The following is a 238,156-nucleotide window of genomic DNA, read 5'->3' as shown; positions in this document are numbered from 1 at the left end:
AAAACTCTAATTGAGGTGCATTTACGACACAATTCAAATCATTTATAGGCCCTATTTTATAACAGTCATCAAAAAGCGACAAATTATTACTGCATTTAAACCTATTTTTGAAACTAACGACCAATTTCAATTTTGATCCTTATTGCTCATAGCGAACGAAAAGTGAAAAATCGTTCATTCTATTCAATAAACCTAGTCTAAATATCAGAGCCTAGATTGTTTTAGCGTTTCTTAAGGGATAACATTACCTGTGTTAAGAAACCTTTTGGAGATGAAGTTGAGTAGCAATATTTTACATGAAGATACTGCCTATCGGACCTCCGCACTGTCTATCGACCTGCGGGTCATTGATTTTCTAAATCGTTAAATGTTTGTTTACTTCTGATAGCCCCGAACGTTGTATCTATACATGCTGTCTACTAAGTTGTTGGGCTATGCTAATCTATACTAATCTATACTAATATTATAAAGCTGAAGAGTTTGTTTGTTTGAACGCGCTAATATCAAGAATCATAATATTCTACATAATATATTTTACTGTTGGATAGCCCATTTATTGAGGAAGTTTATATAACATCACGCTAAGGCCAATAGGAGCAGAGTACCAGTCAAAAATGTTACAAAAACGGGGAAAATCATGACCCATTCTCTCTTACGTGACGCAAGCGAAGTTGCGCGGGTCAGCTAGTTAATTTATAAAATTGCAAATACATTTGCATACGATACAGTGATCGTACATGTTTCTGTGTAAATTGCACACGCAACGTTTGAAAAACAACACCTCAGTTATTTCTGTGTGATTGAGTGTGCTTGCAATTTTAAATAAATATACTTGTACGTGAAAATAAAGATCTGTATTCAAACAGCTTCTAGTGAGGATAGATACGAAGATTTTTGTATACTATATTAGGGAACTGTTTTGAAGTACATCGACAGTTTTAACCACTGAGTGTTGTAAATTTTATTTTTGAACCAGCCATAGTTAGAGGCGCTTATAGCTAGTTGCGCTTGTCGGTCAGTTAACGATGGGTTAAGCAACCTAAGTCCTAATACCTTAGTACGATGTTCTATAGATGGGTGGTCACGTACTGGTATTTTTTATTGGTGCTTTGGAGGTCATGTCAAAAGTTGGTCCCGGTTGTTTAAATAACTGGCATTTAACCATATTAAAGGTCTTCGGGTGGCTTAAACAGCTTTGACCACTAACCGTTAGATGAATAAGCCATAGAAATTAGTGCTTTCTTAGTCTAGTTACGGATAAGTTAATTTGATTTGAAACAGATAACTAGTTCAAATAAAAATTTATTTTTTCGGAAGAATTCCTATAAATGACTAGAAAGTAGAAACATAATTTATATGTGTAGTTAACAAAAGGGTCTATAACTCTAGAGGTGATGACGAACATGCAGTGAGGTGTGAATGACGATGATGAGTGAGTTTCAAATCGATAAAAAAATTGGTGAAAATTAAGAATGTAGTGTTTTTATTCCATTACCCTATTATTACGCAGTCATCTTTGTTACGGGTATCTACCTAATTAAAAGCTTCTTAATTGTATGATCTTTTACCGACCATTATAAACCTTTATTACTATAAGCTCTCGCTACTCGCAACTCATAAATGCAATAGGTGTAAAGCATGATTGATAAATAAAAGGTCACCAAGATCAATGTAAGTCAGTCGAAACGTCAAGTAAAAAGAAAACCGTTAACCTTTAAGTTTCAATAGTGCCTAAGACCCGTTGCGTTATAATATTATTTCACCGACCAATTGCAAGAAATATAAATAAAACAACATTAATTGCCCTTTGAAAGATAGATGAAGGATATAACACAGTGAAAGAGTTGCTATAATGATAATTTTAAACCAGTAACTAGTCTTATAATGAAAATGAATTTGTTGTAATCCAAACTATCTAGAGTATATTCGCGAAGCGTGTCATTTTAATTAGTACCTATTAATTAATTTCAACATCTTGTTTAAGCCTGGTTATAACTTAATTAACACTTACTAATTATTATTTTAAACATTACTTATTCCAAGTTGCTTAAAATATTCTTATATCTACTTAAAAAGCATTTTTTCGTGTCTCAATTACAAAATTCTTGCGTTACTTTTTATTCTTCTACTAATTCTGTTTCGGTTGGACTATTTTATTTATGTATATTTGTCCAAAAATGGTTTTGGATTTTTTAAGGCCTTGAAAAGTGCCTTATTGATTAACTGGTTTACCAGGTTTTAAATCCCAGTCAAAACAAACCTTATATTTCTATTAATTTGGATTTTGTGAAGAGAACAAAAGGTAACATTGATATTTCGATACGAAAAAATGCTTTTTACTTCCATTTTATATTTCTACATGAATATACTTACATGAGTTATTATAGTTCACAGTATTCTCTACTTGTATGCCCATGGTGTATCCTCACACCATTCTTCAAGCTTATCACTGCCACTTATCACATATCACTTCATCACTACACTAACATCATCACTGCACTTTCAACATCATCATATTTGCATCCACATCGATTTTTAAACTGTAGAAAAAAAGGTAAATTAAAATTTGAATTTATTTGGAATAAAAATCAATGTGATTGCGTTCGCACTTGTGTGTGTGGAATGTTGTTTCCCGCGCGCGGTCTGACTGCGCGCGCGCACCTCGGCGTCTCTCGCATATCACTGACCCATCTGAAACCAACAAAATACTCTTTATTTTCGAACGCGGAAAAAGGTTTGCGTGTTTTTTCGTTTGTTTGTCCTATTAATATAGATGAATGAGTAAGATATTCATGTCAATCTTCGATGTTTAATTTGTTCTGTAAACAATATATTTGTGTGACAGAACTTTTTAATGTTTGGACGCGAGTGTTGAAATATGTGTCGAGCCGTGCATCTTATTAGAAGGCCGCTAACGATACAAGGAATTTTGTTTTGATTGCCTGTCGGAAAAGTAATTTGACTTTCTTTTCGGTGGTTTAGAGAGAATTTGTAATTTTTTTTTCGTGAACAGTTTTAAAAGATGTTGAATTTTTCTAACTCAAAAGATTTTTACTCTGTTACGAAACAGTCTCTACGATATTTATCTGCAATTTAAATTGATTATATTCTATCGAAATGTTGACTCAGTATCATTGATATCAAAGCTTATTCTCTCTCATCTTTTTATATATAAGAATACCAATATTCAAAAGAAGTAGCGTAATAAGATAACAATTTAATTCTTAATTATATGTGCTCCATAACACCGTGAATATTATTGCTGAAATATTTCGCAAATAATACAATAGTTAGTGTAGAATTTAATTGGTTGGCAGTAGTATAAATAGAGCGTCGATCAGCGGCTCTATATCTCTACAGTTTTAGGAATTATGGTGATGTAGACACGCGCTATCAATCTCGTTCCCCGCCGTGTTTAAGTTCCCGTCTTAGTTCGTTCACACTTTATTTGTTAAGTGTCTGGTATTCAAGTTTTTGAATAAATCAAAAGATTTTACTTTCGCTAGAATTTTTTTATGTTTATTTCTGCTTTTTAGTGATAAATTCCACTGTTATAAATGACAAAGAGGAATAGTTCAGAAGGTAATGCCATTTAGAGGAATTTCCATCATTTTAACTAAATACAAGTATTTTTGGAAATACTTGTCTAAGCCAGACTAACCTTAAAATTATACCAAAGAAGATGTCTTGAACAGAAATGAAGCCAATTTTGTACTTTGCTTGCGACCAGCACTTAAATAAATATAAGCCAGAATATAAAAAAAAAATAAGACGTGCTCTTTTTAAAATAATCTTTAAAAAAGTAAGAAGTAAGTCTAGAAAAAAGTACCATTTAACAAAAAATCTTCACTGCAATTTCAAAGAGCAGCGACAAAATATAAAATCTCAGAGTAAAATATAGAAAATGTTTAAAAGATCGTAATATTGTAAGGCGATCTTCAAAGTAGTCGGTTCAATAAACGATGGTGACGCACATTATATTTATATAAACGGCTGTATTACTCGCATTTGTATATCTACGTATCTTGTTGTAGTAGGTACGTTATATAAACTTTCAGTAGCATCGCAGAATATAAAAAATATTATATTTCTGTATGCACAAAGTTTTATTGCACCCTGGGGTTGATTTGGAAAAAGACTAAGATTCTTCATTTTCACGTTCCCGCTAGTTTGCATCAATATTAGGAGTTTAAAAGTTTCCTAATTGCATCGTAATTCGAACACAATTCAGCGGTCGTGTGAGTGCTAGAGATGCAAAAGTTCGTATTAACAAAATGATTATAAAAGTATTAATTTGATCCACTTTATCAAATCGACATGTAAGACTTTTACGTATTAAATTAAAATCTTTATCAAAGTTCTTAATCTATACTAATATTATAAAGCTGAAGAATTTGTTTGTTTGATTGTTTGTTTGTTTGAACGCGCTAATCTCAGGAACTACAGGTCCGATTTGAAAAATTCTTTCAGTGTTAGATAGTCCATTTATCGAGGAAGGTATATATCATTACGCTACGACCAATAGGAGCAGAGAAGCAATAAAAAATGTTACGAAAACGGGGAAAATTATGACCCATTCTCTCTTATATGACGCAAGCGAAGTTCCGCGGGTCAGCTAGTTAAATTACATTTATAAAAGCTCATAATCATCCTATATACATTGTTAAGTGTGTTCCAAGCCGCTTTTCCATTCCCTGTTATTCAATAGCACGAAAATTGATAATTTGTTTTGTGTCCTGCAGTGTATAATTTGATTTATATCACACACTTTTTAGAACCATTAGGCATTGTACCTTTTGATACTACATAAACTGTTATGTATTTAAGTACATGTGTACGTATAATGCAGTCTGGTGTCGGCGACACAGAGGCGACACGACGACTCATTCTAAACGACGATACACTGACTCACTCTGACGTCTGCGCTACAGTATTGTTTATACAATACACATAACAGTAATAGTCTATTATTAATTAAATAATCAAATCCGGACCTTACTACTGATATTACTGACTAATAGTAATAATTAATTAATATGTACTTGGATAATAATATGGTTATTTGATACCATATTGTCGTCAGTAAACTATGCTCGTAGCATTGCGTAGACACGAACTTGCGTAGCACTTTTTGCTACGAAACTTAGTACCTTATATGGTTAATGTTAGTCGTATATATAAATACCAGATACGTCATATTCAGATCTCTGTCGTAATATTGTTGCGTTCTTATTTTAGCTTGTACCATTTTTTTATGGTATAGAATTTTAGCTTCAATTCGTTCATATGTACATATGTTATTTTACAGTTGATAAGTGACCGTACATCAATATTATCATTACTTTTTGATAGGCCATCAAATTAAGGAATCATTCTACACTTAAAGATCATAAAAATATATCTTTAAAACACGGCGAAATTGTTACTCAACATGTTACCTTGAATGCTAAAACAATTAGAACACGAAAATAACCTCAATTTCCTACAATCAATACAAATGAGTCATTATTATCAGCGTCTGTTGATGTAGTCATCAAGTGTCTACTGAGCACTGAAGCGAGAAAGAGACGGAGATATATCACTGACTAATACTACGGCGCGATGTTAGAGAGAGATGGAGATATACTACTGACTAATAGTTATAACGTGATTAAGATATTTATGCTCTGATGTCACAGGTCGCACTGAGAGCGGGTGACCGAGCGATTTAATTAAAAATGTGCCGACGAGATGGTTAGTTTAAGTAACTGTTTCTTAATATAAATGTATTAAAGTGATAAGAATGAGGCGCTAGTTAAGTCATAACTTTTTTTGACAAAGTTTTGCGTTTTGTTTTGCGGTACTGCCGATAAACAATCGATAATTTCGTTACTTATCAATTACCAAATATAATGTATTTATCTTTTCTTTCAAAGAACATAATTATCAAAGAAACAATTGTAAAAATAGCTTATTTAACGTTTTTCCTTTATTTCTACTACTTCTTCTTCAAAATTCAATAACAGAGTTATAAAAACACTACCATTAACTTTAATAACATAATAAAATAAAACTAAATTACCTCACAATGACTTTACTTTCCGCTTCTCGCTAACACTCACGTCTCGCTTTACGATGCGCCTGATTTGAATTAGAAGTATGACGTAAAAATAACTAAATGTATCTAATGGAGAAAGATTTCGTATTTTCAGAAAACTAGAACTAAAACCCGGATCCGCATGTTTAGTTTTCAGCCCTATTTCAGCTGCTTATCGGTAATTTTATCAGTTTTTAATCTAAACAAGGGGTTTCTTTCGACAACCCTTGCATGAAATCAAAATTAATCTTAGGATCCTTATTAAATATAACATAAGTGTCTTTGTTTTTTCTAAGGATATAGTCTACTACAATGCCAAAGTTCGGCTGAATTGGTTTGGCGGATTAGCCGTGAGAGCGTAATTAATTCAGACAAATAGAGACACTTCTGCATAGTATAGTGCAGATAGTTTTAAAATTTCTTTTGACAAATATCTTCTTTTTCATTTGAGAGTGAATAATTACGTGTCTTATGTTGTCACTTTGTTTTACTTTATTAATATTATCTCAGAGAATAATTGGCAATCTTGTAACTCGGTCGGAAATAGTGGTCTAGATATTTTTTTGTTTCGTATTACGCATTTGTATTAACTGTTTAGTTTTGGGTTTTCCTTAATACATAATAATGTGTGTGTGTTAGTGTTGATGTTTACAGTCAGTGTTTAATTTTCCTGTTTGATTCTTGATCTTGTGCCCGCAATTTGAATGTTTCTGAAGATTTTCGCATTAAATAATAACGAAAAATGTTGCTTGATGTGATTTACCTTTTCATTAACCTTATTAACGCAGGTAGCCATTTACTAGCTAAGAGGTAAATTACTAAAATCCAGACAGTTTTACACACTACCTAAAGCACAGGACCATTCTATAAAATTTACCTAAGCATCAAAATTTGCGAAAAACCTTCAAATTAAAGATTTGAAGCATTTTTCAAGCCTTTTCGTTTTTTAATCTAGCATCAGAACCTTCAATTGAAAATCAGATAGGCACTAAACTGCCCTTATAAATATGACAACATTATGCATGACGCTGACTCGCGTCATACTCGTATATCCAACCACGCGTCATCACCAGTTCAATCAATCGTAGTCATTCGTACACCTGACTGTCTGACCGGTGTAGTGTGTGGAGCCAAACAATCACTTTGTATTACAATAGCCATCTTTACACACACACTCTATCGCACGATCTTAGGAGCGTACAGGATTACGCGTGGGAAAGCAGCGCGGTCTTCGCTTGCGATTTTCTTCACCTGACAGATGAGCGCGGCGCGTGGTCTTTCCTTTCGCCTTACACGCGCGCTCTTTCACGCGCGACTGTTGTTTCATCTATACTAATATTATAAAGCTGAAGAATTTGTTTGTTTGAACGCACTAATCTCAGGAACTACTGGTCCGATTTGAAAAAATATTTCAGTGTTAGATAGTCCATTTATCGAGAAAGGCTACAGGTTATATATTATAACGCTACGACCAATAGGAGCAGAGTAACAGTAAAAAATGTTACAAAAACGGGGAAAATTATGACCCATTCTCTCTTCTGTGGCGCAAGCGAAGTTGTACGGGTCAGATATGCGCGTAAGAGTGTGTGTGTAAAGAGGGCTAATGATTACAACTTTAGCATGACGCTACACAACGTCATACTCGTATATGCTACCACGCGTCATCACCAGTTCAATCAATCGCAGTCATTCGTACACCTGACTGTCTGACCGGTGTAGTGTGTGGAGCCAATAAACACTTTGTATTACATTGTGTCTGTTCGAGCTACTTATTGTCGTATATTAATAGATACTAATCGAGTGGATGTGATTTTTATAAGGGCATATCGCATGTAACCTAGATTTATACTTTACTCTGTTGTTTTTACGATATGCGTGAAAGTGATTTTTTTGTTAGCCTGTATTGTCCCACTGCTGGATAAAGGCTTCTCCCATTTTCTTCTAGTCCTTCCTATCTCCTGCTATGTGTGTCCAATTAATATTAAAGGATCGCCACGCCAGCGCTTCTTGGGTCTGCCCGTGATAGTGATATGACATTTATATGAAGAAGAAGAGTAAAGTAGAGAAAGAAACGTGCCGCTTTTTATATTGCTTTCGTCTAAGTCAATTTCTTTCTGTGTTATCGAATTAAAGTGGATAATGGATGGTAAGTGATAAAGATGGTTATAACCTGGTTGACTTTTAAAGCTTCTAACGGCTGTCAAGGACTGTCGAAGATCTTTGAAAATTGCAGGTGAGGACCACAATTAAACCTGCCTTCCAAACTCGATATGTATAAGATAGTCATCCATTTACAGAACCACCTCGGCAAGCGTGGCTTAACCTCAAAAATTAATCCGCGCGGCTGTTGTTAACCAAGCTATAATTTCGTCAATGATGTATATTCTTTTCTTTTAATAAACACGTAAAAGTGACCAAAATCTTCCGAAATGTGTTCTAGATATTTATCATAATAAAAAATCCTACGTTCGTCATAAAAATCATCACACTGACCACTTTAACTATTATAATGACAATAACGTGATCTTCTCTATCACCTCCATAACTTTTATAGTCTGATGATGCGCGTGACGTCAGAGGCGTATAATATAAATATAGTTATGACACGTAGTTCGAATGCTACTGATGACATTTATATAGAGGCGTGATTTTATGATGTTGCACAATGATTTAAAAATGACCATCTAGTCGAAAAAGCTGTAGCAAGATTTTTACTACTATCGACTACCGGCTAGCAAATTTTTTTGTATTGCCAGATCAACGCCCCTATCGGCTGCTAAAGGAACTAATTTTCAAGCACTTTTTAAATGTCGAACTCTCTGTCATCTTGAAAAGTGGCCTAAGTATTGTAAGCAGTAAGTAGGTGGTGTGACTGTGACTGTTCACACCCAAAATTCAAATTCAATTTATTCAAAATTAACATGAGTACCTACAATACTTAACTTAAACGACATAGTCAGAACTTTCTGAAGTTATGTAACTTTTCTGTGTATAAGAAATAATTCTATTATCATTGTTCTAATGGTAAAGGAAACAACGTGATAAACCCTTGTACACCTGAGAGTTCTTTGTAGGAAGTTCTTGGTAGACTCAAGGCTGAACCGTCACTCATTCCCAGAAGACACCCTGTCCCATAGCTCATGTATTTTTTCATTCTATTCGATAGAATAATAGTCCTACAATGGTTTGCTATAATATTCTAAGAATCATAATAAAATCTAAACGCCTGAAAAACAAACAGCTCTGGAACAGATTATGAGACTATAAAACATAAACTGCATACAATTTAGAACGATGTTATCTAAGTGGGTATCGTTTTTATATTAATATAACGGCTGCATCGCCCGCGCATTCTGGCGGTCGTTTTTTAAAGATTATATTTTATTTATGCAACCTGTTCTTCACAAATTATAATAGTTATTGAATGTATGAAAATAAAAGTTAAGTCTAGACGTTTTTGAATTGACTGTTCTTATTATTATAATATTAGGTACGGAATATTTTTCGCTTTATTCAAAATAAAAATATTTGAAGGTATAAAACTTTAATTAGGCAATTGGAAAACTTCACAAATTTTCACGAGAAAGCGAAAAAAGTGTATTTTTTGCATTTAAATACAAATAATATAGCTCTTTATAACGTATTAAAGAGTAAGAAAAGTAAATAGTAGATTTTAAATATACTACGTTATTGGCATAGAAAATAATGCAAAAAAAAGGTTGTAAACAAAGTCACTGGCCGGTATATTTCTAGCGAAGATGACATTAAGTATTTTTCTTAATTTTTATCTCCTCTCATATTTAATGTCATCCGTATCATTTTTTTTTCAAGCATAACGGCCAGTCCTGTTTTACTAGATATCAAGACAAAAAAATAAACCTATTTTAGTACACAATAAAGTTGCACTGTACCTTCACAAAACGTAGAAACTTTTTGTTGTTGTCTTAAAATTAATCTATTTTTTTTGTTAGGACGAGCTCTGTTTGTACAATAAACATTAATATAAGTATTATAACCTAAGTAGTTATTACATTTGACTTCAGCATTTAATAATTGAGCAAAAGAAAACGAATAAGACAATGTAACATCTGAACAGCGAAAAATTCTCACACAGATCCACAAATCATTTTTGTAATCTTCCTAACCGGGTGACCAAAAATTGCACAGTTCCTGAAACTAACCAAATCTCTAGAGTAATTCCCGCCTAGTATTAGTTGGCATCTGCCAGAGAATTTTGGCACGGAAAGGTATGGCGACGAAAATATTTTTTTCACACACGTTTGAAAAACTGTAGTAAGTTATTAAAATGCGAATTCTCGTATATGTGTCAACTGTTATCGTATTTGTTTAAAATTCGTTTTTTATTTCCTAATTAGTGGAGAAAAAGTTGTGGATTAAAAGTTAATGTTCAATGCTCAGAAAGCTGCGAAACTTTAGAAGTACATAGGAAATTTATAAAACATTCTTAATGGATAAAGTCGGATGACACTTGACGATTTTTTTTCTTCAAAACTATTCTTTGAATAAAGCTATTTGACGATTTAAAAATTGGTTCCTTCTTGAATTTGCAACTAGAGTTCATGAAACGTTTGTATGGTCACTGACACGATGTACTATATTTTATCCAAGTACCTTTTTAGAGTCATTTGATCGCTGAAACAGTCTACTAGCAACCATGGCCAGAGTAACATGCGCCGAAACCTCAAACATACATGCGCTCTCTTATTTCTAATCATATTCGATCATCGAAAGCTACAAACACCCAAAAATACAATTATTACATAATAATATCACCCATTTTCCTCATCTCTCAATAATGGCGCCTAATGTTCTTAATAAACATACTAGTTACAGTTTGTTGGTTTACATGAGGCCTGTTTCCTTCACTTTTATCTACGCTTTGAACTCGCCGCCGTACATCTTCGCAGGATTTAATTAGTGTTATCATTTAGTGGAAAAGATGATTTTTCTAAAATTTATTTTTATGACTTATGTTATAGGTTTGGTAGTGGTTTTTGTCGTTAGGGATAAGTGGTTGTAATTATGGGGTACTTAATAATATGGGTTACTAGTAGTGGGTCACATAAATTATAAAAGAACTGTAATGAAATTAGACAGCTTGTGACTTTGTTTTACAGCAGTTGGATTTCAATTTTGTCGCCTTTCTATTTCAAAAGGCTGCATTTATATGCTTAAAATGACTGATACAGTCAACGCAATTTTAGATCATTCATGTGCTAACTATTATTGATAAAATATCACTCAAAATGTTTTGAATACTGGAACAAATGTGTCTTTTACACTTTTTAAATTTCTATTAAGATTTTACTATCACTAAACCTAAATAATTTACATTGATTTCGGCACTTTTATCAAAACAAAAAACGCACCTTTTATAAGTAAAATGAACAGAAAGTATATTTCCACTAGTTTCACGCGAACGAAACGTGAACACGCTTCCAGAAAGCCCTCGTACATCAAATATCGTATTTCTATAAAAACATTCCTTAGTTTCAACACGAGAATCATTTGCCAACCTATCATCAGCCACTCACTTACATCTCCTATTACATAAATACACCTATGACGTCACTCGTCACTGACAGCTGTCACTTTGACAGTTACCTGTCAGTTGTCAGTATTCATTATGAAGATATAAGCTAATATTTCCACGGTATAAATGATTTCTTGGCATGTTTGGTTATTTGATTTGATTTGAAAGCTTGATTCCGGTGGGTTTATGTAGTTTTTTTGGTTTTGTAAACGCTTTTTTGTAAGGAAACGTTTATATTTGCATTAGATAACTAGAATTTTTCTCGTAGCTAACATACCTACTGTGACGATTCTGGTAGAATTTGGTGCTGTAAAATTCTCACAAGAAAATTCTTATTATACCACCTAAGTGTTTAAAACTCCTTTAATGTTAGCGTTTTGTTCTACACACATATTCGATTAAGCACGTTCGATTTAGCAATATTTACTGAACAACAAAACCGACTCGCCTCACTTATGCGGGTTGCGAATACACATTAGGTTTTGCCCCTCGGCTAGGCCAATAAATGTCGAACCGAATATGTGTGTAGTCTCACATTTAAGTGTTTTAAACCACAATGTAAACCGTACGTTTTATAAAATATTCCTCAAACACTTTAATCTTATAAAGATGAAAGATTACCTCTAATATATAATAAAAGGTGTGCCAAAATAAATAAAATAGGTAAAATAAATATGTTTTCCGTGGAGCGTGTGACGCAAATTATATGAAATTATTAATGTGAAGAGCGCGGGCGATACTCGTCTTATTATTCGAGATGATTCACATCGGTTCATTGCGTCCATGTCCTTCTACGAGGGATTATAACTAATATTAATAATGTTGTAGTGTTTGTCTGTCTGGAACGGTCGGAGATTTAAGATATTATTAGTTTAATATTGGTCTATCGAAATTTTGGCTTTAAACACAGTTTTCTGAAATCATTTTGTAATTATGAAGATTAAATAAATTCAAGGGATTCATTTTCTCTCAGCGATTATATACAGCTTTAACTTAACGTTTGTTTTTCACTAAAAGCCTTTATTATTATTAACTTGTTAAATAAATGTTGGTCAAGCCATTCGCATGCATGAAAGAAATACAACTTTTCAAATTACAGTGTCCTTACTTTAAACTTTTTGGATTTTTTATGATATAAAAATAAAGATTTAAATTGTAGGTATATAACATCAGCCATTAAATTAACCTTCAGATAATCTCTCAGTAGGTACGTACTTACGTGAGTACGTAAAGCGCCACACTCATATATCACAGAGCTAGTAAATAATTTTAATGAGGTGTTCCCGCCGAGTTTTGGCGATGGTTGATTCCACCGAGACCTAATCTAAAGGCAATGAGAGATTTAAGAGTCTACGTCTGGTTTTATTTATATAGTTATAGTACGTATATATTTAGATTTTTTTAATGTGATAGTTGGTATCGATACGAAAAGTGCGAGTGCGTTTCTATAAAGAACAATTCCACGTGGTGGGACACAGCTCACAGTCACTGATTAAATAAACAATACCTATTTGGCAAAAGTAGCAGAGAAGTCGAGGGTACAGACTCAGGAATTGCAAATTTCAACACATTTAAATGTATACCAATAAATTGGGTTATTACGTTTCAATGATGGCAACGCCCGTCAGTCTAATGAAAATAAAAAATGCAACAATAAAGAACACGTTTACTTTTAAAAGGAGGGAGTAAAATCCTTACTTCTAGAATATTTCAAAGATAATATTCCTAAAAATACAAATTGCTGGTAAATCAAAAAAAAAAAATTCAAATTTTGCCACAAACCGGATGAAATATCAGACGCGACCTAAATTTTACACATTCCTTTTGTCAAACTCCCTCTATAAGGAAGCATACTGACCTCTTTTGAAACAAAAGCTAAGTTCTTGGGAACAAAGTACAAACGTTTGTAAAATGAATCATTAGTTTATTTAAACGCTTTAATTAAACCCTTTAGCGTCGCAATTTCGAAAAATGGAGCAAAATGCAACAGGAAACGTTTTAAACAAAGATATTTTACTTTACAAAGAGCGATCGATCAAATGAGATTAAATATAATGAGTCATTTGTTTGTAACCTGATATGCGCTATTGTTGAAAATGCATGGGCTGTCGGAATATCCGGAGTGAAATAAATATTAAATTCAGTATGGCTTACAAGAGTCCATAATGTATAGAATAGTCATGAGACGCGAATTATGTATTTTATGTACATATGAAGAAGGTAATTTACATCATAATCATTTACTGTACAATTATTTACAGCTAGAATGTGCCCTGCGGTAAATTTACAAAAGGTCCTGATAAATGGTTATAAAACCTGTTACTTTTTAGTTGCGTAATATGTCACCCTCTACAACCTGTCGTAGACTGCGTAGCACCTTCGTAGCAAAGCCGCTACGAAATGAAGAATGCCTTATCTAGTCTAAGCCTTTTAAAAACACAGCCACGGCACTAAAACCAGCTTCTGCGTCGCGGGGACTTACAAAATATATAAACAAAGGCTCAAAGATCCGAAACAATAATTGTAGATCGCAATCCGCCACAGAGGCCGTAAAAAAAACATTTTAACTTTACTTAGGCCGTTAAAAACTCAGGCCGTTGCGAACTACGTCATAATCAAAAGAATCGTAGGAATGTGAAAATATGTAAGTGCGAGCGAGAGACTCCGATAAAATGACATGACTTAGTTGGCACGTTTCATATGGCCCGAGTATTGGTAACCGTACATTTCTAAGTAAGCAGCAGTTTCCACATTTTTTAAATATAATATTTACATAGAATATATTAATTCCGGAACACAGAACCGGACATGATCATCTAATTTTACCATCACCTTGTAAAGGCCCCTACAGATAGTAACTGAACATTGAACTGTCACAACAATATGATTGAAGCTTGTCGTTTATTTGACCCATGTCCCACTGCGAGCGTGTTTACGTGTTTATGTGTACAAGGTTATGTAGCGATTGTGTGTGGCGTGAGTGTAAGCGGAAGCGGATATTGGAGTTTTAATGAAGTGTAGTTTAGCGTTAGATGTAGTTGTTGCTTGTAACACGTGTTGCTAAGGATGATTTTTTAAGAGATAATTTCATTAGTCAGAAGTAATTTATGATTCGTTTCCAGCTACAATAGTTACGCAAGTGCTTTGTCTTGTTAAAATTGGACTCAAAAAAACTTGCAAAACGAAGACGTTTAAGCATGTATAATGTATTTTGAACCAACCTATTCATAATATGATCTACTTAGTACTAAGTTTCTTTTTTGTATAATTGTGAACATATGACGTATAAATATAATTATTGATTCAGTATTGTTCATTCAATAGTTGTTCTAAAAATAAATAAATGCTTCGTAATCTTGTAAACATAGATTAAACAATTTGCTGCGAATGAAATAAAGACATGTCGAAAAATATTATGAAGTCCGCTACAACTGGAGCCCTACAACGAAAAGGGCAGTGATACATCATTGACTTTAACGACACACAAACAATTTAATTACGTTTCTAGTGTATAACACACCTTATTTCAGTTTCTCTATATCCATCATATTTCATTTGATTCAAGGTTCATATATTTAAATATGTGTTATGATATATTATGAGATATGAGTAAACAAATGTACCGCGTCTGTCTGTTTGTCAATGTTATATCCTTCAGTACCTACGGTTCTTCAAAGCTTGTTTTTGTTTGTTTATATTATGTTTTGGTAGACGTTTTTTTATGAATAATACTGAGAAATATAACAATTTTACTGCGTAAAGCGTTTTGTTTAAAAGGTAAGGTTGTTAATCCATAAATTTGCATTTTACTAGATAGGCATTTTTCTACTTCTATCTATACCTATTTTGATACTATCTACAACCAAGTAGCTTCGTCGAAACGGGTCGAAACGTATTTTGCAAGAACATTTTTCTGAGGTCATTTTAAATGTCAAACTCTCGCTTGTCGATAGTACAAAAAATACAATATGATCCTATTTTGTAAAAAAATCCAGAAAAGATTTAAAATTATTAATTATATATATATTAGAATTTACTTTAAACAAAATAAGGCGAACTTTATAACCTTCAAATTCGTTTTACCATACGATCCTTTACACATTTTCATTAAAACACGTTATATCTCACGGGTACGGGTCTTTACTAGGATTAACAATGTTTAAACCTTGGGTTCAAAGAACTGTTCAAGGGCATTGACCTCAAACCTTCATTAGTTATTTTATTATCAATTTTTCATTCGAAATTCCACTAACTACTAAAGCTATCTACAAAATCTTTTATTGCTATGTGAAAGAGCCAAACGTTTTAATATGGGTGTTATAATTTATTGAGATATAAAGTGCCCTAAATACCGGTAGTCATTTAACATAATTACTGAAGGAATTTACTACATATATTTCTGTATTTATGTTGAGACCTACTTCCGTTGCGAATTTAAAACTTTTCTTTTAATCTAGCTTGTTTATTCGTAGGGAATAGGGAGAGTTGTATTAACATTGTACTACTACTAATATTATAAATGCTAAAGTTTATGAGGATGGATGTACGTATGATTGTTACTCTTTCATCAAAAATTACTGGACGGATTTGAGACGGAACAAGCAGTTTAAAATAAAATCCACTTTGAACAGCTTTGAAGTCAAGTAAAAAATCAGTTATTGCATATTTTTACCAGCCTTATGGCATTGTTTTTTCGTGATAGGATACTAGAAGTTAAACGGTTTGTTGATTATTAACAACTACGGAATCGAGACTACTATACTTAGTAGCACGACATTCTAGAGTAAAAGAGATAATGGTTAAAAACTTTCGCCACGATGTTTTTCATAACCATTTTACTTTAGATCACTATATTATGTAATGTAAATGTATGTTTTATTAACCGCGTGGGCAACGCGATAGAAATTGACATCTCTTATTCATCTGGAATTAGCCCTGTACTGAAGAGAAGTAATTACATTAAAGGATATTGAAGGGAATACCAAACTTTCAAGTACGGCGCCTACATGCGCGTTATCACGTAGGCATATGACTCACGGTTCAAATACCATACCATCGATAAGTTTATTGAAACGATGTCAGTTCGATTGCCGATTGTGTAAATATGTCTTGTATTTGTAGTGGAAATATGTATGGTGATCTCAGATCGTGTTTGTGTTGTAAAATACCGGTTTTACTGATGGTTTAGATGAGTTTTCATTTTGTAAGCTCAAACCTACAGATATTGTGCATGAAATAGTACAGACCAAAGCTGGGATAGTGTTTGTGTGGACATGTTTTCTTCGCGTGATAATTTATGTCTAATCTCTGTGTCTGTAGATATGAATAGATGTGTGTTTTGTAAATTTTTACTAATTATGTTTTCAGCCTTATGCATTATCAAGAAATCATTTGTATTTGTATCCTGCCTGCCTTGTGGCAGAAGCAACTGGCTGGTTAGGGACCCCAGATGAACAAATTCGATGCATACGGGAGTAGCAAAATACGTAATAATGATGAAATTTTTTAATAAGATAACCACAAAAAGTCCCCAACCCGCACTTGGCCAGCGTGGTGGACTCAAGGCCTAACCCCTCCATCTCGTTTGGGAGGAGACCCTTGCCCTGCAGTGGGACAATAATAGGATAAAAAAAAGCCTCAAAACCATAGGTGGATTGCTATGGCATAGGTTGATGATATATCTAAGCAAATTCCTTCGACTGAAATTGATTTCAAACCAGTGCTCTTCAGTTACACAACCCACAGGTTCCTGAATAATGAAAATCTAGCATTCTACCACGCAATACTAACACAGAACGCGAACAAACCCGCGGGTAGCTAGCTGCTATAAATAACACGCAATTATGTGGCGATGATTACAAACCGCAGCGTCAAGCCGTCTGCGTAACACTGGGACAACGAAACAATTAAATATCTATATCTGTCACTGAATAACATACACGCAGCATCAGAGACAAGAATACAATTTCATCAAATTAACAATATACTTATTTAGTAAGAACGGAGTGGTTTTATCCCACATAAGTGGTCCACAACTCGAACCCGAGGTCAAACACCCATGACTTTTCTGAGTTATGTGTTTTAGAAATTATTATCAGTTTGCTCTTGCATGCCTAAGATCAAGGTAGACTCTAGCCAATCTTTCGATTTGGGAGGAGACCCTTACCCAGCATTTGGACAGTAACATTTGTTTTCCTTATAATTTTGGTATGAGAGAGGAGTTAATTCTTGATTCTCTTAGACTTCACGCAGGTTGGAGACTTTGGAGACAATTCTTGCTAAATCTGTTTAAAAACTCTGGTTTGCAAGATATTTCCAATGTTTCTTCTTCAATACTAACTTTTCGAACTTTTTAGAACACTTTTAGTATGCGATTCACTTCCCATATGAGATCGAACGTAGGCAATGTGAGGAGATAACGACAACCTTTAGTTTACAGGAAATATCTAAACAATAAAATGAAGAACACGTTTCTCTTATTATATAGTAACAAAAAATATTTTCAGCTACCTTTGTTATTCGCATTTCAAAACCTATTGTCATAACACTGTTAATCAATCTATCACACAAAATATTTAATTAAACTCCACATAATTTATGTTCAAAAACCGTAAACTCCGGACACCGGGTGCGGACTTCACTATAATAAAAAAAAATACTATTTATACCGCCCATAAAACGACACGTTCCAAATTCAAACTCGCGCGCATAAAATGGCGGAAGTAACGCAATCGGTGACGTCATCAGTGACGTAGACAACCGCAGTTTACGGTTTACGATCTGCTTGTACCGGTTTTTATTGTAGTCGTGAATATACAGAGAGGAGAAAGAATTATTACAGTGTTTGAAAATTAATGATCGTTTTTGTTGATCTCTTTGTTAAAAGGTTTTAGATTTTTTGCATCTGTGCCTCAAAGATGTGCTTTTTATGTGCAACAATATTTGGCAAATTTTAAAGTATATTTGCTTAACTGAAAGCAGCGGTAATAATCTACCGTATTTAAAAGTGTGTTTTTAAACACTTTATCTGAAACTAAAACACTAATTGATACACTATCATTAATGACTATGAACAGAACTGAAATTTCAGGTGTCTTCTGAAGCAAAATAGCGCCTAAAACAGTCATTAAGAAGTGCCAATTATTTTCTTTTATAAACATTATTCAAATTCAACGAACATACTCTTTAACGTAAACCTTCACTACATACTTAGATGGAACTTTAAAGTTTAATATTAACACTTAGAACAAAAATAATTATAATAAATTGACCACATTTTACAAAAACCAACCCCTTTTTACCCGAATTTCACGGGTCACTTGTCTTCAACATAGAAAAATCTAGTTGAGAGCAATTGTTATAATGAAATGTAGGTGTAAAAATCTACTAGCACACATCACCTTTATTACAATTACACATGTATGTGTATACAGATCAGACAGGTGGCTAGACCCGCCATTAGTGGAGGTTTGTTTGTAGTCTACGTTCAGTTCGATGACTTGTGTCAATAAGCGCATGTCGGCTGCTAATGTGGATCAGTTTGAGTAATGTAGATATGGATTTATAGGAATTAACACGTATGAAACCCAAGAATTATATCACTTTCGGCTGCATGTTTGGCGCAGTGGTAAACGTGGTCACGTTAAATTTTGTACTATGAAATCCATCCAGACCGAACGTTTGCTGTGAAGAATAGTTGAGAATCACATCCAAGGAATTCAAATTTAAAACACAACAAGAAAAAAACGATTTTGCTATTGTTGTCGTGTACAATTTAAGGGATAATTTTGATGTTCTATCAGGTTCTCCATACAAACTGTGAATAAATCGGTCCCTAGCTGATAAGGGAGTAGTAGTAGTAGCTGATAAGTGTGTAAGTAAAAACTTCAAAGAGTAAAGTAATGTGTTTCGTAATTTACTTCCTGCTTACTCTTTTAAAAAATACAGGTGTGATGTTATTATAAACTGTTGTGAAATAGATGCGGAAATCTCATAATGGTTATAAAACGGCAGTTTCATCAAGGCTGGCTCGTTTTCATCTAACTACTGAGAGATGGAAACGAGAAAACTAACACTCCTCTTTTACGATTTTTACGGAATATTTACGTTTTTATAACTATTCCGGAGGAAAAACTAAGAACTTACTTGAGAAGAAGGAACTATAATGGTCACTTAATTTAGCAGAGTTAATACGTGGTCCCCATATGCACTGTAATTCATTTTTAGAGTAGGTTTGTCTTTTACAGAGAACTAATATTTTTGCAATAAATTGTCGTTGTTTTTATTCCTCTTCTTTCTTTTTTCTGTTTGATCTTTTGCTTCTGTGTTCATTAAATGCACGATTAGACTAAGAAACTGGCAATTTTTTATTTATTTTTCTACTTGCTTCCAGATGCTTCCTATCATCCAGCTCATTTCATTGTCGCGTGATGTATGTCAATGTAGGGTTATTATTACTGACGTTACACAGATTTCATCACCAATTTAAGCCGGTAAGAGGGTGATTTTTTACCATGCCAGTAGCACAAAAATCAATTCACTCTGAGAGCTGGCCGGACTGATAGATATGCTTTGTCATTTACAATATTAGTAGTTAAGCCGAGCTTCTGACATGCTTCCCACTTGATCATGAGCTAGTTCCCAATAGCGTGATGATGAAACAGCACGTATGTGTGTAAGAGCGAGTGGGTTACAACTTCCTCGTGTCAGTTCAGCACCGACCTCTCAGTAGACTCGACACAAATAAACAAATCCGCACTGAATTAATTCTGCCAGTCGATATCATAGGGCTGGCGATAATAGCTTGTATTTTCGAGAGTAAGTAGGAAAAACGCGCTGAAAATAATTCATTTATTGCATTCAATGGCAGGCCTAAGGCGTCGGACTGAGGAGTGTCATTACTTCGTGAATTCAAATCCATCAAATTGCACGATAGATGACTTTCATATTTTGTCTTTCAAAATTTGATAAAATTATTAATAATATTTTTAACCAGTTATAGTAAGTATGTAAAACTCGTTGTTCTCAGTGCTTTTGCAATAAAAACAAACTCTAATAGAATTTATAATCTTGCTGACACTTTCTATATTAGTGCATCAGACATGTATCCAATCTCAGTCAAAAACTCATTTTAAATAATCGTCAAAATTATTTTGTGAGACTGTTTCCAAGTTATATACATTCATTATGTACCCATAACACATGTTACTCAGTAAAAAATGGTGTTACTTTTTGAAAATTGCTTTGATATAAAATTATTTCTTAGAAATCATCTGTCTTCTCAAAGATCTTAGACAGCCGTTACCAGTGGTCAGTTTGAAAGTTTGACAACCAGTCTTTTTGAAAATGTCTTTGATATAAAATTACTTGTTAGTAATCATCTCTTTTTCAAAGATTTTAGACAGTCGTTATCAGCGGCCGCAAGATTGAAAGTTTGACAGTCTTTTTCGAAATTACTTTGATATAACATTTCTCACCAGTGCATCGATATTGATTGTATTTCGCACCTATTACTCTCTAGTAATCGTCGTCGTAATGTATTCAGTAGAAACCCTAATGTTAGTTCACATTTAGCGATGCGTGTATCTTGCCATTGATCAACTGAATAGTAGGATTTGTTTTATTTTTAGCCATTATACGGCGTCCGCGCTCCAAGGTGACGCCCGACGGATTATACCACGAATATCAACTAATATTCTCTACTTCACACTCATATTATATACCTGGTACTTCTCATACTTTTATACTAAAAGTTGGAGGCAGAGTTTTGTGGAATACACACATGCTATATAGTAGTTCTTTTGTAGGTAATAAGGGGGCTCAGCTATTGCTGTAATGCACTGCAATGCGTCACTATACTTCGGGCTTCTATTGAAAATATTCCTAAAGAAATAGGAAAAACTGTAATCATACTTTGCTCAACCGGGAATGGAACCTGAAACCACGTGTTTAGTAGTTGAACTGATTTAAAGTTTAGTCCACAAAAAGGGCATTCGAGTACTATGATTATATGAGTAAATAATATATGTACATGTATCTACAACAGTAGATTATCCTGATATAATCATAAATACGATAAACGTAATATCTTGTAAAACTCAGACTAGCTATGAACAGAACATATGTAACAGTTTGGAAAACGTTTCAATGTTTTGTTCAATATTGTTTATTAGTGTGTTGAAATTAACATGACTTGATGATAGAGAAATATTTTTATAATAATTTATTGGTTGAGTTCTTTATAGATTTCATAGTGAAGTCAGAGACCAAGGTATATTTTGCGTTTGTCAGTATTCCAGACTAGATTTAGAAATTGTAATAATGAAAATAGATTATTTTGAACTATATCTCCAAGAAAGAAGCTTTTGTTAATTCCATATGTGTGGCTTAACCATTAGTAAAGTTTAATGACTTTATATTTCTGCTATCTTGTCAGCTTTCTAATTATTTTAAAATTATTATTGAAGCATTTCATTTGCTCGATATCTATTGTCAGATCCAGCATTAAAGAAACCTTTCCTATCTATTGTTACAGATAACGCCCAACTGCAGACAACTGCAGACTGCAACGACTGCCAACTGCAGACTGTAAAGGACAGCATCATAAGTGACGGTGCACGGATAGCATGTGTCGCTATGGCAGGTAACATTACAATACTTTTAGTTTCAATTTGTTTGCGGCAGATTTCAACGACAACTGTAATGCGTGTTAGGTCATTCTTTGAGTTATTTTGTCATTAGGTAGTTGACTAGAGATCATCTATAATGCTCAGGCTATGTAATTTATTTCGTAAATATTGTTGAAACTGTAATTATTACGGACTGAAACATTTTATCAGTCACTCATTTGATACCAACGAAAATACGAAACTGTGACGTCACTTTACCGTATTTCCATCCTAAATTGTATTTTTAACATTTCACAAAGAGTACCTACCTAGCTGATTTAACTGGTAGTCAAGTACCGAATTGTGTGCTGCACAGGCAATTGCAGTCAACCATCTTTTGTCTGCACTGTAGACAATGACAGACGAATTCTTTTAGGATTGAGATACTGTAGAATCTACAGTATTGTCTAGAAAGTAGTAATTCATTTGCGCAAGGCTAAACAGTCGACCTTATAACAATCAATGTCGCACTTGCAATGAGATGTTGACGCGCGACTTTTACAACTCTCACGATAATTGCCAGCCGGTACCGGCTTTACTGATTTTATTTACACCTTCCGGTCATTTAGGGACGCTTGTTATTCGAAATTACTTGTATTTTGTTAGAGACTTCTTTTGTACGCAATTTACTGTATTCTTAACAAAAACATTTTCATTTACAGTAGGATTTATCTTGAAATTACTGCACTTAAGTCTTCACAAACACCAGTGGACAAGCGTCAATACTGTATGGAAATGTCAGTTTTTGTTTTTGGTGCAATCCAAAGCTGATGGACAGGCGATACGGAGTAATTAGTTTTAAATTTTAACAACTAGTCAACAAGTAACGATTGGTCAACCTAGAATCAAAGTTGTTTAGGCTGCCTGAAAGATCTTTGACTTGCCTTATGTGCTGTAATAATATAATAATAAAATAATATCGCACCCCCGGTGCAATAATGTCACTTTTGTAAAAAAATGCAAAAATGAGTTACTTATGTAGTAATTGATTTAAAGCACTACTACTGTCTGTCTATTATCATTATTTATGCAAAAGTAAAGTATAAAGTATTCGCTGATGTATTCATCTTATCAATATCATATAAAGTGATTGTTGTGGGAGGTGTCAAAGTTTTAAATGCTTCTCCTGAAAAAAGACATTTTTGCATAAGTGACAGTGTTGCACCAAGGGTGCGATATGTATATGTATAATTAATATTACCCTACACCATACCTTCCGTTACTTATAGCATCGTTTCCAAAGCGCGGTAGTACTCAGCGCAGATTACGAAGCGGCCACCCATCTGTCTAATATACGCGCCATAGGTTGCTTAGCCCAGAAATCGTTTCCCAGCCTGTGGACTCGCTAAGAACTCCTCAATAATGAAATCAGTTTTCTTTCCTCATAGTAAGCGTTTTGTAACAAAAATACTCGTCAGCCTGTTAATTTTGGCACCAAACAGAAATAGAGCCGACATTAAACTGTTTGTACTGTTTATTTTGAAATACAAGTGCTTCCATCCGTTGTGTTATGTGATTCTTATTATGAAAACTTGCGCTATTGTCTATTGTATTAGAGTAGTCATAGACAAGCCATCGTGAGGTAAAACACTTTTTAATTTTCTTTTAGGTTATTGCTTCCTTTTATGAACATTCTGAAGTTTTTTAATTGGTTTTATACTTTTAATTCGTTTTTCTTTGGGGGTTAACCTGCTCCGTATAAGTAATAAATTATTATAATAGTAGGTATATTGTAAAATAATTGTTTTGCTTGAATTTCTAAGCCTAAAACGACTCGAATTTGTTATGGTATGTTTATTAAAAAAAAAACATTTTATTTAAATATCGTTTTTCAACTTATTTGGGGTATAATGTTGATGCTTTGATAGATAATATTATTATCATTTGTCATAAAAATTAAATCACTGACTTAACACGTTCGCTGCCCCTGACGCGTATGTGCGTTTTGAAGAACGCACATACGCGTCGCGGGCAGGGAACGTGTTAAATAAAAATCATTATCGCTACTAACAAAAGTCTGAAGACACTATTAGTAGGCTTTAAAATCAAATTAAAAGTATTTATTTGCTGAAAATATGTATGAAGCTCCTTAAAATGCGACTATGCCTTTGCGCAGTATGGCGATGAAAACATAATGTATTCGAATGCATTAGTAGTTATAGTAAACTGCAATATTCGCGGAATGGGTTTACGATCGCCAATAAAATATGTTCAAACTCAACAAATAGCAGTTGAAATGTACACTGATCTTAAAGTACGACAGATGTACGACAGAATTGTGATTTCCTTTAGAAACAGTTTTCATTGCATTAAGCTATCGAAACTCCATTGAGAAACAGGGACAGCACTACAAAGTTTGTAAAACTCACTCTCTCTATCTATCTCTTACTGACTGTGGGACCTATCTGGATGGTTGACAAGAAATGGTCAAGGCTCGTGACCTATCGAGAAATACGGAGCGAGACTCGTGACCAACAATTGGATAGCATAGGATAGAAAAAAACTGTGGCGATTGAATCCTTGGCATGTTATAATATAGACAATGTTTTCCCAATTAAAGGGAAACCACGTGAGCATTGCTTCCAGATGGACACACTTTATTCCAAAAAATCATGCTAGGAACTTGCAGACTGCTTAAATAAAGCTTCTAATCCGTCTTCGGGCCAGCTACTTTGGCCCTTCCCGGGACTCCGGTCTCCAGAGACATCAGACAAGGCAGTATCCTGATATCAATAGTAGAGTCCACTACCTATAAAATAGTTAATCAATCAGTGAATACCTGCTTGTATGACTAGTTTATTGCATTCTAGTATTGTTTCACGTTAGTTATTATTGATTTAGAATACAACATTAAAGTTTATGTACAACGATAAAGGATTAATGCACAAACCTCACTGCTTTCTGGTGCAGTATTGTGAAATTGTATTGCATACCACATGAGTGAATACCACATATTATTATTATGATTCTAGAGGAACACTACCTCAGAAATCATAATAACTAAATGATATTTTTGCATCCTAGGGCAGAAAGAAAGCATAATATATCAGAAGAAAGTAGGTATATTGTATAATAAGAGTCTTAGACTTAAGACATAAGCCCTGAAATGTATACCTTGTAGACGGCAAACACCTCATTATAGGGGATATAGTTTTGTTTTAAAACATGTACAAAAGAGTATCATTACTTTAGTAATATCCTCGTCGTTTTTGATAAAATACATATTGAGCTTAGTTATTATGTTATGATCGCTGCAAAAACGATTGCAGAGTAAAACCACTGGCCAGCAATAAGAACGAAAGAAAACTTTGACTAAAAAAGAAAAACAACAGTCTCTAACGCAGTAATCTAACTCATTTTAGTCTTATCACAAAGATATATAACAGAAGCACGTACCAAATTCCGCGTACTATGTACGAAGTGACCTGGCAGCTCCGTGGCGAAGGTCGAGCGCCCTAAATGATAATAACTCAGCTATATTTGTATCGTACAAGCGACACACTATAAAAAGCTCAAGAGCTATTCTTGTTTGACGAAATCCAAACACGGACGCTGCGCCTGCGCCGGTTGCCGTGTAAAGGTGAGTGTAGACTGTAGGTAGAGAATGTACTACCACGTCCACCACCATCAACTTGGTATGATATTTAATGCAATATTAGCCTTGCACTGGCAAAGGAACAGATTATTGTAGTAATAAAAAAATATGACTCTGTCTGATCTATCATCGGGCTGTCTCATTTTGCAACTTGCACTGAAGATTACAAATGTTCCAAAAAATTATAGTGAAAATTTTCTCTTTCTTTTTAATAGAGATTTGGGATAATAATAGAAACGGTGAATTTATTCCATACTGTTGTAATTTCAGTTGAATATCGAGTTTGGTTTGACATTAATTTATAGAGTCAACAAACAAACAATGATAATTATTAATTAGTTGTTAGCACATAGACGATAGAAAGTAGTATTATATGGCCTGTCTATCCATCGCATGGTTAGTGATCAACCTAGTGTAAAATCTGTTCAAGCCGCCCAAAAGGTCTTTGACATGGCTAAACGACGGCTATCTTAATTGACAACAACTGGGACCGACTTATTACGTGCCGTTCCTTTCAAATACCACTACACGGTCACCCATCTATAGAATGACCGCGGTTGCTTAACCAACAGATCGTTCACCGATCGGTGAGCACTATTAGCTATGAGCACCTCTGGCAAATTATATAGCCAATCTAAATTATGCAGATTTAGAGCTAAACCTAGCACATAAATTATTACGAATAAATCACGGAAAGACTAACACGTATTGCTAAAAGCTATTCTCCGGTGTCAGTGACTAAGTGAGAACATCAGTCCCTCCTGTCTAACTTGAAACCCTTTGATCAGCTTGAACAAGTTTGACATTACAACTATCTATAACACGAAGATCAAACAAACGATAATTTATTACTTGTTTCATATTATTTTAATGACTGTTTTGTGGTTTTCCCTTTGTATACGCTGATATAAGGTCTCGGGTTCAAAACCCGGTTTTGTATTAGTTCTTTTCAAATCAGAAAAAGAAAAAAAAAAGGAATAATCTTTCAAATGTATTTATTTTAAAAGAACATGTCAAATACTTTTGGGATTCTAGAATATTCTTAAAAATTTATTGTCTGGTTATCATAGTACGAGCTCTGCTAATTTTGGAATCAGATGACCGTGTGTGAGTTGCCCAATGATTTTTATTTATTTTATTAATAAATAATATTAAAGTATTAGTATTCGGTTTGTAAAATAAAAAAATATAGCCAAGTATTTTCTAGCTTTTTTCCATGGCTCTATCTTTTGAACTGGCGGTTAATTCACTAACTACAATTTTGACAAACATATGTAAACGATTTTGACATATCGTCGCTTAAGTTCTATAAAAGGTAAGTCATTTTTGACATTGACATTTTGATGTCATTGACTAGAATCGAAAGACGAAATTGAAATTTTGTCTCTCCTGAAAAGATGCAAAAATTACTTACGTGTTGATAGAACTTAAACGACGATATGAATAAATGATTTCAATGTGTGCAAATAACAGATCCAGTGTGCACTAGACATAAAGTATCACGGCAGGCGATGTGCCAATACCGAACTGTACTAATTGAACACGCTGTATTAGATGCAATGCGCTATTTATACACACCCTATATATTATGCATTACAATATTATACCATTGTTTAGCTTTGAAAATGATTTATTATCGACCGCTGTTTCAAATTAAATAATAATAGATTTGAAGTTCTGTTGATATTGATTTATGGTCTGTATTCCTTTGGCTTTAGAAGATAGGTATGGAAGTGAGACATCAAAGAACTAATTTTAAAGTACCCTTGGAGGGTTAAAAGGTTTCGTAAATGCTGCAATTAAAAATAGAATATCTAACATCTCTGGTCTCTACCCTTATGGGAAGAAAGCGTGATTTTATACATACACTAGCTGACCCGGCAAAAATCGGTCAAGCCGTTTCGGAGGAGTACGGTAACGAAAACTGTGACGTGAGAATTTTATATATTAGATATATTATGTAGCAATGTGTAATAAAATTATAATGAATAGTTATATTATACCTCTTCAGCTATTACTAATTTCTACTTTCATTCTTATTTGTAGATTCTGTATGCGTATGCATATTCGTAAGTCGATGGTAATAATATCATTGCTTCTTTGACATAACGTATTAATCACTATAATCTATGAAAGAAAACGATGTACAGCATAGTGCCCTCCAAAATACTTATCAACAGAGGAACATGATATTCCCCCAGCATTAACCAATACAGCTTAGCAATATTAGTTAAAAAAATGCGATATTACGTTTTACCTTTGAATGCTTGACGCAAGTCTGTACTTATTAAGACGTTACTTTCCAAAAACAGCATAAATACTTTAAGAGCACATAAAATGTATATACTAAAACTGTGCACATCATTCAATATTCACAGTAAACAAGACTTGCACATAAATTGTTATTTACTTTTGGAGCCCTGCTGGCTAACTCCAAACGACTGAATTCAAATTCGCTCGCGTCTGATTCGAGTTACTGTCAAATCGTAGTTTAAAAATTCCAAAGTAGCTAATGGTCAAATATTGATTTGAAATGATAATATTCTTAACGAAACAATATTTTCAATTTTGACTCTTTTCTGGGCGGTAGTGTATGCATGTGGAATATAAATGAGCTTTTCTAATTTATTTGATTATATTCTCAATAGTAGCTAGAACTTTAATTAAGGCCTGTACATGGCAATATGTTCGCCCCTATTATATGGAACTAAATTGATTATAAATGACGAAACGTAGACGCATTTCATACACACCTAAAGAGTCGGGTAAAACACGCGTGGTGTTTTGTATGTTTGCTTTAACCAGTGTTTTTCGATTTATGAGTAGGTACAATTAAATTAAATTAGTTCGAATCCAACTCGATCGAGTTCGTCGATTGTAGGGAGTAAGCCAGCTGGTATAAATACTAGTACGAGTGTACGACAGACTAGCGCGAATCGTCAAGTGTAGTTTAAAATAGATGTGCATCATCTGATGCGTTTGTCAGTTATATTCATAATGTATAGATTTAGCTTTACCGATTCACAGAAAAAGGAAACAATTGGTGATTTTGAATGTTGAGTAAGCATGAAACAATCGTAATCTGTCACTAACTGGAGGACATTAAGTAGTTGGTAGGTCGGGACTTATCATGACATGCTCGGAATGCGACTTGGGTCACATCCTACTTTACTTTATTGTTTAAGTATGTCTTGGGGCATTTTCCGTTTAAGTCGACGAGTTGCGCGAGTTTCCTCCATCAAGACTTTCGCTAAGCGATTTGGGTGGTTTATGATCGCGACTTCTAAGATAGATATTGAAAAACCCCAACCGCGCCTTGGTCAGCGTAATCGACCCAGGTCCTAAACTGTCTCTCGCTCAGGAGGAGATACTTGCCCATCAGTTGAATAGTCGTAGGTGAAAGAAAAGTAACGATTTTACAGTAATTGTGTAAGTTTCTATTTGCATGCAGATAAAATAAAAAGTCTGTAATTTTATTCTTCTACGATCACAACTTATTACTATTTTTAAATGAACTTAAATCACTGTCTACCCGCTAGGTATCTGAAATAAACCAATTTGTTACATTTACCGCCAAAGGTTGGCAAGACTTCCCTTTTATCGATAAACAATTTCAAGGACGATTCCACTATTTAATATATTTCCTTCAAAATAATACTTCAGTATAAAATGTGTCGCAAATAACATGTTCTCATTTTACTTTATATTATAAAGTTATAGTGCCACTTTACTTTACAGTGAGTCTATTTACATTGTTATACCCAAAGGTGTAGACTGTAGGCAGAGATATATAAAATACGCCCACATTTCGCCATTAAAAAGGTTAATCTCGTACAATAGGGGGCGAATCTATTGCCATAAAGCGGACACGCTACTAAACTCTGGACCATACTGAGAATATCTTATATAACCTGGGAATCGAATCCGGGACCTCGTGGTAAGCAGTCGGGTACAGAAAATCCACCTAACGTTTTTATTAATCCATTTCCAAAATAGTATGGAAAACCCTGTAACGGTAAATTTTCCTCTAAAAACATAGAATATGTTTCATAAATAGTACATTTTAGCTACAAGTTTGTGTGCAGGTGCATCTATTAAACTGTGATATCCATGAACTTGATGTATCTGCACTTTACATAAATCGCTCGTGCATATCTCTGGGACGATAAAATGTAAATAATTTGATATGCTAGCTTTATAGGATGAGCTATGATCGCTGCGGCGTTTACGTGAAATATTTAAATGCGTATTTATATGAATACGATATATACGCACAGTATCTATATACAAAACCAGAGTTAAAGGCCGGAAACTTGAATACTGCATTTGGTCAGGTAGATCTAAGATTACTGAGAGAAACTACGCTACAAAAGACGTTTGTCTCCCTGGTTGGTGTGTACCAGTAATAATGGTTTCGTCACTATGAATTGTTTTATTCAAAAAGTAGATAGCTTGCTCCCTACTTCAGGTTAATTATTTCCCTTCAGCCGTTTAGGAAATCTAAGTTTGGAAACTGGTTTCCTAAAAGTATTTTTTTATACTTATACGTAACTGGTTTCTTAAAAGGATTTTTTAATACTTATAGGTAACTGGTTTCCTAGAAGTACAATGCTTATGTTAATAGCCACCTATACGAAACTACTAACCACATTTCAGTAGAAATGTTTACTGGCATTGATTATTTTGGCTTTTGTTGTAATTAATTTAAACCGTAATTGTACCATTTATGTGGTTATTTAATCAAATAAATAAACTCCTAAAACATAAATACAACCCTTCTTAAGATTAAATAAAAACAATTTCCTTAGTTAAATTAAAACAAAAATGCGTAAGGTGAAATAATTTCAATACAGTGCCCCGCAGTTATAACTCCATTGTTCAGGTCATTTATTGCGTTATCAATTTCATTATCTATTTCTAGGTAACCTTTCATTTTTTTGCAATTATTTTAAAAAATATTAGTAACTTTAGTTTCCTTAATCAAAATTTCTAGTAAATTGGCAACTGTAACATTTTTCTTGCCAATGTATCTGTTAATCCGGCTATGCCAGCCTTCCAAATTGTTTGTTGTCCTGACCTGTTCCTTACTACAGCAACAAGTTTTCTTAATGACACTATTGTTTAACCATTCTTTTTTAAAATATGTATTGAATTTCTTTATATCCTCACCAGAAGGGGACTTTTTCATCACGTACTGAATACCACTTTCTATGAAATTTCGTGGCAATCGTGCAATGGCGTTTCTTGGCAGGGGTTGATATTTTCAGGATTTTACTCTTTCAGATTAAGCATCTATTATAATGGAAAGATAGGTTAAAGAGGTTAGTTATACAGTTACCTATAAGTATTAAAAAATCCTTCTAGGAAACCAGTTACCTATAAGTATTAAAAAATCCTTTTAAGAAACCAGTTACGTATAAGTATAAAAAAATACTTTTAGGAAACCAGTTTCCAAACTTAGGTTTCCTAAACGGCTGAAGGGAATTATTTACAGTATTTGTGAAAGCATTAAAACTAGCTACCAAAGTTATAATAAAATTAAGTACGTATGGATGCGTTAAAACTCCAAAAACCGGCGTAATGCGGTAAGAGCTTACTGCATTACTCTGTATAACCCACAAAAGTCAAAAAATAGTTCCTTGCACTTGAAAATCAACAAACCGGCCAACCTTCCGTAACAAACCTAACCTTCCAGGCAATGAATCACCGCATGAGTGTATCATTACGTGCAGGTCGGTCATGCCAAGTTGCATGACGTGCATGACGCCGTGTGTCACGGTGTCACTTGAACGTGTTGACGGACGTGACAGCTGGAGTGTTTGTTACATCATGTGTGAGATGAGTGTGTACGGAAGTATAGGCAACGGTTTAGGACTTTAGGTCGACTCTCATCCCCAAGTCTCTATCATAGTAGTGAGTTACAAACGTTTGTTCGTTACTTGGAAATAGAAAAATAGCTGCGAATTATTCGACACATAAATCGCTTCACATTAAAAATTGGTATTTAAAAAATATTAATAGTAAATTAGCAAGAAATGCTTTAAGCATATTTCACTTTGTATAAGGTAAATACTAACTTTCGTGCAGCAAGTAAAATAGTATATTTTCCTTTTGCACAATTATTACCATTGTCAAACTTTAGATTGTTTTCTAATACTTTGTTTATTAAACTTTCATCGTTATATGTGACATACTATATGCTCAACAGAAGCCAATGAAAGCTTAATTTTTCCTACAGAATATATGCTTAACTCCTTTGCTCCCGTTACGCTTCATCTAAACCTGTAAATTCTGATAAACCTTTCTTATCACAAAGACGTACAATTTCACTCTCTACACATAATAGCAGTTCAATTAGTCACAGGGCTCAGCTCCCACGCGCAGTTAATTGTTCTGTTGATAGACAAACTTATAAACTGACTCATCGTACCGCGAGTGACGCATTAATGTATTAATTTAATTATTTGTATCAAGAGATTGTTGTCTCACTGAGATTTATTGTTTAATTAGTACATAGACAAAGACACAATGTTTAAGTGAAATAGCCAAGAACTAAGAAGGTAGGAAGACTACAAGCCCTTTACAGTTCTTGATGGAATGCAAGGTTTCCAAGACGCATTTTGGTAAGCGTTGTGGTCTCGAGACTTTACCCCATCTCATTCCGGGGCAGGTCTAAGACCAGATGTGGTACGTCAGGTTACATTTACACCTCTTCTACACGTATAATCTTATACTGGGTTAAGCAGCTGAACGTTAAAGCCATGACCACCGTTTATTCACTGCGTGGTAGGGTTTGTACGAAATACGTTTTCGCCATTTGCACTCATGATGTTCTGAGCTTGTGCGAACGACTTGTTGCGGCCTGTGCCGTCACATGTTATATGCCTAAAGTCTAGTTCGCTATATCGACCGATAAGAATATAATACTCAAAATTATTTAATTTAATTTAAGTCGATTACGCCAAACACTCACCTATACAAAACTACGGAAACACGCAAAATACGTACACTACTCCTTTATATAATTTTATTTAAATAACTCCACCGAAAGCAATTCAAGTTTATTACACCAATAAATTTATTTCCTTGAAGCTGAAAAAAATCTGTGTATTTGACTATTTCATAACATTTACTATTATATTGTGCAGATGAGCTCATTGCCGTTTTGAAAACAGGGAGGAGTGAGGTTTGATCCAATTTTTTACATAAGTACTTGTGTCAAATGTTGCTGTGATATAGTAGTTTGAAAGATGGAAATTAATAAGAAAACAATATCTACGATATATCTGTTTTAATTGTAATGATAATCGTGAACTTAAGAAGATACATTGCGAAAAATGACAGCATTATCGTGCAATTAATTATTGGTGCAAATAATTTATTAGGTTTTCAAAATCTTTCACTCGCATCTGACCTAAGACATATATCTTACATTTCTATTTAAAAGAAAATATGCCCAGTATTCTACACATATGTAAAGTACTTAAATTATGTACACGAAACGAAACCTTCTTATATTTTCATCCGTCTATCCGCAAATGATCATCATATTTACAACAACACGGCCTCAAACCTCACTTTTGGTAAGAGTTTTGGCAGCGCATTCAGTAGTAAAACATTTACTGAAATTAAATATTAAGCGTATACTGCGTTATACAAACATCGGTTTAGTAAAACAACCGCACCGCTCTTACGATAACATTTGGTCATTTGGTTTTGTAAATAAAATAAAACGGTCTAGGTAACTTTCTATCACCTGGAGCAAAATCATTCTTGGTGCACCCATAAGATATACCATGATAATATTCTCACTATACATCAATAAGTAGGTACCATAAGTGAGATTTATAATTCAATAAATTATTAATTTCCTTTTTTTATGCATCGATCTTAGAAATTACTGGTCCAGTCAGATTCGGGGTAATGTAAAATCGAACTCTTGGACTCCAAAATAACTAGCACATGAGTGAACGGTTGTTTGAATTGAAACGAAAGTTCGAACTCGCGCTAGTTTGTAATTTAATATTTCAGTACCGGAAAATTACATTATAAATTTAATAATATCCTGCTAGCTAACTTTGGGGCGGACCAAAAACGTCACTCGTTACAATCTTGTCAACCACATTCATACATCTTGTCATACAAGCTAGTCGGTTACGAGTACTACGCACCTGACCCATTTGAAGATCACCGATACGATCTGTGTATATCTTTCTAGGGCGTCCTCTCTCGGCATTTCCGTTAGTAAAATTCTTTCACTATCGAGTTACAAATATTTCTGAGTGGTTTATACAAGTATTTATTTTGAATATCTTTACGAACGAAGCATTAATTTAACGTATTTTTTTCATGGCTAAACAGTAGAATATCATAAATTTGATAAGGGAGACCATCCCCATAGCAAGCCGTGAGTTTCTTGCCGTTTCTTCTCACGAGCAACAGCTATTCCGAAACGGTGGTCGATGAAAAATTACGACTTCACTTGGACTTTGACATCAGGCAAATGATACACTTCACTCAAATTTGTTTCAAAACTGAAATAGAGTATTTTGTGTCCAACTTGAAAGAGACTAACTGATCAACGCGAGAAACAATGTAAATATATTATTTTTTGCGTCTGCCATGAAACGGATTATGCCTTTTTTTTTATTAAAGTCAAATAACACGCAAATTATAAGGGTTAGCTTATGTATAATATTAGTTCTAATATAAACTGTAGCAGCAAGCATCGTGTAACACAAGGTGCAGACAGATGTTTATTAAACATGGCTACTGTTACGAACACGAAGGTGTAATGACACCGCTGTCATGGCGTCCAGTTACTTGTCAACTGCGTGTCTTCGAGTAAAGTAGAGGATATGTGGGTTATGGGTGATTTTGTAGAGGATTTCTTTTTGACTTTTTAAGAGATATTTTTTTAATGATATCTTAAGAAAGAAACTAATATTAAGTTATGAAATGCTAAAAACTACAATTAGTAGGCGAAAATTAAGCATGTTTAAAAAAGTTAAGTATTGATTTTGTTGCCGTTAATAAGTAAGGATAAGGGTTAGGATTAGATATGGATGAAAGGTTCAGATGAATGCATGTTCCATATATAAATATTAAGCTTCTCGAATTTAAGCGCAACGTGTTTGGTAAAATTCGAAGGCAAGTGGTGCTTTTATGGTATTGTATGGTCACAATGGACTCATAGTTTTGTGCATGTATTTTGCCCGAAACAGGAAAAGTTAATTTAGAAAATCCTTTGCCTCTCTAAAACGTGTGTACACTGAGAAAAGTCTTTATAGACTGACAAATTGCAGAATACAGAACAGTTTAATGAGGAAGCAGTTAAAAAATTCACGAATCACGGTATGATTTCGCTGAATGTCTACCAGTTAAATGAAAACTGCTATACTTTACGCAACGTGCAGTGGCACAGTGTCCATTAGTACCGTCATGTTTATAGCAAGCCGGTGGCGAGTATAAACGAACATAATACTGACTCGTTTGTGAGCTGTGACGCGAAAGGTTGTGAACTGATTCTGTTACTAGGTGAGAATAGGTGGAGTTTGTTGACCCATAGGGATTACTACGTCTTACCCCTAGATATGGACTAAAATTTCTGAGTTCTTTGACTCTTGAAAAGGCTTGATCTATAGATAGCTTGCATGGCAACTTTTGTGTAACAAAAATAAATAGTCAGAAATATAAGTAACTGTTACTTCTAAATGGAACTCCCGCGTTGGGTAATTAATGTTCAAATGTAATAATGACCAAAGCCCTGTTATAAGAATAGTAAGGCCATTTGATGCTGATCAGGACTATTCAAGACAGATCTTTAACTTTGGTCTTTGTTTTCAATCAATTCTCGAATGACACTTAACTATAATTTTGATACACTGCTCTATACAAAGCGAATACCGAATAAAATCAACTATAAACCGACTTAATAAATCCGGAGCTAAATAAATTGACTATCTTCATATCTGGCAAGTCTTTGATCACATTATTTTTCATATCAATAATTGATTAAGATCATTATTCCTAATTTTCTTTCAATAACAATTATGATTTACTTCTTAGCCTGTTACTTTTCCTTCCCCTTTACTACAAAACGTTATTTTCCCCAATCTCCCGGATAGTCTCGCTAGTTACTAGGTCAGTACACTTGACGCACAAAAGTGTGGGTAGATCTAATACTATACAACAGTTTTAAACAACTCTCTTGATCTGTCAACAAGTGATTCCAGTCTTACGTGTTAGTTTGCAAAATCAACTGAGAATCAGGTGATAATTTCAACATGAACTTTCATATTTTAGTGGGCTTTTTTCTTTGATTTTGTTCAGGTATTTTTGTGTAGTTATAAATTGTTGAAGTGGTTATATATTTTTTGTATACTTCTATGTTTGATAGTGTTGCGTCTTTTTGTGTTTAAAGGTGTTGGGTTAGTTAACGTTTTTTTTGGAATATTGAGAATTTTGTCCGTAAGCGCAGCCGGTAGCTTTTTGTTGCCGTATGTGCGAAATAATGATTATTATTTGAGGTATTCCATGTTTCGGAAGGATCGTCAAATTCTGGGTACAGACTGCTATTTGAAGAGATCTTTGACAGTAGTTACCAGTAGTCAGAAGCTTGAAAGTCTGACAACCAGTCTTATTCTCGGTGTCGTATTAACCCAAGTAACTTTGCTGTAGAGGTCCCATAGGCAGTCGCTCCGTGTAAAATACTGGTAATATTAAGTTGCATCCGGTGAGACTTGAAGACTCCAACATAGTTCGATTATAATATATTATTCTAGTAACAGACCACGACATCTGCCATTTACTAAAACAAAACCACATAACAGAATTTAAACACAACACAAAGCAGTGTTGTACTTATCAAGAGATATCGATAAAAGCGTTGCATCGATACTATCCGATCGTAAATCGACTCGATTGCGTGCAGATCAAAGCGTTCGCGACGCGCCGCCAGATGGCAGGCTGATCGGTACGTTTATGTAACCTACATGCGATGCAATGTCTATGAAAATTTTGCGATAGTTATGCAATGTTGCAGTTGCAGAATGAGGATTGTGATCTCGATTAAAGCTATTAAGATTTAATCAAAAAGCTGAATGGTTTCCATTCTATATCGGCAAAGAACCACACCTGAATCGAGTAAAATTAGGTGTAGTAATAAATTAACGTTTCACTGAAATCTTTATACGGTACTGGTTTTTCAAAATAACGCTGGTATTATAGTCAGTGGAGATAATCATTTGATTGCTTTTTGATAAATATCTTAGTAATACTGAGTTGTTAGACGGAATTTAAAGGCGAGGAAAATTTTAATGGTTGCATTTTATATTCAAATTCAATATTTGTTACTCGACGTTTGGACCGAGTTACATCGGTCTTGGTCACGGTCCACTTATTATTATGTCTAGGTACAAACTGCGATAGTTTAATATAATACCTGCGGGGGCATTTTCAAGTAAATTCCAGTCGCTATCCGTTAAAAGTTAACGTCAGTTCAACACTGTTGTCTTGATCAAAATATGAGGATCATAAGTTTGACGACAGCATTCCAGTGGCTTAGTTACTGTGTAGGGGTAAGCAAAGTCCAGGAGAAGTATAATGGAGTGATGAGACATTTATTTTTATATGTATGGCGTGTCACTTGACTGCGTCTGTAGCGCATAACTCATGAATGCAGCTGATTCAGAAGCAAAGAAATTGGGTAAAAACTTCCTTCTGTATTTGCCGGTGAAGAAAGTTTCTGTAATTAACTAGAGTTTCATAGGTTCCTTTAAAACTCGGTTTTACATATTTTACTACAGAAACTCCATTGTTAACGATCTTAAACTCTCGCGACCTGTACACAACACTCCATGGTTAATTCAATGGTTAACTATGGGCACGATGGTTGCAGCCACTTGGGCCCGTGAACGTTACGATCATACAGCAAAGATAAATGTTTAGTATAATTTTTATAACTTTAAACATTACCGATAGCACTACAGCAGTCGCTTTATTATGATTAGCATTAAAGTAAGTATCGTTACTAAATATTCTTTTACCAACTGTTTCACTACATTTTCTGCCTTTGAAGATTGATCCAAAAAGTGTGTAAGATTTTATTTTAATACTCGTATCATCTTGATACATGACTCATCTCCTGAATAATAAGATGCTGATAGTTAAAATAAATACATATGAGAGTCGACAGATTCAGTCAATCACTGAAATTTCAATATTTAATGTAAATTCGAAGCTATCAATGTTTGTATCAAAAAATTCTAGAATCCCCACACTCCAGCGCATTTTATTTTTAGATAATCAATGACAGATGACGAAGGTGCAAGCGAGAGGGCGATATATGTCGGTCCTGCTTCATAATGGACGTAATTTATAATAAGTTCATTCGCTATTTTGTGTATTGGCATGATTTTTGCAAAAATTTCAATAAATAATTTTCAAATTAAATAGAGGAGTAACAAATTGCATCATGCAATATATCTACGATTTGCTTGTTGCATTTTTAAACGGTTTTTATATAGGAAACATGTATTGAGGGTAGATTATTTTGCTGACAATAAACAGACATTGACATTACAGCTATAACAGTAATTTGCAGAGTAATACAGAGATAATCAGTTAGCAATAATCAGTTAATGCAGGTCGTTGCTTGCAGTAGCTTGCAATCAGCTACAGGTCTACGAGTTCCAATTAACCTCTACAATTGGTTATAGTTTTATATTCTTTTCTACGCATGTGGTATTCAATTAGTTCTACAATTATTCTATATGTTTACTAAGCATGTTTTTTCTTTTTTCGTGTATGTACTATTTTAATAACTGTTGGTGAATTTATATAAATAAATAAATAGCGGAAAATAATTTCACGGTTTCAAGAACTGTTTTAATTTTTCCACAACACTATATAATCGTCAATTACCAGTTAGTATCAGAGGATAATAAAAGTAAAGAATTGTTTCCTTATTATTGAATTCTAAGCATGATCAAGACCTAACAATCTAACACCGTCTCATTACGCTCTTAGACATGCACAAATGTCTTTTTAACTCTCAGCTAAATTATTCACAGAAATTAATCAAGACTACCAATGATCCCGATGAAAACATTGCAAAAAGTATGATTTATATCGATCTGTTTTAATACACTAGTTTGTTTCTAGACGTAGAGCTGTATTCGCAATACTAACATGCCTCAAAGATCATTTATAATCTAAATTTCGGGTATTAGCATCAATAAAACATTTGGCTTATCAAAATAACGTTTCATCAATGAAAACCGAATAAATACGTTCTCTACTGCTCGTAATCGACTCAAAAATCAACACCACAGATTCAAAAAGTAATAAACGTTGCATTAAAAACAAATATCAATTCTTAATACCTCATATTTTTGTCTGTGGCATTGGAGCGAACAGATTTGAATAAAGAATCTCTTGATATTATTGTTGTCGAAATAGTGATGTACATCGATTTATAGATCGATTCGAAGTTTGAAGGGATTAAGGCGGCAATAAAAGACGTGCTCACGGGCACTCGTAGTGTAAATCACTCACTATCACTTTAAATACGGAGTCGTAAATTTAAAAGTGAATTTTACAATCTTCAATCGTTTGATCCGAGCTATGTTTAGTTGTTAATTCTGAACAAAAACCTTCAAAGGCGGTTTTGTTCACACCTTGTTTTAAAGGTGTTTCTTTAAGAGTATATTTGTTATCTTTCAACCTGTGTAATTAAAATGCAGTAACGTCCGCTCTGTGTATTCGTTTGTAATAGATGAAGTCTTTATATAAACTGCTTTACATATTATTTTTTTGGTTTTATTTATTAACTCTTATTTACGTGAGTAAGATTTCAGTACATAATAAATTACCTTGTTCATTATTTTACTGTTTTTATTCACCGTTACATTCTTTGATACTTCGCAGTGCATCTATTAATTGCTCGTGATCAATATAATGAAAAATCTTGAAATGGCAATGAAATAGGATTACTTATAAGTATAATAAACATGTCACTGTAATCCCTGTGATCTACATTAAAATAACACGTTGCACTGACTCGGTGCGACGCAAAACTAATACAATTCAAAATAATATTTTCTATCAAGAGTTAAGGTCTCTACAACCTCTCTAGTTCTTAGACACTAAACTTATATCTAATTCACATACACATAAGGACATTACCATCGCGTCCGCAAAATCTTCCGCGGATGTGGAAACCGGACACTCGAGAACAAATCGATCGTATCCAAGTCACACGATTATCGATTAATCGATTTCGCTTTTATTATCACCACAACACTGGCTATAAACCACTCGGTAACAAAAGACGCGACAAGAAATTCGAAATTAAAAAAATCAAATGTCACTCGCGGTCGCTTAGGCGGGAAAACTGGAAGGCGGTCGACGCACGCGCGCTTGCCACTGAAACTGGCGATTACGTGCCAAGTGGTGGCAATGCTACGTCACGGCCAACATTTGGCAAACACGCCAACACATCTATCTACCAATTTCGATACGTTCATATTGTTTACATAGCGGGAAAGACAGGGTTGAGTTTGTATTTAGTCGTATTGGTGTCACGTCGCTCGGCCAACGTTGTTTTGGCGTGAATTAATGACACATAAAATGGTGTTATTTTGATGTTAGTCTTATAATACGGTTGATATCAAAGCTAAACAAAGCTTATGAAGGTTTGTACGGAATGGGAGTGAGGACAGTGCGCCGACGCCGCTCTCCGCTCGCCGGTCGCAGCTAGACTCGGTGACGAGGGTATTTCTGATCCGGCTGCTCCACTAGACAATTGTTCCGAATTTGTACGAACTCGTTTCAATATCACTTCCTCAAAACAACTGCAAAGAAGAATTTATGAAATCTGTAGATGACAGATTCAGAATTGAAGACAGTATCTATAAGGAATTGTTGTTACGTTGTGTTTTATAACGCGGATTTAATAGTATCTCACGAGAGCATCAAATCATTGTAATATGACAAGTTTGTTTTTATCTACAGATCAAATTAAAAGATACCCATAAAAAGTTGCTTGCAGGATATTATTGCTTAACCTAACTACCTTACAAATCAGTTCTGCTGTTTTACTACAAGCATATATTATACACTTTTACAATTATGATATAAGTATATATTATTATATGTATAGCGGAAGGAACCAAAGAGTTTAAAATAGTCGCAATTACACGCCTGAGAGCTTACAGAATGGGGAATGATGTCGGAAAAGTAGCTCAACTGTAGACCTATTTACGTGAAGTTTAATCTTCTAATTGTGGGAGTTGGCTGGTGGAATTCTAACTCATTCATGAAAATTGTTTCTAAATAACTCTCTGGTCTGGGTGTGGTTGAGCTTTGTGTCCGTTGTTGTATGTTTGTAAAACCGCAACGCAAGAGCAACATAGTGCGGAATAGTTTAAAAATAATGATTGTGTATACTAGCTGCTATGCTTATTTCAGTGCTGTAGACTAGGCAAATAGTGACTGTCACTAAAGGTGACCACAAGTAATAATCAATAGTTGATGCTTCTTTGTAATATCGAAGTAGCATGTAGCGTTGTAGGCGTAGTTAAGGCAAATTGCGATAGAGAGCTTTAGAGTTCGAATCCCAAACATCACTACCAACTTGAAACATCGTTAGGATTTCAGAAAAAGGTATTATTTTATGACTTTCTTAATCCTTTGTAAGATTCCTTACAAGTTATCTTAATAAAAAATCAACTTTACCCAACTCCAAACCTGCATATCCAAATCCCGGCTATAAGTCCCAAAAAGACCCACAATCAAATAATTACTTTCTCACTTTTCTGAAACAATCAAACTTCAAAGAGTTCAATATTGCTAAACAAAACACGATAACATCAGCTCTTCACATTGAACCTCGAGATTGAACCGAAACATTTGGACAATAAATAATAAGAGCGACCTCTCGCAAGGTAAAAGTATACGTCTGTGTTCAATGGCAATGGGTAGATGTTTTTATTTACAAATTGTTGTATAGTTCAACTCATTCTCGATTTTTATATTGTAATGTACTGACCGAACTTCGAAACGCCAACCAGTTTAAATATAGTCATCTTAATTTCTGTATTATCATCTGTTTATATATGTGTTTTTTTAATGAAAAATATATTATGGCACATAGGGAGTGGCGAGAAGAGTATAAAATACACAGGTACAATCTTTATTCCATTACTTACTTTCAAAAGCATAACTGGCTAAAAATGTTTTGTAGTGTGCAGAGATTTCTATTCGAAAGAAAAACTCAGTTACAACTATTTGACCCTTTGGTCTCTCTGGCTGTTATTGATTTTTAATCAATCAATATCTCTCGATTAGAGAAATCGAATCTCTGATTTCAATCTAAGAAGAAACGCATAGAAAACATCTGTTTTCTATGGTAGCACGAATCCTATGAGGTAATGAAAAGCCATGAAAACTGTATGACATAAACTCGTAAATGTGGGATTAATATATTAAAGTGCATTGCTAAACGTTTAACCTTCTAGATTAGTGTACTAAGACAGTCCCTACAAAAATTGTATGTGTCACCCGTTTTATGTGCATGAGTCAACTGAAAAGTATTGTGAAAGTGGGCGGCAACGATTAAACTAATACGCTAATAATCGACTGTGAATAACTCTATACTGATGATAATATCAATGATGCAGAGGTTAATTTACCTTAAACTATTAACAATTTTATACTCGCCAAACTTACTAGTTTAACGGCGAGAATGCGCTCTTACTGACTAACATGACATACTTAAATAACTAAACAAACAATAATTTGTGAAATAAAAAAAATTACAAATATCAACAACAAAACTTAAAATTAAACTAACATTTAAACTAACAGAATTATGTAGATGCGTCAATAGCATTGAAAATATTGAGCAGGTGTATTAAGTAATTTATCGAATAAAATCTCTGTAAAAAAGTTAAGAAAGGCGATCGTAAATAGTAAAAGAAATATTTTATAAGACATAAAAGGGAAACGTTAAGGATATCACCTGTTGCCGGCTATAGTCAAATAATATGTCATTGCTTTCCCTACCAACAGGACAATGCACCTTACATAAGAACACATTAAAACAAATTCAATTCTATCTCATTTCCTTAAAGTGCAAAATCACATTCTATATATACATTTCTTTACCTCATCCACAATTTTCCTGGCCATTAAACCTGACCGACGTTGACCCAACTTCAAGAGAAACAATCTAAATAAAATTTCTCTAAAACATGACACAGAAAGCAGCAGATACACCTTTGTAACATTACGATCCGTTTTCATTTCAGCACAAGCTGATCCACGCGGCTCTGGTTGCAACTTTAAGACCTACTTCTACCCTTTGAAAATAATTTTTTGAAGATTTTTTTAGTCTATATTAGACTCCAGGTTTTCTACTATCTTCATGCAAATTTTCATCAAAATCGGTCCATGAGTTTAGCCGTAAAAGTGTCACAAACAGACATACTCTCACCTTTACAATAGTATGTATATTTTTACCGCTTATTTCCCCGAAGGGGTGTTACGTAATCATGTTCCTGAAACCGCAACACTTCAATGTCTTTGTCCGAAATGCCAAGAACGAGCTATTTATCACCTCAACAATCTTATTTGGGATGATTTAGGGCTGTCACGGCACAATTCACACAAACATAGTCACTACTGAATATATTTGATTTTTTTCTGATCTTTTCGAAGAATAATGATGTGAAACAGATCACGTTCGTGGAAGTATTAAGCTTTATTTTCTTCTGTAAGTTGCTAATGTTTCTAATGAAATGCTTGAGATGGATCAGGGTACAGATGTTGCGTCATGTGAAACGTTAGTAATCGTTACAGATTGAGGTTTAATCTTCAGGCAATCTTGCAGATGTATCTATATCTGTTATGACCTGTATCTGAAAGCTAAATAGGATTGGATTGGTGAATAACACTAGTAGTATTATGATCTGGGTTGGGTTTTTACTGTAGTCGTCTTTGGAAGTCATTGGGATACGAGCACAAGAGATGATTATTATGATCGAGTTGAAACTTAGAATTATGGAATTAATCGAAATCTTCAACACATCCACGTTCCAATCATGATAGAGGAAGTACTTTTGTACAAAATAGACAACAAAGAAAGTCCGGAAAAATATTCAAAACACAAGAAATTGAAAATTGACATACTCCATAATTTTATTCAGCTCCCAAAAATGTATAGTTTGTACTTCTTAGGTAAATGTTGGCAGAAAATTCCCCCAAGCAATATTCCTAGTAATAAAATCTACCTGCTACAAAGTGGTTCGCCAAACAATTCAAATAAATCAGTATGATTGTCACCACTCGGCGTGCTACTAATTGTCTCGCGTTTTCCTCTCCAACTTTAACTATTCACTCACCAATTTTCCGAATAAAACGATCGAAAAAGAAAATCTGGGTATTTTGTTCTTCAAAAATGATAATAATAGTCGACGATTCACGCGGCGTCATTTGAAAACGGTAAAGCTGTTAAATTCTATGCGGTAATCGAGGGTTATTCCCTTTCAAAGAAAATTGTTCAGCTTTTATACGAATCTATACTATAATACTATAATATTATAAAGCTGAAGAGTTTGTTTGTTTGTTTGAACGCGCTAATCTCAGGAACTACTGGTCCGATTTGAAAAAATCTTTCAGTGTTAGATAGTCCATTTATCGAGGAAGGTTATAGGCTATATAACATCACGCTACAAACAATAGGAGCAGAGTAGCAATAAAAAATGTTACAAAAACGGGGGGAAATTTTACCCATTCTCTCTTATATGACGCAAGCGAAGTTGCACGGGTCAGCTAGTATTGTATAAAACTGCAGTAAATGTTGTAAACTTTTGTTGTCAAGCTCAGAGCATAATCAAGACAAACATTTTCGAAAAAAGAATAAATTGGGCCCGTCACTTAGACTATTTTCTGCTTTAGTGTAAAATACCCTCTGTTGCTAACACCATGTCAGAGGTAAGTTTGATAAACTATGGTTTCATCTGCTCCTACTGCTGTTGCATATTATGTATTTAAAACATACCTAAACACTTTTCCTCCCCAATAAATGAATGCCATGATCAATCACATAAAAACCTCAGACTAAGGATTTCCTTTTGAAGAATATATTACCAAAAAACTCATTTACTTGACTTTTTTATCTTTTGTATATCATAATTCCCATTTCAATACATATTTATATTAACGTTTTAACTTATTTAGATAATAAACCACATTCAAACAGACTTAATGGGCCATTATCTTTGATTTTTTTATTTACACGAAAGTGATGACTAAAGTATTGAATGATCAATTTTGGTAACATTAATGTGCATTATAAATCGAAAGCTTTTGAAGGTTCTTTATAAACAAATTGATGAAAATATCACATGTTTTATTAGCACTGAGTGTTTTTTAAATACAAATCTTTATTATAAATTTCCAATTTTGTAAACAATACATTTATTATATTTTTGCACTTCAGATTTGTTTGATCAAAAATATTAAAAGGGAAATTGATTTTTCTCTTTTTTTGCCTTTACCCCCGGCTGCTACTATTTTAACCTTTAAACTTTCGCATTGCATATTAATTGTATATTATATAAACAACTATAATAGCGAACACGCATTTTACCTTAGTTTCGGCTCAAGTTACACTGGCTATAGTCGCAGGCTGACCGTAACTACATATTTTTATAAAATTCATTAAAATCGGTTTAGTCGTTTAACAGAGAATAAGTCGTGTAACTACAGACTTTATAGTAACAATTTATAACCAACCCCTTTTCAGAACAAACATTATTATATCGTACCACGAATCAAATTCAACGCAAACAGTTTGCACAGATCAGTAGCTCTAACATACGGGTATAAATAGATGGTAAAGCAACAGACAAACTTGACTCAAGTTCTAAATTAGACCCTATACAAAATGACCAAAAAGTGCCACACGTAGGCCAATGACAGATAACAAAATGAAAACAAGTGGAGCAAGTGAAACAGTCGGGCCACATTTCGTGGCAGACACTTTTCTCTGTTCTTTTGCTCTGTATTTTAGCGATCAAGTAATTTGCTTCAAACAGCTATTGAGACGACATTCGTAGCGAAAAATTTACAGTAAGGGCGCGTTTCCACTTTGTCGTGACGACAGATAATCGTGTAGTTTTAAGTGTCGTGGTTTATATGTTTAAATGGAGGTGTTCACATACAGAACAACACGATTTCGATCGTTACGACAGTAAGTAGTTAAGTGGGAACGCGCCCTTACTACTACTACGAAAGTGGTACCTGTCGTTGCCTTGTTCAGCGAAAGGTAAAGCTACACACATATTCGGGCTGGCACGTTCGCTTCGGCAGTATTTATCGGACAACAAAACCGACTTGAAGCAATTACTGCATTTGTTTAACTTGTTTTCCTGAACATTCATCTAAACACCTTCGGTTTTGCCGCTTGGCTAGGCTGATTAATGTCAAACAGAATATGTGCCTTATAGTGGCGGTTATTCGATTCGATTCCCAAACGGTATTAATGGTATGATTCACAAATGCATTGCTGTTTTTTAAAGTTCATTATCTAGGCGATTTTATCCTCCTGCTATAATAAAGCACAATATAGGTAGTTTGGACGGCAGCTGCATAAATAAAAACATGCACAACCGAATTTGCTTAAGTGCAGTTTGCCCAATGCAACTCTTTTTAAGACTCAAAATGATTTAAAAACTTCCGGACACTATTGAGCCACAAAGTCGCTCCACAAAAAGTTGCCGGTCTGTACACAGTCCAGTATTAAATGAGTCTCCGTTGTTAGACGAGGGTCGACAATGGAAATGCATTTGGCACAGCTCCAGAAAAATTAACTCAGCGTAGAGTAAGATGTTGGAAGGATGATCAAAGGTAGCGAACACCAACTTGTTAGAGAATTTACATAGTATCTGTAATAATATTACACGTTTGAATATTGTTCTATCCGTTTGTTCGTCATCTTTTCACCGGGAAGATAACTTCGATGAAGCTTATAATAAATTAAAATGCCGCAACCACTATTTCAGGAGAAAAAATATAAATATGGACAAAAGTTAGAAATTATCCTGTAGCAAGGGTTTTTACGTAATTTAAATTATTGTCATTCTCTAATTAGGAATGCATAATAATATGAAGTTGGATTTTAGGTTTTTCACAAAAAACTTGAGGCGTATTGCTAAGTTCATTTCTTGCTGATTCTTCTTGTGTAGTAGTCTTTCAGTTTCAAACCACAGGTGCAGCTATGGTAGACTCAGTATTTACGTTAATACTTTTTAGAAAAGCTATATCAATTTGTTGTTTTTCGCTTGTGCTGTACTGAGGGTGATAAATAAGTTTATGTTCACTCCTGAAGACTCCTGTCTTACCTTGAAACCAGTACAATAACGTCACATCGTACAAACCCAAAAAACCTTTGTTCTTCATTATGATCTCACACAATATGTGTCTTTTCCAAACCTCGTAACTTTTAGTTTATCGTCAAAACTCGTTGATTGAAGTCTCTTGTAAACAGTATATTATTTTGTATAAAAACCTTGTTTTACATACTTAAGTGTACGCTTCATGCACTCGTAAACGCTTTGTGATATACCGAGTAGTCATGAAAACGTTTTTTGCAATTACATAGTAAAATGTGTGAATGAGATTTGCCAGAAACCCTTTTATTCATAAAAATATATGAAGTTATGAAAGGCTTATAAAGAGTTTTTTTTCTTTCACTCCTTAGCGAAATGAAAAAGAGAAAACATATTACAGTAGTTGTTCAACTAAAATAGGTTTATAGTGTGTTTATGAATAAGAGGGTCAATGTATAAACTGTTAGTTGCATCATTGCATTTTCAAAACTGCTTTTAATGTTTTTATATTTGCATTTGTTAGCGGGACTGCAGTACAAAAGACGCAACTTTTTATATCGCTGGGAACAAAGTATAATCCATTATCTGACCAAGATTCACAAAATAATTGGTATGAAGATCTAAGACCGACAAAGATTTCTTTTCACACCTTATTTACGTAGCCTCATAGCACCTTACATTACTGTTTTACCAAGAACACCAACTTGAAACTTTCCTTCCTCCTTGGAAATTATAACATAATAAAAAAAAAACATTTCAAATTTCCTACAAAAATCAAAAGCCCTAAAAAATTATCAAAGCAAAGTGTTGACAAGTAACAATAAGAAGAGCAACAAAGAGCGCGAATGATGTCTGTCTTGTGCTCATCGTACGTTATATTAATGTATGTACACGCGTCGTATCTTATATACAGTGTATAAATACGAACATACAAGTTAATTATGGCAGAACAGTACAAATCTCCTTTAAGCCCAACATCCGTTTGCGTAGTCTGTTGTATATCTGTGATTGTATGGGATAATGCGTAGTTAACTTTTATGTCTTATTTTTAAGGACCACTTTTCTTTTTAAAGACAACTCACACACTAAGAATCGCTCTTGTGTCGCGGGGACTTTTACAAATATACAAACATCGGACACAAACCACAACCAGACCCGACCAATTTCCGTGTGGGAATCGAACCCACAACCACCCGACACAAAAGTAGTAGCATAGTGACCTAAACCACTGCGCCACGGAAGCAGTCGGTGTCAATATTGTTTTATTGTTTGGAGGACATAAAAAGTCCCGAACTCGCACATGGTCAGCGTGGTAGACTCAAGGCTTAACCGCTTCCTCAATTTGGGAGGAGACCCTTGCCCAGCAACTATTAACGGTATAAAAAAATTGACCCCCTTTTTTCCTTCCAAATCTCTGTTTCCACTACCATATCCCGTCACTAAATATAATATTAATTTGGCAATTGAATTACTCGTATCAAAAACATAAGTAAATCTATATTCGTATACAAATCTAAATATAATCGTAGTGGGATCGGAACAGAATGCGTGTTTCGCGTGCGTTTGCAAAAACCACTGTATATACGTAGTGTAGCGCGAGGATTAATTTGAAAGCGATTTGTAAACAGTTAGCAGTTTCAATCATCACACGCATTTGGCGTAGGCTCCTTGATCTCTTTACAATATACGATATGATTACACAAAATGAACTGGACAGAATCTCGCTAAAGCCTACGGTAAATCTCAATTCAATATTGTGAAAACTTTTCATCAACAGTAGCAGATTCTTTTCTTGCTTAATCATCTTTTTATGCGTTTTCATTACGGTGATCATTTTATTGTACTGTGATGTTTGCTGCAACCATGAAGCAACGTTATACACACTGACCATGTCTATAATCTCTAACTTCTATTTGTCGTACATATTCGTAACCAAAATTTTCAAGTTTATCATTGGCCGCAGAAGTAAAAATTAAAAGGCAAACTTAATGATCAAAAACCACAGCGCGCGGCGTGTCACAACATTACAGTCTCAACATTTTTTAAGATAATCCCCAAAACTACAAAAAATCGTGTCGTACTCGTGTCGTGACGTGTAAATAGCGATTCCCCAGTAGCGTATATCTCTCAGCGCCGACTGCTCCACTAGCACATACAATCCGCTTACAATTTATAGTGTCCGTGATTCCAACGTGTTTCATAAACTTTATTATACAATCATCAGATGATTATCTTCATTCTACGCGAACCAGCTAGTTTACTCTTTACTAAGAAGAGATATTACTAGGAAATATATTTTATTAATTTATAACACGATAAAGTCGCTATTATAGGAATGGATTTGTTATACCTAGCAGTTTTTTTGCCTATTTTTAAAGGACTGTGTTCACATGTTAGTAATTTAACATAGATGTATTACTTTTTAAATGGCACTTCTTTAAATGTAGCTCTTCTATTGAATTTAGCTGATAATATAATCGCTATTCGAGTAGATCTTTTATAACAAAACTTTAAATCATGATATCACGGATACTCTGAAACATTTTCTTTTACCTGTTGGTAGTTTAAGCATTAATCACTGAATCAATTAGTCCTACTACTACAATTTGTCTTGTATTGAATCTTGTATATCATCACTCAAAGGTACTGAACACAATAAGTAACGAACGTTCAAAAACAACTAAAACTATACACCATTTCGAGAACAACACACAATTTTTTATTACAACACACACATTACACTTACAACCAAAAAAAATATACCTTGTCTAATACAGTCTTTCCCCATCAAACGGCGCTCCATCGATCTCCGGCTGCCTCTCTCCTTCAGGTGGCAGTCCCCACACAGGTCTGCAGCCGTTATGTGCATGGTATCGGGGCAGGCGGTTGTCGCGGATCATTTCATACGCCAGTCGAGCTATGCCGCCCTGGTAGTCCGAAAGACCGGTGTGGTAGTAGTGGTTACGTACGTAGCCAAGGACTGTGGAGGGGGAAGGGTTAAGAGTGAAGGAATGGATAGGAAAGTGGTGGAAAAGGGGTGACTTGTATTAAGGTAGGGGAAGGTACGGGCTGGGTTATGGTGTTGTACAGACACATTATTGTTGCAATGTTGCCTCAAAGTTCCTGTCAATGGTTTTGACGTTTCGAGGAAAAATCAGCCGCTCGAAATACTTAAGTAATTAATTTTACGTGATGTAACATTTAACCGACTGTCAGGAAACTAATTTTAACTTATTCTTCATCATCAAATCTCGTAATAGGTACTGGTAAGAATAAGCTGAGGTTAAGTTACGCATTAAATTTTTTTTTATAACAAAACTTCTGCACTAAGAGTTTAGTATTTTTCGCAGTAACTCTGTCTTTACAGCATGATCTCTTATCTTATTAAAGTCTCCCAGACTTTATATTTGAAAAAAGTCTATGTACAAAACGTTTTATTTGTGTAAAAGCTTGTAAAAACCAGGTGTGTGTACAAAGTATTCATCTCCCATACATATACCTAACCACTCTCATCTAAATGATCAGTCAAGACAATCGCAACAATGTGTAACGGCAAGTTATGTTTCATGTCCTATGACGTCAAACAATGTTATTATAACAAACAAACATTGGATATTTTCGTTAAGAACCGACACGCGGGGCTAATTCCGATGCACTTCCTTCATTTGTTTTGTTATATCGTGTTTTCATTTGTAATTACTTTGAAAGCTTGTAGAAAGTTTATGTAGTTGATGATTTTGACTCGTGCAGTTATTTGATATGGTTTTCTAGTAAATGTTATACGAATTGTTTATTATTTTCTTCAATTGCTCATCGAAATTCATGGTAAAGTCTTTAGTTTCCTCCTAAATATATTCGGAAAGTGTTTAGAGAACAAAAGACTGAAAGTAATTTGAAAAATAAGATAACAGTAACCTAAGTTTTCTAACAAATTAAATCTAATAAACTTAACAGCATAAATACATAAATTACACTATTGTCACTGTAGATATTAATACAAGTAAAAAGAACATTTATACTACCAGTCAAGAAACCAATCTAATACAAAAATACTAAAGACTAACATAATATAGCTACTTCTCGAATTGCTAGCTAGCTAGTATATAACTGAATTAGATTTCTTTGTACAATTACGATTAACAAATAAATAATTAAATATCATTAGACAACTTACAGATTCCAAACTAAACAGAACTTGTACTATGGTAATCGGTAACTGATGAACATACTTACTTCCTAATACTTACATATTAAATGACATAAATGGACTTAGTAAATAGATAAATGGTCAACCAGGCTCAGAACAAATATTCGTGCTCATTACCTAAATATTTGTCTCGGGTAGGATACGAACCAACCAACCGCGGCGCTATTTATTACGTCGAGGACCACGTTCACCAATGCACCAAGAACAATTCTATAGCACTAACCCCTAAAGTGTGTCTTGAGCGGCTTCAAGGTCGGTTTGTCGAGGTCTCGTTCGTACAGTTCCTCAGCCACCTTCATCAGCTCCGTGTCTTTGATGTTCAGCTTCGGCATGTCAGCGAGAGGCACCACCTCCTCTTCCACCTTCTTCTCGAACAGTTCCGCGCAAGGACGGAGCTTCTTCTCTCGAGGTTTGAATTCACGGTATTTGAACGCTGGAAAATTATTGGCAGTTGATTGTTAACGCATAGGAGTATAGGCTTATAGTTCAATGATGCTGTTTTAAAGCTTTAAACGATTTTATTTTATCATAATTCAAATTGGATGTTAACAACATTTTCTAGGACAGTGTAAAATAAAACAAAACGTAGTCAAATTATTCAGAATTTTGTCTAGAAACTTCTGGTCAGGAAAAATCTAACATCAATAGTAGATAATATGGCCATACTTTGATCCAAATGTGAGCAGTAATCATTGAAGTACGTGGACTGTCCGCGAAGACTCTTCATCGTCGCTTTGATGAACTTCTCCACCGCCTCGTCTGTCCATTCTTGCTATCATATGAGATATAATAATAATAAATCTAGAGCTAATTAAAGAAACAATATTATTTTCGTTCTTCATCATTTTAGACCTACTTACGTCTTGGCTTCCAACTTTTGGATCTAACCATTCTCCTTCCAATGCTGCCCATCTGTTTTCTGGATGACACCTATAAGAGAGTATCTTAGATTACATATAAAATACGTCTTTGTTATATGCAGTGCCATAGTTTTTAGGGCTTCGTACCCAAAGAGTAAAAAAGGGAAGGTGGGGCTCCAATACAAAAAAAGTAATTAATTGTTTTCCCGTTTTTTAATGCTGATAAAGATACGAAATCCTTCGTGTGCGACAAGCGCTCGGCCGGTTTTTCAATAAAAAATTTCTCAATCGAATTAAAATAAAATGTTCTATCTCTACATGTAGATTCGGCTAATACAATCATGATGAGTTTGTTGTTATATTTCATGAATGAGATGCCTTCAACATCAAATCCTCTCTACAAAATTGAATCACAGGAAATGTTAATTAAATAAATAATAATCTTCCTTTAGATATGCAGTCATGAATGAATGTTTTCATAATGCCTTCGCAGAGCAATGTGTGTAGGTAGCACTTTCTAAAACACGCTGAAACTATGTTGTAAACTTACTTTTTAAAGGTTTTTTAACTAACGCGGCTTGTACACATAATATTAAGATGCGCTACGGGGTTTATACTCGCTGAAAATGTATTAAATGTCCAAAACCCTCGAGTTACTTACATTTTGGTTTTCCTGATGGGATGCTGACGATACTCGTCGAAATATTCCGTTAAGAACGACATGGCTCACGTTTTTGAATTTAAATTTGCTGTTACAATAATTTCACATAAAAATAGGCATATAAAAATGTCAACCGAGTGCCAAAAGGCAAAACCAATCAGCTGGAACGAAAAAAAGTTAATGAGAAAAAGGTTGGACTAAAATGATACGATTTTTTGAGCAAAGCTTAAAAGTGTCCAGTCTAGTCCAGTCTACATCCACACATGTACCACAAAGTATTCCTAATCATGATTAAAAAGGGGTAACTTAGCCTTCTTGTGAAAAAACGACTGAATAGGATGATATTGTCTCGAGGAAAGTCTGAAAACTTAACAGCGCCTTTTATTACATTACTACGTTAATACCCTATATCACATTCGTACTTTATTTACACTGAATACTTAACAATTTATAATTAAACCAAGCTCTCCCATTACCCAACAAAAACAATCTCTCACAACTCAAAACTTGATTAAACGTATACTGAAAAACGGTTATTTCAAAACTGTTATTCGTTATTTAACAACGTTATATCAGTAGGTTAGCTAATCAACTGATGCGGCGTATGGTTTGTAATTTTTCTTTCCAACTTCTTTCATAATAAGGTTAGAGTTATTGCGGTTTTGCATGTTTGCTGCGAGTTTTTCAAGGGAACGTCAACAGTTTAGCTAAATAATATTAATACGAAGTTTTCTATGCTGTGGCTTTGTTATAAACCTTTGTGAACACGCGATTAATAACAATGATTATAAGAATCCCTAGGCAAATCCCGGACCAATTTATCGAAAACTCATTACTCATTTTCTCGAACTATTAATATGAGAACGACAATAGTAGACTAGTCTTTCATTAATTTAAAGATAGAAATTAAGACGAATAAAGTAATATTAAGCTCAGAATGATTATGTACTGGTTTATAGAAAGGAGCTGCCCTAAAACGAAGCGCCCTGCACAGTTTTATGGAAATCAAACCTGCGGTGCAATGATCATTGCGTGATAACTCAATAGTTGAGCTGTCAATAGTAGTACATTCTTTTGTACAGGTATGGAGTGTGTTTCTAAGTGAAACTGTTATCAACCCCTGAGTACCCGCGACCTTTCATCGGCTCACGATTTTTATGCTCGCGACCTGATGGCGTGACCGCGGCGGCTAAATCATGAGATCGCGATATTTTTAGTACGACATGCCGTAAAATCGTATCTGCATCCCGAAGGTCATCATCGATCAAAATAATGTGTGTTCGGTTTCAAAGAAATTGGTGTTGCTGGTAATTTTGGTTTAAGAGGTAATAAAGGCAGGGATGGATAGCTATAGTATAAAGTATGTGTTAATACTTTAGATTCATGTGTAAAAACTTCCCAGCCAGCAACAGACGTCATTTTAGCATTTACTAAGTTGTAGTGTAAGTTACTAAGTGTAATTTGGAGCGTCTCTCCTGGTTTTACAAAAAACTTAGCCGCTCATTTCAAAAGTGACAAAGTTAGGAGGCCATTTTTTAAATTATTGTGCTGAATAGTTTCAGGGAATGTGAGAATGTGATAATCATCTACCCATAGTACAGAACTACAAAATGATCCCAAATACAAAAATATTCTATTAAGAATAGAAAAAAAAATCTTGCTGTTACAATTTATCCTACTCGCAGACAAAATAAAAGTCATGTCTATTACCAAATATTTTATTATCCATGATTGTATAGTTTGTAAAATTACTTCCGATGTAGTTTGTCTCGCATGATGATGGCTCCCAGCTTGGAGACGCCGTCCTGGTACTCTGTCTTGCCGAGAGGCGGCACCGCTGATGTGGTTTCTGTAAGAAAAAGATAGTTCAAATATTGGTTTAACAATCTCAGTCTCATTTGCTAGAGTCTATTAATTAGCGTAGGCATTTCATGTACGTAGAGCAGACTCTTAAATGCAATAAGTTTTTTCTTTTATGTTATTCTAAAGTGGCTCAGTTTAACCTAGCATTTGACAAAAAAAGCAACGCTTGTTGTTCCTACATATATGATATCTGTTCCAGCGTCTTAGGGTGAAAAAACCATGATCATTTTCAAAGTCATCACTATCTTTTGGTGAAAAGGTTTTCAAGAATAATAATTTCCAGCTTACCGCATTTGGCCCTGGCCTCGCCACCGCCAGCGCCTCCTTGCTTGGAGATGGTCTTGGGAGCTGACTTTCCTGGCTTGGGTCCCACTCTGCAAGGATCTCCAGGTAGACGCATTGGTTGAGCACATGGACCTGAGCCACTCTCGTCTGCTGCTCGTTGTAGACCCTCGAATTGGGCACCAGGACCTGAAGAAAATAGAAATCGTAATTTTAAATGCTTTCTTTGGAACAAGAGTAGTTGACACACATAATAACACTATTGGTGCAGTCCAGTAGTATCGTGTCATTGATTAGGTTAACGGCTCGTTATTCATTGATTGCTTGATTTCAATATTCGGTCTGGCACCGTAGATTATTTTCTGCGCTAAGAGGTGAATTACCACGATTTCTGGGCAAAATCGAAGACAATTCACAGCTCACATCTAAGAGCAATTCAAAAAACGTCAATCTTTCGAAGGTTCTATAATATCAAAGTACAACTACTAACCTCTCTCGCAATAATCAACTTGGTACGTGGTCTTATTTCGATCTCTGTCAATGCGCTGTTTAAGTTCTGGTGACGCCTCGTTCTGCAATATGCTGTACAGCATCGGGTATTTCGATTGCAACTGCAAATAAATAAATTGGTATAAGGTATATTATCATAGCAAAATTGTGTCTTCAAACTGCAAACCAATCTATAAAATAAACACCATTAAAATAAGTTGCCTGTCTATTTGCTTTTATTTCAATAAAACTTTGGGCAACATTTGGTGGGTACATCTTTACCTTATCCAGGAACGCGTTTGGTTGGTCATATCGTGATGTCGGAGTTTCAGGAGCTGCTCCCACCCTTACTGGATACAGTTTAGGGTCTAGCATTGGTCCCATGATCTGAAATTTGGAAATTTTCAGTTGTTTTCTCCACACGAAACTTACTCTACTCTCTGCCTAAAGCAGTAGTTCCTATTTTGAGCTGTATTATCGATAAAACTGCAATTTTTTGAACCATCATGGGATAATCAAGTTTTTTTTGTTTAAAATAATTATTATTTCGTTTATAAAAGAAACGATTTTCTAAATATTGATACCTCATTCCGGCTCCATCCGCCCTCCTTCCCCGGAGGGAGTTGCGGCATCTCCCCTCCGGAGTACTGAGGACATCGGCAGTCCGGTGGCCGCGAGTGTTGCATACATGCTTGGTAGAATGCTAACTCCTCCCCTGTTAGTTTAGGGACTCTGAAATGTAAAAAAGAAGTAAGGGCATGATGTTAACGGTTCCCATTGAACATGACTGTTATGTATTTTTTGGTAAGTTTTCTCCAGTTGACTCCAATGCAATGGGAATGTTGCCAGGAACGGAAAGTTTTGTACTATATCAAGGATTTAGCAGGCAGTGAGAACATGAACCACAACGGTAAACGGCATTACTCCATAGTTTTGATTTGTAAAAGACTCATCACCACATGTCAACGAGAATGCAGGGTATTGGTAGGGCATTAATCGGCTCGCAGATTTGCAGCGTTGGCTATATTTGAAGTTTAAACTCACTCAGCCAAGCCACCACCGCCGACGCCACCGGCCGAGGCACCACCAGCTCCTGGCAAATTGGGCCATAGGTAGTCTTTCCTATAAGTAGTCAAGTAGTGATCCATGAGATTTCTTCCTCACTCTCATTTCTTCAAAAACAATTTTGTGATTTAATCTGAACGTGCATTGTAGCCGACAATTTTTTTGGTAATTATTGTGACATTTTATTGACATATCGTTGTGGACTTGATTTGTTGAGTTTTTTGGGAATATGGTGTTTGAGAATGAGGTTCGTTATTTGTCGTTGGAAATTAAACCGATAGGTGTTTCGTTGGATTCCCTGGTCGGACTCAATTTTATGGACGCGGACGTCGCTTCGCCTCAAAACAAGGTTATGTTTATTATTTGGTCTTTCTTATTATATATCTATATGTTGACCAAGCTTGAGAATCCAGTTGTGTCTTAAAAGTGTTGTTCAGCAGGCAGGTAGGAGACAAGTATCTAGACTGACGATGAACGTGGCTATGTTGATAGATTCTACAACTTACAATTTGTAGAATCTATCATTTGTAGAATCTATTAATACTATAATTAAATATTTAAAAATAGCCCTACAATGGTGCTTTGCCATAACCATATTATATACCGAAAAGAGGTATACATCGACGACAAAAATAAAACAAGCACTAACATTAGAACAAAAATTTATTAGTCCACTAATTAATCCGATAGGTGAAATAATAGGGGTTCTTCCAGCGTCCATAGCGGGGCTCCTTGCGCGGTTTGCCGAAGGGATTCTCTTCCAACACGACCTTCGCCAGAAGACCGTGACACGTGTTGTATGTCGTGTCACCCGTACTTACGCGCAGGATGCGACGGAGCTCGGCTGAAAGGAGAAGAATGATTTAAATATTATTTCGTTAGGGAGGCATTGTCAAGATAACGCATTCTTGGTCATTTTTACTAACTGACCCATTTTCGTTTCAGCCGTTTAGTTATTCATTTTATAATAATAAAGAGCAAAGTTTGATGTCATCAACAATTTTTCTGCAACAACAACAATCAACAAACTTTCGTTTAAAGTGGTTTAGCGGTTTAGCAATGACACGTGGCATATAACATTCAGGCCATAAATAGGGAAACCCGTGTGTCCAGGAATAAGACAGAAATGCTGATCTAAGTCAAGATTGACTTATCTCACAGGTGTGCGGGTCTTCATATGACAGGCCCTTATTCATCGTGTCCGTATTTTTTATCATTGAGACAACAAAGTTACTTACTTCCCAGTGCATTATCAAACTTAGGTCTCATAGACATGGCGGAGGGTGGTTCGGCGTATTTCTCAGGCTTAGGCGCTCGGTACGAGCCGCGCTGGCTCGTGTCCGGAATGTAGACGTCGTCTGGTAGACGTAGTGTTTGTAGAGCGCGGGCCCGACGAGCCAGGTTCACGGACATGAAGGGGAGCTCTGAGGAATGGGTAAAATAGTGAAAACTTCAAAAGGCAGTAGTTGTTTTTATTGGCTGTCTAATTTAGAAGACAATTCAACTACTCACACAGTTTATAAAGATTGCTACATCGGGCAAAGAATACAAACGGCTATTACAGTTAAAGCTGTTATAGCAAGCTAAAAAATACTTGCTATAACAGTATCGATGACCACTTTTGTCTAATAGGTAGGTAACTAGTGCCATAAATTCTGGACTCGAACTCGGACTCGAACATAGGACTCGGGAATGTAACCTGACGTACTACAGATAGGAACACAGTAGCAAGTCGTAGATAAGTAAGAAAATATACTTTGCTATTAATATCTAAGTTTCATACAAAATCGGGTACTTATTTCATATTTTCTAGTCTGTGTTCTTACCTCTAGAGCAGTATTTAGTCAAATACTCAGTCCTCTTCAGGTCTTGTATCTCATGTTCTATCGGTGTGGGGTCAATGTCCCCCGACATGTACTTCTTTGTCAGTTTAGGATAGTCATTTGCAAACTAAATGAACAGAACACCGTTATGAAGGAACAAGAAAGTTCAAAAGTAGGCGAAGTGGACACTTAATCACTGGTTAGCAAATGAGCAACGTCTGGAACTTACTCAAGGAACAGGAATCAAATTAAAAAAAATACTTATAATATTAAGGTAGAACAAACAATTTAAGTTCAGATTTAAATTAACTTATTATTAAAAAGGATAAGTTATTAAAATATATTCAAAGGATCTTTAAAATTAAAAGCCTTATGTATTTGTTTAATAACGTACCCTCTTCACGGCCTCCTTATAATACTCGTGTGAGAGCGGGCACAGTCTGTCGGGGAATCTGCGCGGCTGCTCCCTCGGACGAAGAGCGTCGCGGCTTAGTCCCACGATCAGACAGTCATCGTCTACTGCTTTGCGTCGGGGACTTTTGCTGTACAGAGTAAAATTGATTACTTTAACTATTTCCACTTCTTCATAATAGTACTTTATTCATTCTCTTTTTGATCTTTGGCCAGTGTGTTAATTTAAATGAATGTAGCAATTTATGCTGGGGCTGTTTTTGCTCGCTGGGAACTAGGTTTCAACACAATTCACTGGTATGCCCTCAATTCTATGAATCTTATAACTAGTGCGTTTGCAGGCACGACAAGCGAGGATTCAGTTGCAGTCCCTAGTGCCTTCAGATATGCATGCTTATGACCTCAGTTTCTATACCTTGATGAATCACTGAGCTATCTGTTTATAGATTTTAGATACCATTGCGTCAGGAGGTCGTTAGCTCGATTCCCTCATGGAGCAATAATTATTTGTGCAATTCACAAATAATTGTTCCGGGCTTGGCTTGCTTAGCGTCCCTAAAAAAAGAAGCAAACATTTTTGCCCGTTCCAGGGTTCAAACCCGAGACCTTTGCACAGTAGCAGTAACCACCGGTGGCCCCCCGGTACCATGTAGCACAGCGTGAGACCCAAGGCCAGACCATCACCAATCATCAAACAAGTTTGTGAGACCATCATTACTTACGGCTTAACCTTCTTACAAAAGTCCACCATAGTGACTGATTGGAAATCAATCTCTCCATCGAAGACCGACATTGTAGAGCTCTTACAAAATATAACAACTTGATAATAATATTTCTTTCACACAAAATTCACATAAAAATTATACTTTTTAACTTTGACTTTTTCATTGACACTTATATTTTTATTTTTCTTTAAGATTTTAAGACTAATGTGGCCGATATAGACTTTAGAATAGGTAGGACTTCATAAAAATATAGTGCGTGCATTTAATACACATTTGATATAAGTATAAAAACACTGATAGTTACATTTTACTTGGCCTACATGATTTTGGAACACTTTTCTATGTAGGTAGGTACCATACAATTCTGATAACGCAGAGAAAAAAAACTGTCGTTAATTATTTTTTTATTGAGCTTTTTGAAGATTCCTGTTTAATGCCGAATCACGCTAAAAACGCAGTATAAATAAAATAAATAAATAAAAAAATTAGATTCGCATTGACTACTAAGCAACCATGTTGAATGAAACTAAATATCGTTCTTTGGAAAATGTCATCTATAGACATCGGTTCAGTAGTTTCGTCATGAAAGTGTAACACATAGACAAACTCATTCTGCCTTTCTTTATTCTGTAACTCTATAGTCTATTCTGGCCCACTGCAGTAAAAAAAATATATATAAAAACTAACTGACCCGCGCGGCTCCATTCCTGTGTAAATTAATATTTCGCAATTAATATTGTTTATCGCGTATCCGTCGAGCCTCTTTCATTATTTTTATTTAGGTACACTGTTTTTTTTACCGGCAAATAAAAACAATCATATAATATATATATTCGCTTAGCCTTTGTTCCAAACTATGTTGGAGTCGGCTTCCAGTCTCACCGGATGCAGCTGGATACCAGTGTTTTACATGGAGCGACTGCCTATCTGACCTCCACAACCCAGTTACTTGGGTATTAACACGATACCCTTCGGTAAGACTGGTTGTCAGACTTTCAAGCTTCTGACTACTGTTAACGACTGTCAAAGATCTTCGAAAATGACAGCCGGGACCCACAATTTAACGTGCCTTCCGAAACACGGAGGAACTCGATATGTATAAGATGGTCACCCATCCACGGAACAACCTCGGCAAGCGTAGCTTAACCTCAGAGATCGATCCGTGCGGCTGTTGTAAACTAAGCCACGAGCTCCTCAATTAAAAAAAACAATTATATAATATAAATTTATAATCACTTTATTACTATACATTTATGGTGTGCATAACAAAATAACTGGTATTCTATAATCAATAATAATGTTATAAACTAATTACATACATGCTTCATACTAACACCTTCACATGAAGGCAGAACTTTACAGACCGTGCGAAGTTTTGTCGATTGAGAGTTGCGTAATGTTACAATCTAATATTTTAACAGGAAATAGGTTGAAAGTAAACACACGTCATAATTATAAACAGTATTTGAACTCTCTAAAGTCGGTACTATTATCGGTTTATCATAGTTTGACATTTAAAAATGTGTCCTGCAAAATAGTTCCTATCAAATTTTATTTTTTTCTACATCACCCTTTAATCACGTCTAGTCATCAATAGCTGTCAACTGACAAAAAATCGCTCTGCCTGCAAAATAGAAGTTCCAAACACAGACGAAATTAACTGACTTTTCCTTTATATGAGCCTTAGGGTATATTCCCAGTTGTCTCCTCTAACACACTATTCCCCGGGGTGACATCTGGGAATAAAAGTAGGAAGAAAGAAAGAAAATTCCCAGTTGTCACCCCGGGGCGACAGTATTAGAGGGGACAATTTGGAATATACCAGCCTGAGGCTTATGTAAAGAACTCCTATACCAATAAAATACAAATGATAATTTACTTAGTTAAGAGAACGCAGGTGTCGCGTCTATATACAAAACGAGTTGATGGCATCGTTGTAACGAACGAAGTAAGCTCTTTAGCGAAGTTCTATACACATAATAATTCATTGGTGCTTGCAGACCTACGCAATATAAACCGCAATGCAAGGATTTTCCCTCTAAAACCCTATAGACCATCATGTGATAACATTCCTATAGTTTAGACGCTTGACACGTCCAAGCCGTAAAGTCATGAACGACGAGATTGTCCAGTAATGACGTGAGACTTGACAGTGGTTCATGGTTCGAGAAAAATAACCAAATAATATATCATGATTAACACAGCCCCTAATTCATTTGACAGCTTGGTCTTTTAGTAAATGTGCAATTTTCGAACACAATCTCAGGTCGTGCTGCTCGCAATCGGTTACATTGCAAGTTAAATTGCGTGGGTCTGCACGCACCATTACATACAAATAAGTTGAATATGAAATAATATCAAACAGGTTATACGGAACAATAATAGAGTAAAGTTGTAGTTTTAACGTCATAGATGGCAGCACTATCGTTCCAAACTTCTAAAATTCTATATATATTTATATTTAATGCAACGTAGAAAATGGAAACGACTGTCAGACAAAAAATATTTGGTTACTACAAAGATGGAGTTAATTGTCTAACTTACTGGATGTGTTTCGTATGTCCTATTAGATATTGTTCCATATTGTAATAATATTTTTCTATAATATAATAAAAAACTAACTACATTCAGTCAGTAATTGCAATAATTTTTATATTTTCAAATGATCATATTTATCTACAAGTTTCTTGTTTATTTTACTGCAAGCTTTATACCTCTGCTGTCTACCAATCAAGAGAAATAAGTAATGTTTGATAAAACTTCCTTTTATAGATAGTCAAAATTTTTATTCACTCATTTTACTTGACGGGTATATTTCTACGTGCACGAGCGTATACGTAGAAAAGTGTACAGTAACATACTTTTGGCGTTCCAGAAATTTTATCATCTGTTGGGTTGGTGTGTCAGTATTTAACAAAGTAAGGTTTTAAATAACTTGCAGTAAAATAAAAACTTTCTATACAATAATGAGAGACGAAAAGCCAACATAACAAGGAAATCTGATCACAGATTTACTTTAGGCTGAATTTATTTACAATCGCCGACAATAGCGCGACTAATCGAAATAAGAATAATCGCTGCGTTTTGTCGTTCATCGAGAAGTCATATTTGGTACTTAGTAGAAATGGTAATAGTCAATATTTTTAGTTTATATTTGTTGATAAACTGAAAAATGACAAATAATATCGAGAAGGCAAATTAATAAGTAGTCCTAAATATTACTCGCCAGTTTAACCACTTACAGTTATAGTATCGGTAGTAGTGTATATTTTAGATATTAAGTTGACAAATACTTTATGTTATAGTTCTTTTAAAAGACAAGTTCCGCACTAAGAATTACTCTTGTGCTGCGGGGGCTTTTACAAACATACAAACAACGGACGCAAAGCACAACCAGACGCGAAACAATTGAACGTTGGGGTATCGAACCCACGATCTCCCGACGCATTGGTAGCGGCGTAGTGACTTTAACCACTGCGCCTCGGAGGCAGTCAAACCTCTTGATAGATTAACCGAATCTTTACCTAAGTGGTAAAACTGGCTATTAATATTCATTTTATGAAATACATTTTACCTTAAAAGCAAACCCCTTGCACATGACTTTATATGTTATATTAGAAAAATAACCTCGAGAAGCCCTATTTCATTGTAATGAAGAAGTATTTGTAATAAAACATTGTGCCATAGACTGAACAAATATTATCAACGATTTTGGAAATCTTAGACATAGACAAATTTAGTTTAAACAATAGAATCTGATTGAAAAAAAATATAGAATCAAAGTTACATTTTCATTAAAAAGTATGTAGTTTTTTGAAAGTTAGGTAGTAGTGTTAGTACCTGTTTAAAATTTCCGAAAATCGTTGAAATATAGTTTGTGTATTTTACAAGCTTATATAAAAGAAATACTGGTATACAACTTAAAATCTATTGAATATCCCTTTATAAATTAAGTAAATGAAAATGGTCCAATGCAAAGTGTTCCGTTGTTTTAAACACTGTTTTAGAAAGAGTGTTAATTGTGTGGTTATTGCAAACTACATAAATTAAAATAAGTGGTTATATTTATAAATAATTATTAAATTGTAAAGCCTCTCAAACATTTTAAACTATATTCACTGGTTTTAATTGAGTAATACACCAAAATACACATATAAATAATGTATTTATTCGCTGCGCATGCAAAATTTCCTAGTTTTTTTCAACATTTATGCAGTTTAAATTTCGACACTCTCAATACTGAGAAACGGTTGTGATTTATTGATTACTCAAAGAGTACTAACTCAATTTCGTAAAAAAAATTTGTTCAGTATGTAATTTTCTGAGATATAATTACGACCCATGTGTGTGACATAAAGTGTGTAAAAAATGCACAGTGACTTTTGCAAGTGCATGATTTTATACATATACGAGACCACAGAATTTTATAATAAACCACTATATAAAACTATCAAGTAACAAAGTTGTACAAAATAAGAATATTATTACCACACATATTTAAACCACAGCATGTTGTCAACGCCATGGATGGCACATTACCCTTTAGCAATTAAATAATTGTTTTCTAACTATTCTATAAAATGTGTAGTCTAAGACCCCTTGCGCACTAGCGATTCCCCGCAAGAGAGCCTAGCCGCGCGGTTACAGTTTAGTATGCAACCGGCATTCAATGGCCGCCTTTACACACACGCTCTATCGCGCGTTCTTAGGAGCGTACAGGATTACGTACGGGAAAGACGGCGTACTCTTCGCTTGCAAATTTCGTCGCGCTCTTTCCTTTCCCCTTGCACACCATTTACACGCACGCTTTTTCACGTTCGATTGTTGTTTTGTGAGAGTGTGTAAAGGCGGTTAATATCAGGCGGCTGCAAACTTCGACCGCGCGGTTAATCCCTAGTGAGTAAAGGGCTTAATATCGAGTCCAAAAGATCACAATATTACAAAACATACTTTTTAACTATAAAATCGAGTCTTATTTCAAAATAGTGTTGATATTATATGATTTGCGTAGAATTCGCGTAAACTGAATTTATTATAGCAAAAAAAAATTTTAATAAGACTCTGTACATGTGACGTTCTTCGACACGAAATTTCGCAAACAATATGGTATTTTTTTATACACAATCGAGGCAGGCAATTTACATTCTTGAGCCATTAGTTTTATCGAAATTACGTTAGGAATGTGAATTTTATAAAATGTTAGTTTTTTTAATAGACTAGACTAGAAATATAGGTATTAAATATGATTTGTAATCAGAGTGTCCTTGTCTAATGCCTATAAGACTATTATGAGCGTATGAGAAATGAACCTAAGTCAGTAAGAAAACCTTTATTATATTAACGTTTATAGAAAAACAGACATTAAATAACGATATTATTTAATTCTATATTAGCAGTTCTATTTGCTGTGCTGTTAAAGTACCATTTAGTAGGATTAATATGGTTGATATCTTATGAGTCATTTAGATGTACAGATGTAAGCAAAAACAGAAACAATGTCAGGTCTTTTTGAATTAGAAACATCATAATAAAGTTTTATTTCTGGTGTACCGTAGATAATAATACATTTTTTTGCTTACGACTGTACATTTATATATTATAGAGTCTCACTTTCTACTACGCTGATATCGGTCGCATAATAATATGTCAGTCGCTTATTGCAAAAAAACATCTGCCGCGCACAACAGTGTCGCTATGCAGTGTCCTATAGATGATGTATCCTATAGATGATACGTTTCTTCTTACGCGCGACCGACGTCAGCGTAAGAGGAAAGCAAGCCTTAGTTCTGCACTTTAACAGAAACACAGCCGAATGTATTATAAATCTTATAATATCGAGCAGTTACACTGCGAATGCGATATAGCGGAACAAACAAACAATATCACTTTCATATAAATACTAGACAAATATTTATTTTAGGATTTTTTTATTGAACACCCAAAGTTAAAAGCTTGTAAAGTGCAACACACAGCGCGGTTGCGTGACGGCTGCGGTTTGTGTACGTGTATTATTAACGCCTCGACACCCTACCGGTCTGTCTGTTACCCTTATACAGGTGCAATAAAGAATGATTTGCTAGTTTTTTCGTTCCGTATATAGTTTAATTATGTATATGACTAGTTGTTATATAAAAGTGATACATACCAATATTCTTATCATACACCAGTCTTCACTGAAACTTCAGCACTTCCGAGTCGACAGAGTATTTTACAAAATCAAAGACCTTTTATAAGCACTGAAAAAGACAGGCTTATTCAAATAATATTTTCATCTTGTTTCAAAATTGTATAACAATATTTATTACCAATGACTTCGTCGGTCTATATTTATATTTCCTATCACCATTCAACCAATCACGTTTGATTATTTATCAAACATTTCACCAATTTTAAAACATCAATATTAATAACACAATTAGACCGTATTACATCACACATTTAGGCTTGAATTCCTCCTACGCTGAATCGGTCACGTAACTGCGACCGTTACTTGACTTTAAGTAATGCATATGAAACAGTATCACGATTCTCTACAATTCAAACCATCGAGTATTGAAAGTTTGACATTTAAAATGCACTGCCAAAATAGTTTCTACGACGCCCGCTAGAGGCGCTGATTGTCATACAAAATTTGTCGATAGCTAGCCGGTTGTCGGTAGTCGATATGGTAGAGAATCGAGGTACAGTTTGAAAGTGAGACGAAGACAGGATATAGATCGTAAGGAGCTCGCAGTCTCAAGACTCGGTCTTTTGTCTCTTTCTCGCTTACGAACTGCCACCTTTATACGGAACAATCTGTCGCGCGTGCAGTGGAACATACAACATCGCGTATATATATACGTTTTTAAGACCTACGGTCAGTATAGGAGGAGAGCCTTAGTAGAAAAAGGTCGTAAAGTTACACAATATAAAGTCGCTTACGACCTTCTACTACAGTGCGATGTTGGGCAAATAATAGTCAATATGAAAAGCTATTTATATAAGCGTTAGTTTATACCTGCGACCGGCACAGTCTTACATATCCTTTGGCTAGCCTACCTAACATATACACACAGTCATTCCGCCATTCGCCTAACTAGTCATACAATGGCGCGTAGGAGTCGATTTTAGTATAAAATATCGATGGTTTAGCAAGTCTTTCACAGTTAGTCATAATTTTGTTATTTTACTTGATGTTAAGGTACATAAGAGTTAGGTATCCAAGTCATTCGCACACGACACTATTTAATTTCGCAATAAGAATTTGACATCACTTGAATGCGAAATTATTTTGTCATAAGAATGCGACTGATAAGAACTAACACGGTAATTAAATAACTGAATGCGAAAATTCGCAATACATTGAACAAAGAACGCGAAAAATCGCAAACCTCACCACGCATGTAAATTTTCGCAAACCAAATTCACCTTAATTCTGTATCAGTTTTCGCATTGCGAATACCCAATGCGAACACATTCTTTACCAAGTATGAGAATTTTCGCAAACCACATTTATCCTAATTCTGTTTCTATTTACTATCAGTTTAGTAATAGTAATAATAGTAATGGTCGTTTGTTTGCTCGTTTATTTAGTCGTTTCTTTTGCTTAGTTTTCATAGCGAATATAAAAAGCGACTCCTAGCGTCATTACTTAACTAGCATCACACTTAATTTAGCGGTGGTCAGTAGAGCGGCCGGTCGTCGCAGTACGAGCTGGTCCGCTGCTATGGCACCCTGAACGGCACCACCAGGTCCTCGTGGTGTTCCACTCGCAGCTCAGAGATGGCCGCCGCTGCTTTCTTTACTGCGTTTGTTATCTGCAATTAAAATGTATTTCTGTTAGTTAGTCCCACAAAAATATTGGTGGACATTGCGGGGGACTAAAACTGCCTCTATACAGTCAATAATTTAATACAATTTGGCGTATCGCACAATAGTATTAACAAAGTTACTTTCTAGTTTACTGAGCAATTTTATTGCGCAATATTATAAAACGTCAAGGGGCGGCCTAACGCCAGAGTTAAGGAACAATTTAATTTAGTACCGAAAAGAAAAACACCTGTAGCTCTGTACTCATCTTAATATAATTGACAACTATGGTTAGTAAAAGATCGCAAGGATTGGCGAAACAGTAACATTCTAGGTCTACCACGTCTACAACCCCAACATTCTTTAAACCAACTGAAAGAAATATCTGTGCCCAAAAGGGTAATTTGATTCTTACTTAATTACTACTTCGCGAATATGTAAAACTAATTGGATTTCGTATTTTTTATAATATGGCTTCTGTTATTCAATGAGTATGGCTTCTTATAACAGTTAGTACTTTAGCCGGGATTATATGATTACAGTTAATTAATTTGCAATTATTGTGAAGCGGTGGATATACAGTGGATGACGATTACATAGCGCAAAGATGCGTTGCAGTGCGGTGCTGTACCGCAATATACTGATTGTGATTCGAGGGCGCTACACGGGCTACGCAACACTGGAGTACAAATTCATTAATTTCACTCTCTCGTGGTCACAAGTTCAGCCCCGGGTGGCCCACCACGTTATGTGGCATAGTACAGTGGTTCGTATTTACGATAAGGATAATTTTTCGGTACCGCTTCCGTCGCCACGCATCGTCAGGTCAATTGTATGGTGACACGTTTGTCGCTCTTGCGCTAGCGTTAGAGGATCGATAATGGAGTGATCTTCTTCTTGTTAACGTATGGTTAGTGGTCAACCTAGTGTCAAAGTTGTTCAAGCCGTCCGAAGGCCTTTGACGTGGCTTAACGACTGTTATCTTAATTGACAACAACCGGGATTGACTTTTTACGTGCCGCCCTGTTCAAATACCACTATGCGGTCACCCATCTATGGAATGACCGCGCCAAGGTTTGCTTAACCCACAGATCGTTTACCGACCGGCGGGCGGGGGTGATGACGGAGCAGTGTAGGTATCAGTATCATGTACTCACGGCGTCCTTGTCGGCGGGCGCGAGGGGCGGGTGCGCGAGCAGCGCGGCGCGCTCGGCGGGCGGGGGTGATGACGGAGCAGTGTAGGTATCAGTATCATGTACTCACGGCGTCCTTGTCGGCGGGCGCGAGGGGCGGGTGCGCGAGCAGCGCGGCGCGCTCGGCGGGCGGGGGTGATGACGGAGCAGTGTAGGTATCAGTATCATGTACTCACGGCGTCCTTGTCGGCGGGCGCGAGGGGCGGGTGCGCGAGCAGCGCGGCGCGCTCGGCGGGCGGGGGTGATGACGGAGCAGTGTAGGTATCAGTATCATGTACTCACGGCGTCCTTGTCGGCGGGCGCGAGGGGCGGGTGCGCGAGCAGCGCGGCGCGCTCGGCGGGCGGGGGTGATGACGGAGCAGTGTAGGTATCAGTATCATGTACTCACGGCGTCCTTGTCGGCGGGCGCGAGGGGCGGGTGCGCGAGCAGCGCGGCGCGCTCGGCGGGCGGGGGTGATGACGGAGCAGTGTAGGTATCAGTATCATGTACTCACGGCGTCCTTGTCGGCGGGCGCGAGGGGCGGGTGCGCGAGCAGCGCGGCGCGCTCGGCGGGCGGGGGTGATGACGGAGCAGTGTAGGTATCAGTATCATGTACTCACGGCGTCCTTGTCGGCGGGCGCGAGGGGCGGGTGCGCGAGCAGCGCGGCGCGCTCGGCGGGCGGGGGTGATGACGGAGCAGTGTAGGTATCAGTATCATGTACTCACGGCGTCCTTGTCGGCGGGCGCGAGGGGCGGGTGCGCGAGCAGCGCGGCGCGCTCGGCGGGCGGGGGTGATGACGGAGCAGTGTAGGTATCAGTATCATGTACTCACGGCGTCCTTGTCGGCGGGCGCGAGGGGCGGGTGCGCGAGCAGCGCGGCGCGCTCGGCGGGCGGGGGTGATGACGGAGCAGTGTAGGTATCAGTATCATGTACTCACGGCGTCCTTGTCGGCGGGCGCGAGGGGCGGGTGCGCGAGCAGCGCGGCGCGCTCGGCGGGCGGGGGTGATGACGGAGCAGTGTAGGTATCAGTATCATGTACTCACGGCGTCCTTGTCGGCGGGCGCGAGGGGCGGGTGCGCGAGCAGCGCGGCGCGCTCGGCGGGCGGGGGTGATGACGGAGCAGTGTAGGTATCAGTATCATGTACTCACGGCGTCCTTGTCGGCGGGCGCGAGGGGCGGGTGCGCGAGCAGCGCGGCGCGCTCGGCGGGCGGGGGTGATGACGGAGCAGTGTAGGTATCAGTATCATGTACTCACGGCGTCCTTGTCGGCGGGCGCGAGGGGCGGGTGCGCGAGCAGCGCGGCGCGCTCGGCGGGCGGGGGTGATGACGGAGCAGTGTAGGTATCAGTATCATGTACTCACGGCGTCCTTGTCGGCGGGCGCGAGGGGCGGGTGCGCGAGCAGCGCGGCGCGCTCGGCGGGCGGGGGTGATGACGGAGCAGTGTAGGTATCAGTATCATGTACTCACGGCGTCCTTGTCGGCGGGCGCGAGGGGCGGGTGCGCGAGCAGCGCGGCGCGCTCGGCGGGCGGGGGTGATGACGGAGCAGTGTAGGTATCAGTATCATGTACTCACGGCGTCCTTGTCGGCGGGCGCGAGGGGCGGGTGCGCGAGCAGCGCGGCGCGCTCGGCGGGCGGGGGTGATGACGGAGCAGTGTAGGTATCAGTATCATGTACTCACGGCGTCCTTGTCGGCGGGCGCGAGGGGCGGGTGCGCGAGCAGCGCGGCGCGCTCGGCGGGCGGCAGGTCGCGCAGCAGGCGCGGCGCGGGCGCGGCGGCGGGGCCCAGTGCCGCCACACGCGCGCTGTACACGCGCACGCGCTCGCTGTACGCGCCCGCCTCCAGCGCGTACGGGCCCAGCGCGCCCACGTCGATCACGTTACTGCACACACACACCGACATAATTTACTTATTCAATTTATTGTACACTAACTGACCCGTGCAACTTCGCTTGCAAATATGAGAGAATAGGTCATAATTTACCCCGTTTTGATAACATTTTTTACTGGTACTGTCCTGCTATTGGTCGTAGCGTGATGATATACAGCATATAGCCTTCCTCAATAAAATAATTATTCAATTCGCACCAGTAGTTCCTGAGATTAGCGCGTTCAAACAAACAAATAAACAAACTCTTCAGCTTTATAATATTACTAATATTATAAAGCTGAAGAGTTTGTTATAATATTACTAATATTATAAAGCTGAAGAGTTTGTTTATTTTTTATTAAATCTCATAACTGTAAGTTTCATACCAGAAGAGAACTCTGATGTAAATCGACCGAATACAAATCTATGCACTCCTAAACTGCAAGACATTACTAAAAAAGTCAGAGACAGAGGATCACATCGTATCGTCAGCGGCGTCGGAAAAAGTGGTGCGACATTGCCAGACTTCAATAGACACTTTATGCTTCTCTTATCGCCAGATACACAAGTCGTAAGACGTCGCGTTATTTTTCAAGCAAAATTGCCCGACTAATGACATGTCAGCGACATTGTTATGGGAAATTTATCCCATGTCTAGCATATCTTGACTTAAATCTACATTATTCAAATCTTGAAACAAAAAACAAGTTCCTCATTCATAAAGCACATACCATACAGCTGATTATCAAACATTTCTATAATGAGTATATTCCTTACGTGGCGGTTTCATGTAATATCCTATTGAGCGCGCTCTGTTCGTCCGGTTTCCGCGGCGGCGTAGACGCGGACGCGGCCGGCACCGGCGTCTCTTGCTGTTGCTCCGTCACTTCCAACAGGTGCGTCCTTTCGTTCACTACGTTCTCCTGGAAATATAAGGAAAACTATTGAGAATGGAGTTTTAAGTTAAAGTTTGGCTGGTCATTGAAGATACCATCAAACTTCATTCGGCTGTAATCAAAATTCGTAGCGATAAGATTTGATTTATCGATATATTTATTCAATTTAGATTCGATTTTGAACTATAAATCCAGATTCAACTTCATGACAACATTTCATCCCATTATAATACTTGTTACAATAATTACTCACTGAATGATTTACGTCTGTCTTTTGTAAATTTTACAGAATAAAATGAATTTGCTACTTTATTATTTTTACTTATTATTTGGAACGATCAATAGTCTTCCTTAGTATAAGCAATAATTGTATTGATTCTACAAATTGATAATCTTACATATTGTATTCATATTGATTGATCTGAAAAAGTGTTCAACTTTAATTTCAAAGGTCGCCAGGTTAACACTTCAATCAATTATTCACTTAACACCCTATAAATATTCATTTGTATTATTTATTGTTCAACATTAAGTACATATATTACATAGATACACAGTAAAATTACTAAACAATATTTCTTATTAGACGGAGACTTTTCCGTCGACAGATTACTACGAACTCAGATAAAAAGCAGACATCAGACCTATTAACCTTTTCACCGCCACGGACGTTAAGAGACGTAAAATTGAAAATCGCTCACGACGCCATCGACGTGATAGCACGTCAAAAATATCACTTTTTTATAGTTCAAAATAAACATACAACAATACGTTTCAAGTGTTTTCTTTCTCCTGTTATTATTACCTAAACATATTTATTACATTATTACACAAAGACATATAATAATTAGACAGTTGTACCTGAAAAAAAAACAAAGTAAATCATCATGCAAAATGTATAAATTTAGCCCGCAAATCCACGCCACAGACGTGAAGACGCGTCAACTAGTGATGTGCAAGGAAAAGGACTACAATCTAAACACTTTATGCAATATTTCGAAAACAAATTGAAATACTTCACTCCTTTCTGAAAAAAAAATTTTTTGTCTGATATGTTTTAAATTAGATTCAATACAAACCTAAATATGTAATAAAACTACCATATCTAGTGATAAACTCATGACTAAATAAGTGCAAATCGATCATTTTGTGGCAACTCTCGCGCATCTCTATTAGCGGAATCCCTTACAGTGCTTCGTACGCCACTGACGGAATCAGACGGCGCGCTCTGACGTCACCCGCGCTGCTGGACACTCGTAGTGTTGTTGCAATACGTTATTAATAATAGGTACATAAATTCTTGTGTATAATAAATTTTTCGTACACCATCTGCGCCACAAAAATGTCTTCAAGTCAAATGACGACAGAAGAGCTGTTGAGAGTGTTAGAAGGTGTAGAAGATGATGTTACATATTCTGAAGCAGAATCTTTAAGGAGTGACGATTTAGAGGTAAGTTATTGTTTGAATACATTAAACAAACAATAAAGGTATTATTAATGTTGTAGGACTAACAAAAAAACACAGTTATCATGCCAATACGTACTATCTATGTTTATTGTACCTTTTAGGTATAGTTACTACTTTTGTCGTTATTCAATATTAGAAATATGTTATCACTACATAGTATATTTGTATGCTTAAATCTTTAAAACTACGCAACAGATATTGATGCGTTTTTTTAATAGATAGAATGATTAAAAAGGAATGTTTTATGTATAATATTACATTCAAGAAATAGTGGAGAAATATTGTTATTAAATACCCGTGCTAAGCAGGAGCGGGTCACACTGGTACATCTCTAATATAAGGCGGCAAAATTTGAAATCGCAGCGCTGACCACGCCAGTGGCGTTTCTTAACGTCAAAAGGTGTCGTCACAACTGGGATTAGTGCTGTGACTTTTTGAATAAAATATTTGAATTAAGTACTTTTTTTATGCAAATTGTTCGTGTATATCATTGTTATTTTTGGGTAATGAGTACTGAGTAGTGTAAAGTTGACACATGGGAGAAATTCAATAAAATTTTGTGGTACTTTTATGCAATTTTTACTCATAATATAAGAACACGTAAAATTAATCGAAGTTTTATCGATATACACTTTTCCCGTGACTATTATTTTGTAGGTATAAACGAAGGAATTTATTGCTTGGCGTGGGGAACACCGATTTTCAATATTACTCTGGCGGTGAAAAGGTTAACATTTCACAGAAATTATTTTACAATTCAAGACTTTTAGTGACTTATTTCACGTATTCTACCTTTGATATGTTAACTATAACAACTGCAATCAAACTTTAGCCAAACATGTACAGTAAATAGATTAGCGATATTGTAACATGTGTGTTTTGTTTTTTTCTTTACGCGAGTAAAACCATAGGATCAAGCTAGTTATGAATAGAAAGTATAGTTACAAATGTGTATGATATGGTTTCTTAATAGTGTTCTTAGTGTTCTTAATAGTTTCTTGCCAGCTCTTCTCATTGGCCCTACCTTTCGAACTGGCGATAAATTCACTCTCTGTATCATTGACTATCATAACTTATCATAGGTAAGTGTTAGGTCGACGTTTTATGGTATTATTTTTCTAATTCGGTCAGTAGATGCAGAGATAGGTGCGCTCATACAAGAAAAAACTTCCGCTTTACAACGAGACATCTTATACATAATACACATAATATATTCATATGTAAAATCATTATATGAATAATAGTTTACCATACCTTTTCTTCACAATTTAAACACAAACTCAACTTCACAGAACACATAAGTATATAAAATAAATAATCCTGTTTACAACATGCACATTGCACTCACAATAAAACTATGTAGACGCGTGCATTCTTTGTTATCTAAACAGTAACTAAATAAATAGTACAATTATTTCAATGTCATGCGCAAACAGGACGACATTATGGAAAATAAAAACGTACATATTATTGTGTTATGTAACTCAGTCATTATGCCTGCAATATCGCTCAGTATAGGTCATAGAGATGACTGTGCATTTGGAAGGTAGAATTATGTTTTTAAGGTTTTATCTTAGATGGGTGACCGTTGAATAGGGTAACATAATCCTAGTTTTTAAAATAATTTTCTCGATTATTTGCATAATACGTAATACGAACTAACATCAGTTGTGGCATAAATTGAGATTCAAACTCACTACCTCCTCTCCCTTACTGCTATCAATCTATCTCTGTCATTAGCCTACTACGCCCGTAGCCAATTACGCTCACCGGTCGGTAAACGATCTGTGGGTTAATCAAACCTTGGCGCGGTCATTCTATAGATGGGTGGCCGCATAGTGGCATTTGAACTCGGCGTCTCCGTGCTTCGGAGGGCACGTTAAAAGTCGGTCCGGTTGTTGTAAATTATGTTATCAGTCGTTAAGCCATGTCAAATGGCCTTTCAGATGGCGTGAACAACTTTGATACTAGGTTGACCACTAATACAATAGAATAGAATAGAATCATCAAACTATAATAAAAATCCCACCTGCATTCTATCCAAAACATTGAATCATCACATCACATGTATATTAGTATAATACCACATATTGGTATAAAATTAGCCACATTACTACTGCTATGTAATTGTACACTTATGACGAAACATACGCGTCTGCAATACGATGGACTTTAAACGCAAACTGGTTATTGATTAATGTTTGTTCCATTTTTACTTGTTTATAATTTATATAACTGATGATTTGTTAAGTAAAAGGAAAACTGCATGTTTTATGCAGTAATAGTAGTTATTATCACTTCATATTGTAAAATAGCCCTTGCTGTGTCTGTCAGACCTGTTTGTTTTGTTTTTAATAATTTAAAGAAAACACATTTTATTAATTTAAAGGAAAACTTTTGGAAATTGTGATGCAATCTTGCATGCCTAAGAGTTTTCAACACGGTTCTTGAAGGTACACAAACTCCTCAATCTGTCCTTGACCAATCAGAACGACTCTGGATCTAAACTCTCCTTAATTTTGATAAAAGATCCCTTGCATAGCAGTGGTACAAGTTAAGAATATTTCATTCTCCGTACAATGTAAATCTTACTTTTGGTAACCGCTAAATGAATGAATAATGATTGATAACATTCAAAACAAAACACAGTGGGTGGATACACAGAGATTATGATAATTGTTAAATGGTTTAGTTAGGAACATACACACACAGTATTATCACATTGTTCGTACACAGGGAAACTTATTATTTACTCAATTATATTATTATTTACAACATGTCTTGTAAAGGGAAGTTATTAATAAAATTTAAATCTCAGTACTTGTTTAAGTTTTTTTGTTCAGTACACTAATATAATACAGGTGCTTGCTGCAACTCATCGTTAGAATATGCTTATCTTTGGAAATACCAGAGCAAGTTTCAGGACTTACTGATAAATGTATGATAGGATATCCAACATACAGTGACGGTAAATGACAAATGTCTGTCTAAACTTTAATTATTATGGTAACCAATTTGCATAAAGAATTATCGACTACTAGTTTATGTCTGCAACTACATTTAGAACATCTCAGGTTAAAAATCAAAATGTTAAACAGGTTATAAACCACCTGCATCTAGTTTTATTAAAATTTATTTTGAACTATTTGTGCAAAAGAGAAAAACAAGCATGCAGAAAATTCCACTTAAATATTAAAGGTAATTCTAAATATGAACTTTTAAAAGGATGTATAAACAGGTATCATCTTACATCCATAGATGGTAAGATAGGAAATACATTTAAATAAGGAATGCAGACCAACAACAAAAAACTGGTTGCATACACAGCTTATTATTCTATAAATACCATTATGAACAAAGAAAAAAGTTAGTGATTAGTTTATGATAACATATTTACCTAGTAACCATACTAATTAGATTTTAACATAGCAACAGGATAATGTTTTGATGACACAGAATAATTTAATGTACAAAGTTTGAACTTTACACTGATAATAGCACTTCCCAAAACATTGACACACATATTAAACTTTATCAGTAATTTAATGAACCGTATTTGTAACAAACCTACATTGTTTATAAAACCAACTAGATATAATGTCAATCAACTAGGAACTAGCTCACAATGATAACCAACAAGTACACTATGTCAGTGTCAAATTTAACACTCGGGAACTATACCAAAAACTTTAAAAATCATCCATATTTCACGCCGTACATTAACTACACGAGTTTATTAACGTTTATGTGAGACACACACGCGATTTTAACTTATTCACATACAAAATTAGCGTAAAATTTACCTGCGGATCACTGTCTTTGTGGCAAATGCTATAGCAACACCCCATGACGGCGCTTTTTAGCGAATCGAAGCATGAATGCAACGTAGTGTCTTCGTCGTCGGACTGCATAAATGTTTGTATTGTCTCCCGATGCGGATAAAAATAGAAAATTCCGTATTTCGCAGCGGGCGAAACTCAGCAAGCAAAAATGACAGATAAGATGACACAAAATGTGAAATGTCATATGGTAGTTGTTCTGAAATTTAAAAAACATTGTGAGTTTAAATGGATGCTTATTATTAAAGCTTACATTTTATTCCCTATTATTGATTTAGATCAAAACAAATATGAAGCACTTTTATCACATTTATTTTATTAATGGAGTACCGAAATGATAATTACCAAACGGAATCTTTCCAATGTTATTTGCGAAACGTGCTTCGTAAACACACATTGTCTGAATCTGTGACTCACACAGATTCTTTCAAACGTCAAATGTTGTCAACAACTTGTCAAGTGCTCTAGAAACTGATAAAAAAAGTCAAAAACACGTCAACTGTTAAGTTTATCGAGGACTGAAACCAATTACTTTTTTTAATTAAAATGCTAAGATATAGAGGTAAAAAGAAGGTCATCGATAGAGTGAAAGAACTCGATGCCTTCTCAAAAGTGCCGGAAGAATACGTGGACAGTACACCGGTAGGCGGGACATTTTCAGTTATAACGTTTTTTATTATTATGTGGCTGGTATACAGCGAGTTTTCCTATTACTTAGATAGTAATTTAGTCTTCAAATTCATGCCAGATATAGACATGGACGAAAAACTTCGTATTAACATAGATATGACCGTGGCAATGCCTTGCTCGAACATTGGTGCTGATATACTTGACTCTACATCACAAAGTGTGTTCGGTTTTGGAGAGTTACAAGAAGAGGACACTTGGTTCGAGCTCACGCAGGAACAACAGGACGCTTTTGACGCTGTTAAATACATAAATTCATATCTAAGAGAAGAGTATCATTCTATAAAAGACTTGTTATGGAAAAAGGGTCATGGTTCTGTTCGTGGCACCATACCGGCAAGAAAAACTAAGCCGAATCGTCGGCCAGACGCATGTCGACTTCATGGAGTCCTTACCCTAAACAAAGTTGCTGGAAACTTCCATGTAACAGCAGGAAAGAGTTTGCATCTACCAAGAGGCCATATACATTTGAATATGCTGTTTGATGACACGCCGCAGAACTTTAGTCACAGAATTCACCGACTCAGCTTTGGCAGTCCAGCTAATGGGATAATATACCCATTGGAAGGTGACGAGAAGATCACTACTGATGAAAACATGCTCTATCAGTACTTCATAGAAGTGGTACCAACTGACGTAGACACTACATTTGAGTCAATCAAAACTTTCCAGTACTCAGTCAAAGAACTAGAAAGGCCTATCAGTCACTCTAAAGGCTCACATGGAGTTCCGGGTGTATTCTTCAAATACGACATGGCCGCATTGAAAATTAAAGTCTTAGATGAAAAGGAAAACATAGCACAGTTCACTCTAAGACTGTTTTCAATTATTGGTGGAATATATGTTATAGTCAGTTTTATTAATACCTTAGTCTTAGCTTTTAGAACTGCTTTTTTGAAGAAAGCAGCACCACAAGTTATTTTACAACATGAAGCTTTTGAAGCCAAAAGGCATCCGACAAACCCATTACTTGTAACTCCCGATCTAAGTGTTCCCGTAGAATTTAAACTAAAAGAATGATAGCAAATGTTCTTAGTTTTAAGTAATATTATCTAAATTTTGTATTGTATATAGAAGAATTATGCACATTTTTTTCGAATATTACTCTTAATTTTTACAAGTTCCATTATTTAAATTTAAGTATATTCATAAGTAATTTTTTGATCGGTCCATTATTTGAGATATTTTTACACGCTAGTATTTATTGAGATTAAGTTTATAAAATGTATTTAAGTATGTCTGTGTCCTGTGTTATTATTATTTTTTATTAATTTTTTTGGTTTATCTTGATATTCTATTTTTTTACAATTTCTTATGACTGTATTTTATGACTCCTAGTAATTACTTCTACACACTATTACAATATTATTGTTTGTAATCTTTTTTATCTTGCATTACAAATTAAAGACTGAAATCCTCCACAAACAATAACTTTGTAAAAGTGGTCCATGACGTCATTAAGACGACAATTATGTCAATAATATTATTTGTATCAAACAAAAATATGCAAAAACAACTGGGTCGATATTGTTCAATAAAATATGTTTTACATGCAGGTGTTTTTACTTCCCCTTAAATTTGGCACGCGGGGCTAGGGGGGTTGGTAAACGGTTCTGTCTTCTGTCCCTGTCGGCCGCAGCGGGGCGCGGTATGCTCTGTCGCGGCGCACGCTCCGCTCCGCTTCTCTCGACTCGTTTTGTTCTCATCGCTCGGAGCCGGGCCGGCCGCCATTCGCGCGGCGGCATCGCCTCACGACGAACGTGCTGCTACGTTCGATCAACGAAAACAGTCGAAAAGTTTCCCAACTTTTTAAACGGGCCCATGATACAAGACTTTTTTCCTCCAGAATCAGCAGTGCGGTGAAATAAAAGTGGTCAATCTTGACGAGTGTTTGTGAAGTGCTTCTACGGTTTTTTGAATGCGATCGCAATTTACCGTTTCAATTGTACTTTACTGTTTTGTTCGATAAAAAGCGCGTAAGCAAAGTTGCAATATTCGCCAAGAGGGCCGTATATGGTATAGTTGAATCTTGGGGGCTGGCGTCGTCGGTGAAAGTAGACCTTTGTTAAGTTCAAAAGGACACGGGCGCGTGCAACTGGCTCGAAACGACACGTTTCGCCTGCAGTTTGCGAGAAGGTGAGCGGCATGAATTACCTACTTAGTAACTCTTCAAACTACAGTTATCTCTTCAACGAGAGTTTTTTTTATCGTTGCATTCAAAATAGTATTTCTTTCACTTTAGAATTAGTTAGATAAGTGCCGTTATTTGAGTTGCTATCAGTCGGTTTGCTTAACCGAGGTGTTACTAATTAACGCAGCTATAATTTCGTTACACGATGTGTTAATTTCTTCGAACCTCTGTTATCGCAACGCAACTGACTTTGTAAACATTCAACTGGAGTAACTCAACTTTAACCTTTTATCGAGAGGCAAAGGCTATTATTCCTGACCTTTTGATGCGTACATTTACACATTTCTCTTTACTAGTTTTGAAAAATCGATAGTCCATTAAGAGTGGCAGCCAGCTGAACGGCATCGATGCCATTCATGCTATGCACCGCCAACTGTAGGTCAGTGCCCTATACCCTACCTGTTGACTCGCGGGCCCGTCGAGCCGGTTCTCCTACACCGACAACGGCTCACTGAAAAAAACGTCAGGTTCCAACTGACATTGAATTAATAAATTAATGGTTTTAACTGGTTTCCGTACTATCCTAGGTGCTAAGGAACAGATGATTTGAAAAACATAGCTATTAAAACCAACATTTCGGGCTATTTCTTCTGAATAGAGATCTAATTAATTAGAGATATTTAAGTAGGCCTAATCTGCTCTTAAGTAGTTCAAATAAAAGGTAATGTACCTTAAAAAAGAAAAGATGGCAAGTAACAGTGATCTAAATCGGTCCAACGATTTCGTAGATTATTATCAAGCGAACAAGGTTACAAACTTTCTCTCGGCGATAGATAAGCAAACGAAATTGGCACCCTTTATTATTGAACTCAATTACTGGCACAAATAACACTCGATAAATATCGAGATCTTGTATGGTGTTTAATTTTATGGCTGTTATGAGGCTGTAGTGCAAGTTTAAAATGTTAAACCTAGATTTAAACTAAGAACATCGTTCTTATTCGTTCTGAAACTTATAGTTTATTATCTGGCAGAAAAGTAATTAGACCATGATAAAAATCAACTTTTTTTAAGTACGACTTTACTTAGTCTTTCAAAATACTCAATTCGTTTTAAGTTCTTTCACGGTCATTCACAACACCAACCCAACATAAACAAAAGGATGAACCGCTGAATACATAACATTATGGAGGAAATAATATACGTTTATTTCAAAGATAAATATATCTCTCACCTTCAATTTAATCGCAGGAACCTCTGATAAGTTTATTAAGTTAATTCTTTCACATTTAGCAACGGCACAGTTATTTTCACACTTGCATGATCCGTGCATTTTTTTATTTTTGTTTTTTAATTAGTTTCGGCCCCGTTACCACCAACCGAGTTTAATAATGCCAGATGTTATTGTGATATACAGTGATGGGTAATTGCTTTTTAATCGCAGTTTCTATTAGATTATTATTGACAATTATTATTTTGAATTATTCAATAGCATAATAAAAGAAATCAAACATACCTACATATTATAATGATTTATGAAAGCTTCGAAGCCGTATTAACAGGGAACGTTTTAATATTTCGATTAGCATTATTTATTATCATTTAAAATCACGCCAGTTTTTGAGGAACTAGACAGACATAAGAGCATCTATACTACTACTAATATTATAAAGCTAAAGAGTTTGTTTGTTTGTTTGTTTGTTTGTTTGAACGCGCTAATCTCAAGAACTACTGGTCCGATTTGAAAAATTCTTTCAGTGTTAGATAGTCCATTTATCGAGGAAGGTTATAGGCTATATATCATCACGCTACTACCAATAGGAGCAGAGTACCAGTGAAAAATGTTACAAAAACGGGGAAAAATTTGACCCATTTTCTCTTATGTGACGCAAGCGAAGTTGCGCGGGTCAGCTAGTCTGCAAATAAAGCTACATGTTTTCAAAACTTTTCAGTGAAATTTCGTTTTCAAGAAGAATAAGCAAGTGCTAACATTTTTAATAGGTTCATAGCCGTAACATCTGTAAGAGTTGGTATATTTAATGAGGTAAGTGTAGGTCGATATTCTTCCCCTAAACGTAGAGTTTACTTAGTATATTTGTACTTCAAAAACTCCCCAAAAAACTTGGACAAATAGTTTTTGTTGATCCAAGCCACCTGCGGGACTTTAGCTTATTTTTTATTCAAACACATGTAGTGGTAGAATTTACTAGGCGTTTCTGAACTTTGTTGTTATGGTATCTGTGCTATTGAAACATGAAACAGCCAGGCATTGAATAAAAATCTTGAGTTTAGTTGAAGTTGTTCTCATGGGAGTAGAAGTAACATTAAAATTGATATTCAAATGGCTCTTTCATGGCTGTTTCTGTGTGTCTTATCATATTGTAGGTATATTTTCTGGGTACTCCTATTTATTAGTCCATTTTCCCCTTTAGAAACAAACATAGAGCACAGTGAGATTATACCTACTTCTTAAAAAATAAATGTTTCTCTACTCCATTACTCTAGCTCTAGTATAACAAGCTTTAGTTTCATTCATCATTTTGCAGTTGAAAGAGTAAACAGGTATTTTAAATGGAGTTGGTTACGCAGAATATTCACATTATTCACAATTGTAAACTTCTAGGTATTCCAAATGCTACTTCTAGGTATTATTCGTAAAATTGCGGTTTAACACACACCGGCATGAGCGAAATTGAATTAAAAACTTTCTATTAAATATTTAGGAACTCGCGTTTCAGAACGTGTATGAATACGGCTGAATTTGAACGTGGCATGTTATTAACTGTCACAAACTTGTAATGAACCTGAGGCATACAAATAGAGTTACAAGCTCGATTTCGTACACGTGGAAAGATTTTCTGAGACAAAATGTGTCTTTTACACAATGCAGGTTGTAAACTACGTAGGTAGGTACCTACCTACATACCTTATCATTTTTGTCAATACGATCAATAGTTTTTGTGAAAGAGTAAAACATGTCCACAAGCTCTAAGTTCTAACTTTTATGTTTGTCTCTCTAGTCTTTAAATCATTATTAATCATTAATGTACCTACCGATATTCTGAAGGATGTTCATTTTTTGTAGGTAATATTGTTAGTTTTTATCTAAGTTAGCTTCTAACATTTGCTAGCACTATATTCACAAATACGTTTTTCATGATAACGTTAAGTCTGTCATAAGTTTAACTTGTGTTTAACTAAGAATTATTTATCAGAATAGTATCAAAAATATATTTTCTCATTCTATATTTATTTACCAAATTACTTCTACCTCCTGAATAAATATTAACGGTCCATTTGCTTCGTAATCGATTAAAGAAAAGAGATATCGTTCGTTCCCTAAATACCGGCATTCTTCGATTCCTTTCAGTACTTAGTGAATATTGCTCACAAATATTTATCTGTACCGACCTTGGCCCATTCTATACCTTTTCTGTTTAGTTTATAACTCAATGTTGACTGACAGAAGCATGTGTATTAGAAAAAGGGTGGTAATGTTTAAATATTTACGTAATACTTGTAATACGAGCTTCTCCTTCCACGGAAGCCAAAAAACTTTACAAGTTTTTATACTCACCAAGTACCAGATTTCTTTCTGTTAACGAATTTCGAGTAAATAAGATAACATTATCGAATGTTTTAAAGGTAAATAATTGATTGCTATATTGGTCAGGATCGCCAATCTGTAGTATATGGTATGAAACTCTATGCCGCAATTTAAAACGACAAGAAATTAAATTGTTTACATACACAATAATTGATGGTGATAAATCCTAGATTACCGCAACCACTAATGACGATAAGCAAACCCATAGAAAACCCAAGAGAGTATTTAAAATATCGGCCAAGTCACGTACGTCAATACTTAATTTACATACTTAAGAGACAGCAACAATGCCCAAGTTTTAATTTCACATAAGAAATCCCCAACACTCAAACAGGATGCGGGCGTATTTTTTACCAAGTAACCTAATACGTGAATACGTATCAGGTACAAAATACTTGTTATCTAGTACAGAGAAAGTATCAATAACATTTCCTTTTAAAGTATCGGCGTGTATGTAATTTTAATCTGATCGTCACGTATTGGGTACATGTTATTCTCTATACTTACTAGAAGGATTTATGAGTCGAGTGTTTTATGTGTGAAATCACGTTCGGAGTTAGATTTGAATTATTGCTTCGTGGATTTCAAACAGTGTAATAGATCATCACGGTATCCGGAGTTGGTAAAAGTATCATCTGTTATGATTTTCTAAAATTATTAGGTTGCTTACTGCAGATCTTTTATTATATCGTGATTAGTCCGTAGCAGGAGCTTTGCTCAGTCAAATAATAATATCTATCTGTATAAAGTAGGTACCTGAATCGTATTTTGTTTTTGTTTTAACAAATTGATACTTCGAATAAATCACAGTCATGTCTTTTGTGCGAAAAGGTCAAAAGATTGCCAAAAAAAAATACAAATAAACTTGTGATGCGTTTCAACTTTTTCTAAGTAGGTTTTTGTAGATAGTTAAGTAGGTAAGTTCGTACGTACCTTATATAGTAGGTATGTTAAGCAAACCAATTTTAAATTATAACTTGTGTTTAAAATGTTTAGCTCAGAAATTACTACTTGTAATGAAATATCGATTAGCTTTTTCCGTGGAATTTTTACAGTGTCTTTCATACATTTGCTGTAATTTTTCTAGCAGATACATTATCTCACATTTATCCATAAGCTGTAAAAATTACCCAGCATTTTATATTTATCCTTTTAGTAAACAGATACTTGGTAATGTAACATTTCTAGTATATTCTAATGTAAGCTTATTCTGACATTGAGTAATTAGGGTTGTGGAGCGCTGATGGCAGTCGTTCTGCGAAAAAACTGATATTCAGCCTAATCCAGTTAGACGAGACATCTACCCCAATATCATTTGAAATAAGGTTAAGGAATAAATATAATTTATTTATACTCGAGAATGAAATCTGTATGTAATTTTATTACGTAGCAGTGTCGTGGATTAAATAAAGTTCGTCAGTATTTTTCTTTCACGAAAGTCGTCGAAGGGCATCCCGAGATATGTTCATTGTTCAGTATACCTGTATATTAGCAATAAGAATAATCATTTGGTTTCTATATACAGACATCGAGACTCGTCCAAGAGGAAACATTTTTACATTACTTAAACTTGTCTAACAGCGTCCCTAAGCACTTGCGTGATGGACTATAAAGGCCTTGATCTCTCTCTCAATCTTGGAAGATACCCTGTAATACCTTACTGTCTAAATCCTGTTGCCTGACTAAACGCCGAAATCTATTTAAACTATATCTATTTAAAATATCATAATAAAAATAGAAACTGAAAAAGATTCTCTTAGCTTACTTACTTACTTGCAAAGTTAAGCAATCATTTTTATGACTTTTTATACGATATTTTACCTCAGATTTATGTTGTTTCAATCCATTGTTGCATCAATCTTAAATGACCGTGCATTTGTTGTTCCAATGGACCGTAAAATATTACTGTTATTGTGTTTTATACCAGTTTTTATCGTTACAGAACAAAGTTATTTTATTGAGCAAATAATGTTCGCTTTTTCAATGTATTTCTGAGAATCTTGAAGCATTGTTTTGAAAAGTAGGTATCATAAATTCACGATTCTTTATAAAAAAACAGTCTTCCTGTCTGGCAGTAGCCAGTGGTTAATGCAACGGACTTGCGTCCAAGAAGTCGTGAGTTCGAATTCCACCTGTTGCATCTCCAAAACTCCTTAGAGCTTAGCCATTCAGGATTATTAACATCGTGTAAACCATAATATCTTTAAAAAATTACAAATTTAGTTACGATTTGAATCATTTGTTTGCTCAAAATATAGATAATATAGATACGTAATATATGTGTATATGGGTATATTTTTTATTTATAATAAGGTCAATTTGGATTACTTTGACTCATTTGGATAACATCGAACGGGGGAATTTGAACTAGTTTCGATATTTTTTTCATATGAAACTAACACAATTGATAAAAGTTTGCAAAACTAAAATAAATCTTTATCAATTGTATTAGTACCACTGCTGTACCATTGCTGGCATTTTAGGCAGAATACATTACCTAACATTAGGTAATTTTGAAATTGTAATAGCGACAAACTGCTGCGAAGACGGCAAAACGTAAATTAAAGAGAGATAGACAAGGACTGCGGGTGAGGAAGACGTTAGCAATGACCAAAGTATACCTAAAGCCTAATGCAATACATTTTTCTTCAGTCTCTTCAAATAAACGTAGTGTAACACGTAATACTGTGTACAGTTATTTCTCAACAGCTGCGTGGAACAATGGCGCCGTTTAGAAACACTGCCACGCACATACCATAGTGTTTAATCAAATAAACCTTCGTAATATTACATTTACTTTATAACTGGCCTTTGTTTTAATATAATTAATTATTGTAAGAGAATATTAACGTGGCCATCAACCGTTTCAGTGTTATGTTACAATGACAGTTTTTACCCGCGACTGTGTTTGTGTGGAAAGATTACCTGGGATAAAAAGTTTTCTGCCCGTTGATCCAGGTTGTATACTTTCCGAACGAAAACTGATTTCACAGTGTTTATAACAAGAAAGAGTATGTTAAAACCATTTATTTAATCGTACTGTGCTTATAATGGTACTTAGGTGTCTCAAATTTATAATTATTTAAAAGCCTAAATAAAAATCGTCTTATACTACTTACAGGATATAGTAGGTACTACTTATACATATAGGAAGCTGTACAGTGCAGTTTCCTATATGATATTCCCTATGTCTATCTATTAAAAACATCAGTAATTTCGGTGATTATTATCCCTATTAATAATGTGGCTTTATGTATTTCTATGATATTCGCAACGAATACAATCCGATGTCAGACTTTAGACCCTAGTCTACACAAGCTGTTAGATCAATAGAAATAAACACTATAGATGCAAGTCAAATACCAGTTTTCCTCAACAAATAAGTAGACGTGCAATATCATAAATGGTTATGGAAAACGCCACATCTTTTTTTTCTACAGAACATATTTTAATTGTATATTTTGTTTGTTTCGATATGAAGAGGCGTTCGACGATCAAACGTCATTCCATGCATGGGTGACCGCTTGGTGGAGTTTGAGGTAATCATTTCCATGCTTCAGGCTTATAAATAAGATGGTCCCGTTTGTTGTCTACTAAGATAACAGTCGTTAGGCCATGTCAAAGGCCTTGAAGAGCTTGAGAAATTTTGACACTAGGTTGAATACTAACCATACGATAAAATAAAATAAAAACACTGTTGTGTCTATATCTAGTAATATGATACGAGATGAATACGGAACGCAAATCAGAGAGTAATTGAAGCTGCTTCCTAGTGGGGTGATTCATAATAGTTTATTAGTGGGTATTGCCAGACGAAAATATTTGTGTTTTCCATTTTGCATATGCATTCCATTTTGCATTTTGCAGATTGCTTTGGGCGGCTTGAACAACTTTGACACTAGGTTGACCACTAACCATACGACAAGAAGAAGAAGATTTTGCATAAGGTACAATAATTATTTTGTTTCTTTGAAGCTTTGCTTTGTTTCAGTGTCGATTAGACCAAAGACTTATCAACGTCTACCTATTGAAGAAAGTAATTCTGAATCTGAAAACAAAATCAAGCAGATGTATTAAATCGTAATAAGTAGCGTAGTTCCATTAAAACTTATTTATATCTACTACTAGCTGACCCGCGCAACTTTGCTTGCGTCCAATAAGAGAGAATGGGTGAATTTTTTCCCCATTTTTGTAACATTAAATACTGATACTCTGCTCCTTTTGTTCGTAGGGTGATGATATATGGCCTATGTCCTTTCCCGGGTATCAAAATATCTCCATACCAAATTTCATGCAAATTGGTTCAGTAGTTTAGGCGTGATTGAGTAGCAGACAGACAGAGAGATAGAGTTATTTTCGCATTTATAGTATTAGTATGGATATCTCACAATTCGTTAATAATTACCTCTTTTAAGAATCCTCAAGTGTTAGAAAGTGTATGAATTAAGTCACGAATGTTTACTGGACGTTCGTGTACACGTGTGGTTATTTGCCAAGACACTTATTAATTTGCATGTACATTCGGATCACGCATTACTGGCCACTGGACAGCTACAAATTGCATTGAATGCTGCACGAAATTTGTGAATAAGTATGTATAATGATGTGTTAAGATCTTGAAGAAACGGTGTAATTTTATTTGTATTTTTTTTAAAGATTAATATTTTGTTTTTGGGAAAGCAAAGAACGCAATTAGCTTTAGAACTATCAACATTTTAATACTTATATTAAGTTTTGTTCCGTACTAGTCTCTCAACTATGACTTTGAACGAGTAAAAAGATTTTTTAACCCGTTACTGTCCCACTGCTGTTCAAAAGTCGCTTCCCGAACGAGAAAGGGGTTAGGCATTGAGTCCACTACCCTGCCCAGGCACGGGATGGGAAATTTGCACGTTCTCAAGAAATTTTACATAAGCTAGGTTTCATCATGATGTTTTCTTTCACCGTTAGAGCAAGGAATAACTATTTCTAATACACAATTAACTTCGAAAAGTCATTGGTGTGTTGCCACGGGGTCGAACCTGCGACCACTTGCTTGGGAGGTGTCAATTTATACAACTCGGCTATCACTGTTAATATATTGTATAGTTAGGTGCGACAAAATATTTAAAAAAAACTGCTACGAGTCATATAAAGTCAAGATTCGAGTTACAAAACTCCCTGCAGACGTGATGTCATGTCATCAATTATCGTCCTGTTAGCTACGTCAATTAGATCGTTTGGCTGCTCCGAATCGAATGTATTGTTCGACAATCATTTCGACACTAGACCGAGCATCAGTGGGTTATAAGTAGGTTATATTATGAAGATGATTAGAATGAATAACGATTTTAGAAAATGTAATGTGCCCACTGCCCAATTATTTGTCGACTAGGTTACGTCTAATTTTTAAACAAAAATGTACACAGTAATTAATTGCCAACAAGTTACTTTGAATTTGATTCAATGTTGTCAATATGACAATATCTGTATTACCAAGTGGTCTTCGAAAGGAATTGCCTAAAGTGATCTACTTAATAAACCTTTTCCCACAGAGGAAATCACTGATTTAAAAGTGTGAAAAAAAATTATCCAAAATGTTATCTTTCAACTGGCTGCATACTAACTATTAATCATATTAACACCCATCACACACTCAGATAAAAAAATCCAGACTAATATAGAATACTTAAAACAATTAACTTGCCTCATTTGCATTCCGCACAATATCACCGTCATATTTCTACCACAAGATCACGAACTACAAATATACTGCAGCTGTATTCACTACACATATAATACATATCTTTACTACATAATTACAGTGAACGATAACAGAATGTCCTTACTTGATGAGTCTGTATGCATCATACTTTATCTTTGTTAGAATAAAGGCTTAAGCGACGGTACGTTGGTACAATTTTATGACATTCTTTTTCTGGTGTGTTTTATGTTGTGAATATTCTAGGTGGTCGTTCTGCAATTATTTGTGTAGATTGCGATGTGTTAAGATATGCTTTGTTAATATGAACAGTTGAAAATTAATATACGGCATTTCATCATTTCGGCTTAGTAGACTTTGGCAGAAATCAAGTTCGTATTTGACTAGACTAGATGTCGAGTCGCCAACTTTATGAATCGTCAGAAAACGCTCTTTTTATCCTGACAATTTTTATAAGGAACTACCATATTTGTTTGTTATCCAGGAAGAGTTGTTTTTAACCTAATAGCTTAAAATGTTAAAAAAATGCGGGAGATTCATACATACGTAAAATTACGCCTTGTTCCCATTTGGGTACTGGGTAGGCAGAGGCAAAAAAATGAGAAATATGATGTGATATGAATAAATATAGATATACAATCAAAAAAATTACTAGATACCTATTTATTATCTGCTTGTTAATTGCTTATACAGGTGCCAGTAAACTATAAAGAACTATGACTGTTATAAAGTCAGTGAGAACGATATATCTACTCAGTCTACATAGTGGACAATCAGAGGAAGTTTTAACTCTCATCAACAACATTTCTGCTTATTTTACATCTTGTGTCTGATAATGAAAGATATTGTGTGTGACACAGTCTTATAAACAGTTACATAGTAGTGTGAATACTATAGTCTAACAACTTAGTAGAGATTGACTGCCTCCGTGGCGCAGTGGTTTAGGTCGCCACGCCGATACCACTGCAACGGGAGGTCGTGGGTTCGATTCCCACACGGAGCAATTATTTGTGCGATCCACAAATAATTGTTACGGGTCTGGTTGTGCTTTGTGTCCGTTGTTTGTATGTTTGTAAAAGTCCCCGCGACACAAGAGTAATTCTTAGTGCGGGAGTTGTCTTAAAAAAAAGAAAAAAAAAAAGAAAGATCCTTGTATACAACAAGGGTCTAGGTTGGCGGAGAAATACAACATTCAGAATTAAGAACATCAGCTGTTGCTGTCACTGTTGTCTGTTAGACACAGTTACTTTTTGGAAGTACGCAAAATTAATGATCATTGTAGTCAAGTAGACTACTTAGTATCTACTACCTACAGTACTAAGTAGTCGGACTTTAAGCTAAAATGATCTCCAAAATACTCCAATAATATAATTCCATAAAAAATATTATTTATTCCGCAATAACGCCGTTAGAAATGTTTAGTGAAATATACCTCTATTGCTTTTTGTAAAAATACTCAAAACCTATATACTCTTGTTATTCAATCAATCAATATAATACCAGTATACGAATACAATTAATTCATTTCGAAGTATCTCATAAAATAAAATAAGCCATTCGGCATTAAACTTATCTTGAAAATACATCATTGATGTACTTTATTATATTAAGGGTTATTAACCCCTACGATACCTAGACAGACATAAATCTGAGGCCTAACCCCAAAATTAACATATAAATGCGTACAAACCCTTACTTTTACACAATTTATTCGCCCAATTGTTATTTACAGATGTCATAAACAAGTTTAGATATACAGCTCTCTGGTGAAACGAAAAGGTTCTTGGAATTTTATATACTTTTGAAAAAGTATCGAAGTTGACTACCCCTGGGAGTTTTGAACATTCTAGACGGTTTACTAAGATGTTTTAGGTTACATTTTATAAAAAATATTAATTACTGCATTGGTTCGATATCAATTTTACTCAATTTCTAGTCTTTTATATCACCTTAAAACAAACTAGAATAAGTGCAAGTTTAACAAGTTATCGATAAGTACCGTATAACTTATTCGACAGATAAAGTGCCACGCAATTATTGAAAGAAAGAACTGTCAAGATTTCATTTGATACGCTAACCATTACTTATCCAGGAGTAGTAAAACTAGCCATAAATTATTATCAAACATTATAAAGTAATTGCAGTGGCATTAAGAAAGACTATGCAGCAAATTAGATTCAAGAAGATTTTTACTCGAGTGATAAAAAGCTGTTCTCTTCATTTCCTTTCGTAAATGATCCGAAAATCTCCGCTACGACAAACCTTTGGAATAACAATCGTTTCATTTAAGAACACTGAATAAGTAACACAGTTTTTTAATTAGAACAATTTACCATGTTTTCTTAGCAAAACAGTTAGTTTTTCTGCACATTCATGAATTATTTATACACTTAAGCAAAGCAGGGTAAGAAATTAATTAACTGACACTATAAAATGGACTAGATTATGCGGCGAGTGCTTATTGAAGAGATTTTTTGCTAGTTTCTCCATTTATAATATCATGTGTTTAATAAAACGAAACAATTATGCAGACTAGCTTTTTTCCGAAGTGGTCGTCGGCAATCAGGTCTATACTGAGATTCTCGGGTCAGACAAAGAGCTGTTTCGTTGTTTCATTGTCATCGGTTATAGTTTAAAACACAGCCCAGAGTAGGGTAGCAGAGTAGTCCAAGAAGGTGAAACGTATCTATCTGAATTCTGAGCTCAGACGCACTCAATGCGTTTATGTAAAATTATATGTAAAAAAGTTAAATTTTAGAAGTGCTAATAAAATTATCACAGCGAGCTTCTGCTATATTTACAAGACATTATTAAGGAAAAAACAGTTATTTAACTGGAAGATAATATATGATAGAAGAGGAATAGTTATTCAAAAAAGAGGTTCCTGCGATGAACACATCAAAATCACGTTAAAAAGGCCAGTATATTATACTCGCATTATGTTCAAAATGATAATAGTGCTTTAAACATTACTCAAGAAGTGTCTCATTGTGTTCGTGTGATTAGCACTGAATGTTGAATGTTTTTGACCGAACACTGGTTTGTACAATTAGTTATGAAATGACCCACTTTACATGTTTTAATTAGTGCTAATTACGCTTTTAACTGAAGGTCGAGCGTCTGACTTTTTAAGTTTGAAATGTTTTTAACGTTAAGTTTGTGAGGTAATTTTTTTGTGGTAGTTTTAATGGTTTTCATAGAAGTATAGTGTACCTGTTCACTCGTCGAGGACAGAAAAGGGATTAAAAATATTTTAGATAAATAGGATCATAACATGAATCATCACTTTTCGAGAGTAATTAATTTTTAAAATAAGTATTTTGTTGGTTGACCAAATTCATGTCATTCCCTAACGATGTTCTTCTGGTTGTGGGTTCTGAAAGTGTTTTATTTGCTGTCTTTAAAATATTGATTAGACATAATTTGAATAGCAACTTATTTATTGTTAACCAGAATATTTTATATTCTTTCACAGGCATGATTAACTATTTTTTTTACTTTTATAAACACATTTTAGTTTCTAACACTTCTTCTAACTCGAGTTTTTTCGTTTCTACAGTTTAAAGATTTAAGTTTCTTACCTGACTAATTCAAAGAGCGTCTTTTTCCAAACCGAACATTTCTTTCAGCACACGTTCAATAGAACCTTAATTACAGGCCGCAATACATCTAAAAGCCTTATTTAGTGTTGGTAAACAAACTTTATTACAAAGACCAAGGTTTTTGTTACGGACCTTTCTCCACTGTTTAAGATTAGCGGAAAATACGAGAAAAAATATACTGTTTGAATTCTAAAATGGTTGTTTTTCTTTTCTTTTGTGGAGAGCTTTGTTTGTGTCTTTGGAAATACGGTGTTGGAAAGGTTTTTGGATCGAATATCTATTTGTAGGAGACTAGGTACTCGATAATGGGATAGTAAAAGGGAAGTTTTCTTTTGCTAAAAATACGTTTGATTGTTTTGTGATGACATGAAGATAGGCTAGTGCTGATTCGGTTTCCTCCCCCTAAAATACATTTGTTTTATTTTCAGCTTATTCGAATAGCGTCGTTTATATGACTCATTTATCTCACTTTAGGCTAGTTTAACGTTTAATAGATAAGTATCAGATAACCTATCCTCCTGATAAAATTACAGCAAATATTTGAGAAAAAACTGACAAATTCTTATCTATAATCTATCTAATAGTTATTCGGAAGTGGTGACTGCTCGGCTTAATCTTGTGACACTTGGTTGTGCATGTATAATTCAAACCTTCAGCTAGTTTAATTAGTTACCTTCCTTCCAGGCTATAGTTAATTCTATATCATATCAATAAAAAAAACTATTCACCCAAAAAAAGAAATCTCCTTTTGTAGTTACAACTATCTAAATACAAATAAACTAGCTAAACCGAGCTATTGCTAGGAGTTGTCAAGCAAAACGACACTAAAGTTGTCCTAATAGTGCTATAACTCTTGAGGAACATAAAGCGAGTAGTGTGGGTAGTACCATTGTTTGGTGTTACAAAAACTTAAGTCTATACAATGCACGAAATAATGTAGGTGGTAATTACAAAACTACCTACGATTATTATCAAGAAATATCTACTTAAGTATCTGAGAGATTTTTAAAACTAAATAGGTTTTACACTTTCCTGATAAGTGTCTGTTAACTTAAAATTTTTACATTCTTACAGGAGTGACTGAAACAGAACCTTTTCATTTTGTGACACGTCGACTTTAAATTGAATATTGTATACGTATGGAATAGGCCTTTTGATTAGCGCCTATAGAGTCTACTAAGCCGATTTTGACCAACGTTATAAAAATAGACTATGGCATACTATAAATTAAACATATCACTAACTATATATATATTTATTTCATAACCTAGCAGTGCGGCAGCGATGAGCAAGAAACTATAAAACACTTCAAAAACTTTGTCATTTGGTCATAAACAACGTAGGTCATCTAAAATAGTGTGTCCTCCCAAAAACAACATAATTGTCAATTCGTCTCCGGTCTGTATTGTGATCAAAGACGATTAACTACAATGTGTCACTATTGCAACGTTTATTTTAACTAGCTACCATTTACGGAGACACATCTTGGTTTATTGTACTGGCTGGTAATCGTTTTACTAAACATCTAGTACTATTGTAGTTTTTTTTTTATGATCGCTGACTCGAAAATGCCTGGTCTCAAGTATTAACTTAGCAAATACATTATCGTTATCGTACACAAATTATCCCTAGCCATGGCAAAGCATAAGTCATCAAATTTTTACGCATATCATCATTGTTCCCTGACTGTCGTTTTCTATAATTTTCCTAGATTATATTATTGAACTGTTATTAAAATTATTGCTATTAGCAAAGCATTTACGACTGTCGAAACTGTGGCATCTTGGTTTTACGAATCCATTGCTTTTTTAGCTTGCAGAAATGTGGGTATATTTTATTTAACCTCTGAATATATCTTCGAGAGACATGATATTATGTATGTTATAATTTCGACAGCTCTACATTAATACCTATTTCAAGGTACACATGTGTGCGTCATATAATTGTGTACATACCAGCAATGTGTTTGTCTCGTATTAACGTTTTTACGACGCGAACATTACTGGACGCTAGCGGACCGTTTACTTACGGTCCACTATTTTATTGTTTCTTCTGTAATAATGTCATTGGCTGTTAGTTTTATGAGGGTAGTTTAAGGAACAGATTTGGATTTGGTTACGTAAAACTGCGAAAACAAACAAACGAACGATATGTGAAAACCCGTTTCGGTAAAAAAAAATCAAAGAATCTAAATTAAAGAAATGTTACATATATTAAGTTTAATATAGTAGTCCTTGGAACTAAATCTAAAAGTTTGATCCTGAAAAATTCTGTTGTAGTTTGAGAGCCTACAAATTATGGGGACTCTATATTTTTATGGTCCATAGTTTGTTAAATCACGCCACATCTTAAAAGTGGAAGAAGTCAAACAATACTTACTTCTTGTAAGTATTGTTTTGTAGTATGACGCGTGTATGTATAATCTAACTTCTATTCTATACATACAATTTGAATACCAAATACCAATTTCAGACAAATTTAATTTAAATCAGTTTTCCATTTGTCAGTAACGCCCAGACAGAATTCGTATAATGAAGTATTCACGCAATTTCTAAGTATCGTATAAAGCTTAAATATTCAATATGTGAGTCACAATTTATCCCAAATATACCTAGTTCTCTATTCGTTGTATTCATGTCTGAATGATGGGTGTCGAAAAACAAAATATGTAAGGGAAATATGCTATACTAGTTAACCACGCAACTTTGTTTGCGTCACATAAGAGAGAATGGCTCATAATTTTCCCCGTTTTTGTAACATTTTTCGTTGCTACTCCGGTCTTGATGGCTGTAGCGTAATGTTAAATAGCCTATAGCCTTCCTCGATAAATGGTCTATTGAGCACAAAAATATTTTTTCAGTTCGAACCAGTAGTTCCTGAGATTAGCTTCAAACAAACAAACTCTTCAGCTTTATAATATTAGTACAGATTTAGAACTACAAAGTTATTTGGCTCTATTCTTGTTATAAATAACTTATTATACAGTATTACAACACTGATTCAAGTCTAGACCGTGTGACTATTATGTAGGTTAACGGTTATATAAACTAGAATGATTATATTTTATGTGAAACACAAAGACGAATTCAAGATGAAGAAAGAAATTTCTATCGTGACTACGGTTTAATTGTGTAAAATAGATATAATAATATAAAAAAATACATCGCGGAAATAAATTTAATTTTATACCTTTTGTAAAAGATGCTCAACTGGTGAAAAACAGTGAGGTATTAAAATGAATAAACGGTGTAAATAAATATGTTAAGCTTAGTATAGAAACAATATCCAATATAAGTGAATTGAACTTCAGATGTCTTTAAAGTCTTTAGTCATAATTGTGTTACTTCGATTTCAATAGCTTTTTTAGGTGTGAATAAAAATGATTTATTGGTAGATACTTGTCCTTTACCAGAAATTAATTATCTCAAGACATGATTCATAAAGTCATTTATTAATCTTGTTTAAAGTTAAGTGTTGTTTATAATAACAATAAGTGTTAACGGTTGACAGTTCTCGGATATAATTAATTAACATTCTGTTTTAACTTTGTTAACGAGTGTTACTTCCGCAATCGTTACTAGGAGACGGGTTTTCTATGAGTCTTTACGAGACCCATTTTAAATGGACCCGCGAAATTTGTTTACCTTTAAAATAGGCCCACTGGACTATTTGGCCCATTTAGGTTAATTTCTAATATGTCTCTGTGTATAGACTGTTGTTCGATTTGAATACACTAAACAGTTTACGAAAATAACAAAAAAGTACTACTAGTTCACCCCTTCCTGTCTTTCTGTTTTTCAGAAATTACCAAAAAAATGATGTTCTTTACACAACCTTAAGAGAATGTGTAAATATCGCAATCTTACAAACATACAAGTATTATCTCATTGAGTCCAAAACTAAATTGATCGTTGTGAAAGTGTCGACAGTCGGGTGTGTGCTTCGTTTGGAACGGAACTATTGTGTCTTTAAGTATGGATCAACTGTTATTAATCCCTCAAAAGAACATCAAATTCCTCAGAAGCAAAGGCCACCAATCCACTAATCTATTTACACAGCCCAAGGCCAAACAGATAAAGCGAGAGCCTACAATAGGTACCACAAATCCTTTCAGAAACCGCTGAATCTTCACAATACCTTTCTGGATATCCCTTTGATTCGACATGTTGGGTGGATCCTATTTGATAATCAGATACATGAAATGGAAGATGAAATTGTATAGAATGACTTTTGTGAGTAACTATAAAAATATGGATTATGTAAGTAAAGTTAGGTAGGTTTAAAGAAAACTGATGATAATAATTTTTATAATGTTGCTTGTAACTCCAATAAACAGTGGACTTAAAGTTCAACGATATTTGAAAAAAATATTTGTGAATGACATAAATCGAACTTTTGACTCGTTCTTGCGACGCAGCAGTGTGGTGGTCTCCTTAACTTTTGCACCTAACTAAAAGCTCCAAATAAATGGAGAGCTTTCTGTTAAAAAAACAATGCGTATTGCAATTAAACTACAAATCATTCAAAACAATGACGTACACTATTGGCGCCGGACCTTATACGAGTAGTAAGTAGTTAGTACAACTCCATGACGTCACTTCCTTAGTGATGACGTATGTGAGATTCCTTATGAGTGCTGAACAAAATTAGAATGTATTAACGCACTTATCGGAGTGCATGGTAGCTTCAAACGCTGGGTTATTCTTGCAAATATTTGGGTTTATATCGATTAGTAGAAATTGTTTCTTGCGTTGACTGTTTAAAAAAAAAGTATATACATACATAGGTAAATGCGTGCATAAAACCACGCTTGTTATACTCGAAGGTGTTGGCAGAGATGTATGTAATACACCCACGTTTCGCTACTGACAATGTTAACCCCAAGTAATAGGGGACGAGTCTACTGCCATTACCAAGCACCTTAATGTATAATAGAATACGGGAATTAACGCGAACACGCATTTTACCTTAAAATGCCTAACGTTTCGGCGCAGGTTGCACTCGCCGTGGTCCCAGGCAGACTGACAGTCTCGTTAGGCATTTTAAGGTAAAATGCGTGTTCGCGTTAATTCCCGTATTCTATTATACATTAAACATGCAACGCGAGAGTTTAAAAGTTATGACCAAGCACCTTGCCAAATTCCGAGCTACTATTGAGATTTATATACTAAAACATTAATTAAAAAATACCTATAGAACTTTTTCCGATCCAGTATTCAAACAATAAGGTTTCGTCATGATCAGCAGTCAAATATACTCTATCAAGTACGCCACAAAGACAGTCAAATAAACAAGACTCTTCGCGTGAAAAATCATCTTCTATAACCCATTAACAGGATCATAAACAACACACGCGCATCTCATAAGCACTTAAACACTGAATAATTTTCACTGCTGTAATGAAACTCGATAAATGCGAGTAAATGAAGTAAACCATCTCTTGGCAGACAGACATACCAACACGATATTGTAGCTACTACTACGTGACGAAATCTCGAACCGTTATCGCTTTAAACGTGAGTAAATAGATCACGATCTCTCATTAGTGCTTTGTTCGTCTTGAGATTTTTCAGATTGTGTGCAATAAGAATATAAGATTTCTTGACAGTTGTTAATTTTTGGTACAATTAGTAAAATTAAATCATATGTTTTGTCAGAGATAAAATGTCATCTTTAGAGCGCCTTTAGAGCGCGGTTCTTTGCTCATAGTTCCATAACATTACTTAAAACATTTCTGGTCTTAACGGAACCTATTGTTAAATAACTCTTAGTCCGATAAGTATTCATTATGAATGACAAAGATATCTCTAACACCGGTGTTTGAGGTACATTTAGCGGTAGTTTATCTATTCAATAGCGTTTAAACTCATATAAAAAACGCTATTGAATAGATAAACTACGGTTAAATGTACTCACAAACCGGGGGTAAAACAGCTTAGTCACTTCATTTGGCGAAGTACAATTTTATCTCAGAAAATGTTACGAAATATCTTCGAGTACTCATAGTAGTTCCCTGGTCATTGGTTCGTCCACGGTCGACTAGCTCCAAGTCTCATCATTGCCGGTGATAGCTGCCTCAGATTAATTGTCCGCGATGCAATCTGTTCGAGTTGACGTCAAGGAATTTGTCTCATTTTCTACTTACTAACATACTACGTGATTTATAGTTCTGTTACTATTTATAATAGCTCTTATTTGAGTTTGTAATAGGTGTGATTGTTTTATTAAAAGATTAACTTTATAAGAGCGATAATTAATGATGATTTAGTAGAAAAATGATTTGACAAGTTTTTTATTTCATGTAGTTATTTGTTGTAGTCAGGCCTTGTTTAACACTTGAAGCTGCTAAAAGGTCGAGCATTAGCGTTCTGAACTAACTTATAAAATATCCAATTATAACAAGCTCTTCAAGATTTTATGTTTAGGTCCAGCAGCGACAATAGCAGTCATCCATCAGTCGTCTCAAGATCAGTAGCGAGATTTCTTGAACGATGTTACTAAGAAGCGATCAATTGTACAGTTCATGCAGAAAACGTTGGGGCACTGATCAGTTTTTAACACAACATTTCTTGAAAACTATTCGGTTGTCGGTAGTCGATAGTACCAAATCGCCCCTCAATTTTATCCAACGATGCTTACGTCACTAGCCTGCAACAGGCTATGACTCACTAAAACTTATCCCTGTTCCTATTCCCCATCTTTCCCTCTTCTAATCTATATCTACTTCTCAATATATCGTATTACCCAGGATTGTTCTTAGAACATGCGTCACTGTGTTCTACTGGGAATTGATCCAGGCTGAGTCATACGTTTATGGGACGCCATAGCTAGCAGTTCAAGGGTATACTTGTTGCTAGATGTATTTTTGTTTTGAACGACAGATGATTTATTAGTTTTCGAGTTTATTGCTAGTTGCAGTGGGTGGGTAAGTGATCAATAGAAAAAGACTTAAGTTGAGATGTTTAAAGAATCTAGAAGGATTCTTGAATAAATAAATTTCCTTGCATAAATTGGAAACCTTGAAGAGACGCTTGTTTCTAGTAATGAAAAAAAAAATACACACAATTTTGAATAATAGTTCTGTTGGGTAGTTATAATCTTTATCCTTTTTTCATATAGAAACTCCAAATTATGAATGATAAAAATCAAAATATAAAACAAAAATCTTTTGGAAAATGCTCCTCATAATACTACTAATACGAAATAATATATTGTTCGTTTACCATAACGAGAGAATGCTGTTATGAGCAGTTACAAGTTCACTCTAAGTATCCTAAAACTAAACCTAGTAAAATTAATATACGAAACTCAGCTTATATAAAAACCAGTGATCTATAAAAAGCACGTAAACATTATATATTTGTCCCACAAGATCGCCCGTCACTGTGATGAATGTGTGTGCCTAAGATAAGAAGATCATTAATACTTAGCTCTTATCACTACGGCCTTGACTCCCTCGCGCTAAATTACTAAGTGTCACGTCTTAATATAGATTACATCTTTGGTATTTTTATAATATAATAACAGTTTTGTTCATGTGCCTACTTGTGTGATTTTTTTTTTAGATATATTGTATTTTTTTATAGATAAACTAATTTTTACTAAAGGCATAAGCAGTGTAGCTTGTACCTCTACGCCAATTTGAGCTTAAACGTGTTGAGCTGTGATACGCAGAAATAGTATCGCAATTATTTATTATGAATCAACTATCTTTCGACCAAAGCTTCGACCAACGAAATATTTTCTTTAGCTTCACGGCTATTTTCCTTATCTTTATGTATATCAGGACCAATACATTCCTATTAAATTTAACTTAAGAACAACCTTTTAATACACACTTATCAAGGATTTCTCTTACACCACAACTGCAAAATGCATCTTCTAATTACATTTTACCATATCAACACAAATAACCACCACTTTTAACACCAAACACTCCTTAAACCAGTACAAAACATCCTCGTACTAATCAGTAATGCTCCTCATCTCCCGAGACGAGAGACCTTGACCTCTCTGAAGGACGTCGTTAGCGAGCCGTCCTAAGGGAGGGCGCAACGTACAGCCTGTCACATACACTCGTCGTTCGAACAATCCTCTCTGACTTTGAAATTGTGTTATTAGCATTATGGGGATGAAAGCAGTATTAAGTTTTTAACTTTCGCTGAATATGATTGAAATGAAAACGTTTGAGCATTATTTACTTTTGATTGATTGACGTTTACGCCTTTTTACGCCGGTTTTGATCTGTTCAATTGTTCGTCCTGGTCTTTATGCCTGTATGAAATCGTGTGTTATTATCACTCTGTGTCAAATGATAAATGTGTATGTAAATTATATGCTAGCCTATTTCTAACAGTTAGTTAACCAATTTATTAATGAATGATTGGGTTAATATATTTTGTAATGACATAGGGCAATAAAGGCTCTTTTTTATATAATTAAAAAGTATACGGTTTTATAAATGCAGCTAATAAATAAGCAACCTAAATTAGTACATACATAAAATTACGCCTAGGCAGAGACTAGAGAACGCCACTTGAAAACTTAATATAAAAAAAATTCTAAACGTATTAAAATATACCTACCCATTACGAAATCTGTTTTTCCACGCAGACATCTCATTTCACTAATAAGTCAGGTCCTGTGGTCAGAAAAGGTCACATTAAGTGAAAATTAATGTATTTGCGGCCAGTACCCATTACATTATGTGGGTTATGTCAAAAACATTTTATTCGTCGGCTACCCGCATATTAAGCTTAACATATTTTTAGTCTTTTACTGTTAGGTACTGTAGCTGTACTTTTAAGGTCATTGAACTCCAACACTTTATTGAAAACCCCACGAAATACCTTTAGTAGAATAACAAGAATATAATATTTTTTCTTAACAGAACCCAGAGTATTGAAACATGCCCGGTATATGGCAAGAGACTTCCTATGACATGGGACTGATATTGTCAATGGCGAAATGTGGGTGTATTTCATACACCTCTGCCTACATCTTCGGTTATAACAGGCGTGATAATATGTATGTAAATACATAAGCCTTTGAGGTTTCAAAATCTCTATATGTTTAGGTATTTCAGACAGCGACTGTACCTACCTAAAGTACTAGATTTTTCAATCACTTTTGTCTTTGTCTGCCGCACAACGTTCGGTATTTTCAATTTCGGAGAATTCTGAGCTATGGCCGATGATTGGAATTTTTACCTTTCAGAAACATGTACGGGAGAGCTCCTATTGTCATATTTCAGGAGCATATGACTAATACTTCAAATACAGACGTCTGGGCGTCTATCAGTTGCCTATGTCTTTACACCTGAGTATTAGGGAAATGAAAAAATACGAGACCTTTTTTTTATGTACGCAGGATGGTAAAATAACGCATACAATAACGATGCAATAACGGACACACTACTAGCTAAGTTAGCAGCAAGTTACCAAAGGCAACCCAGTGAACTCAGGTCTAGAATTGTATCCATACATTCAATGGAACTGAAGAAGAGTACAGTTAAACAAAAACATATTTTGTCTTCTTTATCAGACTATATTAACCACATTACTATCAAAGCGTTTCTTTGTTTTTTAACCCATTGCTGTCTCACTTCAGGACAAGGGTCTCCTCCCAAGCGAAGGGGAAGGGTTAGGCCTTGAGTTCACCACGCTGGCCAAGTGCGGGTTGGTGACTTTGCAGGCCCTCAATAAATGAATTAAACAATTTTTGGGCATGCAAGGTTTCCTCACGATGTATTCCTTCACCGTTAGAGCAAGTGATAATTATTAGAGTCAAGTCTTCATCAGATTTTTATCTCCATATTATTATCAAAGCGTATTAAATTAAAATAAACCAAGGGTGGCTCGACAGCCTTTAACATTTCACCGTCCTATGTCGATATAAATAACGGTGGGTAAAGTTAAATTTTTCAAGGACTGTAGAGCACACATTATTCATGGAGCCCTATTATCAGGCTCTGAAGGACCAGACTGTGAACTTTGAACTTTGGGAGCTTTTTTGAATAAATTGTGATCTGAACGCTTCATGTGGTAGATTTTATAAAAAACGTGGACTCTTGTTTACTTTGTTGGAAATAATTTATTAGATCAATCCAATAAATTGAGTTCATACCAAATAATAACTAGCAGTGCATAATAGCGTATCTATTCTGATTTTATGTGAAAAAGTTTGAACCGTTTAAATACATTTTTCGCTGACTGATAGGGAATATACTAGGGAAAAAATACAGTAAATCAGTGTAATACACTTAACCGCTGAAAGCTTTAGATGACATTTAGCAGTTTACATTCCGTGAGTTGTTGAGTTAAGCTATGGTAAACCATTATTACCTACTAGCATAATTTCTAGTACTACTATTATAAATGCGAAAGTTTGTCAGGATGTGTTTGGTATGATGTGATATTTACCTATGTTTGTTCCTCTTTCAACTAAAAACACAAACATAAAAATTAACTGAACGATTTTGAAGATATTTGGTTTATCGATAGTCAGTTACCTGGATTACTGTAGGATACTATTTACCCTGGGAAATCTTTTTACGTAATTGCGGGTAGAAGCTGGAAGAACATAAAGAAAATATGTAATATGTCATATCAATTAACTAACGATGACTTAAGGTATGTTACAGCACATCTTACATCATTAACATTATATAATTATAACGAACTGTGTTAGTTCACAAATTAATTAGTAATTAGTTTCATTATGAATATTTATAGTAATATGATATATGTTCTAATTAAGTGGTTTATGGTCCGTGGTTCCAGTGCTCGTTAGCATTCTTGAAATAGTGTTATGCTATTAACCTTTGAAAAATTAGGAGGGAGAGGTATTAACCCTTCCTCTGCCAATACCTGATTGAGGAGACGATTAAGTTTAATTTAATCGTATATTTAAAAATGAATCCCTATTACCCTTGGTCACGCCGACACGCGTAAGCGGCTGGACCGATTTCGCTAATTATTTTTTTATAATTTCTTGAAGTACGGGGATGATTCTTCTAGAAAAAAATGAAAATAAAAAAGATTATTTATTAAAAATGGGCTGTTAAGCAATACAAAGTTTGCGGGATCAGCTAGTTCAAAATATATATGTACTTTTTCCTTATTTCACAAACTTAGTTATAAGAATTAAAAATCGTCGTGACATTGTGAATCAACCACCGTTTCGGAAATGCAAAATGTCGGGATTAAATCTCAAGTTAATGTTCATTTGATTAATACAAAGGTTTGATACCAAATAAGTGATACGTAAGCTTTTGGTTTGGGAAAGAGAATCGTACCTAAGGGTTTCTGTATTCTAGAAAAAAAGAACAACAAATTGCAAAAATCTGTCGAAACTCTATTTGTTAAACTAAACAACACTTGATTACAGTTATTGAACATCTATCAAAGTTATAACCTCAAGTCGTAAACCAATACTGTTCACGAACCAATAAAAATATGGCCATATATCCACAGTTTCACACCAGTAAAATTAATCATATAAATTAGGCAGAAAGTGGACCAATATACAAAATATATTATTATGTATTAAGATATGTATAACGGTTAATACTGATTCGAAAACTGGTTATCAATGCACAAGCGTTTAAGCTGGTGCAAATATTGGCACAAACGTTGGCTCAAACATTTGTATACAACACTTTCACTGATGGCAAATTTATTTTTGGCAAGCGAAAGTAGGTGGCTTTAATTTGTTTAAGGTCTTGTTTAATATGGAGTGAATCGGGTTTGAATCCCGTGCATATTTAAGAATATGTTAAGCCATTCTTTTTATCATTTACCTATTTGTTCCGTATATCTAGATGTACCCCGCAGTTCTATTCGCTTCAATTATGGCCACCTCGCTCTCTTATAGGTATAGTAGTATAAAAAAGAAAATGCGTATGCCCTCGGGCGGCTTGAAAAGTTTTGACACTAGGTTGAACACCATTCGATAACCTCTCAAGCGCCCGGCCACCGTGTCACGGTTGAATGTGCTACCCCCGTCAAGCGCCCCGCCACCGTGGTACGGCAAAACGATCTTACATTAAAAAAACGTAGAAATTAAATGCTAAAACTATGTTTATCCCTTTCAAACATATTTGACATTGAAGCTGATGAAACGAGACGACGATCTAATGCACACACTTGAATAAGTGGTTGATATAGGCCAGAGAGCACCTTAAACAACATCTGACCCAACGACATGTTCCTTTATGACCAATATTGTAAATACTTTTTTTAACTAATTTTAAAGATTTGAGTATATTTTACAGTTGGATTTTAATGTCATTATTCATTAACTACACGATAAGACCTTCCGTCATATTATTTTTTATGCCTAAAAATATTTTTTAGACTTTCTTCAAACACATGCCTAAAGCACACAATATTCAGATTAAACCGACTATTGTACCACCACTATCAAATATTATTTGTGGTTTATTTTTTTAATATATAGCAAATTTTATGTAGATTTCAAATATATAAGGTATGACTAGGGTGTTAGTATCAAAATATGACGGAATCGGCGCTTAAACGCCAACCGCCAATTCAATTTCGCGCGCCATTTTAGGCCTGGACGCTTAACGGTATATTTGAATTTTGACGTTGGGCGCTCGAGAGGATAAGAAGAAGTTATATACATTTCAATAAAGTGTAATAAAATAAAGAATATTGTTTTTTACCATTAATTTGACCAATACGATTACCTTGTTTGACGTGATTTTGGCCTCAAATACATTATGTCTCTCTTTGCCTAATTGCGTGTAAAAGACCGCTATATAATATATATATATATATTATATATATATATTATATTATATTACTAGTTATTATTTGGTTTACTCATTCCAATAAATAATTTCGAACAAAATAGAAATATAAATATCAACCTTGAGAGTTTAGATAGCTCGTGGAGTAACCACCAGATAACCTTAGGGTTAATTTAATTACCCGTTTGAACTGTCCGGTACTGGGCCATATAATATGGCGTCTTTGAACACAAAGATACTCTCGTATCGCATTTGTATCCAATAATTGTATATTGTATTTGTGGGGACATTTTCAAATATACAAAACATGGACAACTATTTCTGGATCGGACAAACATTTCTTCCACGTGAGAATAGAACTCGCGATCTCCCGGTCATCGACTATCTTAACCACTGCTACATAGAGGCTGGTGATATTTCTGAAGTCAGATCTCCCCTGAACATTTCAGTCCCCCGCATCATGGAATCAAAGCCCTAGATCTGATCTTTGGGAACAATACTAGTAACGATCTATTCGGTCTGATTCATCGGAAAATTCGAAACAATTTCGCAATCATTGCATGTAGTACAAATGAAATGTTATTTGTAAATAATCAGAGCGAGAAACAAGTTTAACTGTGTGTGCTTTATGAATATTATGCCCTGAAATGAGACTGTAACTAGCCTTTGATGATCAGCGATATTCAAAATTCTACTTCGATGCTAATTTAGAGTTAATTTCTAACATTTTTTGTATATAAATGTCCAGGAGAAGAAACTTCTATTTAATTTTGAATTTATTGAAATGATGTTAAATTACCTGTAGGAGTAGTAAAGTTATCGTAAGGTACTCGAGATTTCTTATAAGTAACATATAGCTAATAAACGTATATATCTTATCAATTAATAAAATATAACTAGGCAAAAAGTCTAACTATCTCTTCTCGACAGTAGATTATTAAAACGCTCACGGTGTCAATACAAGACATTTGTGTAAGGACTAGTTCACCCTCCATTTCTACCTCTGGGAAAATAAAATCGTAATGTTATTAATATCAAAACCAAGCAAACCATTTATTTCATAAGTCGTTCGTGTTAGACCGTGATTTGTACAATTTAAACTCCCCTCCGTCGGGGTGGAATAAATCTTTATTGTCGCAATTATGACAACAATACTTAACACTTACAACCCCAAGCCGAGCTATTGGGGTTGCAAACATACATACAAACAAATAAAAGTAAATATCTGTAGACCACTTGAATGGTTTTATTTTTGTACAGACCCTCGGTTATTCACCAATCAAAATGTGTTTGGTCAAGTTGCAATTTGTTGCAGCAGAATTAAATTTTGCGAGTTATTGACATTACTCTGTCAATATTTTTTTAGTTTAAGCTATGGTGTTGTTTCGATGATGTTGAACGATGCTTCTTAATGTTTTTTTTTTATTTGACTAAGTATAGAAGACAATATTTTTGTATTATTTAATTATTTGTACACATAAACTAATAATATGATTTTTTATCTTTTCAGGTAATAAAGAGTTACTGCAGAATATCCGGCAACGTTAATAGGGTAACGATTATACATAAGTAAATTATAAAGGTGCAGACAATTTTATTTGCCTGAAACTATTCCCTAAAAACTAGTTCTTACGTTGCTTCTAATTAATACATACTTATCAACAATTAACCCTTTATCTTTAAGAAATATAGACCGCTTATTCAGTTAAATTATTTGAAAGGTAAATGTTACCAAGAGCTTTTCTTGGTTCTATTTTCAATAAAATGTAAATGGTATGAAACAGTAAACATAAACAGAATTAACTCTATAGACTTATTAGACCATAAACAATTCGTGAGTTCACAGACAACACATCTTAATTCAATTGTCAAATGGTAATGCAAATCTGACCTTATTTTATGTATTATTCAATTTTAAGCCGTATGTTGTAGGGATAAGGTTGAAAATATGTTGTGGGGGTGATAGAGCTGACAATGGGACCAAATTCAGAGTAACTGAGTAACTAAAGAGGGTGGGACGTATTTTCGTGTGGCAAATTGTTTGTGGCTGAATTTATGCAGGATGATTATGAATGAGTTTGTTGATAAATTGTGTGACTGCACAATTATTACACGTGCGATTTTATTTTCTTATTTACCATCAATTTTGATTTAATTTTTATTTGAGTGAACTATATCTATTTTTGAGATAATAGTTTAAGTAGTCCTTCAGTACTTCTTAAACCCATTTTCTATAATAAAAAAATCCACTCATAAATTGTTAATTATGCACTGTCTCGACAATCAGGTATAGTTACATGTCAAACTAACCATACTTTTGCATTACATCTTAAACTTTGCCACAAACTCTACGCCTCATACAATCCCATCTTGAAGTCTTAACTAAATTATTCGATTGTCAGCGATTTAATTCGTCAGTTACGAAATGCGCCTATCACTTCACGAGGAGATTTATGGGCTGATGTTGAAATGTGCGTAGGAGAGGGATTTGGATGTAAAACTATTAGGATCATGGGAACTTTAGTGAAATGGTGGATGGAGTTGTAGAAAATGTGCACTGATTAAAGTGTGCTTTTAACCGTGCTTGCGTTAAAAACTATTGAAAATATATTATTGCCGTCTTTATCTTCGTCATCTTTAATCGTGTAAGAAATTGTTTAGGTTACAGCTCCTAAATAGAACTAGCGATTTCAGTTTTCTTAACATCGTAGTTTGGAAATACAGTTCCTTACGTGAAATGACTTCTAAGAACTTATTCTTGAAAAATGCATGCATTTCTGTTAGTAAAATTCTAATTCTATGGCTTAAAAATAATATTTGCAAATCTTTATTCTAACTACCTTCTCTAAATTTTTAATCAAGAAACTTTAAAAACTCAAAGTTAATAAATTATTACGTCCATTAAAGACCTTCTTCGCAATTATCCACTTTTCCTCATACAGACATTAAGACAGTCTAACCACAAACGACACAGCACCATAAGGTTTACAATCGCCATGACATTAACCTATTTTTTATGCGAAACCCACTCTAAAACGGAAGAGCATTACAATACAATAGCGTTGACGTCGAGACGATGTGAGCTAAAAATAACGACATTACTCACGTACTGCTTCTAATGGCAGAAAAAAGTATAAAATTAGATGCTTTTGTGACGAACGGATGTCTTAAAAGGATGAAGATAGTATACTGTCTCTATGTTCTTTAGGAAGTTCAATTCTCCGGTCAAAATATTGAAAACATAAGAAAGTAATGGATTATTAGTGGAGGTCTAAACTTTAATAGGACATTGGTGAGAGTAATGTTTTTTTGTGAAAACGGCATTTGGTTCGCAAAATAAGTAATTGTTAAGTTAAAAAAATGAATACAGGAGATTGACTAAAGCTATTAATGAATACATTCATAGAAATATCATAAATGCGATATGACTATCTGCTATGCTTTCATAGCCGGAAACTAACATGGACTATTATTTCGAATTTAAATTCTACGTGGTTGAAGCCGTGGGCATACGCTACTTCCTAATCGTAAAAAAGAAAGCAAATGTACTCAAATCAGAAAAATATGCTGTACCTACCGAGAAAAACTGTGAAATTATGGAAGCATTAACAATATATATTTATTTTTTAATTTAACTCAATATCCCTCTGAATTTGAAAGGAAAAACCTCTATGGTAACAAGGTGATTAAAACTAACAAGGTAGTTAGTAATCTTTACAGTTGTAACACACGAATTACTTGAACAATAGTGGTGTAACTCCGACTTTGCAATAGATTCACGGTAGGATTAACAGATGAGTAGATTATGTTTAGTTTACGTAACGTGGTATAAATTGTTTATAGAATGGGCAAATATAATGGATTGTCCTTGTAATAATAAAATGAGTAGAATTTTTGTGCATAGTACGATTCACTGATTGTATTTTTGACTATAATCAGTAACCCGCGAGGAACTCCCTCCTTCGTGATTCAAAAGGCACGTTAAATTATCGGTCTCGGCAGTCATTTTCAAAGATCTTTGACAGCCGTTAACAGTTAGTCAGTAGCTTGAAAGTCTGACAACCAGTCTTACCGAAAGGTATCGTGTTATAACCCAGAGAACTTGGTTGTGGAGGTCCGTTAGGCAGTCGCTGAATACCAGTGTAAAACACTGGTATTCAGCTGCATCTGGTGATACTGGAAGCCGTCTTCAACATAGTTGAAAAGTTAGGCTGATGATGAGTTGGTAAAGGAAACAGCTGACGCTCGTGGACTTGTTAATGTAACCAACTACAAGTATATGAACTCAGTCCTAAACAAGCGCTACTGTAATAAGATTATAATAAAATCGCTTCAATAATGCACTTTCTATTTCTCATTGTATCGGCGTGCAATCTCTTCACACCGACACACGTGGAATTAATCGTGCCTTGACTAATGCTCCTCGCATCCTACATTCCTTCGTGTACGGTGACATAACCTCACACATTATAATTTGAAACTAACTAGTTTTTTCTAGACTGTTAGTTATACTAATATACTTTTTGTCAAGTTCTTTCATAAAGGTTAACTTTTATAGCATTATTTTTTTGTTTTCGACTGATTCAATGTCTGGAATTCAGTTACTTATCATCCGACTGTTGCGGTGGTGTCTCGGGTTCGTATCCCAGGTTGTGTAAAAAATGTAGTCGGCTTTTTTTCTCATAAGGAATTCATTGTGGTGTCCCGAAGGTGGTCGGTCGCAGTTTCCTTGAAGAGCACCAAAAGCTGGACCCCGTGACTTGTAGTCGAATACCTCATCAGTTTTATTATTCTACACTTATTATTTCTTTATTCTACAAAGCTTACAACTTTGTAGCAGTGAATGTATGTAAGGTACCCTTTTTTGATAAAGCTACTTAACTGATTTTAATGAAATTTGGCATTTTGGCAGTTTTTAACATTTACTATAACATAGGATACATTTTACTCCAGAAAATCTTTTCACCCTATCCAATTCGCGATCAGAAGCTAGTAGTCCAAGTTGTCCAAGAACAATCAAACTTAGAGTACATCAGAACCGGCGAGTGAATTTCACGCTGTCTATTACCAATTCCATAGACAATGCTGTTGAGCAAGTCTTGCATAGACTGATATTGTCTGTGACGTCATCACCACTTAGGTAAGGTTTGAGTGGGATGAAACAATGATGGCTATCGGTATCGGTTTAGTAATAAAAAGTAGGTGGTTTGTGGCGAAAAGAAGATGAGGTTTTAGGTCCGATTTGCACTTTGGGATTGGATTTTACCATCATCTCTCTCTTCCATAGACCCACATGTATAGATTGTTTTTTTCTGAAGCCCCCCGGATATTCCCAAAGCTTAAAGGTGGGTCTTATATTTTGATTTTAAGAGAAGTTAGACCTAATTTTATTCTATGGGTCTTGTAATCTGCAGTAGTATTTTCTCTACCAGTATATAAAACTTCCTCCTGAAGAAAAAAAACTTAGTAAAAAATGCAACCCCTGGTTCTGATACCTACCAATAGCTTTTCGGTTTTTTTCGATTTGTTTATAGTACAACGGTTTATCTTTAACACACGATCCTAAATAAATATAGCTTTACCCACGTGTAAGCTAACATTTAAAGCGACAATATAGGGAAACACTAACGTATTTAAAGCAAGGTGAAACAATTTGCAGTAAACATTGCACGGTTCATTTAAGATCAGTCTCTCAAACTAAGATAGTGGATGCAACCGCGTCGTGTAATCTGCTCCTTTGTAGGGCTGACACACTGAACAATGCAAATCCTTTTACACAGTTTTGTACATAAAATTACGCCATTTTACCTAAGACACTCTTTATTTTAATTTTATATACTTTCATAACTTTTAAACTCTCGCGTTGCATGTTTAATGTATAATAGAATACGGGAATTAACGCGAACACGCATTTTACCTTAAAATGCCTAACGTTTCGGCGCAGGTTGCACTCGCCGTGGTCCCAGGAGTTTATATACATTATTTTATAAGGCCAAGACAACGAACCAACTTTTTCAGCTTTATTCATACCACGTACTTGATGTTTTTGAAATATAAAATATCCTAATTATGAATTAGCAATTGATAAGAGTAGATATTCTAAACTGATTGTCGAATCCGTAATTGGTACTTTGACGACTATACATTTTAATGTCAACTTAAAACCTAAGTTTATCATAGTACTATGCGATAATGAAACTTCCATTGAAATTGTAAGTAGGGTGCAAAAAGAATTTTGACATATAACATTTTAGGTAATTGACAAATAATGTAATCAAATCAAAAAATAGTACCTAGACAAGACACTTTTACTGTCTTATATCGCTACTAAACAAAACAAAAACGAATCAAAGTTTCTTCAAAAGATCGTATTTTTACATTCATAACAAAATATTACAGCAATCACTATTTGTAAATAAGTTGCGATGTCTGCGAAATTTTAATTTCATTATAATTGCTTAATAATATTTAGTAAACAGTGAACTATCACAAAATCAACAGTTGGTGGTGAAATATGATAATTTGTACATTAAGCGAAATATCAGCGATTTATTTTATTTCAGTTTTGTCTCGAATTACATAGTTGTTTATTGTTTTTTTATGCTTACGCAAGTAATGCATATCCGTTTGCAGATATTATTTATATTGGCATTATGAAACCTCTGTTAATATATTCCTTGGTTTTTGTAGGTTCTGGGTATCATAGTATGTGACCTATTTTCCGACCGTAAGTCCGACCGTTTTTCTCTTAGAGCGTTTTCTTTAGATATTGTTTCTTTTGCAGCATAATGTTACTGACATTTTGATCTTCTGAAGGGCTATTCCGAGGCCCTTTCTGATATGTCAGAATGACCCAGACAGTGAGTCAGTCAATTCCCTAAATTTTCCCTGTTCATACCTTTCCATTTCAGGTTGTTATTTATTCAACCAAAAGAATTACGTAATCGCTATAAACCTTTTAAATGTTAAACTCTCGATGTTTGATAGTACCGACTGTAAAGCATCGCGCTAGAGGTCATCCGAAGTAAAATTTATATTTTGAACTTATGTGTCAACCCTTATCCAAATCGCCATATTCGCGTTGCGGCGAGTGCATTCGCCCGAGTTGTTACGTCATCGGTTCGTTGCTCTGCGCATGCGTGATTTTTATTGTGATTCGGATTAAAACAATTTACTTTACGCATATTACAATTTATTTGTTAGTTTGTATGATATAACCGCGTTGCGTAATAGATGTTAATGTTTGTACTGGTATTTGTTTGTTGGCGAAATATTTAGACAGTTTAAGAACTCGCGAGTAATGAATAAAAATAACTAGACTGGTTGAGCCCGAAAGAACAAATAATTTAATTTAAAAAAAACATGAATACTTTTATTCCATTCGAAGCAACCTGAAGCAATACTGAGACACTATTCGTGATCACCCATCATAAAACTAGTCATATCGAAGCTTACTTACTTTTACCTGATCAACTATCAACCGGTTAATACGTACAACTGCGTCAATTATGAGTTCTACTACCATATATGTTTCAATTATAACCTCAATTACACATTATATACCAAAGTATATCATTAAACTAGCATTACACAACTAAAACTACCACAAAAACTACAAAAATACATTCCCAACATAAATATTATTTCATTTGTATGTAAAATTACATGAAACCGTTTCATATCGGTGTAGGAACATAAAAATGTCGTAATGTTCGTTAACGATGTGATATAAAAGAGTTGATTGTGTTGTCCGTAATGGTAGTGACGAGGTTTTGTTCGTGGTTTCGCTTGGTTTTTTGTGAAGAAATATAATAGATATAATAGATATAATATAGCGAAAGATTTTTGTGAATGATAATTATAGCCTATTTAGATATTTTTTTATTTGTTATGTTACATATTTCTTAAGTGCACGCAAAGTCTAGAACCTGGTAATGGCTAGCATGATAGACTGAAGACCTTACCCCTCCCTCAATTTGGGAGGAGATCCTTTCCCAGTAATGGGACAGTCACGGCTTTAAAAAAAGTTTTATTATTACAATATCCTTCAAGATTATAGGCTAGTTATATTGATAATCATTTATTACTATTCATGCTATAAATACAAATGTGATACTATTACTCCTTAATAAAATTACCTTCTGACTATTTTTGGTGAGTATTTTTTTTACTATGTTTAAAGTTATATGCGGAAGAGCTTACTACTTTCAATGCCTTACTAAGGTTACTTTCTACGAGTTTAACTAAACAACGTTTTACTGACACTCTGCGAGAAATAAGCCACTGAGTTTTCCGCGTCACTTATATGTATATTTTATACTGTAAACTATATTGTATGATTTGTTCCTATTCCGTGTTGCGATACACCTACTTATGTCACTATAATATTAGATGAGGTAACGCTAACGTATTATATTGGACTTTCGTAGACGCTAGCCTGTTGCACTCTCTTGTAGGCTAGTCAATGTGTCTCGATTCGGTCCGGCTATTCAAATAGGCAGACTATCTTGAGCGTGGTAGAAGCGTGGCATAGATCAAGAAATCTATACTCAGCTGTGGGTAGAATTCGGTTCTGTATGATGGTGATAATCAAGATCAAAATAATTTTTTTTAAAGCAAATCTGCCTCTATAAGTCGGGTCGGCTTCTTTGGTGACCTAACAAATCTTTATGTGAATATTTATGTCATTTCTATATTATAAAACCCCTGTCTGGCATTCATAGTAAAGGGTTATTTTCTATTCCCGTAGTTCGCCAATTGAATTCATAAAGACGTATTGTTTTATCTAAGAATCTTAATGAATTATCAAAAATATTCTCGTAGAGATTAAAAACCGGCATTTTATCATGACCCTAAAACACAAAAGTTTAAGATAAAAAGCGATATTTTAAAAATCGCGATTTAATTAAAAAAACTGTCAGCAAAAAGTGAATAATAATGAAGATAAATACTCCCACAAAAATGGGAGAAAATTATTGAGTTGAGAACATTAGTTGAGTAATCATTGGCCATTTGGACACTCATAAAGTCGTAACTTAGTGGTCTTTTGGGAAATTTATATAAGTCTTACCATCATTAGTCAGTAAAAAATGTTTGTTATTTAGAATCTCTATTATTTCGATCAAGGTCTTAAGTCTAAACCTAACTAAATTTATCATTAAATATAGGCGGGGGAATATCCAAAAAAGAGGGGCACTGGGGGCATGTACCCTACATGCGAGTATATAAGAAGAATGTGTAATTTTGTCTATGTGCCCCTCCCCGTCCCGTGTGCCCTTAAGGTGTATACGGAATCCGTCCTTGACAAATTCGGCTTAATTTTTGTTTGAGCTGTTTATTTCGTTTTGTAAACCTTGAGACTATTAACTATAATAAAAGTAGATACATGAAAGTTTACAAACTTTGTTATTCAATGTAGAGAGAAAATTTTAAGTAAACACATGATACTGCATAAAAATAAATTAATTTAACCCATTGATATCCCACTGCTGGGCTAGAGTCTCCTCCCGTAATGAGGGAGGGGTAAGGCCTTAAGTCCACCACGCGGGCCAAGTGTGAGGTAGGGACTTTGCATGCCTTCGAGACTGTTCTTAAAACTATCAGGTATGCAATTTTCTTCACCATTAAAACAAGTGATAATGATTATTTTCTAATACACACGTAACTTCGGAAAGTCATTAGTGTGTTGCCTCGGGTTCGAACCGTCAACCACTTGCGTGGGAGGTACCAACTTAGACCACTCGCGATACTCGGATACTGCATAAGTAAACTATAATTTAAAAGTCCATAACGAGCAGAAAAATGTCTCCAATTGACTTGAATGAAAACCGGTTTTAAAATGTCATAGGAAATAGGCGAGTTTCCTATTTCCTTAGTTTTCCTACAAATAATATACCTTAGTTTACCGGTAGCATATGGAACTGCTAATCACAAGATTTGAAGTCTTTTTGATATTCAAGTTAAAGGAAAAATACTTTTTTTCCATACAAATTTAAAAAAAATACCCGAGGATTATAGCAGAGCACCATATCTTTTTAAGTTGATTTTTGGAACCTTGAAATTTGACATGAGTATTTAGTTATATTCATACAATATTTTTTCGGTAAAAAGTTGGTAGCTCCACACTTGATTAATTTTATATCTTCCTTGTTCTTATGTTAACATCATTCTGGAAGCAGCTCATGGCCTCAGAAGTAATCACTATAAATTCCTGTAAAACAGCGTGTTTTAAAATATACATGATTTTAACTCGTTCTGAAGCGTCAGGCTAAAAGGTTTTCAACTCTTTCATAATTTAACACGAAGATGACAATGTCAATTTATTTTTATAGAATAAACTGGGCCAGTGTGCTCGGAGTTAAGTGTTCGTGGAAATTGAGTGACTTTTAAAGTAGGGGTGGTTGACTGTGTTATGATAAAAGTGGACATCTTATGAGAGAAGTGTGTTATTCTTCGGAAACAAGTGGACAATGTTGCGATACAAAATGTTTTGTCAATCTTGTAGTTAAGCCGTTAATAAAAAAAGTAATAACTGTTTCATTAGTTGCTATTAATGAAAAGTTTCTAGTAATTGATGGTTCTGTTTGACAAGATGTATGTATGTGAATGAGGCAAGGAGAGTTTGTAAGGAGCAAACCAAGTGGCGATCTTTGGTCTCTGCCTACTCCTATGAGAAAGCGTGATTTTATGTATGTATACCAGACCAAATGAGGGGTTAGTACAAAGTAATTAGCGTATCGTATTCACGTTCTGTCCCCACAAACCAAAGTATGTTTAATGCAGTTACCTTAGGTATAAATTCAACCATGTAAAAAGCGGAGAGTACCTACTTTAAACAGTTTTGTAACAACTTTTTTCTTTACCTACACTTGGCAAGAATCCAGTAATAGCTTAATAAGACAGTAAACTTTTAAATTACTATACATTTGTATGGCGAGAAAGTATAGATCTTTAAGGGTCAATATTTTGACAACTAGTTCTGACATTAAAACCGGAAGAGAAATTGCCCGATCTATAAATCATTGACGATATCTATTGCGTGTATTCAGTGTATTCACATTGAACTTGACCAGTTTTAAGTAATAATAGCCGCTGGCTACACAACATATGATTAATGTAAAGAAGTGTTAATTGTTTATTACTTCTACCGGTCGGTAAACGGTCTGTGGGTCAAGCAAACCTTGGCGCGGTCATTCCATAGATGGGTGACCGCATAGTGGTATTTGAACAGGGCGTCTCCGTGCTTCGGAGGGCACGTTAAAAGTTGGTCCCGGTTGTTGTCAATAAGATAACAGTCGCTTAGCCACGTCAAAGGCCTTCGGGCGGCTTGAACAACTTTGACACTAGGTTGGCCACTAACCATACGACAAGAAGAAGACTACTACAACTAAGTTTGTATGTTTGTAACTCAATCACGCCTAAAAAGGCTTTACGGATTAGTAGTACAGTTCATAATATGGATAGAAACATCAGATACTTTTTGCAAAATCCTTTTACATGGACGGAGACGCGTACAAAAGTTAAGCCTCTAGCCCAGACACAACTTGATGTCTAGGTAGTATTGTAACAATTTTAGCCGTCTTTTCGGTACGGAAAAACCTGAAGTCCATGATGTTACTTCTAAAATTAAAGTAAGCCAATCGTTCTCTAAAAATAAATTTTTACTCTAAATTATTTAAGCATATTCTATGATCTAAAAGATTCTCTATCTTATAAGTTCGCACTCTATCTCGTCAAATTAAAGTTGGCGACCCTCTTTCTATGGGATCAACATCAGATTTATATATTTGCAAAAGGTACCACATAATGTATTACTTTAAATAACACCGTGTCATTACCAAGAAACCTCCAATAATCGCCATTGTATACTCATTGTTCAAAACCATGTTAAGTTAAACAAAGGACCATATTTGTTTATGAAAGGCACACGTTTCGCTTTAATTTCTGAACTGATGACGTCACAACATGGCGTCCTTCATGACGCACTTGACCTTGAGGTTATGTTAAATTTTAACCTAGTTAGTTTTACTATTAGAATATGTTGAGTCACCGGCTGAACTTTAAGAATTTTATGGGACGTCTGTCTGTGGCTGTCTGGCGTATGAAAGTACCTTAATCTTAGAATTTATTAGGTACTTTGGTTAGGTGCCCTAATGTTAGGCAGATATCGTTTAGAGTCTGTGATCATGTGAAATCTAAATTCCAAGATAATACTTTTTGGGTCGACCCAGAATTTGAACTCGAAACCCCTGCGCGGCAGTCGTATACGCTACTTAATGCGCCACAAAGGCAGTGACAGCTAACTGTAAGATTTTAACTAATTGTAGACCTCTAACGATTGTCAATTTACTGATAAACTACGTTTGCCTCTATACAAGGCACAAAGCCATAATGCTATATTATTTTAGTCACAGACCGCCTAGCAATAAACTAGACCAGTTTGTCTTGTATAAAAACTGTAGTAAACTTGATGTATTAGCAAATGTGTTTTTTTGTTCTTCAAATTGTAAATAAAATATACCGCAGACACATTTACAAGAATATTATAGTGAATTGCCGCCTTAATGTTTTTTTTTTGGAATTCAGAGTTTATGATCTTAGTTTTTAAGTTATTTTTAGTAAATTGTTAGTAAAACTTTAATATTTTTAAGATTTAATTATCAGAAATGTGTTTTTTTAGTAGGAAGTTAAGAGCTTTTATCAAATGACAAATGTTTTAGATATAACTTGAATCCCATGCGAAAATATTGCTTATTAAATCATTTTGAACTCCCTTCTAATCTACTAATGTTCTGACTGAAATAAGGAATAATTTTATGCATATCGCGCCTAGGTGATTTTCTAGAAACTATTCGATATACTTATTTGTATATCGGCAGACATTTTGAACACTTATTTTGGTACTTAACACATTCTTACATCATTTCAAAGCTCTTTTCTCTACCCACTGCATAATTGTTCATCTATACTAATATTATAAAGTTGAAGAGTTTGTTTATTTATTTGTTTGAACGCGCGTATCTCAGGAACTACTGATCCGATTTGAAAAATTATTTCAATGTTAAATAGCCTATTTATTGAGGAAAGCTATAGGCTATATATCATCACGCTACATCTAAAATGATTGGAGTAGCAACGAGAAATGTTACAAAAACGGGGAAAATTATGACGCATTCTCTCTTATGTGACGCAAACGAAGTTGCTCGGGTCAGCTAGTTTTTCTATAATTCCTGTCAATATTGATTCTACAGCTAACACGATTATTTGACGTATCATATTTAATGCGCACGCAGTATCACCTATTCTAAATAAGGTATAACTACGTGATAGTAATATAAACGTACTTAGTACGCGGGTCACGTGCCAGATTAATGTACTTGTTAATCACTTGTAACTGTTTGAATATTGTGTACTGCCTTATGCAGTTGCGAGTTGAATGTTATAATGCAATACAGGGTTTAGAAGTTGTTTGATTGTAGTGATAGCCTTATGTAGACAGTGAAAATAGTAGGTAATGGGGGTTGTATTGGACTACAGTTTTTTTTAATAACAAGGAAAATTTCATTTAGCCCTAGGGGGTTATATTTCTAGCTTGAAATTTTTGGATTGAATAAGAAGGACAATTTCATTTTATAAACAATCTGATTTAGCCGAATTCGCTCATGTGCAAGAAGTTTGGTTTCTATTTGCTTTGATGTTTATGTTTATTATTCTCATACCTTAAAGAAAATAAATATGACAAAAAGAATTAGCCGAATGGGTAAAATTGTTTCCGAGTAATGCGCTTGCCTAAAAAAAAAAAATTGAGGTGTTCTTATACACATGCATACACTGTAATCTACATCTGTAGAGAGCACCTTTGCACCTTATAAAAAAGTGCATAACAAAACCTAAAAAAGTCTATCTATTATAATAACTTCATGAATTCGGCGGTTCATTCTTTTGGCGATTGAAAAGAGTGGCCGTGAGTTTTCTGCTAGCTCTTCTTTTAAGTTCCCCCTTTCCGAGCTAGTGGAATATATAGATTCAGTTATTGTAACGACTATCATAAGTGTCAATGTTTGACCTAAATGAATAAATGATTTGATTTTGATTTTGACGATGCTTTTTAATACTCAGGTTTCATGCTTTTCTATTTATTTCGATTTATACCTATCACTGTTCGACCTTGTTTTCTATCACGATGACGTACACTATGTTATCACAATACATTGTCAGTCAGGTCGTCAGTCATGATGTCTGACAATAGAGGGACAATTGATGGCAAGGTCCCGCATTGATTGCTCGGACAGAGGGGACTGGACATAGCGAATTATTTGAATTACTTTAGACTTATGTATTTTTGGTTTGATGTTTACACATATAAATTATTCACTTACAAATTCTTTACGGAGTCAGAAGGAGTCACGATTTTTTTATTATGTATTTTTGTATAATATGGTAATAATGTTTGTTTTTTTTTATTTCCAGGTAATAAACTACACTACTACTGTTAAACGAGTAACGATTGGTAAGAATTTTATTATCAAAATATTTGCCCCGTATAAAAAAAATATATATTCATGATTTCTTAAAACTAAACTAAATTATTACACGTATACGGCAAAATCCCATTAATGTTATTTATGTATGTACTGTTACAAAAAAAAAACGTGTTAAGTGCAACATTGACGATAGAGATGAAATTCTTACTGTTTTGACGGTTTCAAGCGAATTATCGCAAAATGGGCCATGATTCAGTTTTTTCGATTGTTCCTATCTGCGAATCTAACCCGCAACTTAAATAACAATCTAAGCTGATCTACAGAACCTCAGAAAACTCAATAAAATTTAGCCTCATCCGGGATTTCAACCCAAGAACATCCTTACCCACACTTCTACAGCATCGAAGCATTTTAAACTACATCTCTAAATAATATAACATATTATTCTAATGACCCATATGAATGCAAGTCACGACCGTCACGACGCGTCAGTTCATCTCATATGATCCATTAACACAAGACCTTGAATATACCAGTCTAATTGCATAAAAAACCTTACACTTGTCTTAAATGGATTTGTTTATTCACTGCATATAGGCCTGATACATATTATAGTTCTTTACAAGTCAATCTTGCTACTGGTATAAGTCATGTTTATCTTACTATTTAAAGACATTTTTAGTAATACAATAGAATAAAGTTTTGTCTGTTTGAATGCTTGAATGAATATTCGCCACTTTGAAGAATTATTTTGTACATAAAAGGCACATTCAACACTATAATTGGCCTTGGTAAGATCCAGAAGCGGTTACAAGACTTAAACAAATAAATATATTTTGTTTTAAATTACCTAAGAGACAAAATTTTAAATAAAAAGCTTGTTACGAAACAAATCCCTACCAGCGGGCTTATCACGTATCTCAGTTGACAGCTAGTGTACACTGTACGTCAATTGATGGACATTATTCAGTACATTGCTGCTTTGAAGTAACGTGCTAACCACAGTATTCTAAGGGAGAAAACAATGTACAGGGTAGTGTCTTTCAAATATTTGACAACTGAGATACGTGATAGCCCCCCTTATCCCTACAAATGATCATCTGAACAATATAATTCATCAAGCAGTCAAATTGAAGCAGTAATCTCTACTTAATTAAACACCCACTGTTATTTACCAAACACCTTTTATAGTGCGACAACTTGGTAAAGAGTCGTCACACACACAATAATTTATATATTTATTTCAATTTTTTGATTTTATTTAATTAATAATTCTGTGTAGTTCAAAAATAAAGTAGCTGTATTAAACAGGCCACCATTAGCTGCAATAGCCTGTGGGTCACTGACGCGGAGGCTTTAAATAAAAAAAAATGTAAAGCTCCCTAGCCCTACCTACTGCCTCTGTGGCGCGGTCGCTAGTGTGTCCGTCTGCTTATCACGAGGTCTCGGGTTCGAATTCCGGATCGGAAAAATGGTATTGGTATTTTTTTATTTATATAACAATATATCTTAACAGTAGATATGTTATACGTACCTATGTATATATGGGCTGGAACTATACTTACAAGGCTCTCTACCAAGTCGTCGGACAATACACTACAGATTGTGCAAGGTTTCATCACTAGAAGCAATGATCGGTCATTAAGGTCAACTTATTAGTTTCAATCATATTTAACTGACAGTTGACAGTAGAGGCATAAAGAGCACTATGATTTAGTGCGTGATTTTAATGATAAATAAAGGTTATCAGTTTTGACTAAATAGTTGATTGGGTTTTTAATAAAAGGGAACAGGGGTTCACTTGGGTACAGTTAAATAGAGTACACGTCAAAAATATTCCTCGAATATACTCCTAGTCGGAAGAAACCCCAGAAAATCCATGAAGGATCCTAATAAAATATCTAGATTATTGTTAACATTGTCTATTGTGAAAAACTGTGATCCGCATTCCTAGATTATATGCAAATTATCATGTACCTATTGTTGGTAGCATACGAAAGACATATCAAGTAACAAGTTACAAGGCCAAAATAAATAAAAGTTCTAATAACATAATGTCTGTGATTCGCGTTATTTTTTGTATGTAAGTATCTAATATCCTATTTATGTTATATTTACAAATAATTTCTTACCAAAAATGCAATTTAAAAAAAAAACCATTAGATACTTTAATTTTTTTCATCAAAATTCAATAGTTTACTCACAACTTTGCACAAAACAACTTGATTTCCTAACACATAAAATACACTTTCGCCTTCAAACAAACAAAGGAAGTGTAAACTAACGACCAGATGTATCAACTTGATATTCGTTAAGCAACATCCACTAGTCATTAAGGTCACAGATATATCTATCTAGAATTCTAGACTTATACGCATTATGATCACACAATCAAATGTTTAAAAAAAATGATTTCGCAAAATTTCTTAACGTGTTTTGCAGATGTCAAATTTTGTCATTCGCATTTCAAAATGTGTGTAGTCTTTTTTTTCTTTTTGACCAGTGATTTATTTAACGTCATTTAAATAACGGGATAAAGTTTACGTTTTATTTATTTATCCGATTTCTTTTTGTCTTTTAAACTTTTGTTGTTTTTTTTAAGTATTTTTCGGGTATTCCACCTTTAGTAATGGATTAGTTTCAAAAATATTTTGCAAAATCCGAAACTATATTGTACTTTAATTTCACTTAGCAACGATCTAAAGACAGACTACGATCAAAATTGCTTTACCTCGATTTACGGCAAACAAAATACGTCCATGTTTACTAAAGCACCTGTTATGTACAAATTATTGCTAATTGATGCCTAGCAAAAACGTTTGCATGTACAAAGCATGTTTGATATCACAAATACTTGCATGAAATGTTTTCTGTCAATCACACCTCAACACTGACAGATCAATGTTCTCGATTTTACTTGTTTGGTTTGAGGTATAACGTAGAATGGAAAATCAAATTATATTTGAAGTGTGTAACGACTGGAGACCAAAAAGAGAGAACGATCTTTTCCCTTGGTACAACGCAGACTTCTACACTCTACTATGTCATAATATGTCATTTTGATCAGACTTCTTGCACACAATTGCTCGTCTTATGGAAGTGGCCTAGTATTGACGCATTCATACTTTTGTCTAAGACGTAGTTCGTGCGTTTGTAGTAGCCTGGAGAACTGGAGATAGTATATAAATAATTCAAAACCACTTTTTATATCATATTTTTTTGGTTACCTACAAGGTCCCGTGTATTCTGTGCTTGCAATACAGTTTTATGCAAGGGCTCGTGAGCTTGGCTTACGAATAACTCTGACATAAGAAAAAATAATCAAGTTTTAACTCCTTGCAACGCATAACGTATATATTTCCATCGTCATATTATAATTGTAAGTTATATTTAGCAGTGAGCCTGCCATTTACTCGCATTTCCTAATGTCGTGTTATTTTTAACAACCCTTAAATGTCACCGTATACATTTACTTATATTGCAATATAATTACCATTTTAACATTAAAATTAATGTCAAGGTACGAATTACCACAAACAGCTTACAGGAACACGTTATGTATGGATGGGTAACCGGAACAATATGGACGCTTGACCGAGTTTTTAATGCAATAGTTTATTAGGCCATTGTTTGTTGTTTAATACTTTGATTAACATGATTTTGAGGGGTTTTGGAAGATTAGACAGGAGTTACTTTTAAATGGACCCTGTATAAAAAAATACAGATGTAAAATGTTTGTCTTTTAAGTTAAAATTAAGGGTAGCTTGTGTAAAAAGTAGCTCTAACTGGGGACTCAATTCTGCAGAAAGGTTTTACTAAAACCTAGCTAAAGAATCGCTTATGACATTTTTGTTAAAAAAAGCCTGTTTCTCGAAATAACGTCGAACTAGCATCGTTTAATTCACGATTAAAGCTAAATCGTTACACGTTAACACAATCCTTTGTCCATACAAAAAAACCTTCCTGTAGCCACAAATAAAAAATACAACATTTAAAACGATCTTCTTCGAAGCAAAGAAGGTATCTAAAGTTAGAACAAACTCTCAGGTGAAACTTTACACAGTTAGGGATAGTGTAAAGTGTAAAACAACCATTATTGCTAGCTTTTATACTGTTCTTTATGCTTAGGGGATCTTAGTTTTAGTTTAGGGATTCACTTGAGAAGGTCGATCACCTTTCGATGGGGTGAAATTGTTGAAGTTGTGTGCTGATGACGTAGTGCAGGGGTTATAGTGCCGGGAGTAAATGGATGAGGTCGTGGTTCCTTAACGATTTTCTTGTTCTTTGTATGCTTGTGCGTCGTCTCTTACGTCGAAATGGCTGTATCGCTTTTGGTAAGGAGTTGGATTATATCCCAACCAAGGGCAAGCTGATGTTTTTAGCAGTATAAATAAAGTGAAACTTCGGTAAAAATATGATTAAAAAAATATACTATGAAACGCGCGGTTAAATGTCGTCATCGGTAAAGTTAAAGTTGTTTATGACGTCATTCCAAATATTTTTCTTAGCCCGAGACTTATTCCTTTATTATCAAATAGTATTAATGGTTCTTCTATTCCTATTAACCTATTTCGAGCCCCAAATGAGTTGATAAACTAAATTTGGAGTAGCACATTTAGCGCGTGTGTGTTGGAGCGTTAAATCGCACCTATTTACCGGTCCAATGCACACTGCTAACCCACTTCGGATCGTGCTGACTATTGATATAGGCCAATGTATATAAAACATATTAAATTAAACATTTGAAGCTTACTGAATCAATATATAATGGGATACGAGAACCATCGCGAACACGCATTTTCACCTTGAAATGTTTCGGCGCAGGTTGCATTCGTCGTGGTCGCAGGCAGTTTCTGTATTCAACCATATGTATATTAGACATGTAACGCGAAAATCTAAAAGTTATGATAGCATTTTGTAATATTAATTAATATTAGCAAAAATGGCTATCAAAGGTTTTGTGGACATTTTTGTCTCAATGCTCGTTTCAGAATTTACATTTTTTTTCGTGTCGCTCAATGTAAAATACTGGTAGTCAGCTACATCAGGTGAGAATGGAAGCCGACTCCAACATAGTTGGAAGCCTTAGTTTCAACAATGTTGATGCTTCCTAATAATTATGAAATCATAATTTTTGAGGTTAGGTCTTTGTATTTCATATCTAGATAAAAAGCACATATGCACGTGTACGGTGGGATCCATTAGACTCCTTTTGTCCCCAGAAAATCTATTAGCCGTGGAATTCAACAATGCCATGTTTGTTTATTTATACTACCTAGAAAACATTGTTGTGTACAAAGTTAAACCTTGAGTCTCATTGTAAAGGCATGTTTTTTTCAGATATTTTATCATATTCCAGAAAATGAGAAACCTTTTATTCGATGTTTTAAATCTTTAATGATTCACTCATTGATAAATTTAAGTACATATTTCTTAAACAGTTTTTGTCTTTATAGCGTTCATCTCGCAGCTACTGTCTAACTGTGCGAGACGATTGGAAAATATTGTGATATATTTTGTTTCTTAATGCGGTTTTATTTTATTTACCTTATCCAAGTTATTTCAAAACAATTTTCATCCTACCTGGTTAAGTTAACTAACAACCACGGTACTATAATCTAAACCAAGTTTATGAGAGTAACAGTCATGCTACGCAAGTGCCTTAAAATGAAGTAGCTAACCTAGTATTTTATATTTTATATATACTTACTCTATACTAGCTGACCCGCGCAACTTCGCTTGCGTCACATAAGAGAGAATGGGTCAAAATTTTCCCCGTTTTTGTAACATTTTTCACTGGTACTCTGTTCCTATTGGTAGTAGCGTGATGATATATAGCCTATAACCTTCCTCGATAAATGGACTATCTAACACTGAAGAATTTTTCATATCGGACCAGTAGTTCCTGAGATAAGCGCATTCAAACAAACAAACAAACAAACAAACAAACAAACAAACAAACAAACTCTTCAGCTTTATAATATTAGTAAGTATAGATTTAGAGTAATTATTCTGTACTCAGTACTACTACACTACCCTGCAGTACTATTGTAGTACAGTGTTTACTCCTACACGATATCCCAACTTAACCCTATAAATCTAAATCCGTGAGTAATAAAGCAAGCATTATAAAACCTTAGAACGCCTACAGCTCGTAAATAGTTTAGTGGAGTTAACCCTTCAGTGTCAATGTGCCGGGGTGGCCGTGAATCTGTCGCGTAGGGTTGACGACAATAGATAGCTGTGAAGGGTTTACCTTTTGTATTAAGTTAAAGGGCGTTGCTGTTTTTCTATCACCGACTAACTTTAGCCCTCGAGTTCACTCAGTTTACTTTGTTCGGGGCTAAAAGTCCTGTGAGCCAATCCAGGTGGCTTGCTCTCAACAAGATTGAATTAGAAATTGATCGAGTCAGATTCGAGCTTATGTCAAGTTGTACTCTTAAATTATGAACTAGCGCATTACTATTAGAAGGAGGCTTAAAAGTTTGACAACCAGTTTTACCGAGAGGTATCGTGTTATAATCCTGGTAACTTGATTGTGGGATCCGATAGGCAGTCGCTCCATGTAAAGTACTTGTATCCAGCTTTACCAGTGAGACTGGAAGCCGACTACAACATAGTTGGAAGAAAGGCTAGGCTGATGACTATATCCATAAACGAAAAAAAAAACAAATCAGCTTTATTTACTACCTACTAAAAATAAACATCACAATAATTCTATTTAAAGTCAATCCTTACAAAACAACGCCTGAAGACTTGGCTATCGAGACAGTCCTGTAACGCCCAATATAGCTGCAGGTCATTCACCCCGTCTCTTAGATCATTAATTACGTTTAGCGAGACACCCGGTTGTCATTGGACGGTTAGTTTTGAGATTTTTGAAGAAAATGTAGTAGTTTTTACTGGTAGTAGTTCAGACTATTTCGTCTAGCTTATAGTTCATAGACAGTTGCACTCGAAAACCGATGTCTGGGTTAAGCAAACCTTTGGCGCGATCATTCTAAGATGGATGACCGTATGAGCGGTATTTGAGCTAAGTGTCTTCGTACTTCTGAGGACGCGTAAAAAGTCGGTACAAGTTGTTTTATCTTTAGATAATAGTTGAATAATATGAATCGCCTTACCAGTGGTTTGAACATCTTTGACACTAGATTGACCACTGAACTAACTAATTAAATAAAAACTGGTAAGTCTGTCACTTAGCAGAAGGATTATCCACGTTATTGTTTTAACAACAGCTGCCTGACTACTTAACTAACAGATGGCTTGAAATGTATTTTTTAGCGACTAAGATAGAGTTGCCTTATAAAGCATGTAAATCCTAAGTTTGATATACAAATAGTTTTAGTAATTTTTATTGTTTTAACGTGAAAAAAGACCGAATATTTCCTCGTTGTATAAAGATATCCAAACTACAATTACGAAGTACCTCAGCCCTTATACTTGAACGAAGTCCTTGTCAAGCAATGATACATTAATTATTACATATTAATTTCCGAGGTTGAGGTCGACAATACATCCTATCATATTAATATACCCTTGTTGGTGAGGGCTAGTTAATTATAGTAGTTTAATTGAAATTATCTATTTAATTATTAAGTGCCATCGTTGGTATACTACTGGCTGTGGACCTTGAAGTCCTGGGTTTGATTCCATGGACTATTGTTATTTGGTTTTAATGATATTAGCTATTGCCTCGTAGCTGTGTGGGTAGTCTGTAAAAAAAATACGTTATTTTTATCAAGAATTTTGAACTTATTTAAATAGTAACCTTTTCCGCGATTTATTTGGTTATTTAATTTAAATGACTCAGTTTTGTGAAACTTTGATGACAAAAAATAATAGTAAGTATTTCCAAAACATGCCTTTTCTCAAAAACAGGCTTTGACAGAAGCTTTTATCAAAAACCAGTACTCAACTTTCTATCCGATTTTAAAACTGTAAACTAACTACTATTGTTTCAATCGGGTATCGAACTCGTATCCAAACGTGTTCCCCACACCATAATTAAAATAACAACTTTTAGTCGTAATTTCGTTCACACGATACTACTAGTTTTTAATTTGAAAACAGGTTTCCGTAATATACAGGTTGACTTTTATTTTATTAACATCCTTTAATTTGATGTTTTTAATTAAACTATTTATAGAGCTTGGACTAAACAGGCATACAAAGGACTTAGTTTGATAGTCAGATTCGAAAAATTTGTGAATCACGCTAGATTTTTTGCGTTGAAACTGAACCTTTGATTTTTGCCGTTACAAGGCGTGGCTAGTAGTAGTGGTTACCACCATTGCACCATAGGTTACATTAAATCGTAACTTTTTGGTCAAATATAAACATTTTCTAAATGTACATTTGCCATGACGTTTTTCGAAACAGAAAGATAACGGACATAAAAACAAGGTTCTTTCAATCCAATAACCTGAGCAGCTTAAGCTAACTCACTTCACACTAGTCACACATCGCAACTTATCAACAGGAAAATTTGAGTATGTTAAAAAAGTATTTAAGTAATCAAAATAAAAAACATCCTATATCTAACTACATCTTGAATTTCTAATGAGCAGTTGACACTACATAAGGTCAACACTAATGGCAAAAGGAAAGGTTTTTTAGCTAGTTTCCTATACTTTGAAAAAGATAAATAATAACCTTGGTAGCAGATATACTTAAAGTATTCGTAAATTAATGTCTGAAAGATAAGCAAGCAAAGATAAAAATAGTGTTTAAAATGAAATGAGGTGAGAATTGCTGAACCATAATTTTATTAACTTAATTAGTACTATTTTTAGGGATTATTTAACTTGCTAACAAAAGCTTAGTTAAGTAGTAAGTATCATAAGAAGCAAAGATTTAATTCTATGCTTGCTGCTCGGCTAGTGCAAATTTGAAGTGATTTTCCCCAGAAACAAATCCTTGGTGTGGTACCTCGGGTACGTACCCTCGACCACTGGCGTGAGAGGATCAACTTAAACTTGTACAAATGTAAATTACTTCATTCCTATTTATGATATTTTTTGCTAAACAATACAATCCCATGGTTGTGCAAAGGTCTCCCTTAAACTCCTCCATCGGTTTCAATTTTCGGCCACTCGTAATAAAAGCGTAAAAAGGCAGAAGCTCTATTATGTATCAAATATCGACTAGACATACAAACATACATAGAAACGCGAATAAGGTCTAAAGCCATGACATTAATTGTATCCCATCACCCCTTAGGGATTGCAAAGGGTATACGTAAATATCATAAGTTATGACTGTTTTGAAGGGTCAAGGGTTTATTGAAGGACTAATGCAATAAATAGTTTTAATGGGATATTGATGTCAATGACCTAGGGGTTATGGAAATTTTGATGGTTAAAATTGACGTATATTGGTCTTTAATATGAGTATAATATATTTGACAGTTGCAACGGGTGGTTTGCGTCGGAAGTTTATTTTAAGCTTTGCTGCTTATACATGTCTCATTGAGCGGTAAAGTGTTTTGAGGAAACATGGGAAATATTTTATAAGAAAAGTTAAACCTATTTAATCACTTTCCCGCTGTTAGGCGAAGGTCTCCCTCCGGCATAAGGGAGGAGTCAACGCTAGCCAAATTCGGGTCGAGAACTTTAAGTTCTTTTAATAACTGTTGAAGAATCACGTTAATGTTTGAAAAGAGTGGCCGTGAGTTTCTCGCTAGCTCTTCTCTTAAGGCTCTACCCCCTTTCCTAGCTAGTGGTAGATAGCAGTAATTGTTACGACTATCATAAGTGTCAACATTTGATCTAAATGAATAAATGATTTGATTTTGATTTAAAGTATAACATGCAAGGTTTCATAACAATGTGTTTCTTTACCGTCACTACTATATGGTTTTATTGTTACTAGTACTCTAACTACACTTAATTCGTATTAGCGATATCGTAAATCCTACTAATATTATAAATGCGAAAGTTTGTGAGAATGTAAGTACCTATGTATGTACATATGTATGTTTGTTACTCTTTCACGCAAATATTACTGAACCGATTACGGTGATATTTGGTATGTAGGTAGCTGAAGACCCAAGATAACACATAGGCTACTTTTTATCCCGGCGTTCCTGAGGGATCGAGGTTTCCACGTGGACGAAGTCGCGGGCTGCCTCTATTAACTAAACGTAAATAGTAGTAACTATATTGCGTAACATAATTCCTAGTATGATAACTGCGCAAATTAATGCACCAATATGTTTACAAAGCAATGCTCGTAGCGTATCCTTTTGAGGTGACCGTTTACATAACATGGACATCACTTCATGTAATGTGGGCTAATGACCTTCGGGATAGAACAATAATATTATGATAGCACCTAGTGCATACATTTGTCGATATCGGGTTTCAAACAGAGTTTAATATTGCTGTTTGGTTTACTATTGTATTTCTTTGGAGTGAGGAGATGAGTCATTTGCGGCTGCAATTTTAATAGTTTTAAACTGCGATTAACCGCAATTCAGTAGTTTTTTAGATATAACAGCGGATAAATCAAGGGAATATAATAAAAATAGAAGGAAAATTATCAAAATAGAGGATATTGAAAAGAATGATCGTGAGTTTCTATCTAGCTCTTCGTAAAGCTTCTTGTACTGTGGTAGATTTATCTTCCTTTTAGCGTTGATTCCGTTTCATTCAATACAAGGTCTGGTTTTCTATTGTTATTTCTCCACTTAGCCCTATAGCGTAATATTTGCATAAATGCGACTCTAAAATCTAGAAATTATGGACTATATTCAACACTAAAGGTGAAAACCTTTAACACTAGTAAATGTATGTTTGCGTCTAGTGTATATATTAAAAATTACGGGAAAAAAAGATGACACTAAGAAGGTCATTAGGTATCTTATATCTTACACATTGTATGTAACTAAAAATAAAGTTTTAAAATAATAATAAATTCCGAAAGGATGTATGTTTGTTATTTAATCACGCTGAAACCACTGAACGGATTTTGATGCAATTTAGTACACAAATAGTTTATAACCTGGATTAACACATATAATACTTTTTACCCTGGCATTTTTACACGCAGACATAATCGCAGGCAGAAGCAAGTCATTCATAAAGCTCTCATTTAGCAGTTCACAAAAAGTGTACACAAGACTATAGTCGAATACCATTACGTTCTTTGTATCATATGTATCTTACATACAAACACATTTAAAATTGACCTGTCAAAAAGTGACAATTCATTAAGACATGTCAATAAAATTGGTGGACAATGCGGAACGTAAGTGGGCTAACATCGGTGACACGGATATGTGGGGCTGTAGGGTTCTCACTGTTAGTCTGGTGAAGTTTGTAGTGTTATTATTTTGGTAGTGGGATAGATGGCATGTGTAAGTACCGTAATATGTTATTAGTGCTTCTTCTCCTTGGGTTCTTTAAAAAAATACATTTTGTATATTAAGAATGACTCTTGTGTCGTAAATATTTTCCAGAACAAGGTTGCACAATCAAAGTGCGAAGGAAAAGATGAGTATGTACTTTTCTTTTGCACCAGACTCGAAACAGCTTGTAATTTATAATTAATCGTTGTCTTAGATTCGACTCTATAAGTCTTGAAATTTCTGCACAATTCTAGTTATTAGGAGAGCGGAGGCAAAGTTATACGCCTTAACTTATGCCTTAATAGGCAGCCAAACCTCTACTGCCTCTCGTTAGACGTGTCAAATTAGCTTCCCACCATGTTATAGAATTTATGGAATGCAGAGTGTACTTTAAGCCACTTGTATTCAGTCCTATGCATTTGGCTAGTTTCGAAAAAACTAGCAGCCATGACCATATATCGGTCAAGAGGACATCAATGCAGGGTAGATACTAGTCACTCCTCAGGTGGACGCTTTCTACTGTTATCGTATCGATCGTGAGCCAGGTGACAATCATTGTACAAAACGTAGAACAATCAAGTCACGAACTGTAGGCGTGAATGTATCTCCGTAACCGGTTTTGTTTACTTCTATGGAAAATTCTGGCTATAAAATGAAATATGTACATATGTATTTAGTAAGCTTACATTACTAAAACATGTGTCCTAAAATCAGGAAACTGTCGGTAAACTGTTGGTAAAGCAAGCACCCTTGAACATATTCAAGATCTGCAGCAAAAGGCGACGATTTGAGTTGTATTTGTGGTTTCTTTCATGTTCTAGATAATTAAGTCACCTTTTTATATATTATATTCGTAGTAGCGGAATAGAGGCCTTGCAGATAGAGTTTTGCTTTAGAAAATACATAGAGACGTGCACATAACATTGTCTAGTACCTTCAATACGACAAACTTGACAAGAGTGTTTCGATTGAAATTTGCGATCGGCCTTATAAGTGCAATCAAAGGCTTACCTTACTGCAAATGTATCTTCGTCTTAAATGCAATGAAGATGAAAGTTTCCAGTTACTCAAAATCAGCCTACTTTAAAAAAATTCAGAGTCAACTTTTCATTTTCTCCACACCTTTTCATTTCGTGTAATTTATTGCTTTAATCTTTCGTCAACCCTAATCCCGTAGCAAGTACATTGCGACACGTCCACTAATGACGCTCTTTGTCTCACGGCGCTAATGCGAGGTTTCGGGTTATTGAGCCTCAATGCATAATGACGATAAGTGTGTTGCTTGCGAAATTCAACACAAAGAGATGATGTTTTTTTGGGACAAGAGTGATGTGTAAGAAGATGCATTTGGTTGAAGTGAGTTTTGAGTAACAGGACATGATTTCTGCAAGATCATTTTGGTAGAAAACGGATTGAGATTCGGAGGAAACATAAATCTTTGAACTTATCACTAGTAAGATTTTTTTCTGAAATACATTATATACCTAATCTTAAACACTGAATTTTATTCAGAATATGAATATGTTATGTTAACTAAAAATCATTTCAAAGCCTAGTTTCTTGTTCTTTTAGTTAGAGTTAGATCTTTAATGTTAAACACCTTTCTTTTACCCAATGAAAAAGATCTTACCTAAAAACTAGGAAATTATAATCTGGCATATCAGAATAAACTCCTTTTGTCATTATTTTGACACACTATTTCCCCATTCTGATCTATAATACATGGCTATAGTATATAATATATAATGGCTATAGTAGAATAGAAACATGAATTTAAATAACAAATCCCATTTTCCATTTTAACGATTTTCTTAAAACAACTTCCCCACGAAAAAATGGAATCGTTTGACCAAACATTCTTGTACCAGCTCAGCAATTCACAAAAGAGCACAAGAATCTTTTGTCGTTGTATAAATATTGTACAATTGAAGTTTCATCACGATCCAGACGGTTTTCATTACGTCTTGGTGTTCATCGCCGTTTTGATTGTGTATACTTAATCCTTCTCTTTTGTTTGGTAATGAAACTTGGATTCTTTTGATGGCTTCGTTTATTTGTACGGCTTGCGAGTGCGGAGTGATTTTAATTTAGTTGCAATCTAATCAATGTATGTATTTGTGATTATACTAATAAGTGTGTTATTTGGGAACATAAAGTTTCTTTATTATCACAGGTTAATAATTCATCGTCAGATTTACATCAGTCGGTTGTGTAAACAATTAAAGAGTGCGTACATTTATTTATCAATTCTAAATTGTAATAAGGTAGTTAATTGGCAATTACTGCTTTTTTAATATCAATTAAATGCGAATGTTGAATTAGAAATCAATATGCTTACTACTTTTTTCTCACTTGATGATAATCATACTCTAATGACTGCCTCCGTGGCGCAGTGGTTTAGGTCACCACGCCGATATTACTGCATCGGGAGGTCGTGGGTTCGATTCCCACACGGGACAATTATTTGTGCGATCCACAAATAATTGTTTCGGGTCTGGTTGTGCTTTGTGTCCGTTGTTTGTATGTTTGTAAAAGTCCCCGCGACACAAGAGCAATTCTTAGTGCGGGAGTTGTAAAAAAAAACTAAAAAAAAAAACTAAAAAAAATGTCTACCTGTCTTCTTTAATTAAAGCATTATGTATTACCGCTTTCATTACCCTACTCCACTTAGCACTAAATAAAACGTACAAAGCAGTATCACACTGCATAATCCAAACAGACTTAGTCAACACTCTAATAATTAAGTACACTTTCATAAAATGTTTACCATCTGCGATAACTCTCCCCATCTCACTCGCACGTGTGGTCTTCGCTATGTCTATCTCTTTCGCTCGCACTGCCATTGCCTTGAACTCACAACATTTTGTTGAACGATGCGAGACGACGCATAGCATCACGCAAAGAGACGCTTCATTGATTATTTAGTTTTTTGATCTTCAATGCTTTATGTGGAAAAATATGCCTCGGAAAGTCTGACAAATGATTTATTGCAGTATTAAAGAAAACCAGTCTAATAGAAATATTATTTAATTTGTCAAAATAGACTCAAAAGTAACTGAAACGTCGTTTTATATACTCTTTTTGCAAAAATCATTTGTATTCTTTAATGAGAAATTAATTCTTACGCTCTCTTAAAAATTCCGCTAAAATGATTTCATTAGTAAAAAAATCAATAAATAACCGTGAAAAAATAAAACTCCGTACTTAAAAAATTCGCAATTTTTGTAAAAAATCATCATATTTTCTTTGACAAAAGCTCCTCTTTATTCTAATTTCACGTAATGTTTGCCTACATGTCCACGTGGATACATATTTCGTTTTTGCGGAAAATGCAATACTTGTTTTATCATCTTTCTTTGTTTTTATAAAAATCTCATTGTTTCCTTATTTGTTTAATTATGTCGTAATATTTACTTACAAATACATTCACATAACAAACTCTGCGTACTTGTAGAAAAAGTCAAATATTCTATGTAAATATTTATTGGATGGGGCAATACATTTTTTTAAATCCCATTATTACCAACTTTCGGCCACGGCAGCTAGTTTAAAGTTTATGGCCATTAGTAAAAACTGAAATCTCTTAATTCCACCACTCATATAACTTAATATTATAGAAATAAACGATACGAGACTCTTTTAAGGAGTTTGACCGTGGAAGTCTTTTTTTCCAAATTGTTTTTTCTTAGTCTTACTCTGATCAACGACTTTTCGACCCGAATACAATTTGAACACTAGTCTTTTAACAGTCATATTCACTTCGATTACATGTTATGAACATTAGGATTCTCTATTAAGAGTTAATTTTGCGCTAACCTTTTTAACTACAAAACTTCCTACACTTTAGTACGTTAGAATACGGCCCTAGTATGGTGTTGTGACGTCATTTAAAGGTTGCATTGCCAGCCAGTTACATCAGCAGCCCTTGGAGACGCGTAATAACCGTGTGGGCTGAATTTATACCCTGCATTCTAAATAGTTGCACACGATGGCATTTCTGTTGCCATAAAATTCACAACATATTCACATTATTAACACATTCACAATAACTCATATTCGTAAATTCTTATATATCTATAATTTTATTTGTACGTAAACCCTTTTTGGTTTTTGTACAAATATTTAATGTCACCCGGAATTTTATTAGGACTGTAATTTTATCCCCTTATTGGCCCACTGCTGAGAAAGAGAAGAGAGTAGAAATAGAGACTAGAATATCTCCCGTCGAAATTAGAAAGGTGTAACGCCTTAAATCCACTACACTGGCTAAGTGCGGGTTGGAATATTATGACTATACCAAACAATAATCCCTAAAACTTAAAAGAATGCCCCTTAACTACTCATAGGTTGCTAGAATTAATAACTAATGTCATCTTCATACAGCAATTTAAAGAAAATGAATTCCCAAATAAGATTCAAAATATATGCAGTTGACGCAGTTTGCAGTAGTTTTACTTATCTATCCCAACACTTAACCTAAATTTCAGCAAATTAAAACATTTTCAAGGACCACTTGCTCGAGTGGGACACTAAAAAATCTGCCTCACGATCTCATATTTTTCTGCTAGACGGAATGTAAAGGGCAAACTTGGCTAGGCAACAGGACTCTAGAAAATCCCCCCTTTAAGTCATCTTGTAAAGGCAGAAAAAGCCTGTAGCACCTGTAGCCGAGAGCACTTAACCTGATTTTGTTACTAGACTGAAATATTTGCAAAATTATACCTTGCTGTGATGAAAATAGGGTGGGTTTTTAAGTGCAAGTGTATGTAAGTCAAAGGGATCCATTCGTATATCTTTGAAGTCATATGAGATGAAGAAATGCATGAAATGGTGGTGTAATTTTTTGATGGGATGTCATGTTTGTGTGTATTCGTTTTTAACTTTAGTAGGTTTGACGTGATTATTAATGGTACTCTATGATAATTTCAGCGTTGACTGAAATGATCAAGGGCTTCATTAATTCATAAACTATTATGTTAAGCTTTCAGTCTATATGTTGGCCTCATGCACTCAATACATAGGTAATAATATTATGTTTTAATATGAGAGCAAAATGAGCAACAACGGTTTGAAATCGATAAGTCGTTTATCTCACTAATAGCTAATAAAATGATTAATTGAGAATTACTAAAAATATTTTATGATGTGCACCGATGTAATTGTTAATCTTAACTTATCTCAATAACTTTGGTCTTTTTATAAAATAACTTGAAACAATTTTTCATTTTACTAATGTCCTAACCTAGTTTACTTCGACAGAAAAAGTATATTTCTTAAAAATACTTAGCTGTTATTTCATAAAGATCTTTTCTTAGTGGATAATATTTAAATAAATATTGTTTCAAAAATCTTAAGAGAGTTGCGTTTTTAAAGACTTAGGCCGATTTAAGATAATTCGGCTTTAAGCAAAGATCTGAGATAAGGCGATTAAAAGGATTTCTTTCATATAATTCTTATATTTTCGCTACGTTAAAGAAACGGAATTTTGGGGAATTGTGATACAGTTTGTTTATGTTTTTTATATCAACTTCTGGAATCGAGTTGTGTTTTAGCCGAGATTGTCGTATAGTTTTGTTATAGATTTGTAAAATGCAGAGGAGGTGCATTTGCTAAGATCGATTTTATCACACGGAACAAACACAACTCTGTAAATAGTAGTTAATGAAGCTCGCTTCAAACATAATCAATCATCTTTGTAAACAAAAAAAAAATAGTTATTTTAATAGTCAGTCATAAATACAGACTTGAAGATACATACATGTCATACATATGTACATAAAATTGCGTCTTATCCCCATAGGTGGATGAGCCGCAATTTTATGTATGGTTGTATGGTGGTAGGCAGGCACCAAAGATTTGATAATAATGTTACGGTGCATGTATGTATGTATCTGTCTATGTAAATGTCACTGTTTTTTTGGGAGACAACGACTTTCTTCTTATTTTATACCCGGAGTATTTCTGCCTAGTAAAGCCAGGAGCTAGCTAGTCAAGTAAATACAGTTACTCCGCAGTAATATCCAGACGAGTGATTTTACGATGCCTGTGGCACATTCACTCGTTAACAGAATGCGAGGCACGTTTCTAACACAACCCCGTAAGTTTGCCGATCGCGTCGTGACTCGTGACGTCATGCGTACTCTCGCGGTACTGAGCAGACGAGCGAGGGGCAGGGGGGAGCGGGTGTCACCGGCAAACCAATTACGCACGAGTTATATTATCGTTTCGTTCGATTGAACTTATAGTCCATTGAAATGTTACAATTTGAGGGCCGAATATTGCATTTCTTAGAGGACGCAATTTTATTTTTGGGACATGTAGGGGGGGTCAATAGAAGCTTAACTTGAAGTTTGTGGGGTCGCCACCCTTGTCCCCCGGCCGCCATCTTGGAAAAGGGGTGGAAACACTTTTTTCGCTATATCTTGGAAACTATGCGTCTTACAATAAAATTGTAAAAGCATAATTTGTAGCAAATTATTTTGTCTACAAATATGTTTAATAACTTTTTGACCTAAATTAACAATTAAAGAAGTTATAAGCAAAACAGTGAATTTTTTTTTACAAAAATTTTCTTTCCGAATCCGGTCTATTTCGGAGCACTATTACTGAGTTTCTAATTGATGAAATAAAAAAATATATAGGGCAAAATTTTCCTCGCAAAATTGGTCTGAGTTAATTTTTTTTAATATATTCATATCAGTTTAGCCTTTTTTCCAAACTATGTTGGAGTCGGCTTTCAGTCTCACCAGATGCAGCTGAATACCAGTGTTTTACTTGGAGTGACTGCCTGTCTGACCTCCACAACCCATTTACCTGGGATATAAAACGATACCCCTCGTTAAGACTGGTTGTCAGACTTTCAAGCTTCTGAGCACTGTTAACGACTGTCAAATATCTTCGAAAATGACAGCTGGGACCCACAATTTAACGGCCCTTCCGAAATAGGGAGGAACTCGATATGTGTAAGATGGTCACCCATCCACCAAACAACCTCGGCAAGCGTAGCTTAACCTCAGAGACCCATCCGCGGGGGACAAGGGTGGCGACCCCACAAACTTCAAGTTAAGCTTCTATTGACCCCCCCTACATGTTCCAAAAATAAAATTGCGTCCTCTAATAAATGTAAATCTCATGTAACATTTCAATGGACTATTATTAGAACCAGCTGTCGGGAACAGTCGTTGGTGTTTGCTTGAAACTTTAGAAAATACTATTATTTTGAAGATTTTTTGTGTTTCATGTTTTAAGTGTTAGTCATAAGCTGTTATAGCAGATTATTACAAATTAGCTTTCATGTATTTATGCAAGTTTGGAAGTGAACTCAAAGATCATGGACAGGATTATTCAAATACAAACCTTTTCGTTCTTAAAGTCATTATTAAAACCAAGGCAACAAAAAATGCGTTGTTATAGTGCATTTTATAATATACAAGACTATTAAAAAAGCCCACACGTTAGTTTCTAAAACCTCACGATGACTATCATATAACCTCTAGCCACGAAAACCTTCTCAGAAAGTTTCCTCGTTGTGTTCCAAGCATCAAAGTTGTCTTTGTATTCAAGAGCTAAGCTTCACAAATGAGTTGTTCAAGTTACAACTGCACTCAGCGATGAGATGAACGCTTTGTGTACTCATGATTTTGACTGTGTTTAGGTTTAGATTGTTTGTGGGTGTTTTGAGAAAGTAAGGGAAGATGCATAGGTACAATTTTGGTTGGTGTAAAGCTGGATACTTCCTTGATTAGTGTCTAGTTGAAGTTGTGTTTGCAGCAAATTTCAAATATGAATTAATTAAATAGAAGCTTTTGATTTACAGTTTGTTGTTGGATGTTTTTATAAAGATCTTCAGTAGTAGCATGTCTTTGGGACGATTTTGTTCGGTAATTTGCTAGATACAACAATATGTAAAGATATTTTAGGATTGGTTTATTACGTACAACAATTATTTTGAGGAGCAAGTATTGACATGAACTATTTTCTTTATTGATGGAGCCTACCTTATATATTATATTCTATCTTCCTCTCAATTTTTACCTTAATTTCTTCAGCAATTTAAATAGGTAGACACGATATGTAGTAGCTCCCGTCTGCTATCAATATGGGTCAAGAAAGCATAGTCAATAATAGGTAAGATCTTACAAACATTAAAACACATTACGCGTATAAAGCCACGAGGAAAATAGTCAGTACACAACAAGAATGCGGCATTTCCCATAAAGTAATACCGTCTATAAAATACATAGGTACGCGTGGAATGTACTTACATTTTATTAAGCACTAAACGTTATAATATTGTGTTTGTATGTTTGCATGTTTGTTTGTATGTATGTAGGCAGTGTTCGTTCCGGGTGAGTGTTGTTCGTGACTAGTGTTTGTACTGTATGTTTTGAACGTTGAAATTATGTTTAGTTAGTTTAGGACATTTCTATCGACAGATAGACTCCTCCGATTTCTGAAGTACGTTAAGCGATAGTTTATTTATTCAATAGCGTTTTAGCTCATATAAACCTGATAGTTTGAATAGATAAACTACCGCTAAATGTGCCTCAAAAACCGGGGTAAGTAGCGAAAATTAATTGAGATTTAAGACAAATAATGAATTCTCGATTAAATTGCATGTTTCATAATTTCGATATTATCGACTTAAATGACATTTGATCGTTAGCTCGATAATACCTTTGTCGGTCACGATACACATTAAAACTTTTGTATTTTGCATAAATTAAATAAGAAAACTTGCGAAAGCCACACAATACATTTTTAAATGCACCTAAAAGTATGTTTATTCTAGCACTATTTTAAGGTCTCATTACAGTCTAGCACTAGTTTAACAGAAACATTTGCGCACTACATTTTAAAGTGCGGCAGTAGAGGCCACGAAAGCGGTTATGGCGTGTCATTAGCAAAGTCACGGTAATGACCGGAGGTTCTAAACTTTACATGAAACAGGTGTGGTTGGTTATGTAGTGCTAAGGTTTTAAAATGTATTAAAGGGAAAATTTTGAGGCTAGAATAAGGTTTTCATGCCTTTGTTGTTGTTCAGAAACTGAATGTTTTGGTTTGTACATTCGATTAGGTTTAAAACATTTTCTGGTTTAATAACTTGACTGCCTCTGTGGCGCAGTGGTTTAGGTCACCACGCCAACACCACTGCGTCGGGAGGTCGTGAGTTCGATTCCCACACGGAGCAATTATTTGTGCGATCCACAAATAATTGTTTCGGGTCTGGTTGTGCTTTGTGTCCGTTGTTTGTATGTTTGTAAAAGTCCCCGCAACACAAGAGAAATTCTTAGTGCGGGAGTTGTCTTTTTAAAAAAAAAATAATAATAATAGTGTCTTGAGGGACTTTACCATAAAAAAAATGACATCGATATTAAAAAGCTGAAACAAATAAAAATCCAAGAACGCACTAATAAAAATTATGGCTTGTCTCTTTGGGGGTAAGCGCCAAAGCAGAATGTGACTTGCTACGATCTTTACGAAACTCATTTTCTTCATTCAAGTTCGACTTTATCGAAAACAGTTATCTCCCACTTTTTATATTAAGTTGAATATTGATAAATCATCTTTAGTATAAAATTAACCATCTATTTTGTTTTGTTACAGGTAAACATCAAAATCAACATTCAGAAACTCCTCTCCAATTTGTAGACAAATACCAAATACAAACCCATTAGTTATTGATTATGTACAGAATACCGCCTTCCTAAAGAGGCTTCGATCAAGGCTTCGTGGGTTTAATTACGCGAATACTTGTGGGTATCGGAAAATTACTTACATGATTTGGAAAAATGTCGTTTGGGATTGACTGATTGGGAATATGAGATCTTGTACTATATAGATAGAACTACAGCAATAACTGTGACACACTTAAATGGTAGTTAAAAAACTTAAATAATATTTTTGTGACAAATAGCCTCGATCCTCTACAGGTTTTGGACTTGAGTTGCTAATTTGGTATTTTAAATGAGAGATTAAGTCGCATATAGTGCTGTTGATTGCGGAAAACTAGTACCCATTTAATTTACACACACTTTGGTGTCGAGCAATCGGCGTAAATAGAGACATCAGTCTAATTTCATTGACACATTAGTCACTCCTAGACACGAAATGTAGTGTAATGAACGCTTCTGCCCTCTCCCTAATTAGATATTTAATTATATTCTTAAACACCAAGTATTTTTCTAGCTTTTAATACAAACATACACACATAATATCACGCCTTGCTCCCAGAAAGGTAGGCGGAGAGTAAATAACGCCACATCCTAATGAACTTTTCCTTGCTTCATTCATGGACTAGCTTTCACATTTTAAAAGTTATAAAACTCGCAACATAAACTCCTAAAATCCTTTTCCTTTCATCCATAATTCAAACGTCAACTTTTTCACGAAAAAAGACCACCCTGTTTTTGTATACAGGGGAATCCTTTTAGAACTCCCTTTAAAAGTTGACACTGTGTCCAGCAGTTGGAAAATTAATAAACACAGTACCCCTTCTTTATCGGGGAATCGTTTGAAAGCAATTAAACTGAGATCAACTGGGTGTCATGGCGTCTGACATGTTCGGCCACGAAAACTGCGGGTGATTTACTAGTAATTGGTTAATTGTAGTTTATTGGTCTTGTTTAAGGTAAATAGTGTTTAATTGGGACTTAATAACACTGGCAATCGATAAACAAATAGCTAGAATATCTGTACCGTAAGACTGTGTAATTTAAACTGCTTTTGCGTACACGTAATGAGGATTAACGTAATTTTGCATCTTATTAGCTGTTGGTTGTTTTTCCTATATCATGTCAGTAACGCGAAAATCTCAATTAAGTCTGTTTCAGCGTCAGTTAATTTAGTTAGGTATCTAAATACTTATATTCTATAAGATATATAAAAAAAATAGAAGGATAAAAAAATCACTTAAAAATATTTTTCAATTTATATCGCAAGTAGGTGTAAACTTCAAATTAACACATTATTTATTATATTAAAAAAAACTCCCGCACTAATAACTGCTCTAGTGTCGCGGGGACTTTAACAAACATACAAGCAACGGCCTAAAGAACAATCAGAACTGAAAAAACTATTTGTGGCTCGCACAAATATTTGTTCCGTGTTAGAGTCAAACCCACGGCCTCCCGAAGCACTGGTAGTGACGTGACGACCTCCTTGACTACTGCGCCACGGGGACTTAATATTTATTACACCTTAGCTTCTTAGTCCGCGGTATTCCTAGCCACAATCTGATCAGCTTACGCGGTGACAACGAATATCCTGGCTTACGTCGGCTTACGGCAGTCCACACTGAAGCCTTAATACCCTATACTTATAACTTATGACGTATAATGTTCAGCTTTGTACGTAACGAACTATTGGGAATCATGAGCAACTATGTAGCTGAAATTGTAGATTTTTGTAAATTCTAGTGTAATATGTCTCGTGTAACATTTTGTCTTTTCTTTGAATCTGCTTAGCTTAATATAATAATTATGGTTTGAAAAAGTGATAATTTTGATATCGTTCAAATGAATCTAAAATGCAAATATAGCTATATTTGAAATTAGCGGATAAAACTCCGGGAGAAGGAAAATACTGTTAGTTTGCGTATTTTGGAATACTATTTATCCTTCTCTATATTTTTTAGGCTTCTGTATTTGAAATTATAATTTAGTATACGAAATCATATAAAGATTCTAACCACAAGAATAGTCTAAGCGATTTAAAAAACTTAAGTATTTCAGGATAAATATGTATTAAGTGATAACCCATCGACTAATTAGTCCTTAATTAAAAAAATCTGAGTAACCCTCAATTTTCATTCACTTACAAAAATCTTGTCAGAAAATCTGTAATCACAAAAACACAATGACTTACTGATTGCATTTAGTATCTTATTAAGGGCTAATTTCCTTAGACGACGATCATAAAACAATGATCAACACTGTCCTGAACATAATCATGATTCATTGTATATAGTCGGTGATGGCTACGTTGGCTAATGTTATCGATTGGGCACGTTTGTACGTGACGGACAGATGGCAAGGTCGCAGGATGCGCGCGCGCATGCCTGTGTCATATTGCTTTTGTTACTTTGTGCACATCTTGGTAGTTTGATAGGTGTTTTTATGATGTTACTGCGCGTTGGTGTAAGGTTAACGAGATATTGTTTTTATAGCTCTAAAGATTATTTATTATTTATTAGTTTGACAAGATGGATGTGAATGGAAAAGGGAAGTCTGTTAGGATTGTACCAAATGGTATTCGGGTCTCTACCTCCCTCTGGGAAAAAGGCGTGAATTGTTAGGGATGTGTTTATTGTAAAATATAAAAGAGATAGACAAATATATTGACCTCATCGCTGTCTTACTTTCATCAATCACTTGATGTTATGTGTAGTAAAGTGACGGAAGGCGGGTTAGGGAAGCGGGAAGCGGTGGCAAAAACAAGCAAAACCGTTAGATGGTCTGGTTGATTTGCATTAATTTATCTATAACGATCTTAATTGGAAACTCAATTATTTTCCGTCATTTTCGGTCTCTTTGCGTTGATATGTCACCGACGAGATCCATAATTCCATTCAAATAACTATTAATCAAACATTAAAATACATGTAATACAAGTAGATACATACAAACATACAAATCAATGACGTAACAACATTTGTATGAGAGTCACGACGCATACGTGGGTAACGTAGAAAGCGTGACAAAACACTTCCTACCGTTTCACCGGCATGATCAGCATTTATTTTGGTGAATCGTTTTCTTTATGTACAGATGATTATTTAAAAATCTAAAGATAAGCAAAGATGACAGCACAGTTAATTTTAAATTATTACGAAAGTGCAGAAAATAATATCTGAGTCTAAAAGAGAATATAAATATTCGTCTTTCATACAAGCCTTTTTGCGTTTTCAATTCATTTAACGCCGTAAATTATCTACCATTTAACTCTTGATCTCTCGAAACCTAGGTAACACGCCGATGATGTTTTAGCAAAGGTATACCTATTATGCGTAATCACTATGTTTCATGGGTAAAGGAAAAACACTGGGATAAGACCCTGTAAGAGTTTCTTTAAGCTGTTTATTAAGGCATTTAGTTCTAAAACCATATTTGGCCAGCGTGATAAATACAATGTCTAATGCAATTCTCACTCCGAGAAGAGATTGATGCTTTTAAGTATTTACGCTCTAGGCAATAGTACGTTTTTTTTATAGAACAAAGGGATCTCTATTTTTTACTTTATAATTTGACCAAATATCAAACTTCTTCAACTCACACAAAGCATTGCCAGGTGCTTAATTGATCCAGAGATCATATTTGTGAGTTTCAACTTCCAGATAATTCAGTTGCGAAAGTATTATTAAACTGTCTTCCAAAAATAAACAGCAAAGCCTCCACAAGCCAGGAAGTAAAGTACTTTGTTTTATTTTATATAACGAAAGACGTCACCCATAATCCTATATTTGGACAGCTAAACAGATCGCAACAAATTGAATTAAGCTAGCTTAATTTCGCGGGTTCTCTCACTAACAGGATTTTATATAACACTCTCGTATTTCGTAAGGAATTATGGTAAATTGGAACTCGGTGGAACTCATTAAGTCGTTTTTGAGATGTTTAGCTTTAAATGTTAAGAAGTTGGGAATATTATTGTGTTTTCGAAATGTTTTAATTATATTTTTGTTATTTTATTTCACTTTCGGCTTGTGTGACTTTACTATTAGACAGGGTTATCGTCATTATATACGCTTTAGTATTGTTTTCTTGATGTTTTTGCTAGTAAGTTTATTCACTTTTGCTATTATTATTATGTATCTCTAAGTCTAAATGTTAATCATTAATCTAAAAGTAACTTCATATAGAGCAAGGACAGTAGAATGGTTTGAACCTCCTTTCCAAGTGGTATAGCTCGAACTCGCACTTAGGGCGCCAGGGTAGTAGAATAAAGGCCTAAATTTTTCTCATTCCGAGAGAAGACCCAAGTCCGGCAATGGGATAGTGGCTTTTAAAGCGAATATAACACTAGTTTAGCTAACACGGCCTCACTTGTTATGTGGTATTACTCCAATGTATATTATATGTAACAGTATGTTTAACTGCACGTGTGTTCAGTATCGGTACTAGGTATTTGTGGTTAGACCGGTCGTATCGCGTGACCCACGCGCCCTCTACTGCCAGGATTGATTCAAATAGATTGTATTTTATGTTACGTTTAAAGACATTTGCATTTTGTAACTTTAGAGGCAATTTTCACGATTTCTAGACAAGTGACTGATAGCGTATATGAAAGGTAAAGCGACAGCAAAAATAAACTATCCAATACTTATACGGTAGTGGCAATATAGGCCACAAAAACAGGTTAATTGGCAGACTATCCTTTGGATAAAGTGCCAGAAGATGTATGAAAATATCTGATGATTCTTATTTAGAAGTGATAAAAACGACTTTGAAGTTACCGACTGGGAGATATTTTTAAGTTCTGTCCAATAATCTTTAAAGAAGAACTGAAAACATTCAACAGCTTATATTAACTTATTATATGTATGGGAAATACTCAATAACTTAAAAGTTAAATTTTCTAGAAAATAAAGGAATTTAAATCGCACTATTAAAGTCAGTATAGGTTTATTTCAATAAAGTTTTATTAACTCCAATTAAAGCAGTCTAAATATGTTATTAATCTGAATCATAATACCAACGATTTCTACGTAAATCTGACATCAAGGAAAACACCAAGTGTGTATATCCGATTCCACTGAACTCCTTTCACACATTGCAAAACAAAAACACATTTAAAATCGGTATCATCTGTGACGTAACAAGATGGCCGATCGGAACAACATGTTGGCACACCGACCAATATCTTATGGAGAACAAGCTTCTTTAAAACGCTTCAGATATAACCAATTTAAGCTATTACTGTCTTACTACTGGCATAGGTCTCCTCCCGCTAGGCAAATAAGGTTGAGGACGGTTTTTCAAGTACTGTTTAAAGAATATTATCATGTCACCGTCATAGTAAAGCAGGGATAGTTGTTTTAGAGAAATATTGTATGCAAATAAAGGCAGTAAATAATATTTATATTTTCGGGACACTCGGTCACTTGATACCAAACCTAGCGGAACTTTTGCTATAGTAACTAGACAACTGATACACATATTTACATACTTCAAAATACTTACTTATGTAGATAAATTTACAACTAGGCTCAGAACAGAAGTAGGTATTTCAAAGCTGTTATCAGTATTGTCAAATTAAAACAAGAACTGTTTCAGCTAAGTAGACAATTAAAAGACGGATTAAATACATTTCTTTAAGGTCTGCCTTCTACTGAAAAATAATAAAACCTATACCTAAACTATAGTCTCAGTGAAACAAGATAATCCTTAGAGTTGTCTTTTTAGGCCAAAGGGTTCAGTTCACACAACTCACAAGCTTGCAGTCTGTATGAAATTGTCCGTTACATTCGATGCAACACGTTAAGATGTAGAAAGTGAAGTTGGCGCCGCGCCAGGGACAGGGATATGAGGAAACACGGTCATCCGAAACGAGACATGTGTCGAAAATTAGCTCACCACGTTATACCATGGGATTTATATACTGGGGGACTAATTTAAAGGGAATACTGATATAGGTATTCTGGTTGACAAGGTACTGTATTTATTATGTCTGTGGGTCCAATTGAGTGCAACAAAGGAAGTCTTTTTCTGTCATTGGTAATTAGTGTAGCCGTGCAGGCACAGCAGATAGGATCTTTGCTATATAATTATAATTGTAAGGACTTATTAGCCAGTTCACATTATGTGTTTAGTAATCTAGAAATACTTTTTTTAACAAAATAACACTCAGCATTTTACCTTACTTAGTTTACAGCTTAACCGATTTATAAAAAGAAAATTGATAAAGATAGTATCAAGAGAAAAGTCGTACTGTAAAATATATTATACCTTAGCTTAGCCAGGGGACACAGGGAAAAGCTAGTCTACTGAAATGTGGGTGTTATTTGACAAACTACATAAAGTTATAAACCAAAATAGAAGTGTCAGATACAAATTGTCTCTAAAATATCGCTGTCTTAACTCATTAATATTGTGTAAAGTGTGAAATGTCAGTATTTACACAATTTAGTGTAAAGGAAGAGGAGTATCGGGTTTCATGTTGACTTTGCGATAAAAATTATGTTTATTGTATTTTAAATGAAATGCAATGATTGCAGTTGTGTGAGCATTACATAGTTCTTTAGTTCCAGCATTTTTTTGCCTACTTAAATATTCGTTTGCTCTACCTTCTGAATTGCAATTTTGATAATCTAGTAAGTATGTATTGCACCTAAAAGAATGATTCAGTATTCTATTTTAATTGGCAACTTATAAAGATAGTTTAAAAGAAAAGCAATCGCTTATGAAACGATTGCGGCTTAGATTTCCATGTTATGTTAAAATACAGTATTTTGTAGCAAATGTAGGTAACTCAGATTTTCTCTGCAAGTAAACAAAAAGACGCGATTTTTCATCTTATTTCGACCTAAAATATTAAATTCTGGTAGGAAGTATCGTATGTTTCTCATTTGTAAATTTTTAGTTACAGGTGCAATTATGCTCGATCTTTATATAAAACAGAAGGAATTATTTCATCTTTTCTAAATAAAGACAAAGCCGTACACCGCAATGACGTCACAAGGAAATAAAGCCGTCCATTCACTACACGATCGATAGCAACAGATGAACTTGCACCGCACAAGTTCAAACGTCGCTATGACTCATACTCGCTCATCGTAAGTACCGCACTTTTAAGGAGTCGTGGACAGTCTGTACTTCGATTTGTATACAAATTAGTCTAATAGTCGCTCGTTAAGATAAAGCTTTTGTCGATAATGCTAGAATGTGGCACAAGAACTGATTAGAATGTTGTTTTATTTTAACAAATATTTAAATGGCGCTTTAAATGTGAGACACAAAATAAGTCTTTATTAAAGTTGTTGTCAAATTTCAGTCAAAATTTGGAAATAATTGTGCAGTATTAAATGCTTTTTGATGTAATATTATACACAATTAACAATACTTCTAGCTGTATAAAAATAGTAGTATCAAGAAAGTTAGAAGTTGGTCGATACATACATATATTTAAAAAGGTTTACGCACTTATGCTAAGACAATATTAACTTAAGCTGGAAACTAATGTAATATTATCCCCAATAATTTATAGTCTTAAAAATACTTCAAGCTATATAAAAAATAAACGTCAAACTGTTGGTTCATTGTCAATTTAGTCTAAAGTATCCGTGAAGCGTGTCAAATTAATTAATTACCATTATCTACTCTTGTATCATATTTTCTTTCATCTTTCTATAATGTAATTAACTTTCCAAATTGTATTTCACTTTCTTTTGTATATTAAAATACTTTATTAGGGCTCCTACACACAGTGTAGTAGTGTGCGTAGCAGTTAGTTATATAAGCCTATAATTATTTTAGAACTTAATGCTGAAAATGCCATGTGAAGTGTCACATGATCATGTAATAAACTTAATAGTAGTTAATGTATTATTTTAATTTCACGGAAAAAATTAAATGTTAAAGATACATAAATTATATCTTGGATTAATTTTATATCTGTACACACTCAAGTCGCGGGTATGTTAAGTACATTTTTAAAGCTAATTGCTGAATAGACTTTGACGGATTTTTGTAAAGGAGATAGTTGAAACACATACACAAAACGCAATTTTTATAATGGCCGATATATTGCTAAAATTAAAGCAATGTTTAGTCAACTCGTTATCTTCATTTTGAAGTATAATTTTCGTAGCGATGTTCATTTAAACCAATACATTACGGATGTTATCAATTAAATGTTAATTCCTACATGAGATATCTTCAAGCTTTGATTTTAAGGCGAGCCCCTAATGTCAAAATATAACTATTTTTCAATAAAATCAGTGTGTTAGTCCTTTCGACTGCAAATGTCTGATGACAGCTACTTCAAAGAGGTGTTGTAATCCGTTTAGATAGGATAAAACCTAGTATGCTATTATGTTATCTGTGTTAATACTATTAGGAATTGCTGTACAGTCCGAGTGCATGCAACTGCTGATCACTGGCGGTCTCGGGTTTGATATTCGAGCCAAATGGTTGTGCCAGACTTTTTAAGTCAAATATTAGTTTCTAAATTAATGACCAGTAATTCAAGGAGTTAATAATGCCCATTTCTTGAGCCTCAACGGTAATGTCGGTCTCTGTTTCATTTGGTTTTGAGAGTAATGTAATAGAGATCCGCTGCTTAATACATAGGTAATTAAGCACCGGTTTTTCTTTACTAACTCGTGTGTAGGTAACAATTTTGAGTCTAACTGCCAAAATATTGGCCATTAGAAATGTATTTTTATGCATAAAATATTTTTTTTAATCACCTACTTTTAATATCTGCGTCACCCCAAAGTAGATTGGCAGAAAATTCCTTCGGCAAAAAGACTACTCTTGTACATATTTTTATAAGAAGTTTAAAATAAATAAATAAAGAGGACTTAACTAAGTATCTTATATTCAAAAGTAACGAAAATGATAGCAGAAAAATCGCAACTATTTTGTCGCATATCACCCGCATTATGAATGGTCCGCTTTATCTTAATCGTAAGGAATGGTACAGCGCATATTTAGCTTATGATGCGTTTTGAACTGTGACGTCACATGACCGCGTTAGTGACTTTCTTATTGCCGTCTGTTTAATATAACACGATACCTGGGGCTGGATGAGTCAAGTGGATTATTTCTATTTTGAACAGGATTATAGCCAGTTGCAAGTTGCATTTATTGGTCGGTAGCCGAACAGTAGCACTGCGAATACCATGCTGCAATTTCTGTTTATAGTTAAAAATTATAGGAAAATAGCTCTTGTGACCTATTTAAATATAATGGAAAGAAAATTGAAAAGTTTAACGTGATTGTTTTATACCTGTAATTAAAGTTAAAATAACGTCAATATCAGTAAATGATTAACAAATAACAAGCTTAAAATAACAAAATAACATCAAAAATGTCAAGTTTTAAGGCGGCTTGGAAACATATTTACTTTTTAATTAAAAACCTCATTATTTTGAAAAATATTAAATGATACGCTTAATTTAATCACTGCATTAAGAGTGAAAACAATTGGCAAAGTTTACACAAATCCGCGAACCGTACTCCTTTATTAGTAAACACGAACACAATGAACTCTTGAGTGTTATGACGTCATCACATAACGTAACCTGAGTGTGTTGAAGGTATACAATTAACATGATTCTCGGAACTGAATCATTGCTCGGTGATTCATTCAGTTATCTTGTTTTGGTAGCGATATGTGTGTTTTGTGGTGTAAGTTAGGTATGTTGTTATAACGAGTTGAAGTCTGTTCATTATAATAGAGTTAAATGTATCTATACTAATATAATAAAGCTGAAGAGTTTGTTTGTTTGTTTGTTTGTTTGTTTGTTTGTTTGTTTGTTTGTTTGTTTGTTTGAACGCGCTAATCTCAGGAACTACTGGTCCGATTTGAAAAATTCTTTCACTGTTAGATAGCCCATTTATCGAGGAAGGCTATAGGCTATATAACATCACGCTACGGTCATAATTTTCTATAAACTTATGAAAGTTATTTTAGTGAATTTAGTGACAGTTTGGAAGATATAATTATTTAGATAGATAATATACACTTAATGGTTGGAGTGATATTTTAATATCAATAATATAATTTTTGAAGGCTAAATGTTTCCAAGAAAACATTCCTTGTGGACGAATATTGTATATCAAAAAGTTAGCTAAGTCAAAATTTAAGTTATCTAAGTAAATACATATTGTGTAATATAACGTAGTACAATTTAAATGCTTATTTGTATATTTGTGTTAATTCAACTTTATTGTTTGGTATAATCTATACTTAATATTATAAAGCTGAAGAGTTTGTTTGTTTGATTGTTTGTTTGTTTGTTTGTTTGTTTGAACGCGCTAATCTCAGGAAGTACCGGTCCGATTTGAATAATTCTTTCAGTGTTAGATAGCCCATTTATCGAGGAAGGCTATAGGCTATATATCATCACGCTATGACCAATAGGAGCAGAGTACCAGTGAAAAATGTTACAAAAACGGGGAAAATTATGATTCTCTTATGTGACGCAAGCGAAGTTGCGCGGGTCAGCTAGTAATTAATATTTAGCGCACTATCCAATTAGGTTTACCTGTAATGTTAGAACAGTTGTAAGCTGTAAATAATAAATGAAATTTTCTTTATAAACTTGACCTCAAACCCACTAAAGACAAATTGAAAATCTGAGAGTCAGCACGGTGGCTCATCCGTGGTATTAGCAGTGAAGCGTGGGGGAAAGCGTCGTCGCCGCGGCATAGATTCGACGCGGTGACCGTGATGGCGTTGATAGACATTCGCTATGGATGGGGGAGTTTATAATCGGTTGTCTTTGGTGAATTACACGTGCATTGTTTATGTCTCTCTTTCTAATTTTGGTAAAACTTGCTGTTTAATTACCGTCAACCTTGAATAAGTTTGAAGTAGTCTCTAGGGGCTTATTTTTTAAATTACTGTTAATTGGAACTGTGAAAATATATTGGACAAAATGTAAATTTACAACTTGAAAGAATCTGCCATTTATAAATAAAATTCATGATGAATTGGATTTGAAATTACTTTATTATTTTCTTTGAGCAAGTAAGCAGAGAAGCACCTAGACAACCTCCATTCGTCTGCCTAATATAAGTTTGCTTTTATGTTAAAGTATAGATAGTAATAGAAATAATTATCTCTTGCTCTTACGGAAAACATCGTGATTGAAACTTGGCATGCTTAAAATTGATTTAATACCTACATTTCTTGAGGGCATGCATACTTGACAACTCGCACTTGGCCAGCGTGGTAGCCTCAAGGCCTAACTAAAGGGAGGAGGCACTTGCCCAACAGTAGCGAGTTAAAAAAAATAATTTGTTTATGGTTATAGGCTCACCCCCATTATATAGGACATGGGTATTCAACACACCTCTGTATAATCTACTAAAGACGTGATGATGTACATATATTATGTTCTTATGTTTTTTTTTTTCTTTTCCTTATTTTAGGACATGGGTATTTAATACACCTTAGCCGACTATTCTACAGGCGTGATGATGTATGTTCTTTTTTTCTTTTCCTTATTTCAACACAACTTTTTCCACATAGGATATAAGCCATTAACAACCAAATGGTAGTTGTAAGTAGTAGTTAAGTATTATATAAAGTGTTCACGGTCGAGTTTACCGGTTAATGTGAGATTTCGCTCAGCGTTATATGGACCTCCTGGTAGAACACCATGCGATTGGGTTTTAGAGGATATGACTTTGAATTTTTACTTATTTTGTGCTTGGAAGATTTTTTTTCTGGCAAAATGTGTTAGGAGAATAAAGTGAGCATATTTCATGGGTGAAATTGATCAAAAACATTGGGGTAAAAAAAATTGTGTAAAGATAGAGAGGATTTTAATAATTTTGTGATTGCCGTGCCCAGTGGTTTTACTTATGGTTAAAGACATCTTTTTTATCTTACCAACTAATATTGAATAAAGCATAATGTGTTATTCAAGGTGGTCACCTCGCCGCTACCAGTGCATTTAGAGGCCGTGGGTTCCATTCCTACACGGAACAATTATTTGTGCGAATCACAAGTTATTGTTTGGGTCTGATTGTACTTTGTATCCGTTGTTTGTATGTTTGTAAAAATCTCGCTACAAAGCGCAATTAAAGATAAAAAAAGGTAAGAAAAGACAACTCCCGCACTAAGAATTGCTCTTGTGTCGCGGGGACTTACAAACATACGAACAACAGACACAAAGCACAGCCAGACCCGAAACAATTATTTGTGGATCGCACAAATTTCTTAGTGAAAAAGAATTAAACGACCTAATTAATGAATTTCAAACTAATTTAAATGTTCTAAAAGTAGACTGTCTCAGAGTATCACAAGAGCTGGTGTGCTCGTGTTCAATATTCACGGTAGGTGGTGCGTGAACTGAACGATATTATGCGATACGCTCGCTACAATGGATACTGAACGTCTTTTTAAATATAACACGTTTTACTGACTTTAAATAAAGGTGGTTAGTTGTGTTTTAGATAGTACGGCAGAATATTGCAGTGAAATAGTAAAAACAGATATTTCGAAATGGAGAGATAATAAGTTTGTGGTGATAAAATCCGAATCTATATTTTATTTGAAAAATGTATTACCAAAATAGTTTGGTAAATTCTCGACTAGGCATTTTATTAGTTTCCTCTAAATATATCTGTAGTGTTTGTTTTGTAAATGTAGGCACAAGTGCAAACAATTATTTTGTTTGAGATGTTAGGCACGTAGTTTAATGTATTTTTTTTTGCCTAAGCTAACAAAATATTTAAGTATATTATTATGACTCAAGAAATATTTTTTACGAATCTATTTTTACGAGTTTTTTTCTAAACCAAAGTAGAACATGTGGGCTAAGTAAAAAAACGAGCTGCTTCTAATTCATCTCGTAAAATTGCAACCCCTACACAAATGGCAACCAAAAATAAATGGTTAAAGAACTAAAAAAAAACACGCTTAAAATTGACCAGAAAATTATATTCCCAAATCACATACATACAGGAAATACTAAAATAAATTGCTCGTGTTCTTTCGTTCATATATAACTTACTTAAACTTACCTTAATCGGATCAAAAGAAACCTAATCCACATTAAACCAAATATAGCCATAACTACTATTATCTTGAACAAAAACGAAATACATAAATTCATACGTTTCCTAGAATTGCAAATAAAATTGAACAAAAACGATGGATATCACGAAAAAGTATGTTTAGTAAAAAACCGGCCAAGTGCCAGCAAGTGCGGCCAGTGCTGGGTTCCGTATCATCACTATCATTATTACTACATATTATAAAAATAGTCTCCGTGCAAAGTCTGTCTGTCTGATCGCGATCAACTCCAAAACTTTATAGCAGATTTTCATGTGGTTTTTAAACAAAAGATAGAGTGATACTTGAGAAAGGTTTTAGTGTGTAGTTTTATAAGGATAAAGGTTAGGCCTGAGGCGATGAGAGGACGAAGGCCTATTAAATCGACACACCATTATGTTTGTTGTATGGGGGCCTTCACCCTTACAAAAATTCTATTTGTAGTCGTGGTGACAGACAGACAGATAGCCAGACGGACAGCGGTGTCTTGGTTATAAGGCCCAGTTTTATTCCTTCGTATAAGGAACCCTAAAAACGATAGATATCACGAAAGAGCACGTATGCATAGTAAAAAACATTGGTTTGTCATTCAGTCTGTCACGGTGGCTTGTTTTGTTAATGAGTGAAGAGTGATGACCGAGGGAAAACGCACGATACCTATGTATTGTATTGCGGATAGGGTTGCCAATTATGTTTGATATGATTAGTTAATAGCTTTGGTTAAATTGACTGCAGTTTTTTTTTTTGCTTTCGGTTTTACGCTAGCAAATGTTAAAATATAGTATTGTAATAAGACTTGGAAGTAAACATAATCTTGTTAGTTGTTACTAATAGATTTGGATCGATTGCTTACTTTTGAGTAAGTTTTAAGCAAATACTTATATTAAATATTATATTACTAAGAGAATTTGTGACAACTATGCAGTTGCAAAATAACCACTTTAGTCCAAAACGATGGCTTTACTACATAATTTTTTCGCAGTATTCTGTCTATGTCAAATATTACCTATCAGTACTTAGTTCAGGGCATTTGCCACATATTTGTGGCCTCTAACAGAACTAAAAAACTAAACTCAGCCCATTCGTAAAATGCAAAATAATATTTTACCTTTTGCTACAGGCAGCCCTAGTCTCAAAGTGCGTCGACATTGTAGTAATAAGTGAGAGATTAGCATCTGATAATTACAATAGAAATATGTTTAAAGAATGTTGTGAACGTTTCCGCATTACTTCATTGTTTTACGTTATTGAACTTTATGATACATTGCTTACATTTTCCTTTTATATAATAAACAATTTACTCCTACAATCGCGATATAAGACGGTACAAACTTAAAACTCTTGAGCGACTGTTTCGTCGTCGACTAGCTGTCGATAAATTCTATATGAAAATCTGAGGAGCAATTTCGTACTACTATCGACTATCGAAAAACGGCTAGCTATCGATAGTCTGTCGATAGTTCTGACTGAGATCATCGCGCTATTAAATTAAAAATATGTCTTAATTGTCTTGCAAAAACTTTTACCTTAGGGTCAAAAACAATTTTGTGTGAAACAATTTTTTTTTCTGTTTGTCATGAGCTTACAACTTAACTGCTGAACTAATTTTGATGAAATTTAACATGGTTACTTGCTTTTTCAAAAATCTACGTCTGCAGTTAAGAATGGGATGTCAGCTAATAGGTCCTTAGTCTAACGATACCATAGACCACACATGGTAGGTTTTGATCTATCCTTCAATAATCGATAACAAGCGCTATAAACTTAGATCAGGCAGTGAGTCATGTGCGTGCGTCACATTCCGACACAAACAGTAGCCCTTGTTATAAATATACGGAGATAAAACGAATTGTATTGATGGACTCGAGTATAATGTGCGCTTCATGGGGTTGTAGGGTTGCTGAAGAATATTTATAGATATAATAGAACTGCCATAAGTATTTTTTTGAATTAAAAAATCAAGATATATATACTAAACTAAATGTTAAACCAACGAGTAAACTTATTTTTTTATTTGACAGTAGATAAATACTTTTTTAGTGCAATATCTTGTTACATGATTCCAAGTATTATAGTAACATAGCAATGAGAGTAAAACCTAATGAAGGTTGTTTAAAAGAGGAACACAAAAAGGTTTATCGTAAGATTTTGTGATGATTCTTGCACTTATAAATGAATTTATTTAGAATACCTCAATATTTAGCTACAATATCACGTTTAGTGAATGCAATCCCGATCTCGCGGGATCCCGATCTCGCGAGATCCCGTGTATTTTTTCGGGATCAATCCCGAAGCATAATATGACGAGATCCCGTTCGGGATTGTCGGAGAGGGCATTTTCAGCAGCTGGCTACATTGCAATAGACTTAAGATGCCGATTAGAAGCTCGTACTATTGATACACTTTGTATTTTAAGAGGCTACTTTCAAAATGCCATGTGATTACTTTTTATTTTGATCTCCTGGAGCTACACCTACTTTTTTGATTATGTTCATGTTATTACACTTGTTAATTATGTTACGTTGTTAGTAATATTCAAAAATAAAGGCTTTTATTTTCTTTCAAATAATAATTTATTGCATTCACCACACTATCACACACATATTACATTAAACAAGCCGTTCGAATTGTATTATTTTTACTAACTAGACGGGATCCCGAAAATCTCGGGATCCCGCGGGATTGATATCTCTGATCGCGAGGGATCTCGAGTTGACGATCTCGAGTCGGGATTGCATTCCCTAATCACGTTTTAAGTTTCTGTAAGAACAAACCGGACGTAAAATGGAGGATTATAAATAAAACTTTTCTTAAGTATGGCATTTAGTTTCCCGGCAAACAAAGTCAGTTCTTTATAAACTATGTATTTTGAATATTCTTATAATCAATTTCCTTACTGTACCATCCCTGTTCAAGTAGCTATTAGACTTTAATGCCAAATGGTATTCAGATCGTCGATGAAGCTTACACATTTAATACTAAAGATATGTTAGAAGATGCGCTAGGAGCTGCACTCACGTATCAGTTCTTTTTTCAGTTTTTGTAGTTATGTAGATTACTTATATGTATACGTGATCGACTTAGTATTAAAACGGCTTTTTTACAAATATTGATTCTAAAAAACCTAAATAATTGTGTACTACGAGTATCTTACAAAACTGTTTTTCTTCTTCGGAATGTATTCTATCGCCCTGTCAAATTTTATCTTAATCGGTTTAGACGTTTGGCCATGCCACCGTAACAGACAAAGTTGCTAACGCTTTTATAACATTAGTCTTGTCGTCTGTGTCATTACTACTATTCATCCATATTAATACTCAAATGTTGCTCGTACAGGGCAATTTAAAAGGTCTTATCTGCATATGAAATGGGCGAATATCACAGTGACTACCTTCAAATATGGAGATGGTCAAATAATTTCTTAAAAATGAGTAAGGCTGCAGTTTTGACTGGCGCAGGAATAACACGAGGTGCTGTATTGAATTAAACGTAGGCATATACTCAACCATACTTAGAAATTAGCTGAATATAGAGATAGACTAACTTACTTAAAGAAACTCATCTATCAGGTATATTAAACCGAACTGTCAACAAATCCACCATACGTATAATAACGTCTAAGTATAGCTCGGACACCGTCGCATTCCGAGCCACTACACAAATAGCAGCGATCCCTTCCACTATGACAGCAGGTTTGAACTTACCAGAATGTCTAATGCGTTCTTGTATTTTCAGTCGTTAAGAAAATATTAAAAATTCGTTGTTATAAAGGTGGAGAAAATAAAATTATCTGTTTCAAAAAAATATAGAACAAGTAGACATAATAATATACTATTTACATACTTTTAACATATAAAATATTATACTAAACTATGAATAATTTGTAAAAAACAAAATATTAGCAATAAACAATATATTTAGGTACTATATATACAAATGGGCATAAGAGTGCAATCTTTCACTGTATGTATCCTATTATATTGTATAAGTCTTTAATTATTTTGTTTCATATTATTATATTTGTTAATATAAAGCTAAATAGGTTTATTTCTAACTCGTATATGTCTGCGACTACCAGTTGGATTTAAGCAGATTTTTTTGTTGTATAACAAAATTCGTTACAAAACCAATCCAAATGTAAATACTGGATACAGCGATTTTTTTTTAATACAGGGCCAGTCAGATTTAAAATTATAATAATAACCTCGATCATTCCAGACAATCACTAAATACATAGGTAGGTACGTGTTAAAAGGGTATTGGGGCCATAATTTTTCAGGAATATAAAAATTACAAACATCTTTTCCATTACTGTAAATTCCTAGATATTTCGGAAATGAGAAACTCTACATTTTGTTCGTAATATTTTATTAACAATTGTTTTATGAAGCTGAAAGCGGATATTACAGGCCATTCGCGAGCATATAACAGAATGAATACTAAATATTGTGACAAAGGTCTAAGTTATTGGTCGTAAATCTTAAAAACAGGTCGCAAAGGGCTGTTTAACTTTAGAAATAGTAGCAAATTAGATATTCTATATTTCTATTTTATTTCGCGAAATCCGCAAGCTAAAATGTCTAACGATTCTGTACAGTCAGTACTATCGAATGTCGAGTGTTTGATGTTTAAAATGTACTGCAAAAATAGTTCCTTCGACGCCCGCTAAGGCGCTAAGGCGCTGATCAGTTTTTCATACGGAATTTCTCGATAGCTAGATGGTTGTTGATTGATAAATAGTACTAGACAATCGCGTTAATGGTAACTAGACAAGTACCACTTAGTACGAAGACGAGGATTCAAATACCATATTGGACAGATGAATAAATGTATAATTATGTAATTGAGTATGTATTAAAGTATAAAAGTTTATATATCAGCTGTTTGATTACCGTAGTACAGGCTACTTCTAACTAAGCAAACTTCGGAATCAGAAGACCATATTGTGTGACTTGTACAAAAAATTTAACTAGTTTGGCTTCTACTGACAAATTGGTACGTTTAGAAAGATTATTATTCAGATAAATCCTATGTGCGTTAAAAGTAATTTTTATTTGAGTTACAAACATACATTCATAATGACAGACTGTCGCATTTTTCATATAAATATCTACGTATGTAGTTTATGTAGAATACATAAGTATTCAACAGTTTAAACACCAGTTTAGCAGTCAACATTTTCGAGGTGTAATATATTCCCAGTCGGTTCACATCCCGGTGAGGAAATTGAAACGATCTCTCGGATATAACGCCGATATCTGCTCTGATTGATTGGGAATATTGCCGAGCTCGCCTTCACGGGTAAATCGCATTCAAATGAGGGTAAAACGGTCTTGTGGTGGGGTAAATATGGGAAGTTTTTAGGTGATAGTTTTACAAGCGAAGGTTTTAGCTTCGAATTAGTTTTGTGTGTTTCAAAAGAAGACGTTTAAGTAGGTATATATAAGAAAAGAAACAAGAGGTAACCTTATTTTTTGTTTTGTTTGTTAAGGTCCCGAATCAAAAATTTCAAATAAATATTTTTAAAACACCCACTTAGGTGTATTTCATACACCTCTACTTAAACCTTGGAGTGTAACAGGCGTGATATTAGGTATATAATTTAAAAAGGAGCAGAAAATACAACTTCTTTTTAACCTGGGAGTTATACATCATGATCAACAGAATACATCATACATCAGTTTTATACGTACAATAAAAACAGCGGTATCATTTTGATCCAACATTTGAATACGCAAAACATTATGTACTAGTTGCATTCACAAATGATTTTAAAAACATACGATTTGTATTAATTTCCATCAATGTTTATGTCAGATCTATCAGAACACAATTTCCAATAGCCCACCGGCGTGAATTCGCACATAATTTGACGATGTGATCGATTTTACCTGATTTGCAAGTGAAATTGTAACAATCATGGTCTCGGGGGAAATCCGTTGTCAATCTGTAAGCTTATGTTTTACATTTCTACGATTTATTTTAACATACGGTAAATAATTTAGCAGTAAATAACATTATAGTTAACTTTATTACATATAGTTTTTATTTATATAATATCATACATGTTTTGTTTAATATATTTATTGAGGGCATGCAAAGTCCCCAACCCGCACATGGCCAGCGTGGTCGACTCAAGGCCTAACCCCTCTCCCTCGTTTGGGAAGAGAGCCTTGCCCAGCAGTGAGACATTAATGGGTTATTTTTATTATTTATTTTTTAATTTATAACACATCATGTCTGTTACATCTGAGTGTGTATGTAGGAGTGTTTATAATACTGGGCATTTATCTTTTAATATACCATTAACTGTACAGCCTTATGTGATACTAAGGTCTTATACTGGGAGCTTCGCCAAGCTATTGTCTAGTACTACACGCTCCTTGATACATCTAACTATTGTGAGTTTTATAAGAACAGCGGTTAGACAAAAATAATCGAAAAAATATTATTAAAACGCAATTATACCTAGTTCAACCCGGCAACCAAATTAGGGACCTACTGATACTATTGGTTAATGTTTTGGCTTAAGGTACATTTGAGTTATGAAATACTAGCTGTCCCGCGCAACTTCGCTTGCGTCACATAAGAGAGAATGGGTCAAAATTTTCCCCGTTTTTGTAACATTTTTTACTCGTATTCTGCTCCTATTGGTCGTAGCGTGATGATATATAGCCTAGCCTAGCCTAACCTTCCTCGATAAATGGGCTATCTTAAACTGAAAGAATTCTTCGAATCGGACCAGTAGTTCCTGAGATTAGCGCGTTCAAACAAACAAACAAACTCTTCAGCTTTATAATATTAGTATAGATTAGTATAGATGCAAAGGGAAGTAATTTAATTGCCAAAGATAATTTTGTATGTATGTTAATTAAGTACAGAAAGCACGTAAAAGACATCTTATGAACAGATTTAATATTATGAAATGTATCTGTTTACGCCACTGTACTCTTACCAAGACTGATTTTCGACACAAGTTTCTCATGTAAATATAATTACGTCATTTTGTATGTTTTATTTACTTAATTATGTTATAGTCGTTATAATCTTAATACAAGATCTCGTATTTAGGCGCACCAAGTTGCAATTATTATCCATACTAGAAAGTTTTCTGTCATAAAATTCCATGAATTTGAGAATCAAACCAAGTACAGAAATGATTTACTTGCAATTAGTTATCAAACAGCCTAAATTGGACAACACACTTCCTTAGGTTATTATACTAATTGATTTGACTAACCAATAAATAATTATTGTACTAAGTAAACCATTCCCGGTAGGTTGTGATGCGGTGGCATACTTTGACATAGCGCATAGTAAAAACAGGCAAACTTATTATATCATCGATTCACGATCGATTATTACTGTATTAAATTAAATGACAGTATTAAATTACTTATAATCAGTACCTAAGTACTTAGCATAAATAATATTAAGTGACATAGGTAACATAGTAACAATAAATAACCCTTAAAACATGAAAGATTACTACGTTATCCAAAATTTGGGCACTTCAACAAACTGCAATAACATTAAAAATCCATTGCAACATTAATAACCCACAACAAAACACTTCAACAATCAGAACATCACATTATTGTGAAAGTGTGGCCTTATGTGTATAATATTCTAATATATTAAACTCAAAGGTGACTGACTGACTGACTGACAGTGATCTATCAACGCACAGCCCAAACCACTGGACGGGTCGAGCTGAAATTTGGCATGCAGGCAGATGTTATGACGTAGGCATCCGCTAAAAAAGGATTTTGATCAATTATACCCGCAGGGGATGAAAGTTTATATGAAAATTCTGTCCTAAGTCACAAAACATGCGAACGAAGTCTCGGGCAAAAGCCAGTTTATACATAAACAGTAGACATTAACAATGTTGATGACTTGAGAACATGATCGGAATCGATGAAAATATTCAACGCAAACTAAAATATCACCTAAAAATCCATTGCAACATTAATAACCCACAACAAAACACTTCAACAATCAGAACATCACATTATTGTGAAAGTGTGGCCTTATGTGTATAATATTCTAATATAACATACGTGACGTAGAGGTCGGATCAACAATTATGAGTTACCACATCGTTTTGTTCAGTTCTTTTGGAGAACCATGGGAATAGGAGCAAGTGGTCGAATTTGTTTGTAATTGTTAGTTATTTTTGTGGACTATAGTATATATAGTAGTAGTTTGTTAGACTAGTATTGTCGCTCGTCTTTGTCCGATGGTTACAAGGAAGTTTTTTTGTTAGAGTAGTATTGTCGCGATTTTTACACAAATTTTGTTGCTCAAAGTAATATTAATTTAATTTGTCCTCCAATTTGTTCCTATTTCATATCAATAGTTTCCCTGGAATAGCGTCGTGTAAACTATTCAATAGATAAAATGACAGTAATTGTATGAATTCAGCTGACAAATTTCACCTGATAATTTATTCAGGAATTATGAAACTGGTCACTAAAATTGTAGGACAAAAACAAATAGTCCTTATTAGTTCTACCATAGAAGAGCTGTGCAGATTAGTAAAACAATCAGGAATTAACCATATTCTGTCGACGTGTTTATTTTTCTATCGGCTTTTTAAGGAAAATATTTAAGCAATTATAATAATAAAGGAATCCCAGTAAGGAACCTTAGGCTTGGCACGACTTTATCTGCACCGAGCTCCATCGAGATTTTTACGGAATGTTTTTGGTGGGATAAAATATTAAGCCTAGATGCATATTTTATTCAAATAACTTAAGTTGTCTAATAAATACCAAACAAACCTGCAATTTCGACGTATATCTTCCAAAACACAAATCCTCCCATTTATTTACCAAATGATTTATATTCCCTAAACAAGCACTCAAGTATTAATAGCTACTCTATACAACACTTATTATTTAAGTCTCATTTGATACAGCACTCGTTTCTCCACTTGTACGAGTTGGTACAGTCTGCATCGACAACTAGAACATACGCTGATAATGTTATATACCAAAACTCTTCATAAATTCTCTTAATTTTGTTTTGAAGTCTTGTTTTTTTGAAACCGTTTAGTTACGACTAACCACTTTTGAAGTAGACTTATTATGTTATGTCAGAGTTGCCAAATGTATTAAAAAATAGTCAGTATTTAAGTAGATAGTGTGTTACTTCTCTGTCAAATAATCAAAAATGTTTCATCACGTAATAGAATTCTGATAAAATACTATCAAATAAATTACAAACTTCATAACGTTAGAAACTCATTGCGATCAAACTCATATACTTTTTCTCCGCGCACTTACTACTAATCTCGTGAGCTAACACGACCGTATTCAGTATATTTGTTTGCTGACTGTACACCAAGTCCTGAGGGAACTTATAACGTCTGCTAGCAATCGGTAGACGCCTCCAGAGACGGCTAGTATTGCTCAGATTGGATATATCGTGTGGGTAGGGATGCCCAAGAAATAATGTTCTAACATTTAGTTACTTAAGCATTAAGTTTGTACTTATAGTTTGTTGCTTGTAGGTACTTTATGGAGAAGTTATTGTGTTACTAAGGCATGATTTTATCACTTAATTAAATAACAGGACAAACTGACAGTCGTCTAATTCAAAACTAAGCACAGCTTGTACTATTGTAACCACATAACTGATAAATATGTGTATTTATGTACTTCTAAATACATACTTATATGTATAGATACTAGCTGACCCGGCAGACTTGGTTTTGCCATATACCTAAAAAAAAAATGTGTCACTTAGGGGTATGAAAAATAGATGTTGGCCGATTCTCAGACCTACTTAATATGCTCACAAAATTTCATGAGAATCGGTCAAGCCGTTTCGGAGGAGTATGGCAACGAAAACTGTGACGCGAGAATTTTATATATTAGATGTTTACGACTAGGCTCAGAGCAGATACTTGTGCTCATCACACGAGGGCCACGAGACGAGTCCTCTCGATCAGTTGATCGTTAGTCGAAGGGTCATAAGTACTCGTAGTAAAATCACTATAAAATAAAACTTAATTCAATGATTTAACTAAAGCAACTATAATAATGCATAGTAACAATATTGTTACTTAATTTAATACTACTTTCAATACCTAAGTACCCATTTTCTCAAAAATAAATAAACTATCTTCCAGACCATCGATTAAGAACAAAGCAATCGAAACTTCAAGTCTAACTTTAACTTAAACACTAGAAAACTTCAAACTGCTAAGATCAAAGCACTACCTACATCACTAGGAAGCCATTTTATTTTTATTCTCGGGCGATACGTATTTGTAAACATGATACAGTTTATATAGGCGATGTATTGAAAGATTTATTTCTGTATACAGTCTATAATCGATAAAGTATTATGATTATAAACGTGAAAGTTTGTAAAGATATTTTTTTGTTATACTTTCAAGCGCTACGATTAATTAATGAAAATAAATGTATGTTAAAATGAATCCTTTTAAATATTTGTTGATTGAGATCATTACGGGAGTGGTCCTTGCCCTGCAGTGGGATATTAATGCTTATTTTTATATTTATTTGAGGTCAAACATAGATCTATAGATCTGTCTATTCCTTCTGTCGTGTAACGACTCAGCGTAATGTTACCTATACAATTTGAATAAAGCTGAGTTAAGTAAGACATAGGATATTTCTTATTTCATAGGGTTTTTCACGCAAAGTCGCGTGCGTAAGATCGTAGTTTATAATTTATTTTATGTTACTACCTACTTCTGATTAAAAGGTTCTAAAGATATATATTAGGATGTTGATGGAAACTATCGCAGTTTTAACGAGTCGATTATGAATAGTATTGTATATTTATTTTAGATAATGTTAGCTAGTGGGTGTTAAGTGATAGATTAATGTATATTAACTTAAAAGTGATGATTACAGTTTTTTTTTATTAGATCCTAAATCATTTTGCTTTGTCTTCGAAATTTACAATGACGGATACACGCCTAAAACTATCAATTTTGGGTAGAAGTAGTAAAAGTAACAGAATCAATGGCGTATTACACCCATAAAACAAGTCAATTAATCCAGTTTTCAGAAAAAAGTCTAAGTGATGCGATGGGCGTCTAGTTCTATTGCGGTACGCATCATCGACTACAGCTATTTTAATAAATAACAGATATTTTTTACTCAGTCTTAATCTCTCATCCAATATAATAGCAAAAATGTTACACCACTGTCAAACCAAAGCCAAATCAGCCAGCATTCCTATACAGTCTTCTCAGAAGTTTTCTCCCTAATTCCTATAGTAAAAGCTATATAAAAACGTCAGTGCTAAGTTTATTACTTGTACAGCACGTTTGGGAACAATTTGTTGACATAAACGCACTAAACTGGTAGAAAGGTCACGTAAACTTTACTTACTGTACTGAATGATAGGGCAAATGTCAGTCGTTTGTACATTACTGTCGCCGTAAATAGTATATAGCTGTGATAATGTAGGAAATTAGAGTAGGCAGATCTTAAATGGAATTTAAGTATTTCAGGTATAATTCATACCAATATTATATAAAGTAAACGATTGTTTGCCTGTCTGACTGCTACGCTTTTTCAGATGTACGGATTTGCCGATTTAGGTGAAATTTGCAGTGATAGATTGTGAACAAACATAACTGTCGTTACTTCAATCATCTGAAAAAGGCCTTTAGGTATCGGAAAATGGATTCGTCATAGGTACGTTCCTTCAAAAACTAACAAGCTTTTGTGTGTTTAAAGGTAGTCGTTTATGGTTGTATTTGGCAAAGCATTTAAGCAAAGACATTAAGATTTAAAGATTGTGTAAATAACTATAATGTACAACATGAATATTAGTAAAACAAATAATGTACACAACAATAAGTAACTAAGCATCATTAAGCCAATAATTCTCAAACAATCCAACCAATCACGAGAGCACAATTAACCGCACAGCTTCACGCAGTAATCATCCGGAAATAGAACCTTGAACTTCATGCGAAACAACTACAAAACATACAAACATACATAAAAACAAGACAAGCAAGAATAAACCTTATTCCATTACAATAGAAACGATTAAACACGCAGAAAGAAAATTGTACGCGAAATAACTTCATAGCAAAAAACAAACATAACTCGACTGATCATTAAGCGAAATTGAACCTTATTACATTGGGAAAGGGTAGTTATTGATAGCAAATGTATTGTGGTTGATAAGTTCAATGCCTCAAGTAAAAAATAGTATTGAGTTGATCGTGAGTTTCCGACACGTTTGCTCACTGCACTATTGTTTTCACACGATTTATTATAGGTCTTGTTTTTTACTTGTAAACTTGAAGTTGGTTAGAAACTAACCTTATTCTGTTTGGTACCTATAATTGACACAAATGATCGCATTCTATAGACGTAATGCTTATAGACCAACCATTTAGTAGAGACTGTAGAGAGCTTTATAGAAAGGTATATTCTTTATAGTATGGTTCGCGACTGGCGGAGTTACTAAATTCAGATTTTGGTTCTTCATTGACTTGTAGGCTTATGCAGCTGACTGTCCTTTTCTTGATACATTGTATCATATCTATCTACATATCTGCTTTGAAAATACAAATAATATATAAATAAAATAAAGCGTACTAAGTTGTCGGACAGTAGATGCGCTAGTATTTAAAACTCTTGTAATATGTTAGCATTAAATTCATAACTTTAGATAGAACTTTTCATATGTGATACCTGATATGTAAAGACATATATTATATAGGTACTTATTATTATGGAAAGACTTTATTTTTCACAATATTTTCGAGAAACAAAAATATGTGTTACTTGTTCATGGCTAAACCGCTGAACAGATTTAGATAAGCACTAACTTGAAAGCTACAGAAAATTTTCTTATTATTAGAAAGAGATCATTGAGACAGCCATTATCCATCTTATTTACAAAACAAAGCTTAACCTATACAGAATCCCGCTCAAATTGGAGAGTTCTTGAGAAACTCAAGAGAGGTTATCGCGTCGACAATAACGGGACTTTGTGTGATGAAAGAAATATATACATATTTATAACAATAATAGACATATATCTATACCTACTAATATAATAAAGCTGAAGAGTTTGTTTGTTTTTTTGTTTGTTTAAACGCGCTAATCTCAGGAACTACTAGTCCGATTTGAAAAATTCTTTCAGTGTTAGATAGCCCATTTATCGAGGAAGGCTATAGGCTATATAACATTACGCTACGGTCATTAGGAGCGGAGTAGCAACGAAAAATGTTACAAAAACGGGGAAAAATATGACGCATTCTCTCTTATGTGACGCAAGCGAAGTTGCGCGGGTCAGCTACATACTATAAACAGTAATAGGCAATAACAGTAGAGTAACATAAAAATGACACAATTTTAGACAATATTCGTCTTACATATTTCAAAATATTTTTCCTTGAAACATAAATAGTATAGTTTACAATAAAAATAAAGTTTAATATTATTACTTCATTACTGTTGACAACAGATCTCCTCCTTTAATGAAAATGCAGTAAAACCCGATGTTCATCATGTTAGCCTAGTGCTGCTTGGCTATGACGGATTCTTCCAAGAATTTAAAAAAAGTGACTTAAATTCCTTCCAATTGTAGTTATGTAAAACTATAGACGTGCTTAGGTTACGACCATTTTAGGACCTCAAAATAAATAAATAAATTTAACCCATTAATGTCCCACTGCTGGGCAAGGGTCTCCTCCCGTAATGAGGGAGGGTGTAGGCCTTGAGTCCACCACGCTGGCCAAGTGCGGGTTAGGACCTTACTCAACCATATTATTATTTACTAAAAACTAGAGACTACACCTAACATAATGCCTCATATTATATCACACCTCAATATATGCAGACAAAACCTATTATAATAATGATATTAACATATACAAATAAGGAGAAAAGGACGCCATATTGGAATAAGCCTAGATTGTATTAATATTTGTAACACTTTCTTTAATTAATATTCATGAGGAACTTATCCTCGTGATTAAATTAAACGAGTTTATTGAATACAAAGTCCTAGTGTCGATTTCGTCCGTGTAAGATTTTTTATGATCTTTTATTAGAAGAATAGGATATGAGAGTATCGTTCATTATTTTAGGACAATCTTGCTACGATTTGTACAGAAATGGTTTAAATTGGTACAGTAGTTTTGAAGATTACCCAGTATATAATTTACCTCTGTGTGATATGAAACATAAGAATAAATGCGTGTGTGTTAGTACAGAATACTAAATGTATGATAATTGCAGTTTTAATTGCCATAGATACCAAAGATAGGGCTAAGTTTAGGCAATAGAGTTATATGAAGAATAAAATATTTAGAATTTTGAAAACTCGTGGAACAAAACACAAGACACAACTAACAACTTTTTACTTGCTTACCAACAACCAACATTTGATCCAATCTTCGAAACCTATTACTCTTTTATCACCAACATTATCCATTTTGTGCCAACATTTGAGCCAAGTCCAAAATAAAAATCGATGTAAACTAATTATCATGTTCTTTGCAGGTCTTGTCGGGGCCGGTTACCATGGCAACCGCTACTGAAACAAACCCCTGAAACACCGGGTGAGTACAACCTTCTGGTCAGAGAGGTCACAGGACTAACAATTTTCAAAGAAAGGAAATTCATGGTTAAATAATGATAGTTATTACTTATGTAAAAGTGATGTAGCTTCACGAGGACGTATTGGCCTGTCTTGTTTCGTGTATCAAGTATTCATTAAAAATCAAATAGATAATACAAAAAATAAGGATCATGTAGTTGTTGTACAAACTGAATTCCTCCATGTTTCGGAAGGGAAGATAAATTATGATTCTTGGATCACGGATGACATTTTCAAAGATTTTTGACACTCACTTGTCTGACAACCAGTCTTACCGAGGGGTATCGTATTAAATCCTAGTAACTGGGTTGTGGAGGCCCGATAGGCAGTCGCTGCGTGTAAAATACTGATATTCAGCTGTATTTGGTGAGACTGGAAGCAGACTCCAACATAATTGGAAGAAAGGCTAGCCTGATATACTAATTGCATTGACTTTTGTGTATAAAACCCAAACTTGCCTCACGACTGTACTTATGTTACAATCAGAAAATAAATCCCACACACAACAATAACCCGAAAACACCGATTATATATTTTATACCGTGGCAGATAACGCTAATATTATAAACAAAATATAGCCTTTAACATATCAAAAACATCTTTTAAACTAAACCACTATATTATCTAGAGTACTAAACAAAATTGCACGTCTGCTCAGAGAAAATATAGTGACATAAATCCTTATCTTAACATGAGAAGGACGCAGCTGCAGTTTTACATTTTTATTGCCCACAGCTTATAAATTTATGATTATCAGATTCTTGCAAAAATCCACGTTGATTTTTTATTATTTCTGATTTAACTCCTGTTATACGAGAAGGTATAGGTGTATGAAATTATTTTCGCGGTTGTCCATTTAGTCCCAATATACCACCGGTCTGTGATCTTGGTGATAGTGTTCTAAAGCACGCGTCTGCGAGGTCTCGGGTTTGATTCTCGGTTCAAGCAAACTTGCTAGTCTTTCCTAATTTAAAGATTAGATTATTCTCAATAATAGCCCGGATTTTGGTAACGGTCCCGGTAAATTGCAATAGGCATACCTGTTGACACTAACTAAGCAATTGCAGAACGTATATGTAATTCATACAGCTCTACACCTTCGAGTATAACAAGCGTAACTTCATACTTGTAATAAATGAAATAAGACTTACAAAAATAAATCTGTTCGTGTATTATTTAAAGAAGATATTTACCAAAACAGTCCTTAGCCAAATAAACGAAGGATCCTCGAAAACACTTGAACGAAAACCAAAGGATAATGATGCTTTAATATATTCCTAAACAATGATATCGTAATTAATTCAAATTGATGCGAGAGTGCGTATATTTTGATCTTTATTTAAGTCAAGACGGTGGATAATATAGCTGTAGGCTTTCTGTGTTGTTTATTATGTTTGTGTACTGTTGCTAGGCAACCGAGCATGGTGTAAGGATAATAAAGGATTTTATTTATCTTCAAGCTGACCCGGCGAATATCGTACCGCCTAACACACAGCCTGACCGTTAATTCCTTAATTTGAAAGAATTGATCACAATGCTTTCTTGGCGGATGCCAAAGTCATAACATTTAGGTACACCTGCATGCAAAATTTCAAGCCGATATCCGTTGGTATATCAGTATGTCAGACCTATAAGTTATATATACCTACTTAGATATATGACATGTATATCAACAAGAACATTAGATTTTTACCTTGGTTTTCTTGATATTTCGTCCATACAGTCTGTGGCCTCAAACAGATACCAATTTTACCTAACATACAAAAACCTTCAAACACCTCCACTTTGACCAAACACTTGTGTAAGCGATCATGTATGTACAGTCTGAATCGAGAGCACGTCCTAGCAATGCCGTTGTTCCACCTGTACCAATATGAAGGTATAAAGAGAATATTAATATACTACGGGTATAGAATGAATAATGTATTGCTAAGACTAAACGTGTGTTTTAGGTAACAAAGGTGAAAAAGGTACAATAAAATCTAGTGATATAATCATAGTATTACCACTCAAACGCACTTAAGTTGACACCTATAAAATTTTAGACTCAAAAGAAAATTATAATTAAAATAGAAAATAGCTTCAGTCTCCGAAATTAGAAGAGGCGATTCAGAAATTAAGAGATTTTCAAAAATGATTGTTATTTTGTCAGTAATTCCGGAAATTAAACAGTTCTTGAAATGCAATACGCTGTCTCTGCTTATGACCTGTCACATAAACCCTACCCGAGCCCCTGTAGGCGGCAGCCTTCATCATCTCCTCCCCCACAGCCACACCACTGTCCAAACTCCCGTTCAACAATACTAAATATACTTAGAATTTTTAAGATGGTGACGTCATACAGGCTGCCGGTTGTAAAAACAGCAGAATTGCTTGTCAATTTTTTTAAGAACGAAAACATGCTTTTCCGACCCCTGACGTGAGGTAAAGACAAGGAAGAATAAAATGTGTACCACAGGATCATTAAGTTATCAAATTAGTCAACTTTGTTAATAACAGTTTCCAACACCTAATATCTCTTCCCAAAAACAGTCTCCAAAATTAATATCATAACGTTTAATAAATCACACTAAATAAAGCATTTGATAGAAAGCAATTTTCTAAAATATTTGCTTTTTTAATAACGGCTATAAATTAAGCTTAGCAGTTAAATAGTCTGAGACCTTGAAAGCGTCAAGTCAGGCCAAAATCTTAGAATTATTTAGTAGGCCTTGTTCGGGGCCAAAGTTTGGCCTTAGTGATTATAATTAAGGAAGTTTTTTGAGTTTTAGGGATTCTGTCAAGTGGTTATGTAAATTGGTTTGTGGAGTGTCCGTTAAGTTCATTTTCATGACAATTCGGTCGAATGTTATTGCTTTTATGTCTACTATTCTTACTAAATAAGAGGCCTTTAGAACGATCATACTATTATCCGTAATTAAATGAAATTATTAGGTAAAAGTAGTTCAATAACTCAATTCAATTTCAGATTTATTACATAAGTATGGTTAACCTATAACAAACCATTACAAGCTTAAGCAAAGGCCTTTTTGGGCAGCAAAATAAAATAGTCAAAGTAGTATAAAAAAGTTTTTATTTAAACTTTAATATCATGTTTATCACACCAACTGATTGCACTTATTTTATCAAACTTTATCCTCTAGATTTTCTCTCTCATTTCAAAAACATACAGGTATATAAACCAGTAAATTCACAAAGCGAACACATGACCACAGTGATGTAAGCAGCCCAGTTCACACGCTACCAATTACATAGTACGTACAAACTTTCAGCTCAAAGCCACATGTATTCACATTGAATACAGCTAGCAATACAGGCTTTGTGTATGTAGAACCTTGTTTGGTAGAAGTTTGACGCAATGTCAGTTTGTGAGGATTTGAGTTTGATGTCTGTGTTAACTAAAGTGGTAATGGGACGGTATTTATTTTCATGCAAATGTCTATAGTTTAAGATTTTGGTCATTGACTGTAACTGTGCGATCGGTAATTTAACTAACGGCTGGTCATGAGGTCTAGGGGTTGGATTCCCGGGTCGCGCAAAGTGACATTGGTCATTTATATTAGGATATTTCTCAGTGGGAGTTGGGTAACGTGCTTGCCTTTTTTTTCTTGGGATTACTATCGATAATGACTCATACACCTCTGCTTACGCTTTCGGGTATAACCGGCATCATATAATGTTATATTTACAGGGTTCAAGATTTGAGGTCAAACATTATCTACTTTTTCAGTCAAACTTTACCATTGCTTAGGGCTCTTTCAATTTAGACGTTTCGTGTCGTACGGCTGCCGCACGTTAACCGTGCCGCTGGTCATAGCCCGCTGCCGTACCGCTGCGGTACGTTAGCCGTCCGACACCAAACGCCTAAATTGAAAGCGTATCTGACTGCCGTGCGTTTGTATGTTAGTGTTGTTTTAAATTCATGTGACAGCTGTGTAGCCATGGACTCTGACGAAGAAACATTACTGTTAGTGCTCCTGTTAAAAAATATCAAACAGAAACAAAAACGCCGCGCCCGTAAAAGAACACTACCGATGTTTTCATTAACATGTAATTTTGGTGATTTCCATATTCTTTATCCTAGGTTAAAACAAGACCCAAGCAATTTTTTTAATTACTTAAGAATGTCAAGAGAATGTTTCTACGAATTACTCAATAATTCAATTTCATTTATAAATTCTTCCACGTCTATATCATCCATTTTAAGCAAATAATAAACATGAAAATTCAATGAAATTAGCTGTCACGTTTAGTCACCGCACTATTTAACAGCGAAATGAACACGTGGAGCTTGTGACGTTGCCGTCCTGTCGTCGTGCGTTCTCGGTACCGACACCGCACTGTTGCCGCACCGTGCGATTTGTATGAAAACAAATGACCGTCCGTGCACCGTACGACAAACGCACCGTTTCGGCACTGCTGCGGTCCGACACGATACGGCTAAATTGAAAGAGCCCTTAGTTCTTATATTGATAAACAAGAACACCCTAGTTAAATATTTTCCCAAAGTTATAATTACTTACTCATTCCACATAGTGTCTTTGATAAGTTTATTTATTTTTTGGCATAATGAAAACTTTTAAATATGAAAAAAAAACTATTTTTTTAAATTAATCCTAAAAAAAACAATAAATAAGTATTTACAATAATACAAAAGAGAGTGCGTCACGCGTCGTATTTCTCCTCACCATCGTCGACCGGTAAAGTACCCAGAATGCTAGCAGCATTGCCACGTTGAATGGCAATGCTTATCCTTTGGCCTAAGTAAAGATATTTTTTTCATATTACTTTCTTTGCACTGATATAAATCTACAACAAATATATCTTGCACGTACATCATCAATCACTTTTTATAACATGTCAGAGCAGGTTTAATGCGAACCCTTACCTTTCGGCCTTTTCATAAAGACACGCCGTGACACTTTAATTAAAGCTTTCAAGTAATGCTTTACATTTTTACTCAGGCTTTTATTAACAACTTAAGTTTATAATCCGGTAGGCGAACGTGAAGGAATATATTCACATCTTGTTAAGTATAATGCTCACAAATTTTTGCCTTAGAAAGTTTGACAGAGTGACAGATTTTATCCCGAAAAAGAAAAAGGATATCAGTTTTTCTAGCCCTTTATATGTGTTTCAGTGCTGGGCAAAGGCCTCTCCTCTTTCCTTCCAAACCTGTCTCTCCAGTACCATACTCCACCACGATGGACCCGCTAGTGCCGCTAAATTTTCATGGCACATACGCTGTGGTCGGCCTCAACGTCGATATCCATCGTGTGGTGTCCAATATGTAACCAGCCTCACCCATTGCATATGTAGTCCTTTCTAATTACTTATTTTTTATTTTTTGTCAACACGCTTATTATACCCGAAGGTCTAGAAAAACCCGTAAGAAATTCAGCGACTTTTGGAAACTTAAAACTTTTACCAGCAATTAGATTTTTTTTTGCAATATCATGCGAAAAACCTGTCTTAACGTTATAAAATGGCAAAACCAGCATTAAAACGAAAGCTTATCTCATCAATAAATCTATCTGGATCGATCCTGGCTCAGGTCTTGAGGGATTGCTTCATAATACATAGCCTTCAAGGCTGTGTTTGTTTGACATTGAAGTAGCCTGAAGCGGGAGGTTAATGCCTTTATGTTGCAAATTAAAACATAAAATTATTACTGTAGGGTATGTTTTGGTTTCATAATACTTGTAGTGATAAGTTTACAATTACTGTTTGTATTTCTTAAATGGATGGTCGAAATATGATTAAGGAACCAGCTGATAAACGTTTTGAAGGGGTTGCAAAATTCAAGCACTTTTACAAAAATAGTGTACTGAAAATGGTTAAATTTTCCGATTAAGTAAGAGGGAATGTTTTTGTAGATTTTTTTATTGTTTAGTAAACCAGTAAGTAAGTAAGTTATTTTTTTGTATAAGTAGGAATAGGAACCTGGTCTAGACGTGCATTCTCCTTAATGAAGTCTAAACAATCTCATAGCAGATAAATTCATTACCAAGCTTCTAATTGCAATTATATGAATGCTTGATTGCAAATAACTTTAAGCTCAACCCACCCCTTCATCAATAAACAAACCATCATACAAATTTATTAACCCCATACAACCCTCATTGAAAACAAACCTCAAGCGTTTAAAACACAGCATCCTTGCGAACGTTTCAGGAAAAACACTATCTTCTAATACTATACCCATCTCTTTCCCACATGTGCACTGTACATATTGCTATCTCGTTTCTTCCCAGCATCCGTATCGATCGGAGAGCCGCCCTTGACCTTGAAAGCGTGACCTTGTACCATGAATCCATGAAGCTGTGGGGTGATTAAGGGATGAAATCACCCTTGTGACGGGGTGGGGTGATTATATTTATATTATAGGGCGTTTTTGAAGACTTACGTGGTGCATTTGTCTAATATTTTTGCTTGCGACTATAAAAATGAACGGTAGAATGTATGTTTGTGGTAGTTCTCGTATAGTGGGGTATTTTTTGTGTGGGTGGTTGGTATTTATTAATAAAAATGTGCACGGATTTATGCACGTTTAATGTAAGAGCTTGTTTGAATTTGTTTCTTATTAGCTCGTAAAATAAATTCAAAATATTTTTTTGTCTTGTAACTATGTATTAACAGCCTGATCGTTAAAATATCGCAATCAAAAGAACCAAATACTTATATTAAGGGCCAGTTTCGCCTCTTTTAAATAAATGACAATATTATAAGATGGAATTTTGTATATATGTATGTATAATTGACTGACAAGATGTATGGATGTGAATGAGGCAAGGGAAGTTTGTAAGGATCGACTAATAGCGTTCTTTGGTCTCTGTACACATTTTTCTAGAGGGCTAACCTCTAGAAAAATGTGTGATTTATGTGTTTATGTATGTATGCATTGTCACTTATAACAACGTACAAGTTCTGCTTAATTTGAAATCAAATGACCGTGTGTGATTTTTCCAACGATATTTATTTACATTTTTATTTTACTTGCCAGATAGATTATCTGACACTTATTATTATCTTGTGTTGTTATCTTTTAATCATTGTACTAGATATTCAACTACTAATACAATATCAAAGTTGGATTCGCTTTCCCTTTTAGTAATTATGGGGTAAGCAAACGCCATGACAGTTTTGAGAGCGGTATAATAATGCGTGGTTTCTATGCCTAAGGTAAAAGGAAATTGTATGTTCTAAGATCATATCAAATAGTAAATTATACGGTCTAAGGCCGTGGTCTATTGAAACTCAATCTTGTGCGTTGTGTTTTATCTTTTAGAAGGGGGACGCAGAAATGTCGATTTATTGTCTCTATTAACTATTGTTGTGAATAAAAAGTTAGGTTGATTTAAAGACTGTTTCATGTATGAGGTTATAAATATATAAATAATAGACATGAAAGACTAAATTTACCAGACATTACAATTCACGCAGACGTTCTGTGCAGTTTTTAATGAAAACAAACATGGTAAAATAGGTATGTATCTACTTGCCATTAAAGATAGTGTCCCTTATTAACCGAAATTGGGTGGTTGACCATAAAAACTGGTTTTTAATCAGATATTTTGTTTGTCCGCGAAGTTCCCACAACGAAATATTCTTTCTTGTCTTCGAAAAATGTTTTAGTAAATGTTATAATAAATTACCAGCCACATAAGGTCACTCACATAAATCATGTAAGTATGCAAAATTAATACTAATTATAAAAGTTTAATAACTCTTTTAATCACCAAGTACTCAGTGTCCTCAAATGTTCAGCATTCGTACTGTAAGATTTGTCTTTTTTAAATAAAACGTAGTAAATATCCTCCTTCCTACGCTAATTAATTACTGAATGGTTTTAATTTGTTTTTTCCTCTCATTCCCATATAGCTTTACAATCAGCGTTTAATTTAAGCTATGATGTAATTTAACACATGGTGCTCATAACAGATGGTTTGTGCTAACCATCCTTTTATGGATTTCGGATTGAATGAAAATAATAGAATATATTTGATCAACAACTTTAAACGTAGGTTTTGATATCCTTGCCGCAGTGATTTAGGTCGCTACGCCGCTACCATTGCGTCGGGAGGTCGTGGGTTCGATTCCCACACGGTACAATATTTGTGCGATCCACAATTAATAATTTCGGTTATACTTTGTGTCCGTTGTTTGTATGTTTGTAAAGTCCCCGAGACACAAGAGCAATTCTTAGTCTCCCGCACTAAGAATTGCTCTTGTGACTCGTTGTCCTGTCTTTTAAAAGAAAGAATATTACACAATATTTAAAGAGAACGGAATAATAAGCTTGAACGCGGCTAAAACTCCGGGGCATAGTAAGTTTTCAATAAAGTGTTCAACAAAATAACAAAAGCAGATCTACAGGGAATTAACTGGTTACCATGGCAACGGCAAACGTAAAATAAATAAGAATAGCCAATACTTATTGATCTTATTCCTGGAATATTTCCTGCTACTGTACAAAAGGAAAGCCTTTAATCCATCACCTATTATTCTCGAAAAAGTATTTTCAATTTCTAAGGTTTCTTTAGTAGGCTACAATAGGCAAAATGTTCTAAAAGTTTCATTTAATATGTCTGTCTTAAGGCGTTTTGAAAGTTATGTGACTACTGAAGTGCTAAAGCCCGATTCTTTACCACTATCGACTACCGGCAACCGGCTAGCTATCGAGAAATTTACACAAAAATCTGTTTAGCGCCTCTACCGGTTGTTGCAGGAACTATTATGGCAATACATTTTAAATGTCAAACTGTTGATACTCGATGATACCGACTGTACAGAATCGCGCTACTGCTTATATGAAGATATTTCATAGAAGCTTTTAAAAGCTGCTCATGCAATGTTCGGTGGTTCATTCCGATGTTTCATGGTTCGATTGCTACTTCCAAAAAAAAACTATTGGGCATGGTTTTTAATGGAGTTTTATGAAACAACAAACTAAATAAGTTGAGTGCTTTACATTCCGCTGCCGGACTCAGGTATTATCTAGGTGTTATTTAGGTGCGGGTTGGAGACTTCGTATTTCTTCAAGAACTTATGTTTTCCTTCACATATTGTTTCGAAAAGTCATTAGTGTGATGCCTTTGCTTTAAACCTTAGCGCGGGAAGCAATGCTTATATGTATATACCTCTCGCATATCAATAAGATAACAAATATCCCATAGCCAAACAAACCGGTTTATTTCCAAAAAAATATTACTATTTCTTCCTCAGGTTTTTCTAATATAGACAACAATAGACCCGTCTGAATGCCTAATAAAGTTTCATTACAGCGGTATATCTTAGACTCAAAATACAGTCTGTACAAGAACTCCCTATAGTAATCTTACTTGGATTAATAATGATACGTTTTGCCGAAATAGGCGCTTATGTTTCTTCATTTGTTGGTTATGAAATTGCGTATTAGGATGGTACTTAAGTAAGGGAGTGGGTATTATAGAAATGTTACTTATGTATTTTAGGAAATATATGTGTTCCTAGTAGTCTTAAAAAGGTAAATTTTTGGGCAGTAAATAGGGTATATGTTAAAGGCTTTATTTATAAGTATATATGTATCTGATTCGGCAACAATCAATCTGCAAAAAAAATATTTTATTCAATTCATATTATACACGAAAGCCTTCCTCGAAAATCACTTTATATACATATGTATTGATGAAAACCGCTTGAGAATCCGTTCAACAGATTTTGAGTAGGTATATCTCGAACTGGCAGATGCAATGAAGGGGCTTTATTTAATCATCTGTGGTGCTGAGTAAAAAAAATGAATATTTTTAATCATATTTTGGACCTTGATTGTTCGGTAAAGGTCTGCGTTTCCATGTCAATTAGGTACTAATTATAATTTATAACTCAATTCTTTTTTAAGGATCTTGTTCATCACGAGAATGTTCTACCATAATTTACTCCCATACTAAAATGATGTACAAAAGTCAATTAGCGAATGAAATAATGATCTAATTAAACTCTTCGCCCGCGGTTTTGATGGCGGATTAGTATCAAAATAACTTCTTGTTAACGTTTAATTAAAGATTATCTTTATATTGAAGACGTTTGCTTTTGTGTAATCTTCGCAAGATATTATAGGTTATAATTTATATTTTAGGGGAAAGGTTACGATATATTTCGGGGAAATTGGTGATGTTTTTGGGTGGGGAAAAATGTGTAATTAATTTACAGATTTTTTAAAATAAATGTCACGTTTCGTGCTGTAATTTTAGCTTTCCTATTAAATTCAATTTATGAATTAAAGGTGTCTCTAATATTTTGGTGATTTTTACCGTAAGAAAAAGTGCCTTTTCTCTTTTACTTGGCTGCAAAACTTAGAAATAATAGGATGTAACTAACTTCGATAATTAATAGTCTAAATGGTCGTCTAAGAGGTCACTTAACTTAAACTCTTTTGTTTCTGAAGCAAAGTTTTTAAAACTGTTTTATTAAATTTGTATTTTCTTTGGAAAATAATGAGTTCAAGCTAAGTTAGATTTTAAGCAATCATAGAGATAGGCTTCGTGCGAGCACAATCCTCAAGGCAGCTGGCGACGCAATTCTATAATATCCTAAATCCTAATTCAATATTATTTTGATTATATTTTGATGTTTGTTTGTTTGCAGGCGCGGGGTCGGATGTCGGGCGGCGGCGGCGCGGGTCTCATGTCGTGTGTGCGCGAGGGCTCGCTGGAGCCGCCATACCGACCGCCGCACAACGACACACACAACCATGGTAATGTATCATAACATTAAAATTTGATTAACTCAGTTTTAGAACCAGTAACTTTGGTATCCACGGTAGCGAGCGTGTCAAAAAGCTTCTTAATTTACCACTCTCGGGATACACTCTTTATTGTTAAAACTTTATAAAAACTTTAGATAGAATCCTAAACTTTGGCATTTATTTTTAATAGTTATGATTTCAAGATCACGAACAAGACCGGCTAGTTTTTTTTGTGGATCAATAATAAACAAAATCCTTTTCTTCCAGACTTGTTTCTTTGAGCTTCAGTTCTACATATTTTTTGCTATACCAATCAGTATTAACACAAAATTATCAATGTTTCAGGCGAAGGTCGCACGGGGCGTTTCCTCCGCGGGCTGCGGCGCATGTTCAAGCGTCGTGGCAACGGCGCCCGCGCTGACGCCTCTCCCGACCCCAAGAGTAGCTCCACCAGCGAGCTGCTCGACGCCGATCGCCATGCTAGGAGAAAGTACGATCTATTAAAACATATTATTATTTAAAAAGTATTATAGATACATAGACATTCTATTTATTGCAGCATAAGAACTATGTACATACTCGGAAGTTGTTAAAACGTTTGTTTTGTGCCTAAAACTCAACATTAACTGTTAAAAATTGATTATCATAGCTAATTATAAGGCTGCAAGAAAATAAATAAATAAGCTATACTGAATAGTAATTTTCGGTTTGGAGAACTTGGTTATTAAGTTATGATACTAGTGCTGCCATCTATGTTTTGGTGATGGTACTATCAAGTTAGTTTCTTATCAAAGTAAAGTGCAACTTTGTGATATTACTTTGAGGACAAACCTTTAGAAAACAGAATTGAAGCCATAGTTAAGATTGTAGTTTAGACAATTTTTCTTTATTATAATTATTCAATAACTTACCTTTGTCTTAAAAATATACAGTATACCTACCTATAGTTTTCTTTAGTATAGGCAATTATTTCAGCGGTTACTGTTACAGAAATACTAACCAACAGGCTGATAAACAGTTACTTAAATAAATGTTTTGTTTGTTGATCAGAGAGGGCGCTTACGGCAGCGGTCTATCCGTGTCCCACGACTCGGTGTTCACGGGCGAGCGCTCCGGCGACGAGTCCAGCGACGAGAGACCCCCGCCCCCGCACCTCTCACACCTCGCCACATCGCATCGAGTGAGTGTACTTAACTTAAACTATTAGCTTTTAAGTTGTAGATATACTTTTAAGTTGTAGATAGGTACTAATAGGCCGTTTTTATTCCGTACAATAATTTTCGAAGAATTGAAATTATAGCCAGAAAAATTTATATCGAACAGTCAAACGCGTATAGCATAGACCTACCTACTTATGAAGGTAATTTTGATTTGCTATATAGCAATTCTATGCTACATGCTAACTGAATTCAGTACTAGAATGTACTGCGTTGTGAGAGCTCTGTCTAACACGAATAAATAAACTGGAAAACACAGAACTTAATTTAACTTTGTACACTCAAAAGATCATGAGTGCTTTATGATTAGACTTGATTTAAGACTGTAGTAGCGACATCTATATTTTATTAAAGTAAACATACAAAGAAATCTTGAATGTATTTCCTTCAAAGTCCTCAAAGTGCCCAGTGCGGTGGACTCAAGGGCTAACCCCTCCCTATATTTCGGAGATGACCCTTGCCCACCAGTGGGATAATTATGTGATAAAAATATATATTTCGTTAAGCGAAAGGATATGCTAGCATTTTTCAATGATACATCTAAAAATATACTGTTTTCTTACAAAACAGGCTACGTGAGACAATGCAATCTTATAAGTATTCTTATATTACCGGAATTCTAAAAATACGTGTTAGAATCTCGTAACAAATAGGCTTTCAACGAGCGCAGTGACGTAGATGGTAAAGCCTCTTACGGCTTACCGCATATTGCGTTACTTCATATAATATTATATTATTAGTAAATACATATTATGTAATGTTAGGAAATTACGCATAGACTAAATCTGGAAAAGAACCTAGTAAATGTTTGATCAGGATTCAAACTATCATACGGTCAAAGGCGAACGGCAGGTTTATATGAAGAATTCGTACAGCTTATAAAATGTCATGTTTAGGTTTACTTTTTGTTTTAATTGGTAGCTAATATGATAGACAAGCTTATTTTAAAATTCTTATATTTTTAAAAGTTGGGAGGTAAAAGTTATGTCCATTTTTAGAAGCCCCGATAGTTCGCTAAATTGCTCAGATGCTGTCAAAACCACAATCCAAAACAACAGCAAATTAGCGGATGCGTAAACGTCAGACGAAAAGTGACGTCTCATGAGATTTTCTTTTTCTTTAGTTGCCAACAAATATAAGCCATAGACCAAAAATTATTATTTAAATAAACAAATACTTTCTAATTAATCCGGACTTCTAAAAATAATACTCCCAAATAAAAAAATGTGACTTAGGCCCCTTAATAAGTGGTACAAATTCTGTTACGAAACAACACAAATTTTAAGCTGTACGAAATCTGCCGATCTCCTTTAATCTCAATTGGTTAAGCTATTTAGCAGAAAAGTGTAATAAAACGACACTACTTGCGGCTATAGGCGGTAGCAATAATAGAAATTATTTTTCTTTAGTTTACTATTATCGTAAAGAGATGGCGCTAGTTGTTTGATACAAGTTTTTAATTGAAATTGCGATGTCACGCACTTCTGACTTTTGTTCTTACCAAAATATTAATTATTTAACGTACGGTAAAATTTATACTCTTTCATTTAACTATTATTGTTATTTATCATATCAAGCCGGTTTATGTTTTCTATACTATAAGATTTAGCAAGAAACAATACTAGATGTTCACACTACTCCTTGGCTCTAACATTTAGAGATAATATCATATGGCAAAATTAAATGTTACATAACGCATATTTAATCAAACAAAACCTGAAGAAAACCCAAAACCACAATAAATTCCCGGCCCGGAATTCGAACCCAACATCTAACAGTCACATACAATCAGTCCACACCTATGACAGTACAAGATGTAAGTCATATAATACATAGTTTCATACAACTCTCTTAAACTTAATAACAGTCTTTAGTTGTCTACAAATGCTATTGTTCTTTACGGAAACGTTGCTTCGCTCTCATAAGCTATCTACTGCCATCTAGATAAAAATGTGTAGTAATAGTATAGCTTTAAGGCAGTGATTATATTTCGGATTGTTTTTTTTGCCTATGTGATAGCCGAGTGGTATAAGTTGACACCTCCCACGCAAGTGGTCGCAGGTTCGAACCCGAGGCAACACACCAATGACTTTTCGAAGTTATGTGTGTATTAGAAATAATTATCACATGCTCCAACGGTAAAGGAAAACATCGTGAGGAAACCTTGCATGCCTAAAATTTGTTTAATACATTTATTGAGGGCATGCAAAGTCCCCAACCCGCACTTGGCCAGCGTGGTGGACTCAAGGCCTAGCCCCTCCCTCATTACGGGAGGAGACCCTTGCCCAGCTGTGGGACAGTAATGGGTTAAATTTATTTATTATTTTTATTTATTTATGTGGTCTAGATGTCAGTGAATACCACTGCTGAGCACAAGGTACTGGGTCCGATTCCCGAGTCGTTGATTTGTATACATAATAGCATTCTTGCAAAGTGTCTAATACAAGAAACATGCAATTTAAGCAAAATTTCCTTCCCACTATGTCACTGTATTTGTATAAAAACAATAGGAAAGAAATAGCGTAGTTATGCAAGGAATGCAAAAATAAAGGAAAAAAATACGAAAGAAATAAAATCAAGAATTAAAATGACAAAGAGACTAAGAATTTAGCCCATTTAGTAAAAAAAACCTAAGTAATAAATATCAATAAAACTTTCATGCAGAATTCTGATTTAAAACTAAGCAGAACTTGAGCTTTTTTTCTTAGACTGGGCCAACTAAGTTTGCAATGTTTACGTATTTACTCAAAGTTTCGTACTGAATGTGGCACATAAAATCATGGGATATGAACTGTAGCGCAATTCTTTATAGTCGGTTCTGTCGAGTATCGAAAGTCTGACGTTTAAAATGTACTGTCAAAATAGTTTTTACGCAACCCGGTAGAGGCGCTAAACAGATTTTCGTGTAAAATTTCTCGATAGCTAGCCGGTTGTCGGTAGTCGATAGTTGTAGGGAATCGAGCTACTAAAGAAGTTGTAGGGAAATTGAGGACTTCTTGCCACACTTGTCTATAGTAGTACCCTTCCCTTACCTAAAGAAGACTGATGCTGAGCAGTAAAAAAGTTATTATACACTAGCTGACTCACGCAAAATAAGAGAGAATGGGTCAAAATTTTCCCTGTTTTTGTTATATTTTTTACCGGTACTCTGCTCGTGTTTGTCGTAGCGTGAATATACATAGCCTATAGCCTTCCTCGATAAATGGGCTATCTAACACTGAATTTTTCAAATCGAATCCGTAGTTCCTGAGATTAGCGCGCTCAAACAAATAAACAAACTCTTCGGCTTTATAATATTAAGAATAGATTTTAACGCTTGTAAAAGTCACTGGCATCTAAAGATAGTATAAGAACAAAACTCATAGGCCTTCTTTGGATAAGCAGTTTCGCCAAATAAATGGCATATCAATTGAAATAGAAAGTGTGTGTGTCATTGTTTGTTGCACAACATAGCACATTATGAGTTGGTTCAAGTAAATGCTCGATCATCGTGTCGTCCGTGACTTGCGGGATTCAAGTGAGAGGTCAGAGATTCTTTGGTTTTGAAAATGATTGTGTGCATTTTTCTCTTAATTGTATGGTTTCTTGGTAATGTTTGGTTATTGCTCTGGCTTAAAATTGTTAGAACAAGTGGATATGTCTGTAGTGGCGAAAATATCAGATTTTAATTTATTAGACGGAAGTATTTTTCCGCGTTTTGATGCTAAGATAGGAATAGATTAGGATTTGATCTCCATGTTTTAGCAAAAAATGTTTTTCTTTATGTAGTACGTACTTTCTTTCGTATTATTGGTTTGTGAGGAAGGTCCTCCTTCTTTAAAATCTTACTTATACCTAGTAATTGACTGTCTCATACCAACTTCAGGTAATTCCTACTAATTTGGATGTTTTCTACTAAATGAAATAAAAAATTACGTTAAACTAAATCGATTTTGATGGGATTTGTATACAGATAGTTTATAACACCGATTAAAACATAGGAGACTTTTTACTTCGAAAAATCTTTTCACGCGAACAATATAGCAAAAAAAATCATTACTATACAAAATCATACACAAATTGCAATTCAAAACCTGTTACACCACACACCGAACCCGCACCCAATGGAGCACGGCTAACCACTGAACCATACAAGATGTAGTAACAGAAATCCTACACGAGCGAAGTGCCGTTGTTCTGTTATGCTCTCGTGCGCACGTTACACAGAACTACGCTGTGTTAGGACTGATTTACACTTACGCTATGTGACGTAGGACTGGTCAGTGCTATTGTGGTCGGATTTAAAGCCGAATGTGGTCTTATTAGTGTGAGATGGAGCTGTTTTTGGGTTTTGTGTTGTGGTATTTTTTATTTACGGCAGGGATAGGCTCATGGAGCGAAGTGTAGACTAAGAGAGAGGTCTGTTCTTGGCAGAGGTTAAAATTCTAATTGTACATTGTTGAGATAAAGAAAGATCATTCATGGCCCACTGTAAATGTATTTTTTTTTTTATTTTTCAAAAGCTGATTGGTTTGGTTTAGTACACAAATCTAGAAATTAGTTAATACATATTAAGCTTAAATATAACACCAGTTTTTCGTCCATATCATTTAAAACCCCACATTTTTAATAAAACATTTAAGCTATAAAAAGTACAAAAAAGCCTGTCAAAAAAAAAATGCGTTCAATATTTTGGAAGTCATATTCATAACGCCTTGCACATCAAAACTGTGTCACACAAACATCAAATACAAATATTGTAACACAACACGCGAGAATCCAATAATTCAAGCAACAAATAAGACGCGAAACAAGTTAAGTGTGTTACAGCCTTTATTCAAGTTTTTTTTCTCTATCCGATAGGATGAATCACGCAGTCAGTATCGCGCGCGCGAACACACCCGCCGTTCTAAATTTAAAAATTTGAATTTAAAAATCGAACTGTTTGTGGATTGTTTATGGAAGTGTTGTGATCGAAATGTGAAGTTTTGAATTTGGAATACTGGATGTGTTTTGTTTCCAAATTTGAATTGTAAGCCGTTATGTTTTAAATCAGTTGGTTGTTCTTATTTCAATAACTTAACTAAGTTTACGATATATCTACAGCCGGTTACGCCACTGCCAATTAAGATTCGTTGGCTTAACCAGTGGATAGTGACAGGTTATTTCAATTAGTGTCTTTATCCATAAGATATGTTTATCCGTGAATGGTGAACCCGGTGTTAAATTGTATGCTTTTGTATACTTTTTGAATGAAAACTAACTTGGTTAGTCATTCAATTATTTGGTATTTCATTATGACGTAACGTGCATCGTAAAATATTGAAATACAAACTGGTATTCGGACTAAAGTCAATCTTTCTTGTTTATTTTGTAACGATGATGGTTTTTTAACCATTTTAATCTCATGGCGACTTATATTAGGCAGGCTCTTTTTAACAAATAACTATTAACTTAAAGTAAATCATCCTCATTCTTTATTGTTTTGTAAATAGAAAGAAAGATTTTAACACAGTATTAGGAAGTGATATCATAAGAGAACTTTATTTATTACATTATAACATAACTTTACATTCATACTATATACTATTAAACTAAACTAAGAGAACTACTTACTAGATAAGAAAGCTTATTGAAGCCTACTAATTAACTTCTTGTCAATAGCACTATAAAAAACAATTGCCTACCCAGATGACTATTTGTAAGGCTACCCGCCAATTTAAAAATAAAGCTGTAAAAGTGCCCATGGTCAAATTTGGGCCAAAAATATTGCCATTTGATAGTCATTTTATGGTCATCCATTTTTAATTGTTATGTACCTGCTTTGTATCTTACTGGCCCTCGGTTTCTGAGGTACATTTAGCGGTAGTTTATCTATTCCATAGCGTTTATTTATGAGTTCAAACGCTATTGAATAGATAAACTACCGCTAAATGTACTCAGAAACCGGCGTATAGGGGTGTTATCGCTAGTTATGGCGGTTAAAAAACCATAACCATTTTAGCACATTATTAAAAGTAAAACAAAAACTTAATAACACCATCCCGTCCACGTCATTCAGTTTTAAATTCTAAAAATAAGTCTGCACTCTAATTAGACGGACTATTTCAAGAGTGACTCAAATATGGGATCGGTTCTGAGTCATGGCTGATCGATATACTCTGCTACTCATGTTTGTTTTAAAAAACAAAGAAAATGTATCGTTTTTAAGTTGTTGGTCCCTTTTTAAGCGTGTAGTTGAACTGGGGCCTGTTTTTTGCTGTACAAAGGCTTTAGATTTGACTATAGACCCACACTGCTTCGCTTGGGTTATCCTGAGCAAATTATACACTATAACCTTTGGTGAATTATCCTTTTTGAAATATGTGGTCAAACTAAAGTCTTTTTTGCTGCTTAAACGCTTTCGATTTGACTACCAGCCCGCCCGGCTTCTTCGGGGGTGGGCCGCTATTTAACAAATTATACATTTTAACCTTTCATGAATCACACTTTTTCAAATATGTGGTCAAAGTGAAGTCTGTCTTACTGCAGAAAGGCTTTAGATTTGACAATCGGCTTCACCCGGGTTAACCTTACAAACGATACTGTAAAACTTTTCATGAATCATATTATTATTGTTAGTGAAAAAAAGACAGACAGACATTTGTATTTAGAATGAAAAATTGTTTCCCATCTTTCATAATGTCTATTAAAACTTGCTATTTTTGATTAGTTGAAAGAAAAAAATAATTTATACGTAGGTAGGTAGTTAACTTTACCTATTATAAATCAAAAATAATTCGTTCTTTCTTATTTTCCAATTAGCTGAAAAACTATTTATGAACAGATAAATGTCTAAGTATTCTATAACAATAAATAACACAGTAGTTAGTTATTTTATGATCACAATAACATTTTAATTGGTTACATACTGACGGAGCTCTTTCAATTGTATATTTTAAAACTATATCATATTAGTAACTAAGTCGGAGCTCGTGGCTAAGTAACAATCTCTCAGGTTAAGCTACACTTGTCGAGGTTGTCCCGTGGATGGGTGACCATATTATACATATTACATACGAGGAGTTCGTGGCTTAGTTAACAACAGCCGTACGGGTTGTTCTGTGGATGGGTGACCATATCATACATACCGAGTTACTTATTTCGGAAGGCACGCTAAATTGTGGGTCCCGGCTGCACATTAACAAAGATCCTGCAAGCAAGCAAGTGGCAACCAGTCTTACGGAGGGGTATCGTGTTATAACCTAGGTTGGTTGTGGAGGTCTGATAGGTAGTTGTTCCATGTTAAATACTGGTATTCACCTGTATCCGGCGAGACTGGAAGCCGACTCCAACATAGTTGGAAGAAAGCCTAGGCTGTGGAACATACTATTAACTATCTTATTTAATTAGACGTAATAAAATTTCACTTTTTTCTCAAAATCTAGCATAAAACTATAACGAGTTTAACATTTATATAACTTTTTTGTATTTCTTACTATTTTCTTGTGTAAAAATAGAAATTATAAGTCTAACTATAAATACTATTGCAGACTGAAAATCATCAAACCGGAAACTTAATTTAACATCGGACATATACTTTAGAAGCAAAAGTGATTATATTTTTAATTACTTGTGGATTTATCCACGTTTCCAAGGTACTAATATCGTCATATATCGGGCTTTAAATATTTTTAACTATCGCGGCTTGTACATAATATGTATATTAGGAGGCTAAGTAACAAAAGTCGCTCGGATCGATCTCTCAGGTTAAGCTACGCGTCCGAGGTTGTCTCATGGATTGGTGACCATATTATACATACCGAGTTTCTCCGTGTTTCGGAAGGCATGTTAAATTATGAATCTCAGCTGTCATTTTTCAAAGATCATGCGTACCAGACACCACACGCAGACAGGCGTACCAGTAGTCAGAAGCTTGAATTTCTGACAACTAGTCTTACTAGCGGTATCGTGTTTTAACCCAGGTTGCTGGGTTGTAGAGATCCGATGGGCAGTCGCTCCACGTAAAATACTGGAGCTGCAATAATAAATAACCTGTACTCAGTAAGATTGGAAGCCGACTCTTACATAGTTGGAAGAAAAACTACCCCCTTGGCGCAGTGGTTTAGGTCGCCACACCGCTTAAAAAAGTCTAGGCTAATAGGTTTAAAGAAAGGCTAGACTTAAGATTGAAAACTACACAGATAAAGTAAAATGAGTCAGTATAATGTAATGCATTGCGTAGGTGTCTAGTGTCGCGAGTGTGTCGACGAGTGGGAAGCGACTCACTTATTTGTACATAACAACTCGTTTCTGAAGGATATCGTGTATATATACGACAATCACAACGAAATATAGTGATAAAGAATTATTTTGTATCTTTATAATAAACAAATGATTTTGAGTTTTGTAAATTTTGATACCAATAAATAGTATCACGTTAGAGGAGCTCGTGGCTTAGTTTACAACAGCCGCACGGATCGATTTCTGAGGTTAAGCTACGCTTGCCGAGGTTGTTCCGTGGATGGGTGACCATCTTATACATATCGAGTTCCTCCGTGTTTCGGAAGGCACGTTAAATTGTGGGTCCCGGCTGTCATTTCGCAAGATCTTTGACAGTCGTTAACAGTAGTCAGAAGCTTGAAAGTCTGACAACCAGTCTTACCGAAGGGTATCGTGTTAATACCCAAGTAACTGGGTTGTGGAGGTCAGATAGGCAGTCGCTCCATGTAAAACACTGGTATCCAGCTGCATCCGGTAAGACTGGAAGCCGACTCCAACATAGTTTGGAACAAAGGCTAAGCGAATATATATCTTTATAATAAACAAATAATTTTGAGTTTTGTAGATTTTGATACCAATAAATAGTATCACGTGGAAATCGCAGGTTTGAGTTCCCCTCTTGACAAATATTTGTGTGACCTATACTTGAGAGGCTGGTTGCAAAAGTTCCCGCGACTAAGGATTAATATTCTAAATTGTAAAGACTTTAATTTGAAAAAAACTATTACAGACTTGACGTACCACTGAGCTACAATCTTCTCCCAGGGATGAGATCTTGAGTCCAAAATTGCCAAGTGCCGGCAAGGGACTTAGTAAAAAAATACATATTATTATTTTCTAAATATTAACATGTTATTTTAGTCCTTCATGCAGTGAAAATTGACAACAGAAAGTTTATGACTAAGATTAACAAAAATAATACCTTTACCCAGGCAAATCCTTTCACGCAAATCCAGTAGGGGGCAAAAACTAGTTATCAAATAGAAGACCATAAATAAATAATACAGCAATCTCAATCGTATTGGAATTCATTCATTATCATTTGTTAAGAATTTTCTTCAATCGTACACCGGTACCGGTTCTCAATAATTATTTCGCGACATTTTATCGTAAAATAACTTATATATTTTATGTATGTCCTTGTCATTTACCAATATTATAATGAGCATGTAATTTTGGCCTATTAACATTTTTGAGCTGGCCTTTGATCTTAAAACGCTTAGTTATTTGCAATATAAATTTTATGTAAACATATTTACAATTAGTTAGAGAGAACGGATACAGCCATGGACAAGTACCTAAATGAATAATACCCTCCTCTGCGTCGCGCAGTTGAGTAAAAATAGTGAGTTATGCATATGACGTTAAATAGTGAAAGATTACATTAACCCTAATCGGAAGGTAGTTGAGTTAGATTTTTTATCAAAGTTATATAACAACTAGCTGACCCGCGCAACTTCGCTTGCTCTCGTCAGAGAATGGGTCAGAAATTTCCACGTTTTTGTAACACTTTTTTACTGTTACTCTGCTCCTATTGGTCGTAGCGTGATGATATAAAATATGCTTTTTTTTCACGAAAAATACTCTTAAAACTATTTATATCTCATAATATAACGAAGTCGCGCTAAGGCATATCCGCCATTAAAACAGTTGCCATGACAACGGAATTTTGTTAATTTAATGTCATTATAATATTGATTATTCGCGACTTCGTTAGTCACCTGAATTTTCCCGGGAAATGCGTCATTTTCCCGGGATAAAAAGTAGCCTATGTCCTTTCTCGGGTATCAAAATATCTCCATACCAAATTTCATGCAAATTGGTTCAGTAGTTTAGGCGTGATTGAGTAGCAGACAGACAGACAGACAGACAGACAGACAGAGTTACTTTCGCATTTATAATATTAGTATGGATTCCACTGCTGGGCAAAGATATCATCCATGCCTTAGTCATTCCCTATTTCCTTTCCTAGGCATTTATTATCTGGATCAACCCGGCTAGATTATATTGTGTGATCTAGAGAACTGTTACAAACCTTGAACAGCAGACATCTTCATTGTCAAGTTATCGACATATCTTTTGTAAAGGAAGAAACAAAAACATTAAGTCAGTATGAGTCTAGTTCACTTTGTTCTAACCACCACGCCCATACCAACTTTTAATAAAAAAAAACTACTAGCCACCGGTCTAACAAGTTTGCTAAATCATAGGCCCGTTACAATTTAGACCAGCCGCGGCCATTATAATAATAAATTGTTTAATAAGTTTATTTATTTAAGCTCACAGGAAGCTCTAGTTTATTACTGGATCTACCGGTTTTTAAGACACGGTAAAATATTGGAGAAATTTGCAAGATGGTTTGGTTGATATTAATAAAAATGTGTAATACAGTTAGGTATATTTAATTTAAATTTTCTATAATTTCCGGTCACTTTCTTTGAAACAGTAGACGGTAATCTATCACACTGTAAAGTCAATAAGTATTATACCTATATGTGTATGTTTTTGGCGGTAACCATCAACCTAAAATGTACTATGTCTGTCTTATTCAAGAAGACCGTTGCCCTATATTAATAAACATACATAAAATGACGCCTATTTACTACAAGGGTGGGCAGAAATAAGATACGATACCTATATTTGATTAACTAGCTTCTGCCCGGAACTTTATACTTGTGGCCAGATTTCATACAGTAAAAATGATATTTTAAGTTATAAGGTACAGGTGTACCAAATTTCATTCAAATCCCTCCTACAGTACTTTCGTGAAAGAGTATCAAACATACATCAGACATGCATACACCCACCATTCCAACAAATTTTCGCTATGACATTTTTAGTATGAAATATCCGGATTTAAGTGAAACCGCTACAAAATTTGATTAACTTTGAACAAATCCTTAAGCACGACCTAGTAAAACTGGGTAACTAATAAGTATTCACTACTTGCATCCACAAAGTAAAACGGTTTACCTATATTCTGTTAGATCAGAAAACGTATGAGAAAGTTTTCTCATATCGCACGGAACTTTGAGCCTATGAAGGTATTATTGGAGTAACAGATACATAACAAAGAGAAAAAGTTATAGTCAGTCAATATTATTATATTATACGACCAGAAACCGAAGGCCTAGTGCCTTTAGTTTATATTGTCTATTTAAATAATACAGGTCGCATAAAATATTAGGTCGGGGAAAAAGTCTTTTCACATTATAGTATGTATGAACTTGTAATAAAATCTTTTCTCTACACAAAAAAGCTCGATATTTGGGTACCTCACGAGCTCTCTGAAAGAAACCTAATGAACCGTGTACTCATTTGTGATTCTTGACGCCAAAGAGATTTTATTACATGTTTATACATAGTATAATGCGAAAATAATTTTTCCCCGACTTAATAAATATTGACTGACTATAACTTTGTCATAGCTATGCAATGCTATTAAAACGCAAGAAACTTTACACCATATACAGATTAAAAGATACAAAATATAGCCAGAATCGCAAACTTACCTACACAGAAATACACATAGGTTGAAATTAAAATTTAACTACACCGCGTGGTCTGTCAGTTTTTTTGTAGAATTTGTAAATCTAATGTTAAAACTGTGCACCTACGCTGATAAACTAACGATTGTATCGCCGTACCGAGTATTTGAAATAACTTGTTAAAAATAGTCCTTAAAAAATCCGCTAGAGGCGCTGATATATGTCGCTTTATATCACTTGATACTCATCAGTAAAGTAAGATATTGCTTTGAAAGCTTTAAAAAATCTTGCCAATTACGGACAGCTGTTCACAAATGCTCTCTCTTTGAATAACTACGTAGAGACATGTAACACGTATCTTAATTAAACGTGGAAGTGTTTAATGTTAGTTAACTACCTCTTCTTCAAATATATCATTTATAATGTGGTGATGTCTCGCAGATTCTTAGGTTTTGTTTACAATTACGAAGAAAATATTGATAAATAATATTTTTTTTATGTTATAAATATATTTTCTGTACCTATAAGCTGTACAATTACTGATCTTGAGGTCTCGGGTTAGTTCCCTGAATTGGGTAAAGTTGTCTTTTTAATAAATATTTAAATATTTCTTAATAGTAGTTCGGAAATTGAAACGTGGGTGTATTTTATTACCCTTCCGCCTACACCTTCGGAGCATGAAAAAGCCTCATATTTTACCGTATTTCGCACTTAAGAACATCTGAATATTTCGGATGCAACGTTACAACTTAAAGCAGAAGTAGCTGAATCAAAGCTAAAAGAACTCCAAAGCTATCGTCATCCTAAAGAAAACAATCTTAACTATACATTAGAACAAAAAAAGTAGTAAGTACCAAAATCTTTTGTAACATGATATAAGACTACTTGTTTTACTGCGATTATAAAATGAGAACGCATGTACAAAAACAATGGGACTTTAAAATTTATAGTTACTACATAACACACTTACCTTCTAAACGTAAGATCGAATTAGTGTTCTGTCTTTTTCACTCTTATAGGAGGAGCTCGTGGCTTAGTTGACAACAGCCGCACGGATCGATCTCTGCGGTTAAGCTACGCTTGCCGAGGTTGTTCCGTGGATGGGTGGCCATCTTATACATATCGAGTTCCTCCGTGTTTCGGAAGGCACGTTAAATTGTGGGTCCCGGCTGTCATTTTCGAAGATCTTTGACAGTCGTTAACAGTAGTCAGAAGCTTGAAAGTCTGACAACCAGTCTTACCGAAGGGTATCGTGTTAATACCCAAGTAACTGGGTTGTGGAGGTCAGATAGGCAGTCGCTCCATGTAAAACACTGTTATCCAGCTGCATCCGGTGAGACTGGAAGCCGACTCCGACATAGTTTGGAACAAAGGCTAAGCTAATATATATATAGTTTTAAAGTTGTTAGAAAGGGACAAAATATAGAACTTATTTGTATTTATACTTTTGTCTTTAATGTAAGGTGTAAAACTTTTTATAGAAACGATTTTGTAACGCAAAGATTAATAAGTGAATCCTATTAAATATAATTCGCGTTATATCCGAAGTTATAGGCAGAGGAATATTAAAAACACCGTTAATATTAGTCGGTTCTATGTAAATAGAGGTGGGCCTAATACCATAAACCCCGGGCTACTATTGAAAAATATTCTAATGTAAATTTGAAAAAGACTATTTGCTTATACCGGGAATCGAACCCGGGATCTCGTGACCTGCAGACGTATACTCTACCTAATTTGTGCTTTTCTCTCAAGCCTAATCATCGTAACTTAATTATCTTCGTTAAATTAAACAAAATTTTCACAGACTCTCCCCAATAAACTGTCATGAAAGTAAAAAATATTGCTCTAAAAGAATTATCTGACTAAAAATCTAATGATGAAGATTTTAATGTACATTAAAGAAAATACAATAAATCAATGTTTTTTACAATAAGTACTCACAGTCACGCTAATAGAAGCACGCAATTAGAATTGAATAAAAACAATTATCTCGAGCACTCGTCTATTGATTGATAGCAGATCTACTGATGAAAATTAATCTACAATCAAATTCTCTTCATTCTCGCTAATAAATATCGCATTACAGGAAATAAATGCGCTACTGTACACGCATCTCTCAGCGCACATTATTTCAATCCTACGTACCGTCTCGCTTGCTGCCTCTACTTTCCAAAATTCTCTGCACATTGTAATATACACTCACACTTACAGTAGTTTTGGTTCTCTCGGTCGAGTAACACTGTCTTATAATAAAAAGTGAATCTCTAGTGCGAAATTTCAAATCTCAATTTCCATTCTCATATTCAGGATGAATCCTTTTTTAATTCGAATTTTTAATAAAGTTCGTTATTGAATTAACGGTTTAGAAAGTTTGTGTTTCGGTCTAAGGATTTGTGCTTTAAAACGAAGGTAACGCCGAAGGGTCATAAGTTCGTGAAGGTCTTACTTCAAAACCGGATTTTACAAAGTTCGGTTTAAACTTGTTTGGCGGATTAAAGTTTTAAGTGAACGTCAGTGATTAAGCAATTAGTTTGCAAATAGAGTTTCAAATTTGTTTATTGTGCATTCAATTTGTCAAATCATTTACTTTCGAATAATTTACTTATGAGAATGGAAATTAAAATTGTTTAATATTTCAGCAACTGTGTGTAAAGTAAAGGAAAGTGTTATTGTAGGAATTTCGCACTGTTTTTTTTCAAAATGGTGACTTGTCAAAAGACTAAAATGTCGCGATCATTATCGGAAGCAATACGGACTATTTGGAACATGGCCTGGCTGCTAGCGACCAAAGTGTTCTTGGTAATATTTTCAATATTTATTAATTTGCGATTTATTGCACATGCATACGTAAACCTATAAAAATCACGTTCTTTTCTATTATGTTTAATTTGTTATTTTGCATACACAAGGGTTACCAACATACAAATATAAGTGAAGGCGAAACAAAAAGTTCGTTTAGCATTTATAATATTAAGATTAAGACTGCCTGTTGTGTAGTAGCAGTATGTAGTACTGGTCTCGGGTTCAAACCTAGAAATCTCGGGGAAATCTCGGGGGAAATAGGCTGCTCGCTAATTTCTGTAGAAAACATTGCTCGTAAGTTATCATATGTATAATTGTATATAGGTCATAAATATATCCACTATGTATTTAATTTGAGCTAAGTATAGGTACAGGATAATGTCACTATTAGACTTTTCCTGTAAATAACGTGTTTATTGAATCGTAGTAAATGAATATAAATATGTGTAATTTAATTAACTTAATCAGGAAGGTAATGCAATGCGGAATAGTTTGCACAAATAATTACAGTAAGTCTAATGAAGAGCATATAAAAATGAGTGCAATTTAGATGATTTTATACTTTTAAGCACTTGTAAGCGAGCGTGATGGACTCAAGGCCTAACCCCTCACTCGTCTGGAAGGAGATCCTTGCCCAGCAGTATCGGGATTAGAAATATAAGCAATTTTAAATCATATCTATCTACGATATGTTGTAATCAGAAATATTGAACATTGAGTAAAAAAAATCCATACGATGCGAAGTTACTTTCAAATAGAACTTGGAAGACTGTAAAGTCCCTAGGCTGTATGTGGCTAGCTTGGTGGGATTAAAACCTAACTTCTCTCTAATTCCGAATGGTAAAGGTTGTCGATGTCCAGTAGTGGGACAGTCTTCTCCTTCTTATCGTATGGTTAGTGGTTAACCTAGTGTCAAAGTTGTTCAAGCCGCCCGAAAGCCTTTAACGTGTCTTAGCGAGTGTTATTTTAATTGAGAACAACCGGCACCGACTTTTTGCGTGCCCTGGAAAGCACGAAGGCGCCCTGTTCAAATACCACTTTGCGGTAACCCATCTATGGAATGACCGCGCCAAGGTGTGCTGAGCCCACAGATCGTTTACCGACCGGTGAGCGCTTATTGTAATAACACTTGAAACAGTTGCGTTTGCAGTTGTCCAACAGTGGGATAGTTAATTGTAATGTTTCTCTTAGTTATCTTGTTAACTCCAATTACTGATGTTAATGATTCAACTCTCGTTACGAAAGAATTTAAAGTTAAACTCTTTAACAAAAGTTATGACAGTATCATTTCATAACGAGTATACTAAAATATTATACGATGGCACACAAAAGAGAATGTTTTGTTACATTCTTCACTTATTTAATAAATGCATTTTAAGTATTTTGGAATTCCGTAACATTATATGACTAAAAAACTTACTGATAATATGGTGTACCTGCATTCTTCTGGATAGCAACTATGGAGGCCTTTGCGAAGCAGTGGGGTAGATATTGATTGAGGATAATAGTAGCTTAATGAGTACAAATTTTGAGGTTAAGCAGGGGTAAGGTTAAGTATGTTTTGGTAAGCTCTTGAAAACGATCGGTAAGCGTTAAACTTGATGATTGATAAAATTGCAATAAAAGTTACAAAGAGTTAGTATTTTAAGTATATCCTGAAAAGTGATATCAGCCATAAAATATATTATTTAAGAAACACCGTTAGCTAGTTGATTAAGTCTTAAGAATTTATAGTCAAGGGCGCAGGTTCGAATCCCACACGCCATAGTTGTATACGAACTACATGCATAATATATTAAATTAAAGTCTTCAAACATAGCTTAATGAATTGCTTATATTGTGTTTATAATAAGAAACAAATAGCACTATAAAATGCCGCTGATAATCTCTTTAGGTTAATATGATCATAATATTAATTAATTTAAATAGACCATAGACATTTTTCCTCATTGCCGAAGAGGTTAATGTCGCACGCTCTAATGAATTTGTAATAAGAATAGAAAAGATAATGAACACTCTATGGTCACCCACGCATTACTAAATAAAAATGGCCGCTTACTTTTTCTTTTGTGTGCAACGGAAATAATACTGTCATGTTTTCAAAACGTCTTATTTGGATTTTAATTAAATAATTAATTTGTGCTTCAAGTAGCTGTTAGGTTTTCCTGTTAAATTATTTTAAGTGTTTCTGGCATACCTATAAACACTGGTGGTAGTCAGATTGAAATAGCGACGGTTCGACTTCCAATTGTACTTATAAATAAACCCATAAATCAGTTTTTCAGGGAGTGTAAAACCGGTTTCTAGAACTAGTTTTGTAATTTAATTAAATTTTCTTACAATAACTAAACATCAGAGTATTATTATTATTTACTTTGGTCTTCTTGATGTCTCCTCTAAGTCACACCCTTTAGCTCAAACCTACCTCCAGCCTAAGCAGCACATTACCTAAGTAAAACCGTTCCAAAATTTCTGGAAATAGGTATGTTCCTCAATATAGATATCAGCCTTTAAAAGAAACAAAGACAAAACTTTCCAGGTAACTTAAAATACTATTTCATTAGACCACTCGAAATATACTGTAAAAGGAAACTGGCAATGTAGTCATTGCCACATCATTACCGGCATATTGTCCAACTTGTCAATGTAGAGTAAATTACATAAATCCAAAATGTTATTGTAATATTATAACAGGAACTCCTAATATAGAATTTGACCAAAATATTTCTGATTATGTAAAGTATATCCTAAATGGATGTGAGTTTTAGGTTATTACGTGCTTCCGATATTATGTAGGATTAGGTATATTGTTAAGTAAGAAGTGAAGTAAAATTCATAAACAGTATGTACTGCGGACTTTATCACGTAACTCAGTTGACAACTAGTGTACGTCAAATTTATGGTCACTATTGTACTGAGATACGTAATAGCCCTCCAGAGGTGCCATCACGTATTTCAGTTGAAAACTATTAGAAAGCCACTATGCTGTACATTGTTTTCTCTCTTAGATTATAGTGTTTCATTTAAGGCAAAATTAGAACCTACCATGGATTTTGAGGATATATATGTAGAAATATTTAAGTCCAGATCATTGAACAATAAATTCTTGACCGCGTAGATTAAGTATATCCGAGTATCCTTACAAAAAAAATCTTTAAAGAATTTTTGTAAATAAAAATAAATACTGTGGACGTACGTTCACAAAATACAAACATACAAACAAACTTAGGAAGTAAAGGATAACTTTACGTAATAAGTAGAGTGATTCTAATCTGACACGGATGTCTTGCTTCCCACGGAACAAAACTAGATAAAATAATTAAGAACACTTATATTTGCCGCCTAGTGTCTTTGAGCGAATGTATTTATTTATCTTTTGATGATAGCCCACCTATTTGGCTGTTATATTCTTTAATTTAGTTTCTTTTTAGATTAATTTATCTATTCAATAGCGGTTTATTAATATGAGTTCAAACGCTATTGAATAGATAAACTACCGCTATATGTACCTCAGAAACCGGGGGTAAGAGATTGAAATTCCACTTGCTTTTGTGATATTAAAGTGTATTTTATAAAAGCTGAGCTTTTTTAAAATATTATCTATTCTCTCAATTTATATTATGTTCTTTCGCGTACCAAGATTAATGAAACCACCATTAAACTAACATAACAAAGACGACGTCGTACCATCACGTGGCATGGGAGACGCCTTATTAAATATTAAGTAAAAAAAGTTAGCGATCTTTGTCAATGTAGCTTATGCTTTAAACTTCTATTATAAAGTTGCTCAAGCCGCCGAAAGGTATTAGACATGGTTTATCGGTTCTTATCACAATTGACAACGATGTAGCCGACATTTGGTGTGCCCTACAAAACACAGAGAGTTCTAGCTCAAATACCATTTAGCGGTTACCCATCAATAGAACGCCCGCATAAAAATTGCTTAACTTTCAGATCGTTTACTGACCGATGAGCGTAACTATCTACGAGCGCTCACATAAATAGATATATACAATATCGCTTATCTTTATTACTTGAGCCATTCTTTAAGAGAATACAATCTGTGAACTAGCGCGTATTATTTAATATTTTTATATCCATTCGTTTACGGATTTTTACGGTTCCACAGCGGTTTTGCAAGTTATACGTATTTACGGTAATAAACGTTAAATATTACGGTATCTTTGTTGTAACCGTTAAACTTTGGTTTTATAATAGTGACATACTGATACAACAATATTGTAATGTTATTGTTGTTGAAATAGCGTAACTAGCGAATAGAAATGAAAAAGATATAGAAATGTAGCTCGATTATCTATCACTATCGACTACCGACAACCGGCTAGCTATCGATAAATTTTACACGAAAATCTGTTCCGCGCCTCTACCGGACTCCGTAAGAATTATTTTGGCAGTACATTTTAAATGTCAAACTTTCGATACTCGACGGTACAGACTATGCAGAATTGCACTACGGGGGCCATTTATTTATAATGTCCCAATATGCTTTTAAATACCAAAATTTAATACATTTGACCTGAAAATCGAACTGTAGACTCAACCAAATAAGGCATTATTACGTTTTAAACATAAATAAATACATCCTAATGTTATAGCATGCTATTAAACAATGTGACATTTATTATAATATTATACGACGCGTGGGTGCACGCGTCGAAATTCATACCGTATGTACATTTAGAACAAAAGTTGTTTGGTTTCGTAATCGTTTTATTGATGTTTGATGATCCAATTGGAGGTACCGCGTCCTGGCCACTTTATGGTGACTGTTGAATGAACACCGTCAGGTTTTTAGTCGGTATGCCCAAATTTAAAGCCGGAACGCCTAGCCATTGGGAGAGCCCGACAGACCCCCGCTACCTCCCTGGAGCGGGACATGCAGTAATGCATTTTCCTGACGAAAAAAAAAGAAATAGTGTTGGATTCTAAATCTGATCCTTCTTTCATTGCTGGAGGCGATTTTTGCCCAGCAGTTGGACCATAATAGGGTAAATTAATTTTACCACTTTTACCCCCTTTTTTTATAAATTTCGATCTTCCAGCATTGTCTTCTTCTTAGTAACAAATTAAGATCTAGATCACTAAACAAGATAATGTTCTACATAAGCTACAAGGCTGCCCTGCGGTTGCGGTCGCATCTCGATACTTATTCATAAACGATCCGTATTTGCACCACCACATTGTTTAAGAGGATAGGCAGTAACGGGTCACGGTTATTGGGTACTGTTATGTCATTTAAGTATGCATGCATAATATAATTTGTTGTTTACATGGGGGCAGGCAGGGGCTAAAGAAAACTCATAATATCTCTATCTCTTCATACTTTTCATGTTTCGTCTTACATTAAATTAGATGCTCACCAGTCTGAAACAATTAGTAGGTTAAGCAACTTTCGGCGCGGGCATTCCAAAGATGGATGACAAATTTGATGCGTTTTTTCATTCATATGATTTTATAGCTGGTCTAGGCAATTTTAGTTATTCGCAGAACCTAGCATAACCTTAATACTAGGCTTGGAGAATCGCCAAAAGCTTGAACTTGGAATCAAACCGGTGAATATGAAAACATATAGAAAATACGGCGTGTTTACTATTTTTGTAGAAACCATAAAAACAGCTTTGGAAAAAGTTGTAGTATAATTTAACCTCCTAAAAATCACAATCCTTTGATACAAAACAAAAACAGCGTAAATTCGCATAGTTGTAAAATGTGAGAGTTTTGATACAATAAGCAGATGTGTGGTAACAAAGGCAGCCCATCCATTGTTGTGTTACAACACTTGCTTATGTAACTCCATCGAGATCTGCTGACCTGGTACTTGTTTGTTAAATTGTTTGACATCACGCTTTTTGTCTTTTTAGAGGATAAGCAAAGTCTACAATTCGTATTAATTATTAATTGAACTAGCGGCTCGCCCCAGCTTCGCACAGGTTACAACGGGTTAATCTTAACTAATTATGCACTCAAACTTTTGCAAATCCGTTCGCATCATCGCAAATTTGTCGACTAGCCGATTGTCGGTAGTCGTTGGTGATAGAGAATTGAGCTACTGTTCTTTTAACGAAGGTAGTTTACTAAAAAACGACCGTGTGGTGCTTGCTGTTCGAGCTCAATGTTCATGCATCAACTACAAAGCAGATTTGCTGCAGATTTTTTTATTACAGAAATGATAAGCCTCTCATAGCAATAATACCTTCGAAATAGAAATGGGCTTTTATAACTATAGGAATAGGGATTCGTTAGAAAAGTCATTGTCTTTCATACTGATTTAACTAAGCATATTCAAATCACATTTTGAATTAAATTGTTGTATTACAGGGAGTCGAACGTTTACGTCATTTATGCCCGTCAGCAGTTTTGAAAAGTTATAAATAAATGCATAATCTTTTATTATTATTCACCATATTACTAATATACAATAAATAACGTCAGCTGATTAACAAATCTTGCATATCAAGTAGTCAAACCCGATACGGTTGATGAATCAACTCGTGTTTCATAGATTTTACGATAAAATGACTTGTTTTAATCAAATAATAATGTAAAATTAACATTATACTAGCTCTCTAAACGTGACCTGACCGTATTTCGATTATGAGCGGGACTTAAAAATTCACAAGCAGTTAATAAGCTAGAAAAGATGCCACTTGTCTAAACGCACTTCATTCCCGGAAAGCGAGACAAATGTAGGTACCTGAAAGCGGGACATATCTGTCCGAAGCGGGACATTTTTGCTCGCCGTAGGCAGCAGTACACAAAATCCGAAAGCAGGACAAAAGGGCCGAAAGCATAAATTACATTAAATGTACTTATTTTATGCTTGAAGCCAGTAGGATTATTTTGAAGGAAAAAGACCTTTTCTCAGCAATGGGAGAACTCCTACTATTGATAATTACTCGGTAATGGTGGGGAATTAATAGGTAACTGGGTTGTGGAAGTTTGATACGCAGTCGCTTTATGTAAAAAGCACTAGTGCTCAGCTGCATCTGGTGTGAATGGAAGTCGACTCCAACATAGTTTTAAGCTAGGCTGATGATGTTAGGAAATTAATTCACGACTTGAAAATCTAGACTATTATAATGCGTCTTTTATTTTCAAAGGGTTTGTTATTGACAATGAACCCTTATCACCAAGAATTCTCCAACCCTTCCCAGCAAACTGGTTTTAACACTAAATGATTTTAACCATTAATGGTTTCTCAGTAAATAATGTTATTACAACAAATATTCCCTGTGTTATCTCGCTATTGTTCTGGTTTACTGCTAAATGAATGACTAATGTTCATGTTTCATATTTATTTTAATACCAGTTAGTTGATCAATGCGCTTCGACGGGAATATACGTAATTACATTTTGTGCAAAATACGTCAAATGCCAAATAATAGACAAACTTATTTTCCAAGTGTTCAGTGGTTACAAAAAATAAAAAAGTAATATTTTGAAGACCAACAAATTTTCCGAGTGTACAAAGTGGTTAAAAAATAAAAAAGTTGCATTTTGAATAAAGAACACCAACTGATTCAACATAAATAAAATTATTTAGATTTCGAACGACTATAGTTTTATGTTTGTTTTTTTAATATAGGTCGAAGTAACTGTGTAGTGTTGTGCCAATAATGTCAAAATAGTGTCAAAAAGTGTTTTTTTAAACTAGTGTTGTGTAGTTATGAGTCAAGGATGGAAAAGAAGATTCCGATGGATCCGAGAAGGAAAAATTGTACAATTATGGGTGCGTTGCCTACATGTTTGTTATTTGTTACACGGTTTTAATAATTTATTGTGGTATATTCTTCGTATTATTTTCCTTAATGTGTCTGGAATAATGAGGAATTTACCTGTATAATTTACTTAGACTGTAACAATTTTAGGTCTGAGAATTAATTACCGAAAGAGCTGTTGTAAGATAATAGGGTATATATTCTGTACTGTTATTTAGCTCTCTGACACAATCTCAAAGAGCAAACATAAAAATAAATAAAGATAATATAAAAATGGTGTAAGCACGGATTGAAGACTTGTTGAGGAGGAGGAGAAGAGGTTGATGTATATTATTGTATATTCTAACCATATTAAATTGGGTTTCTTTTGAGTATTGATTCTGTTAGGCATAGGTTTATATTTGTTTATAACAAAATTTTCCTTCATTTCACTGCCTATTTTGTTCAGTACATAGGCAAGGGAAGTTTGTAAATATCGTACTAACCCTCGGTTTTTGAGGTACCATTAACGGTAGTTTATCTATTCAGTAGCATTTTTTTTTTGTATGAGTTTTAACGCTATTGAATAGATAAACTGCCGTTATATGTACCTCAGAAACCGGGTGTAAGTGACGTTCTTTAGTCTCTGCCTAGCCACATTAGAAAAAGGTGTGATTTTATGTATGTTTGTATGTAGTATGAAATATCAAAACAATGAGTCAGTCCCTCAAACGACAAAATGTAATGATTTTTGTATAACAACTGTGTTATGACAGATAGTGTGAAGGAAGTCGCGTTGTTATCAATGGCCATTCGACGTAATTTTGTTTTATAACTAAATCTGTCATGTTGGTTGTTAATGACACCATTGTGAACGGTTTGTTGTTAAATTTACTATAGTTTGTGAATAATAAGGTCGGTTTTATGGTCAAAAGACCTTATTGTGTTAAAAATCTAACAAGAACAAATCAAGGCTTCAGAACTCCGTCCTTTCTGGAAGATACCTACCCTTGAGGAATTGGGACTAATATAAAGGCCTTCCGAATTAAGTAAGACGTCACCACTATGGTAGAGTTGTAAGTCCACTATACACAGAGGACAAAAATGGAATCTAATTTAACTAAGTACTACAGTGAAACTTACGACTAGGCACCAATTAATTGAGTGCATTTAATTAACACAAAATACCCAGGTGCATACATTTCAAACAAAACATACCTCTTGAACCCTAAGATAGTAAACAATATTAATTTCAAATTTACCTTAAACACAAATTATCCTGTACCAATGAACGGTTTGTCTAATGTTTCCTTATGTTGTCGCTAGGCGGAGTTAGTGGCGGCAGTGAGGCGGCGGGGGCGCGGCGACGGTAGCGATGATGATGACGATCCTGGTCTACCGCGGAGTCCACCAGCGTCACCTCCTACTGATAAGGCTGATAAGGTAAGAAACGTTGCTTGTTTACAGCTTATTGAATCTATAAGATTATTAATAAGAATTTCTTGCATTTTTATTCACTTGGCCTTACATATGAGTTTACAAAAATTTAGCCACATGCCGCGAAAATTGTCTAAATTACATTTTCAATTTAAGGCTACTTTCAGTCAACGAATATAGTTCGATATTATAGCGAATATAGCGAAAATGTTATGATTTGTTGTGCTTTAAGAAGAACGCCATCTGTTGTAAAAATATTGAACTAATTGCAGTGTGACTATTGTAATTAGTCGAAATTTAATTAACGAATGAAATTTGCACGTACACGATGTTAGAAATTAAAACGCGTCATTATACTTAAACACATTTTAAAAGTATAATTAAGTTGTATTTTAATTGTTTAAAATGTTAATTAAAAATGTACAGGTAGCGTCATCTAGATTAGTTGCGTCCAAAGTTGCAGTAACACGCATATAGATGTCACTAGTAGTAATTAAAGTCGCAGCTAAAAAATAAAATAGTAAGAACAGTGTATTATTATAATAAGAAAAGTCACCAGTATATTAAATAAGATATTTCGCTAATACGTTAAGTAAGCAAAAGTGAGCAAATTAGTCTGCTAAAATTAGTAATAAAAGCAGTAAGCCTGAAAAGTTAGTCACCCTAAGTAGCTTAAGTGCTATTATTATAGAGAAACCATATTAAGACCGTTTTTTTAGTACATTTCTGTCGAAACTACCGTTTTGTTCCCCAACTAATATCTATTATAAATAATCACATTCTAATGAGTACGAGGTATTTGATATTTTTGTATACAAAAACCAGTGAATGAAACTTTATGAAATTTTGCATTTATTCGCAGAGATCCTATTATTGCAATAATATTTAAATATTCAAAATATTATCCTTTTATCGTGGAAGGTATTGTAAAATAGGAGAGAAGCGATAAATTCGGTAATTGAAAAAAATGTGACGAAATTTTGGTGATTAAAATGTCGGAAATTTATTTACACACATTTTTCATCCGGAGTTTTATTAAACGAAGTCGCGGATAAAGAGTAGCTAGTATATTTTATAATTAGAACGGTTAATCCGTTCCACGGTATCGTAACACTAAGCTTTAATTGGATTATGATGGCAGATTTACATTATCTTTTACGTAAACTAAGCGAATAGTGTAAATATGGCACAAATTACTATTGTAAGGCTGCGTACTTATACTTAAAACATATTTTTCCTTAGTTTATTTATAACTGGCTCTGGCTGCGACTCTCTCTCCGTGAACTATAGTTATTATAGGATATTTGGGCTAAAGATTTATTATCTGATAGTCTTTGGACGAGTAGATCGATATCATATATTATGATGCTCACTATCATATGTCCTTTATCTCAAAGTATCCCTGTATAAAATTTCATCAAATTGAATCGATAATTACAGTTGCTACATTTATCCCGGAGAGTTATTAGTTGCGTGTGCGCGTGTGGTCTATAGTCCCCGCATGATTTTTGGGATAAAAAAACTGTCCTTTATCCTTTTTCAGGAGTTAACTTGTCTTTAGCTTTAGCACAAAATTTCATTCAAATCGATTCAGTCAGTCTAGAAGAGATTTCAGTTGGTTTTCTATAACAACCGTTTTTCTGTAAAATAGAATCATTTAAAACTTACTTAAGTATGTACAATCCCGGAATTATTTAAGAATTCCCCCTTACACTAAAATATATGCAAGAAGCTAGTGATAAAATCCTTATAGAAACAAAAGTAAGGCCGTGTATTATTTGGGCTAATCTGTTAATCCTAAATTGGTCTATTGCGAGATAAGCTCTTACGTCACTGATAATACGCGGACGGTGTTATTTGATACTTTATCATTTCAATATTATTTTTATAGGATTTCTTTCACGGATCTTGTTGTTTTTATTCTACGTTTATCCCGCGTCTTTGGTCGTTGGTATTGGAGACTGTTAGCCCAGTCATCGTATCGGTTACTGGTTAACCTACTGTCAAAGTTATTCAAGCCACTTTACCCTTTATCCTCAGTTATAGACTATCCTCTTTGAAGACTACAACCGGAACCAACTTTTTACGTGTCCTTTAAAGTACGGAGACGCTTAGCTCAAATACATAGTTAATCTTTTGATTATATATTGTCCGTTTTTCATAAACGCAATTGAAAATTAAAGCCTATTATTTGATTATCCGATGTTTCGATCGAATTCCATCGACCGTGGTCACGGGCTGTCATTTTTTTAATTCTTTAACCACCCTACTATTACCTATTTTTAAGTCTCTAAAATAATTTTATCATCAAACTATCTACAATTTTATTGCAACCCGTATATAAGGCGTTCATGTTGAACACATATATCGTTAACATGTAACCTATGTATAACATAAATCATGAAACGCTGGTTGATTGAACATTGCGCAGACGCAGTGAAAGTGAGTGCGAGGTCGTTACTTCTTGCACTCACGTTTATTTAGGTTTCTGCAGGGATTTGGGCAATGTGGGGTGGGATTTGAATAAAGGCTGTGATGTGTGTTGAAAATACTTAAAAATAAGTTACGGCTAACTCTAGTAACACGAAGGTTCCGATAAAATTGCTGTGGTTTTGTGACTATGCATCCTCTCTTAAAATTATAATGTATTGATTTTATCACTTGACTAGTTGACCCACGCGACTCCTCCCACATGAAGTAAATAAGAAATATATTAAAGACACATAATATGTATATATTATTTGGATCATTGAGGCTTTGTTTGTTCATTAATCACAGATTGTTGATGATTTACTAAGTTACAAACAGACTTTCACATTTTTAATATTAGTATGATGATTAGAACATTGTAGTTTTAATAAATATTAATTGCAGTAAATCCTAAGTTAACTCTAATCACTTGATTCCTAGAATAAACTTAAACTACAAACTAAATCTAGTTAAGATCTAGCTAATTGCGTTATTAGTACTACAAACTTACGACTAACACTTTAGATCTCCTAAGTTTAGAGCTAAAGTTTGAACTAAGTTAGAAACTAGAAGCTAACGAGGAAAGATTAGATTGAGGTTTTTATTTATAGATTTGTAAGGAAGAATAGTAGAATACGTAATATGTTGGAAATAGCTGAGAAAATGAGTAATTTGTTTGCAAAATTTAATATTGAAAACGCTGAAATAAATTGTTAGTTGTTTATTTAGTTCAATAGTTGACTGGTACAGAATGCCTTGACGTAAGTATGGCTATGTACCGTTTCTGTATATGAATTGAAATAAATAAATTCGTGATATACCTTATAATAGGAATTAAAAAATGAATACTTCGTAACTTAAAACTAAACACTTTTCTATTACATTTATAAACCGGTGTGACGGTAGATCGATATTTCCACGACCGGCCGTCTGTCTGTCATATTACGGCTGCTAAAGACTCTTACTACCAAATTATAGTCAATAGAAAGCATTTAAAAGAACTCAAAAAGTATTCGACCCGGGTATCGTATCTTAGACCTTTCAATACACAACCACAATACTACAGACCCAATCAACACAATATACAATACATACATATTCAAAACCTGTCTATAATAACTCATAAAAACTACACCCTATTTAACAAACCAGCCACGTAAAGGCTAGACTTAGTACAGTCTCACGCGGTCATTACGTTGTAACCAATATAGATGGCATTGTTCATCGGTCCCGTTGCAACGGTGCCTTTGTTCACTGCCTACCACTTTACATGTGTATGCACTATGCTGCATTTTCGTTCAATAGCTGGGAATATAATGATTTGAGACAGTGTTTTTCAAACTTTTTAGCCTGTAGACCACTAGGAAACAAGGACATTTTTGAAGACCACCTAAATAACCCAAAAAACGTCTTATATACATACATTATATTACGTCTGTTATATGAAATACGCCAACGTTTCGCTATTTAACAATGTTAGTCCCATGTAATAGGGGACGAACCTATTGCTGTATACCGAGCACGTTACCAAACTCCGGGCTACTATTAAAAATTATTGCATTATAAATTGGAAAAGACCAAATAGCTTATTGTCGGACCGGGAATTGAACCCGACACCTCGTGATCAGAAGTCGGAAACTCTGCCGACCTTGACACAGATGTAATCTACTTCTTGCTATGTCATTTTGGCATATTATATTACTACTTCAAATATCCATAACTAACAAAAACAAGTCATATTTCAACAAAACGTTAGACCCCCATACACATACTCTAAGACCCCCAGGGGTCATCGAACCTCAGGTTAAGAAACTCTGGTTTAAGGTATACAATGATTAGCTACCTGCTTTGTTAATAAAGTGGTATATTTTGTTGTGTGTTTTAAGACCAGTAGTGCTATTTTCTACAGTGTACTATTGAATACCGAGAGGTTGACATATGAAATGTACTTCAATATTAGTTCCAATGGCACCCACTAGAGGCGTTAATCAGATATTCACAGTCACCAATAGCTGTAGGAAGTTACCCTAAAGAGAACGCTAAAAATATTTGCTTTTACTCATATGATATACTTATTTATTATTACTTATATCTAAGTACCAACTGCAACCAGGGTGTAAGATTACCATCATATTGTGTGTGAATAACAAACTGGTTGACAGTTTGACGATTTTTGTATGTATTTTTTAATGTGATGTATATGAATAAACGTTAAAAAAAAAAAAAAAATTTCCTTTTTTATCGTCAGTCCTCTGATAAAAAACCTCATAAGAACACATACAAACATACATAAAATCACAGCTTTTTTACATATTATCATATAATATTCCAACAGAAATTGAAAAACCTTTACATTAGTTTACTTTGCCCAACTTATATCGACACTACTATATTCCACAGACGCAGTCCATTATAAAACTACAATATAACAAGTACTCACATATTTATAAATAAACAGTAATTTCAAAAAGAATCGTCCACATTCCACCCTCGCCCTTGAGAATTAATTAACAATACGGCTGGTTGTTCAACATTTTTGATCCATATTTAAATAATCGTTTCACTAAGGGTTTCTTAAGGCTTGGTATGTAGGGACTAGCTTTACCGTTACATGTCGGATATAATTGACTAGTTTACAATAAAAGTATATTAATTGAATGTATTGAATACTAGTTTTTGCTCACAGTTCTACCTGCGGTATGTTTTGGTTAAAAAGAGCTCTAGTTCGCAAGATATAGGTAAGGTTTCAGCCTGAAACACTTTATATCACCGCGTTATGTTTTGTTTGATATAGGCTATAGATTGCAGGATGTAGGTAGTGTTTTACCCTAAAATAATTTATCTCATTTACTGCAATCGGTTCCTGCAGATTTATGCTCAAAATCAATTTATTTCATTATGTTCTGAAAATATATCGCAAATCTGGAAACTTAAGCACTTGGTTTGTAAGACTATATTCATTTTACCTTACCAAAAGTACGAAACATTAAAATATTACTATTTTACAGCTATAAGAGTTATAGAACAGAGAGCGTTCCTTTTCCACTTTGGCAAACAAACTCATGCACAATTTCAAACTGGCCATCGTAACCAAATATCGGTCAGAAGGACATTAAATTCGCTATTTGAACAAAACCAGCTAATCCCTACAACTTCGGAACTAATTAGTGAGTATAATAGGATAAAATAAATCGATAGTGCTATGACACGTGTGACGTAAGCGGCAACCTTCGCCAGGGTCGAGCGACATTAAATATTCAGCGTTGTATGGCTTTCACGAAGTGTCTGGGGGACTTGTGACTTTCTTCATACCCTAGGGGAAAAATAATTATGGGAAAAGTACCTGGAATGGTTGATGAAGTTAGTTATAGAAGACAGGGAATTGGACTAGCTGATGTTTTGCTGTTCGCATGATTGGTCAGCCCTGTACCAAAACTATTACCTGTATGCGTAACTCAGTTTACAACTAGTGTACATCAAATTGATGGTCACTTTTCAGTTTATTGCGGCTTTGACGTAACGTGTTAATTACTATAATCTAAGTGAGAAAACAATATACAGTATAGTGGCTTTTAAATTGTTGTCATCTGAGACACGTGATAGCTCCCTTGGTATGTCTTTGGATAAAGTTGATTTCTTTAATAATTTAAATGAGTTCCGAAGGATAGAAACTTTCAGCTTGATAGAACATCATAACTACAATTTCTAGACTATGGAGAGCCCTAAAAGTTTTATTTTTCGTTAAGTATATCAATTATGATTTTTAACTTTGACAAAAATCTTGATCTCACTCATAAGTTATTGTCTAGTTTCAACTTTCAATACAATTTTGTTACAGAGTTATCGAAATTTTTTTGTTAAGAAGTTAGGATTAAAGGATTAGAAAAATTATTATTAATTAACTTTTCAATTAATCTATGATAACAAGATAATCAGGGGCAAAGACATTACAAATACAAACAACACAATCTATGTATTCATTATTACCGTTATTAAAAACAATAGACGCAACAAAAAATCGCAAAAACACACTTCTAGGTCCAAAATTTAAGTTCATCTACCCATCAAAATTTTGACTCATACAACCCTTTTAGGAGAAAAGATCACCCACATGGATAAACAGACACACCATTTACGTACTTACTTCCAATATACGCTTTATATCGTCACACGGCCATTAAAGGCGTATGTATCGCGTCAGTCTTAACGCGACCTTTGCGTAGTGCGCGCGTGAAAAAAAAAACAATTCTCGTTGAATTTTGACGTTTAATTTTTCCCGCGTTTAAACTGTCAGTGGAAAATAATTTTAGTGACTTTTTTAAGTGTATTAGTGTAGTTTATTTATTAGTGCGTTTTTAGTTATTTAAGTATTGGTAAGAATAATGTGGTTTTTTTTGTGAGAATGAGGCTCTTTTTATACGAAATGTTTAATTAAATAAATTAATATTTTTTTTACAATAATTAATCAATTATATAATTTGAAATATTAATGAAAATAAGGTTTTGACGTGTGTGAATTAATAATAAACGAAAACACGAATCGGAAATTAATTGATTATTACGAGTAAATTAGAGGTAAAATATAGCTAACGGATTTGCTTCAATTAATTATTTAAAACGTAACAAGTAATTATTACCTACTTACCTAATACTAATAAATCTAGATTTAAAATGGAAAAAACTTTATTTTTTTAAATATTTTTAGAAATAAACAATGTTACCAAAGTTACTAAAAGTTAACTAAAAAAAAACAAAAACTACAAAGTTGCAACATCAAAAAAATAATTAAAATTGCGTATTAATGACTTGAAATTGAATGATATAAATGCAAGGCTACATTTCACTGAGTTTCACATTGAGTTGTCAGACTAGGCAGTATACAATGTACAATGTATAGTTGTCATTGTGATATGGCAGAAAAACATTGAAAAAATGCCACAATGGAAAGTAAAATAGTTGGAGACGTTTCCTTTTTAGCGTTCCGTGGTATTAACGTAAGCTGTTATTGTACAGATATGTATATAAATAAATAATATAATAGTTTTTGTAAACAAACTCCCACTGTTGGGCACTGTACTCTGAGTTTACCAAGCCAACTCTATAGTGGACTTTACATCCCTCCAAAAAATATGTATATTGCAGGATTTTTAAAGGTCTTTAAAACAGCAAACAATGTTATGTATAATAACACAATAACTTTAAAATTCCTGATATAATTCTTTAAAATACAGTACGAAATTGGAATTTAATGATAAATAAGTAATATATTTTGAACATAATATATAATTGAGGTCTCGGGTTTGATTCGCGGGAAGGACAAATCGTATCCGAGTTTAGTAACGTTCCCGGTAAATAGTAATAGACTCGCTCCCTGTTACATGGAACTAACATTGTTAATGGCGAAACGTATGTGTTTTGCCTACACCTTTCGGTATAACAGACGCGATATTGTGTATGTATATCATTACTATTGCTTTAATCCAACAAATCAAGCCACAAATAACTTTATGTTGCAAACTGATTCAAATGTACCTGTCAGTAAAGGATTTCTACTGTCAGTGTTTCGTATTTACGCAAAAAAATCACTTAAGGCAACTTATCATTACGTTTCCTTATTTCTACTTGATTTATTTCTTGTTTTAATGTGTTTACACATTTGTGCATTCGGCTGTAACAGAACAATAAATAGTAATGTGTTTTAGGTACTCTAGAATATCAACGCGATCGATGTTGTGCTTACTCTATAATAAGAACGAGATTGTAATTATACCTTTCAAAAGTTTCCAATGCAATAGTAATTCATTAATAATTCTTATATTTCGCGGAACTTAATGAATAATAAGGTACTAAATACTCACAAAACCTGGACTTGATTTACATTCTATGCTGAATACTATCAATTTTTCAACTCATGCCCTCAATAATTTAGCCAAAAAATACACTTAACAAAGGAGCTTTTTCCTTTTTTGCTCTAAAACTTTTCTTAATGACATGTAAAGTCCTCAACCCGCACTTGGACAGCGTGGTAAACTCAAGGCCTCACTCCTTGTTCGAGAGGAGACCGTTGCTCAGCAGTGGGACAGCCATGGTTAAAAAATGCCTGGAAGAAAAGCATGAATACGAATGTTACAAACCGAGCATTCGCGAAACACTATGATTATGCATTTTAATTGTTTATTACTAACATTATGGCCTGTAGCTGTCACGTTACATCACATTACAACGACAGTCACGCAGAGAAATTATGATAATTACGCTGTACATTACGACATAAAAATGTCATTGATATAATATGACTACTGCTTTACGTAGATAGAGATCGGTATGGATTTCTATTGAAAAAAATATCGCTTGATATGTACGTTTGGTATATAAATAATGTGTATAATTCTGAGCTCTCTATTGCTTCAATATTTATTCATTTTGGAAGTAAAATATATTCAAGCACTCATCATTCAGTTATGTTATAAAAAGAAGAGTTTTATTAACAAAGTATGACTCGATTTCGCTACTCCTGGTAAGATTTGGTTGGTTTATCAGGCAGAATTTTTCCAGTTATTTTCATAGATTTTCTGCCACTTTATCTATCGGATAAACTATCTCGAACTTATGCATAAGGCATGAAATGGCTGCGTTTCTAAATAACATAGTTCCTTACAAACTCCCCTCCATACACCTTATCATACAGGACCCCTGACTATAGCGATGATGCTATAAATTCCTAGCATATTTTCCACTAACAATTGGAAACTAAACTCACAGTTAGTCATTCTACCTTGTTTCTCCATTTACCATTGTGGGTAGTCCCACGTTTTTACTAGTTCTAACAGTCACGGGCAAACTGTCAAGTTTAGTGTTACCGCAAACACATAACAGGGTTATACGCGGTTGGGTAACTGTTGAATGAAGCGGTGAAATTCTATGTACAATTAGGGTTGTCAGATGGCCGGGATTAACATCATCTAGAAATTTTAGTTTGCTGTCCCGGAATGATAAGAGTACTAGTTTTAACAAAGGCAATACTTTAAGTCATTTAGTCATAGTTTGTTTCTAAATTAACGCTATTGCATAGATGAACTATCGCTAAATGTAGCTCAGAAAACGGGATTAGTGTAGTCTCGGACCGGAGACGAAATCTCCCTTTTCGTGGCCACAGTAATGTCCAGGAAATCAGCGTGGATCTGGCAACCCTATGTACAATACATGTTATGGATGGGAACGTTGAATGATTGATAAATTTGGTAATACGGAACGTTTTAGTGTACATTGTACATACATACTTATATCACACGTGTTATAACTAGTAAAAGTTTAGGCAGTGTATTATATACCGTTTTGCCAATAATATTAGTCCTATGTTATAGAGCGAGCCTATTGCTATATAGTTGTGTGTATTTTTGATGTTATTATAGTCAGTTATTACCGGTTGATAAACGAATAATAATACGCCTTGGCAAGGCCACAGTTGAGTTCATGCAATATTTTAGGAGTTAACAATGTTTTGGGTGGTTTCACTTGTTAGTAATAATTCATTAATTGATTAAATAAGAATTAGGCTATCTATCTCTTTCTCTCTCTCTCTCTCTCTCTCTATACTCCATATTTTATTATTAATCACTTCAGAAAAGTTTTAGGGCAAGAAAACCCCTAAGTTAAGGCAAATTGGTAATTAGTTTCCCCTTTAGATTGCGTCATTCTGATAGTACAATCTGAGATGTTTCTTCAGCTATTTGCGACACCAAACTTTAATTAACGTTTTTCTCTCAAATCAATACTTTTTATCGACAAATCGGCAAAAACTCGTTTAATTCTGCAAAGTTCTTTAGTTTCACTGCTTATACTAATGAGAGCGTGAAGATATGCTAACGACTAACAACTAATTAAATTTTATCACAAATCTGTCGATCGCCCTTGACCGAAGTTTTTATTTACTAAAACAAATTAACGAGTTTCAAAATGAATTAGACTAATTGCACAACGCTATTGTTTTAAACGGTTTAGTGTTGCCAATGTGAAATAGAATTGTTTTGTTTTATTTTTATAGTGTGGGTTCTGTTGATATTTAAGTTTGTTAAACTTGAATTAATATTAAATTGATCATATCGATTTTTGATTAAAATTTAGTCATTTGGTCTTTCTCTTAGACAATGTTATATCTTCTTTAGGAGCAAACATTTTATTCGCTTTAGGAGCAAACATTATATTTTTTCAGCAAAAAAATATCTTGAATTACTTATTTTTCTTCTTCACAGATTTGAATATATGCGAAACTTAAGCATTTTTAAACCTTTTCCTCGTATTCACAATAAAATAAAGCACATGCTATGATCTCCACATCGATACATATTTGTGAAATAAAACACATATTCACACTACAAATAAAATTGCATTAATTCTTCATAAAACAACATTAAAAGTCATATGTATTGCCCATTTTGCATAATATCGCGCATTATCACTCGGTGATTACAGCACAATCTTGATCGGCCGGACACATGACAGTCGACACAAATGTCACGCTATCTCTTATCAGTGCAGTTTCTGTTACATACTGATTGATATCTGTATCCGTATTATGTGCCCAAAGATTGCAGCCTAGTTTTAAATATGATTAAATTGGATACAAACTTATGTGGAAGTTACATAGCTACATTTTGCGCCCGATTTTGTACGTGAAAGATGATTTGCCCGGGTAAAATATACTATATATTAATCCACCTTGTAAGTTCTGTGTAATAAAATGACAGTATTATTTCATTAAAGAGTAACAAACATCCATTTCAACATAGAAACTTTCGCTTTTATAATATTAGTAAAATCGTTTATGTACACTCGTTCTCAAAAATGCTACGGTCAATGGCAAAAACCTTTTTCGCTATGTAAAACATTTTTTGCCTGCCTTTTCTTTTAAAAATATATAGTCACAAGAGTTCTTCAAGTATCATTTGAATTACATACTTATCTTAAAACATTTTCAATTGCGGATATACATTAATAATTCCAATATAAAATCCCGGGGAATTACTCTACTATCAAGAGGCTCTACAAAATGTTATTTAAATAACAATGTTATTGTATACTAGCTGACCCGCGCAACTTCGCTTGCGTCACATAAGAGAATCAAAATTTTCCCCGTTTTTGTAACATTCTTCACTGGTACTCTGCTCCTATTGGTCGTAGCGTGATGATATATAGCCTATAGCCTTTCTCGATAAATGGGCTATCTAACACTGAAATAATTTTTCAAATCGGACCAGTAGTTCCCGAGATTAGCGCGTTCAAACAAACAAACAAACTCTTTAGCTTTATAATATTAGTATAGATGTGTAATTATATATGTATCATACTCATATAATTTAAACCGACCGCATTTCCCATAGTATCTCATGTATGGACATAATGATGACTATTTTCCCAACATTTACCTAAAAGTACCTAAAAGTGAGAGTTTATCGTACCGTAAGCATTATGACGGAGTGACCTCCTTGTTACCATATAATACTATATATTTACTATATTTAGTAAAACTTTACGTGCCTTCTACAATTGGGTAGTTGACGAGGTTTACAAAAAAATATTTAACTTGTAATCTAAAATGGACAGCCTGTATAATTTTGTATTTAAATTATAATTATTTGAGAATGCAACATTTTATTAGTCACTTATTTGGTTTCGATTCCGTCCGCGTGAAAAAATTTTCTAGTGTAAAAAGTATCCTGTGAGTTAATCTACTTTATAAACTATACTATGTATATTTTTTGTACTAATTTTATTGGATCAGTCAAATGGCTATTAAGTTCATACATAAGCAGGTAGCACGATTCTGTACAATCGGAACCATCGAGTTTCGAGAGTTTGACATTTATAATGTATTGCCAAAATAGTTTCTATGATGACCGCTAGAGGCGCTGATCGGATTTTCATACAAAATTGTTGTTGCCAGCCAGTTGTCGATACTCGATAGTTGTACAGAATCGCGCTACAGTTGTTATTAAGGAACCCTGCTTGAGATCGTGTAGTTACCCAATCCCAGCAGTAGCAACACTGAGTGCGTGTGGTTCAGACCGTTACAAATCGGCGTGTTCCTTGCGCGTGCCGATATCTATCGAGATCTTGTTACGATTGTTGTTTAAAGCTAGGAATATGTTTCGTTAATACGTACATAATATCACGACTGTTCTACCCTAATTTAGGCAGAGGCCTTAACATACCCGTTTCGCCATTAACTATGATAGTCCCATGGAAAACAAAATAAATAGACCAATTTTTTAGAGGACGAGCCTATTGACTTTAACGGACATGTTAGAAAACTGTTGATTTTGTAACTATTTTTAAATAGATTTTAATTTTATAGTAATGTGACAAAAACAAAGACAAACTTGTATGTTAATCAGCGTATTTCTGCACACACAATAGAAGACCGTTCTGCCTTGACTATACGTTGAAGGAACAGGGCAATTGATGACAGTTCGAATACAATTACTATTAAATGACCCATGTTACAGTACAGGCGGTAAAATAAAAACGGCATTTAAAAAAACATCATCCTTGAATTTTAGAAACCGGATTTTAGTAGTTGCACTATTTTTTGTGATTTCACAAGTGTTGAATGATTTAGCGAATTTAATTGCATCGCTAATTAAATAAAAATACTTTCTTTTGTTTTAAATGCAGCAACAAAAAATCTAAAAATTCAAACACAAGTCACTCGACCTAGAAATTTCATATTTAAGTAAGTGCACTTGTATAAAATTAATAAAAATATAATAAATATTATTTTATCTTGGAACTAGAGTCATTGACCTAGTTAAGTGCCACATCAGCGTAGATCCGTAACGCAATGCGCCTACGCATCCTGCCGATATAACGATATATGGATACCATTGTAATTATGTTAAATTATGAGGTTTGGATGTATTTTTAAGGAAATTGAGCTGTGGATACGGATTTTGTTGACTTTGAGTCATTGTTTTGTTAATGAAATAGATAGATTCTGAATCATTTAGCGTGGTAATTCAAAGTATTGTTCATAGTCAACTTTAGTTCGTAAAATTTTCCTCTATTTTGTTTTTCTACGCTGAATCTATCTAGCGGTGGTTTACGATATTGTCATGCATCACACTATTACGGTTAAGGGTGTTTTCTAACTAAAATCATAATTACAAGGCTATATGGATCGCGAGTCTGTTTCTTGCATGAAACACAATATTTACGTTAAATCTTATTTTGTGTTTCGTTGCCAGCATTAAAGGATTTTATGACGGCCAAAGCACCTACCAGCAATGGGACGTCGTGGGTTTGATTCTCAGACAGAACATAAAATAAATAGTTACTAAGGGTCCACTTAAACTCTTATCCATTGTTTGTATGTTTGTAAAAGATCCGGCGTCACAAGAGCACGAATCCCTGAAATCTAATATACAATAGTTATTAACAAAATAATGGAATCGAAACTGTAAATAATAATCTTGAAAGATATTACGCACTGTAAATGCATGCGCAATTAATAAACGTTAAAATATTAGATTAGTTAGGTGTTATACATGTAAAAATTAAAACAAACGTAAATCAGTATTGCATTTGAAAGCGGCTTATGTACTAGGAAGCTGGCATCCGGCTTACGGCTTGTACAAAACATCATGATGTAGTCCACGACAGACGGAAACATTTGTATGTATGAATAGCAGGTATACAATAGTATTGTTTTTTAAACTTGTGCTAGGGCTGTTTAAAAAAACTATTTGTTTTTTATAACTACGTAGTTATAAAAATATATATTAGTTATATAACTAGAGTCAACTAAACGTGCTAGCAAAGGCCTTACTATAAATCTTGCAATTAATATTGCCTATAATAAAATCAGTGATTTATGTAGCATCGAAACGGTGAAATAATTTTTTAATGATTAAGCCATTATGTTGTACATTGTTTTCTCTCCTAGATTATGGTGACTAACACTGTACGTGAAAGCAGTAATGTATTGCATATTAACTATTTGTCAACTGAGATGTATGATAAGCCCGCAGTACCTTTTTAAGCCAATTCGTTACATACATACTTTCATATAAATTTTTCCTCTTTATAATACTCGCAAATATATAGATAAGTGTCAAATATTGGCCTAACATTTGTTATGTTCTAAAAGCATTTCTGAAGTTTTCACAGTAAATACTGAATTCCAAGCCGTTTCAAATCCATAAATCAACATTATTGACCCTGGTTTCATACTAATCCTAATCTCTCACTCAAATATGTATGGGATTACTTCCACATTCATACATACATAAGCTTCATGTAATAGCATCGTTCTCATTCACTCATTCTTATTCTTTCGTTTCATTGACTTAACTACGATAATAACTCATTCTTATTCTTTCGTTTCATTGACTTAACTACGATAATAGCAACTTGTTAGCCGACTGAAAAAAGGAAGAGGTTCTCAATTCGTCACCAGTTATAACTTTTCATTGAATGAATTGATTTTGATAGTTTGTTTTTGTTTCTCATAAAGTTAAATTAATAAGATACTAGTTTTTATCCACGACTTCGTTCACCACCCTAATTTTCCCATTATGCGTTATTTTCCCGAGTCTTTTGATGTCCTTTCTCGGGTATCAAAATATCACCATACCAAATTTCATGCAAATTGGGTCAATAGTTTAGACGTGATTGAGTAACAGACAGACAGACAGAATTACTTTCGCATTTATAATATTAGTATGGATTAAGATACTGAAGTAATATTTTTAACAGTTTTTATCCCATAACTGTCTCACTACTGGGCAAAGGTCTCCTTCCAAATTCGGGGAGGGATTTGGCCTTGACTGCACCACGCCAGCCAAGTGATTTTCGCAGCAAAATAATAAAAAAACTGCGTAAGAAATACAGCAAACTATTAATTTCAGTTGTTATTAATTACAAAAATGATGTGTTATATTTGAAATATTGATTGTACATCATATTTCATACTTATGTAAATTAATTAACGCACTAAATACGTAACATAGTTCCATTTCCCGAATTAAAAGAGTACCGAAGCAATAAATTTTGATACACAACTCAATTGCAACATTAATATAATAAGTAGCGAAACACTTCAATGAACCTTAGCTGGAAAAAATCTTTGGATCGTAAACCAATTTACATAGACCCTCCGTGTTCAATACATACTTGCTTAAGACAGCTCTACTTAAAATTGATATTTTTACTTAATATGATCAATACGTAAGTGGGTATGTTTGAAAGTTTGCTATCTAATCACGCAAAAATTTGGAAAACAGTTTGTTTATAACTCTGAATAAAACATAGGATGCTTTTTATCCCGAGATTTTGTATACAGGCAACGTTATGGACAGAAACTAGGAGAATATTATAAACACGAAAGTTTATATGTTTGTTACCCAATCACGTTAAGAATACTGACCGGATTTTGATGAAAATGTTAGCCCCATGTTGTACCGGGACGTTACCAAACTCCGGCCTACTATTGAGAAATATTCAACAATAAATTAGAAGAGACCTATCGTCGTTAGTTTCAGGAGAGACAAATTTCAATCTCGTCTTTCGATTCTCTAGTCAATGGCATCAAAATGTCAAAACTGCCTAAATGACCTACGTGGTGATAGAACTTAAACGAGTATACAGCACTTTGCCCAACCAAGGAATCGAACTCTACGGACGACACCACAAAGGCAGTCTAATTCTTTAAACACGTACAGAGGTCATTTTAAAATGGGTAGTTCATCCAGTTAACAAAGGTCTCTTATTTACTGTATTTTGTTCTACTTGATGGGTCAATGTTAACTGGGTGTAATAACCATTCAAGCACGCTTTCTATACTTTCCACGGTTCAATTGTTTTCACAGTTCAACTTAGTGTCGTCTTTGTTAATATTTGTTTTAGATTATATATTTTATGTAATGTTTCTTTGCGAGATACGTAGGTGAAGCAATTTCTAAATACACAAGCTGACCCGCGCAACTTCGCTTACGTCACATATGAGAGAATGGGTCAAAATTTACCCCGTTTTTGTAACATTTTTCACTGATACTCTGCTCCTACTGTTAGTAGCGTGATGATAAATAGCCTTCCTCGATAATTGGACTATCTAACGCTGAAAGAATTTTTCAAATCAGACCAGTAGTTCCTGAGATTAGCGCGTTCAAACAAACAAACAAACAAACTCTTGAGCTTTATAATATTAGTATAGATATTTTTGTATGGATGGTGCAATACTTGAGATATTTAATACTTTTGCAATACGAAAGTAGTCTTATTGGTAGGACTTTTACAAAAATAACGGTTATAAATTAATTGGCGTTCTCTGGTCTCTGGGAAAAGGCGTGATTTTTTATAACTAAAAGAAAATCCGAGCCATAATAATTATTAATTTCTGGACACGCAATTTAATGTTTCAAGTAGGAGTCGAACCTACGACCCACACAAGTAGCCATCGCCAAGACATACTAATATTGTAAGACCAAATATAGTATAATGTAGTAGGTAATATTAGGTCTGTCAATAGGGCTTAGGATTTCAGTATAAAATATGAAAATTCTAGTGCTATCTACTAATCAATAATACCTAACTGCGCATTACTGCAATTCACAAAGGCAAAATAGCCCATAAACGTCACATTGACGTTAAATCAATAAAAATAAATAACTTTTTATCTATGCAAAATACATTGTTTTATTACGATTGATACTTTTAATCAGTAATTATAACTGGTTCTGTGATACGTGAGGTAAAATTATAATATTTTATCTTTAGTACTTTTGTATGCAAGTATTTTGTTTTATCAAGTATCGGGAATGTTTTATCGAAGTATGAAATCGTGATGATTGTCATGTAGGCTACTGGCTATAGACAGAGTGTCTCCGTCGTTTTTTATTGGGGTAACTTGTCTCATTATCTCGTTATTGACATATTTCGTGAGTTCTTTTAAAGATCTTTGAAGTTAATCGATCAGTATATATAAAACTCGATGGTTACTGAGTAATGACTGGTGGCTAACGCGTAGCCAAAACTACTGAGCGTAGAGTTTTTTATGAGACTTCTGACGAAGTGTTGATGAGCACTAAGAGAAGTGTTTGGAGTACCTCTTCGAAAAGGGTTAAAATTCATGCAGGCAAAGTATAATATTAAATCGGTAATATTCTTTTTAGCTATGGAAATATTCTTTCCATAGAGCAGTTATTTCTGTCATACGGAGTAGGAGACTAAACTGTTTAGATATTTAACCAACATTTGAGTATTGCTTGGCAAAATATTCGTAATTAATTAAAACTTTTCTTGTACAAGATTTGAATTAATAAATTTTTCGCGCAACATCTTTTTCCTCGATCAACATATTTGCTTATCGTGGTCCAAAAATAGTGTTACTTACGACAAAATATTATCAGCTTAAATAGCGTAGGTTCGAAAGCAATTTTATAATCGGCTGTTTAAACACAAATCTCTGTTTAACAAACTGTCTAGTCTCGTTAAGCTAGGGTTGCCATCCGTCCGGGTTTCCCCGGATTTGTCCTAGTTTAGAGGGCATCCGGGGAGCATCCGGGGAAGGTTTATTTGTAGACTGGGTTTTAAAAAAATAATAAATAAAAAAAATTTCACACCACGATCAACCGACGAACCAACTATATTCACCGTTTTCACGCGTCTTGTCCGGTTTTCCAAATTTTGGAGATGGCAACCCTACGTTAAGCCAACAAAAAACCAACAACATATTTCAATAAATTTTCAAACACAAGAAGAGTATTGTTTAAAAGGCCCGCATTTTAATGATGCCCCATTAAACCAAAACAAAAAAAAGCATTATCGTCAGATCACCTGTTCCATAACACAGACATACATCCTGTAGATATCGTCACCCCTCTTCCGCCTAGTGGTACCGGCAGTGGTTAACAATTGCAACATTATGTGAACGTGTTTAGTGAAAGAGGGACTGATTTGATGATTAAATTGGTAGTTAGTTGTGTCAGTAGTACAATGTTTGATTTCCCGGTTGGGTAATGTGATGTTTATGTTAATAAACTCTCACATAACGACTTTTGAAAAGTCTCAAGTCATGGTCAATGACATAAACTAATACTAACTAATACCCAGTACATTTAGTACATTCCAACTTTGTCTGACTTAGAAATCGAATCTTGTATACCTAATGTTCAGCAAGCCCTTATTCCACCGTAGGTACTCGAAGGCAATAAAGAAGTATTTATTACAAAAATAGTTGCCAATGTCAGATTTTTCTAGATGCTCTATACACTAAGAGAAAACCTTTGCTTTAATTTTGTATAACTTAAAAAAAAATCTTATCTGTGTGTTTGGCCTAATCTCCGAAAAGTCTGCACCAAATTCGACGAAACTTTCTTACTCAGGAAGGTGATGTTTAACCTGAGGCTATTCAAAACTTATCAATTACTTCTATGGTATAATTCAATGGTAGTGGATATACTCATGGCTATGTTAGCTAACTTCCAGCCCCTCGTTAGGATTTCCTGTGCCGTTTCCGTCACATGCAAATGTTTTAAACACCTTAACAATTTATAGTTAGAACGCGGAATAAATCAATTTCTTTTTTGCGTCTCCCATGGCTACTTTATTACTTAGAAGAAGCAAGTACTGTAATGTTTTACTTATAAGGCATAACTGATTCTGAGATTTTAAACCTACAGGTGTGAGATGTACCACGGAATTGTAATTATTTGGATTATAAAGAAATAAATTTGAAATTATATATTTTTAATATGAATATAACACTTTTAATGCACATATTATTCAGCTGTTTTAAAAGCAAACAAATAATGGATTAGCACATAGAACATAACTTTCTCCGCGTACGAAGTTGCGGGCTAAAACTCGTGCAACATAAAACAATTTAGACTGTTTTGAATCTACTCAAAATCTAAAAGTGGGGAGTAATCACATATCTCAGTTGATAACTAAAGCCATGCATTGTATTCTCCCTTAGATAATAATGATTAGCACGTTACGTCAAAACAGCAATGTATTGTGTTGTGGGCCCGTCAATTTGTCAACCGAGATACGTGATGCGCATACTTGTCAGCTTTACCACGACAGTATATTCTACTTTTTAAGAAAATTCATTCTAGGATATGACGATATTCATCATAATCTAGTCGGTTCTGGATTTCTCTTTATGTTTAATTTGTATGTATCAACACTACATAAAACGGTTTTATGTAGGCATGTTAAAACACCGTTTGTCACAGACAGGTGTGGTACATTACGTCAACACTCATAAACTTGCAATATTAAATCACCCGTAGTTAATGTTTTAAAGTATTAACTAGAATACTAAATTAAATTTGAAACTATGATATGTTGATGAACTTACTTTAAACAATTTACTAGATTTTACACCTTTATAAAAGCAGCAATGCTTGTTCGTAAGGGATAATGTCTTATACTGTTATACTTGATTGATTGTAAAAACCATTGACTTACAAAATGATAAATAATGCTAGCTGCAACGTTGCCCCAACTTTTTATTAAGGAATGTTATCACATCTCGACCTAAAAGAATATTTAATAAAGAATATTTACAAGTTAAAAATATATTTAATACATAACCCGTATGTTTTTGTTTGTAATAAATTCAAACTATTAATGTCCCGCTACTGGGAAAGGGTCTCCTCCCGTAATCGGGGAGGGTTTAGGCCTAGAGTCCGCCACGCTGACCGAGTGCTGGTTGGGACAATATCTTCGTTTAGGTATTTACTATTAATCATATCAATATTTTAACATACTAGTTGACATTTAAAGCAATACTTTACATACAGCTAAATGAGTAACCTATAGCATCAGTAAAAGCCGTAAAATAATAAAATTTGCATCATGACTTGATAGCTTCATCATTGCTAAATTGCTAAACAAAGCTATAAACGAGTGTTTTTATTGATAATTCGTATGTTTTTAAAACTTATAAAGCACTAGTTGACCCGCGCAACTTCGCTTGCGTCACATAAGAGAGAATGGGTCAGAATTTTCCACGTTTTTGTAACACTTCTTTACTGTTACTCTGCTCCTGTTGGACGTAGCGTGATGATATAAAATATGCTTTTTTTCACGAAAAATATTTTTAAAATTATTTATATCTCTTAATATAATATAAAAAAAAAAAAAAAAAAAAAAAAATATAACGAATCGCGCATATCCGCCATGAAAACAGTTGCCATGACAACGGAATTTTGTTAATTTAATGTCATTATAATATTGATTATTCGCGACTTCGTTCGCCACCTGAATTTTCCCGGGAAATGCGTCATTTTCCCGGGGTAAAAAGTAGCCTATGTCCTTTCTCGGGTATCAAAATATCTCCATACCAAATTTCATGCAAATTGGTTCAGTAGTTTAGGCGTGATTGAGTAGCAGACAGACAGACAGACAGAGTTACTTTCGCATTTATAATACTTAGGTCACTACTTATATTTTGAGCCTTGACGAATCTGATTGTTTTAGACCCCATTTGGTGCTTTCATCGTAAAGTTTGACCTTTTTGACTACTACATTCCTAAGAAAGTTTTGGAATCTGCGCTGAAAATATTTTCAATATCGTCGATCGAAAATTGTAAGTGTGCGGGAATATGGTATTAGGATGTTAACATTTTGGTGCTAATATTTTTTACGACTTTTGACGTGACTTATAGAAACAGTCGTGTCTATATCGACTTATTTATTATTTTGGTGATAAAGTCCGATCTTTTGAAAATTTAAAACGCTAATATGTAGAGTTCTATCATAATTATTTTTCCCTCACCAATGAAATTCCTGAAGGGCGTCCAAGGTCACCAGTTGTGTCCGGAAAAATCGATGCTGTGCGAAAATTAATTATGCATTTCCGTTTTCTGACACATCAATAGATCGATACAATCCTATACATTATTTCCACTATTAGATATAAAATATTTGGAGAGAACATTTCCGTTTAGAAGTTTTTTTCTAAATGAGCCAATTTTTTTTCTACAAGAATTCGCAAAGGTACTCGCGCCGATTAGTGCGAACGAATGCTTGAAAATTCTATCGTTTTGCTTCAAAATACATGTATCAAATCGTGACAGACCACAGATCTAGGATCTATGCGCATGAGTCGAAAAGTAAACGTCAGTCGACTTTATGGATGCTTTAAAATGAACCAAATCCAGAAAAAAATTTTCGCGCTCGAAGCACTTTGAAACAAATAGTCCCTTGATTTTTTATAAAAACTTTGTCACGGCCCAAAATGTCTTTAGAAAAATGTAGAATGGTTAATTCTTATTGATTTACAATCAAAAGTTTACCGAAAGACTGGTTTAAAATATGGAAAAACCACAAAATCCCACAGGTCGAGTGCCATAATGACACTGTCCGCCCTAACGCATCTTGTTAAACAACCAGCTGTTATGTGCACGAAAATAATCGAATAAATTAGTTTCTCGCCAAACACTACAGTTTGACATCATATGACTTTATTTAGTTCCAAAACATCAAGAATAAATAGCATTAACCTTGATTTTTCATCGGCACAAGAAACAGGTTATGCTTTTAAACACCCTGTTTTGGAGGGGTCTTCGGGAAAGAAAAAAAAATATTTCGATCAGATAAAAATTTATCTAGATCATGCATAAGAATACCCGAGAACACGATAAAGTAGTTTTCACTCACATATTTACCGTTTTTCATAGTTAGGCTCAAAATATAAGTAGTGGCCCACGTATTAGTATGGATTATAGAGAGCAAGATAGAGCTTAAAGACTGCTTGATTACTGTGGGTAATATAAACAGGGATTTTTTTCAAGATCCGACTTTAGTTCCATAGATTAACGCGTGCAAACATACAAAAAAAAATATAAAAACCTGCAAGTGTGTCCAAGAACTTTTAAAAATCATTCATGTAAGGTAGCATAGTCCTCTACCTGCATGTGACCAGCGTATTCAATTCCTAATCACTCTCTCATTCCGAAAATGACTAGGATTCCTTAAAAGCTGCTACTCCCATGACCTTTGATTCCAATGCTCTCATTTCGGAGCTTTTTATAAGACAACTCCCGCACTAATTGCTCTTGTCTCGCGGGGACTTTTACAAACATACAAACAACGAACACAAAGCACAACTAGACCCGAAACGATTATTTCTGGATAGCACATACTCGTATGTGCATAGACTGCCTTGTAGTGAGACAATTATGTGTTTAATTATCACTACTGTTAATTCTTATAGTTAGATAGTTTATTAGCAACTTAAGTTTCGCCATTGACCTTACTTTTAGTATGTGAGTTTAACAGTTCATAATTATGTAGACGTCTTGAGATAGACACAATATGAGCGAGATATAACTCTTCACACCTTATAACATGGGAATTACATTCATTATTATGTCTCATTCATTCTGATTTCTGCAGTCTCATTTACTTTGCTTTCTTTCATAACAGTTTATTGGAAATGCCTCCACGATATTAAAAAAACCCTTTAAATTACTTTGATTTTTGAAGTCAACTCCTGCACTAATTTCTTTTGTGTCGCGGGGTCTTTTATAAACATAAAACAAGGAACACAATTTATTATGACTTATAAAATTATAATTATGATCCGTTTTAATCCAATTATCATTTATTTTTAGATATCTGTACGGTATTTTTTTATGTATGATAATTGATTTAGACCACTGATTGCATAATTTAAGCATCTTTAAACATTTATTCAGTTTACAAAATATATCTTTTAGTTTTTTTACTATTAGTCTAGCTGATCGCGAGGTTTTGTGTACGATACCCGGGTCGGAAAAAGTGCTATTGGATTATTCTGATTTTTTTAAATCTCAATGGTAGCCCGAAGTTTGATTACGCATCTACAATATAACGGGTCTATCCCACTAGTCCCGTTGAGTTGTCCCGTGACGGGACAACTGGCACTATTTTGTCCCAGTAGTCCCGTGGCGGGACAAGTGACGCTGTTTTGGTGCCAGTTGTCCCGTTGCAGAAAAATCACGGGACTAATGGGACAGACGGAAGGGTCAAAACAACTGGTTCCATTGAGTTGTTGTGTGACAACAGGTACTTGGTACTTTGGTAAGATAGCAGATGATGAATTGTACGCTACTCTATGTAAACTTTAAATTCACAAGAAGTTTTTTTTTACCTACGCATTCGGGTAAAACAGGTGTGATATTATAAAAAACTTAATGACTCTTTTTCCCAAATATCATAAATAGACAATAAATACAGCAATAATACATATCTCGATCATTGATAATGAAGTGCATGAATGATAACAGTTATCACTTGTAATGCCGTTATCGATTGATAAGATATCATGTAGATGTATAGAATATATTAGTTTCGGACATATGAACAAGATATGTCCTTGTAACTTTTAAAGTGAAGAAAGTTGCAATAGATAACAAAAAAGAACGAATTTCTATTAGAATTTAGCTTCTTATTTTTACACGAAACTTTGCTGTTATTACGTATATGTTTCTGTTTGTTGTTACGTTCAAAAGCTACTCGGGTTTCCGAGATAAAGACTATTCTATGTCCTTTCTCGGATCTCAAACTATCTTTTTACAATTTCATCCAAATTGGTTGAGTTGTTAAGGCATTAAGAAGGGACAAACAGAACAGTTATTTTGTATTTATTCGTAGACATTAAAATATTACTCATTAGTAGCCCAAAGTTTAAAAACAGGCTTGCCTCCTATTACATGGGGGGAGGGGGTGAAACGTTGCATTCATGGTCAAATACCTCTGCCTAAACCCTTAGGTATAAAAGGCTTATTATTAACATAAAATGTATATTATATAATGAAGTTAGTTTATTCACTAATGCAACGCGTGTCGCTGGCGTCATCTCGTGAAGTGCCTGATTAGATTGTAATGGCGTGATGATATATACAATTGACTCTCCTACTTGTATTATACTTGAGTATTTTATAAAATACTTATATTATTTTATTTATTTACAATTGATACGAGCATAAATAAAAAGCCTTAGTGTAGTGGGAATATCAAAAATAGCTAAAATCTTATGGACGCAGATTTCTCGATCGTCATCTTTATTTATGAAATTGGTAATTTCGTTGTTTTTTAAATATATAACTCTATGGAAAAGACAAAAAATAATCTAAAAAAAATGCATATATAAGACCAGAAAGCAACATTTAACTCTTCTAATAAAATAGGCACCTAATGCCTCTTTACCCACCTACAAAATCGAAGATAGAGTAAGAAATACAAATCATAATCATGATTCACAATCATAACAAAAACTTTAGTAATCGAGTTAATCAACTTCGTAATTGTACCTTTAATTGACAAGCAAATCTTTATTCCCAAAACATTTTACAATCTACAACTACTATCAAAAATCTAAAAATAAATTAATCACAAAAATTACATCATAACAAGAGCCTCATTAACAAGAGTGACGAAAATAATTAATTTCCAGTATTTAATCATAAAAAACAATAGTGTAATTTATTATTAACTATGAATAAGTGATAGAATTAGTGATAATAAGTGATTCAGTGTAATTCGGTGATGAATTGAGTGATTCAAACGATGCGTGTGCTTCAGTGATATAAAGAGTGAACAAAATGATGTTGTATATGACCACGGCTGAAGAAGTGCCGGCTAAAAGACCGCCGAGGAGAAGACATATTAGTGCTAACATTAAGGTATATCTTTATATAAAACTTTTCTTATATAGACTAAAAAATCAAAAGCTATCGATTAATGTATGAAATAACGCCAGGGGCGCTGAACAGCGTCCCTAGCGTGTTCCGAAAGAACTACCTTTTCGAAGTATTTCAAATATCAAAAAAGGTACCGAAACCTGACAAATGGGATGTGTTGGAAAAGTTCTTCTTCAGATCTTTTAGAAATATTGAAGAAATCTATGTAATAGTATAAAAAGTAACTTAGCAAAAATCTCATAGCCCTAAAATTAAGAAAATAATTTAATTGTATTCAGTAAGAAAATGTTTACTAAATGAGAATACTAAATCTTCGTCTCTCAGTAGCATTTACACGTGAAAGTTTTGTAAACCACACAAGTGTAGCTTATAAATAAAAAGTAATACTTCAATCGGGATTACTATACTTATAGTACGGAGAATTCCCAAGTCTTTTTCAGCCCTTGAATCTATTGTATAGATACTGAAAACAATCAACTGGACAATTTCACTATCAGTAGAGATTATATTGTAATACGTCTAGAAATAATTTATTATCGTTGATACAACGATATTAATCGATCAAATGTACTAAAATTAACCTTAATTACAGTAAGTAATACTATCGGGCAATATTTAGTATTTCTTTGCCACAAGTTATCGATGAAAGCAAATAAAATTGTTAAATCTACTGCACACTTGTAGTTTACAGTAGCTAGATCAAGTTCACTTTAGCGTAATTCTCTATAGTCAGTACTAACGATAATCTAGTGCTTAACGCTTAAAATCTTTTGCAAAATAGTTCCCAAGACTGCTGATCCTATTGAACTCCTGAGAAAGCTGGTCAGATTTGTATAAAAAACATCTTGATAGTAGACAGTGGTATATAATTGCGCTTCTATAGCACGACTATCTGTCGTTGGTACTATCAAGTATCGATAGTTCGACATTTAGAATGTACTGAAAAATTGTTCCTGATGAGATTTTCATACGAAATTTATCGATATTCGTGCTACTGGACGCCGCACTGAATCAAGTTCACTGCAAACTACTCGTTAACCAAACATTTTGTAGAGAAAATCGTCAGTTTCCATAAAATAAGTAGAAAAACAGTGTATTATAAAAGTGAGCCGACAAACGTAACGTTACGGTACAACGGGTCGCTAGTTAATGTTAATGCTGCAAGCATCCGGCGTGTGATTTATTTGTACACTGATTATCTGCGGCGATAGGCTAGTTCGTGTATTAAATTGTATGTGCAATTTTGGTACTGTTTGATGAGAGGCAGTTGAATTTTGTATGATATTCATTGTATACATGAATATTTTGTAAACAGAACAAGCTTTTTATTGTAGTAGCGTTTTCATTTCACGAAAGAAATTTTCTCCAAATTATTGCGAGCTATGCATTTTTTTATCCCCTTCTAAAACTTATTTGACATCTAGACGAAGTCGTTGGTCTTTCACCTGACTTCTAACTGGTCGTGTCGGTTATCCATCCCACCGAGCTATGAGAGTTAAGAAATAGAGGGTGTACCCGTATAGTGCAATGCACATACTTGAACACTAAACAAACTTCTGCAGTTCTGCACAGATGGCATATTTCAAAGAAATCTATCTATCTACCGTAGGCGAATATCGGCTAAGAAGACATAAATAAAGACTTATTTCTCTCATCAATATCCTCGTCACACATCAACCTTTAAAAATCACACTAACAGTACCTTTACTTTGTCCACAGCGGCACCATGCAGGCATATCGCAGTCGTCATGCAGCGATGGCTCCCTCCTCAGCGTCGGTTCCTCAGAGATGGACGAGGACAGCTCCAGCGGTCACCATCACTCACACGACCACTCCAGAAGCGATCAGTTCGATCTCTATAGTGAGTAAAAATATGAAAAAGTCATTGGCCACTTTTAATAAATATCATTGTTGCAAAAAGCCGTAACTTTTATTCGGCGGTGATTATATCAAAACTATAGGGCTACTAGGCTGTCTGTCTATTTACTGCTCTCTATCTACCCCCGAAGAAAATGTTTATGCCCTTGCATGTTTCCGGAAGAAAATGATATCTGAGTGGTGTAACCTGAATTCTCCTCCCAAGCCGATGGTCAAGGGTTTTATATCTAGACTTCACTATACCCTTTGAGCTTTTTGTATTGAAACAAATTATCAGTCGGTCCAACACATCGTGAATAAACTTTGCATGCCTGCGAACTCAGAAGTGTGGGAACTCAAGGCTGAACTCATTTCTCATAGCTGAAGTAAATCTTAACCCAATAGTGAGACATGAGTTAGAATTGTACATATTGTCGAAAACAGCGCTATCCCTTTTTCTTTGAATTAGTGCTCAAAGTTTAACTCTAAATGTTACAGACACGGAACCTCCATCCGGCGTGGCGCCACTGTCGCACTCGGCCGCTAAACACAAGATGGCTGTCCGACCGCGGCGCACCCACGGCGCCCCTCGTCGAAAGAAAAACAACCCAGTTAGTATTGACCATTGAAGTATGTATTGCACATCACTATTGCTGCTTACGTAGCTCACTATTGCACTTTAGTCATAATATTTTTAAGGTTTGTATGAATAATTGAGTTTGAAGTTTGCCGCTAGATGGCGTTTGCAAGCACTTTTGACGAGGACATTCTATTTATGAATTTAGTACGGCGAAAATGGTTTTGGTTAGGTTATAATAAATCTATAATGTCTTATTTAAAATACTATTGTATTTAGGACATTCATTAGTCGTATAAATTAATTAACTGTGATCGGCTTCAAGTACATTTATAGTCAAACTCACTAATTATTGAATAGGGAATGCTCGAAATTAATGATTCTATTCGATAATTAGACTTGAAAAGTTACTCTTTTATTTTATACTAAACTAAATTAATTTGATGAGATAGCATCCTAGGCTATCTAACGAGGCTGTATAAAATGAATTATTACTATAGCTTGGTACTAAAGCTTTCCGTAGAGCCTGGCTTACGGCAGAGGGTGCATTAACTAACAAAACACCACTCTCAAGGTAGTTTACCCTTTACTTAAACGTCTGTTTAACAATTCCAGATAGCCGCATCAGCCTTGCCCATAACGCCCGAACTGAACGAAGAAATGATACGAAGCACTACTCCTGACGTCAACCGAAAAACCTCAGAAGCGGTTACTGGTACGTATTCGACTAACAACCTTATCTTAAGGGCATAAATTTTAATTTACTTTAAACTTTGTTACTAACTTATCTCCTTTTGTATTTTCCAGAATCATTCTCTTCATCGACCACTACGAAGCATCATATAATCGTCAAAGAACAACAACATCATTTGAATAAGGAACTCCAAAGAGTAATGGAGACTCCGAGCGATACCAAATTGAAGTCATCCTCTTTACCTCCAGGCCTGGCTTTGGGCCACCTCGTGGGACAATCACCTGCTAAGCTCAGCATAGCAGAGTCTAACACACCGAGGTCCTCCATCAAACGAAGCCAATCCAGCTCTCAAGGGCAGGCCCTAAGAGAAAGCTCGTCACGACACGAGGAAACCATCCAAACCTACCATTCGGAGGAAAGGATGACTAAGTATCGCATGGAGAAGAAAGCCGATGAATCTTGCCTCGAGAAGAAATCTAAGTCAGAAAAGAAGACGGAAAACGAAGCGATACGGTCGTCTAAGAAAGAGGAGTCGTTTTTCAGTAGACTACTACTTAGAAAGAGTGGTAAGAAATCTAAGAAAGACCAGACGGACGGTGATGGTCAACAAGAAGTTAAGAAGTCTAAAACAGAGAAGACAGCGCAATACAAATCTGTTGATACAGAGAGAAATTTTCATGAAGGACAAGGGTACAAGCCCGTACCTGCAGAGAGAACCCACAAAAGTGCTGGACAAAAAGCATTCTCCAACCAAATGCACAAACGGTTGGACAACAAAGGTGCTTACGTCCAAGACAGCGCGTACAAAGACGTGTACAGCGCTGCCAAAGTCCCGGGCGTCGAATACAATATAACTGATCTCAAAATCGCTGAAGAAACTGATAAAATGTTGAACTTAGAAATGAAGAGTCGCTTTAGTAGACGCGATGAGTTCTGCGAAAAGATCGAGAGGAGCAAACGGACGTCGTCTAAGGAAGCCATTGAGGATAAAAGAGAATCGTTCAACTTGCACCTTGATAAAACTAAAAGACCAGCGTCAGTGCAAAGATTAGTTGACCCATTCTCGTCAAAAGCATTTATTAGTAACGAACTGTTGAATAGAAACCAGGAAGATTCTCCGGCGATCTCAGACGACGAGCCTCCGATCAGAGCGATGCGCATCAAGAACGTTCACAACGATTACAGCATGTTCAACAGTGGAAGCATGCCCAAAAATATTCCCTACTTCAACCCAAGCATGATGGCTTCAACTTCCCCTCCAAAAGCGGCTAGGCATCAGAGTTCAGACAACATAAAACACAGGTCGTCCGAGCACGTTTCCGATTTTACAGAGAAATTGATCGAATGCAAACGTGAATCCGTACGCCACGCTAGCAAAACTGAGGAGACTTATGTTAGCTCAGCCATGAGGTCGTTGGGAGACGAGTATGTCGAAACTCGCAGCAGTATTGGAAAGTCTCATAGCTTCCGTTACGCTTCAGAGAATACCTCGATAAGTTCCCAAGAGAACCAGATGCCTAGTCTGCCGGCCATCGTCGGTATATCTGAGCCCTTGCTCGAAAGTTGGGAGGTCAACTACAGAAGGAATCTAAGCGAACGAAACGATTTCTCCAAGAGAATTTCAGCAAGAAACTACAACATAATGCACGGGACTGCCGATAGCAATTACGATAGCTTGCCGAGTACTGACAGCAGTTACATGGATAGCCTCAAAACTGACAATAATGAAGACAGGAAACTCTTCACTAATAGTATCCATATCACGATGGATAATAAACGCGACAGCGATATCTCTCAGATAGAGGCTAAAATCGACGATATTATTAGTTCACCTAAGCCTATTATTGCCCCAATACTCAAGTCTAGTTCTTTAGATAGTATTAAAAGTAGCCCAGAGAAGCCCATTGATGATAGAAGAAAAACTATATCTGTCGAAAGCGCTTTGAGCTCCAAAGCGAATATGCAAAGAGATTTGAAACAAGAAACCGAGAGTTTTATATCAGTGACTCATATAAATAAAGAGCAAACGCCGGTTAAAACTGATGCTCCTAAGACCAAAAGCGATGAAAAGGTACAGAAAACTGGATCCAAGCATGGTGTGCCAGAATTCCTGAACATTCAACTGAATAAGGTTGACGCGAAACCTGCAACGAACATCGTTTTGACAGCTAACGTAACGCCAAAGAAACTTGATAGTCCACAAGCTGAGAAGGAACTAGATGTTGAAAGTTTTCAGGTGACTGAAACTAAGAATATTCCTGTAAGAAAAGAGTCTATCAAAGTAAACAAAGTTGTTGAGAATGTCAGTGAAAATATTCAGAACGATGATAAGAGTTCGCCGATGAATGCAAGGAAATCTGTCATACCTGTTGCACCGTTGAGTCCCTCGACACCGAAAGCGTTCTTCAAAAGGAAAGCCGCAAGCGTTGAGCTTCAAGACAGGCCGGAGAAACCGCGAACAAACTCCATGAGTACAGATGGAAGCACGGAGAAAATATATGACAACATATCCATTGATCAGAAATCACATTCGAGCTTCGGGAGTAAGAGTTCTATTCAGAGTACAGACAGCAATGATATCAAAACTCCCGATAGACACGAAGAAACCGTAATCTATCGTAAGAAACCCGTGATTCTATCCAAAGAACTTCGTGGTGATAGGAAAAACGATGACGAGCCTGAACTAATGAAGGTGTTTGCTCGTAGATCGTTGAAACTCAAAGATTCGGAAGTCGATAGTCTAGCTCAAGATATCGCGGCTTCTAAAAACGATGATGGTGAAGTACCAACAAGAACAAGTAAGTTATTGAAGAACGAATTTAACGCTTCTATCAAATCGAGGGACAGTGATAAAGAAAACGAGGATATAGTTAAAGAAGAAGAGAAAAGATTAGTAGATATCGCGGCTAGAGTCAGTCAGTTTGGAGCACCGCACTACCAGCGAAGCGTGAGCATCAACAGTGTTTCAAACCCTAAGAGAGACAGCGCCCCAGTATACAGGAACAGTGAAGTGAACAAATACAAAAAAGAAGTTTCCGACTCCACTCCAGAAAAGAGATTGAGAAACAGGACTTTCCCAGACCCTTCAAACGATAGAGAAGATATAAAAAATATAGCTAAAAGCGAAGCAATGGCTTACAAAGCCGATACACTGACAAAAAGGCCTTGGCAGAAAGATGAAAAATTCAGATTATCTGTTGAAAAAGACAAAAGGGAGAGTTCTGTGATAGATGGAGATATGGAGAAAGAAGAGAGTGGGAGGGAGAAGGGAGATAGTGGGGAAGCCGATGCGTCTCCTCAGTTTAAAGGGATCCTCCAAATGCGTGCTGAATGGGAGCGACGAGCGAAACAGGGCATGACCAAATAAATTCTGGTGCTAGGTACAAGGTACGATATTTTTATAGCTATTAGTGTAGAGAACTTTCTTGTAAAGTAAATTTATATAGTTTTGAAAATATATTTAAAATAATTGATGATGTTTTCAAAAAATGTAGAAGAGAATAAATTATTGATGTGTGAAATATAACTGTAACTGTATAACTGTTATGAAAAGGAAACGACATACCTTATTTACTATTTTTAATTGAATATTTTACCCTCTTATATGCGTTAATACTAAAAACTCCTTTACCTACTTCAGAATCTGTCTTATTTCATAACATATTGAGCATTTAACATCTTAATGCAATTAAAAATAGCCAGAATAGAAAATCAATCAATCCATTTGATTATTTTATACGATTTTACCCTTATTGGGGTATAAAAAATGAATAAGTAAAGTAATGCTTATAAACATGCATTTACCAGTATTTCTAACCAAGAAATAATGTGTTACAGGATGTCGGAGTGCTGTAAGGAAAACATAACATAGTTATAAATAAATAGTTATAAATAAAATAGCTTAGGACATTCTTATCGGCAAAATATCGATGTTATTGATATATATTAAGTTTATCCGATGTTAAGCCAATGTATTTTCGAGAATTATTTCAATAATATAGAATAGTTTATATTTTATTAAACGAAACACAATTATTGTATTGAACCGGTCACTATTAATGTATTGAAGTGAAATACAAATTTTATTCATGTAGTTTTTGTGTGGTTTTATTTCGTTGTGGATCCTTTGCGAATAATTAAAAACAAATTACACTAACCCATTGATGTCCCATTGCTGGGCTAAGGTCTCCTCCCGTAATGAAGGAGGGGCTGACCCCTCCTTCATTACGGGAGTTTTTTAAAAAACTCTTGGGCATACAAGGTTGTCTTACGATGTTTTTCTTTACCGTTAGAGCAAGTGATAATTATTTTAATTACAAACATAAATCCGTAGTTACGGCTGTATTGCCTCGGATTTGAACCACCGACCACTTGCATGAGGAGTGCATATTTAGACTGAGCTACCAATTCTCAATTATAAATGATGATAAATAAATATTTTTGGATAACTCATATTATATCTGAATTCAAATTAAGCATTAGCCTGTACCGCGGTAACTAGGCAACAGATAAACCTACTCATACATATACTTCTAAACACATAAATAGATAAATTTACAATCAGGTTCAGAAAAGATACTAGTGCTCATCGCACAAATATTTGTCCTGGGTGGGATTCGAACTCACCACCTAAATATAGAGGTATGTTAGTTCAAAGCAAGAATTTACTTACCTTATATTCTTCCTAGAATCTTCGAAACAAGCAGTGGTTATCTCTATGCATAAATATCTCTTGAAGAATTCAGTCCACCCCAACATACGGTCAATGAGCTGATACTTCATGAGCTGTTTTCAAGGTCTTGAAGTCTGGAGACGTGATACCTCGCTAAGGTTTCATTCACTGTAATACAAATAACAATGATTTTATTACCTGCATTGTCAAATATACTCTTGGTCGATCTGACTATGAGCTATCTGGCTTCAGAAATTTCAAAATTCAAAAATCCTACTAATAAATAAATATAAATGCGAAATTTTGTGGACGTATGTATGGGTCTGTGTAACTCACTCACAAAAAAACTACTGGACGGATTTGGATGAAATTTAGTATACAAAGGCAGTTTATAAACCCGGATTAACGCAATGAAAACTAATTTACGTGGATGAAATCACGGCAAAAGCTAATATTTCTAATAATTAAATACATACCCACTGTCGATACTATGAAGGATTATAGAGGGTACCCACAATAAGTTAGTTTTTTTTTGTTATTGAGGTGAAATGAAATTCGGTTTAATTTTATAATATTACTCCTGACATTGGCTACCATTGGCTTTGCATTAATTAACCGTTGATAGATTCTGTGTATGGTTACATGCGGTTATTTATTTTACAGCATATAATAGTAGAACAGAATGAGGAATGGTACAAATAAGATACAATCCCAGAGTTTCGTAACGTGCCCGCTAGATGGCAATATGTCCTCTGTTATATAGCTCGAATAACGCTTCGGCCACCCTTCTAATGAATATCTGCGATAAGTTTGCTTAACTCAGTAATCGTTTACCGACCGGTTAGAACCACTATACCTAGCTCTTCTAATATAAAAATCATGATGTTATATTAAACTATAGTTAAGTACCAGCTATAGGTAACCGTACCCCTACTTTGGTTTACTGAACAAACAAACAGAAAAAAAGGTAACAGGGACTAAGCTTTATATTAAAAAATCTTTTCATATTACAAAGGATAATCCGCTACCACTCGCTTCAACGGGTGTTTACTTACTTGTGTAGTGGAGTATTAAAAACAAGAATGATCTTGATGGATGGATAAATAGAGTTGGTAAGTAAAGTATGCGGCTACTGATATGGAGGACTTGAGTTTGACTCTTGGGCAGAGAATATTGTAATTTGT

The 238,156-nt window shown here is 34.6% G+C and overlaps 5 protein-coding genes across 11 annotated transcripts; 2 read left to right on the top strand and 3 right to left on the bottom strand.

Moving 5' to 3' along the window:
* Positions 1-49,989: 49,989 nt before the first annotated feature.
* Positions 49,990-53,153, bottom strand: LOC142980703 (uncharacterized). Its single transcript, XM_076126237.1, has 5 exons — positions 53,016-53,153; positions 52,355-52,424; positions 52,161-52,266; positions 51,718-51,927; positions 49,990-50,267 (listed from the first exon to the last, which is right to left on the bottom strand). The coding sequence occupies exons 1-5, from the start codon at positions 53,075-53,077 to the stop codon at positions 50,056-50,058; spliced, it is 660 nt and encodes a 219-aa protein (XP_075982352.1). The 5' UTR covers positions 53,078-53,153; the 3' UTR covers positions 49,990-50,055.
* A 1,572-nt stretch (positions 53,154-54,725) lies between these two features.
* Positions 54,726-56,917, bottom strand: LOC142980651 (uncharacterized). The gene is made up of 6 exons (XM_076126157.1): positions 56,694-56,917; positions 56,234-56,381; positions 55,932-56,036; positions 55,651-55,771; positions 55,167-55,349; positions 54,726-54,864 (listed from the first exon to the last, which is right to left on the bottom strand). Exons 1-6 carry the CDS (start codon positions 56,795-56,797, stop codon positions 54,764-54,766), a joined length of 762 nt encoding a protein of 253 aa, XP_075982272.1. The 5' UTR covers positions 56,798-56,917; the 3' UTR covers positions 54,726-54,763.
* A 442-nt stretch (positions 56,918-57,359) lies between these two features.
* Lamtor1 (Late endosomal/lysosomal adaptor, MAPK and MTOR activator 1) lies at positions 57,360-77,028 on the bottom strand. Of its 3 annotated transcripts, XM_076125711.1 has the most exons (6): positions 68,619-70,290; positions 59,671-67,469; positions 58,932-59,079; positions 58,541-58,664; positions 57,953-58,138; positions 57,360-57,558 (listed from the first exon to the last, which is right to left on the bottom strand). In XM_076125711.1, exons 2-6 carry the CDS (start codon positions 59,739-59,741, stop codon positions 57,389-57,391), a joined length of 699 nt encoding a protein of 232 aa, XP_075981826.1. In that variant the 5' UTR covers positions 59,742-67,469; positions 68,619-70,290; the 3' UTR covers positions 57,360-57,388. The 3 variants fall into 3 exon arrangements, with proteins under 3 accessions (XP_075981826.1, XP_075981827.1, XP_075981828.1); XM_076125712.1 differs by lacking the exons at positions 57,360-57,558; positions 57,953-58,138; positions 58,541-58,664; positions 58,932-59,079; positions 68,619-70,290 and adding exons at positions 70,315-70,516; positions 71,281-71,426; positions 76,671-77,028 and having other exon boundaries at positions 60,895-67,469; XM_076125713.1 differs by lacking the exons at positions 57,360-57,558; positions 57,953-58,138; positions 58,541-58,664; positions 58,932-59,079; positions 68,619-70,290 and adding exons at positions 70,315-70,516; positions 71,281-71,426; positions 74,122-74,286 and having other exon boundaries at positions 60,895-67,469.
* Positions 77,029-77,128: 100 nt separating this feature from the next.
* Positions 77,129-78,944, top strand: LOC142980385 (endoplasmic reticulum-Golgi intermediate compartment protein 2). The gene has a single exon (XM_076125710.1). It carries the CDS (start codon positions 77,253-77,255, stop codon positions 78,411-78,413), a length of 1,161 nt encoding a protein of 386 aa, XP_075981825.1. The 5' UTR covers positions 77,129-77,252; the 3' UTR covers positions 78,414-78,944.
* Positions 78,945-79,109: 165 nt separating this feature from the next.
* LOC142980698 (uncharacterized) lies at positions 79,110-236,393 on the top strand. 5 transcript variants are annotated; one of them, XM_076126230.1, is made up of 12 exons: positions 79,110-79,529; positions 86,999-87,078; positions 168,284-168,342; positions 179,007-179,115; positions 179,452-179,596; positions 180,157-180,286; positions 203,902-204,018; positions 230,892-231,033; positions 231,528-231,640; positions 232,222-232,321; positions 232,414-235,687; positions 236,138-236,393. In XM_076126230.1, the coding sequence occupies exons 4-11, from the start codon at positions 179,019-179,021 to the stop codon at positions 235,665-235,667; spliced, it is 4,098 nt and encodes a 1,365-aa protein (XP_075982345.1). In that variant the 5' UTR covers positions 79,110-79,529; positions 86,999-87,078; positions 168,284-168,342; positions 179,007-179,018; the 3' UTR covers positions 235,668-235,687; positions 236,138-236,393. The 5 variants fall into 5 exon arrangements, with proteins under 5 accessions (XP_075982345.1, XP_075982344.1, XP_075982347.1 ...); XM_076126229.1 differs by lacking the exon at positions 86,999-87,078; XM_076126232.1 differs by lacking the exons at positions 79,110-79,529; positions 86,999-87,078; positions 168,284-168,342; ... (1 more) ...; positions 179,452-179,596; positions 180,157-180,286 and adding exons at positions 185,208-185,334; positions 202,464-202,607.
* The last annotated feature ends 1,763 nt before the right edge of the window (positions 236,394-238,156 follow it).

Source organism: Anticarsia gemmatalis, chromosome 18 (genome assembly GCF_050436995.1).
Source record: "Anticarsia gemmatalis isolate Benzon Research Colony breed Stoneville strain chromosome 18, ilAntGemm2 primary, whole genome shotgun sequence".
In the NCBI taxonomy this organism is placed as follows: domain Eukaryota; kingdom Metazoa; phylum Arthropoda; class Insecta; order Lepidoptera; family Erebidae; genus Anticarsia; species Anticarsia gemmatalis.
Note: the sequence above shows the minus strand (reverse complement) of the source record. Positions and strands in the feature narration are given on the sequence as shown.

What these genes read in the sequence shown, in the direction of transcription:
- LOC142980703 (XM_076126237.1), bottom strand. Translation starts at nt 53,077, where the DNA reads ATGTCGTTCTTAACGGAATATTTCGACGAGTATCGTCAGCATCCCATC. An exon ending in CAAAAGTTGGAAGCCAAGAC is followed by an intron (nt 52,267 to 52,354) that starts GTAAGTAGGTCT and finishes CTCATATGATAG; the next exon opens with CAAGAATGGACAGACGAGGC. An exon ending in GCTCAAGACACACTTTAGGG is followed by an intron (nt 50,268 to 51,717) that starts GTTAGTGCTATA and finishes CCCCCTCCACAG; the next exon opens with TCCTTGGCTACGTACGTAAC.
- LOC142980651 (XM_076126157.1), bottom strand. Translation starts at nt 56,797, where the DNA reads ATGGATCACTACTTGACTACTTATAGGAAAGACTACCTATGGCCCAAT. An exon ending in GCGGATGGAGCCGGAATGAG is followed by an intron (nt 56,037 to 56,233) that starts GTATCAATATTT and finishes TCCAAATTTCAG; the next exon opens with ATCATGGGACCAATGCTAGA. An exon ending in CAAACGCGTTCCTGGATAAG is followed by an intron (nt 55,772 to 55,931) that starts GTAAAGATGTAC and finishes ATTTATTTGCAG; the next exon opens with TTGCAATCGAAATACCCGAT.
- Lamtor1 (XM_076125711.1), bottom strand. Translation starts at nt 59,741, where the DNA reads ATGTCGGTCTTCGATGGAGAGATTGATTTCCAATCAGTCACTATGGTG. An exon ending in TTTTGTAAGAAGGTTAAGCC is followed by an intron (nt 59,080 to 59,670) that starts GTAAGTAATGAT and finishes TACTCTGTACAG; the next exon opens with CAAAAGTCCCCGACGCAAAG. An exon ending in ATAAGGAGGCCGTGAAGAGG is followed by an intron (nt 58,665 to 58,931) that starts GTACGTTATTAA and finishes CTGTTCATTTAG; the next exon opens with TTTGCAAATGACTATCCTAA.
- LOC142980385 (XM_076125710.1), top strand. Translation starts at nt 77,253, where the DNA reads ATGCTAAGATATAGAGGTAAAAAGAAGGTCATCGATAGAGTGAAAGAA.
- LOC142980698 (XM_076126229.1), top strand. Translation starts at nt 179,019, where the DNA reads ATGTCGGGCGGCGGCGGCGCGGGTCTCATGTCGTGTGTGCGCGAGGGC. An exon ending in CGATCAGTTCGATCTCTATA is followed by an intron (nt 231,034 to 231,527) that starts GTGAGTAAAAAT and finishes TAAATGTTACAG; the next exon opens with ACACGGAACCTCCATCCGGC. An exon ending in AACCTCAGAAGCGGTTACTG is followed by an intron (nt 232,322 to 232,413) that starts GTACGTATTCGA and finishes TGTATTTTCCAG; the next exon opens with AATCATTCTCTTCATCGACC.